This window comes from Podarcis melisellensis (assembly GCF_964234715.1).
Source record: "Podarcis melisellensis genome assembly, chromosome: 8".
In the NCBI taxonomy this organism is placed as follows: domain Eukaryota; kingdom Metazoa; phylum Chordata; class Lepidosauria; order Squamata; family Lacertidae; genus Podarcis; species Podarcis melisellensis.
The window spans coordinates 43,363,233-43,639,626 of NC_138540.1; the positions used below are offsets into that span (position 1 = coordinate 43,363,233).

The 276,394-nt window shown below is 48.8% G+C and overlaps 13 protein-coding genes and 2 long non-coding RNA genes across 36 annotated transcripts in view; 9 read left to right on the forward strand and 6 right to left on the reverse strand.

Moving 5' to 3' along the window:
* The first annotated feature begins 3,541 nt into the window (after positions 1-3,541).
* LOC309376364 (B-cadherin-like) lies at positions 3,542-34,206 on the forward strand. The gene is made up of 16 exons (XM_081922650.1): positions 3,542-3,697; positions 4,929-5,046; positions 20,235-20,461; positions 20,625-20,768; positions 21,227-21,382; positions 22,623-22,767; positions 23,651-23,826; positions 24,159-24,287; positions 24,521-24,706; positions 24,853-25,097; positions 27,479-27,621; positions 28,162-28,383; positions 29,150-29,371; positions 30,379-30,509; positions 31,415-31,558; positions 32,242-34,206. The coding sequence occupies exons 1-16, from the start codon at positions 3,632-3,634 to the stop codon at positions 32,452-32,454; spliced, it is 2,667 nt and encodes an 888-aa protein (XP_081778776.1). The 5' UTR covers positions 3,542-3,631; the 3' UTR covers positions 32,455-34,206.
* Positions 34,207-34,308: 102 nt separating this feature from the next.
* LOC309376368 lies at positions 34,309-36,149 on the reverse strand. 2 transcript variants are annotated; one of them, XR_014171177.1, is made up of 3 exons: positions 36,132-36,149; positions 35,238-35,330; positions 34,309-34,509 (listed from the first exon to the last, which is right to left on the reverse strand). It is a non-coding gene; the product is annotated as an uncharacterized lncRNA (long non-coding RNA). The 2 variants fall into 2 exon arrangements; XR_014171178.1 differs by lacking the exon at positions 36,132-36,149 and adding an exon at positions 35,994-36,125.
* Positions 36,150-36,255: 106 nt separating this feature from the next.
* TANGO6 (transport and golgi organization 6 homolog) lies at positions 36,256-81,114 on the forward strand. 3 transcript variants are annotated; one of them, XM_081922647.1, is made up of 18 exons: positions 36,257-36,402; positions 37,921-38,576; positions 40,391-40,507; positions 40,606-40,756; positions 42,820-42,962; positions 44,059-44,224; positions 45,003-45,085; positions 48,191-48,303; positions 49,683-49,859; positions 52,495-52,621; positions 54,888-55,082; positions 56,813-56,950; positions 58,278-58,790; positions 59,803-59,860; positions 66,538-66,690; positions 73,541-73,692; positions 76,840-76,953; positions 80,597-81,114. In XM_081922647.1, exons 1-18 carry the CDS (start codon positions 36,327-36,329, stop codon positions 80,771-80,773), a joined length of 3,309 nt encoding a protein of 1,102 aa, XP_081778773.1. In that variant the 5' UTR covers positions 36,257-36,326; the 3' UTR covers positions 80,774-81,114. The 3 variants fall into 3 exon arrangements, with proteins under 3 accessions (XP_081778775.1, XP_081778773.1, XP_081778774.1); XM_081922648.1 differs by lacking the exon at positions 76,840-76,953; XM_081922649.1 differs by lacking the exons at positions 73,541-73,692; positions 76,840-76,953; positions 80,597-81,114 and having other exon boundaries at positions 36,256-36,402; positions 58,278-58,792; positions 59,804-59,860; positions 66,538-66,678.
* Positions 81,115-83,197: 2,083 nt separating this feature from the next.
* HAS3 (hyaluronan synthase 3) lies at positions 83,198-98,580 on the forward strand. Of its 5 annotated transcripts, none has more exons than XM_081922653.1 (4): positions 83,198-84,043; positions 92,617-93,237; positions 95,631-95,732; positions 96,074-98,580. In XM_081922653.1, exons 2-4 carry the CDS (start codon positions 92,617-92,619, stop codon positions 96,995-96,997), a joined length of 1,647 nt encoding a protein of 548 aa, XP_081778779.1. In that variant the 5' UTR covers positions 83,198-84,043; the 3' UTR covers positions 96,998-98,580. The 5 variants fall into 5 exon arrangements, with proteins under 5 accessions (XP_081778779.1, XP_081778780.1, XP_081778777.1 ...); XM_081922654.1 differs by lacking the exon at positions 83,198-84,043 and adding an exon at positions 84,050-84,538; XM_081922651.1 differs by lacking the exon at positions 83,198-84,043 and adding an exon at positions 84,589-85,672.
* Positions 98,581-100,949: 2,369 nt separating this feature from the next.
* On the reverse strand, positions 100,950-103,484 carry CHTF8 (chromosome transmission fidelity factor 8). Its single transcript, XM_081922657.1, has 4 exons — positions 103,149-103,484; positions 102,648-102,685; positions 102,428-102,545; positions 100,950-102,310 (listed from the first exon to the last, which is right to left on the reverse strand). The coding sequence occupies exons 1-4, from the start codon at positions 103,404-103,406 to the stop codon at positions 102,098-102,100; spliced, it is 627 nt and encodes a 208-aa protein (XP_081778783.1). The 5' UTR covers positions 103,407-103,484; the 3' UTR covers positions 100,950-102,097.
* Positions 103,485-123,798: 20,314 nt separating this feature from the next.
* SNTB2 (syntrophin beta 2) lies at positions 123,799-155,477 on the forward strand. Its single transcript, XM_081922656.1, has 7 exons — positions 123,799-124,499; positions 140,731-140,944; positions 146,705-146,915; positions 149,092-149,234; positions 150,043-150,239; positions 152,109-152,293; positions 152,746-155,477. Exons 1-7 carry the CDS (start codon positions 123,878-123,880, stop codon positions 152,836-152,838), a joined length of 1,665 nt encoding a protein of 554 aa, XP_081778782.1. The 5' UTR covers positions 123,799-123,877; the 3' UTR covers positions 152,839-155,477.
* A 5,805-nt stretch (positions 155,478-161,282) lies between these two features.
* On the forward strand, positions 161,283-170,537 carry VPS4A (vacuolar protein sorting 4 homolog A). Of its 2 annotated transcripts, none has more exons than XM_081921683.1 (11): positions 161,283-161,532; positions 163,751-163,862; positions 164,705-164,852; positions 165,503-165,564; positions 165,738-165,857; positions 165,942-166,098; positions 166,490-166,638; positions 166,762-166,843; positions 167,511-167,730; positions 168,485-168,625; positions 168,866-170,537. In XM_081921683.1, the coding sequence occupies exons 1-11, from the start codon at positions 161,512-161,514 to the stop codon at positions 168,965-168,967; spliced, it is 1,314 nt and encodes a 437-aa protein (XP_081777809.1). In that variant the 5' UTR covers positions 161,283-161,511; the 3' UTR covers positions 168,968-170,537. The 2 variants fall into 2 exon arrangements, with proteins under 2 accessions (XP_081777809.1, XP_081777810.1); XM_081921684.1 differs by lacking the exon at positions 161,283-161,532 and adding an exon at positions 161,642-161,773.
* A 427-nt stretch (positions 170,538-170,964) lies between these two features.
* COG8 (component of oligomeric golgi complex 8) lies at positions 170,965-179,408 on the reverse strand. Of its 2 annotated transcripts, none has more exons than XM_081921682.1 (5): positions 179,015-179,408; positions 178,622-178,829; positions 176,819-177,652; positions 175,994-176,162; positions 170,965-171,783 (listed from the first exon to the last, which is right to left on the reverse strand). In XM_081921682.1, the coding sequence occupies exons 1-5, from the start codon at positions 179,365-179,367 to the stop codon at positions 171,626-171,628; spliced, it is 1,722 nt and encodes a 573-aa protein (XP_081777808.1). In that variant the 5' UTR covers positions 179,368-179,408; the 3' UTR covers positions 170,965-171,625. The 2 variants fall into 2 exon arrangements, with proteins under 2 accessions (XP_081777808.1, XP_081777807.1); XM_081921681.1 differs by lacking the exon at positions 170,965-171,783 and adding an exon at positions 175,175-175,700 and having other exon boundaries at positions 179,015-179,407.
* A 179-nt stretch (positions 179,409-179,587) lies between these two features.
* On the forward strand, positions 179,588-182,460 carry NIP7 (nucleolar pre-rRNA processing protein NIP7). 2 transcript variants are annotated; one of them, XR_014171031.1, is made up of 6 exons: positions 179,588-179,741; positions 180,420-180,506; positions 181,259-181,397; positions 181,829-181,969; positions 182,097-182,315; positions 182,377-182,460. XR_014171031.1 is itself a non-coding variant. In XM_081921686.1 (5 exons), the coding sequence occupies exons 1-5, from the start codon at positions 179,686-179,688 to the stop codon at positions 182,214-182,216; spliced, it is 543 nt and encodes a 180-aa protein (XP_081777812.1). In that variant the 5' UTR covers positions 179,588-179,685; the 3' UTR covers positions 182,217-182,460. The 2 variants fall into 2 exon arrangements, 1 of the variants encoding a protein (XP_081777812.1); XM_081921686.1 differs by having other exon boundaries at positions 182,097-182,460.
* A 314-nt stretch (positions 182,461-182,774) lies between these two features.
* Positions 182,775-187,319, reverse strand: TMED6 (transmembrane p24 trafficking protein 6). The gene is made up of 4 exons (XM_081921685.1): positions 186,599-187,319; positions 184,623-184,749; positions 183,642-183,793; positions 182,775-183,288 (listed from the first exon to the last, which is right to left on the reverse strand). The coding sequence occupies exons 1-4, from the start codon at positions 186,911-186,913 to the stop codon at positions 183,055-183,057; spliced, it is 828 nt and encodes a 275-aa protein (XP_081777811.1). The 5' UTR covers positions 186,914-187,319; the 3' UTR covers positions 182,775-183,054.
* Positions 187,320-190,714: 3,395 nt separating this feature from the next.
* On the reverse strand, positions 190,715-198,754 carry TERF2 (telomeric repeat binding factor 2). The gene is made up of 9 exons (XM_081921805.1): positions 198,526-198,754; positions 196,788-197,002; positions 196,115-196,201; positions 195,589-195,735; positions 194,540-194,925; positions 193,987-194,355; positions 193,281-193,357; positions 192,316-192,374; positions 190,715-191,624 (listed from the first exon to the last, which is right to left on the reverse strand). Exons 1-9 carry the CDS (start codon positions 198,728-198,730, stop codon positions 191,466-191,468), a joined length of 1,704 nt encoding a protein of 567 aa, XP_081777931.1. The 5' UTR covers positions 198,731-198,754; the 3' UTR covers positions 190,715-191,465.
* A 637-nt stretch (positions 198,755-199,391) lies between these two features.
* Positions 199,392-205,993, forward strand: DHODH (dihydroorotate dehydrogenase (quinone)). 4 transcript variants are annotated; one of them, XM_081921808.1, is made up of 10 exons: positions 199,392-199,955; positions 200,838-200,926; positions 201,136-201,348; positions 201,547-201,746; positions 201,880-201,962; positions 202,381-202,568; positions 203,066-203,179; positions 203,773-203,926; positions 204,019-204,178; positions 205,259-205,993. In XM_081921808.1, the coding sequence occupies exons 2-10, from the start codon at positions 200,897-200,899 to the stop codon at positions 205,311-205,313; spliced, it is 1,197 nt and encodes a 398-aa protein (XP_081777934.1). In that variant the 5' UTR covers positions 199,392-199,955; positions 200,838-200,896; the 3' UTR covers positions 205,314-205,993. The 4 variants fall into 4 exon arrangements, with proteins under 4 accessions (XP_081777934.1, XP_081777933.1, XP_081777932.1 ...); XM_081921807.1 differs by lacking the exon at positions 200,838-200,926 and having other exon boundaries at positions 199,393-199,955; XM_081921806.1 differs by lacking the exon at positions 199,392-199,955 and having other exon boundaries at positions 199,963-200,926.
* A 2,885-nt stretch (positions 205,994-208,878) lies between these two features.
* DHX38 (DEAH-box helicase 38) lies at positions 208,879-222,061 on the forward strand. 3 transcript variants are annotated; one of them, XM_081921821.1, is made up of 27 exons: positions 208,879-208,995; positions 209,231-209,570; positions 209,690-209,877; positions 209,970-210,086; positions 210,311-210,476; positions 210,603-210,721; positions 210,809-210,885; positions 211,247-211,402; positions 211,524-211,685; positions 211,921-212,028; positions 212,450-212,571; positions 212,674-212,811; positions 212,956-213,142; positions 213,338-213,523; positions 216,768-216,908; positions 217,015-217,125; positions 217,213-217,329; positions 218,164-218,271; positions 218,355-218,467; positions 218,616-218,824; positions 218,904-219,058; positions 219,180-219,335; positions 219,426-219,560; positions 220,809-220,934; positions 221,069-221,164; positions 221,647-221,768; positions 221,860-222,061. In XM_081921821.1, the coding sequence occupies exons 2-27, from the start codon at positions 209,242-209,244 to the stop codon at positions 221,942-221,944; spliced, it is 3,729 nt and encodes a 1,242-aa protein (XP_081777947.1). In that variant the 5' UTR covers positions 208,879-208,995; positions 209,231-209,241; the 3' UTR covers positions 221,945-222,061. The 3 variants fall into 3 exon arrangements, with proteins under 3 accessions (XP_081777947.1, XP_081777948.1, XP_081777946.1); XM_081921820.1 differs by having other exon boundaries at positions 208,933-209,570; XM_081921822.1 differs by lacking the exon at positions 221,860-222,061 and having other exon boundaries at positions 208,932-209,570; positions 221,567-221,703.
* A 192-nt stretch (positions 222,062-222,253) lies between these two features.
* The window catches only part of PMFBP1 (polyamine modulated factor 1 binding protein 1), a 78,091-nt gene continuing 23,950 nt past the window's right edge, over positions 222,254-276,394 (reverse strand). For 2 of the 7 annotated variants that reach the window (XM_081921811.1, XM_081921810.1), the window contains exons 4-38: positions 265,000-265,067; positions 257,463-257,595; positions 253,328-253,474; positions 248,165-248,248; positions 247,731-247,877; positions 246,054-246,137; positions 245,642-245,734; positions 241,935-242,024; positions 235,205-235,351; positions 234,638-234,709; positions 233,299-233,466; positions 232,907-232,969; positions 232,533-232,700; positions 232,258-232,341; positions 231,516-231,683; positions 230,962-231,204; positions 230,658-230,879; positions 230,338-230,568; positions 230,136-230,258; positions 229,907-230,033; positions 229,660-229,796; positions 229,222-229,468; positions 228,788-228,977; positions 228,353-228,506; positions 228,073-228,240; positions 227,828-227,995; positions 227,574-227,741; positions 227,350-227,496; positions 227,092-227,259; positions 226,929-226,991; positions 225,658-225,767; positions 225,456-225,530; positions 225,091-225,184; positions 223,495-223,565; positions 222,254-222,548 (exon numbers count right to left, since the gene is read on the reverse strand). In XM_081921811.1, coding sequence (XP_081777937.1) covers positions 222,488-222,548; positions 223,495-223,565; positions 225,091-225,184; positions 225,456-225,530; positions 225,658-225,767; positions 226,929-226,991; positions 227,092-227,259; positions 227,350-227,496; positions 227,574-227,741; positions 227,828-227,995; positions 228,073-228,240; positions 228,353-228,506; positions 228,788-228,977; positions 229,222-229,468; positions 229,660-229,796; positions 229,907-230,033; positions 230,136-230,258; positions 230,338-230,568; positions 230,658-230,879; positions 230,962-231,204; positions 231,516-231,683; positions 232,258-232,341; positions 232,533-232,700; positions 232,907-232,969; positions 233,299-233,466; positions 234,638-234,709; positions 235,205-235,351; positions 241,935-242,024; positions 245,642-245,734; positions 246,054-246,137; positions 247,731-247,877; positions 248,165-248,248; positions 253,328-253,474; positions 257,463-257,595; positions 265,000-265,067 — 4,683 coding nt within the window. In that variant the 3' untranslated portion in view covers positions 222,254-222,487. The other 5 variants (XM_081921815.1, XM_081921814.1, XM_081921812.1 and 2 more) reach the window with 5 other exon arrangements.
* Positions 232,598-237,165, forward strand: LOC309375889. Its single transcript, XR_014171036.1, has 3 exons — positions 232,598-232,728; positions 233,311-233,494; positions 235,226-237,165. It is a non-coding gene; the product is annotated as an uncharacterized lncRNA (long non-coding RNA).

Here is a 276,394-nt window from a genome sequence, read left to right on the forward strand (position 1 = left end):
AGTGGTCAGGGATGATGGGAGCTGGAGTCCAGCAGCATCTGGAGGGCACCAGATGTTCCTTGTCCTTGACCTACACTATCAACACACACCAAAGTTTAGTGACCATACTGAGGTAACAAAAAGGTGTGTCACCTGAACAAAGAGGTGAAGAAAGGAGGTTCCTGGGCAGAGCAGCCTACAGACCAGGGGTCCTTGGTTGAACAAGTTTGCTAAATAAATTAAGGATCTTATGGCAATGGGCAAAGTAATCCTATGATCTCATTAAGCTGGCACCAGAGTTATGCCCTGCACAATCCAGGAGGCAAGAACAACAGAATACAGTGGTACCTTGGCTTGCAACCGCTTTGGATTACAACCTTTTTGGGTTACAACCACGTCAAACCTGGAAGTGTGTGTCTTATTTATGGTCCAGCTCTCACCATACATCATCACTAGGAAAACCATAACTTTAACTATACGGACCTTTGTTGGCAAGGTGATGTCTCTGCTTTTTAAGATGCTTTCTAGGTTTGTCATTGCTTTTCTCCCATCATTGCTTTTCTCCCAGTTGTTGAAATACAGCTCCCATAATTCCTGATCATTGGCCATATTGGCTGCAACTCAAGGGGGTAAATTCCAAGAAACAGCCGCCTCTGGAAGCTCAGCAGAAGAGGGAATTGACTGAATTCCCTTTGGGGGAGTGGGTGGGGCAGCAGATTAGCTAGGATGAAAAGACCTTGCCCACCCCTCCTATTTTGCTTTGCCTCTTCTCCAGCCTTGCTTGCTTCAGGGCACTTGGGCCTGCTGCCAATCCCCAGTCCCTATTCTCACCTGGCAGGTTCTTCCTTCTTAAATGAACACCCCCCTCCTTTCTCTTTTAATCTGCTTATGGGTGACTGCCAGGCTGAGGGCAGAGCCAAATGACAGGGGATGCTGCTGGGCTGACAAGCAAAAATGGGTGGGCAGGCAGTTAGCTATTGGTGGTCCTGGGCAAATGCAACCCCCCAAGGAGGCGACTCTTTTCTAATGGTGAACTCCAAAACAGGAAGGTAATATCAACATGCATGGGGGGTTGGCCAGGAGTCTCAGGTTTGCAGAAGTATCAGTAAAAATAAAAAATAGTAGCACTGGATGAGGCTCCTTAGCAGTCATAGAATGTATAATCAGCTGGGATAAGAGGAATGGTGGGCTCAAACCCTGAACTCAGAGCACTCCTTCTGGGAAGGAGGTTGCACTGCAGAGACTGCCTTTCTCCCTTAGGTTCTGGATTTCAACCTGCCAGGTCAATTTCGTTGGGGCAGAACCTTGTGGGGCCCTTTGGGCTTACCCTCCATGGTTCTCCTTGCTGTATTTATTTGTTATTGCATTTATATCCCACCTTTCCTCCAAGGACGTCAAGGTGTCACAGATGTGCCTAATACCACTTAGTTTACTTGTGCAGCTGGGCTGTCCATGAGGCAGACTTTGACTGTGGCAGCAAAAGGGTTTATCCAATCAGCCTGGCATAGTCTGGAGCCCCCACAGAGTTGAGGAAGTCCCACCCCTTACAACACAGCCTTGGAGACAGGTACCCAAGGCTATTGTAGCTTTTGTGGATCCTTCTCCTCAGCAGGTGGCAGCATAGGGCAAGTGCTGTGTGCAGGTGTATTTGAAGCTTCACCTGTCCCAGTCATGCTAATATTCAGAAAACGTGTAACCCAAAAGCAATTTTAGGAATGTTAAAATCTGCTCAGCTAAAGCCCAACTCCTTTGGACTTTTCCTTCAACTGTCATCAGCAGTGGCCATTCTGTCAGGAGTGGGACAAAGATGGGATGAGACAGTAGTGCCTCTCCCTCATTTAACAAAGAAAGAATGCTTGTGTTTTCTTTCTTCCTCCTCCAGTCTTTTTTTCCTTTTGTATCATGTCTCTTAGATCATAATGCTTAGTACAGGAATTGTCTTCTCACTGAAATTAGTTAAACCACCTTTGTTTTTGCAGGAGAATGAAGAGTAGGATAAAAATGTTTTAAGTAAATAACGAACCCTGATCTTGAAAGGATCCATTATCCCTAGCTATAATTTATTTCCTAAATAAAAAGGTGTCATGGTTCTTTCCAAAGACACTCAGATTTCCTCTGGGGCAAAGAGAGCTCTATAGGCTGAAAGCATCCACCAGAAATGCTTTCCCCAAGGACATATTTATTGGGACAATTACAAACAGTGTGGTCTGTACCCGTCATAGCAATGTACTGAAGAGAGGGTCAGAGCTTAGTGGTAGAGCTGCTGCTTTGCATGCAGAAACCCCCAAGTTCAATCTCCAGCATCTCCAAGTAGAGCTCAGAAAGTCCCCTGCTTGATTTCTTGGAGGGTTGTTGCCAGTCACTGCAGACAATACTGAGCCAGACTATGTTTAAATATGCAATGCTAAACACACTTCCTAGAGAGTAAACCATTGGGACTGGTGAAGCAGAAGGCAGGGAACCCAAAACAGGGGCAGCCTTTGGTAATCGCTGGTAATATGGCACCCTGAGGGAGCCCAAAATTTGGTGCCCCTAAATGGATCTTCTCAATTATGGATCTTTTCAATTTTGTGCTCCCTTGGCTCAGCGCCCTGTGCAGGGAAGCCACCCACACTGCCCTAAATCTGATGCTGCCCAACATCAAGTGCATCTGGAGCCCATGACAAGCAGGGCTAATAACGCACTTAATTTTGCCCGCCTCTGCAGCCTCCTCTTCTCTTCCTGAATTCTGAAAGGGCAGGACTGAGGTGGAGGCGGCAACTGGCCGGGAGTGCCACCCCCTGGACCAGTTTGCAAGTGAGAAAGGCAGGCAGACCAGCGGGGGTGGCTGAGGATAGAATGAGGTCGGTGGGGCAGTGCCCCATTGGCCCTGTCCTTGGCAATAGGGGCCCGGGCTGAGCCCTGTTACAAACGTAGCCCTCCTATCTAGTCTCAGAGGTGGCGAGCGCCCCACAGAACCTCCTCGAGAGAAAATCACTCTCACCACCCTTTCCTCCCCAGCGTAGCTGAAAGAGGGGGAAGCAATCGGTATGAGGGGCTTCCGGATGGGAAACATGGGAGCAGGAAGGTGAACTTCAATGTGGCACAGCCCATCCTGCGAGGTTTGGGGTGCTACCCAGATACTAGAAGCACGGGTGCTTAATTCGGATTAGTGCCGCTACCCCGGGAGACCCACTCCGAACGATTCCACGAGGAGTACAGCTTCAGGACGTGCTGGTGCCGAAGGGAGGCGCCAGTGAGCCCGCCCGCGCTTTTAAAGGGGTTCGTGCAGAAAGGCACCATAGCCCCCCCCCCCCGCCTCCCCACCCCTTCACGTGAAGCACGGCAGAGGGGATTTCCCCATTCAGGAGGAAAAGGCAAGATTGCCTGTAAGCAGAAAGCTAGTCTCGCAGTTGCAGAGGGAGGGTTCTCGCTACTTTTCTCCTTGCAAGGAGCAGAGAAACACTCCGGCACGTCCCTCTCCTCCTCCCCCGCTTCGGGTTCAATGGGGGCTCTGGCTTGGCCTGAGGAAAAGAGTGACGCTAGCGTGAAGCCCCGCCCCTCCTCACACATGGGGCGGAGCCTCGTTTTAGGGCGGGGCATCGCACCTGCCTGAGCCAAGTGCGCGCCGAGGGCCAGAAACTGCCTAGCGCTCGACGCTTGCGCTTGCACGATGGCAATGCTGCTGCCAGTCCCGGGACGCCCGTCGGGGCTTTGCTTAGTCCTGCTGCTCTTACAGGTAAGAGGGGCCTCACGGGGCGCTCACGGGGTACGTCCAGCCTCCCCGTTGCCGCCGAAGCCCACCCTGCTCTCAAAGAGGGAGCATTTCTCCTTTCTTCAAACTATTTCTGTTAAAACTTTTGGGTTAAGTGTAGTGTACAGATATATGTATAGATAGCAAATAATAATAATTAATAATTAATAATAATAAATAATATGTAGTAAACGGGCGACGGGCAGGGAAGTTTTGTGCAGAGAACATAAGCTTGCAGTGTTGCATCCCACAGTTTGAAATAAAGGTCACAGTTTCAAACATCGTCCTTCTCTGAAGCTGTGGTACAATAAAGATATTATTATATGTTATCCCAAAATAATTTTCCAGAAGGAAGTAGGAGTCAGTGGTGGGCTGCAGTCATGTTCCTTTTGGACCACATGAATTATAAAACAACCCACCTTCTTCTGAAAACTATATTTTTGCTTGTGGAAGGTTTATTTGACTTAGTTGTCAGTCAAGACAATGGTTCGGATTTGTCTCCTTTCAGGTTACAATTTGCTTGTTTCCAGTTTCTTGCTACCACTGTACGTGCCAGAAAGGTTCATATGATTTGAAGAGAAACCAGAAAGTGAAATCGACATTATTTAAAACCTATTGTGATTTCTTCCTTAGTGAAAATGTATAAAAGAGCCATTAAGGGGGCTGGTGCTAAAGTGTGTCCTGTATTTAATGTAATTTCACAAAAACCTTTTGTCCAGAACCCCTTTATTAAAGGGTTATGTCCACCACATATGTTAGAATGTACCTGGATTCCCCCCCCCCTTGCAGCACGATAGATGAGTTATCAAGGTGTGATGAATCAGTACCACATTTGTGCCAATTTAAATGAATGCTCTTTTACTTTCGCTGGAGAGAAATGAAAGGATCTTTCCCCATGTAATTGTTCATAAACTTGCCTCTCATTGTTCTTGTATCATAAGAGACCCTTTGACCGTCTTTGGTGCCCCTAAAAACATTCCCCCCGCCCCAACCAAGATAGATACTAAAGAGTTATGTGAGTAGCCTTGGTTAGAAAGTTTGAAAGAGACATGGGCAAAATGCTTAACTGTCTCAGGTGGAAGGATTTGGGGGTTCTCCCCAACTCACCACAAAAAGAGTTCTATCAGGCAGGCTTAAAAGTGGCTGCTTTCCTTGAAGCTCAAGGGAGGTGGTTTTTGCTGCCTCTTGATTCATCCTTATTTTTCCTGCATGCTAGGCTGGAAGGTGGCTTTGTGAGGAGACGGCAGCCCATTGTCAACCAGGCTTCAGTCAACAGACTTACACTTTCAATGTGCCCCGGTCTAACTTGGAAAGATATCGTGTGTTGGGCAAGGGTAAGAGATATTTCTTAATACTCCCTCTCCTTAAGATTTCCATTTGTGGGTGGGGCATTCTGCCTTTACTTGTCCATAATCACAGAATAGCCTTGTCAAATTTGCAGCGAAGCCCAGTCTCTTTCTTTAAAACACAGTAATGTATTTAGGGGGCTGGATTCATCATTCTGCTAAGTATGCTAAAGAGCAGAGCCCAAGCCCCCTGCTGTGATGTCACTGTCTGGGAGTTTCCAGGGACCAGAAAGTGCCCTGTTTCCTTAATGTTATTGCAGCTCATTCTTCTGGCGAAGGATGACTCACAACCAATAAGTGTGAACAATTCTGTGACAAAAAACAGGCTGTAGCACCCATAAGGTAAAAACAAATAATAACAGAAATTACATGCCCTGGGCTTCGGCTCACTTGTAGATTCACTGGGTGATTACTTCCTTCTTCCGTAAGGGAAAACTGATTGACTGCTGGGCAAGCTATTCTTTCTTCTGTAAAATGGGTATAACAACTTGCCTTTCAAGGTGATAGGGATAATGAAAAGGCTATTCTGCAAAGCACAAAAAGTGCAAGTTTATGAATGATAAATGGAAGAAAGCTGGTGAATCTATACTTTCAGCTTAGCTGCATATGAATATGTGTCCAGCTGGGAGCGCAGATTGCCACCTAAGAAGCTCTGAAGCTCTCATATTTGGGGCACGTTAATGGCACCAGGTTTTTGTCCCTTAATCTGAAGCACTGCTGTTGTCTGCTTGTGACTGGACTGGAGGAGACTGCTCTTCAGCCCTCTGGTATAAACCTAAGTAGTTTATAGAGACAGGAGGAGACATTTTGAGCCACCAAAGCGTTAACAAGAAGTTCAGGTAGCTTCAAACCTGCCCTTTCCCCCTCCAGCGATTCAAGGTGGAGCCTGATGGTAGGGAGACGCTGACTTGTTCCAACCCGCAGCTGCTGGGTGTGTTGCTTGTGTTTGTTCATCTGAACTTTGACTATCGCTCTTGACTGGTTACCTGGCAGCCCAATCAGGGGCTTCCTGCTTTTCTGCTTATCGTAGTTTCGTTAGCATGACGAGGCGGGCTGCGGGCCATGTCAATAATCCTTTGTGAATCATTTACCTTGTTCCACATGGAATCGGCTTGGAGTCTTATTTTCCGTTCTGCTGTGAAAAAGATTGGCTCTTGACTGTTGACCTTGGCTGGTGATCATGAAATAATCCTGAATTTGAGCTGGCTTTGCAGGTCGCTATCCTATGTCCTGACTTCTTCTTCTCCATGTCCTCTTACCCTGGTTGAATGCAAGGCCAGACCCCTGAAATAATAATAATCATCATGCTTATGCAGCTTTTATTATTGGTATTTCATCAAATAAAGCTTAAGACAGCCAAACTTTTAAGTAACAGATCTTACTAGTAATGTCAAGACTTTAAAAAAGAGAGGCTTTTTAAAGTCTTGCCCTTCCCCATGTTCTTTCTTGCCAGTTACTAAAATCCATTCTTATAGAGACTCAGATCATAGCAACACTATTAGTGAATGTGGGGACAGTGGAACAAAGCGTTCACAAATGTTGTGCAACACAGGTTTTTGGCTGCCCTGTGCTGTCTGGGGTTGATGGGAGTTGTAGTCCAAAACATCTAAACTTGGGAAGGTCATTCTTTGCTCCTGTGAAAGGGAAAGGGCTCACTTTTTCAGTGGTGATTAACTGATTTTAAAGGGACAGATTTAAGCCTCAGGTAAGCAAGCTAAACTTGACTCAGGTTCTTGGCAAGAATGTGGTACACACCCAATGCAGTTGATCTTAACTGCAAAGTGGAGTTAGCACACTTGTCTCAAAATGCAGACAAAGTGGGAGGGAGAGACATACTTATTTTCGTTCTTAGTGCTAAGTTGGATAAGGCAGAGGGGGAAGCAGAGAAAGTTGTATAAATGCACAATGACATGAGCTTAGAAAATATTTTATTGGCTTCCAACAGACCAGAGACTCTGGCATTCTGAAACATTTTTCCAGAATTGGAAACCTGTTTGTGGTTAACTGTGAAAGTGTAAAGACTGTTAAAAGGCACATGAGTCCTGAAGGAAACCAACAATTGGCATAGCTGATGGCAGAACATTGGATGTTTAGCAGACAGACATGTAAATAACAACTGCCCACTTTCTGCTAGAATGGTGTATCTTTTTTGTTTATAAGCATTTTTGTTCATTAACATCGTCTTTAGTGTATCTTAGTGCAGGGTGCAAGAGTTGCTGTATTGATCCTGGTACTAGAGCAGTCATCTCTCAGTAGAAAAGCACCTGCTTGCAAGTGGAAAGTACCAGTTTCAATCCCAGGCACTGCCAACTTGTAGTGCTAGGAAGAACCTTGGGAAACCACTGCCAGTCAGAGTTGGCAGGACCAGGCACTCCTTAATATTCTTAAAGAGTAAGTGAGTGTCTCTGTTTTGTGCCATACTATGGTTCTACTTAGTGAAGGATTCTGCAAGCTTTTGAATTGCGCAGAACTCTTCATCAGGACATCAAAGGATATCACTACCTATTTGGATGTACTTGATTGCCCTTTACCTTCTCCCCCCACACCTCACCCAGTTAAAGAGGACAGTGGGTGTCCTACCGATGATGACACAATGCCTCTGCGTGTGAATATGCATGCAATACTTCCTGCTTGTTTTTGTATTGCAAAATTAGAGGGAAGCTGAGTCAGGTTGTCGTGTGCGTGTGCGTGTGTAAATTGCACTTGTGCCTCCCACAATTGAACTGCTTATCACAGGCGTTTGGGGGTTGTTGCCAGTGAGTCAGTGCTGGTGATTTCCTGCTATGGTAACAAATCTGAGAGTTGCTTGGCATTGTGGTGAAAGGACTGAGCTGCAACCAAGGAAGTAATCTGGTTGAACCTCAGCTTTGCTACAAACTCACTAGGCTGCCTTGGGCAGTATGCATCTGTATACAGTACCAGTGGCTAGAAACTGTCGGACAGGAGAGTGCACTTGTGCTCGGGTCCCGCTTGCTGGTTTCCCACAGACATCTGGTTGGCCACTGTGAGAACAGAATGCTGGGCTAGATGAACCATTGGCCTGAGCCAGCAGGTGGTTCTTATGTTCTAATGGTTAGCAGTCCGCTCCAGCTCAGTCTCTGTCACCCAATCTGCAATATTGGGGGAGTTAATAATACTGTTCTACCTTATAGGGTTGCTGTATAGTGCCTGCAAAGCACTTTGTGCACTTGAAAGAACTATACAAAGTGTTTACAGGTAACTCACAGCTCAGGCACATTTAACTGGTGTGCATTCAGCACATTTGTGTTTGGCAAATTAAAATGAATAAATAAACAGGGGGCTCAAAAGCGGGCAGGCATCTGGGGGAAAAAAAGACTTTGACAATCCCACCCACCATTGAACTCAGTGTGTTTTGACTATACATGAGTTTTGGCTTTAGGTGCTTTCCCCAAAATGTAACCCCATCATAAGTTGAGAGTCACCTGCATGAGATACTGTGATGCTGACCTGAGCCAAATGGTACCACTTTAGAGGCTTTTAAGGCTCCCACTTTGATGAAAGGGAACATGACAATGAAACAGTTACGTTTAGGAAAGCACCCCAAACTCTCCCTGGAATCTAGGAAGCTCCATGGAAGTGAAGTTGCATTTTTTGCCAGATGGCGCCTGAAAGATCTGTCTAGGTATTTGTGGGTGAGTTAGAGCCTTATTGCTCACCGCCTTGGCCTTGGCCAACTCCTGATAAGGCTGCCCAAGATAAAGGTCCACTGCTGAACCCATTTGAAAGGCTGTCTAGTTGAAGTTAGGGCCATAGGAAGCTGGAAGCTTCAGATCATTCGCCTATCTAGTTCAGTATTGTCTATGCTGACTGGCAGCAATGGCTGTCCAGGTTTTCAGGCAGGGAACCTTCCCAGTCCTCACTGGAGATGATTCTTCCAGGCATTGAACTCAAGACCTTTTGATATGCAGAGCAGATGCTCAGCCACAGCCCTTCCTCAACAGTGAGCGGCCAGACAACAGGCATGCAGGGCACCCAGGGAACAGCCTTTTCGATCGTGTATTGCTATCTAAATTATAGTTAGGAATTTTAAAATTGTGCATCTATGCATATAAATTAGTGTATGCAAATGATATTTAAATGTATGTTTTGTTTTCCAATTGTAATTGGCAACCTGGTGCCTGCCTTTCATATGTTTTGGATTACAGCTTTCACCAGTCCCAGCCAGCACATCGGCCGCGGCTATTGGAAGCTGTATTTCAAAGCATGCGAAAAAGTACAAGGCTGGGTTCTACGTTTGTCCTCCAACAAGAGTTGTAAGACAACAGTAGCTAAAGGTGTATTGCTCCTTGTAGGAGACCTTTTGGTATGAGGGGACTGGATTTTTCTCCTCCAGACATCTTTGTATTTGCTGGTTGGTGGTAATAAATATGGACAGTGTCCCTTTGTTCTTGTCTGGGGCAAAAGACTCAGTGCCTCCCCCGCAGCAGCTGCTGCTCTGTGCAGTGGGCTGCACTGTTTCCACCAGGGTGGAGATACAGAACAGGTAAGCCAGTATTTGAGCAAGCGTGTGGAAGCTTTGAGATGTACATGGGCAATTGCCTGATGAAGTCTGTGTGACTTAAAAGCTTGCATAATTCTGTATCACCTTGAGCTTTTCCCGAAGAGCTATGATCTTTTTTGGGGTGGTGGATGTGGTATCCACAATATTCTCTCTCCTTTCACTGAGTAGGTGAAAGCGAGTAAACTCTAATCTATTTGGGATCTGGTGCACACACTGGCTGGGCACAGGGTTTTAAATTAAGTAGCACTTAAGCCCCAGAGGGGTGCACCTGGGCAGCCCTTTAGCTGAGCTCTTTCAGATGTGGCAGCCAAGACAGGGATTGATGATAGGGTGAGATCCCCCAGCCCTGCTAATCCTCAGAGGTGCTGCACTTCAAAGGCCCTTGATTGGAGCAAAGGGCTTTCCGCAGGCCTAACAAACTGGCCTGTAATTAGGCAATAATCTCTCTATCTCTCTTGTGTGCATTTTTTCAGCAGGTGTGTGTCTCTGTCTGTGTAGCCGTTCCTTGTTTCTGTCACCCAGCTGGAGCTAAACTCAGCTTGAGGGTTGTAACACTGGCTGATTTAAAGAGCCCTGTTCGCACAGAGAGAGAGAGTGAGAGTGTGTGTTTGTATTTTGAGGAACTTCTCTGACTGGGTTGGAAACTTACCCCCTTTTTTTAATCAAGGGACTGATTGACTACAGCTGACCCTGTTTGTTTTGCACTAAAGTGTGCTCCTCCAGGAAGTAGTAGAAGGTGGCAGTAACTCCCCAAAACTCGAGTAGGATTCTGGGGCTGAAAAATTCAGCCTTGGTGCAAGTTTCAGCCCTGCTCAAATGACAAACTCCCCCCACCAGCAGCTTCAGATTAAAAGTGTGTCCTAGATTCAGAGGAGAGGAAAATGCATTCCTGGTCCTTTCTGCAGGAACAAAATAGTCCTGGAGTGTAAAAGTGAAACCTGTCCAGTGAGCTTCCTCGAATCCCCTGAGAGGTTCTGGCCCTCCCTTTTGCTTTGTTCCCTTGTTGATTTTGATCTGGAATGACATGTGCCAAAAAAATGGATTCATGTGACTTTGGAGAGAGTCACTGATTTCCCAGGCTAGAGAGCGTCAGATTCCGAGCCCCTGATGGCTCACTTCCACCCACTGAATTTCTGTCTGTGTTCAAACATGACAGCCGCCTGAATCAGTTTTCAGGTGAAACACTTGTTCTGTGAGTTTCAGAGTCATGGCGAAACTCCAGGGTGATGTCACTGCTCAAACACAGAGCCTGTGTCTCGATGCAAGAGGAGAGTGGGGCAACCATGTCTGGTCACAACGTTTGTCTGTCCTCCTTCCTTCATCGACCATTTCAGATGACGGAGTCTGTATTTTTGCCATTGAGTATAGAATTTAACCATAGAGATATGCATGGTTGAAATGCAGCAGCTGATGCTACAAGTTGGCGTCCCAACAGATGCCAGGTGGGATCTTATTGGATCCACTTTGGTTGTATTAAGTGCTTGAGCTCCAGAGATGGGCAGAACTCCAAATTATAAGGAAGCTGTCTTTGTTCTAGACCAGTATCTGGTGGCAGTAACAGACTGGATAAGGGTAAATAAGTTGCATTTACTGGATTTACTGGATTTACTTATTTACTGGATAAGGGCAAATAAGAGGTACTCCTGGTCAGTTGGAAGATTGATCAGGGAGTAGGGCTTCAGCTCCCCTTGTGGACTCAGCATTGCAATTTGGGTGCACTCCTGTATTCTGCCCTGAACCTGTTATCCAGCTTTCAGCAGTTGCCAGGAGTGCATTTGTACAATTATGGCTCATGCACCAACCATGTCTGTTTCTTGAGATGTCAGATCTGGCCACAGTGATGCTTCAACTGGTCCAGAAGCTTCAACTGGTCCAGAATGCTGCAGTCAGTCTGCTGACTGGGGCTGGATACAGGAAGCATGTTTCCCCCTGGGCACAATTCAAGATGCTGGTTATGACATATAAAGCCCTCTATAGCTTGGGCCTGGGTTACTTGAAAGATCACTTCTCCTTTTCTGCACCTGCCTGGGTGCCGAGTTCCTCAGATGAGCACCTTCTCTGGGTCCCATCAACATCGGAAACATGGTTAGTGGTGACATGAGAGTCTTTTCTGTAGCTGCTCCGATATAGTGGAATTTCCTCCCAAGAGAGGATAGAGTTGCTCCCTTGTTATCTTTCTGCTAGCAGCTTAAAGGTAAAGGGACCCCTGACCATTAAGTCCACTTGTGGACGACTCTGGGGTTGCGGCTCTCATCTCGCTTTACTGGCTGAGGGAGCCGGCGTTTGTCCACAGACAGCTTCTGGGTCATGTGGCCAGCAAGACTAAGCTGCTTCTGGTGAACCAGAGCAGCGCACGGAAACACAATTTACCTTCCCGCCGGAGCGGTACCTATTTATCTAATTGCACTTGACATGCTTTCAAACTGCTAGGTGGGCAGGAGCTGGGACCAAACAATGGGAGGTCACCCTGTCGCAGGGATTCGAACCGCCAACCTTCTGATCGGCAAGCCCTAGGCTCGGTGGTTTAGGCCACAGCGCTTAGGACCTTCCTATTCAGGCAGACCTATAGAAACTAGGTGCAGGTGATGTTGACCACTTCGCTGCTATCGGAATGATTGGTATTTTAGTGCTGGTTCTAAATGTGCTTTATTGTATTTTAATGATTGTTTTTAGCTAGGTTTCATTACTTTGACTCGTTTTTATTACTTTGTACATTATGAGGACATTTTAAATATGTTGTAAACCACCTTGAATCCCAGTTTGGGAGAAAGGTGAGATAGAAATGCATTGGATAAATGAATAAATAATATTGGAAACTGTTGATTCTGTGCATAGGGAAGTGAAGTCTTGTTTTGGTCCTGTCGTCTTCTGGTGTCCATCCTGGACTGGGTTACATGGGGAGATGGCTCTCCTCAGGGAGTGGGATTCTCCAGGGTGGTGCTACCCATAATTGGTGCTGTGTGAAAGAATTCTTGGTTTCTCAGACATTTACAGTCAGGAGCCACAGCTAATGCTTTCGGGTGTGGGTGTTCTTTGAAGCTGATAACAAGCCACAACCAGGGGCATGGGTCTGCTTTCTTGCTGTCCATTATTTGCTGGGGCTTTCTCTTTCCATACCAGAGGAATTAAAACTCGGTGGATGCCTCATTCTCTTTTCCTGAGCAGAGCAGCAGAAGGCCCAAGAAGCAAGTTTGTTTTGTCAAAGAAGAGTGAGTCATTTTAGCCCTCAATGAACCGAAGATAAGGTCTTTATTTCATGCGTGGGGCAGAGGTATGGGAACTTTGGCCCTGATAATGTATGCCATGGCTGATCCCTTTTCTCTTTCCCCACCCCCCACCGCCCCGCCAAAATATCCACACCGAGTCTCCAGACTTTGTTTTGAGAAAATGGACTGAGATTCAAGGCCAGGCCAGCTGTTCTTGCAAATCCATCATTCACAGCAGAGAAATTCAGTCTGGGGGATGCTGAGAGAAGGAGGAGCAATGGTGCACACACACCCCATCTTGCCAAGGGTCATAATAGAGTAGCCTCCCTTGGATGTTGTGGGGCAGCTGCTTGAGGCATAAACATCCTGAGGTGCCCAGTCCTAGTTAGACCTGTGTGTTGTGCTGCTACTGTGGTGTCCATAGGGAAACAAGGACGCTCTCCTTCCATTAAGCACTTAAGGGGTTCCGTCCTAAATGGAAGCTGGTGTCACGAAGATACCATAGGCTGCTTTTGCTTTCTTCAGTGTAATTATTTCCAAACTGTTCCCTTTTGAGGAGGAAACAATGCTGTCGTGTTTTGATGCCCAGATGCTTTTCTTTCACAACTTTTTGCCTTTCTGGATTTCAGAATCATGAAATTCAGAGTAGACCTATTGAAATTAAGGAACCTAAGTTAGTCATGTCCATTAATTTGAACGGGTCAACTCAGAATAGAACTAACATTGTAAACAGCCCAATATATTTTGCAAGAGAGATGTATATATCCATAAAAATATTCTAATTTAATTTTTTTAAAATACCTTTTAGGTAGTGATTTCATAATTGGTTTTATTTTTTTGTAGTTACTAGAACCCTATAGATCTGGTTTTGAATTTGTTCACTGTTACCTCATGATACAAACCAGGTTTCAAATCCACACTTGGCCATGAAGCTCCCTGGGTGAGCTTGGGCCCAGTCACTGCCTTTCAGCCAAACCTACCTCACAGGGTTGATGTGGGGATTAAATGAGAGGAGAACCATGTACACCATCTCGGGCTTCTTGGAGAGAAAGCTGGGATATAAATGCAAAAACACACAACCCTATTCATTTTAAAGAAGACAAATGTCCATGCTTTTATATTTTATTTTTATGCTGTGAAGCGCCCTAAGATCTACAAGTACAGGGTGGTATACAAATTTAATAAATAATAATAATATTTTTTTCCAACAAACCCTGAAGGGCACATATTAGTAGAACATTATTTCATTTATTTATTTAATAATGCTCTACTTAATGCCAAAATTGGCTTGTAAGTGGTTTACAAGTATAAAAACCATTATGCAAACAGTAAAATATAAGCACCCAGAATCAAACTACACAATCAAGCAATCCCTATTAAAACATAGCCATATTTGCAGGTGCCCTTGGTCAACAGATTACCAATTGACAATGTGTGATACTTGTTAAAAATATTCATGAGAATATGAGAATCATGATTAAGATCCACCATATTCTCCACACACATAGATAAATTCAGTTAAGACCATACATTTTGTTAATTAAAAACATACTTCTGGATTCTTTGTAGATGCTCCAGACAATGCTTTCATGTTGTTTCATGCAGGCTTTGATGTGCAGCTTAGTGAAGGCCAGTGTATGGTCTGATCTTGGGGCACAGAGTTCGAGGGAAAGCTTTGAAACTGGCTCAGTTTTGCAGAGGGGTTTACATGCATTTTGGAACCTCTCATGTGCTGGTTCACGTACTTCTGAATGGAGATAACACGGGAGCTTCTGCATGAGGTGCTCTGTCAGTGAACAGCAGCCCTTCTCACCTCCCCCCACCTTTTTAGAGGAAGCTGCCTTATTTCAGGTCCAATTGTTGGTCCATCCCAGCACTGTCTCCTCTGTCTGGGGTTTCTAGCAGAGGAGGCTCTCTCCCATCACCTGCCCGCCCTATTGTGCCTTGAACCTGGCAATGCTGCCAGGCTGGGATTGAACTTGGAATTTCCCACCTGCAACGCTCCCACTGAGCTATGACAACTCCCCTACTTTCTTCTTTTCTCTGCCTGGATGTTCCAATAAATATAGGGAGAGATTCTGTGTTGGGATTCTGGTGTTGCTTTTAACACCCTCTAGCAAATGCAGACTATTCGCAGTGCGTCCTTGGAGCCACTGGGTGGGGAGGGTGACAGCCTCTGATTCAGGGCCTGCCGGATCCTGCCTAGGCATGGCTCAGTAGGAATGTGCTCTGCTTCAGAAGTAGGGCAGCTGGAGGAACCGGCTTAGCGCTGCTCTCTTCCTCTGAGCAAAGTGGAGTCCATTCAAAGCTGATGCCGAATATGCCATCCATCACATATGTCTTCTATCTCATTGCCTAGCACCCAGGCTTAGCGCTGGAGCCAAGTTTGCGTGCAAAGGGAGGGTTCTTGGTCCTGAGTGCCTCCAGGGGCAGCAATCTTTCTCCAACCGGGAAGCTGCTGGGGTGCTGCCAGCACTGGGAAAGGAGTGTTCAGGTGTCCCTCAAAACAGCCACACCTTTGTAATAGAAATGCATTTTGTAGAAAAAAGAAAGGAAAGGTGCCAGCAAGGAGAATATTCCCAGAGGCAGAGTGGGGCAGAGGGAGAGAACATAAACACACAAACATGCGCACGCACACACACACAAAACAAGTCGCATGACTGAGATTCCCCCTGAAAAAATCTACAACTGGCACAACCCACTTTGTCCTTCCACAAGCCCCCACTCCTTTAATAGGAACTGGGGCAGAACAGCTCTCTCCAGGGTGCCCAAAGTATCCTTGTAATACATATGATCTAGAAAAGGGTTAACATGGTGAAGGGAGATGTTCTTTCAGAAACTGTCTCCAAGAAGAAAGGAAGGAACCATCATCATCCGCAGCACCAGCACCCCCAAAGAGGCCTGGCTGTGGGCCCAGGGAAGTTTTCAATGGTTAATGAGTTTCTTATATTTTGTTGGGAGCTGCCCAGAGTGGCTGGGGAAACCCAGTCAGATGGGTGGTATATAAATAATAATAAGATGATGATGATGATGATGCACCTGCTTGGCATAGCAAAGGATGTTCCCAAGTCCAGTTTGCAACTTCACAGGTAGCAGAACTTTCTCTGTCTGGGGTGGTGGGTAACAGCTGGGCTGGCTGGGGCTGATGGAAGATGTAGTCCAAAACATCTGGAGGGTACCAGATTTTGGGGAAAGTTGCCCTTGAGTGTCTTGGTGCCGGAGGCAAAAAAATCCCACATGCTACCCATCACCTCCCTCCACCAGTAAAACCAGGGCACCAACCAATTCTGGTGGTTACAATCAAGATTTGGGATGTCATGGCTGTAGCAAAGTGAAGGGAGCTTGAGCTGCAAGTGGAGCCTTGCTGACAGCCCATTGCAGCTCTCGCTTGCATACCTTTGTAGGGTACTATGCCTGCATCTGCGGGGCCCTCTGCAGCCTCTTTGCTTAGCCCACAGTCAAATGTGGCACGAGCTTCCTGCTTGCCAGTTGTGACTGCGGTAGACTTTGTCCACAGGTCCGTTCCTGGTAGTACTCTGCATACTAAACTCTGATCGCTTCCTCCTTTCATGGATGTGGGCAGAGGCGGTTTTAGTCCACAGCTTCTGGATCTGTGGAACTTGAGTGGTTCTTTGGGAGATGGGAGAGCAGGTGAGCCCTGCCAGCCGCACCTGCAAGGGCTGCCCAGCTAATAAAGAGAGTGATGGTGCTGAACTGGCAACAGCTCCTTGTAATGGCTCTTGGAGCTTTGCAGGGTGGTCATTGCTACTTTCTAGTTAATTAGTGGATGTTTGTTTTTCATCCTTAATCGTGCATATTTGATGCTGGGAACAACTTCAGATTCTTGCAATGGGAAATTTTATTTTACATCAAGCTGTTAATGCTGTGGTTTCTCAACCTTCTTCCTCCATTTGCTTTCATTTCCTTAAAGCAGCTTTGGTCAACCTGATGCCCTCCGGATGTTTTGGACTGTAGCTTTCCTCAGGCCCTGCTAGTGTGTAGTAAAAAAGCATCTATGGAATCCTGTGTTGGCTAAAGTTGCCAGGTACCCTTCATAGGTTGTTGGACTACAACTCCTATCAGGTCCAGCATCATACAGCTGTTCTAGCTGGGCTGCTTTAAGGAGGCACTGGTGTTTAGGGCATATTGGCTCTGCAGCTGAAAAACCCCAACTCCTTTTTGGGGCATGCAGAGGGTGCAGCTGTTCCAGGTTATTGCACAACATTCCGCAATAGTTTTCACTTCTGGTGGGTGGTTCTGTTTTTCTGTTCCAAAAGTGTAGCTTCCCTGCCTCCCCCTTGAAAGATTGCAGATTGAGTCAGTTTGTGTCTTGTGTACATGTGTAAATCAGAACAGCCAGCTGTGTGAGCTTCCTCCCTGTTGCCCCATGTTTGTTTGTTCATCTTCTTCTTCAAATTGATATACCAACCTTCATCTGAAGATCTCAGCAGAGTTCATAAGAAGCAGTGCCCCTTCCAGTAGCACAATAGCACTGCTTTTAGTACTGTCTCTAGGCCAACGGTGGGAGATGTTTTTCAGCTCAAGGGCCACTTTCCCCTCTGAAAAACTTTCCAGGGGCCACATGCCCATTGGTGGGTGGGGCCAAGGGCAAAAGTAGGTGGAGAAACAAATACACAGATGGCTGCTTCCTACATCACTCGCCCACCCCCAGACAAGCAAGAGGCATTGCCAAGAGTTCAAGGACATATTCCAGTCAGGGAAAGACACTTACCATTCCCCGTTCCCCCTCTCCCCTTTTTTTCTGATTGTTTGAACCAATTCATGAACCAATAACTTATACATTGACCCCTAATACAGTGGTACCTCAGGTTAAGAACTTAATTCGTTCTGGAGGTCCGTTCTTAACCTGAAACGGTTTTTAACCTGAGGTACTACTTTAGCTAATGGGGCCTCCCACTGCTGCTGCTGCTGTGCCGCCGCCGCACTATTTCTGTTCTCATCCTGAAGCAAAGTTCTTAACCTGAGGTACTATTTCTGGGTTAGCAGAGCCTGTAACCTGAAGCATCTAACCTGAAGCGTCTGTAACCCGAGGTACCACTATAATGAAATGCATGTTGTAGATATTTTCCCACATTTATTATGCTATTTTTGTGATATGCAAATGACATGAGAAAACTTGGTATACTGTACTTGTTGGTATAACATTATTCTTGTTTATAAAACCCAATTTTAAAAAAAAAGAGTTGGAAAAGACCCAAAGGGTCATCTAGGCCAACTCCCTGCAATGCAGAGAACCAAGGCCAGTGGGGTGTGTGGCTTGGGGAAAGGGGTCTGAAAGAGAAGGATTTGACCCTGAAAGGTCACCCTGAAAGACCTACCCAGCAGTGAGCTTTTGCAGGACTGCCCAGTCTCTGGTTTGGAGGAGGGCCCAAAGCCTGCAGCAGCTCCTGGGGTTTGGCCAGGCCTTTCTCTGGATTCTGACTATGGCCAGTATTCTTCTGCCTGGCCCTTCCCACCACCTTCTGCATTAGTGCATCCCTCTGCAGTTTTGGCCTCTGCTATTACCGTTGTCCATGTTCATATTAGTGAGAGATGCCACTGCAGCTGCCTAACTCCAACAATTGAACACCAGTGACTTTCTGGGCATTTACCAAATGGGGTTCAGCATCCATCTCAATGACTCCTTTACATCTTCATGGCAGATAACCTAATGTTGTAGTAGCATACCTAGTAGCCCAGCCTCCATATCTCTCAGCAGTATACCTTTGAATGCCAGATATGGTGAGCAAGCCCTCTGCTTCATTCCTTGCATTATCTTCTGGCAGCATCTGCTTGGATTATGGGTTGCTGGGACAGCTGCAAAGGAATCCTTACCTGCTTCTCCTGTTCTGAACAGGCGGAGGAAAACAACAGGCCGTGCGGTGGGAGGTTATTTCTGGAGCTTGTGCACCTTAAAAGGCTGAAAATGATACAGTACTGGAGAAACACTGGAGTACTGGAGTACTACAGCTGCCCTGCTCTGCTTACAGGAAAGTCTCTGAAAACAACTTGTGTGGAAATCAGTTCAAGGCCTTGCCTGTAGAAGAAAAGCTGCTTCCAAGCCCATTAGTGACCTGGGACCCATGAGGATGCTCTGGCATTTGTGCTGGATAATTGACTCACTGTCTTGGGTCATGTTCTGCTCCCTTGGTCTGCAGAGCTTTGCTTACCTCTCAGGAGTCTGAGTATGCTTAATTAACCCTGTGCCTTGCACTTTACCCTTTTTTCCCTCCTCTTCTTTCTCTGCGCTACGATGCTACAAACTAAATATTTGTGGGGCTTACTATTGAGCAAACATCCATAGGTTTGTACTGTTGTTCCCGTCTTGTCCATGCATCTAAGGCCAGTGTACCAAAAAAAACCCACTTTCTGTTCTGATGCTGCCCTGTATATACAGGTGGAGGGGGGGGACTGCTGTGTAGCAACAAAGAACAAGGGCTGAAATGCCTTCCAAAGGAATTGCTTGATTTACTTTAAGGTATTTACATAGTGCCCCTCCCAAAGCTGTTTACATAGAAATAGTGAAACAATCAGTATCGGTTAATGTTATAAAATAAAATGCCCAAGACAAGCTCCAAGGAGGTTGCTCTCTTGCAGGCTGGAGGTGTATTTTTTCCAGGCCAGGGGGGTGTTGTTGGGGGATTTGTTTGTGGTCACTAACGGAAGGGGAAAGAAATCAAAGCCTGAAGGCCTGATAATCCTCATCTTCTGGGCATTGCACCCTTGCAGAATCTTAGTACAGTGGTACCTCTGGTTACATACTTAATTCGTTCCAGAGGTCCATTCTTAACCTGAAACTGTTCTTAACCTGAAACACCACTTTAGATAATGGGGCATGCCGCGCTGCCGCCGTGCGATTTCTGTTCTCATCCTGAAGCAAAGTTCTTAACCTGAGATACTATTTCTGGGTTAGCAGAGTTTGTAACTTGAAGCGTATGTAACCCGAGGTACCACTGTAGTCAAGTTAAGACCAGGAGAGCTGAGGGGGAGAAACAAAACTCCTATAAGCCTTGCATGGGCTTCAATAACTTTTGCTTCTATCGTCTGCAACAGTTGCGCTAACACTAAGTAAGCAGAAAGGGGTAGCCCCAAACTGTGTCTCTCCCTACCTGCCACACAACCAAGCCCTTCAGCCGCTAGCCTGTTTCTCACCATTCTCCCAAAGTGAACCATTTCTAACTGGAGCGGCTGAAACACTTACTAGCTGCGTGCACAGTTGGTGAGTCCGCACCCTGGGAGTGGCGAAAGATTGTGGAAACTTACCTTGTTTGTGTTGGAAAAGGTGCTTCCTCTGCCCATATGTTTGGAGCGTGAGCGCCCCCTGGCTGCAGCATCTTTGGGAAAGCTTGTTTTGGTAAAAGCCCACCTGCCAGTCCATCCTCTTACTCCCTAATTGCTGAATCTCTGACGCCCCTCCCCAATCTTTCTCTCTCCTCCCTTTCATGCAGTAAACTTTGAGGGATGCTCAGAAAGGACACACCGACCCTTCGCTTCGGACGACACTCGCTTCAGGGTGCACTCGGATGGCGTGGTGGTGGTGAAAAGGCCTGTGCAACTCCATGTTCACGAGTGGCACTTCTTCATCCATGCCTGGGACGGGGCTGGCAAGAAACACTCTGCCAAGGTGACGCTGCGAAGTCATGGCCATGGATCCCACAAGCAGCATCCTCATGCGGTACGGAGCCTTCTGTTCAGAGCCTCCTTCCTCTGCCAGCCTCCCTTGCCCTCTTTGTTTGTCAGGGAGCCTTCCAGAGGTACCAACCAAGGCTTCCATGATGAAATGCCCTGCTTTGTTCATTCCTTGCTGAGCTAGAGGTGCGTTTATTTTTATTTTGCAGGAGCCCTATTCCCTTGGTCATGGAGAGGTGCTGACCTTCCCAGTATCCGGCCCAGGCCTGAGGAGGCAGAAGAGAGACTGGGTCATCCCACCCATTGTTTGCTCTGAGAACGAGAGAGGTCCTTTCCCCAAGCAACTGGTGCAGGTAAGTTGAGGTGGCAGCATCTCCTGGGGTCCTTTAAGTTACTTTCCTTGATGCCCAAGTTGGTAATGTCGTAGGGTCACTGGGGGTTGAACTAGATGGGCCCAGATGCAGAACATGAGTGCTCCAACATTACCCCCACGTGTGATTCCATGCAGAGGCATACTACCTTTTGACTGTGGAAGGGGAACATAATCATTGTGGCTAGTAGCTCTTGGTACCCTTATCCTACATCAATAGGTTGACTCTTCTAAAGCCATCCATGTTAGTGGCCATCACTACATCTTGTGGGCTGTGCATCATTGGAGGCTGCCTGCTGGGCTCATGAGCTGCAGGTGCATCTCCTCTGTTGGTGGGCAGCAATATGACATGCGTCGGGGAAAGGGATATGGCATGTTTCAACCAGCCTTGACCACCTAATGCTCAATACCTGTCATCGTCTTGATTATTTTCTCCACCAGATCCAATCTAATAAGAATAAAGAGACGACAGTCTTCTACAGCATCACTGGGCAGGGGGCTGACACTCCTCCTGTTGGAGTCTTCACCATTGAGAGGGAATCTGGCTGGCTGAAGGTGACCCGCCCACTGGACAGAGAAGATATGGACAGATACGTGGTGAGTCCCTGTGCACTGTTCACGATCAAGCTTCGGGTTCTTCTTTCAGGGGTTGGAGCTGGCTGTTGGCAGCATCCAGTGCTTGGGTGCTGCTCTTCTTGCAGGTGGGAGGAATGGGAGAAGACATAGGTGAGACAAAAGTCTCCCTTGGGTGCCGTCTAGGGGTTTGTCGGTAGCTGCCAAGCTGTTTGGTGTTTCATTAGAGCTGGCTTCTCCCAGCCTGACCCCTTCCAGATAGTTTGTATTACAACTTCCATCAGCTCCAATGAGCATATGGAGGCTGCCAAATTAGTGAAAGCTGCATTGTAGATTAGAGACATATGAAGCTGCCTTATACGGATAAAACTATTAGCACATCTATTTATTTCAATTTTATACCACTTATAATTTACCACTTATACCACATATAATTTATACCACTTAATTGCGGTCATATCTAAGCAGTATACAGGAGACCCAGTATAATAAGATTAAAAATTAGTTTGAAGCATAAAATCTGAGTTCAATTAAAAAGCCTGCTGAAATAAAAAGTTTCCATCTAGTTCAATGGGGGTGGGGCGGGGCCTTTCTGACCTCAACTGGAAGGCCCCATAGTTCTTAACATGGGGCTTCTGGTGGAGACAGCCTGTGCAACTAGCAGTGGCTCCCCTGAGTGAGCAGGGATATAAAGGATCAGACTGATCTAGCTCAGTCTTACCTGCCCTAACTGGTAGCAGGGTCTTGTGGGGATTGAACCTGGGTCCTTTGGCATGCAAAGCAATGGCCCTTCCACAAGGCCCCCCTACCTGCCTGTTTTCACTCCCCTACCAGAGAAGATAGTCCTCCAGGAACTTTCAGTCTGAGAATATGATGTGCATTTGGCAAATGAGAGAGCATGTCCTGACTCCCATGAGGTGTCTTGGCTGTCTCAGGTTTCTTTGTAGTGAAATTTCCTCTCGAAATATTGGGTGGATAACTCATGAAACCTGTAAAGCTTTAGGGGTTAAAAGCTGGGCATCCTGTTTCTTGAGTCTTGCTATTTTTTGGAGTGAAGCTGTTAGGGTGCAAAGGAGGAGGCGGCTGTGACAGGGGGACTGGCAGAAGCCCTTTGCTGCTGTCCCCATCGTATGACTTTTGCTGAGAACAGCAATAAACTTTCTATGTCTGTGGTTCCTTCCTTTAAAAATAGAAAAAGAGCACTTTTTCTATTTTTGTGTCCATACTAGTGAATTAATGGCCCTTTGTTGCTTCTCCTCTGCAGCTTTTCTCTCATGCTGTGTCTGTGAATGGGCAGCCTGTGGAGGACCCCATGGAGATCATCATCAAGGTCAGCGACCAGAATGACAACAAGCCCATTTTCACCCAGAGCGTCTTTGAAGGATCTGTAGCGGAAGGAGCCAAGCCAGGTAGGTGTGCATGTATAATTGCATATATGTGAGTAAAGGCCATCGGTGGCTGGTGCCCATTGGGACTAGTTGGGTGGAAGGCAGTGAGCCCAATTGTAGGTAGGGTTGCAGTCAATGAGAGGCAGAGCCAATGAATTCTAGCTTTGTCCCCCTGCCCTGCTGAGTTCTACAAGGGCAACACCTGAGGCTAAAGGAGAAGGAAGATGGCAGCCAGTTGCGCCCCACCCTCCAGAATGGATGCATTTAACAAGGAGGGCAGTGTGGTTGGGCTAGCTGAGGATAGACAGACATTTGTGGGCCAGTGCCCCATTTGTCCTCATGGACCAGCCTCTATGGGAAGTTGCTGCAAATCCTCTCATTCTTGACCATGCTAGCCATTTTCCCATGATGGGAAATGGAGTCCAACTCTGCCTGGGGTCCATGGCTTCCCCAACCCTGATTTATGTGCATGGCACTACTTCACTGCCCCCCTCTAGTTTATTGTCCACAAAGCCTGCTCAGGCCAAGCTGTGCTTCCACCTCCTTACGTAGATTATGCAGCAGGTAATGGAGCCCACAGATCCCTTCAGCTGTCATGCAGACTGGCATGAGACTGGTATGTATTGTGCTCTGGTGCTCTGTGGCTTAGGAACCTAGCTCAGGGTTGCTGACAGCACAGAAAGTATGCTGAAACCTTGAAAAGGCAGTGTCAGCCCTGCCTGGAGATGCTGGGGATGAGATGCTCACTCCTGAACTCTGGAGTGAGTTGCATTCACTTGGAGATTGGCACATCTTTAACAGCTGTCTGGGACAGAATCTGTTCTGCCTTCCTAACTAGCATCAAGGCAGGTCCGCCCCCCCCCCCCCGTTTCTGCTTCTCAAATGCTTTTTTATGCATTCCCAGGTACCCCAGTGATGCAAGTGTCTGCGACGGACAAAGATGATGCCGTGAATACCTACAACGGGGTCATCACCTATTTCATAATCAGCCAGGAGCCCAAGCAGCCCTACAGTCAGATGTTCACCATCAACAATGAAACAGGGTGGATCAGTGTGATCACAACAGGCCTTGACCGAGAGGTGAATGTCCTGGCTGTGAGCAGGCGGGGGCGGGCAATGTTTGAGGGTGTCAATCACTATCAAGCACACCTGTAGCACTTTCCAAGTCTGCACACTTGCAATGAATCACTTGCACTTAAACCCTTTTGGAAGCAGTGATAAGTATGCACCTGATCAAATGCTGATTTGAAGCCACCTCTTCACTTATTATGTTGTATGAGTTTAACTGTTGTAATGATAATGATAAGAAGTGGCTAATCTAGGCTAATCTTTTCACATGCAAGCCCCCCTTCCCCATCGAGAATTCTCTCTCTGTAATGTTAACATAACTTGGTTATTTCGTTTGCTTTCAGGAATTCCCCCAGTACACGCTGGTCATCGAAGCTAGAGACATGTTAGGAGAAGGCTTAAGTACTACAGGGAAAGCAGTGATTACTGTCACGGACACGAACGACAACCAGCCAATATTTGACCCACTCACGGTAATGTTGAGGCTTCTCCTACGCCTTCCTTGAGCAGTCTGACATCGCGTCCTACCCTGCCAAAATCCTCTGTCCCTGCATCCCAAACTCCTGCCTTCTCCAGAAAAGGAGGGGGAGGCCCTGGGGAAGTTCCAGAAGAGCCTCATCATAGCATCCCACTGAGCTGGGCCTCTGCACCCCAGCAAGGCAAAGCCACACTCGGCCTAAGTCAACATCCTCTTTCTGTCTTCTAGTACGTTTCAACTGTGCCAGAGAACAAGGTGGGATTCCAAGTTGCCAGGCTTTTGGTGAAAGACGCAGATCAGCCAGGGACCTCAGCATGGAAAGCCAAGTACACCATTGTGAAAGGGAACGAGGAAGGCAACTTTGAAGTGGCTACCGATCCCCAAACCAATAATGGTCTCCTGACAACCATTAAGGTAAGCCAAAGTCCCTCCTTGAGCTGCAGTCCTCTTAAGCTTCCTGCCTCATAAGCTGCTGGGACTTCATGCTTTGCCCTGGTGTTTAGGTGGATGTTACTGGCACCCCCTGATTGCATCATCTCTCTCTCTTGCCTCCTTTCCAGGGTCTGGACTTTGAGGCGAAGGATCTCTTCACCCTTCTGGTTACTGTGGTGAATGAAGTTCCCTTCTCGGTGACTCTCCCAACATCCACGGCCACAATCACTGTCAACGTAAGGGATGAGAATGAAGCCCCCATCTTTAACCCCCCTGAAAAGTCTGTGACGAAGTCTGAAGACCTCCCTGCTGGGCAGCTGGTGACTACCTATACCGCTCAGGACCCCGACACAAATCAAAAGCAGACGGTCAGGTACAGGAAAGGTTCAAATGCTTTGCAAGGGTGCTAGGTGAGCAGGTTAGCAAGGGAGCAAGTCTCAGGGCAGAGCTGAAGGGTCAGGAGCAGAGCTCATTCCGCTGTCAGATAGCTAAAGGGGACAGGAAAGAGTAAGGAAGCATGTACAAGAGGGAGAAGCCAAGGGAAAAGCTCATAAGTAGTTCAGAATACAGCTGCAAGGTTGCTCACAGCAGGTCTTGGAAACATCATCTTGTCAGTCCTTAAACAGTCTGCTCAAATGCAGCCGCAACATGTGGCTAATAAGTATGGTAAATGTATTATTATTAACAGTTAGAATATAATCCAAAATTTACAAATCATAAACATCATTATATAATGTATGTATAAGTCCATAAACAAGAAAGAGTCAATGTAATGAATTGCTGTCAAGGAACACCACAATGCAGGCAGAATGCCTTTCAGTAGATAATGTCCAACAGTATTGTAGTGGTGGGTGCTCCAACGTGTAGAATTCAGTAATGAACAGCAAACAATCAGAACAGTGTTTCCGGATTAAGTCAACTGTTTCGAAGACGTATCTTCGTCAGCAAATAATTTCTAATAAATTATCCATTCAGGTAAATGTGATACTTATAGACCAGTGCTCACTAACCAGTGTAGCCCAACTGTTGGCTACACTGGTTAGTGAGCACTGGTCTATAAGTATCATTACGTTGACTCTTTCTTGTTTATGGACTTATACATACATTATATAATGATGTTTATGATTTGTAAATTTTGGATTATACTCTTGACTACTAGTAATAATACATTTACCATACTTATTAGCCACGTGTTATGGCTGTATTAGAGCAGATTATTCTGTATTGCAACACAGGGGTTTTGTTTTAGTCCTTAAACAGTTGCAGGGGCATTTCATCTGTTTTTCTGGGTGCAACTCAAAGCACTGGTGTTTGACTTTTAAGGCCATTTATGGCTTAGGGCCCAGGATACTGGAAGGAACTGTGACCTTCACACCATCCTGCCCATACAATAAGGCAACAATGAAGGCTTTAAAAAAAAAAATTCTAGACCTGAATGTTTTTACTGCAGGTTTTTTGTGGTGTTTTAATAACAACTTTTAATTTGATTTAAAAAATGACAACAACAACCCAGAAATTTGTTTAATTCCGGGCAAGGTATAACTTTGTTAATAAAAAGCAATAATAGCTAAATGACACTCCACACCACTTAGCAGCACAAATTAAGTGTCCCATTGGACGGCACGTACCTAGGAGAGATAGCAAGCTCTTATTGAGGTTTCTGTGAGTGTATTCTTATAGGCTTGGCTTCCTTCCCCCTCCGTATTTGGCCCATTAGGTACACTCAGCTGAATGAGCACTTATAGATAATATCTGTTGTAATAGCCAAGGTGTGTTAGAGAAAGGTGGGCAACATTTTTCAGGGGGCAGGGGGGACATGCTGAAAGTGGGCAGGGCCAGAGCCCAATGGGTGGGGTCTCTCTTTTCCATTTTCCTCTCTTTTTCTGCCATCTCCTTCTCTCTCCCTGCCCAGAGCTCTCAGATTATCTCTGCAATATACAGAGATAATATACAGATTATCTCTGTATATTATCGTGGTATGGGAGCAGCTCTGAAATAGATAAAAAAGCTTTACAGAGAATAATTAAAATTGCCCAGAATGTTATTGGGCTCCAACTACCAACCCTGGATGAGATCTTCACGTCTCGCAGCTTTAAGAAGTCACACAATATCCTGAGAGATCCCACCCATCCTGCTCACAACTTCTTTGAACTGTTGCCTTCGGGCAGAAGATATAGGACAATGAAAACACGAACCACACGCCTTCTGAATAGTTTCTATCCAAGAGCTCTGATTGCACTAAATAATGATCTCAGGGCCAGTTGCAAGAAATAGCAAGCAGGGAGTAGGAAGGAATGAGATAGGTTTTAGGTTATGTTATGCCTTTAATAGGTTATGTTATATTCTGGATTATGTTATGTTTTATAGATTATGTCTGAATAGGATGAGAGTGTTGGAGATACGTGCAAATGTGTATGTGAACCCGGTCTTTGGGTGTTTGATTTTCGTTGTTGTGTATACTGTGTATATACGGACAATGACAATAAAATTTATCTTATCTTATCTTATCTTAAAAAGCTTTTCACCCCCTCACTCCGACCCTTCCATTGCTCAATTTGTTTTCCTTTTCTGGCCATTTTTTCCTCCATCCACCCTCCCCCCCCCCAACTTGGGCTTCACTACCAGCAAGTAATGAGGCCACAGGTGACTCCTGGGCTGCAGGTTGCCCATCCCTGACTTACAGGGATGAACCTTCAATTGTTTTGACCGGCAAAATGTCAGAGCTGCTGTCACTCACCCTCATTTCTCTTGCAGTTATTCTATTGGGAGCGACCCAGCAGGGTGGCTGAAGATTAACCCTGAAAATGGCATCATAGAGACGAAAGCCCCTCTGGACAGGGAGTCTAAATTTGTGGTAGACAACACCTACACGGCTCTCATCTTGGCGAGTGACAATGGTAACTGGGACACATTTTTAGCCCTTTTCCTTGGGGTCAGGTGCTCCTCCAAGTCCCAGGAAGGAGCAGGCCCTTGCTACAGTGACTGTGATGGATAGTTGTGCTAAATGTTGGAATCTGAGGAGTTTAACTGTCATATCCCAGACCCAAGGAGTGCCCCTCTTGTCCTTTTGATGCCAGTTCCTCCTGAGATTTCTGCATCTCACAATTTCGCATTTATATTTGAAAAACGTGTACATTGCTGTGTATAAGCATTCAAAGATTGAGGGGAAACCATACTGTGCCACAACAATGAAAACTTCTAAAACATAGAGCATTTCAGTTTCTTATTTCTTCACGGTTGCACCATTTTGTGTTTGTTTAAAAATCTACACACACAAACAATTTCTTCTGGTATATTTTTGTTGCAATTTCCCCTTAACTGAAATTTTGTAATCAGCTTTTTCTAATATTTGTAGCTTCTTTGCAAACAAAAAGTCCTATTATACTGCATTTTTGCACATTATTTTTACTAACTTAAATACGTTTGCTTCTCTTTAGGGATGCCTTTGCTCACAGGCACAGGAACTCTTCTCCTGTACCTGGAGGATGTGAATGACAATGGGCCAGTGCCAGACCCACGATCCTTTGACATCTGCAACCGGAACCCTGAACGCAAGGAATTGAGCATTGTGGACAAGGATCTTCCTCCAAACACTCAACCCTTCAAAGCAATGCTGCTCTTGGGCTCAAGCGCCAACTGGACAGTCGAAGTAAACGGAGGTAAGCTAGTGGGAGGGGTGGTGTCTGCACTCTGCGGACCAGTATGCATGTGTGGTGGGAAATTGCTTGACTGCCTAGCCTTGAGCTGTCCAGGGACATCTTGTTCTGCTCTACCTAAGAGGCCTCATTCACGAACAGCAGCTGAGGCGGCAAAGCTGTGCCACCGCTTGTGCTACTTTAGACTGCAGAACAGGATTTGTGTGACTTTCCCATGCATAGAAAACTAGTAAGGCAAGTAGAAGACTTTAGTAAAATCCTCCTTCCTGGTATCTAGTTTTCTATATGTATCTAGTATTCTTTGTTTTTATCTTTAAGCCACCTTGAGTGCCATCAGGAGAAAAGGCAGTGCATAAATACATAAATAAATATTATAATAATACATGCAGGGAAACTATAATATCAGGAAGGAGGTTTCTAATCAAGCCTTCGACCTGACTTACTAATTATCCTGTCCCCTCTACTTCCTGCATGGAAAATTATGTCATGGGGTGTTGAAAGCGGTACTGTCCAAATTTCAAGTTTCCCACCTTAGCTGCAGCTCTGTGAGAATGAGACAAAAATTAGACAATGTGCATTTGTCAAATCTGCATGTGCGTTAACCAGATAATCTACTGGTTAGTTAAACCAGATAGTCCCTTTCCAGAATCATTTTCATATTCAAGTTGGTTCATGATTAGGATAGAAAAAGGCTGAGCAGAGTCTGTTTTCCTTGCTTTGCAAAACCCTAACCCTGAGCCTGCTTTTTCTCTCTCATGTTACCCCATAGATAAACTGGTCCTCGAATTGACCAAGCAGCTGGAGCCAGGTGAATACAGCATTGCCCTTGAGCTACAGGACGCCGGGGAAGTGTCCCAGACAACAACAGTCAAAGCTCAAGTGTGTGACTGTGAGGGGGCAGCCAAGAATTGCGAGAAGAGGGCATATATCGCAGGCGGGATGGGGATTCCAGCCATTCTGGGCATCCTTGGTGGCATCCTTGGCTTCCTGAGTGAGTATTTCCTGCAAGGTCTCATTGTGCCCTTGAAGGTGCAGGGGGACGGGAAAGTGATCCGGCCCCCTTCTCATGTATTCTGTCCATTTTATGCCTGACACCAACACACCTCTCTTTATATATTTGTTGAGACTTCTTCAGTTCTATAAAGCAACTGACAAATGTAGTAAATAATAATAGATGGATTCTGCAACTTCAGTAGACCATGCACATAGATGCAATTGCAGAGATAAATTTGTTTTGCCTCTGAAACCTGTGCGGAATGGCACTGGCAGCAGCAGGGAGGAGAAATGCTAGGCATTGAAGCTGATGGGTGGAAGTTATCCTGGGCCCTCTTCTCCCCAGCAACTCAGATTTCGCCAGACATCCCTGCCTGTCCATTTTCCAAAGCAATACGAAAAACCAGTATGATCATTTTGTAGAAATAAATAAATGGTGAATGCTGGTTCCAGTAAGACTAACTTTGCACTAGTAGTATCTAGAGCCCTAGCTAAATGCAATGGATGAAGAAAAGCAATACCTAGAAATCTGGTTCCAAAATGTGATAGGAAGATAGATGTTTTAATATCAAGAGCTTCCAGTGGAAAATGATAGAGCTGGCCAGTGTGAAGTGCTGAGGAGTGGGAGAGAAGAGGACCTAAAGGACATGCTCCTTTGCCAGCTATTGAAACTTTGGGGTGTGTTTGAGGTATCTGCAGATAACACTTCCTCCTGTGCATCCATTAATTTAAACAAGTCTACCTTGAGTAAAACCATACTTCTGTGCTGCAGAGCTGATCTGCTTGCAAGCTGCTGAAAGAGGCAGATAAATGGCTTGCAGCTGTGGGTGGGCACTGCTGTAGGAAAAGGTATGCCTGAAGCTGAGACAAATACACCTGTCTGCCCGTTCTGTAGTTGTGGAAGTGCAGAATAGATCCCGTTCTGTTTTAGAGCTCCCTGAATCAGCCGAGCAGACAGACCAGGCTGGCATTCACAGTTGCTTCTCCAACTTTATTTTCTTCCAGTCCTCCTGCTCCTGCTGCTGCTGTTTGTGAGGAGGAGGAAGGCAGTGAAGGAGCCTTTGCTTCCACCAGAGGATGACACACGAGACAACGTCTACTATTATGACGAAGAGGGTGGTGGAGAGGAGGATCAGGTGAGCTGCTGAGTCTTAGCCCAAGAGGGATGGGGCTACTTCTGTGGGTTGCCCACAAAAGCCATTACTGCCCTGCTTTGCAAGTCGTCATGCCACCTCTTTTCCTCCCCTGCACATTTTTGTTCTTTTGTGAACGTCACATCTTGCCACCTGACTGGTAGAGTAAGATAGTCCTGAGGTTACATTGCAAGCTGGCCACATCTCTTGAGCCTTTGCTTAGATCAGGGATAGGAAACTTTTTTCAGTCTGAGGACCACATTCCCTTCTGGAAGCCACATGCCAGTGAAGGATGGAGCAAGAAATAAAAGTGGGTGGAGCAATGGGTGGGGCTCTTCTATACAGTAGGCCATAAGTCCAAGTGGCTTCACACAAACACACACATGTGCGCGCACATGCTCTCCCCCTCTGTTCATCCAGGCATATGATACATTATCAAAGAACAAAGAAGGGCACATTCCCACCAGGCTAAAACACTCTAGAAGGTTGCAAAGCACAAAGCAGGGCCAGCAAGTGGTATGTCCTGGGGTGGGGGAGCACAGGAGAGACCACATTCAGCCCCAGGCCGGAGGTTCCCCATGCCTGGCTTAGATCAAGCAGTTCCCAGAAATTTACTTTATAATTTACTTTGGCCTGGCCAGCCATATATTTAAAAAAATAAAAATGTAAGATTAAGAAATGTATTGATGTCCCAAGGGGGTAAACAGCATGTGTTTATATACATTCATTTCTACACTGGAAGATGCATTCTGCCCATCTCTCACCATCCTCCTGATCCTTGTTAGCTAAAAATGTTATGTCCTGCAAAAGGCCTTAAGCGATGAGTGGAAATGGTAGCATCTTATACCCTGGATCATCTTACTTACCTTTGCATCTATTTTCTGAATGTGTCTCTCTACCCTTCCTAGGACTATGACATGAGCCAGCTGCACCGTGGCCTGGATTCCCGCCCTGAAATCACCCGCAATGATGTTGTTCCGACTCTCATGCCGGCTCCGCAATACCGCCCACGGCCCGCCAACCCTGATGAGATTGGCAATTTCATTGACGAGGTGAGTGAAACTGGCAGCTGAGCCACACAAGAGAGTCCCATAACATTTGCTGTCACTATTAGCAATATGTTTGGATATTCCTCATAAATTGATGATGATACACTTCTGCAGTGGTACTGAAGTGTAAAGGGTTTAGCTTTGATTGACCAATAAACTGAAGTTTGGGCATCTGATAGACAAAATTGGATTTTGTTATTGATGAGTTTAAGTCTGTTTAGGAAAGAAAAAGGAATTCTTTTATAGAACATTTCTCAAGTCACTACAATTCTTTTTGGAACAACTTGATCACTGTATCCATTTGCATGACTGATAATCCAATGAAGATCTGTCCCAATTAATGACAAATCTTCAGTTTTGGTTATATGTAAGTTATATTTTCCAGTCGTATTTTGATTTATGTTTTCATTTTTATATTACTCTGAAAAAATGCGATAAAAATGTGGTGGTGGTGAGAGGAAGAGCATCCTTAATAACAAGGAAGAAAATTACCCCGTATCTGCCCAGTGGCTGGTCATACAGTGTTCTCCAAAGTCATGTCTCTAGATGTGGCCTTGGGGTCAGAGGTCATGATTTTCTCCAGAGAGCTGGTATCTCATTGCTCTAAAGCAGAGGACCACTATTGCCACAATCAACTTGCCCTAATGTGGAACAAACTGAACACATCTTCCTTTCCCTTCCTACAGAACTTGAAGGCAGCAGATACAGACCCCACAGCACCCCCATACGACTCTCTGCTTGTGTTTGACTATGAGGGCAGTGGCTCTGAAGCAGCCTCCCTCAGTTCTCTGAATTCCTCCAATGGTGACAGAGACCAAGATTATGACTATCTGAATGACTGGGGCAACCGTTTCAAGAAGCTGGCTGACATGTATGGAGGGGGCGAGGAAGAAGACTAGATGTCACTGGGATTAAGTAGGGTTTAGCTCTGTGTGGAAAGACAGAAATGAAATCAACTTATCGTCAACTTTTCCCAGCAGCTGACCATTGGTCCAATTTGCTGCTCTTTCTTGCAAATTGCCAAAATGCTGCATAAAACTTGCCTTACTCCCAATATTAGCCCCTCGGGGTGCATTCAGATGACCACATTTTCTTCATGATTCCACCCTTGTTCACCAAAGATTATGATTTCCATATAGGCAAGAGCATACATTATATGGAAACTTCAAGGATGTTTTTTTATCACTATCAGAGCCTCTGAGGCAATTTGCAAAACATACTTGATTTAATAATACAGTAATAATAGAATACTGTTTTCTAATGCATAGGCTAAGGTTTAAGGAATATTTTAGGGATGACATAGCAGTTTTGTGAAATGCAGCTCAAGTTATGTGGTCTGAAATTGTTAACTCTTTGGGAACCCTTAGTACTAATGCACTTTAGGTGTTTCTAGCACTGTCATTCCAAAGCACTAACCAAAGATTTATTCCCAGGGCTGCTGAGTGTATCCAGCAGTTCTGTACAAGTGTAACACAAATGTGAAATTTGGAACTCGGGGAAGAACCTTCAGCCTCTGAATCTTGGCTTTTTTTCAGAGGGCAATTGGCTGCAAAGATGGATGGTGTCTGATTAACATAGTGGAAGCTGAGGCAGGTTTTCTAGCATATGGAGAATGAAGCAGGCTTTTGGTGCAAATCTTTTTGCCCTTTCCTAAAAAAAGCAGGAACAGAATATGCTGTAGAGCAGAGGGGTGGGGAATCTCTGGTCTGTGGGCCAAATTGGCCTGCCAGGGATTTGAAATTTTCCTGCAAGGTTGGAATCTGGCCCATGGATCAGAAAGTTTCCCTACCCCCAATATACAGGGTTTATCTGTAGATATGTGTGGCGCACACTGCATAATTCATTTTTCCTTGGCGCAGGATTTTTGTAGTTTATAGGAGTGCTGTTTTTAGTGCACAGTTAAAACAACTGTGATTATTCCAAACGCTTACAGTGTAATCCTATATGTGTCAATTCTTAGATAATCCCCTTTGAGTTCATTGTCTTACTCCCAGGCAAATGTGTGTAGGATTGCAGTCCTAGACAGTAGCAAGATTTAAGAGAGAGCAGATGACAAGAAATCCCAGAGGAGGAAGACCAATATTTAGGGGTCCCTGATTCAGCTGATACCAAGTGCCTTTGCCCTGCAGCCTTAGCACTGACCTCCTGACCATTCTCTTGGTGACCTTTTGGACCTCTCATAATATTGCAGACATATGCTCATGCTATCTCTAACCATGTTTAAAACCTAGTTTCAGTCCTTTATGCCATGGATTGTATCTTTTTGTGTACTGTTGTTCATATATGTCCCTTTCTCTGTGTGTAAAATGCAGTTGAATAAGGTGCACATTTTCTTTTTATGCATTTCTCAGCCAAGAAATCCATTTTTAATTTTAGGTGGACATTCTGGTGAAGGTGCCAGTTTTTTTTCCTACCAAGTGTTTTTCAGAGTTAACTGCTTTATATGATTACTGTACAATTGATAGGGTGGTTGTTGTTTTTTAAAGTGGCTTACTCTGGTTTTAGGTCTGTATATTTAGCTTACCTTTTTGAATATGTAATGCTTAGAAGACAGGTGGAGGGGGACATGCCTTAAAAGCCATTATTTATACCTTTATTTTATGTGATTCCTTTTTAATAAGATTTTAATAAAAACATATTTTTTAAAAATGGTCTTTTTGTTTGTTGCTGGATTTCTCCACATAATTTTCTCACATTGGTCAACCTCTTAAACTTGCAATATTTTCCTGACTCAGAATAAATGTATTAGAACGTATCAGCCATATTCCTTATTTATTTAAAGAATTTATGAGCTGCCCTTCAGTAGTTTCCAGGACTCCTTACAAAAACAAGATCAGAAAACTTTAAAATAATAGTAATAACACTGTTGGATCAGACCAGAGACCCTCTAGTTCCGGTATTGTGGTAGGTGAACTGTGTACTGGGATTTGTAGTCAAAGGCATAACAAGGATTCCTGAGGAACATAAAAAGAGTGAGGTTAGCTTTAATTTCAGTTCTGAGTGAGTTCCTGAAATAAAAAAAGCTGCATCATTTGTCTCCAGTGTTTTGGATCTCTTACAATATAACACTAGTCCAGCATCCTATTCTCACATTGGATGACTAGATGCAGCAGCACTTTCCCCACTTCCTATGCCCAACAGTGGAAGAAGAACATAGCCAGTGTTGTTAGTAGACACAGAGAGCCTTAACCTTCGTGAATTTGTTTAACTCTTCTTTTAAAGCCATCCAGTTTGGTGGCCATTACTACATCTGGTAGGAACAAATCCCATAGTTTAACTACATGTTGTGTTCAGTACTTCTGGTCCATCCTCAATATTCCATTGTTCAGTTTCACTGGCTAGCCCCAGTGTCTAGTATTCTGACTGGGATAAAACTTTTTTTAATCCACTTTCTCCATACCAAGCATAATTCTACACACCTTTATAATAAGAATGTGTCCTTTTCTTCTAAACTAGAAAGCCCAGATATAGTATAACAATAAGATGATTGGTGCTGAAAGGATAATAGTAGTGGCACCAGGCAAGTCTCCTTGGGAATGGAATATAACAGGTGGCCTCCCCCATGGGAGAAGGTTGCTCTGTCAGTTCCAGCAAAGTACTAAACTATAACTTATTTGAGTATCCCTTGCTCAGTCTTCCTATTGTGCCCAAAATAATAAATGCAAGAGAGGACCTACTGTACCTGTTCCAAGTCAAGGCTGAGTTTAAAGTGTGTGTAATTTGCAAGAGGCTTGTGCTGGAAACAGTCATTCCAAGCTGAGGATTGGTTTGCTAGCTAAAATAAATAAATGAACCTGTTACATGTTATATGCTGAGCCCATGCCAAGAGGATGTAGGACTATTTGTGGCTTTAAAATATTGTGAAATTAAGGAGTAAAGATGCATGAGAGCCAGAAAGTCCCTAGTTCAAATCTTTCCCCTTTGCCATGAACTCAGCAGAGGTGGAACAGCAAATGTTGCTGCTCCGGGTTAAGGTGCTTAACACCCAAGGTTGGCCAAGTTATTTTGGCACCTCAGAAAGAGAAGCCCTTAAATCTCTCTCTATATATGAAATATATTAATAATCCATCTAATAAAAGTGCAGGTCCCACTCAGCCTCTGCCTTCCTGTTTGTAATAGGGTACTGGATGGGGAGAGGATAATAATACTGGCCTACCCTGAAGGGTTGGTGTAAGGGCTATAACTAGGTAATGCATGTGAATCACTTTGAACACTTCAGAATACTATACTGTACAAAGTTTAGGTGCGTGCACGCTGAGGGCGCAGAAGAACGTGAAAGACGCTGAACAAATACATCTACACCATACATTTAAACTACACGACGTCTTCCAAAGAATCTGGTGAACTGTAGTTCACCCCCTTACAGAGCTACAATTCACAGCAGCTTTCCAACTCCCATGATTCTTTGGGGGAAGCCACAATACGGTGCGGATGTTACCTGAGCCTGTTCAGCGCCTGCCAGAGATATCCGGGACTCACTTCCTTTGAAATAAAAAACACTGATGCAGATCCCAAACCCAGAAGCAAGTAAGAGAGCCCTTGAAGTCCAGAGGAGACGCACCCTCATCTATCGTACCTTCCCATAATGGCAGCCTGCTTCAGGGCGAGGACCTTCCCAAGAAGGCCGCTCCTTATACTACTCGCTCGCGTACCTCCAGACCTTCCCAAGATGGCGAAATGTGGTGTCCGACCTTCCTAAAATGACAGCACTGTCTCGGCTTATCCGACCTTCCTAAGATGGCGGCCAGAAGCGCAGCGTGAAGCAGCCGCGATGGCCGGGAGCGAGGCTGTGCTGAGACGGGTGATTGAGGCGCTGGAGCTGCTACTGGGGACAGCCAAAGCTGCCGGTGAGAAGAGGGTGGGGGCCTTGGAGGCAAGGGCTTCTGCATCTTTGCGGTTCAAGGGAGGCTGCAGGCGGCCTGGTCGTTCCCGCAGCTGAACGGCCTCATTGAAAGCCCGTCTCTCCAGGGAATGCCCTCTGGCCAATTTTAGGGGGTGGTGTGCCGCGTATGGCTATTTTATTTTATTTATTTTTATACCTTTGTATCCCAAGAGCTCAAAGCGATATACTGTACAAAGTTATCACCCGCCCTCCCCCGCCCCTTGCTGGAAACCCGCTGCCAAACGGTACTGGTCGCGATGGGCTCAGTGTAAGGTAGCTTCTTCCTTGTTTAAATCAGCCCTTCATCCAGAACCATGAGGACTGGAAGCTTGCTTCGTTTTTAGGGGAGCGGCCACAGTAGTAGCTGCTTAGTAGCAGAGCACATGTGTCATGTGCAGAAGGTGTCCCAGGTTTGATCCCTGACAACATCTGCAGGTAGGGTGGAGAAAGACAGCCCACTTGAATCCCTGGAGAGTTATTCTGCCAGTCAGAACAACTAGGAAGGGCTTGTCACAACTTAAAAGAATAACAAAATGTCAGAGTAGAGGCAATACTGGGCTAGCTGAACTAATGGTCTTACTCTGGCACCTTCCTACAGGAATCCATGAAATGGTAAAAAGTGGGGCGGTCCAAAAAGCGGTGGGGTGTGTGTGTGGACATTTCTGAATGGCCCGGCTGCTTCAGAAGCCAGAGCAAGACAACTCAAGGTTCTCAGAAAAACAAAGGCTGCAGTCCTAGCCTCACTTAGAATATGCCCCATGTCCTTTGACTTACTTCTGAGTAGACATGGTTAAGGTTATGCTGTAACCCAGAAGGGAGAGGAGAAACTTTGGGGTGGGAAAAATATAAGAGTTTTGTTGGATCTGATCAGAAATGCAGGAACAAGCAGGGCTTGCAGACAAAAGCTCATTCCTGCTCCCCAGCAACTGTTGTGATGGGTGACCCTAATTTCATCTGCGAAGCATTGGAGGCTGGAGAGCAGCTTCCTATTTTATTGACTCTGTTGTAAGTCTTCCATTCTGCTTCCAGAAGCAAATGGTGGCCTGCATGCTTTGTCTTTTCACTACTTCCTGTCTTGTCCTGGCAACAACCCTGCAACGTAGGCCAGGCATTATTCAGCTGATTTAAGAAAGGAACAAACACTTTGATAGGCTCTTTAATCTGGCAAAGAGTCCGAATATATCTATATAATAAGATGCAGCTCCAAACCAAATGTGTTCAGCAACATTATTGTCTGACATTAAAAAAAAATTCCAACAAACTCAGAAATAAAATTGGAGTATTTCTGGCTCCTTTAAAACTTCTCATCAAATAGAGCAAAATATCTCATTGTTGTGGACTTATTAGAGATCCCTAGTCTGCATACAGAACCATAATTACTAGTGTTTCTTGGGGGAGGGGGTTGTATTTCAAACTCGTTTTAGAGTGTGATGTAGATATATTTGCGGCATGTGATCAACTGTCTGTCTGTCTTTCTTTCCAGGCACAGATTCAGGCCCTCTGCAGTCAACGAAGCATGTCGATTTGCTGGAATCGTTGCGCTTTAATGTATCCATTTTGGAAGAGAAGTTTGCCCAGGACCCGCAATGGGATGAACTGCGGAGGTTGAGAACTGAGGTCTCTAAGCAGGCTCAGTGCCTGGCGTCCTGCCCGGATGTGCCTTGGAATTTTACTTGCCATGTCTTGCTCCTTTTGCTGTGTCTCAAGCAGTGCATGGTTCTCTTAGCAACAACTTACTGTCCACCTCAGCCAAACCCCAAGACAGCTGAAGCTGCACCTCCTCTGAGTCCTGACACCCTCAGCATTGCCCAGGAGAAAACTGTGCAGGTGGCCTTACAGTTTGTTGTGACCTTGGGCATTTGCCCATATCTCTTGCCTGGCATTGGGCTTCCCCTGAGAAGCAGGACAGAATTCAGTGCCCTGGTTCAAGAAGTGGCTTCACCCAGATGCATTTCCAGTGCCACACGCCGGCTTTTTGTAACCTGCACTCTCCTAATGGAGGTTGCTGATCACACGTCCCTGAGCAGACTCATTCTCACACGTCACTTGGGGGATCTCCTGGCAGGGCTGTGCCAGCTCGGATTCTGTCCAGCAAGAAGGAAGGATGAAGAAGAAGCCAAGCCCTCAGAGGAGCAGATGGTGAGTTGTCAGCTTGGATTCAGGGCTGGGAACCTTCTGTGGCCTTCTGCTGCTGTTGGACTCCAACTTCCATCAGCCCCTGGTGTGATGGGAAATGCGTGTAGTTCAGTCTTCCCCGTCCTGGTGTCCTCTAGATGTTGTGGGACTCCATCAGCCCTCCCTGGCATGACCAGTAGTCAGAGATGATGAGAGTTGGAATCCAGCAATGTTTGGAGGGCCACAGGTTGCACATCTGTGGCATAAAGAGTATATTTTGTTTAGCACCAGTTACCAACTCCGAATAGTCAGGATGGGCATCTCAACATTTTTATAGAGCATCACTTATATATGATGAAAAGTGTTTTTGATAACTTTCCAAATTTTGATAACTTTCCTAATCTGTCGTCTCCTTAGAAAATTTAAGAGAGAGTGTCTTACATTGTTGGAGAAATTTAAAAGGGGTTCCTGGATTGGAGGTGTTCCTCCCAGAAATCCAAAACCCAAAAGAAAAGGATGCAGGCCTTTATTGAAATACAAATAGGAACAGCCTTTAAAAATAAGGAGGCTGTGAAGAACCACATCCAAAGCAATGTTTTTATACACTTCCAGATTATACTCATAATTTCTATTCACCAATCAAAGGATCGCAGCAGTATTAATAGTTGCAAAACAATGTCACCATTCTGAACCAATCAAAATAATTTGGCTCTTCAGATCAGCCCTCATTATAATATCATGTGATTATATATAACCATTTTTCAGTGTCTTTCTTTACTGAGACTTTGACTGATTGTCCTATTCATTCAGTGTCTCCCAGTATGCTGTTTGATCCGTCTATAAAACAATTCAAGATTAATCACAATTTCCATGCCTAGCTGATTCTCTTTTCATGCATACAGTGGCCACCATAGATTCTAACAGTTTATTCTTTTCAGTGTTCTGTAATAGACATTCGCTACATGCAGTACGTAAAGGCAGCTAGTTCTGTACTGTAAAAGCAGGTAAGCACAGGCCTTTTCAGTTTAGCTAGGCCATAGGCTCAAAAGAAAATGGAATCATCAAAATGATACAGTATCAAATTATTAATTTCTTCATCCTCATGATCCCACTGGAACCTTCTGTGCAACTCAAACATTGGACTGGTACAAGTGATGGTGTCTGGGTTTGAGGGATGCAACCTATGAAGCAGTAGCGGTTCAGCAAACACTCAGTCATTTGCAGCAGCATGGGACATTGGAATGACATCATGTAACACTTTGCTCAGGTTGGACATGGGCCTGGTAAGACTATGTGCAAACTTGTCCACATCAACAAGGTCTCTCTCTGCACTGAGATAATGTTGACACAACAGAACATTGCGAATGACAACATCAAGTTTGTGTCAAACAGACCACAAGGTGCAAACAAGATTGCATCAGTGCAATAACCCTCTTCATGTACCCAAGGCACCTGCCTGCTAGCCTGAGAGCCAAACTAGATGCTACTCACGGAGTACGAACAGTCTGTTGATTGGTTTTAAGTTACCTGAAGGGCTGTTTTTGAGAGAAAAGTAGCTAAATATGGTGATTTGGTGTAAAACTGGAGAAAGGAAGAGGGTTAAGCAGGCCTCCCACATCTCTTAACTCAGACTGCTGTCCTTTTGCAGCTGCCTTTCAGAAAAGAAGAACAAAGAATAGCAAGCTGTGGGGAGGTTGATCTTATGTCTTCTGTGCAGTGTCTGCTTAGACCTTTGTGGAAGATTTCAGCACATTGCCGACCACCCAGTAGAGGGAGTCAAAGCCATACTGTACAATTAATTTTACTGCTGCTGCTGTTTTATGCAAACTTTTTTTTAGGGCCTTACAGAAGAGGAGCGAAGCAGCTGCAGGGAGGCATTGCAAGGCCTTTTGAACAGAGTTTACCAGCCGCTGGTGGTTCGAGAACTACTACTGCTGCAAGGTGGACCCAAACAGGTACTGCAGGTGGACCCTGCTTCCTGGGGAGTCTAAGTGTGCTCACTGGTGTGGCTCTGCAACCCATTACTTGTCCTCTTCCCTCTTGACCATTCCAGGGCTCTGGTTCCAGTGGACGCAGCAGTGAGCATGGTCTGGCACCAGCCCCAGCCTGGCTCCGGCGTCTCTGTGGGCAGCTGCTCTCTGAGAGGCTGATAAGACCGGGTGGTGTTCAGGCTGTGGTCCGTGGTATCCTGGAGGGGGCAGGAGGTGAGTGAGATGATAACATAAGAAAAGCTATGAGTAAGCATGGAGAACGGGGCAGGAGTAGAACTGTATAAGTATCAGGGAACTGCCATCAGAGCCAGAGGCGGAGGGAAGGCTCCAGAGGGATGCCGGAGAGGGTCCCAGTAGGGAGAGAGGCAGCCCATCTGCTGGGGAAGGAAATCAGCGTAGCACCAGTGGAGATGGGGGGCAGAAGGGGGAATCGGCGAGGGGTCTCAAGGACTCCTCACCGGAGACCAGCGGGGAGAGCACGGGTCCTCTGCTGCCCACACCCTCCCTGCACAGAAGACTTCCACGCAGGGAGAGTAGGAGGAGACTAGGCATCAAAGAACTTCTTTGCTGGAAGAAGTTCAAGAAACGCCCACTGGCGGATTCTGCCAGCTATTGAGACAGCCACGGGTGAGAGGCTGTCCAGACAGAAAGGGTTCACCCAGGTAACCTAGCCAGGAGTGGCGACAACTTACGCACGAGCAACCCCTAGAACCATTACAATAAGATTATGCCTGGCATGGGAGAAGATGGATGGAAAATAGGTTTTACTTCCCCTCCCATAGTACTAGAACCCAGTGAAGCTGAATGCTGGGGAAATTCCTGTGGCATGGTGATGGCCACCAACTTGGATGGTTTTAAAAGAGGATTAGACAAATTAATGGAGATTATCAGTGGTCACTAGCCATGATGGCTTTGTTCAAGCTCCACAGTTGGAGGCAGTGGGCCTCTGAATGCCGGTTGCTGGGAATTGCAAGTGAGGAGAGTTGCCATGGCACTCGGGTCCTGCTTGTGGGCTTCCCACCGAGGCATCTGGTTGGACACTGTGAGAACAGGATGCGGAAGAGATGGGTGCCCTTTGTTTGTGGACTGAAGGTGCATGTAGTCCAGCCTTCTTCCCAGGGGGGCCTGTTAGAGGCCCCAGGAAGCTCACCAGCAGGGATAGGAAAGCAACAGATGTCCCCGTTTTTTAACAGTGAGCAATCGGAGGTAGACTGTCTCTGAGCCTGGAGGTTTCCTATTGGCATCCTGTCCTCCATGAACTTACCGTATCTGATCTCCTTTGAATGCCATTTTAGCCAGTGGCCCCTATATCCTGCAACAGTAAATTGCCACAAATCCCGCTAATTCTGTTAACCAGTGTGAGAAAGCATATTGAGACCTGGGAGTTCTGTGACTCTGCTGGTCAATTGCAACAGTAGTGGCTAGATGGACCAGTGGTGTGACTTTGTATAAGGTACCTTCTTCTGTGACTCTTCAAAGGTTATTTAAGTGTGTTTGAGGAATTTTGCCTCTCACTGCTTCAGTTCAGTTGGTTTTGGATGACAAGAGGCATAAAATACACTCTTTCAAATGGATCATCCTTGGTTATTGCAGGTGTATGCTGATTTTTAATGATTTGCAGAATTCTCCATCAGCTTTTCTGCTTGACAGAGGTCTGTGAAACTTGAAAGCTTGCAGACTCATAGATCTACCAAAGTTAGTCCAATAAAAGCTGTCATTTTAATGGCTTTGTGCCAGCTGCTTATTGAGGAACATTTGGGATCACCTCATTTCCTCTTTACAAACTTAGTGTGTCAAAATAGACTGGAGCACTCCCCCATCCCAGATTTTAGTTGTTGTTATTTTAGCTTTGTTTACTAGATAAGAAATAAAATATGATATGGTAAATGAGTTCACTCTCTAGGGCATTAGAAAATTTGCTAATGCAAAATGAAAATTACCTTTTCAAATTATCCTTATTTGCATGGGAAAACTTACCAGATTTTTTTCCTGAAAACCCCTACTTTGCACGCAAAAGGTCCCAGGTTCAACACCCAGTTAGGCCTGGGAAAGAGGCCCTGTCTGAAACCTCAGAGAGCTCCTGCTGGTCAATTGCAACAGTAGTGGCTAGATGGACCAATGGTGTGACTTTGTATAAGGTACCTTCCTATATACAGGCACCCTAGGGATTAGAGCAGGTCATCAGAATGTATTGCAATTCAGAATGAGCATCAACTGGAGTGTTCATAGTATCCTAGAACCTAACAAAGAGTCTATCTTGCCTTTGTGCCTTCGAGCTGGGGCTACAGGTGGTAGCAGTGCCGAAGCAGCAGCAGCAGCAGCTGACTGGCGGAAGTGTGACGCTGTGGCCAGGATCCTCTCCACTTGTCCTCAGCAGTCTCTGTCCCTGGAGGATTATTGTCAACAGGTGTGCCCACAGGTATGTCCTTCCTCCACCTTCCTCTCCATTATTCTATCTATATTCTGTGGTGGTCTGTAGTGCAGGGCCTTCCAGTTGGGGCATCATTCCTGCAGGGACTGGTGGTGGCATCCATCTGTCTTGAGAGACAATAAAATGCACCTCTGGGGTGAACTCAAACAGCTGGAGAATCACATCGCCCGCTGTGGCTGCAGAGACTGGTAACTCCTGCGTTGTTTTTGCTGCATTTGCAGCACTGAAGTGACCTCTCCAGAGTGTAAGCCTGGGCAGTGTGTATGGAGGTCCTGGGCTGCCCAGCTGACAAGGACACCCCCCCCCACTTGGCCTTGCCAACGTGATCCAAAGGAAACCAGAGCGATCTATTTGTCACCTACTTGACTGCAGGAGTTGCTGGAAGGAGGTGTATAAGATGCCATCCAACTTTCATAGGGACTCCAGTGGTTTTGTGTAGGGCTTACTCCTTAGCCATTTCTTCTCCCAGAGATGTACCACAAGGCAGTGGGTGTGGATTTTTCCTTGGGGTTTACTCCTGAAACCTTTCTCATGAATGAGTATATCCACAATGCAGTGGAGGTTTAGGATCAGAGTTTTACTTCTCCTAGATGGGCTACCTTCCCAGGTTGATGAGCTCCACCTGCCCTTCATTTCCCTCTACAGCATGTGCAATAACTGTGGTGGTAACAATGGTAATAGCAATAGTAGTAGTAACATACTACATTTACTACATTTATTACCAAGCCTACACCAGTAGGTCCCAGGTCAGGTTACAACAGTGAAAAATTCAGAATTAAAAACAGTTAAAACAGAGGACAGTCACAGGAATAGGGCAAGTCCTGAAAACACACATCTCAGCTGTCAAAGGCCAGGCTGAAGAGACCTAATATGAAACTCTCATTGTTTATAGGCCTATTACTAAAAAAGGGCATACTTGCATTTGCTTTTTATTGGCCTATTAACAATGAGAAGCACACACAGGGTTTTAGAAACACTGTTTAATGAAGGATCAGCGGCCGAGGAATAAACAGCACTGGAGAGCAATGCAAATGCAGCCCCCAGCAGTGGCTAAAGAGCAGTCTGTGTGCCATTTCTCTCCCAGGTTCTGCAGCTGTTCCTCATTCAGGATAAGCTGACAGCCCATCAGTTCCAGCGAGTTGCCACCACGACTGTCCTCTCCATGGCAAGACAACACCCCCAGCAAGCCGAGAAGCACCTGCTGCGTCCCATACTGGAGCCCCTCCTGCGCTGCTCAGATGATGTGACAGGTAACCGCTTCCTTCTTCTCAACCACCTGGACCAGACTAAGGAATCTGGTGGCCCCTGTGAGAGGGGCAGGTTGCCTTCTTTCTACCTGTCCTGCATCATCGGTTCGGGCTGTGAAAATTGTTTCTTATTTTGTTCAATGACTTCATTACTTGGAATCATTTGCTCTGTGATTCTTGGATATCTCATTTCCTCAGTGACAGAAGCCTGGCGGGCTCTCTCCTAGCAGCCCGTTACAAACTGGGCAGAGCTCCAAGTAACTCATTCTGTACTTTATGGACCATTCTGTTTAATTCAATTGCCATTATTGTGTTGCATTAAATGGAGCAGTCCATAAAAGGGTGATGCATTGAGCACCCTACCATGATTACAGGGGGTGGGTGGCCCTTTTAGGGCTGCAATGACCCATGGTCAGTCCTCCAGGGGGAGAATTGTGAAAGTGGTCATGGTGAGATTTGCCTTTCAAAAGACTTTTATTTATTTTTATTTATTGACTTTATATACCACCCTATACCCTGGGGTCCCATCAGCTATTCTGTACTATGTTTTTTGTTTTTTTAAATCCTCCATCATTAATGAATCTTTTGGCATTATTATAGTGAGCGATCCATGGGAGCAGTCAGTCTAAAAAAAAAAACTTAATAAAACAAACAAACAACTGATATATTTGAAGGCTCCCACCCCACAAAAATGCTTTTGAGGAGTTGGACACAGCCTGCAATGTCAACCTCCCCTGTTTTGATGGGTTTTGATGATCTTGTTATTCTTTGTTTTGTTCAGAAGTACCGCTGAAAGAGCTGCTGGCAGGGACTGTGTTGGTGAAAGAGGAGGAGCTCAGTGAGTGTGTGGAAAATGTGCTTAAGGTACATCATTTAACCTCACTTCCTGTATGCCTTGCTAAAACTGAATATTGCAAGCAGGGAAAGCGACCCTTTCAATAAGTTCTCTTTTCAATTGGACCACCAGAACAGATGGTTCTTCAGCTTCCCACCCCTTCCCTGGGGAAACAAAATTTGTGTCTAAGCAGTTTAAAGAACTTAGCTGGGTGCCCCCAGTGAGAGCCAACCGATGGGTCATATGCCACAATGCCCCTGTGACCTCCTTCCAAAAGCAATGCATGGACTCCTTGCACAGAAGTGGTCCAGCTGCCTGTTGCCTCCCTTCCCTCAGGAAGCAAAACCTCCCTTGGATGCTGCTGCAGGTTCAGCGCTTGCACAAGAAGCTGAGCTGAATAGAAGACTTGCATCCTTGTCATGTCCTTCCTTGCTGTGCCTGTGATGTGGGACCAAAAAGAAAGGCAGCTGATTCACTGGCATCCCTGTCAGGTGTTTCAAACACCTTATAGCAGCCTTTGCCAACTTGGAGCCCACCAGATGGCTTGGACAGCAGCTGTGTTAGCTGGGGCTGATAGGACTTGTAGTCCAAGCCATCTGGAGGACATCAGGGCAGGGAAGGCTGAATGCCACTAATGGTGCTCAAGGAGTAACATGAGGTGCTTGCACCCAGTGGCTGAAGTCCTGGAGACAAAGAAAAAGAAGCATCAGCTGCAGCTGGAGACCTTGAAGGAGCAGATTATCTTCCTTGAGCTGCCCTTTTGAATTTTTCCAAAACCGATGTGATTATGTTAGCTTCCTAGCTGTTGAGAGCACCCACACCTCCAAGTCCTGAACACTGATGGTGACCTGCTGCCCTATAGCAATCTTGCTTCCCTTCTTCCCCATATCACATCTTCCATCTCCTAGGACTTGCTCCATGCTGTGCCCTGTACAGACTGGCCTGCCAGATGCAGGCCTCTTGTTTCACCTATGCTTTTTACCTGGTCAGTTTATAAGTGCATTTACTTTAGAACTGGTGGCAATTAACTTCAGTTATGCTTCTGCATCACAGTTTCCATGCTTAGGATCACAGTGTATGTGCGTGCGTGTGCATTCAGCTTTGCCCTTCATGCTCTGCTCGGCTAGGAGTAATTCCCCTTCTCATATGGTGGTGCTAGCGCAGCACTTTGGAAGCATAATCTTTTGCTCGTTTTTCCAATTCATTGCCAAGCAATATAATAACTGGCAAGCCTGCATCAGAATCTGCAATTTCTGCATGGGACAATCAGCAGTCTAAAGTAGATGGATAGGGATCTGACCAAGTGGCTTGCCAAGCAAGCAGAAATCACTGGAACGAATAGTGGTTGTACTGCCTGATGGCTCTGCACACTCCGGCCTGGGCAGGGGAAATCAGCAGAGATCACTGGGGGAAGGTAACTGGAGCCCCTTTGCCTTCTCAGTGTCCAGTGGGTCAAGTGCCTGTCTGCCTGTCTTTTAAAGCCTATGTTGCAGCCGATGCTGCAGGGTGAGGCTCTCCCCACCAAGCTCCTGATTTCCAGCTCTTGAAGAGGGGCTTAGAAACCCCTCAGTCTTGATGAAACGGATAGATGGAGTCAGTGGTAGACCTTGGTGGCCTCTCGCCTTCAATTGGACATCATTGCTGAAGTTCCCCAAAAGCTCAGTGCCCAGTGCAACCGAACCAGTTGCGTTCCCCTAGATCCGCCTTGGATGAAGTTTGTCCTTTTTGAGAGGAACAGCATGGCCTTTCAGCTGTATCCAGGTTAGCCAGTTGTGGACACAACAGGTAAAGCAATCTTTCTCTTTCTCTGGAGGTCAGCTTGCTTTGCCTTGGTCAGATTCCAACATTTTGGGCAGCACAATCCCATGCGTCAGGCAGCCAAGCCACAAGCCAGCAGCACTGAGATCTTTGGCAGACACCTTGGCAGTCTGAGCTCTTAAATACTGTGATTGCTCGACAGCGTCTTGGGCAGTAATGATCTGTTATAATGAGCCGGCAGGCAGGAACGGGTCCCAGAGGCCGCACGGTGGCCGCTGTTCCTTCTGAAAATGCCTGGGAGCACAGGGTGGGTCCATTGCTAATGGCAGAGTGCTAGAGCCCTGACAGAGGGGAGATTAAGATGGCAGATTGGAGCTTGAAGGTGTTTCTGGGGCTTTGCCTCCCAAGTGTCATCTGATGCCTGAGTGGGAAACTCATCTCAGGACTTTAGCAGGAAAGCAGCGAGTACAAATAATGCTCATTGAAGATGAGTGGCTCCATGGGGGATTAGCTCAGGCGGAAATAATAGGCCATATTTTATAAAGGAAATCTCTTTCTCACAGAGGTGCTTTTGTGTGTGCACGTGCGTGTGCGTGCTGGGACCAGGGATACCATGAAGGTCTAAGACAATGTGACTAGCCAGTAGCCCTCTAGATGTTGTAGGACTCCCAGTTCCCAGCAGCCAGCATGGCTAGCGGTTGGGGTGATGGCAGCCACTGATGTTCCCGGCCTTTCCTTCAGGCCATGGTAGTTCTAAAAAGAGTCTCAGAGCAGTCTGACACCTTTACCCAAGACTGTCACAAATACAGTCGTACTTTGGATCCCGAATGCCCTGGAACTCAAATGTTTTGGCTCCCGAACACCGCAAACCTGGAAGTGATTGTTCTGGTTTACGAACATTTTTTGGGAACCTGAATGTCCAACAGGGCTTCTGCAGCTTCTGATTAGCTGCAGGCACTTCCTGCAGCCAATCAGAAGCCGTGATTTGGTTTTTGAATGTTTTGGAAGTCAAACAGACTTCCAGAACTGATTCCATTCGACTTCCAAGGTACGGCTCTAGATAAATACATCAGAATTCTGAGCAAAGAAATGAGCTTTCAGTTATGGAAATCTGCATAGGTCCTGGCTTGTCCAGGTTTATCACACCTCTGCTAGCTCTCATTGCCCATGCACTTCCAAGCCCATTTCTATATCTATAACCTTTATGTTCATTTCTCAAGGGTTATTGCAGAGAGCAGTGCCTCTCAAGGTGATGGCAATTTTTGTGCCCAGCCCTGTTCTGTGTTTCTGTGAGTCATAGTCCACAGGCAAAGCAGGCATGTGCTTCCTGTCTCTCTCCATCCACTCATTCCATGGTGCTTCCTCTCTTGTCTCAGGTGTACGTGGTTGGCAATGAACCCACAGCTTTCCTATTGGACTCCTTGCAGCCTGTGCTAGGAACCATCTTCTCCCTCTGGTGTTTTACCAAGCAGAACGTGTCTTTCTTACGGTAAGGTGTGTGGCTCAGAGGAAGAGCTCTGCAGTCAAAGACCATCTGATTTCAAAAAAATTTCTCCCACTGCATCTTGGGAGAAACATCCCTCTTATGGGGGCCGTTTCAAGGACCTGAAAGACAGGCAGATGACTCTCTCTTACTGCTGCTGCTGTGACTTCGTCACTTATAAAGTAGCACTAGATGTGTTGGCAGCTAAGAAGATCAGGAGAAAAGAACTAGATAAAATAGCGGTCAATTGCAAAGTTGATTCGGACATTTACGGCAAGCTGGCACATTCTACCTGAGAACTCCTTGATAGTCTATCGTATGCAATAATATAATTCTTAGGACTTGTGATCGTGGTTTATTGTTTCTGCAGTGCCTGATGTTTTTATGGTTATTGTTGCTTTTCTTTTTGTTTCCTTTGTGAATGATGCCATGTCCTTTGGCTAGTGCAATAAAGTTCTTGTTGTTGTTGATGATGATACTGCTGCTGCTGCTTTGTGTGTGTATGTGTGGCTTGCTTTCTATTCACAGACAATGAGGCAGTGTTTTGTGCTGCACAGCAGTACCTGGAGACCAGACTTCCTGCTCTAAGGAGTTGATGCTGGCACAAGCTGGGGATGCAATTAGGCAGATCATATCTGAGGGAGTTAGATCCTGAGAGAGAGGCATCTTCAGGACTTGTCCAGGAAATGGGATTAAAATGTTGGCAGATGCAGCTCGGCACATGCATGATGAGCCCAGCACTTCTTAATGGTGCAAGGGCAAATGCTTAGGGAGCTCTTGCAAGGGATACAGCAGTGGTGGAGAACCTCCTCCTGCCCAAGGGTTGTGTTCCCTTTGGGGAATCTTCCACAGGCCAGTGGTGGGCATGACCAAAGGCAAAAGTGAATGGAGCAATGAATGTAAATTTTACTTTTGTACTGTAGGTTAGTTTCTGTACATACTTGCACAATCTTCTCTATCCTCTATCTTGGCATGCAGGAGGCATTATCAGAATTTAAAGACACATTCCAGCAAGGCAAAAACATGCCTGGCCTATGTGAAATGACCAGTGAGAGGTGACCTAGGGAGAGTATTGAGGGTCAGGTACATAGGCCTGGAAAGCTGCATTCAACCCCCAAGCCTGAGGATCCCTTCTCCTGGGATAAATGGGCCTCGTGTTAAGAAAAGGTATGGACTAGGTGCAGCAGTTTAGAGCAGTGAGGGAAGACTTCTCTGGTCTACCCCATTCTAGCAATGGAGAAGTCCACTGCCTGATTTGGCGCCTCTAGGACACTTCCAGGTTCACCTGCCCTTTCTCTTCAACCCTGCCAGGTTCAGATTGGCACATGCTTGTTCTCCCTTGGACTGCTTGGCAGTCACTCATTGCCACATTTCCTTCCTTGTAGCACTCCATGCCAAGAGATCCTGTTATGGTTCTTGGAGAAATGCAAGAGGCAAACTGCACTATCCATCCTGGAAGGACTTGCAAGGCTTGGAGGAGCCACCCACCTGCTCCATCCGCTCTGTCAGTTTCAGGCAGGCAGTGAAGGGGGCGCTGTAGTCACCATCAAAGAGACTATCAGGTGAGAAACTGCATGTGGCTTTCCAGTCCTGTGTGGCTGCAGGCTGATGTTGTGGCTGAGCTTGTTCTGGGGTGGTCTTCTCAAAGCAGAGAAGATAGAGCCTTGTGGCTGTCTGATTTCCAGGGTTGCCTGTCCTGTGTCTTCTCTGGAAGTGGGCACAGCACCTCAAAATACCTTTCTGGAAATGTGAATCTTTCAGATAAGGTGTTTGTGAAGCTTCAGGCTCGTTGGCACAGGTGGCATGCTGGGGGAAGAGGGCCACAGCTTTTCTTGAGGCTGGGCAGACTTGTGTCACCTGCATTCGTGTATAAGTGGTTGCAGACTGTGAAGTGGAGTGAGTGCTTCTGTCTGGCTCTTTGAGCAAGTAACAGGATGTATGGAGGTGTTGCTTCACTTATGTGTCCTTAAGAGCAGTTGTGTGTACAGTATGTGCATGCCAATTTGCAGAAGGGTCACAAAGGGATAGGGCTAACAGTGGCTACGTTCTCCCTCTGCTTTTAGAGGCAGTCTGCTTCTGAATTACCAGTTGCTGGGAATCACAAGTGGCACAAGTGCTGCTGTGCTCAGGTCCTGCTTTTGGGCTTCCCACTGAGGCATTTGGTTGGCCCTGTAAGAACCAGGTACTGGACCAGATGGCCCCCTTTGGCCTGATTCAGTACCTAAGCTCTTCTGATGTTCTCATTTCTTTGTGAATGAGTGCTGATGTAATGACGAAATGATGAAACAGTGTGACGCCCCAAGCACTGGGGAGTGATGTGCTGGAAGGAAATGGAAGACTCATCAAAGTGGAAAGAGAAGGGAATCTGGAGCTCTTGTGGGCCTTATCTTGGACTTCCAAAGTTCTCCTTGCCAGAGGCTCATGTAACTGAAACTGAAAACCACAAAGCATTTGTGCATTTACAGAGCTCTATTGCTGCTCTGTGCTGAGAACAGAATGTCAAAGTTGCTCCCTTACCTCACCCCAGCATATGTGACTGAGCTGAAGGAGCCCATTCCGACTCTCACAGCACCTGAATCAAACCCTTGAGAATCAGAGGACGAAGGTGCACTCTAGCCTCCCAAGTGTGCAGTGCAAGCTCCCCCCTTTCCCCTTCTTGTTCAACCAATTTCAATGTCAGATTTTCCCACTCACAAGCACTGTGTTTTATAACCTGGGGTTATTTTTGTTTTGTCTTTCTGCAACCATTCCTGTGTTACCTGGTGGTTTCCTGTCTCGCTGAAGGTGCTAATTAACTTCATAATGTTATGGTGGTGGTGTTTTCACCAATTACTGGTGTAATGAATGGAAACTTCACTTTGCGCATATAATTGTCACAGACTGGACTTTTTATATTTCTTAGCCATTTGGTGTCCAGTTCACATTCGTCCTCCCCACTCCTGACACCCCTACCTGCCAACTGAAGATAGCTATTCATACATCTCCAGTCCATGAACACTTGTGCCTTATTTGCTAGCCTTTTAAAGTGCTACAAGCCTCTGCTGATTTGTGTGTTGTCAAAGAGTTGCCTCTGCTTTCTCTTGAATGTTGGACTTGCAGTGTGAGTTGACTTGCAGAGTTGAGCCTCCACTCTTGCTTTCCACGAGTTTGCCATTTATGTGTGTAAAATACATCACCTAAATCACCTCATTGTGATCCTAACAGCAACCGGGTAAAGCAGGCTAGTGTGATTATCCCCTGTTGCAGATGTGGGACTGAGACAGAGAGAGAAAGAGAGTGGTGTATGGCAGAGGCAAGATTCAGATGAGGAATTTCCTTATCTCTTAGCCTAGCCTTCCCTAACCTGGTGCCCTCCAGATGTTTTGGACTGTAACTCTCATCAGCCCCAACATCATAAGGCCATATTGGCTGAGCTGAGGCTGATGGGAGCTATAGTCTAATACATCTGGAAGGCCAAGTCTGGTGAAGTTTTTATTAGCCATTCTGCCATGCTTTGTTCTTTTATTTTTCAAAACATGAGTGGTATCCTTCCATTTTAAAAACTCCCAGGGTGGCCAATACCACCAAAACCAAAAAACACCTGGCAGCAAAACCCAATGTTCGTATATTTAGCCCTACAAACTTATCTGAGGAAACTTGGGCCTCTTGTGCTAGTCAAAGCACAAAACCTAATCCTGTTAACCAAGGTAGCAGGGAGTGTGGAGAGTGGAAAACCTCTCCCAGCTCACATTGCATGCTGTTAGAGCATTGCTGCAGAGCATTGCTGTCAACAGGCCTGTGATCTTCCTGCACACAGTGAGGGAGAGCAGGCATGCTTTTGGGTGGCTACCCTCTCAAATCAACTTTCTAGGCAGATTGCAGTGTGAAACATTACCCCAGGATATGTTACCCTCCACATGTTGTTGGACTGCAACTCCTGCCATGGCCGTCCTGGCTGGGGCTGATGGGAATTGTAGTCCAAAACATCAGGAGGACACCAGGTTGGGGAAGGCTGCTGTAGAGCTGTTCAAGTGCTTCTTAAGATTGTTGATTAGCAACACAGCTGCCTGCTCTTGGTGGCTCAAAAGATCCTCCCTCTGTTAAGGAGGTGGCCTGAGGTCACTTGCAGAAGGATGGAAGTGGAATGTAAGATGCTCAGAGTTGCTGCCAGGAAAGCTGTGACTCCCCTTTGTGAAACTTTTGCCTCTTGTTTCACAGCAATGAAGATGAGGCTCTCTACCAGAAGGTTTCCTCTGAGCAATGGCAGCTGGAGCAGCTTGTGGAGCTGCTCTCTCGCTGCCAGAGCAGTGGCTTAGCCGGAGACTTCTTCCTCTGTTGCCTAAAGGTAGGGGGCCCTCTGGCATCTGGGCTGCTTCATCTTGGCAGTTGCTTCTGGCTGTTTAATAATGTATCTGCAGGAGGTGCAGGAGTCTTTCTTCCAGGTTAAAAATATATATCAGGTAACCACAGGTGATGGGAAAGATCCTTCTCTGCTTGAACATAGGAAGCTTCCTTATACTCAGTCAGACTACTGGCCCATCTAGCTCAGTAGTGGCTACACCCTGGGATGCCTTGAATGATGGTCAAGGGTGCTGCAGGCAACAGTGGCCTCTGTGCCTCTTTCCTTCCCTCCCTCCTCTGATGTCCTCTCACATCTCTGGCTCCCAAAGGCTTGCACGGCTGCTTGTTGCAGCAGCCCTGGCTATAAGCTCCCCTGGCGAATAATGCCTCTGGGGCTGGCCAGGGGGTGCTTCCCAGGCCCCTGTGGGGTAGTGTGAGGAGGCACCTCTCTTTGGGGCACGGGGGACTGCTCAGAGACCAGGGGTGGCAGCCCAGAGGACTCCCAAGGAGAAGGGAGAAGAGAGAAGGTTGAGGGAACACTCCACAAGGGAGGGTGTTCGAAAAGTAGTGAGGGCTTCCAGTTCTACAGGCAAGAGGTGACATAACTGGGCTCCTGAGCCTCACAGGGGTGCCACAGAAAGAATGTAGATGGTCAAGGGAGCCGTGGACCCAAAAAGGTTGAAAACATCTGGGCTACACGAATGGATAGCAGTTCTCCAGGGTTTCAAGCAGGAAGTTTCTCCCAGTCCTACCTGGAGATGCCAGGGACTGAGCCTGGAACCTTCTGCATTAAAGCAGATGCTCCACCACTGAGCTACTATTAACCCTTTCTGTGGTTTTAAGGGACACCCCCCACCCTTAGGCAGGCAACATTGGAGAAGAAGCTAAGAACTTTGCAAAAAAGAAAACAACCCCTTTAGCTTAAAGTGGGTTCCTCAACTCCTCCTCAAGTCTCTGTTTAACTAATGCAGAGTGATTGTTCTCCCACTCCAACACCAACCCTTCAAAGGTACTTTCAGGGATGCAAGAGGCAAAATGATGCAACTAGACAGTCAGGCATCAGCTCTGTGAGAGGCAGTCTTTGGTGAGTGATGAGTCAGTGATGGAGATGTAAAGCATGTGAGGTTTGGCCTGTTTGTTGAAAGTTGTGAACTTCCTTTATTGTGCAGTTCTTTTGAAATGCAAAAAAGCAAGGAATGGCTCTAGTCATTTTGTGTGGGGCATATAGTTGGGAAGAAAGATGCTCTGGAAATTCGCTGGAGCCCCTTTTGAGTGAAAGCATACTCCTGACAGTGAAGTTTTGCTGGTACAAATATTGCAGTGTTACAGATGGATGCTAATGGCAGGGTTTTTTGTGTCTGCCTCCTGCACAGCGGATGTCAATGTGGGAAAGGGTTAACTGCTGTTCCTTCTGGGGCTGTTTTGACAACAGGAGAATCTTTGAAGTGTAATTGTGGGTTTCACAGCTATGGATATAATCCCTCTCCAGGGGGGAGGGGGCTTCCTGTTTGTGGGTGGGTGTCCATCCAGCCCTCCTCTACTTGTTCTCTGTGTTTACTATTCAACAATATTTACTTAATAATTCATAGTATGCCCCACTGCTCTATAAATAGCATGTAAAAATGGAGGTAAATAGCTTAGAACCATCCCTAAAGCTGTTCCCTCAACTGCTGTCTGTGTCCTAGACCTGTTCCTGCCTCTGCAAGGCACAAGGAAGGGTTGTGGCTCAGTGGTAGAGCACCTGCTTTGCATGCAGAAGGTCTTAGGCTCATTTCCTGGCATCTCCAGGTAGGGCTAGAAAAGACCGCAGTCTGCAACTGGAGAAACACTGTCAGTAAGTGTAGGCAATACTGAGCTAGATGGTCTGACTCGGTATAAGGTTCCTAAGGCCTTTTCTGCAATATCTTTCAATGAACTGTGATGTGTCTGTGGGGATGAAGCAAGGGATTTGTTGGTTAGCTTTTTGCCACAGATGAAGAAACCCAACCATGCATGCTGCTGTCATTTTCATATGTACATGTATATGAGCCTCAGAAATTTCTTCCCAAAGCAACTTGTCTACCTAAGAAAAAGCAAAAAGTTGTCTTCATAGAACAAATTAAGCCTCTGCTTCCTTGTAGATCTCATCCTTTCCCATTGACCAGCAATGTGCTGGCCAAAGTGCACTAACATGCCAAAGCAATATATATGTGCCTTTTCCTATGTGCGTTCCTCTGATTAAATGCCTGGGTTTTTTTTCTTCTTCCATTCTGCCCCCCTCCCTCTGACAGGAGCTGACACGCATGGCTGGACAGGGTGCTTACAAAATGGAGTCTGCCCCGCTCTCCTCCTGCAACAGCCCTCTGGACCTGGAGCAGTGCTGCAGCCCTGGCCTTGAGCAGAAAGAGAGGCAGCTGCAGGTGCTGCAGTTGGTTGGCATGATGTGCGAGAGGATCTCCGATGCGCTGTTCACAGACATCTCACAGGTTCGTTGAGGCTGTGGTCTCCCGAGCTGCAATCAGACAAGAAGTCTACGATTGGGAGGGGAGTTTGCCACATCACCCATTGGTGGTGACCTCAGGGCCAGCAGAGGGTTTTTTTGAGACCCCAGGCTGAGTGATTCTTGGGAGCAGCCTGGGTGGTCACAGCGGAAGCAGACTCCCCTCCCCCTTCCTTAGGTGCCGCACCAGTTTCACTAGGCTAAGTGGCCAGCAGAAAGGGGTGGAGGAAGGGCTGTGTTAATTTCAAGCCTTGGAAAGCTGAGGAGGTTGCTCAGAATGCCTGGTTGTCAGATTTGGTGGTGGCAGGTGGGGTGGGGGAAAGCAAAACTGTCAAGTGAGAGAAGCTGCTTTGAGTGCAAAGTTTTCTTCTGAGACCTAGAAAGAACAAAAGTATCCAATAGTCTTCCACAAAAACAGACTTGTTGAGTGCACAAAACCTAATCTACTTCCCTCCCTTTGTCTTTTACTTGGATAATTAGGCAGTTTGTTGAAAAGACAAGCATGTCAAGGAAACCCAAAGGAGTTTGTTTTCCCCAGGAGGCGGCTGGTTAATGGATTTAGTTACTAAACTCCCCTCCGCCACCTCCCTCTTTGCCCTCCAGTTACACCTGGTACCAGACACACCTGGCAGGGAGAATTTGCTTGGGCCCGGGCTTAAAATTGCCTGTTCTGAGATCAGAAAAAGAGATGGGTGCAATGCCCAAAGGGAACCAATACTAACAGTAATTTGCCATGCTGCCACCCTAAGAAAGAGAGGGAAGATCTCTTGGCTCCCTGAGGGTTTTATTTTATTTAGGGTAGAGAAATTCAAGGGGACCTTGACTTCCCTGCCAGAGGGCTGCCTAGGTTCATGTTCAGAGGTGCATACAATGATGGACAACCATGGCCCTCGCACCCTGCTTGAAGGCATCTGGGAAGGGACATAGCTGCTGGGAAGGGACATAGCTCAATGGAAGAAGAACCCGGTTTTGATCCCCAATGTTTCCAGATAGGGATGAGAATGTACCCAGTCTGGAATCCTGGAGAACCCCTGGCAGTCTGTGTAGACAGTCCTGGGCTAAATGGACCATTGGTCTGACTTGGCATAAAGCAGCTTCCTAGATTATTGATCCAGCAGCACCAACCAGCATGCACAGTGGTCACGGATGATGGGGGAGGGGGGTTGTAGTCCAACAACATTTGGAGGGTGACAAGTTCCCCATCCCTGACAATAAGCCCTTGTGAGTTGCATTCTGCTACATGGCTGTTTGCATGTCTAGAGAGTCCTACATTGCTGCACTTTAAACCCACTCTCTGGGGTTCCAAGTTGTTACTACACATGGTTTCAAAACCCACAGATGGGCAATACCTTTATTAAGATAGACCCAAACTGCTGGTACTGTTTCCATAGTCAAGGGGCAAATCCAGGCTGATATCAGCAGAAGGAGAATTTCTGGTCCTTGGCAAGGATGGGAGCTGTTGATATTGCAGTTCCTTGCAGAAACCCAGTGGTCTGTGAAGTGGCCTGAGGTTGTCAGGGATGGAGTGTAGCTGAAATGCCCCAGAATCCTTTGAGTAATAACTTCAGGATAAGAGTCCTTAATTTTGATTGTATAAACAAGCTTCTGATTACACTCTGGAGAGTTTGTTGAGATAGATGTACAGTGTGTCTTTGAGGTCTTGGCAGTCTTTCAGCCGAATGACATGATAATCTCCCTTTGCTTCTCTCTCTCTAGGTTGTGGAATTTGTGGCAACAACTCTGCAGCGGGCTTGTGCAAGTCTCACTTGCAGCTCAGGGGGTAGCACTGTGGAAGCCCAGACACTGAGCATGGCTATGGGACTGGTGGCTGCCATACTAGGAGGGGCAGTGCAGGTGAGACCGTGGGGCAGTCAGGGGGGATCAGGGCTGGTTCGCTCTTGTGCCCCTGCTCTCATCCCTGTGACAGAGAGACCATTGTATGTGTAGCCTAAAGATGGCTGCAATGGAAAGAGCCTAAAGATGGCTAGCTGAGCCAGTGGAGCCAGGCCCTGGGTCCCTCGGTCATAGCCTGATGGAATGGTTGTTGCTAGATGACAGTGGAAGTTTTAAAAGTCGCTGCCTGGTGGGTCTGGTCCTAGACATCAATTTATTCTTTCCTCTCCCATAAGATGGGATGTTCTTCCCTCTGCTGTACTCGAAGGTCGTTACCAAAAGACTCCATTTGAAAAACGACTTTGCCCATGTGGAGATGGTAACACGGAAACAGTGTCCCACGTCCTTCTATCTTGCCCCCTTTACAAAGACCTAAGGAATGAGATTATTACTCCACTCATTCTCTCCAACCCCGGCCGTTCACCAGACATTACACTGTATTTTCTATTATCTGATACGGATAGTCAGATAACAGAGAAGGTCGCGAGGTACATTGAGAGAGCTGCGAAATTGAGGGCCACCATCTGAGTGACAGACTTGTTCATCTGACGGACCTCCTTTTGCTTGTTCTTTTCTTCCTTTTATCCCTATTTTCACTTTTAACTCTTGTATAGCTGTGGCCTGTTGGCTTTGCTAATAAAGTTTTGATTTGATTTCCTCTCCCATAGCCTTTTTTTCACACTGGCCCTAGCAAAACTTGCACCACCTCTTGCTGAAGTCGGATGTGGTTTCCAGAAAACCCTTGAGTGATGAAGATGATCTTATTTACATAATTTTCCTCCACTCTGGTTAACACACAAGGCAAATTGCAGAAATCTACGTACTACTATAATAATGCCACATTAAGAAGCTGCTTAAAAATAAGTTGTTGGGGAGGGGCAGATGGTTCTTGGTGTCGTAACAATGCTGGGTGCAGCAGTGGGTTGTCCAGATTTCAAGTGGACAGTTTCCAGCATATGTACCGTGAATTCTGCCCATCCTGGCTTGCTCCTCAGCTACTTTGCAATCCACCACCTGAGATGTTCCCCAAGGCCCTTAGCACGAGTCCCAGAAAGCGGCTCCTTTCCCACCCCATCCGCTCTTTGCACCTGTAGGCTTGGGGCATGATCTTATCTCCCCTGCCAGATCCTTCATATACACCCATAACGGTAACCACAGCAAAGGCTTCCTTCCTACAGTTCCTTCCCCTGACACAGCCTCCCTTCAGCCCTGGGGAAAGTTCTCAGGAGAAGCCCTGATTCTGTCTTTCTTTGTGGCTGGACTAACATGCTTGATGATCTCTCTGCAGCTGAAACCGGCCGACTTTGCTTCCCTGAAGGGGCTGGTGCCCCTGCTGGAGGATCTCTCCCACGTTCATCCAGAGCCTGTCATCCAGGAGCTTGCGGCTGACTTGCGTATCACCATCTGCACCCACGGAGCTTTTTCCACGGAGACAGTCAGCTCTGCTGCGCAAAGTACCCTGGGCAAGAGTGATGCAGGAGTGGCACTCAAACCAAGAGCTCTCGTAAGACAAGGCCTCACCAAAACGCCCCCTAGAGAGACCTCCAAGCCCGAGGCGGCTCTGCCACAGGACCACATGGAGAGGAGCTCGGGCACAGACCCCATTTCCAACCCGCCAAGAGGGCCTCTGGCTGGGGAATCTGTTGCAGAGCCAGGCTGTGGATCTCAGGACCTGCAAGAACTTCTCTTATCAGTTTATGACCCAGACATTCCAGCACGAGCAGCTGCCTTGCGTAGTCTTTCCCGCTTGATAGAGCAGAGGGACTCTGAAGCCCTGAAGATTCAAGAGAAGCTGCTGAAGGTAGACACTCAGAGTACACTGTGTTAGTCCTCTGAGAACACCCACGAGGCTGCAGTGCGTGCGCGCCTTCATTGCTTTCATACTCCCTTTAGTGATGGCCTGTCCAACTAAGGGTGTTCCTGCTTGGAAGAACTCACTTTGAAACCCTGGCATATTGCTGGTGGTTTAAGTAAAACTGACCTTTGCTCATCTGCTGCATGCCAGATGTTTTGGACTACAGTTCCCATCAGCCCTAGCAAGCTCAGCTGTTCTGGCTGGGTTTGATGGCAGTTGTGGTCCAAATCTAGAGGGCACTGGGTTGGCAAAAGCTATTGTAACCACTTGTAGATACCAGCATGCCTTTTTTCGCAGGGGGGGGTAATGTGGAAGTTTAATTTTTAAGTCACTAGCATTTGCCCTACAACAGATAGTAGTCTTCAATGCCCTGAAAAGTAAGGGAGACCCTTCTCCTTTTTGGTGGGGTGTGACCCTCTTTTTTCTTCCTTTGGTACATCATGCCAGGAGTACTTCTAGTTTGAGTTAACACAGGCTGGTATGGCAGGGCATCATCCACATGCTGGCTGAGACACCTCTCTCCCATTGGTTGAGGAAGCCAGTTCTAACCATGGGCATCTGACCCTTCCCTCTGTCAAAACAGTCAAATCCATGATGGGTTCCAAAAACCTCCAGGATTCCTTCTTCCCTGCCTAGATGTCAATTGCCAGTTAAGCTGACATAGGAAGCTACCTTATACAAGGCAGACCCTTGGTCCATTTCACAGTTTTAGGCTGGGAGTCTCTCCCAGCAATACTTGGAGATGCCACTGGGGATTCAACCTGGGGACACCTTCTGCAAAGCAGATGCTATACCACTGACTGTTTTCAGTTAGCAAAACCTCTGGATTTTTTGGTTTGTGTGTAACATGAGGGATGTAGGAGATACTGTCTTCTGTTGGGAAGGCATCAGCACTGAGGCTATGAAGACTATCCTACTTGAATGCAAGTTAGGTGATTCTTGGACTTTATTCTTCCAGGTTTTTTTGGAAAATTTGGAGCATGAGGATTCCTTTGTTTATCTTTCTGCTATCCAAGGTAAGCAGGCAGAATCTGGCTGTTTGTGTTGAGTTCTGCCGAGAATGAAAATAGAAGCTTTTTGCTGTCTAGCCAGACTAATTATGTAGCGGCCAACACCAAGCTCCTTGTCTGTGGAAAGTTGTGCTGCGTGGACATGAATTTTAAAAAAGGACAGATCGCCTGGCTGGATCAAGCCAAAAGCCCCTCTAGTTTAGGGGCACTAAGATCTCCCACCCTCACTCCTAGGAATCGGAGGTGTTTGAGAGGTTGCTTCTGCCCAGCTTCCACTTTTGAATTTTGTGTGTTGAGATGTGGAGTTTCACAACACTACTCAATTTACTGGAAGAAGAGGAGTGAGGGGCGGCCATTAATAAAATCAAGAAGCCCCACAACCTGATTCCCTCCAGTTTTAGCTCCGTCCACTGGGTTACGTTTTTAAAAATCAGCTAAAGTTGCTGACATAAAAGAAAAGTGTGTATCCTCACACCCCAGACTCTCTAGTAATTCAAATGCTGCTTCACGGCTCAGTGGGTCTGCTGAGCAAATGCTGTTTTCCTTATCCCAGGTGAAGGAGGCATTTGTTCTCCAGAAGTGGCTGGGAGACAGTTAAGTGTTTCTCTGGAAAGGTACTAAGCATGAAGATGCTGGGCATGTGAGCACAGTAGAGCATCAGCTGACATCAGGTACATGGTCTTATGCTGAGTCAGTCTATTGAGTCACCTAGCCAAGGATTGCCTCTACAGTGACTGGCAGCAGCCCTCTAGGGGTTCAGGCAGGGAGGTGTTCCTTTCCAGCCCCACCTGGGAATGTGGGGATTGAACCTGGAACCTTGCACATGCAAAGCAAGTGCCCTACCACAGAGCCACAGCTCTTCTCTGAATTCTTCTTGGTCATCTGAAAACTGGAATTGGCCTGGTCTCATTGCCAGTTATACTGGTCTGTGCAATTTGCTTGGACATCGTCCTTCCGATCAACTCTCACTTCCTCTCCTGTCCATTGGCAGCATCTCTGCTCTCCTCCTTTTGGAAGAAGCCACCACTAATTCCTTGAACAAAGCAATCTCTCACTGGCTTCCTTCTGAAGAATAGCAAGGTGATCTGGTATAAGCCAGGCAGATATGCTATGCAAATATTGAGCTGGTAGCCAGTGTCCCTGGCTGTCTTCTTAGGAAACAAGCACTGTGGCATCCTGTATTCAACAGAATTGTGTTCCCTGTTACTTCATCCCTTTGTACAGTGTGTCCTGGAGGAGTCGTTCCAAAGTAGCCCCCATACTTGTGTGTTGGCAGTGGTAGCAGGGTGCTGGATGAATGTTGTGTATGTCTCCGGGTCCATAATTAATCAGCTGCTGTGTACAGATAGTGCAGAAGGAAAGAGGAACATTCTAGGCTGAACTCAAGATTGCCACACAGGGAGGTCTGAGATGCTGTGGTTTCTTAGAGCAAAAGGAGTCCACCTTTTTGCCTTGGTACAGTCAAACTTCAGTGGCTCTTCACCAGTTGCCCTGTTAAGGCAGATGGCAGCCAGAGAGAGAACTTTCTCAGAACATCACCCCCATTTGGCCATTCTTCTGGTCTGAGCCAGGGGCAGTGCAGGGAAGGAGCACACTTGCACCATACCTCCAGTCCTGGTGTAGCCGTGTAATCCTGATGGCTGTGTTTTAACCTCCAGTGTTGAAGGCAGTCTGCCTCTGAATACCAGTTGCGGGGAATCACAAGCAGGGAGAGTTGTTGCAGTCAGGCTTGCTTGCTTGCGGACTTCATCAAAAGCATCTAGTTGGCTGCTATGAGAACAGGATACCTGACTATATAGGCCTTTAACCTGATCCAAAAGCCAAACTCCTCTTGCAGTCTAGCATAACAGGGGTATGGGATTCCTCTTCCCATGTATTTATGTGTTGTGGGCTTTTTATCTTGTTTTTGAAAACTGTCCTGAAAGCTTCACTGCAGAGTAGCATATATTTTGGGCTAAATGGAGGCTGAAAGAGGCCTCCCACCTCTTTTTCATAGAGACAGAGGCGAGGAAAGTGGGACAGTAATAGTATCCACCACCAGCTTTCTGGGCCGATGGATTTTTTCACTGTTTCTTCTCGGGATTCCTTGGCACCCTCAAAGTGTAAGGAGGCATTTGGGTGCGAGCCAGCTCCCTTTCCTCATTGTGCAGTGCAATTCATAATAATTCAGATTTTTATCCCTGTAACATCCTAAGGGCTCAGGATGAGTAACAAACACTTATTTCAAGTACTGTGGGGTTGGGCAGGAAGACCCATAAATAAGGTGATGGATGGATAAAAAAATCTCCCCGTTGCTTCAGGAGGAGGAAGTCTTCAACCCTTGCAAAGTTCATGCTGCACCTTTTCTGTGCAGTTTGTATAGGGCACCTGGGAAGTCCCAGCAGGAAGCCCCTGGCTCAGAAGCCTGTCAGGTAGAAGAAGGTGGGAGAGAGGGAATACAGAGGACCTGCTCTTCTGGCTGCAACACCCAAAGAGCTGAAGGGGGAACCTCCTTGGCCTGTCTTTTCCTTCCTGTACTTGTGTTGGCTTGAGCCTGTGAAGGGCTCATGTGTGCCCTGCAGGCGAAAGACATCTTGCCACTCCCACCAGTGACATGGAAAGCATTGATCCTTGCACGTTTAGCAACTTTGCGATGGCTTTGATGAACCCTCCCACTTTGCCAGGGGGACTGAGTCAGAAGCAAAGTGCTAAGCTCAGCTTTGAGAGTCACGTCGGCATTGCCTCAAAAGGGCTGCGATGATGTAGGGGAGAGGCTAAGATGTGGGGCAGCTGTCACATCTTACCCGCTGCCCTTTCCCCCAAAGAGCCATCTGGCTGCCAACACACATGCACCCCATTCCAGAACATACATCTCCCTACCATTTCCAGCTAGACAAGCAGCTGAAAATAAGCAGGGCAGGAGAGACTTCAGTCTTGGCCAGGTAGCCTCTGCCACTGACTCACTGCTTGGCATCCCCAAAGATGCTCCAGGCCCCACAGTCTTCCCTCCCGTACCCCCCACATAAAAGTATTGCTGTCTCATTGCAGATTTACTAGTCTATTGCTTTACAAGCCGGAAATGAGTAACATGATTGTTCTCAAAAGAAAAGGCGGGGGGGAGCACAGAACCAGGATATTGGCAGGTTTCAGCCAGTCTGAGCCACAGGAAGAAATTGTAATTGTACCTTGGATGTGGTCCTTGAAGCTGCTGTTGACAATGTGTGGTTCGCATGTATTCAGTATTGGATATTTTGCGATGGACCCACAGTTAAAAAATAAACTTGGAATTGGAATTTTGCTTTACGCTGCTTTGAGCCCCTAGAGCTTTAAAGTGTCCAGAGCACTGTTTACTGCACTCAGAGTGGGGGACAGAGTCCTCTGTGATTCTCAAGACTCCCTGGCGGATGGTATCACAGAGAAAGCACACACCCCCTCCCCGCCGCCGCACCTTACCTGCTGCAGAAGGAAGCAAGCAAGCCTAAACAAGGGGGCAGGATCATTGCACTTCCAGCATAACCTTTTTTGGCACAAGAGCCACATTCACCCTTGGCCACGCTCTCTGAGGGCCAGAGGTGGGTATAGCCACCCTACACACTGTCATGTACACACAGCCTTCCCTGCCCCATCTGTAGTGATTGGAGTGTTGGACTAAGCTGGGAGACCAGGGTTCAGATCCCCATGCAGCCACGAGACGCTTGCTGGGTAGCCTTGCATCAGTCGGTCTCTCAGCCTAACCTACCTTACAGGGTTGTTGTGAGGATAACATGGGGAGGGGGAGAACCATGTATACCACCCCGAGAGCCTTTGGTGCACTGTAAATGTTAAACAAATACATAAATTAGGGTTGCCATATTTCAAAAAGTAAAAACCAGGACACCCTGAAAGTTGTTGAGCTCTAAAAAGGCTGAAAAATGCAATTGTTCAATTGACTTGCCTAGGATCCAGGACAAACCGCCACCTTACAGCCCTACATAAATGAAAATCTTTCTGGATCAGCAGAAGGGGGCTTATTGCCCCCTCTGTTAATGTTGTGGTGACCAAGGAGGGGGCAATTTGCATCTGTTCCTGAGCACAGAGTATTGCCTGTTCCAGCACTGTGTCTGCTTCACTTCCCCACACTTTTCACCCCACTGCCAAAATTAGTGGGGTTTTGGCTGGGGACTGAAAAAATTGCTTGAAGCTTGAGGGTGGGCAGATCAGGCCTCAGAGCTGGAAGTTGGCCACCTGTGCCCTAGAGCCATAGCAGCTCCAGCTGAGCCAGTTTAGGGGCTACCTCAAATGGCCTCATTGGAGCCTTTTTCCTCTCCATGGTTCTGTTCATGGAGGAGGAGGAGGTTTCTCATCTTCTTCAAGCCAACTCTTTAAAGAGGAATTCTGCTCCCCTCTGCCCTAGAGCTCCCTGTTCCATTTTTTTCACGTGGGTTTTCCCACACAGCTTTTTATTGTCAGTTTGGGCCTTGGGCTTGGGCAACTTGGCGGTTGGAGCCCTGTTCCCGGGGAGGCCTTGGGCAAGCTGTGGCGTGTGCCAGCCTCAGCTCTTAAGGTGGAAATATCCCCATGTGTGTTGTGAAGTGCTGCCTCCTATGCCAGCCTTTTCTGCAACAAGCTCCCTTCCATGGCCTTTCCTTTTGCACTTTCAGAGAGAAGCTTTAAGGGCTAAACTTTGGCTTGGTCCAGGAGGCCTGGACTAAGGGGAAACATAATTTTTCCTTTTCAAATTAGTCCAGGTAAATGTTAGGAACAGTTATTATATCATATATGATTCTTCAGGCTGTGAACTCTCATTTATTTATTTATTTATTGCATTTATAACCCACATTTTCACCAAGGAGCTCTATGTGGTGTACATGGTTCTCCTCAGTTAATCCACACAACCACCCTATGAGGTAGGTTAGGCTGAGAGGCAGGCCACCTAGCATGGGGATAGGAAGCCTTGGATCTCTGTCAAGCACAGCAACAGGTGCTTGAGTTCCCAAATGGAGCCTAGTCATCCCACTCCGCCACCAGCTGACAATGCCCTTAGCAGATGTAACAATCCCATAATACCTATTTTCCCAACAACCTGCTGCTTCTAATCCCCAGGGCATTTTCTTCCCTCCTCCATTTTTTCTTCCTGCGCCCAGAGGCATGTCTGATCTGGAACTGGAGATCAAAGGGATGTGAAAGACAGCTGCATCCGCATCATCTCAAAGGGTTGAGGTCCTAACCTGGGCCTTCAAGGCCAAATTAAACAGCTATTGAACTAAAGGTGTTGAGCATGGCCCAGTAGGACCTGGGCTGTTTTCACAGCTCTGATGATTCTGTGGTGGAACTTGCAGTTAAGTGAAGCGTGCTTCCTCCCCACTGTTTACTCTGGCTTGACTGTAGAATGCTGCCATGACTTCTTGGAGCAAGGCTGTAGGACACACAACACTTCTAGGAGCACATTCAGAAGGGAGACCTTGATTCTAGTTCTCTTCAATGGGCCAGAGTTAGGCTTGATTCCCTGGTGCTGCCCTTGCCTCTTCCAGGGGCAGTGACTCACATGACATGAACCTTTGTAAGTAGCACCTTTCTGCTATTGTGATTTGTGGATGGCATCTGATGTAGCCGGTCTTTGCTGGCTCATCTCTGAGGACATCCAGAACTTTGCCACCTTGTTGCTGCACATGAATGCAGCTACCACTTTGGCAATGTGGTCTTTTTGGTACAGCCATCATCAGGACAGAGTTGAAGCTGGTTAAGTTGGCACCTTTTGTTGCTGCCCATGACAACCTGGTGCCCTACATATATTTTGGATTACAACTCTCATCAGCTTCAGCCAGGGAAGGCACCAGGTTAGCAAAGGCGTGTGGTGCTTTGCCAAGCCAGGGGTTTCTAGTTTCCTGTAGGTCAATTCTGCTTCAGAGGCAGTTCTTTCCCACGTGTTGGGAATTCCCTTTTTGAGGCTTGTTCTGGTTTGTTTTGCCTTGCAAGAGAGCTGTATTAAGCTGGCAAAGCTCCCACACTGCCAACAGGGCTGAAGAATTGAGGGTTTTTCAGTTGTTTCTGGACTATGGCTCCCATCCCTGCTAATCATGCTGGCTGGGACTGATGGGAGATCAACAACATCTAGGGAATCTCCACTCCCAGGATAAGGCAATGTGGCAATAAGGCTTTTATAAACACCCTTTGGACAAGGGCAAAAAATAAAATCTGAATAATTATCCAGGTGGGCAATAAAAGATACTTAAAACTATTCTACCTTTCTTAGGCACATTGCTCAATCCTTTCAAGTCCTCTGTGTGAATCTCATTGTCAATCTCTCCTCCTTTCTTTTGAGGCAGTTCTTTCTCTGCTATCCCCTCTGGATTTGGAATTGGAGAGCTGGGGAAAGGGCTCAAAAAGCCATCATTTCAAAGTATCCCCACTAGCATCTTGGACATCGGTCCACACAGTTGCCAATGCCTGCCTTCTATGTCACTCCCTGGTGCTTCTCTTTCTCCTGATCTTCCAGTGTCCCCCCCCCAAATAAATTTTATTGGTTTTCCATAAATTTTTAAACACACCAACAAACAAACAAACATAAATCCTAACCTTATTAAGACTAATCTTATTAACATTGTTAAGCGACTTTCTCATGTCCCCCTGGTTGAATTTCAGTGTATATCATTTTAACGCTTTTCCAAAACCTATATTCTCATAAAGTTAACTTAATCACTTAACATCTTTCTCCTGATCTTCAGGTGTTGTGCTGCTGTCGGATGCATTCCCAGAGCGAGTCCTTCCCTACCTGCTGGCCCAATATGGGAGCGCTCATCCAGGCACACAGGAAGCACAGACGGTAGAGACCAGGATGAAAGTGGGGGAGGCCCTGATGCGCATCACACGGGCACTAGGTGAGTTTGCAGCTCCCACTGGGAATTTTGTGCCAGAGCTGCTCCAGCAGCGTGTGGAGCACCAGAACATGTGGCTCTCTGAGGAGGCCTATGCTGGCTTTATAATCACGCTTGTCCAGGAAGTTGAGTAATGCTCATTTACTGATATAAAACCCACAACTGGTTGTACTAAGTGCAGAGTGCCAAACAGCATTGATGTTCCTTGGCAGCTTGGTACCCAGCCTTCACAATCTACAGATGCCTCTAGCTTTGCTGTTCAGTGTGTGGGCAGAACATTCCACCTGGTCAGAGCCGTGCTAGAAGAGATCGCTGCTCCTTCTTCCATAGTAGCATCTTTGCCTTCAGGTGCCTAAGCACCAAACTTACAGCAGGGGAAGCTACTGTTGGGACCCACCCAGGTCAACCTTCCCTGGCTTTGGAGTCACGTCCTCTGGCACAGATTGGAGTAACACAGCATGCCCTGCCCTTACAAAGGAAAATTAGGCATGTCTAAGGGAATGAGTCACCTCCTTTTTCTAGGCCTCAAGTTGTATTAGAATCTGTGCATGCTATTTAACGGCACTATTAATTTTCTCCTTGCTTCATTTCCCCATAAATGGAAGTTCAGGAATTGCCCACCAGTTTCCTGCATGTTACAAGGCACCATTATAAAACTTGGCTGCATTGCCTGCTGTTTCCCTAAGACTGGAGCCCTGTGACTTGTCTGGGCATGACAGTGCCTGAGTTCTCTGGAACCTAGGCCTTTCTTTAAAGGTTTTTCTTTGTTAAAGTGATTGCTTCTTGCTGGCATCCAAGCTCCTCTACACAACTGGGGTCTAGGGGGACAGGTGCCAGCTTAGCAGGGTGCACGAGCCAGTCTTGATGGTGCCACCACAGCCATCTCGAGTCTTTTGTCCACTGCTGTTGCCAGCGAACAGATTGCTCCCTGCACTCTGTGCTGCAAATCCTGCTTGGCCAATTTAGCCTTATTGTGCTTTATATATGTTGAGCCTAACTCATTAAACTACCATCTGGCCCAGATGTTTCTCCATCTGTGCATCCCACCTGTTTGTCTGAAGCAGAAAATGGCTAAAAGACTGGCTTTTAAATCTTTTAGTTTGATAAAAGAGAGGGGGGATTACAGGGTTTCCTCCTTGGTTTGGCTTCTGTGGCAGCTAAATAAATATTTTCTCAAACAGATGTTCAGTGTGTGAGGACCTCTTCTGATTTTCACGCTTTTTGCGTTGAGGGAACTGGCCTATTTGACATCAGCTTGTCTGCTTGAGAAGCCCTGCATGATGTAAATGATCCTGGGGCATGTGCACACTCAGGCACCAGGGCCATGCTGTTGACCATTATGTACTGAACAGGTGACCTAGAACACTCCTGACACTTCCATCTGATCATGCATTGCAAGAAAGAGGTGGTTGTGGTGGTGAGGAAGCCTCTCTGCCATTAATACTGATCTTCTGATAAGCTTCCAAAGTACAACATGCACCCCCAGATTGAAAACTCCTGTTTGTGGGCTAAGCTGCATCTACCTTGACTGCCCTTTCACTCAGACCAAATCGGAATATTGTGTGCTTCTTCTGAGTGACTGGTTGCCCACTCCAAGCATAAATCATATTCTAAGAGACTTTAGCATTTCTGGGCAAAGAATGGGGCCTCTGAAGAGACAAGGCTCCAGGCTGTGAAATTTGGCAATTAACCACCTGGTTATAGGCCTTGTTCCAACTTAACTGTTGGCATTCAGCACAATGAATTGTGCCCAGCATTCCTTGGAGCAGACCCCTTGAAAGGAATGAGCATGGCTAAGTTAGGCCCATTAATCTTATCTAGTCCAAGGATAACTTAGTTGGATACAGCCCAATGGCTCTTTGAAGTAACTCCTTGAAGTTCACACATGTGCAAAAGCAATGCCAGAGTTTTGTTTTCCTCAGCAGGTCTGTGATTTTATGAGCAGGTTCATCGATGCCTGGCAAACAAGCAATCCTGTCACACAAGCATACGTAGCATTGGATTCTTGCAAAACTGCCTTCAAACAGAGCACAGCTGGTACCAGCTCAGATCTCCTGAATGAATCTACCCACCTGTTTGCCCCCTTCCTCTCTCTGGTTTTGCTGCCCTTCAGGGATGAGGAGGGGAGCTTCTCCATGGCAACACAACCACCTTCACTACTGGGCTTCTGGTTAGGTCCTCCAGAAACATATACTACCTCCAATTGTGAAGGTAGAGCATGCTATGTTGCCCTTTTGGCAGTGATTGGCGCACCCTCTACTCCCCGCTCCCCACTGCTGTGCCTGGTCTGTGCAGCTGCTTTTTCTTCTTGTAGGTAGAAAGAAGGTGCACTCAGACACCTCATGGGCTGGAAAATTCTCTTGGCTCACTGATGAGTTGCTGCTGGCAAAGGGCCCTTTCTTTAAAGATAATAGCATAATTGCTCCCCTGTGTGTCAGGGCTTTACCCTCCTCTCTTTTCTTTTCTTTCTTTTTCTTTTCAAGGTGCTGCTCCTCCTGCTTTCCCTGCCCCCAGCAAGAGTGCTTTTTGGGGGAAGGGGGGTGGTCCCTGTCCTTCCTAGTCAGCTAAACATCAGGAAGGCTTTTCAAGTCACAATTTCCTTATCTTTCTGCCCTATTCCCATTGCTTTTTATTGTTAATCTTCTAGAAGTTTTTTGGTTTTTTTTTAATGAATGGAAGCACTTTGGCCACTTAGGTGCTCAGTGATTGACTTAAAAGGATTTTGAGGCCCCAGGCCCATGAAACAAATCTGCATGTACTAATGCAAACTGAGGCTAAGTTTCAGAGGGGGAGTAATTTAAAGAAATAAAGGGGAGAAGGTACAGGAGATATCCACCCCAGGGGAAAAGACTTGGAGCTCAAGCCCCCTGACCCCCCCCCACAACAGCCCTGGGCTTTGACACACAAACACACACACACCCCAACACCCCTGGGGACTGCAGCTATGAGGCTGTGAGTGTTGTGGCTTCTCCCACTGCTTGGTCATACATTATGGGTGTGGGGCTGTTGATCTGAATGAGGGTCTCTTGAGGCTGCTGAGGTGTCATACTTCACTCCCGGCCTGTGCCACTCCTACCCACCCTGGTTCTTGCACCGCTATCAGCACAGCCCCCTATTTGGCATGCACCAACTAGTTGTCTATTTATAGACCAAATTAAACCAAAGTGCTTTGTATGTCTTCACATTTTTCAACACTACAGCACTATTTAAGACTGTGCTCGCTATTCTTAAAAATCACTGGATTTCCTTCCCCACCCCCTGCTGCTAATCTTTTCTGGGATTTGCTTTGCTTTGGGGTTGTCTCTGCTCCAAACAGCTGCAGGGAGTGCTGGCTGTGGCAAAAACCCTTCTGCACCTCTGGATATTGGTATCTCTGGTTTGGAGGAAAACCTTTCCAAAGTAATGTTGGTTATTCTGCCTTTGTGGTAGTGTAATAGCGAGAGTTGCAACACTACAAAACTATGACTTACTGCTGGAAGCAAAAGGGGCCTAATTTTGACCCATCTGCTCTATCATGGCACAGATGCATCTGTTGCTGAGGAGAAGGACTCCAGTGATGCTCTGGGAAGGAGGAGGCCCGGAGGTGGGGTGCCTAGGCGAACCCTGCCCTGCAGGTCTTGACTGCAGCAAATGCCCTAAGCTCTGGGGTGCCTTTTGCAAAGGGACAACTCCTGCGCAAGCAGCCAGCCTGCATCCCAGGAGGGAGCGGCTGGTTTGCAACAGTTCTGCTGCTTTCATGTCAGCCCTCATTAGAAAGCAGATTTTCTTCTTCAGGCAGCAGAAAGCTGAAGACAAGTTGAGATCTGTCAGCTGGCTGGAACGGTTAAGGAAGGAAAGGGAATCTGTGCAACCTGACCCCTGTTGTGTGTAACTTCAGGAGTTGGGGGGGGGAGCAGCTAGAACTGTGGCTTATATGTGCCTGTGTAGTCTCATTTTTCTTCTCTTGGGGTGGGGAGGAAAGAGATGCTTCTCCTCTCCCCCTTCCAGGCATTGCTGAAGGATTTGCATTATCAATTGAGTTTAAACACATTAAACCTTCCCCCAGGATGTCAGCTGAGACACTTCCTCTTCTTATTCAGGGATCATTCACTGCATGGGGGAGGGGGCTGGGAGGGAACCTGCTTTGTTCATTCAGCTCCTGACCCAGGCAAAGTGCTGCTTTCGTAGGCAAGAGTCATAATAATTAGACCTCCTCCTCCTCCTCAGCTGTCTAGGGGCGCCTGGGAGGGAGATGCTTCTGACACCCTGGGTGGGTTGGTGCACTGCAGGCCTTGCATCCCACCAAGGGGGGGTTAACAGTTACGAGGGATGCAAGCTAATTTCCTTCAGCAGAGTAGACAGCTCCCCATCTCACCCCAAGTACGACCACTATAGACTTTACAGTTTGAAAATGTGTGTGCAGAGGCAGCTGGTACCTGAGACCAAAGCTGGGCTTGTGCTGGTCACAGAGCCAAAATGGATTTTTGTGGAATAAAGATATCTACAAGATTCTGCTTACTATGCACAAGTTGTTCAAGATACAGAATTTGAGGTTGGTTCTTAGCTTAAGAGTTGAGAAAACAGAGCAAAGGTTGTAACTGTGCAGCAGCAGAGGTACCCTCAGTTGGCATCCCTCCCCCACTCCTCCTCCATGGCTGAAGCCCCTTCAGGGCAGATGCATATGTGTGTGCCTTTTGTCCCATTGACATGCAGGTGAGACAAAGACCAGGGGGGGGGGGATTTGTATGCTTTGGAATTCAGGGGGAACCAGAGAGGCGGCTAATGAAAATTAAGGGATTACCCTTTCATCCTGTGCCTGCCTGACAGTGTGGCAGGAAGCGCCAGGGTGTATCCAGTGCAGAAGTGGCCTCTCATGTAACTCTTGTTCTTGTCTGAGTGCTTGAATAAACCCACATTCAGTCCTGCCTCATTGTGCTCCCCCCACCCACCCAATATTTCTGCAGCAGCAAGTTTGCACACCCCACTGGTTCTACTTAGTCACAGCGGCAGCGGGTGGGGGAGCAGTTGCCACAGAGCAAAAGTCTTTTGGCTCTTCCTTTTAGACTTGTTGCCCTTTGCTGTTCTGTGTCATGGGTTAAGGAGCGCAATCGGATTGCTGTTTCTAATGCACTTGGTCTGCTGTGGCCTCTGAATGGGCAAACAGAAATCCAGGTTGTGTATATTTGCTTCCTCTCCATTCTCTGATGGATAATTTTGTGAAACTTGAAAGAAAGCTGGCGTACTCTTAGACTGGCATTAAATTGGTGTCGTTAGTAAAAGGCATGATGTTACCTTCTGCCTGACCCCCTTGGGACTGACATGACAGCCACATTCTCTTCTGTTGCATGCGAATCATAGAATCTAGAATCATAGAATTGTAGAATTGGAAGGGATCCACCCCAAGGGTCATCTAGTTCAACCACCTGCAATGCGGGAATCACAGCTGCCTGACAGATGACCACCCAACGTGTTTTAAAACCTCCAGTGAAGGAAAGTCCACCTCCTTCTGAGGTAATTCATTCTACTGTTGAATAGCTCTTGCTGTCCTTTCTTGTAATTTGAATCCACTGGTTCAGGTCCCATCCTCTGGAGCAGCAGAAAACTAGTTTGCTCCATCCTCCATGTGACCCCCCCTTCATATATTTAAAAATGGCTTCTCTTTTCTAGGCTAAATATACCCAGCTCCCTCAAGTGTTCCTCATAAGACTTGGTTTCCAGTACTTTTATCATCTTGGTTGTTCTCCTTTGCACACATTCAAACTTGCCAATATCCTTCTAAAACTGTGATACCTTTTTCACATTGTTGACTTACATTAAGCCTGTGGTCTACCAAGACCCCTAGATCCATTTTACATGGGTTGGTTCTTCATGGTTCTGAGTTTGGGCATCTTAACAGCAACCATTTTGAGGCACAGGAATACGGCTACTTCCACACCCACAGCCCTACTCACTACCCCATACAAAATCCCAGGGACTTTTGCAGCATTGTGGTCCAGAACTGACTGCAAAGATTAAGAGGGCTGGACCGGAGCCTTTCAGCCCCTGTGACCAGAGTCATTTTGGAAGTGTCCTTCCTCCCATTTTATAGATGGGGAAGTAAGGGCAAGCAGTAGTGAGAGCAGAATTGAAAACATCCTTCCGGGTCAAAGTTCACATCACTCCTTCCCTGAAAAGAATGAGCTTTTTGCACCAGCAGCTGTTCATGTATCTGCTACTGGCGTCACATTGTAGATGCCCATGGGCACACATGCTGACAGCTACCACTCTGAGCCACAGGCCAGTGGATGGTTGCATAAGAAGGGGGGGTTGTGCAGATGGGCCAGGCGCCTGGTCAGCTGTGAACACTCGCCAAAGCGTGTGATCTTGACTGGTCGATAGCAGAGCACCGCTGGCCAAGGTGACTTCTAGATTGGAGCTGCAGCTCATTGCCATGTGATAGATAAGTTTTCAATTTAAACCACCACAGCTTTATTGTCCAGGCTGTGTGATGCTGCCATCTCCAGCAGAGCTATCCTCTGCCAACCACCTGCAGTGTCTGGTGGTTTACACGTGAGTTGGAAAAACATTGCTGATGGAAGGGAGGTGGCAACACACCAAAAGCCTGGGGTCTCCATTTGTCCTTGGCTCCTTATCTCTGCCAATCTCATTGTGTCCTCCATGGAGCAGGCCACTTTTCCCCAAGAGATATCAACAGTGCTGGCCCCCACCCAGCCAAAGCTTAACAAGAGTTTTATGTATTTTTCATGGGTGATAAGTTTAATACATTCTCTATCTCTTGTGTCTATTTCTTCTCCATAGCACAGAGCTCTGTTCTGCAAAAGGTGAGTGACTTAAATAATCAGAACCTTTCTCTCCCCCGCCCCCACTCTTACAGGAGACATGGCCTTCTCACACCGAGACAACCTGATCCACGCCTTTCTGCGAGGAGCAAGAGATCTGGATGGCACTCTTAGGGCAAGCAGCCTGTCCAATCTGGGAGAGCTGTGCCAGATACTTCATTTTCAGCTGGGATCTGTGGTCCATGAGGTATTGGCCACATCACCTCCTCTCTAAAGCTTTTGTTGTTACTGGAGCATGGCAGGCTACTGGGGTGGCGTGCTTGGAAGGGGGGGCTTATATAACTTCCTCCCAAATGGAAACCTGTGGCCTGATTAGTGCTGGTATATACCCCCCATGCTATGAATTCCTTTTGCCTCTTCGGCTTCTGAGAGCCCCTTCAACATACTCCCTCTGCCTAGTGCACTCCAGGTAGATGTTTTAGACTCCCATTAGCCCCAGGCAGCACAGTCATGTGATACTGGGACAGATGAGTGTTGCAGTTCAAAGCATCTGGAGGGCACTGTGTTGGGGAAGGCCGCTGTAGGGCATTCTCACAGACTTCTTTTTTTCAGACAGCGTAATGCTTTCCAGTGCCTTTCGCCTTCTGCCCACTAATAAACTCTCCACTGTCCTGTGCTGTTTGATAATTGGGTATCTTCCATTAAACATGGGCAGTTTGACTGGTGTCTTTCAAGGTTAAGTCCATCAGAGCCACAACTGGGTGCTCCAGGGACAGAACACTCACAACCATGCATTTCTGTGTCAAGCTGCGGAACACCTGCCTCATACCGAGTCAGGCTATTGGCCCATCTAGCTCAACATTGTCTGTGCTGACTGGCATCACCTCTGCAGGGTTTTAGACAGGAGACGTCCCCAGCCCTGCTAAGAGACGCCAGAAACTGAACCAGGGACCTTCTGCCTGCAAAGCCAATGCTCTATCAATGAGTCACAACCCTACCTCAGTCTCCCCAACCTCTCCTGGGTTTTTGTATCTGTATTTTCTCCTCCTCCGTAGCTCAGTGGTAGAGCATCTGCTTTGCATGCAGAAGGGCTCCAAATTCAACCCCTGGGGTCTCTAGCCAAGGCTGGGAATATCCCTGTCTGAAACCTAGAGAGCCTCTGCTATTCACTGCAGATAGGACTGAGCCAGATGGACCCAATGACCTGACTTGGTAAAAGGCAGCTTCCTTTGCAGAGATGAGAGCCACAGGCCAAGCACAATGCTAAGTATCTAGTACAGGGGTCAGCAACCTTTTTCAGCTGTGGGCCGGTCCACTGTCCCTCAGACCATGTGGTGGGCTGGACTATATTTGGGAGAGATGCATTTTAAATAAAAAGACACATTCTTCTCATGTAAAAACACGCTGATTCCCTGACTGTCCACAGGCCGGATTGAGAAGGCGATTGGGCTGCATCTGGCCCACGGACCTTAGGTTGCCTACCCCTGACCTAGTACAGTAAGTAAGGCTTACTGGAAGCTAGGGTCTGCCTTTTGCTGCCTGGAAGGTTGCTGAATGGACCCTTAACAGCCAAGAAGTCTGTGTTTTCCATTTGCCCTCTGCCACTTCTCCAACAACTAGCTGGAGCAGGGCTGTGAATGCTCTTGCGTCCAATGATGCACTTCGGTGCTATGGAGATGGGTGCCATGGAAATACGTGCCCACCAGGCAGGTACGGTACATCTTGGTATTCACAGGCAGGAGGGATCGGTTCTCTGGATTCTGCACAGTAATGCTTTTGGGGGCTACCTCCAAGGATAATAAGTTCAGAGGCATGTTGTGTGCCATTTCAGGGTCACTTGACCCTGGCCTTCCTGCTGGGTTGAGAAACCTAATGGAAGCTCTGTCCAGGGTTAACTAATCTGCAGAGATACACACTACATATTGCAGCCTTTTGTTTGGTGTTTAGTTAAACCAGAATGACATCCTAATTGCTACCACAGATGAGAAACTGCAAGCCACCCATACGTATATGTGAAAAGGGCTACGGGGTGGAAAAGAAGTCCATAATTGGACCACTGTGTTCACACTATACCTTTGAAGCACATTCAGATCACCTTCTTTCCCTCAAAGAATTCTGGGCACTATTATTGACCCCTCACAGCAACCCTTAACAAACCAGTCCCCAAGTTTATTTGAGGTGTGTGGGTCTGTGTGCTTTTAATGTGCCTTAAAGACAATAGTGCGTACACAACCTTTGTCCTCAATAGCTGTGAGTAAAATAGGCTGGGGTTTTTTATACATTTTAAAAAAACACATTATGGGGTATCTAGGTGAAATGATCATAAGCTTCATTCCCACAAAGGTTTGAAAGAATCCTGCTGGGTGCATTGGAAGCAGCCTTATGTAGCAGGTCAGACCCTTTGTCTGTCTAGCTCAGCAGTGTCTGCTCTGAACAGCAGCAGGCTCTCCAGGGTATTGTGCAAAAAGAGAAAGCTTGCTCATCACCTGCTACATATGTGAGATTATTTTAATTGGAGAGGTGTCACCTGGCAGGATTGAACAAGGCGCCTTTTGCATGCAAAGCAGCTGCTTCCCCTCCTCCTTCCTGCAGTGCTGAAGCTGGAATAGCAGGAGGTGTGAATGCCCTCTTGGTGTCAGGAGCTGTGCATGACAGCTCTGCTGCTGCCTATTGCTATAGCTCCCGTGCATCTACAGCAGCACACTGGGAGGAGGTGGGTGGCTTGGTGCAGATTTCAAGCCGCACTTTTCCATGTGTGAGGAGGGAGAGAGAGAAGGATGCTTCTGGCTCTGCAGCGGGCCAGGTGCCAGCTGATTCAGCAGGAGCTGCTGCAGAGGGGGAGGGGGAAATGCTGCCCTTGAGCTGAAGGAAGGAGGCTACAGTGGGGAACTCTGTGCAGGGCAGAGGCTTCTCTGCCAGTTTCAGAACCAGCAGCAGGGACCTCCTTGGAGGCCAGGAAACAGGAGTTCTGCCCACTCACCACAAGCTGGGTGGCAGTTTCCATGCCACGAATGTGAATAAGCTCCAAGGCAGGAGTAGCTGCCTTTGCTCAGGAGTTTGCAATACTGACCCTTCCCACCGAGATGGGGAAGAAAACTTCTTCCTCTCTCACTTAAGTTTCCTTAGCGCAGCATTCCACAAGGGGTTTTAGAGCAAAGGCTGTCGCTCAATGGCAGAGCATCTGCTTTGCATCCAGAAGGTCCCAGGTTCAGTCTTTAGGTGGGGCTGGAGAGATCAACCTCCTATTCTCTTGACTGTTCTGGTGTGGTGGGCTTTGATTTTGCGCTCAGGTTTGCTGTGCAGGCACTCCTGAGTCCCCAGCTCACAGAACATCACAGGTGGGCAAAGTAGTCTGCCTGTCCTAATAGGGCCTATGACTTTATCTGTCTGACAGGTGACCTCATGTCTGACAGCAATAGCGAAGACCGACGGTCAGGTTGAAGTGCGGAGAGCAGCCGTCCATGTGGTGGTGCTTCTGCTGCGTGGCCTCAGCACGAGAGCGGTGGAGGTGAGCTGCTTCCCTTCTTGATTCTGCCCAAAAGAGAGATGCCCTGTAGCCCAGGCTCCTCTGTTTTTATGGTTGAGACTGGAGGTAAAAGTTTTTCCCCACTCCCCCTAGGGCCAGAGCTGTGGTTTGCCCTGCAAGTGCCCTGTGTGAAGAGAAGTGGAACGGGGCCAACACCCAAGAAAATGGACAAAAAGTAAAAGGAGAGGCGCACCTTGAGCTGGTGCCCAGAAGCCACCATTTATGTTGTGAAAATTGCCTATCATGTCTCAACTGTAGGTCTTCTCCCCTCTATAGCCTAGCAACAGAACCTCTTTCAGTACTGAAAGTGAAAGCCTATACTCAAGAGCAAACAGTCTTTTACTCAGAATAAGACCCATTAAGGTCTGAACACATTAAGCCACCTTCACAAAATAAAGGACTTGCTTTCCGGCAGCAGACTGAAGGCTGCCTCTTCCCTTTTCCTGTGTGGGCAGCATCCTTGCAGCAAGGCTCAGACTGCCACAGCTGGTTCTATCCCAGCTATCTCAGCAGTGGGAATTTCATTTGCAACTACCATTGACTCACTGGAAAAAAGATTACAAGAATCATGTTCATCTGATTGTTGCTGCAGGCAGTCAATGAAAGGTGTGGCCTTCTAGAACTGCCCTGGTGCCCTTCCAAGGTGAATTGCCTCCCAAGTTGAGGCAAAGGGCAGTAGAAGCACAATCCAGGCCCAGGAAATTCTGTTCCTGCAAGGATTTTTCTCCAGCCATATTCTCAGCTTGTTGCTGCTGTTGCACTCTTGTCCTTGATTATTACAGAGGGTGGAAGTAACCTTGAATGAACGACACAATGGGAGGTGGAAACACTTCCTAAAGTTTTGAAAGCATAGGAAGCATTATCCTCCTTGCAGTTTTTAAAGGGAAAAGACATTTGGAAATATTTGGATTTAATTTTTTTAGTATTTACTAGACTGCTAGTACCAAACCCAATTTATATCACTGGAGCTCAAATACAATATACATGCAGTTTCCCTGACATTGTCAAACAGGTATAAAACAATTGCAGAGTAGCAGCAGAGAAATGAAAATCTTCAGGTCTTCATTGAGCAGGAGTATTTTGGGGGAGGGTTTTTGGATTTTAATCCCTTTCCTCATTATTCCATAACATAAATTGTTCATTTTTTATTTCCAAGTTTCTCTCTGCCCCCAACCCAGTAATGGTGTCACAGGCCACTTCCTTTTAAGAATAGGAGATGAATGTTACTCCATTAGAGCCTCTGCATGGTTAATAATAAAATTCAAAAACAATCAGCAAACTTCCCAAAGCTGATAAGCAAGTTGCCAAACTGCTGAGGGTTTTGGGATGTATTCCTTGTATTGAGGCTGTGTATAGTGAATGAGGTCTGCTGGAACTTGCACCTTCTACAGGCTGCCCACCTGAGTTTCAAAGCGCAGTAGCATCAGGTGGAGCTGCCTTGGCATGGTTGGCCAGGTGCAGGCCAGGAGCCCTGGGCAAGCTGCCACCAGCGGATCTCTTTTGGCAGGACACTGGGGAGTGCCCCCTCCAGGAAGCCCAGGGACTGTATCTTCTTCCTCCTGCTCCTTTCTACCTTCACTCCTAGCCAAGCCCTGTGGGGATGGGCTAGCCATTCTGGGCTCTGAGAGAAGCTGCTTGACTCTCTGCCTCTCCTGCACAGCAGTGCTGTTTCTTTGGCAAGGCTGATTCTCTTTCTACCTTTGGACAGGCAGAAGCCTCAGTGCCAGGCACCTGAAATGAAAAGGGCATTTATGCACAAGTCACTCTCCAACTGCCTTTCAAGGGGGGGAAAGTCCAGCCCTCTGCGAATGCACACACCTTTGCAGGCCAGGCCCGCAATTTGGTTGCTCCTGTGGCTCTCTCATTCCCCTGCACAAGCTCATGTTGAAATTGGGAACCTTTCAGGCTGAGCAAAACTCTTTGCCTTATGACCCCATTGCATCCTGTTGGGCTCTGCACCTCAGGAGAAAATGAGAACGGGAGCCCTCATTCCAAATTTGAACTGAACCAGCACAAGAGTTGCCTTCTCACCTCCAGCACAATCATGGCTGCAATTTTGCAAGTTTTGACCCAGTGCAGGTTCCCATCTGCAGCTTTCTGGCTTTTACTGACTTTCATTTTCTTTTTTGCTGTTTTGCTTTCCCAACATTGAAAGTTCTGGGAAATCACCATTATCTTTTCTCAATGTGTCATGCAGCAAGGCAACTCTGTTTAGATCATTCCAAGCTCCATTACCAGGTAGCTCTGTACAGTAGTTCAAGGGTCAGCAGTGTGTTTTCACTACACAAATTAATCTCAGGTGCTCAGGGTCTGTAATGAAGCCTGGACAAAGCAGAAGGGTGTGTAGAGCACCTTAGATTCAGAATCCAAAAGATGATAGATGGGTGTATACTAATTCCTCGCTCTTACTTGTTATAAACATTTTATCACACCTTGACTAGAATGTGACAGGTCTACAAGGGGCCAGCTAACATTGCTCTGGGGACCAGATCAGGCTTACGGAATTTTCTAGCACAGATCTAGACAAAAGTATTTTCTGACAGGCAGCTGCAAAGGGAGCCCTTTAACCGCAGTTGGTTGGACAGCTGAATGGCTTCTGGGGCATGAAAGGTTCTTTTGGACATTGCACATAACTCTGCCTCTCCAATGGGTGTTTCTTTTCCTGGTGTGGAATAAGCATTCTGACAGCTCACTATCATGACCTCAGTTGTTCCTAGGAATAAGAGGGAATCTCCCAGACTGGTGCAATGCTTTCCTGCTGGAGGTGTTTTCCTATGGTGTTGCAGAAAAGAGAGTGGTGTCACACCTTCAACAGGGGCAAAGGCTATCGATCCTATATTGGGGAAGTGCCTGAGCTCAGTGGTAGATCATCAGCTTTGCATGCAGAAGGTCCGAGGTTCAATCCTGGGCATTTCTGCATAGGGCTGGAAGGAACCCCGGTCTGAAACTTGGGAGAGCTGCTACTAGTCAGCGTTGACAATACTGAGCTAGATGGACCAATGGTCTGACTCCACATAAGGTTGCTTCCTATGTTCCCATAGCCAGGCTTTGATCTGCTGTGGTGGATATGTGGGCACAAGAAGCCACAGGGCTTTGCCTTATTTCTGAAGTGAGCATTCATCAGGCAGTCTCCAGCAAGCCCTATCTATAAAAGTTTCTGTTTTCAGAATCTGCTGCTGCATGTTTGTTGCAAGATGCAAGACAGGCCTCTGTTGCTTTGCAAAGATCACCTGCTGCAGGACCTCAGTGGCCAGAACTCCCTTGGTGCAGTGGGAGGTGGAGGAGGCAGAAAATGTGTTGAGCATTAATGAGAAGCTTGTCTGGGTGGGATTACCTGGCTGTCCCACATGCAGACCGTGATTAGAGAAATTTGGAAAGGTATTCTCCCCCTGAACCTCATCCTGACAATCTTCTGGCTATCAGTTCCTTCAGAAAAAGGTGAGAAACTATTGAGAAAGTATTTCAAGACAAAGCAGAGGCCAGTCTGGCCTTTGTTTGGTGCTCAGAAAGAACACTCTCCCAAATTCTGCCTATGCATTATAGGCACTAGGGATCCAAATAGTTCACTCCCACACACTCAACCCTGATTCAACTTTCTCTTTCCTCTTCCCCTGCCCCCCCCCAGGTTCTCCAGGATGCGCTGCTGGAACTCTACCACCTGCTGAAGTTTGTGGTGCGCTGCGAACAAGATGAGGTCACTGTACTTCACGCACAGCTGGCCTTGGAGGAGCTGGATGGCATCATGAGGCAGCTCCTGTTTCCCCGTCAAACTCTTGAGAAAAAGATTGAGGTCCTTCCTTAGGGAAGCACAAGTGCCAGTGGATCAGAGGACTCCTGCTACTGTGCGGCACAACCTCAGAACTGTACCAGGGTCTCTCAGGGAAGTGGGGTTTGGGAGCCGAGCAGCTGTGCTCTTGAACCCCTGTGGCCTCAGAAGTGCTAGTCTGCAATGAGGGAGTGGCTGGTCCTTGAGCTGTGGCTCCTGAGAGCAGACTGGGCCATTGCCTGCCTAGAACATTGCTCCCACGGGCAGATTTTGCAGAAATTTGACACTTATTCAAGGGTGTCCCTTAGGAGGGAAGGACTGTCTTGGGGCTGCTGCTGGGATCAGTCAATGCAATAAATTTAATAGGGGAAAACTTTCTTGTGTGGCAAGTGTGCATGCCTTCATAGACCAGGGTCACATACCCCACCTGGCTGGTAGCAGATGGTGTCCAGTGGAGAGGGAGTCTAATTTAGAGCAGGTATAAGAGGAGTGGCTATGATCATGAATTGCAGAGTCCCTGGCTGTAATCCCTGGTTGGCTGTGAAGTCACCAGCTGGCCCTACGTGAACTCCTGCCTTGTATCCTCTTCCTTGCTTTTTATGGGATGTTTCTTATTTGCATGAAATGAAGCTGAAGTGTGGTCCCGTCCTTCACAGGCTCTTGACTGGGGCATTCCATTCTGCCTTTTGCTTTTTGTTTTGGACTGTAAATGAAGCAGAGGAAAATTTGTCTAGATTTCTTTTTTTAAAAAATCCTGCATGACTCAGTTATAGGAAGTCAGCTCAACGAGTTTACACCTAATTGTACTTTGGAAATTCTGTAAAAATTGTATTTTAAAGAAATAACAGGAGGGGAACAAGTTCACACCTCAGAATGGCATGATGGAGCTTGAACAGTCCTCAGCCATCCCTTCTGTGGTGGCTAGAAAGGGACACTCAAGGCCACTGCTATGTTAGCTGTCTGATTAGTCCTCCCCAAAATCTTCACCTAGTGCAGCCTCGTAGCTTAGCTCTAACAACGAAAAGAGTCAGTCAAGGCAAAATCCAGTATGTCCACCTTTTCGGTACACAATACAATAAAAGGAAGGTATGGAATGGCAGCTGCTGGGCAAGGCCTTCCACCACTCCAACCCTTTTCTTGAGAACTAGAGTAAAAAAGGTGCCACAGAGCATTAAAGGGAAACACTTCTTCTAGTCATCTTATGCAACAATGTTGACTGCTGCAATTGCATTCTTGACAACCTGGAAACGCTCACACCTACTTCATACAAATTACTTTCATTGAAATACCCTGTTGTGTGTTGGAAACTTTGCTGATGCATTGAAATGCTTCTTCACTCTTGACTAATCCTAACACTCATCGGGAGTACTAGCAGCTGCATGAATAGTGTATAATCTGTGGGCATGGAGCCTTCCACCAGGGATTGCTAACCTGTGCCCCCCTCCCCAGATGTTCCTGAAGTCACATTGTCCCCAGCCAGCATGGCCAGCGATGATGGATGTTATAGTCCCAACAACATCTGGAATGCCAAATACTTCATATCTTCAGCTCACACACACATAGGCAAAAAGCTTGCAGTCTGGGGCATGCAATGGAGAAAAGAGGAAGGAATGAAATAACACAGGCAAATAAAGTTGAATGTACTTAAGTTCCACTCTTGTTAGGAATGAGGATTAAAGGGCCAAGCTAAAGGGCATGAGGAATACCTGGCATGGGCCACTTGAAATGGAGAGAGTATGGCCTGGGAAAGAGGGATAAAATAACACTTTGAGGCCAGTATCAGGATGTTCATAATCCCTTCCCTCAAACTATTTCTGCATAGATGACCTTTGGGATCATTTCCAACGCTACAATTCTATGATTCTGTGTTGGATTCACCGACTGAAGCTGATTCTGCAGTGGTTCTGTTGTGTTTTCCTTGGCCCTGAACAGTGTGTGAGAGTTTAGGACAGGACTGAGTGAGGAGCATCAGTCCACACCGTCCCTGGCCCCTCAACATCGCTTGCCATTGACCATGCTGGCTCGGGCTGTTGGGCATTGCAGTCCAGCAAGGAGGTGCACAGGTTTCCTGCTCCAGGTTTATAGAGAAGAAACCAGGTGAAGGGTTGCTTCTTTGGGGCATAATGGTACCAATGCCCATTATAGTGCTGCCCTGCCTTCATCTCCCCACTCCTGGCTTCCGAAGAACCAGCATCAATTTCCCTGTAAGGAGCGGCCCAATCCCTGAGCCCCTGCTCTCAGCCCCTTCCTTTTTCTCCTCTGCAAGTCCTGCTGGAGGGTGTCTGCTTGTCCCCAGGTGACCCCTCAAGCAGTCTGTGAACGGAGTGTGTGCTAACATCTAGCAGGTGTCCATCAGGAAGGAAGGGGTGCTCCAAAGACCCACAGTGCTGGGTTGGGGGAGCAGGCGCAGAGGGGTGAAATCTGTCTGTTTTGCTGCCAAGAGGCTACCACAGCTTCAGGTAAAGAGGCTGCTTTCTATTGGGGCGTCATGGATATGCTGGGAGCTCAGGTTGTGCCACCAGCACTTCTGCTGGCAGTTGTTATGTGACTCTTCCGCAGCCTGCAAGGAACCAGCACACTGCAGAATAATGAGTTCCAGGGAGAAGAACCAGCAGCTGATGGCTAACACACACAAAAAAGGAGAGAAAGGGGGGGTGGGGGAAAGCGAACTGAAGACAATTGTTCTTCCCAAGTTCCTGGATCACGCAAGGAAAGCCGTCCCTGAGAATAGCAACCCTGGTGAAGCTATTTCTGCAGCCAGGGGGTGTTTAGAGAGATGGTTTTTATAGACTCCAGGAATAGCTATACAGTCTGTGCGTTGGAGGAAAGGGGGGTTGGGGGGGGGAAGCAGCAGCTCAGAAACTGTCATTGTCCTTGCAGGGGGAGTGCCGGGTTGCTGCAGGTTCCACTCCCTGGGGTAGGCGGTTTCTGTGCCCTTCTCTGTCCCAGGGCAGGGGGCTGCAGTCCCCGGAGTCCCTTAAAGGGTTCAGCCTTGCCTAGGTAGAAGGTTGACTGTTTGGGGTTTTTCCCCTTTCTTTTTTGGTACCTTCCTGCCCTGGGATGATTTTGCCTGGGCTCTGGCTCCTCCGCCCCTCCACGCTTGCTCCAGCCAAAGGTTATTGAATGAAAAGTCTCTTTTCTTCTTGGCTGCAATTCCGCCTCTGCAAACAAGGCGATTCCTGTGCAGGAGGGGGTGGGAAGCTGCTTCTCTACCTTGGAAAAGCAGGGTTTTTTCCCCCCTTCTCCCGAAGAGGCACAGAACCCTGAGCGAGAAGCCGTGCCTGGGAGCTGCCTTTGCATCGAAAGGTAAGATGTTGCAATGCTGGCGGTTCCACAATGGAGTGGGTTTGAAAGGCAGCACCTGCTGATACGGTCCTGGGCGGAGGGTGTGCATCTTGCCTGTGGTCCCCAACAGGCACTCTTGTCCCTGCTCCAGCCTCAGCCAGGCACCTGTGGTTTGCCATGGGGCAATTCCTGCTGCAGCTGGTCTAGCAAAGAGGAGAGGAAACCTTAAGCTCACAGCAGTCCTTTCTCTGCTCCCTCATTGTCCTTTAGATACTGGACCCCGGCAACTCGTGGGAGGGGGCCAAGGGGGTGTGTCTTGCAGCTGCGGCATGCCGAAAGGGACCCTCTTATAAGTGTCGTTTCTGCTGAGGGTGTCCCCCAAAGGGACCCCTTTCGCAGTATCGCTCCTGGCCATTGTGCGCTTGACCCTTAGGGTGCTCTCTGAGTGCCTCCGCTGGATCCAGGGTGGCACACACTGAAACTCAGCCCCAGGCACTGCCTTCAGTTCTTGAAAAGGTGCAAGTGAGCTTGTGTTAATCCTTTTGCATAAAGTGTGGTCCTCTTTTCGAGACTGTCTCTGAATGACAAGTGGGAGGCAGTGGGAGCAGGCAGGGAAGAAATGGATCTGGATGCCTGGCTCTTCGATGGGCTCATTGCGTGGCCTTGGGCAAACTGTCGTCTGGTGGGACTTGCTTGTTCATCTGTAAAATGGGCATCACAGTGATCTTATGGGGTGGCTGTAAGGGAAAGCAGCATAACAATTGTAAGCCTCTTGCGCTGTTTTTAACAACACGTAAATCATTTCACTAACTGACTGGCTAGTGGGTTGCAGGGTGCCTCTGGAACAGTTGTGTCTGTTCGGGTGGGATAGCATCAACTGGGTGCTTCTGAGCAACCTAGTTGCGTGTTGCGGCTCCACAGTAAACCAGAAGGCCTAAAGAAGGCTTATGGGCATTATTTGTAACTTTTGGGATCAGAAGGCCTTTTCAAACTTTTGTTGCTTTTGAACCTAAATGGCTCGCTGTTTAGACAAGTTCACTGAGACTGTGTGGAGGGCGAAGGAAAGGCCTAGATGAGCACTGGGGAGAGGGGGGATCAGGAAGGCCCCGGAGGAAAAGTAGCTCCTCAAACTGTCAGCCTCTCAAAGGCCCCCTATTTTAAAATAACACTTGCTTTGGACGGTGGAAGGTATTGAAAGGGATGCTTGTGAGGCTTGGCAAGGGAAAGGAAATGAAAGACAGGCCTACTTTTCCAACCAGCCTCGCCCAAGGAAGCTGAAGGTCCAAAAGCGTTTCGTGCTGCAAAGAGATTTGGAGGCCTCTTGAGAAGCACCCTTGCGAAACTAAAAAATCACTCCCAGGATTCTTTTGGGGGAAGTCATGGGACTTGCCCTGTGTTTGCTTTTGCTTGTGGGCACAGCTGTGGGGTCTAAAGAGAGCGAGGCAAGGCTCAGCTCTGGCCTCTCTCCTGAAAGCCCTGCAGTTTGCCCCCTCCCATCTGATGTTCCTCAGCCCCTGGCAGTGCCCACCCCTTGCCTCATGTTCCCCTCCCAGAGACAGGCTTTCTGGGGCAGGACCAGACTGGGGAGCTTCCACCTCTCTGGCATTTTACACCAAGAGCTTTAGAAGCCAGGCCAGCCATTTCCTAACTGTGAGTTTTTAAAACCTATTTTACTTTCTTTTTTGTGCGTGCCTGGACTTGTGGGGGGGGGTGATTTTAGGAAGGGGTTAGGAGACCATAAACCACCAGAGTTGAAAAACCTTCCTGGGCCTGTTGAGGGACCAAAAGCCAGACTGAGGTCAAAGCAGAGGTGGAGAAAATTGCTCAAGGTATCCAAAATTTTCTGTTCTGGTGCTTCAGTTGGGCCTATCATAGAGTGAACCAGTGAACTGGGGTTAGTTGCGGTGGAATCTTTTCCCTTGTGTAAGATTCAGAGGTCCCCTCATAGACCTACGTTTCTGAAGCATTAGGGACAGTCAAGGCAGGTACAGCATGTTGGGTGGTGTAGAGTTGTGATCCATTCATGCTCTTATTAATGACATGGTGGCTAGGATTTTGCTCCTGCCTATGGCTTCAGGGATCTCCGTATGCAGGGCTAGGAACCTGTGATCCCAAGCTCAGGTTGCCTAGTGACTTTGGAAGTGGGGGATCAGGTCTGTACTTTCCCATGAAGTGTGTGCCTTGATTTGAGCCCCCTGGAATTTGCCAGCATCTCCCTGACTTGTGTATGTCCCTCTAGTGATCAGAGTTGCAGAGTCCAGATTCTGCAGTGTGTGCATATATGTGAATATGAAGATGAATGGAGGGGGGTTATCTGATGCAGTTAGGTGGTCTTTTGTTATTTTTCCAGCTCCATGATTTAAGAAAGGGATTAATGGACTCATAAGTCATGGTAGTTCCTTGAATATGCACCAAGTAAGGGCTGTTAGTTGTTTTGCAGTAGTTTTGGTAAGAATAACAGGGTCATTAATGTTGAGCTAATCTCTGGCATGTGGATGTGTGTGTGGATGCGGGGAAGCCGTGAGGGTACTAAGCAGGCAGGTCAACTCTTAAGTTCTGCAATTGATAGGCTTGTGGTATAGTATATGAAGAAATCCTAAAGCAGAGCTTTCCAAACTGTGTGTTGCAACATGTTAGTGTGTCAGCTGCAGTGTGTAGGTGTGTCATGCAAACACTCTCCGCGCTCCTCCTGGGGCTGGGAAAGGGGTTAGTTTAACCTCCAGTTTGCTATTAAAAGTGAATTACTGTGTCACGAAATAAAGCATGTCTAAAAAGTGAACAACCTAAAAAGCTCTGTCCTAAAGTCTTGCATGCCAGTTTATCTTGACAACTGGATTTTTTAGTTCAAGGAAATTACAAAGGTACCTGGGCCACCGGCCATTTGCTGACTACAGAATTCTCTGGGCAAATTTCTTCTAGGAACAAACACACACACTTTCATCTCTCTCAGTTTTTACATGTTTTTGAAGAGGCCCTGGCAAAATAGTGCATCTCTATGACTTTCCTTCCCTCTTCAGTTCAGGACCAAATAAACCTTTTTGTTTGTTGTCAGAAAATAATGGATGCAGGACTGAGGTGCACCTGTCAGGATCAAAGTGAATGCTACCCACCCACACAGTATTTCAGTTATTTGGGGAAAGATGAGAGGAGAGCTGAATGAAATCCATAATCTCGCTCTCCTGCTTCCCCATAATTTTTACCAAATCTTCCCTGCACCCTTGCCTCTCTGAAGAGTCTTCTAAAGAGGCTAGCTGGGTGAGACATCACTCAAGGTAAGGGAGTCATGGCCACTACAGACCCCCTCTAATTTGAGCACTGCGCCCACCTGAGGTGGGTTGGATCCCATGATGCAGAACTGATTATTTTACCTCCACTGTCTACCACAGTTGCCAATCAGTTTCTAAATGCAGGTGATTTTGTAGCCAGTTGTACTCATTTCGCTTACATTATCAGTTAAAGCAGCCCTCGCCAACCTGGGCCCTTTATATGTTTTGGACTACAACTCCATCAACCTCAGCATCATTCAGGTGTGCTGGCTGAGGCCAATGGGAAGTTGTAGTTCAAAGCATCAGAAGGACTCCAGGCTAGCAAAGGCTGTGCTGGTCCATTAAGTATGTTCAGCAGATCGACTTCCCAAATATACATGTGATAGCCTGACCTGAAAGAGGGAGAGAAAATCCAGTTTGCAAAAGATTCCTTGCCTGGAGGTAATTCACTTGCCACCAGTGGCCAGCATAGTGGCTGTTTACAAGGCTAAATTAAGTTGCTAAAATTAGCAGCAGAGGAATGATCTGAATAGTAACAATTGGCTATGAAGGGAATGTTTGGGTATCATGAACAATAACTCAAGGGGAAGAAGATTGTAAGATCGCTCAACGGTATTGCTAATGAAGGGAGCACTTAAGCCAACTCTTTAACTTGGACACAGAATGGGGAGTCCATTCTGCGTTAGTTAATGCAGCAGCTAAACTAGGCAAAGTGGCTATTCTGTGACTTCCAGATGTTACTGGACTCCCATCATCCCTGATTATTAGCCATGTTTTCTGGGGCTGTTTGGAATTGGAATCTAACAATATTGGGAGCGGGGGAACAGATTAGCCTTTCCTGGGGTAAAAGGGTTATTTGCTGTTAGGAAAAATCCAGAATTCTAATAAAGTACTTCATTGCTTGATTGGATTTTGGAATTCTCTTTTCTACAGAATCCTTCCACTGTAGTGTTACTGATGTTCTAATTATTGTAATTTCCTTGGAAATCTCTGCAAACACCCAACCCTTTTTGCTAAGTTTAACTTAACAAAAAGGAAGGGTATTATATTTCACATGCATCTGAAGGCAAGGAGGTGTGAGATTTGTGTGTGTGCGTGTGCGTTGAGGTGACAGGCAAGTGACAACAAGATTCTCTTAAGAAACAGACTTGTGTGTGATTCCTTAGTTCTCATCTGTGCTCTTGCCTACAAAGACTCTTGATAAAGTTATTATCCTCATTGAGGATTGTGTGCACAATCAAGTTTGGCAGGCCATACCCAGTACTCTCTCTCTCTACTATAAGTGACTTCACTGTAATTCACACAAGAACAAAATGATCATAGATATCACCCAAAACTAAAAATGCTTAAGAACACCCATCTATCTGAGCATCTCATTTTCCACAGTGGCCAAACAGATGCTTCAGTGGGAAGCTCACGAGTAGGATATGGGGACCTCTTAGCACACATTCCTCAACTACTGCCTCTGATACTGCAGGTAGCATACCAGCATCCTGGCTAGCAGCCACTGACAGCATCACCCTCTTTATCCTTCCCTTTAGCTACTCCCAGTACCCTTAATCTCCCCACTTTTAAAGCCATCTAAGGCTGTGTATACATCACCAACTTGAAATGCAGCCAGGCTGTTATTTTTCCTCAATGTGGATCGAAGGTGGTTTGGGGGGAAATGCATCAGAATGCAGTATTTCCTAAGAAACAACAGGATAGATATGGATTGTGGCTAACTTGGTGTATATACCACTTCCCACACCAGCAGGGTGGGAGTGCATTGGATGCACACCAAATGGAAGTGTGTACACAGCCTAAGCTAGGTTGGTGTTTTTCATGACATCTTTGCTAACTCTATCCTTTGTCAAGAGGCTGTAGAAAAATATATTTGTGATAAAGGTGAGGGAGTTCTTAAGTCTTCTTCTTAATATTTTTAGATGTTCTGACTCTGCTCAGCCAGAGACATTGAAAAAAGAGCAGATAAAAAGGTGATTCTCATTTGTATAATGGTTAGGACTGTTTGTTGATTTCTTGTTTGGATTTAGTTGGTTAAATTTGCATAAGTAAAAAAACAATAATTTTGAAGCAAATGGCTTACTTTGTTTTTAGACAATGGATGTACATGTTTCACAGCAGATCTTCTCTAGGAAAATTCATTTCATCTGTTAGGAAGAAGGGAGAATGTACCTTATAATATTGTGCTTAGCCACTTGCACTTGTTACAAATCTTTGCACTGGAAATTATATATATTGAAATAAATCTGCTTCCTGATTTATTGAGGGCAGCTTCATAGTGAATTAAAAGCTTTTTTAATTGATTAATCAACGAAACGTTGCAGTCCCTAATACTGACTGGCAGAAAAAAGACTGGGTACGCTGTGATGGGAGTTCTTTGTTGCAGCTCCTTCGGGAGAGCAACAAAACTGACAAGAGACTTTTATGGCACCTTAAAGGCTAACAGATTTAGGATGGCAGGAGCTCTTGTGAACTGTTTCATCCAATGTACAAAGGATGCTTCTAATTATTGGGACCTAATCCGATGCAGTGTATTTCAGACCAGGAAGGCTATTGCCGGAATAAATCTTTAGGGTACCCCATGATTCTGGTTTTGAGGCTTTCCCCCCTCTCCCTGGTCCTCAGACTTGCTGTGCTACTTCTCTGATGCCAGGGGCCACCAGCAAGGGCAGCTGAGTTGCCTCAGTGGAAATCTCATCTTTTATTCAGGTCCCTGCATGGAAAATAAGTGTGTGTGCAAGAACCTGAGCCTCCATCAGTCTGCATGTGGAGGAACCTTTCAATCCTCCTCACTGTTGCCTTCGCCAGGCTGCTGCCCTCCAGATGTTTTGGACTGTAACTCCCATCAGACTCAGCCAGGTACTGGCTGGGACTGATGGGAGTTGTAGTTCAAAGCTCCTGGAGGGCACAGGGCTGTTGAATGCTGAGAAAGAGGGTGGATTGGCAGTGTCCTACGAGGAAAGGGACAGGATCCCACCCCGCTTTGGTCTTTAGGCTGCAATGAACCTTCACATGCTGGGCACAAGCACCATGCGAGCTAGGGGTGGGGAGTAACTCCTGCATTAGTGTGCCCTTCAAGGAGGTATCTCTCCAGATGTATGGCTAGCAACTTCCAGCCTGCGCGGTTGGAGGTGACTTTTGGGGGATGTATTCACGAGTGTTTCAATTCACTCTCTCACATTCACACACCCCGTCTTGAGCCGGTCCCCCCCTTCCGCCAGCCGGCTCCCAACCGACCCTTGGCATTGGACGTGACATGACCAGAGTTGGGGGCTTCGCATGGAAGGCTACCCAGCCCCCAGCCCCACTCTGCCTTTCCTTTTGCGACCTTTCTTTCAGTCCCGACCTGACTCCGCTTGTGCAGCCTCTGAGTGGGGCAGGCGTGGGCTCCGTCGGGGCTCGAGCGGGGCGGCGGCGCGTGGGTGGCACCTCGGGAGGGGGGCAGGCCTGGTTCTGCCCCTTGCGCGCTCCTCCCCGCCCCGTCGAGGATGGGGTTGGGCTGGGCGCCTCCCTCCTCATCAAAAGCGCCGCGCCAAGCTGAGCAGGCGGGAGCGGCCGGGGGGAAGCCGCGGCACGGTGAGTCCGAGGTCCCTGGCAGGGGTGCGGGAGGGCGATGGCCGTCCAGCCCTTGGACCCGTGCCACACCCGATTCCCGGAGGCGCAGGAGCCGCATGTGCTGGTTCGGGCTGGTGGAGGGGAGAAGCGCTCTGCACATGCTCCGCGGTGGGCTCGCTTTCGCTCCAAAGCCAAACCTGGGGAGGGGAGGAGGACACTGTTCTCTGGACCAAGGTCTCAGCCTTTCAGGCTGGCCCTGGACAGGGACAAGGCTTTCTCATCTGCTTTCCCGCTTCGGGCTGAGCTGGGCTCCGGGGAGCCTCAGCCTCTCCCACAGGGCTTGCGTCCTGCGAGGCTCGGTTCGGGGCCACCACCACCGCCCTCTCTGCCTTTGTCCGTAGAGGCGCCCCCCCAAATCCCGCCCGCCCGCTGCGAAGAGCCCATCTCTGTGCCGGGTCTGCCCGCTCCCGCCAGCCTGGTTTCCGCTCCTACGGAGACTGGGCGATGCAAATGAACCATTTCTCTCTCTTTCCCCAAGACCGGGCATGCATGGTGAGGAAGAATAAGGGGGCTTCCGCGGGGACTTGGCGGCATGGGGGAAAGAGGGTGCTGTGGGGTTGCGCCCTGTACGCCCCCCCCCCAACTTATGGGGCTGCGAGTCCACCGGGACACCAAAGGCGCCCCGGGTGCATTTGCCTCCTTGCTCTCCTGCGCGCACAGCAGGTCAGGCTGTGGAAGTGCAGGGCCGCTGACTAGCCGGGCAGGATTAGGCGCGCTTTGCAGTTGCGGACACGAGGTTCTCGGAGTCGATTGCTGGTGAGGTTCCGCGGCAAGAAGGCGCAGCTAAAGCCTGGCCCAGCGGCGCTCTTCTGCAGCCCCGCGCTCCTGGCGCCCTCCAAATGTTCCTGGACTACAACTCCCAACAGCCCAGCGTGGCCCGGCCTCAGGGATGATGAGAATTGGAGTCAAAGAAGACCTAGCGAGCCACAGACTTCCTGCTGCATCCAGAGTATCAGAGGGGGGCGCGTGTAGTACTTGCCAGGCAGATGTATTAACATGTGGCTCTGCTACCACTGCCATCAACTGCAACAGCTTTTCATCCAGTCCTGGGGGGTGGGGGCAACTGAAAATGCCTGAGCCAGAGTAGCTGAAAGCAGAACTGTCTGTTTCCTACAGTGCTAGTTTTGTTTGATTGCCTATTTGCATCTTTTGTTTGAAGTATTGTTCCACAGTTATTTTTATTGCTGTTTTTAGTGCACTAATTGTAAACTGCCCTGGGATCCTGCCAGATTAAAGGCTGGGTAAAAACACAACCCGCCAGGTGCCCTCCGACTCTCGGCCATAGTTCTAATGCAGAAATGCTGCAGCATTGTGGTAGAGCACCTGCTTTGCATGCAGGAGGTCCCCAGTTCATCCCCATGTGGACCTGGGAGTGCCCCTAGCCTCAAACCCTGGAGAGCCACTGCCAGTCAGGGTTGACAGTGCTGAACTAGATGGGTCAATAATTGCCCCACTCTGTATAGGACACCTTGCCTTTCTCTATTCTTGCTCTGAGTTGTAATGCAATAAGATCTGAAAAGCAGGGGCACCCCTCCAGAAGTTGTTATGCTTCAACTCCGGTCACCACTGCTCATGCTGATGGGGGCTGATGGGATTTGGAGTCCAACACCCTCTGAAGGTACACCGCCACTGCCGCTAAGGAGTCAGGGAGGGCTCTTGCGTCTGTTGCTGTGGCCACAGTCTAACCAGACTTCTCTGCCTCCTCTCCAGATGCCAGTGAGGCTCTCCACAGCCCTGCGTGTTTTTGGGACCAGCCTCTTTGCCGTGGTGGTGCTGGGGGGCATCCTTGCTGCCTACGTCACGGGCTACCAGTTCATCCACACCGAGAAGCACTACCTCTCCTTTGGGCTCTATGGTGCCATCCTGGGCCTCCACCTCTTCATCCAGAGCCTCTTTGCCTTCCTGGAGCACCGGCAGATGCGCCTGGAGGGCCGGCCCCTGAAGCTGCGCTCCTCGGTGGCCCTCTGCATCGCCGCCTACCAGGAGGACCCCGACTACCTGCGCAAATGCCTGCGCTCCATCCAGCGCATCTCCTTCCCCAACCTCAAGGTCGTCATGGTGGTGGACGGCAACGGGGAGGACGATGTTTACATGCTGGACATCTTCAACGAGGTGATGGGCTCCGACCGGACAGGCTGCTACGTGTGGAAGAGCAACTTCCACGCCCGGGGGAAGGGCGAGTCGGAGGCTGGCCGCCGCAGGGCCATGCGCCACATCCAGAGCCTCGTCCGGCACAATACCTATACCTGCATCATGCAGAAGTGGGGAGGGAAGCGCGAGGTGATGTACACGGCCTTTTGTGCCCTTGGAGACTCTGTCGACTACGTGCAGGTGAGTGTTGGGGGGGGCAGAGCCCTGCTCCTTGCCCTTGCTAGCCTGTTGTTGCTCTTCCTTCTCTGTGTTTTCCCATTCATGCTCATCCCACAACCCAGGCACTTGTCAGAAAGCAGAAAAGGGGGGGGGGGAGTATTAGCTACATGCAAAATGATTTGGAGAGATACTTGGGTCTGGGCTCCTTGGCCCCCATAGTAAACACAGCCCTAACTGGCAACTCTCTGTCTCCCTGCACCCTGATACATTGGTGCTGTGAGCTTAAGAGGGAAGCAGGGCTACAATGAGCTGCTTCTTCACACTCTGGGGCCTGAACATGTAATCAGCCCCTCTTTGGAGCAGCTGGTTGCTTCTCCTTAGCTCAGTGGTAGAGCATCTGCCTTGAATGCACAAGGTTCCAAGTTCAATCCCTGGCATCTCCAGGGAGGGTGGGAGAGAGACCCCTGCCTGAAATCCTGGAGAGCCGCTGCCAGTCAGTGTAGAGACAATATTGAGCAAGATGGACCAATAGTTTGACTCAGTATAAGACAGCTTTCTATGATCCTGAGTGGTAGAGCACCTGTTTTGCATGCCGAAGGTCCTGGGTTCACTCCCCAGTGACATTTCCAGCTTGGGAAGGATGGAAAGCTACTGTGGACAATACTGAGCTGGGTGGACAAATGGTCTGATTTGGTATAAGGCAGCTTCCCCAGTTCCTTAAGCCCTTTGTATAGAATCTTGAGGACTGGAATCTTGATTTATTTTTTAAGGAAAGACCACAATCGAGTTGCAAACCAGGTTCAATCCCCAGTTTCTCCAGGTAGGGCTGGAAGAGACCCGTCTGAAACCATGGAAAGCTGCTGCTGATCAGTGCAGGCAACACTGAGCTAGATGGATCCAGGCAGCTTCCAATGTTCCTCCTGAGCTCATAACTCAGTCTCCAATCTGACAGCAGGAAAACAGTTCTTCTTTCACCCTGGTGTAAGCTCAGAGGCTTCTCCTCTGCTCCCTTCCACTCATGCACTGTAGTTCTGAGCAGCAGGTGTAGCAGAAAGGGATGGCAGAATGTAACTGAGGGTAGATATATATTGATATACTCCCTATATACACACCCCTTTCTTTCATAATGGAACCCAAGCATGGTTCCCAAGCAATCTCTCATCCAAGTGCTCACCAGCCCCAGACCTGCATCACTTCAGCAATATGATGACCTAATGTGCCTTCAGCACCTTCTGGGAGACCTCCTTGCAAGCAGAAAACTGGCAGGCAAAGGAGAGAGGTGGTACCTCAGCCCTTTGCTAGGTGCTCTGCTTTTCCATTGACAGGAGGTTTTAACTTATGGAGGCATTCAAAACAGGACCTGGAGGTGAAAAGTGTTGCAGTCCATTCTTCCATTTCATTCTGCTGTCTGAATAGACCAGCTCTGGGCTCCTTGCATAAGAGAGGGGGCAGATGCAGGGTATGCCCATACTGTATCCCTCATTTTGGGATTTGCTTCTGTTTTCTGCTTCCCTGCCCTCCAAAAATGCAGGATTCTTCAGCTGGGCCTGATCCCCCTTCTCTGGCCTGCATGGCTGCTGAACAGGTATCAGCTGCCCCCTCAATATAGGACGCTACCTTATACAGTCAAGACCCCTGGTCCATCTCGTTCACTATTATCATACATGTCCAGGGTTTCAGGTAGGGGACCAGAAGATGCCCTTGGGGATTGAACCTTCTGCATGCAAAGCAGGTGCTCTGTTACTAAGCTAAAGCCCTTCACCGTACATTCTCTTGGGTGCAGATGCCCTGTGATTCTTCTGCCTTCACCTGCTTGGGGACCTTACAATGCCTGTTTGGCAATGGAGACCGGCTCCCTCTCTCGTCTGTACCTGGTGTGACATCCACCTCCCTGCCACGTTCGGTCTGTGTTCACATGAAGAAGTGTCCAGGAGAGTTTGTGTCACTTCTCTATCATTCACTTACACTTACACTTATTATTATCATTAGCTAAACTTGTTAATTGTCTTCTCAGGTACTATGTGTATGTATGTACAAGTGTGTGTGTGTATATACACATACACACACTCAATATGCACAGGCACAGAGATCTGAGTGCATTCCTCATTCTCCTCCCCTGGCCCTCCTCTCATTGGAGCTTCAGGAAAGTTGCAGTTCTCCACCCTGCATGCAAAAGAGCCCTTTACTCCCTGGGAAAGTGTGGAGCAGGGTCCCCCAGGGCAACATGCACAATTGTTCTGAAGGAGGTGGGGGGGGCGTGCATTCCACTTGAAGGAAACGTCCATATGTACGCTTTCTCTCCCCATACAAACAGTGTAATATTTGTCAAAAAGAAGCTGCCATTTGTGTGAACATTCCTTAAGGGAAGGGACAGACAAGGGTGTCCTGACAGAGTGTCTTTCTTTCCCTGGCAGGTGTGTGACTCTGACACAGTCCTCGATCCAGCCTGCACAGTGGAGATGCTGCGCATCATGGAGGAGGATCCTCGCGTCGGTGGAGTTGGCGGGGATGTCCAGGTGTGGACCTGAGAGCACATGGCCGTGCAGAGTGTCTGGCTCAGATAATGCTCACGGGGATGGCTCCTTCGGGCAGCCTTCCCAGAGTTGGTCCTCTTCCAGCTGTTTTGAACTACAACTCCCATCAGGCTCAGTGTCCTGCAGCTTACTGGATGGGGTGCATGGAATTTGTAGTTCAAAACAGCTGGAAGAGGAGGCCTTCTGTCCCTCAATAATTGGGATCAGCCACAGGTCAGCTTGATACGCATCTGTAGGTAAAGAAAACTGGTACAGGAGCCAACCTGTCCATTGGAGGGAGGGTTGTGGAGGGCCCATGATGCAGTGTTGCCTCTTTCCCCCAGATCCTGAACAAGTACGACTCGTGGATCTCCTTCCTGAGCAGCGTGCGCTACTGGATGGCCTTCAACGTGGAGCGGGCCTGCCAGTCCTACTTTGGCTGTGTCCAGTGCATCAGCGGCCCCTTGGGCATGTACCGCAACGCCCTGCTGCAGCAGTTCCTGGAGGACTGGTACAACCAGACATTCCTGGGCAGCAAGTGCAGCTTCGGGGATGACCGCCACCTCACCAACCGGGTCTTGAGCCTGGGCTACCGGACTAAGTACACGGCCCGCTCCAAGTGCCTGACTGAGACGCCCACCAGGTACCTCCGCTGGCTCAACCAGCAGACGCGCTGGAGCAAGTCCTACTTCCGGGAGTGGCTCTACAATGCCCTCTGGTTCCACAAGCATCACCTGTGGATGACCTACGAGTCGGTGGTGACGGGCTTCTTCCCCTTCTTCCTCATCGCCACCGTCATCCAGCTCTTCTACCGCGGGCGCGTCTGGAACATCCTCCTCTTCCTTCTGACGGTGCAGCTGGTGGGCGTCATCAAGGCCACCTACGCCTGCTTCCTGCGCGGCAACGTTGAGATGATCTTCATGTCCCTCTACTCCCTGCTGTACATGTCCAGCCTCCTGCCGGCCAAGATGTTCGCCATTGCCACCATCACCAAGTCCGGCTGGGGCACCTCCGGCCGCAAGACCATCGTGGTCAATTTCATCGGCCTCATCCCAGTCTCCGTCTGGGTGGCAGTGCTGCTGGGTGGGCTGGCCTACACTGCCTACTACCAGGACCTCTTCACAGACACGGAACTGGTCTTCCTCATCTCAGGAGCCATCCTCTATGCCTGCTACTGGGTGGCGCTGCTCGCCCTTTACCTGGCAATCGTGGCCCGGCGCTGCAGCAAGCCCCAGGAGGAGTACAGCTTGGCGTTTGCGGAGGTGTGATGAGGATGAGGGGGGGGGGCGGGGAGTGCAATAATGGCAAAGGACTGGCAGCGTTTCCCCACATAGTTGTGGGGCTTCAGGAGGGCTGGGCCCCCACCCTGCTCAGGACCTGATCCAGTTTCGAAATGTCCATCCCGGAAGCAAATTGGCAGATTCAGGAGTGCATCACTGGGGAAGGAAGCCGGAGCCTCACAGAACGGATCCTGCTCGGTGGGCTTCCGGATCCTGCCCCTGCAGAAAGCTCAACAGCTCCTGGGAAAAGTTTCCACCACCAGGTGTCCCTATCGTTCTATGCAAATGACACTGCCTCTCCCCAGAATAGCACCAATGTGGCAGGGACGATGGGGGTGCAGTTTTTACAGGGAGCAATAATAATCTCCTCGTAGAGATCTATTAAAGAAGGGGCCCTTCTGTGCCCAGCGAAGAGACCATCAATAGGTTTTTGATCTTCCCTTGGAAGAGCTTTAAGGAGTTTGTGAGAGTTATTCTCTGTTCATGGGAGAAGCAAGTGGGACTTGAGCCACTGACGTCAAGGGGTTGCTTTCTAGGCAGAGGCCCCACAGGAGGTGGGGTGACAGGGCAGAACATGTGCTCCTTCCAAGAGGGGCTCCCTTCTGCCTGTAATCACTGCAGCTGCAGGACTGGAGGGAAATTTACTGAGAAGGAAAGGCTGGCAGTAGAAAAAACCATGTTTGGGCCATAGCGGGAACATGCTGTTGCCCAAAGAATACATCACATGACTAGGCTGTCCATTTCTAAACAAACACAAAATACTTGAAAGCTCCCTGATTGGCCCAATACAGCATGAGCCACAGCCTCTGTGAATTCGATAAAACAGGTTGCAAACTGGATTGGTCAAATGTCTTCAGCTCCTTCTGGAGTTTTAGAGGGTGGACCACCTATTGCTACCTCCCTCTTTAGTCCAAGACTACGGATCATGCAAGTGGCCCTACAGATGCTGTAGGGACTCCCAGTTCCCTGGCCAGTTATTGAACTCCAACTCCTGTCATCTCTGACATTGCTGGCTGGAGCTGGTATGAGCTGGGAGTCCAACAACATCTGCTTGGGGAAGGCTGCTGTAGACCAGGTATCTTCAACCTTTTTGGACCTTTTCAGTCCCAGGTTCCACTTTTAACCAAAGCATGCATGTAGAGATCTGTTGCTTAACCTTCCACAATATTTGCATGGGAGTAGTGCCCGACCAATCTTAGAGCAGGTCATGACCCACCAGTTGAAGACCAGTGTTCTAGACCATATTTTGTTATGCTTGGGTAGGGGTGTTAAAATACTTTAATGCTGTGAACAGAGCTGCCTGTCTGGAGATCTTCCTTTGGACCAGCCTCTCTCTCTTGGCCTCTGCTTAGCCTGGGCCTCCTAACTTTCTGGTGCTTCTCTTACAGACTTCCTCCCCCTCCCCCCGGTGCTTTGCCAACATGGCTACATAACACTTCCAACTCAGAGAAGGGGGAGAAACTGAGGACAGTGGTGCTGCTTTTGGGAGGCCACTGCCACCCAGTCTAAAAGCCATTTCTTGATTCACAATCTGCATCTCTGCCCAGCCCTTAAAACTCCTTCCAGTCTCTGGCAAGCGGGGCTCCCAGCTTCAGCTGGCAACAAGCTCTGGGCAGCTTTTATGCCAAACTCACATTGCTGAGATGGAAGTGCTCACCAGTTGTTCCTTGCCTGTTCCTAAGCTAGCAGGTCAGCATGGGAACAAAATGCTTAGGCACTTGTTGTAGTAAATCCAGCATAGGCAAAGGCACAGATTTTCTGCAATTCCATTCGTGCAGAATGTGGAGGTCTGAAAAATCTCAGATTCCCTCCTTTTTATGGCTAAAAGAAAACAAACCAAGTTTCTACAGTTCGTTATTTTTACAAAAGGTTCTGAAAATGTATAAGCAATATTTGCAAAGCACGTCAGAGGTGTTTTGAGTAGGAATGCTTCTTTAGTAGTTTACTTGTATTGTTCCTTTGGCCTCCACTCTGCTTCTTGAAAAAAGGGGTTCTAAATTCAACAGAGTTATAAAACAGATGCCAAATAAGGCAGGCACATTTATGTTTAGACATATTTGTGTGGACCTTGATTTACAAAAAATTGTTTGCTTGCAAAAAATTAAAACAGGTTGCTGCTGAATTTGCTTAGAGCAGCAGTATTCCAAAGTTGGCTCTTTCTTGCTTCTCAAGAGAAGCACTAGAAGGCCCTGTATGCTGGAGACTGGCTGACATTGGCCACACAACCTCCCGGTCCCCACAGGCACTGTGAATCCAATTGGTCGACAAGGAGCAGAGTGAAGAAACTTTCTGATTAGAGCAGATGTATATTTATTATTACCTTTCACCTCCAAACTAAAGAGGGTATTGTGTATATATGTGTGTGCGCGCGCCACACATACACACACTGGACAGGCTCCGACAACTTTTGTTTTCCTTGCTATGTAAGGGAGCTGAATAATCCCTGGGATGCAAAAGTAACTTGGATGCTTTTGCTCCAGATATGCTTTGGGGGGGGGGTATGAGGGAGGTGGGCACACTGTCTTTTAGTGCATTGGATTTTTGTTTTTCCAAATACAAACTTGCCCATAAGCAATGAGGCTAGATACCTGATTTTTACAAAACCAAGCAACTTCTCAGGATTCCACAAGAGACTTCTGTACCAAAATAATTTTCTGTGCTATGACCATGTCACCTCCTAGGAACAGAGGGCACCTGATCTATCTTTTGGCCTTGGTGCTGTTCAGGAGCCTTACCAGTGCCCATCTTCCTATACTCCTTTCTGCCTCAGGCCAGTAAGCTGAGTCTGAGTTTGTCCTGCTGCTGCTGCTGTTAGGGGTTCCACTGCCCCAATTCCAAGTTCTCTCTCTGCTGCTTTCTTTCTGCCCATCCCACACAAGGTCCTGAATGCTATCCGAGGTTGTACCTGGAAATTCCTGCCTCTCCTGCCATGTTGCTTCATGTGAATTGACAGGAACAAGAAAAACAAGCCCCCAATATGAGACAGGGAAGCAGTGGGCAAAGGGCAGCTTGCTACTCCCATGGGCCCAGGTGGCTGGGAGGAAGACTAAAGTGGCATCAGTGCCGATTCTGTCCTGCCATCTCTGGAAGGCAGATGGAGTCTGCACCGCCATCTAAGAAAGCAATAATGGCTCTTGGGCTGCAAGCTCCCTTTATCTAGGCACAGACTAGTGAAGAACTTTCCTATGCTGGGGACTGACTGCATAAACAAAGCTGGGATAGATGTCTCCTTCCACTACTGTCACCAGAAAGGGCTGGTTCCCACCCCACTCTGGATTCAGCATAACCTCACACCCTAAGGGCTGCTTGCCTAGCTGTTTTCCAGGGGCCCCAACCAGCATGAAAAAGAATGGTTCTAAGCAATTATTTGGGTGGCTGGGGGAGTGTATGGTACTCTCTGGCACGAAAGAATGGCTGCTTTGCAGGCTAGGAGAGCTTTCAGCCCACACTAGAGCCTGCCTTTCAAAAGGCTGCCCTGTTGGGGGGAGCCGTGTGAAACAGTAACTGCTTGCTCTGTAACCTGCCTAAGGCAGATGCCTCCCTGCAAAGAGCTGCCAAATAAAACTGTTGTATGGACAGGGCTGATCAGTGTTGAGAGTGCATGAGTATCTGACAGCCTTTAAAGGCTGCTCCCAAGAAACACTGTGGCAAAAGATGGAGAGCTTCCTCAAGTCCCTCTTTCCAGCTGTGCATCCTTCCTAATTGCAAATGTCTGGAAATGCTGCTTTCTGCCCGTGCTGTTCTCTGCGGCCTGCGCTGGTCCCAGGCATGAGAGTGGAGGGATGGGTGGGTAGGGTGCCAGGCTTTGCTCCCCCTTAATTCCCTGTTCTGGGCTGCATCCCCTTTTCTATGTTACTCCGTTTGGGTTTCTCTTATTTAAAATGAAATTTGTAGAATTTTTTGTACTCTTTGGTAACAAACACTAGTTGATTGCTTAAAGTTATTTGTAAACTTATTTATTTTTTACCTGCATTTTCATATTTTTTATAAAGGTTGTTTGGGTTTTTTTTTACTATGATGCATTTGTTACAATAAAAAATACCTTGCAAACAAGATGGTCTAGAGTATATTTGGGACGTTTTCTGCCCATCCCCTCCCTTCACCAACGAGCACACAATCTGAGTGGGGTGGGAGGAAGACACTGGCAGGGGCAAAGAACCAGGTCTAAGCTAGCTGAAATCTGCAGGAAATTTCAGCCTGATTTCCCTTTCAGCCATTCTGATTTCCTATTTGCCAACAAGTCCTCCCCAAAGAACTGGAATTCAATAGTCACCCCCTCCCCCAAAATGTCCTAGAGACAGAAAATAAAGGCAGACCAGAACCTAATCATCTCCTAGTGTCTGAAAAAGAGAAGCCCATTTCTCAAAAGGCACTTTAGCAACAGCTGAGCTCCCCACCCAGGGAACCCAAGAGGCAAAAAGTGCAATGCTATGTTCTCCAAGAGTGCTGAGCTCCTTGAAGAATGGAATCAAGAACCCAGGGAGAACTAAGTGACCAGAAGGGACCATAACGGGGCTTGAGTTTCTGCACGAGATAACTGTAGAGAGTCATCCATGCTGACTGGAACTGGTGGGAGTGTTAGTCCAGAAGACATCAGGTTTGCAGAGGTCACCAGCCCTTGAAAAAGGATCTAAGCAGAAACCAAGAGCAGAGTCCTCCATCCCTGGGATGAAGATCTGGCTAATATTACTCAGGTGCCCCAATAACTTTTATTTGTTCACTGGTCTCTGGATTTTGGGGCAAGGGGCTCAGCACTTTAGCAAAGACACCGGGTTGAATCCCACAGCTGAGCTGCTCTTGGGGAAAGCACTGGCTATTTGAACACACTGGGCATGGGTGCTGGATTGTCCCAGACACTGGCTTTAGTCCCACAGAGGCTGGCATCTGAGATAAGGCAGTTCTCCCAAGGGCTGGGTTCACACAACAGATTGCATAACCTGGAACGGAAAGCACTGAGTTCCAACAAGCTGGCTAAGTGGACAGGATTTGTCCCTTTCGGCAGAGTCCCCGGCACTCTGCAAGGAAGTAGGCACACCTTCCTCCATGCGAACGAGGCACCAGTGTGCTTGGAGGTGGGCTGCAGCATCCTCAGGCTTTCTTGGCCACATTGGTGATGATGGGCTTGGGGCGGGTTTTGAAGAGCAGCTTCTTCTTTATGAGAGCGGTGACTGAGTAATGGCCTGGTCCCAAGCTCGCCTCGCCTCCAGCCACCGCTTGCTTGGTCAGGACGGCAAAGGGCTTCTCTAGACGCACAACTTTACCATACAGGATGTGGTGCCCCACGATGAGCACAGGGACTCCCTAGAGAGAGAGATTAGACAGTGGGGGCACTCAAGCCTTGCAGAGAGTGGTATGGAAGGAAGCCAGCCTCAACCAAGAACTCTCCTCACATCTGCAAGCACTTGGCTAGTTTCTCACCTCTTTGGTGTAATGTAGGTCCCCCAAGAGCCTCCCTGCCAGGCCAGCCCCAGATCGCGATTCCAGCTCTCCTTGGAGCTCCATCAGCACCCACTCCGCCAGACCTCCAACCCCATCCCTGCAAGGAAAAGACGAGGAAGGGAAGAGCTGTTATAGGTCACGAGGTGTAGCAAAGAGATCATTCCCGAACCATCCCCGCTAGAAGCCAGTGCAGACTCACCGGGACACGACCAGCTGCACCATCGTCCCACGGTTCCTCTGTAACAAGGAGAAAAGGGGTTTGGAGGCGGGGTGAGAACGGCCAAGACCCAGATTTTCCCTCGTTCACCCCAGCGGGGCTCCCGGCCCAGAGGCAGCTAAGGGGCAGTCCCCCACCCCCAGCAGTGCCAATCTCGGGCGGAGATCCCCCTTTCCTACGAAGACCCCCCGCGGGCTCCCCTCTACCTGGCCCTGCGATGCCGAGGGCGGTGGCCAGTCCGGTACCCTCAGGCGAGCAAACTGACGCAGCCGCAGCATCCAGCAAATAGGGCGAGCCGCTTCCCTGTGATTGTTCCAAGGACAGGAACTCTGCAGGCGCTCAGAGTCACTCTCATCCCTGGACGCCAGGGAATCCAGAAACTCCGCGCCCCTGCGCCTCTGTGGGAGCGGCACTCTGCACGCGTTCAAGAGCGCGCTCGCCGCTTTTCTTTCTCTCTTCCCCCCCGCCAGCTCCGTCACGCACCTCACTCAGAATCTCCCGAACCTCCCGCCTCGCCGAAGCCCCGGAAGTCCCTCCCCTCGCCCCTAGATGACTTCCGCTTCCGGGCTTACAGGGGCGGCGCGCACGTGGAAACCGGGCTCGCTTCGCTCTGTCTCCGCGCTCTCCGGACGCTCGACCGGTGCTATTCTCTGCCTGCCATGGTCGAGTTCGAGGTACACCGCGCACGGCTCTTCGCCTTTGTGCCGTCCGGGATCCGGTGCGTGGCTGCGTCCCGCCCATCTCACCACCGCCTGGCCGTGGGCCGCCTCGACGGCTCCCTCGAGATCTACGACCTGCAGGCCAACATGTTCCAGGAGAAGGTGACTCTGGCTCCCCAGTGGTTGGCATTCAGGGGTAGACTTCCCGTGCACTTGAGGGCTCCACCTGGCACCCATTTGACAGGTCTCCACCTCTGTGAGGTTTTAATGGCATCTTAGCCATTGTCTGACCCCAGATCTTGTGGCCTTGAGTTCCTCCGTTCTTTCCTCCGTGAAGTAATACTAGCTTATCCAGACACAGCTGAGCTCACAGTGACAGAGAGCCCTATGGCTCCACTGAGGCTGGGAATTGGAGCCCCAAAGAATTGTTTCCCTGGGGGATGCCCTGGCTAAACAGCTATTTGCTGGGCATTCTTTGGGGCAAGAGGGTGGGTGGCACAGGTGACTCACCAAGCCTCTCTCTCTACTTTACTTCTGTAATCAGGAGGTATATCAGTGTTTGGGGTTTCTGGCTGCAAACTTCTCCAGTCTGAGCCCAGCACAGGTTCATCCTTTGTGTGATTCCTCCCAGCTAAAGTTTGTGTATGTGTGTTAAAAGGAGGCCATTGACACCCAAAGCCTACAAGAAACACCTTTCCTTAGACCAGAAAACTGTTCAGGATTGCCTCTTGGTTTAGGGGTCCTGCACCTTCCCCTTACCTATGACTTATCTCTCCAGATCATTGCTGGCCACGATACGAGGATCCCAGAGGCACTCTGCTGGGCAGCAGGAGACCGGCTCTTTGGTGCAGGTCTCAGTGGGGAAATTGTTGAATACAACTTGGAGAAGCTGAATGTCAAATATTCGTTGGATGCTTTTGGAGGTCCTATCTGGAGCATGGTGGCTGATCCAACTGGGACTCAATTGGCGGTAGGTGCCCCTAGTATCCCAGAGAGGGGCAGCTTGAAAATGTGTTTATGAAGTCTTGTGCTAGCAAGAGAACATCCCTTAGAGGGAATAGCACCTGATGATTTAGAACAATAAGGGGTGTAGATCCAGGTAAGTAGCCGTATTGGTCTGACGCAGTCAAAATATATTAAAAAATAAAAAAAATTGTCCAGTAGCACTTTAGAGACCAACTAAGTTTGTTCTTGGTATAAGCTTTCGTGTGCATCTGAAGTATCTGAAGAAGTAATCTGAAGAAGTATGCATGCACACGAAAGCTTATACCAAGAACAAACTTAGCTGGTCTCTAAGGTGCTACTGGACAATTTTTTATATATATTTCAATAAGGAATATTTTACCACATCTATAGATGATGCAAAACCAGAAAGCTAGCTGGCTTCTCAGAAGGCAGTGATAAAAACCCCAAATGATGTTAATAGAATGGATTACTGGGGGTGGGGGGAATTCTGGGGAAATGTATTTAAATAAATATATTTTATTGCAAGGCAGACAGTCCACATCACCCCAGGACTGGGTGTACTTAGCTTGTATAGTCACGATATTTTGCAAATTAGAAACAAAGAACTCATAACACATCCATTAACTGCTGCAAGAACAACTATTGCCAGGACATGAAAATCATTGCAATTATTAACTATGGACCAATGGTATAATGCAATTTAACAAACAGCATTATTGGAAAAATTGACACAAAAAATTGAAGTAGCAAGAGGCCAAAAGAAGCACAATTTTTTATCAGTATGGTATGACTTTATTGATTACACAAATAATGAGGCATATGGTACAACTAATTAACAGCACAGTCTGGTGTGCATTAAGTACATATTTTAATTTTTCATCTCCCCTGCCTCCCTTTCCTATAAATTCTAATTGTTATTAATACAAAATACCTTTTACTTTTGGTCACCAATCTAAGCAATGCACTTTACTATACATCGTTTGATATCTGTAATAACTAGTAATTTTGGTATATACACATTGACAGGAGGGTTTATTTCACATGCACATTAGGAGAAGCTTATTGACAGTTAGTGCAGTTTGACAATTGGATCAATTACCTGCAGGGGTGGGCACTCCCTTGTCTCAGGGGCTAGACAGCCATCTCTCTCTAGGGGATGCTCCTGCTCTCTGGATTTCCAACATCAATCAGGGGTTTGGATTAAACAGCTTATAAAGCTCCCTCCAGCTCTTCAATTTTCTGCATTTCATTCTCTTCTCCACTCAGTGTCCTGCTTCCTGAGGCTTAAATTCTTTCCTTGTGAGTAGTAAGGTGCTTCTCCAGCACCAGCTTGGCATCTGTTTCTGTGTTTGTGTTATTGATAATCTTGTGTAGTTTGGTCAGTCAGAGCTCAAATTATTGGGCAAAGCCCTGGACTCTTGGCTGTCTACCAGACAGGCTACTGACCCTCTCTCTTGTTCTTGCAGCTTGGCTGTGATGATGGAACCATTAAGCTCTTCAACATCTTACCAGATAGAATCGAGTTTGAGAGGCAGCTGGACCGACAGAAAGGTTGGTTGTGGGTGAGGGTGCATGTGGGGGTCATGATCATCAACAGGATGAGCTCTGAGTCCATGTGCAGGAGGGGTAAAGGTAAAGGGACTCCTGACCATTCGGTCCAGTCGTGACTGACTCTGGGGTTGAGGCGCTCATCTCACTTTACTGGCCGAGGGAGCTGGCGTACAGCTTCTGGGTCATGTGGCCAGCAGGACTAAGCCACTTCTGGAGAACCAGAGCAGCACATGGAAACGCCGTTTACCTTCCCGCCAGAGTGGTACCTATTTATCTACTTGCACTTTGACGTGCTTTCGAACTGCTAGGTTAGCAGGAGCAGGGACCGAGCAATGGGAGCTCACCCCGCCGCGGGGATTCGAACCACCGCCCTTTTGATCGGCAAGTCCTAGTCTCTGTGGTTTAACCCACAGCGCCACCCGCATCCCTTGCAGGAGGGGTAGGGAGCCTGATTTCTTGTTGCTTGCAGAGGAAAGCCCCTTCAGGATGCAAGGAGAGCACTTGGCTCAGTGGTAGAGCGCATGCTTTGAATGCACAGGGTCCCAAGTTCAGCCCCTGGCATCCACAGGAAGGGTTGGGAATGTCTGAAATCTTGGAGAGCCTCTGCCTGTCATTTTGGATAGCAAGGACCTACAAAGACCAGTGTTCTGGTTTGGTATAAGGCAGCTTTTTGTATTTGCATGTTCCTCTGAGCCTCACCTACCTGCCCCCACCCCCAAAATGAGTTTGAGTCTTGGTACGTCTTATAACTGAGACTCTCCTCTTCTGCCCCACCTTACCTTACAGGACGCACCCTGTCCCTTTCCTGGCATCCATCAGGGACCAAGATCGTAGCTGGCTCCACTAACATCATCCGTGTCTTTGATGTCAAATCAGGTGAGTTCTGGAGTTAGGCATGTTTTATGCTGGGGCCAGAAATATGGTGTGTGTGTGTGTCATCAGCTCATCCAAACAAGCTTCACCTTAATGATTCTGGTCTGTGGTGGCCATTAAGAATCAAGGACTGCATCCTCTTGACTGCGTCCCTTCCATACACCCAGGTTCAATGGCAAGGAGAGGGCAATACTGGCTGCCTTGCCTAAAGCTGGTGAACTCCCTTCCATTAGAGAGGGACCCATAACTCAGTGACAGAGCACATGTTTTGCAATCCAAAGATCTTAGGTTCAATTCCTGGCACCTCCACTTTGATGGTGCATTATGGGAAAGAGCCTCTGCTCTGCCTGGAGAGCTGGGTTTGCCAGCCTTTGGGGGCCTGTGGGCATATTTGCACACTGCAGAAACTCTAGCAGGCATCGTATACATGCTGTAGCATATTCTGTTGCAGGTGTGGGGAACCTTTAACCTTCCAGATGTGGCTGAGCTACAACTCCCATCAGCCCCAGCTAGCATGGCCACTTGAGGAGGTGATGGGAATTATACTTCAGCAACATCTGGAGGGCCAGAGTTTCCTCACACCTCTTCTGTTGGCTACAACAGGGTGTTCTTTCAGTCCTCATTTCAGCAGGAGGAGGAACCCTGGGTAGGCAGAGGTGCACCCACTGGCGCCATGTTGGTGACCCTCCCCATAGCGCCCTGTAAGCATTTGAGCAAAGGGGCTTTCCTTAAGGCCTTGTAAAGGCCTGCTTGGTTTGGGGTGACTGTTGGCAGCTGAGGCTAAGCAGACCCTGAGTGAGCCTGGTGCCTCCTTTGCAGGCCATGCTGTCCAGCGGATCCTCGTGGACCGGTGCTTCAAAGGGTCCCGCAAGCGGTTGCCTGTGGTGGTGTGGGACATACTCTTCCTTTCGGATGGCACAATTGTCAGCGCGGACTCTGCTGGGAAGGTGCAGTTCTGGGACTCGGAGATGGGGACGCTGCTGTGGAGCCACCCTGTCAGCAAGTCAGCCGTCCTTTGCCTGGCTGGGTCTGAGGTAAGTTGCATGTTAAAGCCAGAGCAGCACTGGGGGCGGGGGAGGGTTGCAGCGTTTGCTTGAGTTTGACAAGCAGAAAGGAAGGCAGGAGTCACTTATGTGGCAGGACAGGGGGAGTGTGAAATTGAACTGCAGAATAACAACAGTCCAAGATTTGGAAAGTTGCAACCCAAGGCAAACTTTCTTACTCCTAAGGGGGAAGATAGACAGCTATCTTAGGGGATTGTGTGAGCAGAGTCCTCATTGGAGTGCAGCTTATTCCCAAGCAGCCTTTGCCAACTGTGGCACTGATGGGAGCCGTAGTCCACCAGATCTGGAGGGTCCCAGGTTGGCGTAGGTTGCTCTTGAACTCTTGGCCCTGTGATGATATGATGCCAGCTATCAGAAATTCATTTAAATCAAGACTTTGTGGCAGATAAAAGCACTTTGTGTGTTATCCAGAGCCTCTAAAAACCTGAGTGTGTATATGTTGCCATTCAGGGAAATGACATTGTTCTGTGCTGAATCTGAGCTTGACTGGGGCATCCAGCTGACCAGTGTTGGTGGCCAGGAGGCTGAGCTTGATGGATCTATGGTCTGAGCCAACATGGCAGCCCTTGGTCTGTGTAATGTGACTTCAGTGTGCGTCAGTTCACTTATTTTCATTGCATGAGGTTCTGCATCGACCTGTTCTCTGCCATTAATACTTCCTCCCTGCAAACCTTTAGCTTGCCCAACTTTCTCCACAGGCAGAAGACAGTATTTTGGTTGGCACTTCGGAGGGGATGGTATATCAGTTCCAGCTGCTACCGGTTAAGCTAGACAGTGCTGAGCTCCAGTGGGTGCGAACAAGGCCCTTTAAGCACCACACCCATGATGTGCGGACAGTAGCACATCTTGCAACAGCATTCATCTCTGGAGGTAGAGTTCACTGCAATCTTGTGTGTGTGTGTGTGTGTGTGTGTGTGTGTGTGTGTGTGTTTGATTGCTTTGTGGTAAAGTACCTGCTTTGCATACAGAAGTTCATGGGTTCCATCCCCAGATGCCCATTTAAAAAGGACCACGTAGGTAGGAGGTGATGGGAAAGGCCTCCCTCTGCCTCCTGAGACCAAGTCAAAGTAGACAACATTGGTCCTAGTCACTGGTCTTCAACTAATGGGTCACTGTCTGATCTAAGGTGGGTCACAACACGAGCACTTCCACTATGCAAATACAGTGGTACCTCTGGATGCAAACGGGATCCATTCCGGAGCCCCGTTCGCATCCTGAGGCAAACGTAAGATGCGAGTGCGCGGGTCGCGTTTCACTGTGCATGCATGTGACGTCATTTTGAGTGTCTGTGCATGCACAAGCAGTGAAACCCGCAAGTAACACGCTCCGTTACTTCCAGGTCGCTGTGAAGCGCAACCTGAAAATATTTACCGTATTTTTCGCTCTATAGGACGCACTTTTTCCCCTTCAAAAATGAAGGGGAAATGTGTGTGCGTCCTATGGAGCGAAGACACCATAGCCCCGCGACCCTCTCCCGGTTGGAGAGGTGACGCGCGGCTCAGGCAGGTGCCTCCATAGCCGCGCGTCACCTCTCCAGCCGGGAGAGCTCGCGCGGAGCTAAAGCAGCCCCTCGCGACCCTCTCCCGGCTGGAGAGGTGACGCGCGGCTATGGCAGGAGCCTCCATAACCGCGCGTCACCTCTCCAGCCCGGAGAGGGTCGCGAGGGGCTGTTTTAGCGCCGCACGCGCTCTCCCGGCTGGAGAGGCGACGCGCGGCTCTGGCAGGAGCCTCCATAGCCGCGCGTCACCTCTCCAGCCGGGAGAGCGCGCGCGGAGCTAAGGCAGCCCCTCGCGACCCTCTCCCGGCTGGAGAGGTGACGCGCGGCTATGGCAGGAGCCTCCATAGCCGTGCGTCACCTCTCCAGCCGGGAGAGCGCGGACGGGGATAAAGAAGCCATAGCCCCGCGACCCTCTCCCAGCTGGAGAAGTGACGCGTGACTATGGCAGCAGCCTCTCCGCTGCGCCTTTCCGCTGCTCCCAGACCTGCTCTTTGGGGCTGGTGGTGGGCTTCCCCCCGCCAGCCCCAAAGAGCAGGTCGAAAGGAACCTGAAGCCAGGAGAGCGAGAGGGGTCGGTGCGCACTGACCCCTCTCGCTCTCCAGGCTTCCAAGGTAGCCGCCTGAACGCACCTTAAATGGCACCTTGTTTTAGAGCGGGAAAACAAGAGGGGGAAAATTCTCCCACTCTCTGCGCATCGCTTCCTGCCGCTTTGCTGAAGGGGCACTGGTCAGAGAGCGGAAGAATTTTTTTCCCTTGTTCTCCCCCCTCTAAAACAAGGTGCGTCCTATTGTCCGGTGCGTCCTATGGTGCGAAAAATACGGTAAGCTGAATTGTATTCACCCCTAGGTATGACTGTATATGGCAAAAGATTAAGGAATTGGTCCCCAAAACATATTTGGGTTAAAAGCAGGTCCTTGGTGTGAGAAGGTTGAAAACGACTGGTCTAGGAGAACCAGTAGTCTGATCTGGTGTGTGCACATACTGCCTATAGAAGGTGCTGTAATCTGTTGCATCTTGACATGGTTTGCCCCCCTATTTATTTATTTATTTTATTTATTTCATTTATATCCCAAGTTGCTCAAGGTAGTGCATCTGGTTCTCCTTCTCATTTAATCCTCACAACAACCCTGTGAGGTAGGTTAGGCTAAGAGATAGTGACTGACTGAAGGCCACCCAGCGATCTTTATGACCGAGTGGGGATTTGTAACCACTATACCACCCTGGCTTTTTCCCTTCTCATTTAGGTCTGGACGGGGAACTTGTGATCCGACAATTCATGGAGAATCTGGATCCCAAGTCTCGTGAATCTACCCTCCAGAGAGTCACCTTCCCTCACGTGAGTAGCGGGATTGGCGCCTGCTATCTAGCAATGCCTTCTCTTCTCACAGATGGCTTCTCATAGCTTCTTCCTTCCTGCAGTGGTCCTGTGCACTAGAAGGACGCAGGGGCAAGCCATGCAAACTCTGCTCCCCCACCCCACTTCTCACCTGCCACTTCTTTTCCCTCTCGCAGAGGTGCCTTGTCTCCTGTGCCCGGATAGCCCGCCTCCTCCTCTTGCAATACCCGAAACATCTGGAGCTTTGGCGACTTGGAGCCACCAACACAGCAGGTGAGAGCATACGTTGCTTTCAGAGCCTTGATGGTCTAGTGTGTTTGAGGTGCCCCTAGAGGAGACATGTCCCTTGGTCACCTGGGCCTGTGTTGAGCTCCAGGCTGCCCTTTCCAGCAGGTGCAGCAAGAGCTTTGGGCTGCTGGGAAGCTTGGCAGTCCCCTCACATATTAGGACATCCTAGAGAGACTTGATGTGTAAAGATGCTCTTGGTTCTTGTTCCAGGAAAGGCTGGTGAAGTCCTGCCTGTCTCCTGTCCCCCAGAACACCTTCTCCAGCTCAAGGCCAAGGTGAGGGAGCCATGATTTCTTGTCCCTTCTTGATTGTGGATGCTTCAGATTCTCAACATGTCCCGTGGGCATGAATTGTGCAGGAAATATCTCCACTTCAGATACAAACAGTTTTGTGCAAAAGCAGGCTATGGGGGTTTTTTTTAGCATTAGAACAAAGAGGAGACAGTCTCTTGTGCTCCCTGAAATAAAATGTTTATTTAGCTCAATGCATTCAGATTTGAGCCTGCAAATGCTTGCAAATTCCTTGAACCTTAAAGAGACTTCTTCTGGACACCTGAACTGAAAAGAGCTTCAAAAAATCTACAAGACTTTCTGGATACAGAAATAAAGAAAACATCTTACAGCCTCATAATTTAAAACTGCTTTTAGTTCAGGCATACAGTGGTCCCTCAGGTTAAGTACTTAACTCGTTCCGAAGGTCCGTTCTTAACCTGAAACTGTTCTTAACCTGAAGCACCACTTTAGCTAATGGGGCCTCCTGCTGCTGCCGCGCTGCTGGAGCACGATTTCTGTTCTTATCCTGAAGCAAAGTTCTAAACCTGAGGTAATATTTCTGGGTTAGCGGAGTCTGAAGTGTACGTAACCCGAGGTACCACTGTACAGAGTAAGTTTTTGTTTCTTTAAGGATCAAAGAATTTGCAAGCATTCACAGCTCCTGGTGAAGGAGTTTCAACTCTGAAGCATGTTGAACTAAATAAACATCTTATTTCAGGGAGCACAAGAGCCTGTCTCTTCCCTGTTCAGCTGACCCTGGTGCTTCCCCCCTCTGCTTTTCTGCTTGCTATGGTTCCCCTACATCTGTTTAACTGTAGTTGTTCCCAAGCCAACTGAAATCAAGGCAATCTTGCAACATGTTGATTTTGCTGGGTCTCCAGAGGTGGCAAATCCCACCGTTTCCTGAGGGTGTGGCCACACATATTCATCTCTCTTAGTCCCCTGTATCTTTTTGGAGGAACCTAGCTCAGCTTCTCCCTTCATCTGGATTCCTTCCTAGGACCCTGAGCACATTGCCAGCAGCTGCGTCTCACCCTGTGGCTCCTGGATTGCCTACTCCACAACTTCCAGGTTCTATCTGCACCAGGTCCAGCTCAGCAGCGACCATATTGCTATCAAGAGGGTGAGTGAGAATTCTGCAGGGTGTTCTGGTCTGGGGCATGCTAGAGCATCATCCGGGAAAGCTGAATGTTGGGAGATTCTGGACAGACAAAAGGAAGAACTTCTTCACACAGGGCATAGGTAGATGATGGAGTCGGCTGCTGCAGGATGTAGTAATGGCCAATAACTTCCATGGTTTCAAAGGGGGATCAGTCAGATCTGTGTAGGATAAGGCTATGAATGGCTACTAGCTATGATGATTGTGCACATGACCCCCCCTCCAAGTATTGGAGGCAGTCTACCTTTGAAGGCACGTTGTTGGGGATTATGAGCAAGGGATGTTGCACTTGGTCCTGTTTGTGGTCTTCTTACCTTTGGGGCATCTGATTGGCCCCTGAGAGAACAGGAGGCTGGACTAGGTGGACTGATCCAGCTCTAGGACTCTTAGTTACTTATTTCATTTCAGCAATTTAGATACAGCTTAAGTACAGTAGTCTCTAAGCAGTTTACATGGATGCAATCCAAAAAAAGTAAAAATCAGATTAAATGATAAAATTATTATGTTCTTTTAAGATTTTGTAACTTATTCTTATAAGTTGATGGAAGGAACAGGAAATGCTTTTCTCGACTTCTCCAAGTGAGCCTCCTTGGGGGAAAGGGGGTTGGGAGAGGGTGAGGTGGGGCCTCAGTGTAGAGCTGACCACACTGATCCTTAACCCTTGCCTTCCCAAAGGTTGCTAAGATTCCAAAGGGGATTCGCTCAGCCCACCACCTCCTTTTCTCTGAGGACTCCACCAGGCTCTTTGTGGCATCGGACCAGGGTTCTGTGCACATCCTCAAGCTCTTGCAGTCAGGAGTCTGCAAACACCTGCACATCCTCCGCCCCAGCTCAGGTAAGATTGGCTTTTTGGAGAGCAGGACATACTTACCAGCACTGGGATTAGGGCAGATGAGTGGCTTTTGAAGTGACATTTTAAAGTGAAGCCAGGGTAAAAAAAAAGTCTGTAGATACACACATTCATACACATGCATTTAAAACTTTTGAAACCCACTTTCCTCATGCAGAGACGTCAGAAGCTGCATACCTGCTGGCGGCTAGTGCCAACGGCCAGTGGTTAGCTGCAGCTAGTGGTGATCGGGCAGTCAACATCTACAACTTGGAAGATGCCAAGGTGAGCCAAGCAGAACCTGCCTGCAGTGGTGAGAGGTTGAACCTGCTTGGTCTGAAAAAGTGAAGCAGGTTCATCAGGTCTCTTTGCTGCATCCTCACCATGAGGGTGGTTGAGAATTCTGAGAGCCTTCTGGGCTCCTGCTGTGCAATGATACGGCCCCAGATGAAGGGAAGGGGGCAGCCTGGGCGACCTGGGTGGGAGGAAGCCTTGGTGAACCCCACTGTCTCTCTCTCTTGTCCAGCCTCATTGCACGGTGCCTGCATATGACTGCCCGGTGACTGCTTTGGCCATTCACCCAGTGACTAATAATGTTGTGATCGTCCACTCAGATCAGCAGGTAAGATCTTCACAGCCAACTTCACCTCCCAAGCCTCACTAGGCACACAGAGAATCCCGGGGGGGGGGGGAGGAGTTTGCTTCATCTGTGTGCAGAAGAGTTTTGCCCCCGCTATTGCAGTCAGTCCCAATTGCTCACAAGGAGGATAGTGGTGGGAAGAACCTGGGAATTGTTTCCCTGGTACAAGTGTAGGGACCGCCAGCGGTGTAAGTTCTGGATCCAAGGCAGGTGAAATGTCTTGTTTCCACTGGAGAGGTTACTTTGCTCTTTGCTTATTACTTGTGTGTGTAGCCCACCCTTCAAGGGTCCCAGAGCGGCTTAGAGAAATATTACAGGCAGGTGCTGCTTGGGGGCTTCCCTTTGGGGCATCTGTTTGGTTGCTGTGAGAACAGGATGCTGGACTAGGTGGGCCCCCTTTGGCCTGATCCAGCAGTCAGGCTCTTTTAAGTTCACAATTAAAAACAAATGCAGCTTGCCATTATAACAATAAAATAGAACCACAAAACAGTGATGACAAAATAACAGAAGTCAGCATAGAACTGCAGCACATAGCGATGCAGGAGGAGGGAAGACGTCTACTCAGCCAAAGGCCTCCTGGGTCAAGTGATGTGTCCTAACTAATCAATTAAAAGCATGCAGTGCACAGAGACAAGCTCCATAGGGGAGGGCATTCCACAGCCTGGGAGCCACTACAGGGAAAGCCCTCTCACTGACTGCCCCCTCAAAAGCCTCTCTTCTGATCATCCACCAGAGTGACCAAGGTAGTTTTGGTGCTGTATCTGGGTATGAAGCCTGATTAAGTGTGTCTAGATCAATATTATTTGCAGTTCTGCAACAACAAAAACAGTTCTTTGCTATTATGATTGAAGGCGAGCTACAGGCCAGGGTGTTTCTATTCCAGGGAAGTCCAAAATTTGGCATCCCGGAGGTGGCGGGGGAGATTCACTTTTTTTTTCTATGATCCATCTCTAGGGTAACCTTGCCAACCAGAAGTTTTAAACTACAGTTCCCATCAGCCCAAGGCAACACAGCTGGGCAGCTCCAGCATCTTGTGGCTATGCTGCCTGGGGCAGATGGGGGTTGTACCCCAAAATCTCTGCAAGGCACCAACTGGTGAAGCCTGATGTCGTGCTTTATGGGGCTGAGCCCCTGCTTAACAGAGCTGCTGCTCCAGCCCTCTGTTGTTTGTCTTCCTCTTTCCCAGATGTTTGAGTTCAGCATCACCAACAAAGAATACACCCCCTGGAGCCGGAAGATACAGAAGCTCGGGCTGCCCAAGCATTGGCAGAAGCGGGAGACACCCATCACCCACATTGCCTTCAGCCCCCGGCAGGCCTCCCACATTCTGCTGCATGACACATTCATGTTCTGCATCCTGGATAGGTCCACGGTGAGGAAGGTTCCATCCCCAGACCATTGGCAATTTGCCACACAAGGGTGCACAGCACCTGCTGTTGTCTGAGCCACTGGTCACATCCAACCCATTCCTAGACTTGTCTGCAAGGGTACCAGGGTGAGGAATGCCCAAAAGCTCAGTGGCAGAGCACATGCTTTGCATTACAAGAGGATCAGGTGGCAGGTACTGAGAGGTCTTGCTTTGGTCGGCCCTCACCTGGAGTCGCTGTGTCCCTTTCTTGGCCACCACAATTTCATATAGAAAGATGGAATGTGACAGAGGAGAGTGGTGAAAGTGGCGAGGGGCCTGGAGAAAGTCCTTTGAGGAAAGCGCTGGGAAGGGCTGGTGTAGAGTGGGGAAGATTTTCCATTCAGAGTAGGTGATCCATCAAACCAATGGGTTCAAATGTCAAGGAAGAGGATTTAGGTCACATCCACACCATACATGGCTTCCCGCAAATATTTTTAATTTTCTGCTCGCAGACCAACAATTCCCAGCAATCTTCACAAACTACAGTTCCCAGGATTCTTGGGGAGGGGGGAAGCCACATGGTTTAAGGGTATGGTGTTGATGTTCTTTCAGCTAAATGTTAGGAAGGGCATCCTAGCCATGGGTGGTATTAAAACACTAGTCCTACTCATAGATACACTAAGTTAATGGACATCACTAATCTACGTATGTCTACTCATAAGTTGAATACCACCCAGTTAGAGCTGTTTGGAACCAGCAGGGAGGTAGCAGGCTCTCCTTCATTACAGGTTTTTATGCAGAGGCTGGATGGAAACCTGTCAAGGATGCCAAGGGCATGGCTTTCCTGCATCCTCAGAGGGTTGGACGATGACCTTTTGAGCTCCCTTCCAACTTTTATGATTCTGTATGCCCAGGACCCTGGAGAGCTGCTGCCAATCATAATAGACAGGTGGACCACCAGTTAGAATAAGGGACCATCACAGGTTCAAACATCACCTCTGGGTCAGTGATGGCACATCCATTTTGTCCTGGTAGGGAGATTTCTGTAGGTCACAATCATGGAAGTTTGGGGGGAGGTGGGGGCGCAAAGCTGGCTGACATGTCTAAGAAAGGCTCCGGGAGTCTGGAGAGGATTACAGATTGCTCCAGCTCATAATACAATAGGTAGACCTGGAGGCTGCTTCCAGCAGGGGGACTTAGCTGGGTCATTTTTGTCCTGGTAGAGAGTGCAACACAGCTCCGAGGCAAATTAGCTGCACTGCTTGTTCTCCACAGCTTTGTGAAACGGGATATGATCTGAAACATCTGTGAAGCTGACAACCACAGCTTCCCTGTGCCCTCAGTAACATTGCCTTTTCTCTCTCCAGTCGCAGCCTGATGACTCTGCCTTCTTGAATGACCAGCAGTCCCATGCACAGTTCTCCAAGGTTCCTCCCTGTGGCTCCAGGCCCTTCAAGTTCTGCAGAAAGTACCAGGTTCGTCTTTGTGCATCTGCACCCCACCCCACTGGACCCAGGAGAGGCAAAAGGAAACACTCCCCCCCCCCAACAGTGCATGGTTCAGGGATGCAGGGAGCTGCCATCAGGTCTGGAGCTGGCTGAGAGGACTCTGAAAGTGGGCTTTACAAATCCATGGAGAAACGTTTGGGAAGTACCAGCAATGCCCTGAGCAGGGTGCTGGCATGGTTGAAGGCTAACCCTGGCCTGACCAGAAGCAGAGTGCTTCGAGCCTCAAAACAGCCCTGCTGGACCAGACCAAAGGAGACCATTTAGCCCACTGTCCTGTTCTCACAGCGGCCAACTAGTTGCTCCAAAGGGAATCCCACAAGCAGGACCTGAGTGCAACAGCAGCCCTCTCCCCTTGTGGTTCCCAGCAGCAGGCATTATTCAGAAGGATATTGCCTCTGACAGTGGACGGAGAACATAGCCTTATTCTCTTCCATGAATTTGCCTACTTCTCTTTTAAAGCCAGGCATGTTGGGGCCATTACTACTCCAAGCCATGCTCCGGTTGGCTTGGCAATGAAGCTGGTGCCTCTGGGCCAGAGAGAGGTGCATCTGTGGCAGGGAAGTACAGCATCATTGCCAAGGCCGCAGAGCTGTTGCCTCTGTTGCTAGAAAATCCAGGTGTCCCATAAGGAGCAGGGCTGCTGTTAAGCCTGCTGGCCTATTTTTCAAATCCCAAGTAGCCACACGGCACAAGGAGGGGTGTGTCAGTCCCATATTACACTGAACACAATGAGAGAGCAGTAAATGCCGGAAACAACAGGCATCATAAGCCCATTGCCTTTGATTTATTGAACAAGGGTGGCAGAGGCAAAAAGGGTGAGTGTGGCAAGACTCTATCTCCAACACAAGGGGGAGAAGTCTCCCAGTGGCTACTAAAAGCACCATCCTTCCTGTTCAGAGGCAGCTTGTTGCTTAACACCAGGGAGTATCAACAGAGAAGCTGAGAGGCATTTGATTGACCGCTGTAGGCTATAGGATGCCAGAGTAGATGGCTTCCCTTGGTCTGATTCAACAGGGCTCTCTTTAGGTATTGATGCGAGTGTCCTGGAATGGCTGTGAGAAGGGCTTTTGCTGCTGGCCTATCTGGGCAGCTGATATTTTGTAGCATGAAAATAATTGCATGTCCACAGGCAACATGTGTTGGGCACAAGATGACACCCTATCTTGAACCCATTCTGTCCAAAGGTTGCCAACTGCCAACCTCTGCTTATTCTAACTCTCCTCCTTTCTTCTTCCCCCTGGCAGCCGTTGCTGTTTGTGGACCTGTTGGATAAGAATTGCCTGGTGGTGGTGGAGCGGTCTCTGGCAGACATCAAGGCGCAGCTGCCCCCGCCTGTCTATCTAAAGAAGTTTGGCACGTAAAGGCACCTGTCCCAGCCCTGCCATGGCTGTGGCTGTTCCATGCAAGGACTGTCAAGCAGGAAAAGAGCGAAAACCTGCAAGGCGGCAGTGTTGCCCTCCCAACTGCGATAGTCCAGGGAAGCAACAGCTCAGGTGGGCTGAAAGCATCCCCTCTCCTCCTCCTCCTCCCTTCTGATCCAAAGCAAGTGAATGACTGGAGAGACAACCAGCAGGTCTTGGGAACCCGGCCAACTCCCATGCCTCCTTCCTCCTCCCCTCCTCTGGGCCCTTGAGCTCGCTCCTTTCCTCCGCAGCGTTATCAGGCTGACAAAGTTGGCTTTGACCTTGGGATCTAGGCTGGAATGAATGTTCTTCTCAGTCAATTATTAACCTCCAAGATACCAGCAAAGACTCCACAAGTAGCTTTGAACCTGAATGAGTGGAAGTCAGCAGAAGGGGCCAGGCTGCTATGGAAGAGACTCGTCTGCCGATGCCTTTGTTTGTCCCTTTTTAATAATAAAAGAGAGTACTTGGCATTTGTACAGGGCTTTTGAGTGTTCAAAGTGCTTCAACCACGTTACATAATGCCCCTTGGAAGGTGGGTCAGTATCGCTGAAGGTGAGACAGAGGACGCCAGTCTAGCACCACCGTGGCAAGATTTGAAATGGGGGACTTGCTAACTTTTTTCACTCAATTTCTTGGCTGCTGCACAGGCTGAGCATGTATTAGAGCGAGTGTACTTGCAGGTGTCCTCCCCAGTCTCGGTCTACCATGTGCCTGTCTCTGCTCCTCCAAATGGCTATGGTGGCAGCAAATTCTAGTACTCTCCCAGACTAGGCAAACTGGTTTCAGCCCCATCAAGCAGAAACCATGAGTCCAGCCAGTGGGGAAGAACAATGCTTTGCCTGACCTTGACGTCTGTGTTTCCCCCGAAGTGGGGGCGGTGATGGTCCTAGGTTTCCAGAATTCCTGAGGGGGTGAGAAGGAAGTGGCTACAGGGCTGAAATGCAGTGGCATAGCGTGGGTTGTCAGCACCCGGGGCAAGGCAAGTAATTTGCACCCCCTAACCCGTGGATTTGTGCCCCCTAACCGTAACCCCCAGATGTTGCGCCCGGCCCCCCCTGCACCCCCCACGCTACGCCACTGCTGAAATGATATGTTTTCAGTTTCAGGGTGGGGGTGAGGAGAGAGTAGCGTTATGCTGCTGGGTGAAGCTGTTGGACTGATAGCCTGCTGTGTCCTTCACTGTAATTGAAACGATCAAAATAAATCTGACTGAAGATGGGCCTGACTCGAGTGCCATCTCTCTTCCAGCTGTGAGCTTTCCTCCCTCGCCTGATTTCCTTCATGTTCTTTTCTGGGTGTCAGATGACGGTCTTGTAGTCATGGCACTGTAGTTATTGTTGTATAGATTTATTGCATAGATTGAGCCTGTTTGTTTGTTTTTAAATCCAGTGGCCATTTTGAAGAAAACAAACCATACTTATTAGATACTGAATTGTTTGTTCTCTTAACACAAGAACATTACAATTCAGAAATTATTATTTTAAATAGAGACAATTCCATACGTTCACAAATATGTGGGGGGTTTTCAAATAATGGGGGGAAGGCCTAGTTAATAAATAAAAATGAGGCCAATACAAAGGTCTATTAGAGCAGCTCCTGTAACAAATTTACAAAATCATTTATGGTCTGTTGTGCTTGACTCTCCCGATGAAAGCCCTTTTGAAACAAGTTGGTATTGTTCCCATTTTATAGATGGGGGACTTGAAGCTTTGAGAATACAACTTACCCAATGCTGTGGCAAAGGGTGGGCCTTAAGCCCAGACTGGACCATGTAAAGTCTAAATCTTCACTGAGATAGCCATTTTGCTTAACAAGAGACATTGTGTGGCTTTTACACTGTTTGGAAGCCATGCCTTGTTATCTCAGCAGGTCCAGGGTTATTTGCTTTCTTCAAATATTCCAGGTGCAGGTGCCAATATTGAATGTATATTCGACAGTTGAACACTGGGCCCCCTACAGAGCTCTGCCTCATGCCGAAGTTGTGTTCTGACTTAAGACTTGGCACTGTTTGTTCCACCCAGACTTGAAGGAGCAGGTGGAGGCAGGCTGCTTAACTTAACTCGGGCAAGGCAGAAGATTTGGCTATTCCTGCAACGGACATCCCTTCCTGTCCCCAAGGTGCTGGAGCCGCAAAGAGTTTATTCCGTAACAGAGATGTCCTCAGGAGTCCGGGATCACTGCTGATTACGTCTGCTCATGTCAAAAATAGCCTTCCACAGCCCAAGGATCAGCGGCAAAGCCTCGACATCAAGAAGGACTCTGGGCCACGCGAGGGCTTCGCTCCCTTCGTGGGAACCTACAGCCAAATTAACGCCAAGCACTTGGGGCTGCAGTTGAACCAAATCCGTCTGTCTCAACCTGCTAGAAATCTTAGCTGCAGGCCTGCCTTATTGGGCCTGTGTAATAAGCTTGCAAAATCCTCTTTTAATCCAGGCTGCCTTTTCCTCAAGCGAAACGGGGGTGATGCAAGTTGAAATTGCTCTGAAGGAAATGCAACCTGACAAAAGACTTGTGCCCATGTGGAGCAGCTCCCACTGGGGATTTAACAAGTTCCTGGAGGGAGCAGAGCAGGCCAGGATTCCCCAACCTGGTGCCCTCCAGATGTTTGGGTCTACCACTGGCTAGGGCTGATGGGAGTTGTAGTCCCATAAATCTGAAGGCACCAGGATGTGGGAAGCCGGCCTAAACTTCAGCCCTGCTTAGTGTTCCAGTAGAGAAGAAGAAGGGTTTGGATTTGATATCCCGCTTTATCACTACCCGAAGGAGTCTCAAAGCAACTAACATTCTCCTTTCCCTTCCTCCCCCACAACAAACACTCTGTGAGGTGAGTGGGACTGAGAGACTTCAGATAAGTGTGACTGGCCCAAGGTCACCCAGCAGCTGCATGTGGAGGAGCGGAGATGCGAACCCGGTTCCCCAGATAATGAGACTACCACTCTTAACCACTACACCAGGTCACAGGCTCACAGAGCTTTTAATGTAGTAGTTTCTAACCTGGAATAACTCCCACCACAGCAGGCTCAATCCAGTTGTTAATTCAGACAGCCTCTTTGTGATTCCAGGCCATTCTTTTCATAGTTGGTGGCCAGTCCTGTTGCTTGCACCCTTGATCAGTGGGTGGGCACTGAGCACTGGATTTCCCCTCTTGATGGACCACCTTCCCAAGCTGATGAGCCCCATCTGCCTCTTCCCTCTACAGCCCATGCAGAAACTGCCTTCTTGACCATTGTGTCTACAATTGGTCTCATCTGCTCAGTCCACCAGAGCCTACTTTTGCACACAGGGGAAGAGCCTAATTCACTGAGGGTTTGAGACCCATTGGCTACCCTCACCTGGTTTAGCTGGCCAGTTGAAGCTGTTTCCCAGTGTGTGGCCACTGTCACATGTTGACAGCTTCTAGGAGCCACAGGTGAGAGCTGAGTGCAAGGTGGGGACCAAAAGTGGGCAAACTACCCCAGAAGGAGCATGACGTGTCCCCCACCAGAGGTATTACCCCTCTCCTAACACCCCATTCACCCCTGGAGATAAGTAGTAAAGAGAGAACAGAAAAATGGGAGAGGAGCATGCCGTGGAGGGTAAAGAAGCCTAACAAAGTTCTGATTTCCCCCGTGATTTCTACTTCAATGCTTTTTTGAAATATCAAATGTCATTAAAACAAACTCATTTTGGAGGGGTTGCCCCTGCTTTGCTGGTGCTCTAAACATGGCTTAATCTGCCTACTTGGTGATCTAGCACTTCTTAAATGCAGCTATAGCAATGTAAAGTTGACAGTTGAATTACACATCTGCAAATGGATGTGCTGTTAGTGGCATGTGGGAGGACATGGCAGGCACCTTGCTAGGAGCTGGGTGGCTGGAGGGATCTGCTGCCTTTGCCCTTGAGTGAAAAAAGGCTGCTGACTTAACCCTTTGGCTCCCTCTTCATGATAATGTTGCCAGAAGCCTTTCTTTGAGGGTTTTCTTTCTTTTGCAATTTAACTTCTCTGATGAAATTGCTCTCAAGTCCTCCTGTTAGTCCCATTATTTTTTAAAACAAAAGAACTTAAACTTTTTAGTACTGTATCTTTATTCCTTTTTTTACTCACTGCTCCTCTAAAATGATGAGCTGCAGTGTGCAGCATTTATTTTATTTCATTTAATTTAGATACCACTTGATAGTAGAAAACCTCAATGAGGTTTACAGAAAGAATAAAACAGTAAGATTATTAGTAAAAGCATTTAAAAATTTCAAAAAATTAAAACCAGCAATAAACTAAAAACACACCAGCTTCTCATCATCTGGGTGGGCTTGTCTAAACAAACATGTTTTTAGCAGGGGCCCAAAAAAGTATAGTGAAGGTTCCTGCCTGGTGTCAATAGGCAGGGAGTTCCAAAGTGTAGGTGCAGCCACGCTAAAGGCTGATTTATTACAGATGCAGAACAGATATTATGAGGCACTGGTAACAGAGCCAGTTTTGAAGGTAAAAGCAATTTAGAGGGCATATATGGGGTAAGACGATCTCACAGCATTATCTACAGTCCAGGAGTAACCAAAGTGGTGCCCACCACACTTAATTGGACTGCAGCACCCATCATTCCTGACTTTTGTTTAGGACTGATGGGATTTGTAGTCCAAACGCATTTGGAATGCCCAACTATGTTGGCTAGTACCTGTGCAGAAGGCTTTTGCAGCCCGGACAGGAGTTTCCAGGGACTGAACCTGGAGCCTTCTGCATGCAAAGCTGATGCACTGACGCTGAGCGGCAGCTTTCCGCGCGGGACAACAACGGATCGGAAAAACTCACTGCACCTGAAAGAGAGCATTGGAAAGTGAATGGACGGTGAGACAAATATTTCCCCGCCTGCGCAGGATGGCCAGGATTAGCTTCGCATTAATTCGGAGTAACTAAATCCAGAGTAATCGTCGACGAACTACTGACTCCTCCGCATCCTCCCTACTCCCCCCCCCCCGCCAAGCGCCAGGCGGGCGCAGCCACCCGACGTCACTCTCCTTGGAGTTTGGGTCTGGGCCACGCCCTCTATTTCTCCCTGGCTGAAAAATCGGCTTAGACTTCGATGTAGAAGGAAACACAGGTCTTCGCTTCCGGAACTTTTAGGAAGTTTGTCTCCCCCACCTGAAGTGAGAGCCATGTAGAAAACCACGACTTAGCCCAGGAGCAGCAAATCAAGGAGTCCCCCAGCAATGGAGAGTTCTGGCCAAAAATCCGAACCAACCTCAACTCGCCTTCACCTCTAATCTGCAGTCTTTTCTCTAGACTACACTGCGGGGCTGTCGTATCCGATACATGCACCCGCCAACCTACAATGCGGTGTTTATAATACATGGTGCCACTATTAATAAAGAGCTGGACTTACTTTAGGACTATGTCACTGGTAGGGCTTTTTATGTTTTAAAATTAAAAGATTATGGTTTTGCTGCTGCTGCTGTTTTGTCGAGCTACTGGAATTCGTCCTTAATTTTTAACTGAACTTTAAAAAAGTCTCTTCTCTAAATGCGAACCCCGATATTCCCCTATCCCGACCAGGGGTGTCGTCACTCTAACTTTTTATTTATCTCTATGGTGTGTGGAGGGGGGGACGGAGCTCCGCCTCCCGCTTCCACCAAATCCGCTTTGCCGCAGCCGCGCTCACACCGCCCGGCCTCGCCCCTTTGGGCGGGGAGAGGCGGGGTCTCCCGGGGTTCCCAATCCGCCTCCTTATAGGGGGCGGGCGGCTGGCGCGCGCGGCCCATTCTCCTCCTCCTCCTCACTGCTGGAGTTGCGGCTCTTCCAGCCGCTGCTGCTCCGGCGTGAGTCCGGCGCGACTCCGGTCCGGCCATGGCAGTGTGGACGCGCGCCTGCAAGGCGGGGCTGGTGGAGGTGCTGGTGCGCGAGCGCTGGGTGCGGGCGCTTGCCGAGCTGAGCGGGGAGGCGCTGGTGCTCAGCTCCGACCCGGAGCCCGTCAACGGGCTGCCCAACGGCGCCGAGTGGGGGAGCCCCGTCGCGGCTGCAGCAGCGGCAGCATCCCGAGCGCGGAGCCCCGCGGGCAGCCCGGGCGGGCGGAGCGCAGCGGGCAGCGGCAGCCCGGAGATGCCCCCCTCGGCGTCCGGCCACCCGCCTTCCTCGCCTCCCGGCCGGCCCTTCTCCCCTCCGCCGGGGCTGCCCGGTGGCGCGTCCTGCTCCTCCTCGTCGCCTCCGGGCTCCCCTCCGAGCGGGGTGCGCCGGGTGCGGGTAGTGAAGGCAGAGGCAGGCGGGCTGGGCATTAGCATCAAGGGCGGCCGCGAGAACCGCATGCCCGTCCTCATCTCGCGCATCTTCCCGGGGCTGGCCGCCGAGCGCTGCGGCGCCCTCCGCCTAGGAGACGCCATTCTCTCCGTCAACGGCACCGACCTCCGCGACGCCACCCACGATCAGGCCGTGCAGGCGCTCAAGCGGGCCGGCAGGGAGGTCCTCCTGGAAGGTAGGCGAGGGATTCTGGTGGGATGCGCTCTGCACGCGCTCAGGGGTTTTTGGTGCCACCCGCTGCTTCCTGTTCCTCGAGGCCGAGGATGGGACCCAAAATAAACAAGGCGGGGGGCGGGTGGTTAGTGAGCCCTCGAAGCTCGCTTGGGGAAGTACCTGTGCTTTCGCTTAAATTTGGCGCCTACCTCGCAGGGTTCCTGGGAGCACAAAATGGGGACAATTCTGAACTCTTTAAGTTGCTTCAAGGGGCAGGGTGCAAGCATTTTAAAAAAGGGGGGGGTCTGAGACTTGATGTGGATGGGAACAGCTGATTTCCTGGGAGTAAAGTTTTTCTATTCTTCCTTGGGAGCTTGTCCAGAATCGTTTCCTGCACTGCTCACTCTTCCCTCACCCAAGCTCCACGGTGTTCTCTACTCTCCAAGTCTGGCCTTCGCGGGTAGCTTTGCCCAGGCAATGTTTCTTTCCATGCCTCAACTCCCTGCCCCGAACATTGTCCCTGGGTTCATCTGTCTTGGTCCCGACATCAAAATGATCCAACTCTCTCCGTTGGCAAGCCCCTTGGTGTAAGCAGGTGTTTTCTCAGTGTGGGATGGGCTTGTTTGGACTGATCCGTTGACACTCGCTTTTATATTCATGAGCCCAGACTTGGTCCCTAGGCGTGGAAACAGTTTGCAGGTCTGGTTCTGCAGGAGTCATAACCAGTAAGGGTGGAGCTGCTTTACAAAGCCTGGAGCACTGTGTGTGGTCCTGGGGGTTGTCTGACTATTTGGTTAGGAGCTAAAATAAAATAGCAAAACCCTGGTCTACTTGTCCCCACTTTCCTTTTTTTGCCCTTGACACTAGCACATGACGCACTATTGGAAAACTTTTGGATTAGTGTGGCCCAAGAGGTCAGTCACTGGAAACTGAAGCATGGAAGGCAGCAGCGTCATGGAAGTTAACAGTTCATAATGATTAAGGTTGGGCAGTTAACTAGTCGAATATGCATCAAGTATTTCTAAAGCATAACTTTAATAGAACAAAAGCAATAGAGCCAGTCTGATACTTAATTATAAAAGCAAATTAGCAAATGGTGATAGTGAATTAATTTAAATTTTAAAAGAAATTGTAGTGGATTATTTTAACTTTAACGGTGTACGTTTTCTATAAGCATGAATTATTTGTCAAAAGGATTTTTATGCTAGTTTACCAGAGTCAGCCTATAGTTACATGAAAGTTTTCAATGCAGAGCAGCAATTAAAAACATTTAAAAAGTCACTTTTACTGAATTGGCAACTGGTCATTTCTTCAAGTGTTGTGGCTTTTTTGTGATACTTGGCAATATCTGTTCCATTAATTTGCCTGTGTGCTAACTCTAGGAAGACAGTGTGAAGGAAATGTGAGTGCGCAGTAATGGTTGGATTTCATAGGAATGCAGGGCAACTAGGCTTTTAAAACCTGAAGGGAAGAGATGGTGGGCTTCCAGCTGGCAAGCAGTATAGTCAAACTCTGAAAGAGGCTTGTTTGGAAAGCAGCATCAGTTGAGAATGCCCGTCCATAATCATTTTAGCTGCCTGGTTTGTCGGACCTGTAGACAGGCTGTCATTTATGTGCTTTTTTGATGCGATAGTACAGTTAATTTAACCTCAGGATAAGTTCTTTCTGGGGGGGGGGAGCTCTTGGGGAAGTCGATGGAGTGCATACAGTTACGAAAACTTGGGGATATTTTTAAAGTGTCTTTAATCATTATGCTGCCTTAGTGGTTAAGAAGAAATGACAGCACAGGCTCCCTGCTTATGCCGGGGTGTGATTCTGTCACTTGGAATGTGTATTTTGGAAATGTGAAGTGGAGGGGGAGAAGGTTTGCAGATGACTGACTGTGCCAGTCAGTGGGAAGTGCTGCTGCCACCTTCTGTGCCAGTGTAAACAGTCGTGTTTTTAAGTGCCCTTCGTTAAGGAAAAACTGGTGGGAGGAGAGTGTTGCTCCCAAGCTTTAGTTCTCAGCAGTGGGGGAGGGTGTGTGTTTCACTTCTTGTATCCAGCCCCTGTACATCTGCGCCTTTTGTTTGGTCTGTGGCTGGGACCTCAGACCACACAATGGAGGTCAGAATATACAGTACGTATACTAGTGTGGGTTGGTTAGCAAATGTCACTGGGATTGGGTGTCCATCCTGGGCTGAGCAAAGCCAGTTTTAAATTCCCTCTCATGCCTGAATCTCCATGGGTGACCTCAGTCTAATCTACATTGCAGGTTTGTGAAGGAGGTGAGCAGGCCACATGTGTCCCTTTAGAGGAGCAGGGCCTTTTGCGTTGTGGTACAGCAGATGTGAAATTCCTTCCCCATATAAATCCAGCTGCCCTTATGCTATCTATTGTTAAGCACCAGATTAAAACACATCAGTTTTTCTCCCAGGCTTATGGTTTTAGCTGATTGCTGCTGGGTTGCCTAAAATTCTGATTTCTTGATATTTTGCTTTGCTACTTGTTCTATATTGTTGTTTTTGTGGTTCTCAGGGTGGTTTAACAATCCCTCTTCTCAGGCAACGTTTGACAACCGTAGCTCTGTGAGGCGAATAGGGGTCTCCTACCAACTCTCAACGCTCTTAACAAGCTACAGTTTCCAGGATTCTCTGGAGGAAGCTATGACTGCTTAAAATGGTATAACATTGCTTTAAATATATAGAAGGGATCTCATTGATCCTGTTTGTACATAACACTATCTCAAACATGGCTTAGTGCAAATGAACAAAGCGTGGGCTTTCAGAGAGGAGCCTACGATCATTTTGCTTCTGTCTGGTCGTTTTGCTGCTGTGCTAAGATGAGGCACAGTTTGACTTCAGTGTCATCTGAACCTGGGCTTGTGCTTTAGCTCTCTCCAGAGAAACCACTAACTAAAACCAAGGTTCGGGTTTACAGCTCCAATGCTCCATAGTAAACATGGCTTCTGATGAGGCTGAAAGGAGATTAGAGCTCTGGTCCCAGTTCAAAGCTCTGCCTGGGCCTCATCACCACCCATTTATGGTGCTGGTCCTGGGCCTCAGCTGCTTCTGTGTTCCTACTTCTGTGTTTCTGCCATTTCCATTTTCACAGCTGAAAGGTGTGTAGGCTTGGAACAAGCTGTGTTTCTTCCAGAGATACCCCATGCTGTGTGTTTCCTTTCCCAGAGAATATGCAAAAGCAGACTTTTGCAGGAAATGTTCAGAAGGCTTCTCCGAGCAGAGACTTTTCCTTGTTGCTTAATTTTAGCCTCATTAGAATTGACAACATCTAGGCTAAAATTAAATTGGAGGAAGAAAGGAAAATCTTAAACCTTATCCAAAATCATGGCATGCAAAATCTGTCTATGTTGATGCTGCCAAATGGCCGAAAGAGACTGAGATAGAGTTCCTATAGGCTGAGGGAAGTGGACCAGCTACAGCAGGCACAGGCAAACTCAGCCCTCCAGATGTCTGAGACTACAATTCCCATCATCCCTGACCACTGGTCCTGTTAGCTAGGGATGATGGGAGTTGTAGTCCCAAAACATCTGGAGAGCCAAGTTTGCCTATGCCTGAGCTATAGCCTAGGCCACAAACATATAATTACTTTCTGGTTGTAACCCACAAGCTCTACCAGCATCCAGCCAGATGAAAAGGATCTGCATTGTTTTCCAGCACTGATACTGCTTAGTATATGGAGCCTGAGGTCCAGATTCCAGCCAGGCAAAGGCTCTTAAGGGCACAGAGCAGTGCTAGTGTGGGGGCATGACCTAGGAAGAATCCTGAGGGCCACCTAGAGACATGGAGGGCCACATTCAGCCTGTGGGGAAGAGATTCTGAACGGGTTTTGCCTCCCAGAAAGGAAGCATATAGATACTGCTTTGGCCAGGAACTTTGTGTCACCCTTAAGTGACACTTGAAGCTCCTGAGAGCTATTTAAAAATACCTCCGGATGTAGGAGGGACCGGACAGCTAAAAACCTGGCAAGAGTTCTAACCTTGTGGCAATCCCAAATTTGAGAATCCATTTCGGAAAAGAAGGGTGTGACTGCAACAAGGAAGTTGGTTGGCCTACCAGTGTTTACAGGGTTGGATAAAGCCTGGTTGAAGTGGGAGGGATGCTCTAGCTGCGACCGCAGGAGATTGTGAGATGGGGCTTTGTCTTGTGCCAAAAAGTGCTGTGAGGTTGGAGCCTGACCCACCAGTGTCTCAGCTCTCCTCTCCTAGCCCTACTGGTGTCAGATTGAACAGCTGCTTTGGCTTTTGCTGAGTCAAATGCAGCTTTCCCTTCTCTCTTAATGAGTGGATATGAGTCGAGCTTAGCGTTCTCCTGGGAGCAAAGGGTTAGTTATGGGCTGTTATCTTTTTGGGGTGGGGGAGCTTGGAACAAACAGTCCCCCAGCTTCTGCCCTTGTCCCAGAACTGACTTGGAAAGAAAAGTGGCTTCCTCAGCTAAAGCTCATCCAGCTATCTCCAACCTGTCGCCCTCCAGTTTTTTGGGACTACAATTCCCTTTAGCCTCAGCCATCATAACCGTATGATGCTGGGGCTGCTGGGAGTTGTAGTCTATTTGGAAGGCACCAGGTTTGGGGAGGCTTCACTATTGTCCCTACTTAGAAATTACCTCCAGGGCTCCCAGACCAGTGTCTGGCATCCAGCATCAGCAATGGAGGCTTTTTCTAAGCCGGGGTAGGCAACCTAAGGCCCGTGGGCCGGATGCAGCCCAATCGCCTTCTCAATCTGGCCCACGGACGGTCCGGGAATCAGCATGTTTTTACATGAGTAGAATGTGTCCTTTTATTTAAAGATGCATCTCTGGGTTATTTGTGGGGCGTAGGAATTCGTTTATATTTTTTTCAAAATAACCACATGGTCTGAAGGACGGTGGACCGGCCCATGGCTGAAAAAGGTTGCTGACCCCTGTTCTAAGCTATCGCCAGAACCCCTCCAGCTCCTTTCTCCCTTTTATGCTCCATAGAAGCATCTGATCTTCATCCTATGCAAATAGAACCAAAGGGCTGGGTTGGGCAGAGCACTAGCTGGGACTAAGGCTTCATTGGTTAGACCAAATAACAGCACCCTGGATCTACCTTTATCCTGTTCAGAATTTCCTCCAGGGCCTTTTTCATCTTCCTCGGCACTGCCTTGCTCTCCACTAACTTTCTCAAATACATCCTGGGTTAATTAGATTTCAGAAGTCCAACTCTGTGTCCTCTGGCCATCCCTCCAGCATGCTTGAGTATTTGTCTTGTTATTTTTCCAAACCCTCCTTGCCTCTTGACCCTAAATACAGCCACTCTCTGGAGGCTACTTTAAGCTCCCAGTTCTTAATCTCTTGTGATATTTACATATTTTGCCTTCTGGCACGGAATAATCAGGTTGCACTTTTCATTCCCAAGGTTCCTTCCCAGCCCACCCCCGCCGCCCTCTGGGTGGGTGGAATAACACTCTTCAGCTATTGCACTTCACAATGGGATGTCCTTCTCAGGCTATTTTTTGCTGCTGCTTGAAAAGTTGGTCAGCTGTTCCTGCAACCATTTCCTGAAACTATCAGTCGCCTGCCTCTGGAGTCTTTGCTCTGGCATGGAGCATTTCAGCTTTGGTGAAGAGGGGAACATTTAACTTTGTGACCTTGTTAGAAAGCAACTTCTGGACCAGTGTGCTAGTTGGTCCACATCTGGTAGCCAGCTGTGTAGCTCATTTTAACTGCTGAGGCAGCACTGCTTTCTACTCAGTTTGAATTGTGCACAGAGGAAATGGACTTCCCTCTCCCCCATCCAGGTTCCCTAGTTTGCATTCAGCCACCCATCCTCAGAAAAGGAGAGGAGCAGATTAAAGGTGGAGGGGGATGAGTGTAATCCTGGGATAAGCCCTCTGCCTCCAGGAGGCTAATATTAAACACTCGGTCTCCCTGCTGTGGCTCTCTCCAGCCTTGCCCTGGCTGCTAAGCTGTTTGACCAAAGAGAACTGTGTGCTGGGGATTGGTGAAGCTCAGGTTAACCAGATCAGGCTTCCTTTCCCCCCATTGACTCTTCCTTCTTGACATACTGACTTCTGTCATTGGCTTGCCTCTGTCGAATGTATATCTCGCTGCCTGCCCCGTGGGACATTAAATGCCAAGATAGATAGGAAGGGCAAGCCAGCAGCTGCATGAGGATTACCCTTTAATACACCCTTGGGCACGAGCTGCATGATTTAGCAGAGCAGCCAAATGCCAGGCGCTGAGTGGGCACAGTGTTCTTCCTGTCAAGCTTCCTTCTAACATCTTTGCCCACCTTGAGCTCTCCTAGTATCACACTGGGGAGAGAGATGGGGATGTGGCTACAGCTTGGCTGCAGAGCATGTTTCCAAAACTTGATTAAGGTGGGTGTGGGTGTAGAAATGGTGGTCCATAACTATACAATGCTTGGGCATCCTCTTCTTACACATAGCTGGGAGGCTGCTGAGAGCAATAGATAGGACTTGAGACTTTGCAGAAAGTTGTCATGTAGAGCCCGGGGCCCCAAACAGATGTAAGGTAGAAGGGGAGAATCTCCTGGTGTTTTGGGTCTTAGTTTTTAAAATTATTAGTTTAAATACACCGGGCGTGGACCTTTCTCCCCCCCCCCCCCCAAGCTGTTTTGAGGTCTGCTGGGATGAAATTCAGACATGAAAACCATACCAGACCGACCCTGCTTAACTTTGCAAATGTGCTAGCAGTTTTATTGCTGCGGTGCTCTGATATAGGTACATCCCACCGCCACACTCCCAGTGGTGCATAGCTTTTTATGGAGATGGGAGAGGGGTGCTATATTGATCTCAGAAAACAACATGGGACAGGCAGAAGGTTGAAGATGCACATTCTCAATTGTCATTGGAGCCCTTGCAGCTCCATTAAAGCATTAACACTCCATGGTTAAAAGTCTGGAGGATTTGCTGCTGGCTTCCGTGCAGCACTCCTGTTTGGGCTCCTAGAAGAGGAAGCCTTTGTGCTTCTGCAAGAGGAGAAGGGGCTTGGTTCCAAGTGTGTCCCGTGCCCTCCTTAAAGCAACTGACATTCTCCTTGCATTATGAAGGCGCTGAATGGGCCCCTCAGTGGGGGCTGCATGGTCCTCATAAGCAAGCTGGCATCACCCAAAAGGTTGGGAGCAAGAGCCAGGGAGAAGGGGAGGCAGCTGGGCAAACACGCCACCTCCCTCTTGCAAAGACGGTGGGAAAGTCTGTGCTGGAGCCAAAACCCTCCACCTCGAAACAAAGCCAATGATTCTGCTTCACGGTCTCCGAATGTGGCCGCGGCCTGTTTTCCGTTAGTTGCGCACATTGTCTATTGTGCCCAGGCGGGCCAGGAAAGAGCGTGGCATACTTAGCTGCTGTTTAATGGGGCTTTCATGAGCTTTGCTGGAAGAGACTTCGGAGTGAATGAGACATTTATGGCTCCTTTGAATTGCCACTAACCGGACATAAACAGTTGTGTTGTCTTTTGCTGCTTGTTTGCTTTCCCCCCCTCTGTCTTAATTTATTGTGAGCTGATGGGTGTTCCCAGGCTGAAATTAGTTTCATAACTTTCCCTAAAGAGTATATTGGATGCTGCAGTTGGACTGTGGGCTTGTCTGCTGTTTGACTCAAGAGCAAGCACTCCAGAGCAGGCAGCTAGCTGTTGTGGATTCAGCTGTATTTCTGGCATAAAATCTGCTTGTTCTGAATTTGCTGGTGAAGAGTGTTGCAGGAGGAGAGTTCCTCCACACCCTGCCGAAACCAGGACTACTCAGGAGACTGTGTCTTTAATGTTTCCTCTGCTTTCTTGCCTTTTAGGGCTAAAATTTTCTTTGGACTTGGCACTGTGGCTGTTTAGAATTGAGAGACCTGAAACATCTGGGCTTTTCAGAGGCTCACTGGAGGCAGGAAGAGAGGGAAGGCACCTCCTCTCTGCTGGAACACAGGTTGTCTTCCTTTGAGATCTTGCAAGCTGCATTTCCAAAATAGAGACAGATGTGTATGTACATTAAATGGTCACCTCTTTGACTTCTTGTTTAACAGGACTGTCATTTGGACCAGCTGGTTTGGCCCTTTATAGCACTTGTGTATGAACTTCTTTATAAAACGCATGGCTTGGCCTAGCAGCACAAACCAAAGCCATTGGGATGACTAACATCCCTGGAAAGGGCTGGACCTGGCACTTGTGTGGATTGTGGAGGTTACTAAATCCTCCTGCACTTCAGTATACAGTCTGTTTAATTTACTTTCTGTAGTACCCTTTGCCGCCCTCGCTGCAGCTAATGGAAGCTGTGGTCCAAACATTTCAAGGGCACCAGGTTGGGGAACACTACTTTGGAAGATTGCCTCCTGACCTGAGAAGGAATTCTGCAAGGGTTGTGAAGCATCTCACTACTGGATAGTTCAGATTCTGCTTGCAACTAGAGAAGAAGGGGTGGTGGTGCTGTGATGGCAGCACCATGCAGTGAACATTTCTGCAAAACAAATCAAAAAGCCACAGTGGAATCAGTTGGCCCTTTATTTGGACCGACTAAAATGCAGCAAAGGAGTGAGCAAGAAAAACAGGAAGGCAGCTGATCTGCTGGGTGGGAGAGGGTGGAGGCAAAGGCTGCATCTGGCATGGAAACCCAAAAGCCTCTAGTTGGAGACTGTATTAAGATGAAGGTGTCAAGCAGGCACAGTTAGATCAGAGTCTGCCAGAAGTACTACAGATCTCATCTCAGTACTTCCTGGCATTTTCCATGGCCTTAAGGTATTTCCGTACAGAGGTTTCAAGGGAGGATGAATGGTATCATCAGCACCCACAAATCCACTAAATATATATGCTGCATAAGAAGATAAGAAGAGTCTTTTCACAAGGAGCATTGACAGTGAGCGGCATTGGGTATTATTTCCCCTCCAACTTTATACACACACACATACACAGATAGTGGACAATTCAAAGCTCTGCTTTTTTCCTTTTTTTGGAAATATTTTTATTAGATTTTACAAATAGAAAGTTATATATTAAATTACCCCAATATATATCCATAAACAGAGATTATTCCGAATCTCAGGACCTCCCCCCACCCCTTCCATGAGGTCCCATATTAAACATTTAAAACTGCATATTCTTCCAAATTCTATTATCAATCCATATTATCCATGGTAATTATTACACTACAAGTGAAATCAAAATCCTGCCAATGTTTCCATCTGCTTACAGTGTTCTCCTATATAACTTGTAGATTTTCCGCATTCTTTTATAAAGTTTTTGTCCTCTTGGTTTCTGAGTTTTCCAGTTAGTTTTGTCATTTCAGCATAGTCCATCAGCTTGGTTTGCCATTCCTCTCTGGTAGGACCTTGTCTTCTTTCCACTTCTGGGCTAGTAACATCCGGGCGGCTGTTCCATACCTAAAAAGTCTTTTCTGCTCCTTTGGGATGTCGGTACCTGCAATTCCTAATAAGAAAGCTTCTCGTTTTTTTAAACAAAAGTTATTTTTTTAAAAAATTCCTATTTCGTTATATATCATCTCCCAGAAAGCTTTTAGCACCTTACAAGTCCACCACATGTGATAAAACATGCCTACTTTTTCTTTACATTTCCAGCAGATATTTGAACTTGACCTATACATTTTTGCTATTTTTGTAGGAGTTAAATACCACCTTCCCTCTCCAACCTTTAGCAGTACTGTGGCTAAAAACATAACAAAGCTGAATCGGGCCAAAGAAGCCCATCTAGACTGGCATCCTCAGTGACCAGCCAGATGCCCCCATGGGAAGCTCACAAGCAGGCCCTGAACACAACAGCAGCACTTTCCCCATTTGTGATTGCCAGCAACTGGAATTCAGGGATATAATGCTTCTGACAGGGGAAGTAAACTAGACCCATCCTGTAAACTTGTCTGACCCTCTTTTAAAATTAGAGGCCATCGCTGCCTCTTGTGGGAGCAAATTCCATAGTTTTAACTATCTGCTGCATGAGGAGGCTGTAGTAAAGCATCTGCAGAAGTGCTGGGATCAGTCCCCAACACCTCCGGTTTAAAAGCAGCAGGTGAAGGGGAAAAACCCTGGCGGGGCACCTGCTGGTCAGTGTAGGCAGTGTTGGGCTAGATGGACAAATTACTTGCCCTGCCCTTGTGTGTTCTGCCTCTGCGGAGTTGGCTTATGTTTCAAGATTTTGCCCTTCAGCATGTCTTGGGTATTCTGAAGGAAGGATTTGGGCCAGCCCACCAGTCTTGTACAGCTGAGAAATGGAGCCACTTCCTTCCACCGCCTAGATAGGTCAGACCTCATTCAAACTGCAAGCCGATCCCTGTTATGCCAGACTTGTTCTCATACTTTATTAGGGATCACTTTACATTTGCAAGAGCAAAAATGAAGGTGGCATTTCCTTTTGCTGGATTTGTACTGGAGGCCGACCAAAAAAGTTGTTTGATGTGGAGGGAGGGGCAGAATGTGGGGTGCCAAGATGCTACCCAGCCAGTTTGGGCAGCTTCCTGTGTTGGCAGCAGCATCTCAGTGACTGGCCATAGGTCAACCCAGGCTCTGCCTCTTCCCCTCCGATGGTCTGTGCATTCCACCTGCCGCCTTCCTCTGCTTGAATGAAACAACCTCTTCCCTGCTTATGTTACCTGTGTGTCCGTATGGACTCGGGAGGGAAAAGGTGACTGAGTAAAGCAGGTCTCTTTCTTTACTAAGGAAATTTTTAATAGAACCTTTGCTTGCCCCAAAATAATTTAATTTTTATTGATAATTAAAAGTGGCTTTTCTTTCCATGATATGCATATTTGTTTGTTCAGAGGATTCCGTTTATGGAGCGGAAGATTCTTCTTGTTAAATTTATCACCATAAAAATTCATGGAATAGTGGGGTTTGGAGAGTTTTCTTCCAATACTATTTAATATATTGTGCGTTAAATATGTCCCAAAGGCACTCTTCTTATACATCAAAATGTATTGGTGGAATATGCTCACATACAGTCTTAAGATAATACATTTTTCTGCAGATTTGGATTATTTTTAGCAGTTTTTTTAGATGCTTCTGATGAAAAGTTGATACATTCAAAAATGCATTCGGCATAACAATATAGCAATCTGGAGTCCTTTTCAAAAGAACAGCTACTTTTCACAGGATCCCCTTGTGAGCTTCTCTTTTTATTTTGTATGGAACTGGTCTGCTGGTCCTTCTTTTTCATTGTGCTGTGATCCCCTTTTATCATTTAATGCAATCTCCAGTGGCATAGCATGGGTTGTCAGCACCCGGGGCAAGGCAAGTAATTTGCGCGCCCTAACCCGTGGATTTGCGCCGCCTAACCCGTGGATTTGCGCCTCCTAACCCTACCCCCCAGATGTTGCGCCCGGTGCGGCCGGCCCCCCCTGCACCCCCCACGCTACGCCACTGGCAATCTCCCCCAAACTGGCACCCTTCTAATGTTATGGACTACAACTCCCATCAGCCCCAGGTACCATGGTCATGCTGTGCTAAATGGGCCTGATGGGAGTTGTCATCCAAATCTTCTGGAGGGCACCAGTTGGGAGAGGCTGATTTAATGACATTGTTTTTGCAAACAGAGTATGGTGTGTGGACCTCTATTCCTGTGCGGGGCCCATTCTAGGTTCCCTCTAGCCATCATGGAGATAGGGGAGAGAGTTCCTTTCCAGAAAAGCCACGAAAGACAGCAACAAGCTCTCATATATTAAAGTGAATATTGACTAATTTGTGAGAGCTAAATGCCTGCCTGCCTGAGGATTGTTTTTCTGTTGTCCATCCTCTGGCCTTGGAAAGAAGCTTTTGTTTTCTCTGCTGCTCCTGGAGAAGTTTAGCCAGTAAATCTTTGATCAGGCATCCTGCAGTGACTGCAAAGAGAGCCCCAGAGTGTTGACCCTGCTTCATTCACTTCCTTTCCTGTCCTTCCAGCAATGTGAGCTGAACCGCCCTGAGACCAGATATAAGGCGGGATGTAAATTTAACTAACTAACTAACTAACTAACTAACTAACTAACTAACTAACCAGCCCTAACAGGACAGGAGTAGAGAGTGAATGACATGGGTGGGGTGGGGTGCTCCACTTTCTAGAGCAGTCTTTGCCAACCTGTTGGCTGTGGCAGATGGCAGCAGCAGTCCAAAACATCTGGAGGGCACCAGGTTGGCAAAGGCTGCCCTAGAACATAAGCAGGTTGCTTTCCCTTCCTCCCACCAGAGTCTGCTGTGCTGCTTTCTCTTGACAGGTGTCTTGCCAGCGCGGTTGTTGAGGAGGACAGTGTTGGACAACACCTGCTGCCCCAGAGTACACAAGCAGATCCTGCTGGGATACCCTGTGCTTCTCTCCACATCAGAGTGACTTTCAGTTGTGATGCTGAAAAGTCGAGGCACCATAAAGTGTCCATGAAATAACTTTGCAGGGCACTCTGTTAGGATGATATGCTGTGATCCTCAAGAGAAGTGTGTGTCCCCAGTTTTCTGTACAGTGGTACCTCGTGTTACGGACTTAATCCGTTCTGGAGCTCTGTTCGTAACAGGAAACGGCTCGTAACATGAGGCGCGCTTTCTCTAATGGCACCTCCCACAGCTGCTGCGCCGGCGGAGCGCAACTTCCGCTTGCATCCCGGGGCAAAGGTCGCAACAAGGGGCATCTGCTTCCAAGTTAGCAGAGCGCGTAACCTGCAGCATTTGTAAGGAGGACGGTATATGACACGAGGTACCACTATGCTGTGCTGGCTGACCTGGGGTGATGGGAGTTGTAATCAAAGAAGTGGGATTTGGGGGGCTCTTCATGTCAGCCTCACATGCACAATGGTGTAGGTGAGTTGGGGGATCTGGCCTGTGTACTTGGATGGGGCACAGTGGATCCCTTGCAGTTTCAGAAGGGAATGCAGTCGGCTCTTGTACCAGAAGCCAGGCTGCAGCTCAATGGTGGGATGTCCTGGGTTCAGCTCCCCAAGTCTCCAGTGGCTGGAGACCCAAAGAATTTCTGCCAAATGGAGCAAGTGGCATTGCTGGGGATGGGGGTGGCATGCCAACACTCCTCATAGACCCATTGAAGTTACTAGACATGGCTAATTCAAGCTGCTTAATTTCAGTGTGTCTACTCTGAGCAAGACATAATTGAATACCACCCTAAATCTTGCCACCTCCTGGTGTATTAGGCAAATTCCTAAGTTGAAAAGAGCACGAATACAAGCAGAACTTGTCCAGAGTGTGTAATCACATTGTACTGTAATAGAGAATTAGTGGTTTCTGGGAACCAGCTGCTGAAAACCTTGTGGCTGTGGCGAGTGGCCCATGTTTTGACTTTGGGATGAATGGTTGGAATCAGCTCCACCAAAATGGCTTCTTCCCTTGCAGTATAGCCTGGTGGCCTGGACAGGTTTTGTTCCAGCACATCAGCGGTAGTGTGAATGGATGGTTCAGTACTGAAGGAAATTGTGGGTGGAAGAGAGGCCAGGCATTGCTCTCTGTTGCTCTTGCCTACTGTTGGTAGAAGATGCTCTCTTCATTTTAACTTCTTTAACATAAAACAGGATCTCGTGTTTCAAGCTCTTGGGGGTGTGTGTTCCTGATTCCTGAGATAGATCAGTTAGTAGACCGTGAGACTCTTAATTTCAGGATGGTGCATTTGAGCTCCACATCCTTCATTCCAGGAAGTTGGACCTGATGACACTCGTGGTCCCTTCCAACTCTACAATTCTGTGGTTCTATGGTTTCTCAGTCCTGCTGAAGCAGGACATAGAACCAGCTGCTCCAGAGACAACGTCCTGCACAGAAAAGGCAGCTGGCAGTGTCTGATCCTAATGGCAGCGATGCTGTAGGGCAGCCTTTTCCAACCTGGTGCCTTCCAGATGTTTTGGACTCTCAGCCCCAGCATCCTTTGGCTACGTTGGCTAGGGCTGATGGGAATTGTAGTCCAAAACACCAGGAGGGCACCAAGTTGGGAGAATGAGGATGCCTTACAGAGCTGACCAAGGTTGAGCCCTGAGTAGGATGCCCACTGCTGAGAGGATGGTGGCTTTTCAAGGGCTCTGCTTTTACCGGTTGATACCCTGTGCTGCTGCCTCCTTCCTTTGGCAAGCAGGCAGATAGTTTGCAAGAGCCCCACCAGTCAGCTGTATTGCATTTCCTTCTTAGCAGATGACTCATGGCCAGTGTTGAACTTCACTTTGAATTTCCGGTGTGGAAGCTGTAACTCCCCCCCCCCACTCCCCCACTCAGTGGAAAGTGGTTGCCTCAGCGTATCGTGCTGCTAAATCTCACTGGACAGAACTATGCACGGCATGAAAGAGAGAGAGACCATTTGAGCCCATTTTTGTAGTGGGGTGGTCTGGGTGTGCACTTGGTGGAGAAAGCCAGACTTTGCCGCCACCCCTGTCTAAAAACATCAGCTGTCTCTCTGGCACACACCTGCTGAGTCTTGCTGCAGCTTCTAGCTTTGCTTCTTAGGGCTAGGAGATCCTGGCCTTGTTACTGAGGAAAGGGCACGTTCTTGCAAGCAGGGATTAGAAACCCAAAGCCTTTTTGCTGTAATCTGCTCCTGAAAGCAAAAGGGCAGAGCTCTCATCCCTGCAGCGTGCCTCCCCTGGTGAGAGCACTGCATGCGGTCCTTATACCTAGCACAAACCCATCTTACCTGTCACCTTCAAGAAGCAGGTATAAGTCTGCATGGGGGGGCAATGCTGATGCTCAGAAATGATTAGCACAAGAAGGGAACATCTCAGACACTCCAGGTGTTCTGGAAAGCAGCAGACAATTTGGTATTCAGATTTGTTTCTAGGGAAATTCAAGTGCTGTGTTAGTCTTTTGCATCTGGCTGGTTCTTCAGTGGGTTTAGGAGGGGTCCTGAAGTAGGCAGGCCTCCCCCAGGAATGTTGCACAGCCCTAATCGACTTTTGCATTAAACATAAAGCACAGGAAACTTCTCAGTAGTGTGAGAATATGTTCCGTGTAGATTCTTAGTGCTTAGTTAGTTCAGTTGGTTAGAACATGCTGCTAATAATGCCAAGGTTGCAGGATTGATCTTCATACGGGCCAAGTAAATCTCTTAGAGAGCCAATGTTGTGTAGTGATTAGAGTTTTGGACCTTGGAGACCAGGGCTCAGGTTCCCACTCACCTGTGAAACTCTTTGGGTGACACTGGGCCAATTGCTGTTGCTTGACCTAACCTGCTTCATAGGGTTGTTGTAGGGCAGGCATAAGCAAACTCTGGCCCTCCAGATGTTTGGGACTACAATTCCCATCATCCCTAGCTAACAGGACTAGTGGTCAGGGATGATGGGAATTGTAGTCCCAAACATCTGGAGGGCCGGAGTTTGCCTATGCCTGTTGTAGGAGATAAAATGGGAAGGGGGAAGAACCCCGTATGCCACCTTGAGCTTCATGGAGGAAAGGTGGGGATAATACATAAATAAATAAAATAAAATAAAATACTGACTTGGGTAACAATCCCTTGCCAGGGCACCTACTTTGTGTGTTGCTTGCAACTTCCTGGCTGTTCAGATATTGCTAGATAAAGTCTTTTGCCTGTAAACTGTAAAATTATATGTGTTTGATGGTATTGTAATGGCTGATCTGAGAACTTAACCAAAAGATTGATTAGCTGATATTGCTAGATCCTTCCTCTGCCTAAGAATCTCGTGCAAGCAAGCGTGCTGTAGTGGGCAGAGTGCTGAACACAGTGGATGGGAGGACGGAACTGGGCGACCTTAGGCCAGTCACACACCTCCAGCTAAGCCCATCTCATAAGCTGCTGGGATAAAGGGGGCGTGGGGTAGCCCCATCCCTGTACGTGCCACTCTCAGCTTCTTGCAGGATAGCTGGGGTTATAATAAATCTAAGAAATAAATTATTCCAGAGCGGAGGCATCTTCCACCTGTTTCTCCTTTTTGCTAGTCCTCATCCATGCTTGAGCTTCCCAGCTCTTTGCCTGCCTGAGCCCTTCAGAGTTTGGAGAGCTCTGACCTTTGTTGGGCCAGAGACAAGCTGTTCCCATCCCCTCTGTGTTGGCAGTTGGAGGAGAGCTTTCCTGTGACTCATCCTATTCCATCTGTACACCTTTTCCTGTGGAATAAACGTGTTTGCCGCTTTTCCCAAGGAGCCTGTAGACAAAACAGTAAAAGGAAATGAGCTGCTGAAAAGGCCCCGGCCAGCCAGCAAGAGCTGAGCCCCATCAACAGGCCAGGTGGTAGAAGGGCATCCCATGACTGTGGGCTGCTGGGCTGCTGTTTCTCCCTCTTTGACCCACGTGCATTTTATGGATGATGCTCAACATTGCTGCTGTAGGGACTCCTCCACTTTGCCTCTGGATCTTTTGTTTGTTTGCTCCTAGTGAAGTATATGCGGGAAGCCAGCCCTTATATCAAGAAGCCGTCGCTGGTGTCGGATTTGCCTTGGGATGGGGTCGCTCCGCAGTCGCCCAGCCTTAGCGGCAGCGAGGATTCTGGCTCCCCAAAGCACCATGGCGCTGCCAAGGACCGTAAGGTGATCCCTTTGAAGATGTGCTACGCTGCAAGGAACCTGTGCATGCCGGATCTGGAGAACAGGTGAGCCCAGATGAAAGAGGAGGAGGAGGAGGAGGGGAGGCGTCTCAAATTGCAATGGTGGTGCTGAAGTTTTGTTTTTCCTTTTCGTTTTGGTTTCACGGAGAGCCAGTGGCATGAGTTGGAGGGAGACCCAGACGCTCATGGCTTCCCAGGCCTGGTTTTCCTAATATCCCACACTGCCCAGCACCACAGCCATACCCTGAGAATAATGAGCAAGGCTGAGTGCTCGCTGCTCTTTTTGCCAAGAAAAACAAGTGTGCTGTGCTGCTCAGGATGGATTATGCAGATTTCCAGAAATGTTGAGTATTCTGGTTTCTGTTTTACAAGCAAGGAGGGCTATGCGTAGGAGTCAAGGGACAGGGTGGGGGCCTCTAGGTTGGGCTGCCAGATTTCCATAGAGGAGACGCCCCTATGTGGCCAAGAAGAAGAACTTGGACTGACGCAGCTTATCCCTAGCGCCACAGTGGCAGAGGAAAAGCTGCACCCCTTCGCAGTCGAGCGATCCTGTCCCCACTGGGGACAGGCAGGAGAGCTAGTGATAATTGGGAAAGCTTCACAGCCCAGGAGGCCCCACCACAGAGGGGGACTGAGGGGAAGGGCAGCCTGCTAATTCCACATCCCAGCTCTGTTCCTCATTTGTAGCGAAGGTCTGCAATGACTTCACTGGGCAGATGGCTCAGTCGGTGGCTATTTGCCTGGAGAGGACCCCTCGCTGTTCAAAGGGGGCATGCCTCTGACTGGCAGTTGCCATCATGCCCTTCTTGTGGGTTTCCTGGATGCCTCTTGCTGGTTGCTTTTGTGGTGGCAGGAGCGGGACACAGAGCTGTGAGGCCTGGAGGGGTCCTAAGCTCAAGAGGCCAGTCGTATTATTTATTGCAAGTTGTCCCGACCTGTCCCTGCTGGAAGTTCAGGATATGTTTGCTTTGGGCGTAGACAGGATGCAAATCTAATCCGCACGTTGGCTTCCTTCCATGGAGGGGAGATGAAAGTTGGACTGGAGTCTCTCTCTCTCTCTCTCTCTCTCTCTCTCTCTCTCTCTCTCTCTCTCTCTCTCACACACACACACACACACAAACACACACACACACACACACACACACACACACAGGCAGGCCATAGAGGAAGTGTCGGTTCATCCTCACGTTCCTTTGCTGGGTGTTGAGTTTCAGCTGGCTGGGGCAGCTCTTGCAGCAGCGGAGGGGGAAGGGGAGGGCAAGGCAGGCCGCAAAGAGGAGACCGCAGGCTCCTGATTCATTCACCCAACTAATTGCAAGTGCCCTTTGCAGGAAACTCCTGGTCTTTGGGCGGCTTGCCAGGGACCTCCACGCTGCGCAGCTTCCCCCTCCCTGCTCCGCTTGCGGTCTGGGGCCTGGCTGCCTTCCAGGTTGCCTTTGCACCCTTTTCTGCAGCGCTAGGCAACGGCCCGCTGACTGACGGAAGGTCCTCTTCCGAGTGGCAAAGAAAGCCCTGCTCAGGGCAGACCCAGGCAGACAGATAATGTCCTCCCCCCACCCCACCACCTCCGCCCTTGCAAGGCTGCTGTTTCTCTTTCCCCTCCTCCCCCAGTCTCTCACCGGAAGGTTCTTGTTTTTATTTGGAGACAGAACAGGAGGGTCAGGATCTCTGGATGACTTGAAGTAGAGTGGGGAATGTTAAAAAAGGGGGGTAAGAAACAGCAGCAAAAAGACTTTTCCTCCTGTAAACTAGGCTGTTAAAACAAAGAGAGGCTGAAAAGTTGGGGGGGGGAGGGAAACCAGGAATGGGTTGTTGTTTTTGTGCCTGAAAGGGCTGTGAGCTGAGCTCTGGTACAGACAGCAAAAAGCAAAGCATGGGTATAGCCCCAGTGGGCCCCCCTTTTCCTGACTATGTCTCCCTCCGCCATCCCATCCATTGCTGCCACTGTTTTACACCTGGCTGTCACTGGTGAGCCTTGGGATCCTTGCAAAATCCAAAATAGATCCCGCAAGCCTGAAGACTTCTCATACCTAGCTGAGCATGTGCTTCATCCCACACTCTTTAGTCCAGGAGGACATTCATAGCTGTCCAAAGAATCCAAGAAGAGAATAAAACAATATTTAGCATAAAAGCGATTTGTTCATTTGTTGCATTTATATACTGCCTTACTGCAGCTTAATGCTCGGACTCCGCAGAATTGGTTCTTAATTGGTGTGTGTAGCAGCCATTTTCAGCCTGGTACCCTCCAGGTGTTGTTGGACTAGCAGCCCCAGCCACCAGGGCCATGTTATGGCGGGGCAATGGCGAGTTGTAGCCTAGCCAAGCCATGAGCAAGGAGAGCCCAGAAAACCAGCTCACTGATTGTCCCAAAAGCAAAGATATGCAGTGTTTGAGTGCAGGGGAGATGGAAAGAGGCAGATGTCCAGAGCTTGGTTTCCACAAATGCTTTCTTGTGGAAACAGCCCTCCTTTGCTGCTTCATGGTTGAGGTCAAGTGCTTTGAAAGTAGGCAGGTTGCAGCTTGTAGAGCCTACCTGCATGGCAGATTCTTCCTTCCCTTGACATTTTCTGTTTGGCATCAGCTGCTACCACCTGGGCAAGTCACTTCCTGTCAGCTCTTGAGCCTGGGCTGTACGTGGGCAGCTTTCCACACTCTCACTGCCTCGAGAAAGCAGCCAAGACACTCCGATTCCAATAAAAGACTTCCTTGCAAAGCAGCCAGACACACTGCAGACTCCAGGCTGCTTGCATGTTCCCTGGGGGTACAAAAAGCCATCTTGATTCAGAGCCTCTAAGTGAAGCTTGTCCCTGACACTCTCACGGCATGGGCCTTACTTGCTCCAGATCTTTCCAGTGGATGACAGCCCTGTAACGCTGACTGTAAGAAGGCGATGATGCCTTCAGGGTCGGAGAGCACTGCAAGAGCAGTGGAGGGCAGTCAGGATGGCTCCTTTAAGCTCAGGGCTAGAGAGAGTCTGTGACCTTCCTCCTAGTGCTGGTGGGCTGGTGCTCCCATCATCCCTGACCACTGGCTGTGCTGGCTGCTGGGGGAGTTTGTTTTCCCATTGCCTCTGTAGCTTCCCTACCCTGATCTTCACTCCTCTAGAGGTGTGCACAGCGAAGCAGTTGAAACTGCAAGGCTGCAGAGGCAAGGTTGCGTTTTCTGCACCAAAAAAGGGCTGGATTCTGTGAGCTGAATCAGTGATTCATTTCAGAATGAATATGCAATGCAGAATCCTCTGCTTCGGTCAGCTATGGTGTGTGTGACAGGTAGGGAGGCAGAGTTGGGGGCTGCAGCCCAAGTCCCTGGTTGTGGCAAGTCCTACTCAGCTCCTCTCTGGTGCCTGACTGGGGCTTTACCTGCCTTTCTAACTGCACACCTTTGGTCTTCACTTGAAAGGCAAAATGTTTGTTGCTTATAAATGAAAGCACTCAATTGCATCCCTGTCGCACAAGCTGCCAACTGTTCCTGTTGTGAAGGGTGGCTATTCTTCCTTGGGGGGGGGGGGGAGAGTCAATTATCTTGAACCATCTAGAATGCCCCTCTCATCTTCCCTGCCCCCCACTTGGTCTGGAGAGATCGCTCAGAGAGCAGAGAGAGTCTTTTGCAACCTTGTTGGCGGATTAGCAAAATAATCCCAGGGGAAGAGTTTACCTTTCTGCTGTGTTTGCCCTTATCCAATCAGCCCAAACAGGAGTGAAATTATTGTGGGTGGAGCTGGGGTGCAGCAAGCAAAATCTGTTTCCCCAGGAGGTTAGCTTGACAGGAGGATGGGGGAAGCAGGCCAGGGCCTCCAACTGGGCTGGAGAAGCAGCTGCAGCCTTTGCCAGTGATTTTGCAGCATTCCCAGTTTGGCTTTTCAGATCTCTTAATAGGTTGAAGAAGGTTGATGCTAGGCTTTTGGCTCCTAGATAGTACAAATTCCCCCAAACGGTTTTGACCATTTTTGCTCCTTGATTCCTGCTGTTCGTCATGCATTTCAGGTGGCACATCCTAAATTCCCCTAATGGAAGTGCAAAAATTTCACTTGCCACATGGATGCAGTGTTTGGCTTTCCTTGGGCAGTCATAATGCTTGATGGATCCATAGTGGCAGTTGGACCACGTGGCTGGGATTAAGTCCCTCTAACTGCCCGCCTTGTAGCATGTTCCTCCTCAAAGTGCTGCAGTGCTGTCTTAACACCTTCCCTTGGCAGATTGAGAAGTATGCAGCAGCTGATACATCTCTGGAGGCCATGCAGGGAAAGTGGACTTTGCCATGTCTTGTCGCCTTTTTCTTGTGTGTTTCGCACTTCATTTTTTCCCTAAGCAGTGACTCTGGGAGATGGTTTGGTCCAGTCAAAATCCCTCCTATGTTCAGAGTGGGGGAGGCAGGCAGTGACCCAGAAGCAACTGTTTGCGAGAAGCATGTTCTGCAGCCTGAGCCAAAAGTAGCTTCTCCTTTGGAGCTTACCTGGCCAGAGGGAGGAGTGAACAGAGTTCTCTTTGCAGGTTGCCGCAAGTCCCATCGGGTCAGACAAGCTATCACCTCCTCCTATTTGTGTACAAAGTGTAAAATCAATTACATAGCCCAGCAGCAGCCACTCATTCAGGGAGAAGTAGCCCATGCAGAAGGCTTTTATACAGCTCCAATGCCCCAGAACACCAAATGCTGGGGGAAGAAGGAAGCAGCAGTTAAGTGAATAAACCCAGCTCATGAATTCCTGCCTTCTCCATTTAGCTTTAGCTGCCAAGAGGTGGGTCTGCTGGAGGGTGGAGGCTGCCATTAAAGGCTCTGGCTGCAGCTTCCCCATCTGCCAAGAGGTGGGTAGAGCAAGCAGCAAGGTTGCTGTCACTTTCTGGTGGGGGAGGGCAGGCTGGATGCCAGGCACCCATGCTCTTTGGTGGTATTTGTGAGTGTAGCCAGGGATGGGCCTGGGCACGATCGTTGCCCTCAAGAAGAGCCAGCAGAGTGCTCAAGGCCACGCTCCACCTAATTCTGCCCCCTGCAGGACTGGGAGCTGAGGCCTTACTGCTGCCGCCTCCTAACTGGGACTGTTGCTTTAGACCCCCTTTAGAAATCATGAGCAAATGCGTTGCAGCCCCTTTTCCTAATAAAAGTGGGAGAAAGACTAACTCAGGAGTAGGGAACCCTTTTTAGCGCAAGGGCCGCATTCCCTCGTGAGCAACCTTCTGAGGACCAATTGGCAGTGGTGGGCAAAACCAGAGGCAGACGTGGGGAGAGCAAGAAAAGCGAGTGTTGCTTTTTTGTAGTAGGCTCATTTCTGCACGCACACACATGCACACCCCTATCTAGCTCTGGGCAAGAAAGAGGTATCCCCATGGTTCAAGGACACATTTCTGGCCAAGCAAGTGCTCTTGAGGATGCAGTGAAGAAGGGCCAATGAGAGGCCTGGCCAGGGGAGGGTTTTGAGAGCCAGCTGCAGAGGCCTAGAGGGCTGCATTTGGCCCCTTGATTACTTAACCATTGATTCTGTGCTCACTCCAATTGCTCAGCTCTCCTGTGAGCATGGGTCCTCTTTGGGGAAGGAGCTAGAGATCAGTGGCAGAGCTTGTGCTGTGCATACAGGAGGTCGCAGATTCAATCCCTGGCATCTCCAGGCAGGGCTGAGAAGGAAGGACTCCCTGTCCTGAAACCCTGGAAGACCATTGCTACTACCAGCATAAGTGGTACTGAGATAGATGGACCAGTGGTGGCATTTGGTAGAAGTCAGATTCCTGCTGGCGCTTGGCAGTCCAGACCATTTCTTCTGGCAGCCTCCCCACTAAGTTCATCCTGCCCTTCCTTCCTTCCTTCCCTGCGCAGGTTGATAGAGTTGCACTCGCCTGACAGCCGGAACACCCTGATCCTCCGCTGCAAGGACACGGCCACGGCGCACTCCTGGTTCATGGCCATCCACACCAACATCATGGCTCTCCTCCCGCAAGTCCTGGCCGAGCTCAACGCCATGCTGGCCGCCAGCAACACGCCAGGGAGCAGCAAGGAGGTCAAGCACATCGCGTGGTTGGCGGAACAGGTGGGCCAGGAGACTGGAAGCTCTGTGCAGTGGAGGTTCAAAAGCTCTTTGGGATTGCGGTGGGACGTTATTCATGGCCTTAAGAAGAGTATGCTGGATCAGGCCAGTGACCCATCTAGTTCAGCATCATGGTCTCATGGTGGCCGACCTATCTTGCTTCCCTCCCACCTTTTAGGAGAGATGTCAGCTGGTGACCGGAGAGGGGACGTGTAATATCTGGTACCTCCTCCTGCCCATGGTGCTTGTGAGTGGAGAACAGTCTTCTCCTCTCTGCCCAGCCCAACACAGAAGTCCTTGGCTGAGCTTCCTCCTGCAGTGATCTTGACAAATACATCGGGTGGAGGGTGGGGTGCGCGGAAGAGGCTCTGCCGTTGGTGGGAAAATCCTTGTTCTATTTTCACGATGTTGGATGTATCATTTCAAGGCTGAAAGGAGTCTGGGAGCTGCTGTGCGCTGGGCACTTTGTCTCAGTATTGCTACATTTGCACACCTTGCTCTAGTCTGTTTCTGCTGCCTTGTTTCCCCACTTAGGCTTGTTAACCCATGGGGGAGGAGAGCGGGTGGGGGGGGACCCGTCTGTCTCTGCCCTTTGCAGAGTAGGTGGACCCAGCGCTGCCCTGGCCCCTCAGACCCTCTGGGACAACCTTTGCTGACTTGGTGGCTCTCATGCATGTCCATTTTGGGCTCCACCTCCCATCAGACCCTGGGTCATATGGCCCTGCTGGCTGGGGCTGATGGGAGTTGTCACCCTAACTATCTGGAAGTCACCAGGCTGGGGAAAGCTGTTTTAAGGTGTCACTAGACCCTAGGTGTTTTGCTGCAACAAGTTAGCATGGCTTCCCTTTTGGGTCTTCCTCTTGGTTTTGAGCCACCCCAGCCCTCAGTTTTTGTGCTCGCATCCACCACCTTCAGTCAACAAAGTAAGCAGTTGCTTGGATAATCTGATGCCACAACAACACACTCTTCTTTTACTGCAGATGGAGCTTTAAATGTGTTTTGCATGCGCAGAATCATGTCCTTCAAGTTATTGTTGTGCATGTTGCAGGGTGGAGGGTGTTTGTGGTAGCTTTCATCCTTCCCATTATTTCCACTGCTGCCTTGAACCCTGCAGAAGGAATCTGCTGTCAGCATCTTGGGATCTAGCCTTTCTATAGGGCTGGATTCCCGCACCTAGGTAGAAGCAGCAACAGCCCCAGCTTCCTGTCCAACCAGGCATGGCTCCCTGCCAAGGGCAACAGGCAGGGCCCAGCCTTGCTTTGCAATGAAGTGAGACCTGTTGCTTGTTTCCTGGGATACCTCTGACCTGTGCCGTGGAAGGTGCAGGAGAGCCTGGCAGGCAGTGGGAGAGAAATAGGAGCCTAGACTGGAGGAGGGGGTAGGCTGGTACTTGGGTGCTGCAGGGTGAAATCCTGGCTCTGTGGCTGCCTTGCATTCTGCTAGCAGCAACTGGCAGTTCCTAGCACAGCAGCTCCAGTTCCTGGTCTTCTGTCCCATAGCACAAGAAATAGCTTGGGGTGGTGGTGGTATGGAACACATGCAAACACCAAGGGTACCCTCCACTTCCTGTGCCTTATGTTTGCCAGCTTTGAAGTGCCTTAAAGATTGGGGCAGGGAGGAAATGTGAGTAAAAGGAGCCCCGCCCCATCAGAGTTGCCTGCCGAATGTCCCAGGTTCAGTCCCCGATGGCATTTCCATATAGGACCGAGAGAGACTCCCTGCCTGAAACTCAGAGGAGCCACTGCTGCCAGTCAGTGCAGGCAGTACTGAGCTAGATGGACCTAAGGGTCTGACCCTGGAGAAGGCAGCTCCCTGTGTTGCAAGATACATATGACACAGGATTGCAATTCATTTCCTTATTATGGAGTAAAAGGAAAAAAATGGGAGCAGAGCTTTGATTAAAAGGCTCCTGTGTGCTCAAAGCCTGAGAGCCGTGTGGGAGAGTGACTTTCAGGATCCAGATCCGGCCTTGGGGTGAGAACAAAATATTCCTGTCTCTACATCTCCTCATAGGCTTGCAAGGCCAGTCACCTCCCTCCTGCACTCTGTTCTTCCTGGCAGGTCCCTTCAGAAGGGTGTGTTCTCCACCCCTTATGTTCTTCCCCCAAATCCTTGCTTGCTTTGCTCATGGAGATGGACTGCCAACAACCCGCCCCCTTTCCCTCTTGTCTTCCCATAGGCCCGGCTGGATGGAGGCCGGCAGCAGTGGCGGCCAGCTCTCTTGGCCGTGACGGAGAAGGACTTGCTGCTCTTTGACTGCATGCCATGGACAAGAGATGCCTGGGCCTCCCCGTGCCACAGCTACCCGCTTGTTGCCACCAGGTAAGGGAGCAAACAGGTGACTCAGTAAGAGGAAGAGTGTGGAGACTGCCAATCTGTGAACAGAGATGCCCATGAAACCAGACGCCAGGGAAAGAGCAGATTAAGACAGCCTTGCAAACAATTCAACAAACTGACTGACATATAAAGTCCAAGGGTGGTAGTCAACAAAGTGTGACCCATTGAAATTAATGGATCATGTTGATACCACCCTGAGTGTGAGCCCAAGCTGTGTGTGTGTACCAAGGGTTATTGGGGGTGGGGGGTGGGAGAGATCTGAGGAGAGAGTTGGCTTGCCCCTACCATGCTTGGCCTTTTGCCATCGGGGGTGGGCTGGCTGAGACAAAAACTTGGCAGCTCTGTGATCTTGCTGGAGAGTTAGGGGTGGGTGGGCTGACAACTTGCAAGAGGCTCTCCCTGTCTGGGCAGGCTCCTGCCACACTGCCTGCCCTGGCAGCTGCCGCCGCCAAGCTAGTTGTATTCCCGCCACCCGTTGGAAGCCTCCCCTGCAAGCCCCCAAGAGGTGTGGCTGCTGGCAGAGGTTTCTGGCAGCATGCAGCAGCTGGATTCAATTAGGGTCCCTCCCAAACCATCCCTCCAGCCAAAACTGGTTGGAGAGAGATTCTCAGGCCTCAGACCCTGCAGCTTCAGAACCGGCCCTTTCCCACCCCCACCCCCACATCCAGGAACTGTAGGGGTTTCTCTCCTGTGTGGATTTCTGGATGGCTTTCCAGGTTTTTTTGGGGGGAGGGAGTTTCACAGGTGTGGTTGCTGCTTGCTCTTTTGACCAAACCGCCCCCTCCTCCTGCAGGCTAGTGCATTCTGGCTCAGGCCGCAGATCACCCTGCATGGGATCGGACCTCAGCTTTGCCACGCGGACGGGCTGCCGCCAGGGCATTGCCATGCACATCTTCCGCGTGGAGACTCATCGGGACCTCTCTTCCTGGACCAGAATCCTGGTGCAAGGCTGCCACGCTGCTGCAGAGCTGGTCAAGGAGGTGTCTTTAGGTAAGTGGCCAGCAGCCCTGCCTCTCTGAAGCCTGGTTTGGGATTCTTGCCTGAGCTGCTGGGCAGGGTGGAGGCTTGGCCTTGAGCAGCTGGGGAACCCAGGCCTTGCAGTGTTTGTCTTCCAAGCTCAACAGGAGAAGAGAATGATTCTTTTGCTCTTGAAGGGTGCATTTTCCTAGGCAAAATGCTGAAGCCAGGCTGAAATGTGATCATTTGGGTGTTGGTGCCAGTAAGAGCTACCCAAAGGCACATTTAATCTAGGGTTCTGTTCTCACAGTAGCCAGCCAGGATGCCTAAAAGGAAGCTGGACCTGAGTGCAATAGCAGTGCTCTCCCAACTCATGATTCCAGCAAATGGTACGCAAAGGCGTCTTGAAGCTGGCGGGAGAACAGAGCCATTGTGGTTAGTGAGAGGAGAGTACAGCTGTTTGCATTGATGAAGGCTGGTGGTTGCACTGGTTGCTTGGTAGAAGTCTGGATGTTCTCAGAATATTTTTTGGGGGGTGAGCAAGGTGTGTATGTAATCCTCTGCTGTCAGGTAAGCTAGTCTGAGCCTTTGAAAACACCTTGGCTCAACCCCACTTATGCAAGATGAAGACGCCTGTAACTCTATCTGCTGGGAGGGAGCCGAGCACCTGGGAGAGAGGAGCTTTTGTTCCTGATGCTTTCAGAACAGAGGAAAGAGGAGTCATATAGCTCAGGCCTGCATAAGCATTGTCTCAGAACACCTTGAAAAGCCAGGCTTTGGCGCTGCAAGCTGTTGAAGGAGGAAGATTCCAGGGAACTCTTTGGGTTTCTCCGGTTTTGTTTAGAAGGCTCTCAGAGCTGATTCCCAGGTCTCAAGCTCCCTCTAGAGTTTGTAAGAGAACAGCACCCATGCTGCACAGGAATGCTTCATAGCTAACACTCTCCTGACTGTGGCATGAGGAGTCTTCTATGAGCCAGGTTGATGTGAATCGCAGTCCAAAACTTTTGGAGGGCACCCGGTTGGTGATAGTTGGCCGACATTATCTGATTTTGTGTCAGTGAGGCAAGTGGAACTTCAGAGGTAACTGCTTTTAGGAGCACATGGCTGACCTAGCTGCAATATTTGCTGCCAGACACAACTTGCGCAGTTCAGGCATTTGTTGGCTTGCAGCAAGTGGTCTGTGACCCTCATCACTTGTGAAATGCCACTTAGCAGTTTTGACATGCATCATTTCTGGCCTTCATTTTTGCGAAGTATGTAACAGACATGGGAACACCTGTGGCCTTCCAGATGTTGGCCTCCTGATCCCCAGCAGCCAGCCTGGTCAAGGATGAAGAGAGTTGCTGTAGTCCAGCAACAATTGAAGGGGCCTCAGATCCCCACCCCAGGGTTAGTAAGAAGGTCCACACTATATCTGGGGTGGTTTAGCATGCACGTAATTTATTTGTTTATTAGCATTTATCAACAGCTTAGTATTTAAAACAGACAAACAGCATCATTAAAACAAAAATGCACCCTAAAACCAATAGAACAACCTTGTAAGAGCAAGAAACAAAAATTCAAGGGATCTATCATGAATGGGAATTGGTGAGCTTGATGGCAAAAGAATTTTATTATTTATTCAATTTGGTTTATTAGTCTCTTGACATATTAAGAAGTCTCCAAGTGACTTGCCAAACCTAAAAGCATATAGAATGGGATAAAATCAGAACCTGGGTGACCCAGACCAAGACAAGCAAGCTGTCTTCTGCCACCGTCTAGCTGAACATCATTGCTGGCTCTGATGGAAGGACATAAGGGGGAAGCTCTGCTCCGCTCTGTGTGTGTGTTGGGGAGGCAACTTGACCTGGAAGGACGTGCGCCAGCCTGTGTCCAATGACAATTTGCGTTTTCATGTTCTAGGGTGTGTCCTGAATGCCCAGGAGGTCCGCCTCATCATCCACTATGAAAACGGCTTCATTATTTCCAAGGAAGAGGCAGGCTCTGCCAGTGTCCTTTTCCGATACCCTTTCGAGAGGCTAAGAATGTCTGCGGATGATGGCATCAGGAACCTCTACTTGGATTTTGGGGGGCCGGAAGGGGAACTGGTGAGTAGAGGGCCTGGGCCACAGCTGGTGTAAGGGCAGAGGATTTAAATGGGCTGGATCTATGTACTTCAAGGTTCCTTAAAAAAAATAAAATTAATTTTTATAAGTACAAAATAGGGGGGGAAACCTATTAAAACGTGTTTTATATGCTCTTGTATATGCAGCAATTTTAAGTAATTTTTTAATCATATAATAAATTGCTGGGGGTGGCTTCATGGGAAATGATTAATAGATGAAAGATCTATTAATAATATTATAATATTATAATATTAATATTTCATTAATATTAATTAGTAATTAATACTAATTACTATTTTCTATTAAGTTTTCTATTAATATTAATAGTAATTAATATTAATAGAAAAATAATAAAAACTTGCAATTAAAAAACATGTGTTCACCTTATCTCATGTGCAAAGTAGTGACCTCATTGTGTGCTTCTTCTCCCCCAGACTCTGGAGCTGCACTCCTGCCCCAAACCCATTGTGTTTGTGTTGCACACGTTCTTGTCGGCCAAAGTGACTCGCCTGGGGCTGCTCGTGTAGGAGGAGCCAAGGGGCCTTGGTGACATGGCAGTGTCAGCGAACCACAGCAGTAGCAGCACCGAGTCCCGCCTCTGCGATGTTCTCCAGCATCAGTGCCTTGACCAAGACTTGTGATTGGCAGCTGCATTATAGACACAAGGCCATTGGATGAGCTTCGGCTGGATGCTGCAGCTCTTGCATGAACTGCCTTCCTAGGAGAGAAGCAGATGAAAGATGGAAAGGCAGCCAAAGGAGTAAGATGGGGGGGGGGATAAGGCGGCCAGGGAGGCTGCATGTCAATCCCCTTGCCTGCCTTGAGTTCGGCATTGCTCTGGAAACCCCACCGTCGTCTTGGCACCTTGCCATTCAGGATCATGCCCCGTACGAAAGGCAGGTGAGATGAGAGGCGGTCCTGCCAGGCCAATAGAGCAGCTCCTGACCTGGGGCATTACAAAGCCATTTCTCCCATATCCCTTATACCACTTGTGCCTTTTGGTGGAGGAAGGAAAGAGGAGAGCAGTCATGGCAGCAGTGGCAAGCTGGACCCTGGGCCGTTTGCCTGGTTGGGCCGGAAATGCTGTCTTGTCGGGCAACCCCGCCTTGTAGCTTGGGGGGAGCTTGTATCCTCTGCAGGGGTCTCAAGAGCCGGGCTGGAAATGCGAGCTCCCCTGGTCCTTTCGTTCTGACAGTTGGGATGCTGCAGGGCTCAGCTAAGATTGAAGAACTGAAGCATATGCACTTCAGAGCCACAAGACTCTGAAGGCCTGGAGCAGTAAAGGAGGCCGGCTTTACTTAGTTCTAGGTTCCCTGCTCAGGCCAAACAGTGACATTTTTGAGCTAAGCTGAGAGCACTGTGTTCCTCTGGGCGGGTGGGGCGGGCTTTGGGTGCTGTGAAATCTGGAATGCCTTCGCCCCCCAGGGCTGTGGTGCAGATCAAGACGGTGGTAATGGGAAACAGGTAACCTCAACAGGAGGAGCAGCAGCAGCAGTTTATAAACCAAAGCTGAGCAAAGAAGTCTGTGGTGAGGGTGATGCTCCCCCCTTTCCCCCTTATGAAGCGAGTGTCCCTTTCTCCTCATTCCTGTCCACCTTACTACTACTTCTCGGGGAAGAAGGAATTCATGACAGTGTGAAACAGAACATAATAGCCTTATGAAAGGAAGCACTATTCGGCCCCATTTGTGGTTTTTGCAAAACTCTACCATGTGATGGTCACACACGCCCTGATCTTTGCTGCCATAAAGGCCAGGGACTTTATTTTTCAATCGATTGAACTGCGGAACATGCAGCTCTTCCCAGCAAACCCAGCTAGGCGCCCCTCATACCACAAGCCCATTGCAGGGGTGGGGAGAAGCATTGGGGTCAAGCATAGAGGTTGGTGAAGAAGAGGGCACAGTAGAGCCGCATGCATCCTTAACAGAGTGGGGCTTAGCCTCAAGGATTGCAGTGATTGCCTAGGAGATCAGAATGGTGGTCCCTTTGCCCTGTTTGATAACATAGAAGCCTTTTACCAAAGCCCTAGACCAGCGGTTCCCAATTCTCATAACTAAAACTGCCATAGAGATATCAAAATTTCCAAAAGTAGGGGTCCATGGCTTGGTTTTTGAAAAATAAGGAGACTGCAGTACTTAGCTAATTGGGAACCACTCCCCTAGGTGGTGGAGCGGGACAGGGAAGAGAGAGGGGAAAACCATTTTCCCTGTTCATAATACAGGCCCCTGAGAATGCTTGAGCCTGAGGCTTTAGGAGACAAGTAAAAGAGAGATAGGGAGTGTGTGTGTGTGCGTGTTTCTGTGCTCCAAAAAAGCTCATTTAGCCATGGGGCAATGGCTAAAAGATGCAAGTCATACTTGGCTTAGCAGCTGGCCACGGACCAAATTTTGCAAGAAGGGGGCCAGGTGCTTCTGTGAGTTGTGGTTCCTCTGAGGAGGTAGCATCCTCAGGTTTGGGAGGGACTGACTGGGAGGAGTATCTGATAAAAGGTTGTGTGTGTGGTGGCTCTTGTATAAAGAGTGCTTATTCCCAGCAAGGTGGCTTCTGCCTGCAAAAGTCCCAACCGAATATGTAGAGTTGCAGACTTGGCGTTTTGGTGGAATTCTGAAGGATGTGCTGTGGAAGAAAGGAAAAGGAAGTGTGGTCTAGTGTTGCGGGAGGTGGGCCTTGGAGACATTGGAAAGGGGCTACAGATGAGGACTTCAGTCCCTCCCTAAATCCTCTTAGGCCTGTGCACTTTTATTCTGATGATGTCTCAAGGCTAGTCACAGCTTAACGGAGCTTTATAATTAAGCAGACATCTGTTCTATTGTCCACTAATGGTCCCACAGAACAGTAGAAAAGAGCGTATTTGTTTAGAGCCGTGGTTCCCAATTGGTGGTAACCCACCCAAGGAGTCCATGGCACCATTCACATAATGTAAGCTGCTGTAGAGCTAACAAAAAATTCACAATTAGAGGGGCCATGGCTTTTGAAAAACAGGGAGTCCACAGTACTTAGCTAACTGGGAACCACTGGTTTAGAGTGTGCATGTGTGCTGGAATTTAGTTGCAAGCAGGGTTTGGGTCACTTTCAAGGCTCCTCTCGTGTCATTATGGGCAGCAAATCAGTCGGAGTGCAATTATTGCCTGTGCTTGTGAAAAATTAAAAGTATGTATCCCGGCAGGTGGCGCTGTGGCACAGAGCCTAGGGCTTGCCGATCAGAAGGTCGCGGTTCGAATCCCTGCAACGGGATGAGCTCCCCTTGCTTGGTCCCTGCTCCTGCCAACCTAGCAGTTCAAAAGCACCTCAAAGTGCAAATAGATAAATAGATAAATCTGACAGGAAGGTAAACGGCATTTCCGTGCGCTGCTCTGGTTCGCCAGAAGTGGCTTAGTCATGCTGGCAACATGACCCGGAAGCTGTACGCCAGCTCCCTCGGCCAATAAAGCAAGATGAGCGCCGCAACCCCAGAGTCAGCCACGACTGGACCTAATGGTCAGGAGTCCCTTTACCTTTACCTTTATCCCGGCATTAGCAAGGGCTGTCTGACAATTGTTCCAGTTGGCTGGAGCGGGGAAGCAGATTTAACGGAGCTCACCTTTGGTGCCAGCCTGTGGGCAATGCAACAATGTGGGGAGATGACAACCGTAGTTCTTGCATAGTTGTGAGAATAGCAGTTGGGTTGTGGTATAACAGACCCCGAAGCATTCATTTCTGTATGTTTGAAATTCACTCAAACTAAGCATATTAGGCCTCTCTCCTTATTTAATAGTTTAGCTGCTCAATTTTAATAGGAATTGTTTCTGGCTTACATAGAAACCATTGAATGGAATGAAAACCAGCTTTTTATTTGTCCCAGACAAGTTACCTCCATTGGAGAGTGTGTCTCACCACCTCACAAATACTGACTTCACTTCCATTCATGGCATTATCACAAGACAATTTCCTGCACATTCACATATGCATTAGGCAAACCAAAGTTGTACTTGGGGTTAGTGGCACGCTCTGAGCAGAAATGGCTTCTTAATCTCTTGTACTCTGACCTTTGGAATGCACTTGGGTATCCCAGTTTTCATTCAGTGTGATTCTGGTGGTTGCCAACACTTGTGTTTTGCACCAAAAGCTGCACCATGACTGTTGTGGGACGCAGGACAGCACCAGATGTTGCTATGTGTGTCTGGGGTTTCCAAACACACACAGTCATAAACAGAAGATACTCTGGCTGGCCTTAACAGAACTTTTAAAAATGGTGCTTTGGTATCACAGTGAAGGTGACCTTACAAAAAAAACACCAAGATGGGCTTTTAAAAACAAAATTATTAAAAGCCCAGGTAGTCCTGCAGTTCCCACTCTGAACACTTCCTTTTTAATAGCACTTTCCCTCAACGTTGTATAGCACTCTGTTTTTTTTCATACCAGGCATAGTTCCCATAGCTGGGGTGGGGGCCATGCTAACCACCTCTGTGATCTGGACACTGAGCAGTGGCGATAAAACGACAGGTGTTTGGTCTATACAACCTTTGCATTCATTGCCTGGACCTCATTTGCTCCTGACCCTTCAGCATTGGGGCATGGAGCACACGATCAAATTCCCTGTGGAGTTGCACTTTGCCATCCCAGTGACTAGATTATTTGTGTAAAAGGATGGTGGTTCCTGATTCTTGCAGAAGTATTAATTTTTTGATGGCAATTTTAGTCCCCCATCAGCAAACACCCCCCATCCCCATTGTCTGGTTTCCTTTGTTCTGCAGCTGGGGTTTTCCTGTTTTGGGGTTTCCCCTTCTGCTGTAGACATCAGTCAGGAGTTTACAGTTTGGGCAAATGCAACTTTAAGGCCCCAAGTGCCAAAGATGAGACTTCTTGAAAGATCTCTTCAAGAAATCTGCACAGAAACCACTACAAATAAATGTATGTGTTTATCCCGCGTAAGGTCTGTTTGTGCTTGTGTTTGTGTGCACACTGTTTGATAGAATCTAACCTTGGGTATTGAGGCACAGCCAGTAACACTGCCACAATCAATCCAAAATGTACAATGAGCGTTATTTTTGTATTCTTTGTAAATGGTATTTATACAAGAACAAATTCTTTTTTTCTGAGTTTTTAATTTCAAATGTTGGGAGACTCCAGGTTACCAAATCCAGATAAAACAAGTGGTGGTGTGGGCAGTTTATGGTCTTCACAAGCAAAGGAATGTGCTCTCTCTAGAGAATACATGGACACCCTCCAGCCCTTGAGTTACATGCTTACTGTATAGTATTGTACATTACAATGGAAATGTGACTTGAGGGCGACTGTAATCTTTATGTTGTGTATAATAAAGGTGTTTATGCTTTTAGTTTTAATTCATTGGCTTGTGTCTTTGTGGGAAAACACAGACTTCAAAAATATATGTTAGTGAGTTGGATTCCAGAGTAACTTAAAAGGAAATGACCTAATGGTTAATGTCACAGACACAGACAAGGTGACAAGTTTTGAAAAGGGGAGGGGGCATCCTCCTTCCTTCCCACCTGCTTTAACTCCCCAGAATCTCCTCTTTCAATATATCCTTCTAGGGCAATGCAAGTTTTAAGAACATCAGAAAAGCCCTGCTGGCTAAGACCAAAAGCCCTATCTAGCCCAGCATCTGTACTCACAGTGGCCAACCACATGCCTTAGTGGGAAGCCTGCAAGCAAGACTTGAATGCAACAGTGCTCTCCCTGCTTGGGATTCCCAGTAAATGGCATGCTGCCTCCCGACAGTGGAGGTGGAATGCAGCCATCATAACAGCAGCCTTTGATAGCCTTTTCTATGAATTTGTTTAATCCCTTTTAAAGCCATCCAAGTTGGGGGTCACACTATCTTGTGAGATTAGATTCCATAGCTGAACTGTGGGTTTTTTGAGTAAGTTATTTTTGTCAGTCCTGAATCTTATCACATTTGGCTTTATTGAATTGACACCATTGGATTCTACAAGAGAAAACGACACGCACTCCACTTGATTTCCGTTTTTCCCCTAAACTAAAAAACCCAAATGCATTGTGACCTTTCCTCTTAGGGGAAACATATTCTGATAATCCTGGACCAGATACCTCTGACACCAGAAACTTCATTGGAGTATTCAGCTAACTGGAACATATTCTTTTATTTTTAAATTAAAATTAAATTTGTGTACCCATACTTCATCCATAGATCTCAGGGCGGTTCACAATGTAAATGCAAGATAAAAACACAAAATACATAATAAAAACAGGAACAAAAAACCCACAAACCAATAAACCTCCCTCTCCCATTTTAGAGACTGATAAGATGTTAATCAGTCAAAGGCCTGGTCGAACAGGAACATTTTCACCCGGTGCCTAAAGGTATATATTGAAGGCACCAGCCAAACCTCCTAGGGGAGAGCATTCCACAAACGGGGAGACACTGCAGAAAACACCTGTACATGTCCATCCAGACCTCTCGTGGAGGAGACACACAAAGAAGGGCCTCGGGAGATGTCAGCATCTGGGTAGGTTCATATGGGAAGAGGCGGTCCTTGAGCTATTGCGGTCCTGAGACATTTAAGGCTTTATAGGGCAAAACCAGCACTTTGAATTAGGCTAGGAAGCTAATTGGCAGCCAGTGCAGTCGAACTAGGATCAGTGTAATATTCTCAAACCACTTGCCCTAGTGAGCAACCTCGCTGCCAAGTTCTGCACCAGCTGAAGTTTCTGAACCATCTTCAGAGGCAGCCCTACATATAACACATTGCAGTAATCTAACCTAAAGGTTACCAGAGCATAGACAACAGTAGTTAAGCTATCCCTGTCCAGATAGGGAAATAGCTGGACTACCAGCTGAAACTGATGGAAAGCACTCCATGAGGAATCCCATTCCAAACCAAGTTCCTGTGTTTTGTCTCAACATTTTAAACTTGCCAGTTTATTTTTAACTTGAGATATGTGAACATGGTTATGCTGATACTTTGTGTTTGGGGCACAAATAGTTTATTTTGGGGGTGGATGCCTCATTGGGTTTACTGTACTTCGAAAAAGCGGAAGAATTAACAGACTTTTATTTCCTTTAGTGCCAAACTGAGGGAAACTGTGGCTTTGTGGTCTGGTTGCATTCAGGGCTTGAGCTACCAGGTGGAAACACCATGAAACTTCCAAATTACAAGTGCACAGATTTAGTTGGTGTTTGAAAACAAGGAGCTTAATATGACACAAGTCAGCACTTTATTATAAGATGGCAGTGAATGCACTGGACTGTTGCTTTGCCTCAGTAATGGACTGGATGAGAACCAACAAACTAAAGCTCAATTCCACATAAGACTGAGGCACTTTTAGTGGATAGTCCCCTAGATTGGATGGCTGGAAGGTTGCCTGCTCTTGATGGGGTTACACTTTATAGTAACTTGACAGTGGTTGTGAAATGACAACTTGCGCTACTGATGTTGTTCAAGTATTTCAGCAGGAGAAAAGTGGCTCTCAAATTAACATCCATCTACTGCTAAGCATTTGCCTGTAGGGAAAAGCAAATGAGATTTGCAAAGCTCAATGACCAACCAGATGCCTTTAGGGGAAGCCCACAAACAACACATGGGCACATAAGCACTTTCTGCACATGCAGTTCCCGGCAACTGGTGTTTAGAAACGTACTGCATAAAAATAATCCTCAAAGTAATACAACACATAAATATATAAAACCCAAATACAGAAATTTAATATATTCATGGAATGGTCTCTAGTCCACAAAAACATCTGTATACACCCACACCCCTTCACAACTTTTATGAAGTCAAGAAATGTTCCAAATTTAGAAGTCTTTACAGTGCTACAAACTTGATTTTGCTATTTAATTGTGTACTTTGTGTGTGTGCAATTGAGAGTAAGCTCCACCTCAGTCACAGATATCCTCTGATGGGTCTCTTCTTCAGGTGGTTCTCCACGCAGCCCCTGATACTGGCCTTCACTAGGGCCAAGCCTTTAATATGGCAGGTCTTGCCCTGTGGAACTCCCTGCTAGTTGAAGTTTGGCAGGAACCATCCCTGCCTTCTTTCAGACATCTTCAGAAAATTGCATTGTTTAGGCAGGACTCTAAAGTATGAATTTATTTTTTCAATCCACCTACTGTTGTTTTTAGTTCTGTTTCTTTGAATGTTTCTTGCTGGTTTTACTCTTATGATAGGTTTTTATGAAAGTGTGGATTATAAATTATAAGTAAATACAAGAAAAGCCTGCTGGATCAGGCCTATGGCTCACCATTCCAGCATCTTCTCACAGTAGCCACCCAGATCTCCCCTCCTATGGACCAGTTCTCCCCTCCTGTGGTTTCCAGAAAGCATTGCTGTGGCTAGTAGCCATCAATAAACTTCTCCATCCATTTGTCTATTCCTATTTTAAAGCCATCCAAGTTGGCTCCCATCACTGGCTCATTTGAGAATGAGTTCTGTAACTATGCTGCATGAAAAAGTACTTGGGAGTCAATAGAATTGGAAAGGGACCACAAGAGTCATCTAGTCCAACTCCCTGCAATGCAGGAACCTTGGGGCTGGAATCCATCACCCTGAGATTCAGAGTCTCATGCTTTATCGACCGAGCTATCCCTTTAGTCTACCTTTTTCCTGCCCTGAATCTTCCACTATTCAGCTTCATTGGTTGTCCACGGGTTCGTCTATCTAGTGTTATAAAAGAGGGAGAATTTTCTCTCTCTACTTTCTTCATGAATTGCACAAATCTGTAAACTTCGATCACATTTTACTGGCCTTTTCTCTAAGCTATTCCCCCCCTCCCAAAATATGTGTTATTGCTTCCTGCTACTCTAAGCAAAAGGTAAGAAAAGAAGACTCCCCGCAAATTTGATAATGCAGCCATAACTCGGCCATCATTCAGCCCCTGAGGAGGGGGCAGCCAAGACAACCGGGAAGCCGAAGAGAAGAAGGAAGAGCCCGGCCGGCCTCCTGAGAAAGGGGCTCGTGGGAGGCGGACAAGGGCGGACCACCTCCGGGCTCTTCCTCCATCCCGCCCCTGAATGGCGTCGCGGTTCCTCGGGCCTCCCTTTCCCCTCCTCTCCGCCTCCGCCTCGCCTGCTGCTGTTCCCGGTGCGGCCTGCAGGCGGCAGCCCAGAAACCGGCCCGACTCTCCTCAGCGGGGCTCCCGGTGGCCGCCTCGTACGAGCCCGGAGGAGGGAACCAAAGCCCAGCAGCCTCGGCAGCCGCAGCAACAGCAGCCGCCCCAGCCCCAGCGGGAGGAGATGCGATGACAACGTCCGCCCTGCAGGTACCGGCCGCGCCGAGCTGCCTAGCGCTCCGCCCCGGCTCTGCGGCCTACGCCGAACCCCGGCTTTGCGGCCTACCGGGCCTACTGGGGCGGGCCTTGAGGGGCGAGGAGGGGGCTCTCGCCCCGAGGGGTCCACGCGGCAAAGCGGTCGAGGAAGCCGGGCTGAGGGGAAGCGGAGGGTCTTTTGGTCAGAAGCTCCGGACTCTTCTCCCGCCCCGCTCCCAAAATGGCCCCTGTTTTGGTAATAAGGGAGCGGGGGGACAACCCCGCTCGCTCCCCAAAAGATCTGGTCCGTGGGCGTTGTTGCTCTCATCCACTCGGAGAGGGGAATAGAAGGGGAGGGTCGTTTGAGTTTGCTAATTGAATGTGTTGTTTTGTGAGCGGACGCTGAGGAGGGAGAGAGAAGGGGCCTCCTGGACACCTGAGCAGGTGGGGAGGGAAGCCTGGAGCCTCCACCGGGGGCTGGGGGAGCTGCCTTGGTTTGTAAGGCAGAGTGAGTTATTCAGAGGAGGCAAAGACCAGGAAATGCACACAACTTCAGTCCTACTCACAGTAGACCTGTTGGGCTTACTCAGTGCATGTCATTTAGGCCCACTTATTTCAATGGGTTTACTCTGAGTAGGCCTTGGGCGTAACCCATGTCTACATGCATATGCACAAGTCATCAAAATGATGCACACACTTAAGTGCCTATTTCCTAAACTAACTGCCACCCCTCTGGTCGTGTTTTTGTTATATAACCATTTATAGAAAGATAGTTGCCCTCTATCAAAAGATGCATCGCAAGTTGTATTTTCCAGGGCTAGAAAATCTCTGAAACCTTGAGTTTTGAAATGCACTCAGTCCTGAGCAGAGGCTGGTTTTTAGGTAGTGGGCAGGTATTTCCAGGCTGGCCCTACTTCCTGTCAAGGGAAATCCTGCTGCCTTGTTCTGTAGGGAAGGTGCTGGGTGCTGATGCACATATCTTCCTGGGAAGAACCTAAGGACCCAGAGGTATCAAACAGTATTATTGGGACATTCTGACAAAATTGGGAGAGGTGCTTCATCCAGGGTGTGGTTTGTAGCCCATTTGTGGGAGGTGAAACGGAACTGAAAGGAGCTCAGTACCCTGTTTAGTTAGCTTATTCAGACATCAACTGGAGAAGTATCTGTAGTATACCCGGGGAGTCCTTGGGAACAGCCAGTTAGAAGCAGCACACAATACTTTATTGTCTTTTATGGCTTGGATGATTTTCTTTCCCAGGTGACATGTTCAGCGGGTGAGGTAACAGTCCACAAGGCCACCCCTGTGTGAGATTCACTCCCTCATAATATTGACATTGTGTAATATGGTGATTAGGGTGTTGGTCTAAGACCTGGGAGACCAGGGTTCAATTCTACACTTGGCCATGAAGCTCACTGAGTGACCTTGGGCCAGTCACCAACGCTTAGCCTAGTCTACCTCACAGGGTTGTGAGGGCAAGGAGGGAATGTGTACACCATCTTGGGCTCCTTGGGGGGGGGGGAGTGAGATATAGATGTAATAATAAATAAATCCAGCACATTTCCATTTTTGCAGTGGGAAGGTGACTCTTTCAGCAGCTGCTTTGCAGTACCAATTCCTGCCCAAACTCCTTTGGGGGTCAGCAGCAGGACTAAGCTATAAAACAGCGCAGGAGACTGGTATTCTCCTTGTGACCTTTGCCCTGCTCAGCAGCATCTAGCACGCAGGCAATGCCTTATACCACCTGCTGGCAATCACAACTGTATAAAATTCTGCTTCTTTGTGGTGGAATTTGGACTGGTTTAAATCCAGACAGGCCATGCTGTTTGCTTGGTTCCTAAGGCTTAGCATCTTAATCAAACCCCTCTTCAAAGGCCCAGAGCCTCCATCTCTATCTTACTCAGTAACTGCTTGCTTTACGGTCCTCAGACTGGTTAAATCCCTGTGCGATTGATGACAAAGTACTGCTCACCAGTTTGCAAGAACAATAAACATGTGTAGAAGAAGGCACATGCCTTAAATTTCTAACTCTCTCCCACCTTAAATAATTAGATAGGTACTTAGTCTTTGCTGCACCATTTTCTCCTGTCTCTTGGTTACGCCTCAGCAAACATTTAAGAGTCTTAGGGGTTAGTACCAAACTTAGAGCCTCCTGGAATTCCCAGTGTTGTGAATTTTTCTAGCTGTGATTCTGATGTGCCACCATGAAACTTGAGCCAGGCATTTGCTTTCCAGAAAGCCATTGATTTGGTCACAAAAGCCACTGAGGAAGATAAAGCAAAGAACTATGAAGAGGCTCTGCGTCTCTACCAGCATGCGGTGGAGTACTTCCTTCACGCCATCAAGTGTGAGTCTGTCTTGGGGGTGGGAGGCTTAGTGGGAGCTTTTACGTGACACTGGGAAGGCTTACAAGGACCTTGCTCAGAGCAGCAGTTTCCTTTGCTTTGCTTTGCTTGCTGTGCGGCTGTCAGGGGAGACCCAGGCTTGTTCAGGGCTCTGTGGTTGTAGCCCATTTGTTTGGTGATGACATCAGGGAATCTGCAGACAAAGTGGTGTGGAGAAAGTGGATAGAAGTAAGGTTTTCTCACTCTCTTAATGCTAGAGCTCAGGAATTGCTCCAGAGTAACTGATTGGCAGGAGAGGCAAAAGGAAGGACTTATTCATTTAGAGGTATAATCCATATTTAGAATTCCCTGCCATGGTTTGGTGATAGCCGCTGGTTTAGACGGCTTTAAATGAAAGTTATACAAAGCCACTGGGGATGAAAAGTGTCCACCAATGGTTGTCAGTTATTGTGATGATCCTGTGGAATCTCTAGGGACAGAAGCAGTATATGCTACTGAGTGCCAGTTCTTTGTGAGCAACAGTAGGAGAGGACTGCTCCCTTCCAGTCCTGCTTGTGGGCTTCCCAGAGGCAACTGGCTGGCCAGTGTGGGAACCAGGATGTTGGACCATATGGACATTTTCTTGGCATGGCCCAGCAGGGCTGTTCTTATGTACTTAAAGTTCTCTGTGACATGCAGTCCGTAGCTGGTAGCTACTGTGAGCAATTTGCATCTAGGATAAGTGAGCCTCCAAGCTGGTTTCCCCACCACTGAATCTGGAAAGTGCTGCTGCAGGGAACCCTAGTCGGGTGGGGGCAGGCTGTCCAGGGAAGCTCTTCCTTACCGCTGCCTGTTGCCCTTGCAGATGATGCTCACAGTGACAAGGCCAAGGAAAGCATCCGGGCAAAGTGTGCACAGTACCTGGACCGGGCTGAGAAGCTGAAGGATTATCTGCGGACCAAGGACAAGCAGAGCAAAAAGCCTGTCAAAGAAGCCCAGAATGACAGCAAGGGGTATGGCTTAAAGGGTTGGCTCCTCAAAGTACAGTGTTTGGGGGGAAGAGATTGGGTGAGGAAGTCATAGAGGCACTGTTATCCCAGCCTTGCTTCCATTGCCCCTTGCTCTGTGTCTTTATGTGTTTATGCAAGTGCAGATAAGCTAGGTACAGTTAGGTTAGGAGCTAATACAAGAATAAATGAAATCTCCGAGGGTAGGGGAAGGGGAGGTTCAGTGTCCTGCCTTGCCCCAGAAGGTGGGAATGGGATCAGATCATCAACTAAGAGAAAATCCATCAAACAATTCTTTCCTTAATCTCAGCAACCTCCTTTAGGTGATGTGGAACAGCTCTGCTCTTGCTTGATCCCAGGCCCTGCTGGTAGAGCACTGTGGGTTGGGTTGCAGGTGACACTGATGTGTGGCTGGTCCTGTCTTGAAGGTGGAGAGGATATGAGGATATTCTTTGATTTCATGTGTAGTTGAGGCCAGGTGTCTGATGGGAACTGGGAGAGACCTGATTCTCTGAGGAGGTGGTTCTGTGTTGCTCATCCTCCCCTCACGCAAACTTTGCAAATAAGCATCAGTTGGAGTAGGCATGAGTTGGGGAGTCCTCCTGCCCCTCATGGCACTGCCCACCCCATATCATTTGATGCCTCTCTCTCTTCAGGAGTGACAGCGACAGTGAGGGCGACAATCCTGAGAAGAAGAAGTTGCAAGAGCAGCTGATGGGTAAGCCAGTTCTGAGCAGCCCCTGGTCCCTGTGCTTGTTGCTGGCTCTGTAGAGACAAGTGCAGCTTTCTGAAGGTGGGCTTGAGGTGTCAGGAGGGTCTAATGCACCCCTCCTTGGCAGGATGGGAGGGAGTCAAGTGGGCTCTATTGGGCAAATTGTTTTCCCCTTCCAGGTGCCATTGTGATGGAGAAGCCCAACGTGCGGTGGAATGATGTGGCTGGGCTGGAAGGAGCTAAAGAGGCCCTCAAGGAAGCGGTCATCTTGCCCATCAAATTCCCTCACTTATTCACAGGTGAGAATCTGGGCACTTCTGTCCCCTGGGCATGCTAAATGTTGCGAGGGGTGGATGAGTCCATTTCCTCTCTCTTTGCCCCAGGTAAGCGCACTCCATGGCGAGGGATTCTCCTCTTTGGCCCTCCTGGTACTGGGAAGTCTTACCTGGCCAAGGCTGTAGCAACTGAAGCAAGCAACTCCACCTTCTTCTCCATCTCCTCTTCAGACTTGATGTCCAAGTGGCTAGGGGAGAGTGAAAAGTGAGTGACAAAATCCATGGGGGGAGTGGGGGAGGGAGAGAACCATCTCTCTCACTTAGGAGAGTGGGGCTTGGTCTATGGTGTGGAATAAGATGTTCCTATTAGGGTATGATGGGGGTGGTTAGTGCCCCACCCACCCAAGCTGAACTCCAGCTCACATAATCCCTGACCATTGGCTGTGCCGCAAAGTATCTGGGGTGGGGAGACAGATAGAGGCGGGGCTAGAACTGTGCAAAATGGGTGTCTATGGAAGGCTTTAGATTTGCTGCATTTTGCCACAGTTGTTTGGACACAGGCTTGGTTTGTAGTCTTTATTTTATGGTTCCTGTCAAATGTGCCAGTGGCCTCCAATGGCCCTTCCCTGAGCTTTCTGCTGTGCCTTTTCCTTTAGGTTGGTGAAGAACCTCTTTGAGCTGGCCAGGCAGCATAAGCCTTCCATCATCTTCATTGACGAAGTGGACTCTTTGTGCGGCTCTCGCAATGAGAATGAGAGTGAGGCAGCCCGCAGGATCAAGACGGAGTTTCTGGTACAAATGCAAGGTGGGTAGACAGAGTGACAGAAGAGAGACTGCCCAAGAGGACCCTTTGCACTGGGGAGCATCTGGTCTGCCTCTCTGCCTTCCCCAGTGTGGAGTGACGATTTGTGGCTTTCTTTCTTGACAGGTGTCGGGAATGACAATGATGGCACGTTGGTCCTGGGTGCTACCAACATCCCCTGGGTGCTAGATGCTGCCATTCGGCGTAGGTGGGTGATGCCGCAGGTTTTGCTGGGGCTCCTGCTGCCCACATGGACAGTCTTGTAGCCTCCAAAACAGCAAGAGGTCTCCCTGCGCCCTGGTCTGAAGGGCTGTTTCCATTTTGTTGAGGAATACTTCTGTTTCATCCATTGTAGTGTCTGCAGGGGCTTATAACAGGACTAAAACCAGCAATATATTAAATTTTATTACATTTATATCCTGTCTTTCAAAGGGGGTGTTCGTGGTTCTTCTCACCCCCAGTTCCATCCCCACAGTCACCCTGTGAGCTTAGGCTGAACAGATAGTGACTGGCCCAGAGAGCTATATGATTGAGTATGGATCTGATCTGGGGTCTCCTCAGACCACAACTGCATGCTGTCAGCAAAACATAACATAAATCTAAACAAAAAAACAAACCACACGTTTAAAACAGCATTTTTAAAAAATCTTATCAAAGGGTCTAATCTTCACCAAAAGTCTGTGCAAATAGTAATGTTTTCATAGCCAATCAGTTTGGGGCTGGGGGGAAGCTGCCATACACCTCACCTCACCTCTCCACATGGTTGCATCCAAGCAGAATCTTCGTAGGTGTGGGAAGAAGGCGGGGGAAGCAGCGACGTTTTCCCTCTCCCTTTGGGGACAGACTGTCACATGTGCGCATGCATTTGCACATAGGTTTGAGAAACGTATTTACATCCCGCTTCCCGAGGAGCCGGCCAGGGCTCAGATGTTTAAGCTGCACCTTGGGAACACACCACACAGCCTGTCAGAAGCCAACATCCACGAATTAGCCCGGAAGACTGACGGCTATTCAGGGGCTGACATCAGCATCATTGTGCGCGATGCCCTCATGCAGCCTGTCCGCAAGGTGCAGTCAGCCACACACTTCAAAAAGGTGAGGACGGCATTTCCTACAAGGGCTGTGCCAGGGCAGGCTGGAAGGTAGATTTCCCTTGCTTGGCCCATCCTGTTGTTGCTTCAAGGCTTCTGCTGGGGAGTGAAGCAGCAGAAGATTCCACCTTCTCAATGGACTCAGCTGCTCCACTTCCTTTCCCAGGCAGGGTCATGTGACATTGTTGTCTAGCCCTGGGCAAGCAGAGGCGGTTCCTCCCTGGTTCCTTTCCTACCTCACCCAGTATATCCCAGCAGCTGCACTTGCCTCTCTGTATTTGTTGTTCTTCACTTCTGTGTACTTGGTGCTTATTATTTTACATGGACGTCCTGCTCTTGTTTTGGGGGAATACTCAAGCAGTTTTTGAGGGGCTCCCAGGCATTCCTCTGCTTTAATAATGTCACAGCAACTTTCATAAATATTTTTGAGATGATTAAATTAAACCCTTTTTGTCAGATGAGACTTCTGACTCTCCAGTTGCTGTGGATTAATATGGGGTGTTGGGGACTGGCATTGTGCTTCTCTTGACAAGTGTCCCTTCAGTATTCAGATGGCTGTTGCTGGATGGATGGCTTACCCGCACCTTCCAAACAGAGTGACTAGTGTACTTGCAGGGGGACTGACTCTTTGTTCCACCTGCTTCTGTCTTGCATTGCTACTATATCTGTCCTACCAGGACCTAAGAGTTTTGTGTTCAGCCTGCCCCCACCCCCCAGGAATCTGCCATATCAGTGTGCTGTCTGGGTCTTTATTGCAGGTCCGTGGACCATCCCGCACCAATCCTGGCACGGTGGTAGATGATCTGTTAACCCCTTGTTCCCCGGGAGATCCTGGTGCTATTGAAATGACATGGATGGAGGTACCTGGGGACAAGCTTCTGGAGCCTATAGTCTGCATGGTGAGTGAGGTCCCCTGACTTTTTCCTGCCTGGACCCTCTTCTTTCTGAGTCCCAGGCTTGTTCTCCTGTGTATTTGATACAAACTCTGATGTGCGCCAAGCAGCTTTGGGTGGCAGCTGCAGGTTTGGAAATGCCCCTTCCAGATGACTGTGAGGAGTTTCAGCTCCTAAAACCTTTGTGTTTTTGTGACCAAGATGCATGTATACCCCATCCCTGAATGTCCTATTCTGTTTTTGCAGTCAGACATGCTGCGCTCACTGGCCACCACCCGCCCCACCGTGAATGCAGAGGATCTGCTAAAGGTGAAGAAGTTCACTGAAGACTTTGGCCAGGAGGGCTAATGCTGTGCCTATGAGGAGCAGCGATGATGGGGGGCATTTTACCACGGACATGTGTGTAGACAAGGCCCTTTGTGCTGACAGTGGACTGTGCCAAGCAGAGGTTAGCATCCAGCTTACTACTGAATCTGTCTCTGCTTGGGGCACCCGTTTGGCTGGGGAAGGAAGAGGATGAGGTGACACAGCCTCCATTGCTACTCTGGGAGATGGACACAAAGGGGAGAAGGCTGAGCCCAGCCCACTCTGGTTTTTTCCCATCCAAACATCCCTGCCTTCATGGTTGCTCTTCCATTCCCCACCCCCTCTAACGCTGCTTGGCTTGTTTATATACAAATAAAAACAATCCGAAACTTCCACTATACCGCAACCCTTTTTTCCTGAGACCCCTTCCAGCTTCTGTGGAAGCAACACCTGGTGCCACCCCAAAGAGAAAACCGAACTGGCTTCACCTAAGGCCATTGCATACTCCTTGAAATCTGAAATGCTGCACTTCCAAGCTTGAGCTGAACTTTGAAGAGTGTGGCCTTCTTCTGGCTCAGCCAAAGTGGCAGGAAGCTCTCCAAGTGAGAAATACACTCCAAGGCTTAACTAATGCTCAGCTCTCTCCTGGAGTTGAGGTACTCGTGTTGGAAGTGCTGTCCAAGAAGCTTACCTTGCCAAGGCCTGATCTGTTGCATGGTTTGAGGTACAGTATCTGAAAATGTGCTCTGCCCCACAGGATGCTGTGTTGCTGCAGAATTTGTTGCCCTTCAGCTCTGTAGCGTTTTGCATGTGTGGCACAGAAAAAGCAGAAGGGGAGCAGAACAGGGATGAGGAGGGCTGCAGCTCCAAGCCCCTCAGCCTTATCCTGGCACTGTGGCTCAACCCAGCAAGCCTGCTGCTTCTCAGAAAGGGATGACGTCTTTGCTCTTCCAGCTGTGGCACAAGAGGTGACGTACTAAGGAATGCAAACTGGGCACCTGTCAAGACACAGGTGCTGGCAAAGTCCTGCAAAGGAGATGGAGCTTTCCCGCCTTTGCAGCTGCAGCAGGTGGGAGATCTGCCTCCCATCCCACCCATGGCTCCTTTGGTCACGGTTGGGCCTCTGCTGGTGTGTCTCTGCTGCAATCTGGGGCTCTAGAGTGTCTTTTTAAAAAATCCATGCTATGGGGAGGCAAAGGACTCATTTATTCCACCCCATTGGCTCTAGGCAATGGCTCTTGTGCCACAAGTGGAGGAGGCTGGCAATGCTCAAGCATAGGCTTCTACTTACAGCAGGGTTTTTGCTTCCCTGAAGGTAACTGCTGATTCCTAATTCAACAAATCCACCTTTCTCGGCCACTAAAGCTACTTTCGTGTGCTTTAGTCTTCTTGTCTTAGTACTACTGAGGAAGGCATGTAGAGGAGGGTGGGAGCTCTTTGGTCTCTAGAAATTCAAGTGAATAGCTGTGAGAACCTCTTTAACTGTCAAGGGGTTTAGCGGCCTGTACACCCCCTGCCCCCTATCTTGTCATGTGTACATAATTTTGAGTTGATTCCAGTGTGGGGAGGGACAGTTTATGGAAGAATAAAGTGTTGAACTATTTGTCTCTTATATATTCAGCTGATTTTTTACAAGCAACATACAATGGTACAATTTGTTTCACAGTTTCTCCACAGGAGATGAAGGAAGAGGCAGTAGTCTCCTTTGTTCTGCTTAGTCTTATCTCCTTCCCACACCACAGATGCAATCCACATCCCTACAAGTTGAAGGCGCTAGGGCGTTGAGGCCAGCAGCTCTTTGTGCACAATTTAGCTAGCTAGGAGGGGGTTGTGGGTGCATTTAATCTATAAATCTCTTTAAGAGGTTTTATTAAAATCAAGAGGTTTATTCTATGAGTTGATTGTTTAATTTCTATACTGCTTAATCTATTAAAAATATCTGCAAGCGGTGTACAGAAGACTGAAGCAAAAACAGACAACTTAAAACATTACTAAAATACAGTTGCGTATTATGTTGTGAAGTAAAACATGGTGAGGCATTACAGGTGAAGAGGTGGTCAATGCCTTTTTATTGTGAATTGCTATGAAGTTTTAGTTGGTGTCTGTTGCTTTTAACAAGTGTTTGCCCACCTTCCCGCATGTTAGCCTACTTCACTAGTCAAGGTAGAAGTTGGAGAAGGCCATCTCACAGGATCAGCCTTGCTTTTTCTTGAATTTTGCCCCCCCCCCCAAATGAGTGGCTGGAGAGAGGCCCCATTAGTAGATGATCAAGTTGTTTAGGGTTGGTTTGGAGGGGCTCTGTTTGGAGCTTCCAGTGGCTGAAATTGGACAAAGCCATTTTCCTTTAAGGTACTGGCCAAGAGAGTGGCATGCAGTAGTTGAAAGATATTGAATTGCGACCCTTTTAACAGCTTCTGCTTTCTTAGTATTCCCCCCCCCCCCAAAAAAAACTCCTGCAGCACCATGTGGGGTGGGGGAAGGGCATGCTTATGCCCAGCTTACCTGCCCAGCTTCCTCTCCTCATGCCACAAATAGGGAAAGTAAAGATGTCAAGCAGTAAAAACATCATTGAACCCCCTCACCTTGGAAGTGTCCACCTTCTCTTTCTATTGCCCCTTTCACTGGTTTGGACATACTTGGGAACAGCAGACAGAGAAAAAGTGGCCTTTCTCTCCCTGCCCCCCTGGGCCCAGTCCTGCTTCACTCATTTAGCTGTTCCCACTGCAGATTCACAAAAGTCCTGCTATCCATCTTGTCAATATACAATACACCCTGCAGATGGTCCATCTCATGCTGGATGATGCGGGCTGCCCAGCCACTTGCTGGCCAGCTAAACTGCTCCCCGACTTCATTCAGACCTGGGGAAAGGAAATAGAGGAACTCCAGTGAGAAATGCAGCTCTGGGGGCCTGCCATGCCTTAATGACTCACTCCCCTTGAAGGAACATGTATACCTGACTGAACTTTCCCCAAGCTGTTGGCCCAGTGCAGGCTCCCTGCACCCAGAGAATATCTATCTGTCCTTGCTTTTTGCTGGCACTTATTGAAACCAGCTATGCCCCTCAGTCCTGTCAAAAATTAGAAATGTGAGACTTATGAAAGATTCCAGAGCAGGACAGCATACGTAAGCAGGAGAAAGTGATGCCCCTGATGTTCTACCCACCCACTCTCCCCATTCCATTTTTCATACATAAATTGTCGCTTGCTACACCTGTTCACAGTCACACCAAATAACAGAAGAACAACATGTGAGTGTGCTACTGATGAAAGGCTTTGGCATAAAAACATGCACATTTTGACAGGCAGTGTGGGGAAAAGTTGTTTGGTGCTTGTGCCATGAGTTTGTACTTAGCTACATTCCCACAATTGGAATGCATAATGTAGATTCCCCTTTGAATTAATGACACCTTGTAAGATCAACAGAGACCCAGGTTTGAACACCTGAGGCTCGCCACACACATATACCAGCTCCAAAACTCACACCTCATCCAAGTGTGTTAAAGCTACAAGGAATAACATTGCCAGCTCACCGGAAACTGCCACGGCTTGGTATCTGGCGACGCAAGCAGAGAATCCACTGATGCTTTTACAGCCCTCGGGGAAAGAGACCAGTTGGGAGTCCAGCACCCTCATGGATGGATTCACTACCACATGCAGGGGGAAGGGGGCCATCTGGCAAGCCTGGCGCATACTGGGGGTGTGCTCATGAAAGAGCCTCTCAGGGAACTCGGCCACAAAGATCTGGAGTGGCACGCCCACTTGGGGAGCACTGAGACCCACACATTGTTCTTTCCTCATCACGCGAACCAGAGTACGGATGAGGGTCTGCACCTCACCACTGGCAATCTGTGAGGGCTCCACGGGAGCAGCCTGGGAGCGCAGAATGGGGTCCCCCACCTGGCAGACATGACTGTAGGGTGGGGTGGGAGGTTTCAAGACTTTGCGCCGCAGATATTGCCAATAGGTGCGCTGCTTCTCTGCCGGAGAGGAACAAGTGTGGCTGCAACTTCTGCATGGTAAAGGTGCCAGGAAAGCTCTGTTCCAAAGGAGGCTGTCCAGCATCCAGGCCAAGCCAGGCCTTAGCCTACAAACTGCCATAATTGTGCTTCAGCCACAAAGCCATCTGCCCAAAGAACAAATAAAACAAAAATAAGATGAGAAAATAAAAATAATGCAAAGACAACAGGTGCAAGCACTCCCAAGGCTTACTGCTGGGAAGTTTCTAAAGTCAAAGGTTGGCCTAGCTAAGATCACTGGGAGGGGAAGGGCTGGAGGCTGGAGCTCAGGCAGAGCATCCGCTTGGCTTTTGCATGGTCCCAGGTTCACTACCCAGCAGCGTCTCCAAGTAAGGGCTGGAAGAGACACACAGAGACCCGATAGGAAACCCTGGAGAGCTACTGCCCATCAGCATAGCCAGTACTGAGCTAGATGGACAAAGGATCTGTCTACTCTGTATGGCATTTTCCTGTGACTCTGCAGAGATGGAAAAAGCAGGCTTCTCTGCAAAAGCAATACAGAAAGGTTCTAAGATTCTGCCAAAACTCTCAGCCCACATTTGCAGCAGCAAAATTAGGAGGCGGAATGTTCTGTACCCCTTCCAATTAAATTTTGGATACCTCTCTTGTATATATTATCATCTATTTATTTCCCTCCAAGCAGCTCACATGGTTCCTTCCCACCCATATTTTAATTCTCCCAATAACCCGGTGAGGTAGGGATATGCTGCGGGAGAATGAAGGGTCCAAGGTCATCCGGTGAGCATCATGGGAATGAGCGGAGGACTTGAACTCAGCTCTCCCAATGCACTCTTGACCAGCAAAAGGCCGAAACTCTGCTGCTGGGCTTCTACTTGCAGGGAGGCTCGTTCTAATTTATTTTAACATCGAGGAGGGTTTCAAAATGTGGATCCCCCACCCGCAACCAGGACCTCAGCCCTACCTGACTCCAAGTCTCAAGTTTCAATGGGGCCGCCCAACTTCCTGTCTTGACAAACCACGCGAAGCGAGGAAACCGGAAGTGCTCGTGGATGCTGGGAGATGTAGTTCTCAAAAACAAAGAATGGCACCACTCCGTGGCAGGCGGGGTCCTTGCAGACGCTTTAGGTCAGCTTTTTCCATAAGAGGAAGCGGTTGTGTAGCAAAGGGGAGAATAAGATCCCTCTTGAAGTGACAGGTTTTCCCCATCATATCATTGGTAGCGATGCAGCTGCCTCAGGCTCATCTGCTTTACCTCAGCCCTGCTGCTAAAGTCAACACCAGCAAGTTTTGGCCCTGAATACTTGCTGCACTTCCACACATGCACCCCTCAGCTACCTGCTAGGGGAAAAAATCCTTCCAACCTCTCTAGACAAAAATTGTTCTATCCTTTTCTATGCAGAGACTTAATCCAATTAAGACTCCCTCACACTTACCTGCTACCTTTTTAGGACTCCTAGACACAGTCCACAGTCCACCCTTCTCTCCCTGACTCCTGTCCACTTTGCTTAATATCCCCCCCCCCCCAAAAGGGAGGATTTTGAAGCATTGAAAATCTCACTCACTTGCTGTCCTGGGCCATTTTAACTTGCCCTGGTGATGGAGCTATTGTTTTAAATTTGTTTATTTCTCTTCTACTAAAGCTCAGACAAACCAGCATCTAAACTCTTCTCCTCCCTGTGGAATGCCATCCCTTCAAATGCCAAGGAGATAAAAGAACTACAGAACTTTTAGAAGACATCTGCGTTTTTAATGTTTGATGTTTTACTATGTTTTATATATGCTATAAGCTGCCCAGAGTGGCTGGGGAAACCCAGGCAGATGGGCAGTGTATAAAAATTATTATTATTATTATTATTTAAACCTCATTTCTTGGGGTTCAACTGCAGGTGATCTTGGTCTTGGCTAGCAGGTTTTCTCTTCCTGCAGCACCAACTAAAGTAATTACCCTCTTCTGAAGGGCCAGCTACAACCCAAAGCAGTTGGTAAGAACAGTGGGATTCCCACACTCAGCAAGTTGGACTTTCCAAAGAAGAAATTCATACCTAGCCTGAGACATCAAGGGAAAACTGGCAGACACACATTTTATTCTGCAGCTTAAGGCATCAGGCAATTCCAGAGGAGAGGAAGATAAGGATGACACACAAGCATTTTTGGTGAATGGGGAGGCCCAGAAAAAACTGGTACTGACTGATACCTAAAGCAACTAGCCTCGGGAGAGAAGATTCAGGGGCCCACTCTCTTCACAGTACAGCATAGTGAGGTACAACACAGAGAACCAAACAAGCAATCAAGTTTATTCAAACCCTGATCCACCTTCACCAAAATTCCTTCCTCCCAGTGTCCACACCCAACTTCCTTCCCACCAGAGCAATGAAAGCTCAACTCAGTCTGTCCTTGAAGTGCTGAAGTAGAACCCAAAACCAAGAGCTGTGCCTGCCCATGGCAGGAATGAGTCTCTCCTCAGTCAGGTTCAAGTATCATGGAACCCCGGAAAACAGGCAAAATCCAGTGAAAACTATTCTAGAGGAGCACTCAGCAGCAAGGCATCACCAGAAGCTGCACTGCTCTCCTCTGCTTCCAGAACAGGGACTGGGGCACTGGGATCTGCTTCCTGCATGGCATCAGGGAGTTCCAAGTCCAATGGAGGAGGTGCTAGGCTTTCTTCAGTCAGCCTTTTCTCCTCAGACAAGGGATAGACAGTCTCTTTCTCCGGCAGGACTGAGGCCAGGAGCTCCTGAATCAGCTGCTCATCCACACAGCCAAGACTGCCATATTTGTGCAGCTGTGTTGGGGGAACACCTAGCAGTAAAAAAAGAAAATATATTAAAATGAGAAGTTAAAATCTTACATCAACCCTGAGCTAGAGAACATTCCTTGTACTGCTGCCAATTCTCTCTCTCCGTTCCCCTGGCAGTAGCCTGAGCTGTTGAGCACAGATTTCAATGACTTGCAGGCCTACAAGGACCACCACCAAGCAACCCCACCCCACCAATGTGCTGTTCACAAAGTCACAAGCAGAAGCCACTCATCCACCACAGGCCAGGGCTCAGCTGCAAGCTCCTTCCCCACCAAAAGTATTCAAGCAGCCATACCCAAAGTCTGTGCAATTTGTGCTGGGGGAAAGAGGAGCTGCAGACAACGGTTGAGGTAGGGCACCAAGTCTTCCAGAAATGCCATGCAGAAGTGAATGAACAGCTCTTGCTCTCGGCTGCTGAAGGCCACAGCCTCTGCCCGGTGGAAAACCAAAATGACCTTTGTCACCTGCAAAGAGAAAAAGAGAAGCTAGAATTTCTTGGTTTGGTGTCCAAATGGAAGGAAGGGACTGCAGTACTACTCAGCATGCTAGCCTCATCAAATGGTCAAAATAAAAGCCCAGCTAATCAGTCTGAGACACACCCAGAGGCTGAGTGAAAAGATGTCACATACTACCCTATAGAGCAGGGACTGAGAACCTTTGATCTCTCAAGTGCTACAGTCTCCTGGCAGGCAATCCAGCAGGGGCCATTTGCTGACTATGGGTGGTTAGAGGTAGTGGTGAGCAAGTTCAGTAGCAAAAACAGGCGAGGTCAACCACTTTCTCCTTCCTCTCTCTCTCTCTCTCCCAGCCCACCCAAAGCAGGGACTGATTGCTGTTGTCAGATGCCTGAACTGGTTGCTTGCAAAGGGCTTCTTGAAATAAGGCAGAGGCTCATCCCTGAACAAACAGACAGCAGCAACATGAGAGGGAACAAGCATAAACTCACAAACATGACCTGCCAAGTTGCTGAAAAGGGCTAGGAAACGCCAAGGAGTATGACTAAAGATAAGGCTGCAAGCAGCTAAAACTCTGCTGCTAGCAAATTTCTGTCCTGTCACCTAGGCATCTGAAGCATTTTTAATCCAGCCTCTTGGTGCACATGAGCAACAGAGAGCCCCACCTGGCCAAGTGCATCCTCCAGGGTAGCCGCCACGTCTGGGGCAAGAGCCACAGGGCAGCAGAGGCGCAGATCGTTGAAGGCTACCAGGATGTTGTTGAGGAAGCAGGCGAGTGGTGGAAAATCTAGCAGCACCATGGGGGGCTGCAGGGTGCCTGGCTGGGCAGAAGGAGCCACTGCTACAGGGATGGTGCTGCTGTTGCTACCCAAGGCAGTTGGCACAGAGATTAGCGTGTAGGAGTTCATCTCCTCCTGGAATTTGTTCACAGCTTCCTGCATGGCTCTCTTGAAGGTGACCAGTGCCACCCGCTGAAATATGGGGATGAGCAGGCCCCGGAAATCCGCTCCAACACGGCTGAACGAGAGGCCAAAGTACATGCACTGGCCTAGCAGGGAGTCCAGGCGGCTGCCCACACCACGCTGCAAGTCACGCTCAAGCACCAGCAGGAACTGGGAGACCTTCTGCAGGACCCACCCATGGAAGATGGCACTTTCATTGAGGGTGTCCTGCCCAGGGGGAGGCACCAGCGGCTCCTCGTCAGCAAAAATGGCACGGTACTGCGTGACAATGTCAAAGAGGTGCACACGGCAGGCCTCGATGGTCTTGGTAATATGCACATAGGGGTCGTCACCAGGAACAGCAGCAAGGATAGAACGTAGCCAGATGTCCCGTGCCTGCAGGAAAGTAATTCGTAGCTCAGCCTCAGTGAAGACATCCATGCAGCGAAGGTAGCCAATGATGCGCAAGCAGGCTGGCAGCTGAATGTTGGTGCGAAGCTGCTGGATCAGCTGCGTAAGCATGAGCTGTGTGGACTGGCGCACTTCTGCCACTATGCCCTGGGAAGGAGAAGAGAGACAAAATCAACTTCTGTTACTCATGGTTCCCAAACCATGCTGATCTCAATACTGCACAAACTATTTTATTTTCACTACAGTCCTTATGGATCATCCATGTGATCACTTATGGAGAGGGTCTACAGGTCAGTGGTAGATATACCTGCTTGATACAGTAGATACACTCTGGCTGCCAGAGTAGACAATACTGGGCTTAGTGCACAGTCAAACCTGGTATGAGGTAACTGCATTTTATAATGATGTGTACTTTTGGGAACTTTTAAAGAGGCATAACTTGCTGTCATCCTGAGTTCCTTTAGGAGGAAGAGTGGGATATAAACATGGTAAATAAATAAAGTGTTGTGACCTTAACAATGCATTCTTATTTGCAGATGGAAGAAGGGCTTTATTGGATCAGAACAGGGCCTGCCTCATCTCAGCTTTCTGTACAAGAATCCCTGCAACTAGCACGTTAGCCAAGAGTCATTAGTCAGTGATGGGGTGTGGTCTACCTTCTATCTATCCCTGCTTTACAGATTGCACTTAAAGAGATCAGTGGCTTGTATCCTGCTCTTGTTGAAAGTCAAAGAAACAGATCCCTACAGCACATGCACAAACCCTGGCTGCAATAAGCAACATAAGCACTTAGTCAAGAAAAAAGGCAACAAGAGAAGAAGCCTCAGATCTAGAAATATTCTGGCTTCTACAAACAGAACATGACAGCTCATGATGTTCCAGGATTGTGGGCCTTGGGTATCACCTGGATCAAACTTAGGAAACCAGCACAGAAGCCACACCACCTCTGCCTCTGTAAGCCATGGCAGAGGAAACAAATGCAAAAGGTTGGAGATGCCTTTCTTCGCTAAGCTTTTGCTCAGGTCCTGAAACTCTAGTAGCAAATAGTTGGGACCTACTATCACTGTATGGCTTAAGGCAGCTCTGGCACCTGCCAGGCTCAGAACATGTCTGCACCTGGATGACAGGGATGGTGGCATGCTTCTTCTCCAGGCGGCGGACATAGGACACCAGCTCCAGGGCCTCCTCGTAGTAACTGTTGCGGACGCATGTGTCCATCAGCTGGGGGATCTCCAGCACTTCCAGGATCTCTGTGTGGAGGTTCAGAGTCAGGCTGTTCATACGGCGGTTCTGAGCAATCTGTTCAGCCTCCTGCATGAAGTTCCTGGAGGCAGGAGCAAAAGAAGAAGAAAGCAGGTTAGGCCAGGAAAAGCAAAGGGGGAAGCCCCCTCTAACCCACCCATTCCAATGGCAGTGAGTTCCATAAGTTAACGCTGGGGCGCCCCAGGATTATTCCTGCCCCCAAAAGGAGTGTGGCGGCAGCCTTGGCCTCCAACTCCTCCTGCTCACCGGCAGGCCTCGGCGAAGGGTGGGAGGCGGCCCAAGAGGCGGTCGAGGCCCTGCTCGATGCCACCGAAGCCGCGACGCGTCTCAGCGGTGCATTCGGCGGAGCGGATGAAGGTCTTATAGTGGGCGAAGGCCAAGGCCCGCGTCTGTGCCCCGAGCTGCGCTCGTTCCTCCGCCAACCGGCCGGGTTCCCTCCGCAAGGCCTCCAGGCCCAGCCCCGCCAGCGCCGACAGGTAGGCCGCCAGCTCTGCGTCCCCCGCCGCCAGGGGAGGAGGCAGCGGCGCGGTCGCCCCGCGGAACAGCCATGCCAGCAGGCTCGCTTCCTCTAGGTCCGCCGAAGGCTCCGGGGCCGCCATCGGGCCGCCCTCGACGTGGACCAGGAAGTGATCGCTATGGCAACCGGAGGCTAGTCCTCCGTGGCAGATCCGGGTGCCGCTCTGCCCGAAACCTCTGTGTTCGTATGACGAGACCGGGAGGTCACGCAACGACGCTCCGACACTTGCACTCTATTGTGACCATAGACATATTTCTGGGTGTCAGCCTAGAGAGGGGAGCCGATGAGTGTAGGACACCCGAACTTAGTTTGATGTTGCAACTTCCGCTTCGTGTCTTTGATCCGAGGCTTCCCTGAATTGGAACCACGCGGGTCTCCGGCGTCTGTCTCGGGAGGTGCGATGCGGCCCCTCACGGAGGAAGAAACGCGCGCGCTCTTCGAGAAACTCTCCAAATAGTAAGCGGGGTGGCGGTGGCGGCACTTGTGTTCTCTGGGTTCATTAGGCTTTATGATTAACCCATGGAACTCACTGACACAAGATATTCGGATCCCCACCCAATGGACTTCCAGAGGGAATTAGAAAAATCAGTGAAGGAGGGGAAGTCTGTCTCTTGCTGTTGGCCCAGAAAGTAAAATGGAAGCGTCATTGAACCATAGCGGCGGAAGATACCGCAAAGGTCCTCTAGCCCACCCCAATGGATGTAGAGACTCACAACATTATAGGCAGGCAGCAACCAATGCTCTGCTGTGAGGAAGGGGGCACCCACCTTCTCAGACAGACTGTACCAGTGTGGAATAGCTCTTCTTGCCACGGAATACCTCTAGCTGGGAGACAACAGCAGGAGAACTAGATGGGTCGTGTTTAATGCAGAAAAATAATTACAGGGGTTATAGGGAAGTCAGTACAATAGTTTAAAATTGAAGTCTTCATATATGTACAGAGGCAGTATGTCTTAGAAATGGCTGCTGTTCTCCACCCCTGCTTGCTGGCTCCCTGCAGGTATTTGACTTGCTTTTGCCAGGAGGAGGAGGCTGAACTAATTGGGCATTTGGTCAAGTCTAGCATAAGAGGGCTGTTCTCATGTTTTGTGGGGACTGGCTGACAGTGTGTCTCTTTGTTCCAACCTTTTTAAGTATTGGTGAGAACATCCAGCTCCTGGTTGACCGGCCAGATGGTGCCTACTGCTTCCGCCTGCACAAGGACCGAGTCTATTACCTCAGGTGAGGAGGCCCTACATACACCCTGGGGCATGTTATTAATGTTAACACCTTCATCCATAACACACATTAAGTAAAAAATAAAAGGATGGATCTTTGAACATGTGTAAGGCTCTCTTCCTCTTCCAGAATGTACCCACGTCTCTGTGGGTGGGGAGAAGAGTAGAGGCATCTATGGGGGGAAATGCCTGTTTTCTTTTGTAAGATGCTGCTTGTTCTCACTGCAGAGCTGCAAGGTGCTGGGAAAGAGATCTTGTTTCCCTTGTGTTTTTAGCAGCAGAAGAGCAAAAGATGTAAAAGGAGCAGAACTGAACTAAGGGAAGCTGTACTCATGGACAGTCTTTCATATGCAAATGAAGGACAGAGAGGAGGGACTTGGTCTCATAATTTAACTCTGAGCTCCCGTCTTGTCTGATCCAGCTTTTGGCACATTTTATCACTTCCAGTGCAAGTGCAACACATTGTATTTGGGGACGAGGAGTGGCTATGAGGTCTTGCTTGTTTTAGGGTTGCTTGGATTAAATCCCCAAACCTGCCTTTTCCATCATCAGTATCCCTGATTTGGTTTAGGTACTTTAAAGCTTCCCATCTCCCCTATGGAAGCATATAACCAAAAAGCCACAATACTGGCTGCAGGTACTTGGAGTGTGCCTCAGGCCACAGCATGTTTCAGTGATGCTCTTATGATGACTTCGGAGCTTCTGAATCTGGAGACACAGAGTCCTAATGATAAGCCTTTGCTTTCTGTTTCTTAGTGAGAAGATTCTGAAGCTTGCTACAAACATCCCCCGGGAGAATCTGGTGTCTCTTGGCACCTGCTTTGGAAAGTTCACCAAGAGCCAGAAGTTCCGACTCCACATCACTGCCCTCGATTACCTTGCTCCCTACGCCAAGGTAAAGATGGCACAGAGGACCATTTATTTGAGGGGCACTATCCTACCAAAATAGGTACCGCTCTGGTGGGAAGGTAAATGGCGTTTCCATGCGCTGCTCTGGTTTCGCCAGAAGTGGCTTAGTCATGCTGACCACATGACCCGGAAGCTGTACGCCGGCTCCCTCGGCCAATAAAGCAAGATGAGTACTGCAACCCCAGAGTCATCTGCAATTGGACCTAACGGTCAGGGGTCCCTTTATCTTTACCTAGCCTACCAAAAATGTCAAAACACCTGTAGTGCTGTGTGGGGTGGGGACCTGCTAGCTGTTTATTGGGAAGGGGGGTATTTTTTCCCCTTGTGCTAATCTAAGGAGGACAAGAAAGGGAACCCGTGTAGTGGTACATTTAATGTAACTCAAAGAGGATATCTCTCATTTTTTTTCTCATGCAGTACAAAGTGTGGGTGAAGCCTGGGGCAGAGCAGTCCTTCCTTTATGGGAACCACATACTGAAGTCTGGCTTGGGGCGCATCACAGAGAGCACTGCCCAGTACCAGGGTGTGGTGGTATATTCCATGGCTGACGTCCCCCTGGTGAGTGACACTTAGTGGGTAGGTGGATGGGTGGGTGGGTTGGATGGTTGGACCTGAGTGAATTTGAAGTTAAGACAATGCCCCTCCAAGGTCTTAATGACTTCCTTGTTCCAATTGACCTTCTTAGGGCTTTGGAGTGGCAGCCAAGTCCACCCAGGAGTGCCGGAAAGTGGACCCCATGGCGATCGTGGTTTTTCACCAAGCGGATATTGGAGAATACATACGGCATGAAGAGACGCTGACATAAATGGCAGGGCAGAAAGCCCCAAAGACTGACTTTCCCACCCTCCTCAACCAGCCTGTGCCCCTTTTCATGCAGACTGTGGAAGGCGCAACTGTGTAGGTTGTTAAACTGCCAGCAAAATATCTATCTACCTCCTGATGGCCACAGTGAGACTGTAGATGAGTCACAAAACTTTGGGATATAGCTGCAGGCCTGGCAGTTCTAGCTACAATTCTGACACAGTAAAGCTATTTCATTTTTCTCCTTTCATTGTCTTGATTCATCTGATGTTCAGGGAACTGGTTACATTACAGCCTCTCTTATTTTGCCCTGGGCTTTGGGGCTGGCAAACCAGAGGTGTTTCACAAAGCCATGGAGAACCAAAAACTAGAAGTTCTCTTTTCCTCCCACCTTCCCTGCTGCAGTAGCCTTTGCTTCCAAGCTGGCTGCCTCTAAAGGAAGAGGAAGGAATCTTGTGTTTGGTGGTGGTGGAGATCATGTGTGTCTGCATGCGCACCCCCATTTACTAATTATGCCCTTAATGTACTTCTTGCTCAATGTAAAAATCTCACATACCTATGCTGTGGTTGCAGCAGGACTCCCACATTTTGAGTCATTTTATTTTAACTTGGGGCAGTTTTCATTTCAAGTCAACCAACCCCCTGTGGCTCCTCTGGAGGAATACTTGGATTTTTCAGCCAACACCCCTCCCCCCACCAAAAAAGAAGCCACACCAACAGGTGGACGTGCCCTTGCTCTCCTTTGCTGCTTGCAGGTATTTAGTCAGTTGGGTGTTAAGAGGGTGGCAAGGAGAGAGCAATTTGGCTTTTCAGCCTGGCATAAATAGCCTTCTGAAGCAGCCTCAGCACCGTGGCTTGTTGGTGGCTGTGGTGGGCTGTGTGGTGAAGAGGCGCTTGAGGAAGTAGAGTTGCAGGACACCAGAGAGAACAATGGCCAGGCTCTGGGCCGCTGACCACCAGTTCACGTAGTTGTAATTGGACTCCAGAAGGAAGTAGTCTGAGGTGCTCTTCATCCGACTAAAACTGTAGTAGCGCCACATTTGGAAGATGCCGTTCAGCAGTTTTTTGGTGCTCTCCTGTTAACAAAAGAGTGGAGCAGGGAAAGCTCTTCAGTCCCAGATGTCTGTCCTTGGCCCTGCTGTGGCTTTGAAAAGATACTTCACTTAGGCTACAGATTGCTGCTCCTGGCAACCAGCTGTCTGGCCAACCATGGGGAGCTCTTTCCTTCATAGCCTGAAAGGAAAGGATGCCTGTCCTTCTTCCTAACAGCTGTCAGACTCAGGTGGGTAAAAAATAAATAAAATATCCAGGCTGCATCAAGCATGAAGGAGATCATATCTGTCCCATTTCCCCCCAGCCCTGGAGGTTCCAAATAGCTCCCAGCTTTATCACTGCTACCTTATTTATTTTTAGTTCTTTAATAAGTTACCTCAATTGCATCCAGTGTGTCGTTAAGTCTTTTCCTCTCAGCTTCTTGAGGAGTTTGTAGATCAAAGCCCTCATAGAAGACCCCAAAGTTGAGGTAGACCTGCACGGAGCCAAAGTGGTTGTACCGATTGCTCAGACAGAGCTGATAGAAGCCTGCAAGAAAGAGTTAAACTTGTGCCAGGTGAACTAGCAGCATTTAAGGCCTTCTGGTGTTGGGTGTGAGTAACGCAATTTGAATTCAGGTCTGTAAGAGAGACTGAACGTGCCCCTTTCTTGAGAAGATAGCCTACAATTTAAAAGGGGTAGCCGTGTCATTTAAAGATAGCTTGCTTAGCCCTTGTATACAATAATGTGATTAGAGCCAAATTTTTTCTGGGATTCCCTGGTTGTTGTCCATCCCTCTAAAAAGAAAACATAAATGGAGGAGTAAGAGATGGGGTGGCAGGCAGCAAGGGAGATTATGCTTGTGCTCATCTAACCAATCTGCTTTCAACTTGCTTTTGGGGGAATAAAAAGCGGTCAGGAGAGAGAGAGAGCGCCTGTCATTCCTAGAATGCTTTCTGAACATCATTCATAGTTACTAGCCTCATATCTTTGGGGAAGGTGGTAGGTGTGTCTCACAGAATATAAAAAGCTGCCTTACACCAAATAAGACCATTGGATCACCTAGTTCAGCATTGTCTAAACTTGCCTAGACATAGTTGGAATTGAATCTTGGGTCTTCAAATCTGATGCTCTCCTGCCGAGCCATGGGCCCAGAGGTTTTTCCTCCTGTGAGGTTATAACTAAACAGGTTTTCTATTTCAGAACCCAGCCTTTGAGCACCCAGTTCAAGGTGGCTTTATGGGAGGAGAGTCCGCAATGGGGGACGTGCTCACTGCATGTTCAAGATCACCTATTTTGCTTGGAGGCTGCACCTGAGCCAGTTCTGGGAGTCTAGAAAGCACTCTTGATATGGCTGTGTGTACAGAGAGGGAGGCACCTGTTTCCTTGGTTTGGAAGTTGATCTGTCCCCGTGTATCTTGGGAGGTGCCAAGGTGGAGCCCATTGGGGTCATTTGCAGTTGCCAGGATGTGTTGGTCATGTCCAAGACCTGAAGACCACTGCACCTGAAACCAAGATAGGATAGGGATACGACAGGACAAGAAATGGGATGGCATTGGTAATGCTATAACCATGTTACCTGCCACTTTCTTGTTTTTGGTTTCTTAGATGCAAGAGCTGATCTGTGCAAGTATTCAGCTACAGAAGGCAAATGGAGCTGCCATTTCCATATTGGAAGGCACGATGTACCTATCAGTTATGCTGCTGGTACACACACACATGACAAGGAGAGGTCTCGCAAAAGCAGCAATTTCATGAGAGAGTATGCACAAGAGAGTCAGACAAAACAGTTTAGTCATTGGACTTTCAAAGCAACAGGTTACATGCTGAATATGTGTCTTCACAAATCTCTGCATGCAGATGATGAGACAGGAATTGCAGTTGTCTACAAAGTTTCTAGTGCACTTAGTGTAGGAGTGGGCAACTAGCAACTAGCAAGATGACCTGCCACCACCAGTCAACCCACTTCTTGCTGGTAGCCCTTAATCCCTGCCTTGGTGGGTGGCAAATATATGTGAGTGCCTTGCCCTTCCACTTTCAGGGTCAGATGCCTCCCCATGAACTGTGTCGGGAGGAAGCTGAGCTGTTTCCTTGGAAACTGGCCCATGCAATAACCTCACATTTTTGTTCTAGACCCTTGCTAAGAAACAAAAATATTCTTCCTTCCAATCTCAACTAGAATCAACCAGTCACGGTGCCAGCTGAATCACCCTCCTGCCTCCAGCTCCTGCATCATGACTGGATTTACAGCATGGTCATGGTCCTGTTCACCTTCAGAGCAATCCAGTTTACCAAGAGGAAAGTGGAGCTGAAAGTTTCTGGCTTGAGGCCTAGTGCCATGACAGGAGACTGCCAAGGTCCTTGTGCTGACCCACCATTGAGGCTGGATTGTCAAGGCAGTTTAGAAATACAGTGGTACCTCGGGTTAAGAACTTAATTCGTTCCGGAGGTCCGTTCTCAACCTGAAACTGTTCTTAACCTAAGGTACCACTTTAGCTAATGGGGCCTCCTGCTGCCACCACACAATTTCTGTTCTCATCCTGAAGTAAAGTTCTCAACCTGAGGTACTACTTCTGGGTTAGTGGAGTCTGTAACCTGAAGCGTTTGTAACCTGAGGTACCACTGTAAAGAGTTTAAGAAGCAGGAAGGCTCCAGTTTTATAGTTGGCACATAAAGGAAGGTCTTTGGCAGAGACCTCAGCATTGGCAAACCCAAGAGTGAGAGAAGGTTCCTTTCAGGAAGACACTAAATCATCTTTATGAATAAATGGCACTTCTGGAAAATCTAGAATCTAAAAAGCACACTCAGCAATGCCACCAGCCTTCTCCGTCCATGTAACCCTTGTACTTTCCATATGTTTTGGATTACAATGCCCCTCAGCCCTTCCATCATGCAGGCCAGGGCTGGGTATTCTCAACTGGGCAAGATAGTTAATCCTGACCAAGTTCTTTAAGGTGCAGTGAAAGAATCTGGCTTGACTATTGATACTTTAGGGGTTCATGACAACCAATAAGATAATGCAAGATTCCCAGTTTGCATTCTGGGGGATGCTGGTTACAAACATAGGAACTTGCCTTATGCTAAATTGGGTCATAGGTCCAAACTAGTTTATTATTCTCTCAGTTTGACGGACAGTGGCTCTCCAGGGCTTCAGCCAGGGAAATTTTTGCAGCCCTCCCTCAAAATGTCAGGGGTGGAAGCTGAGACCTATATGCAAAGCAGATGCTCTTCCCCAAGCTAAACCCCTTTCCCTGGTTCTGCTGCTACTAGAGAATCTGGCTGCTCATTACTGTCCCCCCTTGACCACAGCACAACCCTTGGATTTTGCGCAGCACCCCGTCCACCGGCACCCACCTGATAGCTAAAGTAGAAAAAGCCGCTCTGATGGGCAAATTGCCAGAAGCACTCTATGCTGCCTGCAGGGATGACAATGCCAAAGTTGTACTGGTCCGCCCCACGGAAAAGAGGCTGGTCGCTGGAACCACTCAGAGGTTCAGACTTGCGGGCTTGGGCAAGTTCCAGCCCCCCCACCAACAAGCACACCATTGCAGCCACAGGTAACACTGCAAGCATCTTGCCACAGGGAAGGTAGCTGAGCTTGGCTGGAGGCAAGTGCCAGAGCTGGAGTCCAGCATGCTGGCAGCTGGTAATCATTAACTCCACCCTCATGCCCTGTGTTTGTGCAGCTTGCTGCTGAATCAACTCTTCATTCCTCAAGGAAGCAGTCAATGCCTTAAGGACACGCGGAGTGAGCTCAGTGGAAAGAAGTTCCTCCCCCTACCTGCTGCTTGCCAGACTTCTTGGACTGCAATTCCCATCAGCCCTAGTCTCAGATGGTTGTGCTGATGTAACCTGTAGTCCAAGAGATCTGGAGGCTAGGACAGGCAGTGGTAAAGTGTTCCTTCAAGCACAAGCCTCTTGCAGCAGTTGAGCAGCAGAGCACTAGGTCCTGTACAGGTGAGGCAGCCAAGGGGCAGACAGAACATTGATTCCTCACCTTTCCTCCTATGATCTCCAGGTGGCATACCTGGTTCCTCCAACAGCATCTTTTTAATAACCACCACCCTGTGAGGTTGAGAGGCTGCCTGGACCAGGCTGACCCAGGGAGTTTTCCTGCTCAATGCTTTGAACCTGGCTGGAACCAGTCCCTCATAGCCTGACATTCTGGCTAATTCAACCACCACACTGGTACTCTTTGCTGCAGGTTTCCTGTTGGGGCATTTGGCTGGCCGCTTTGAAAACCAGGTGCTGGACTAGATGGGCCCCTATTTGACCAGATTATTCAGCTGCTGCAGGGCTCTTCTGATGCCTTTATGCTAAAAGGCAACAGGAAATGGTCATATCTATTCTGTCTCAGACGAAGGCAGGTTACCCAACAGCAAAAAGCACAGCAAAAAGCAGTTTGATTTAAATAGTATCTCTTTCCTATTAAAGCCCTTTCTTGGGGAAAACTGCCCTAACTAGTTTGCCCTTTTCTTTGCCCAGAGTGTGGCTGCATTCCATTCCACCCACTTCAGCGCAAATCCTTCTTGTCTCCTTGTTACTCAAAAGTTCTCCCAAAGCACAAACTCTGCTTGCTTGCAGCAGCTGGTGCTTGAAGGACAAAGTGTGTATCGCAGGAGGACGTTTTCCCAGCAGCTGAGATAAGAGAGGAGGGCCCCTCTGGGATAAAATCTGCTCATGGGAAAAAAGGCTAACCACTTTCAAGATCTGTGTAGTTTTGGTGGTGAGGCAGAGGGAAAGCACAGCCACAACCCATTTTGCACTTGTGTCTGGTTTCATCCACGCTACACAATCAACCGCTTCTTGGACTCACAGAAGCCAGCATGTCCTCCAACACATTTGAAGTTCAAGCAGTACCACCAGCTAAAAAAAGGAACAGGAAAAGCAGTGGTGACAGGAACAATCTGCCCCAATAGGAGGACAACTAGCAACACCTTTGTCCTGCCCCAGAACGCCTGGAATGCTAGTGCCAAACCAAATAGCATGATGGAGATTCCTTTTAATTATCATGGAAGCAGTGCCTGTTAAAGGAACATGAAATACAGAAGTTGGGGGGGGGGGAACGCACTTTGAAACAGGTTCTAATGAAATCCTTAGAAAATTGGAACACAAAAGATCAGAATTAGAAGTGTTATATATGGAGAGAATAGGCAAATCCATGCTCGTTGTGAGTCAAAAGTTATATGAACATGGTAAAAAACATTCCAAATGCTAGCCAGGGCTCTCAAAAGTAAGCAATTTGTTTAAATAATTACTTTAAATATGGAACTTTCACCCATGACTAAAATCAGATTAGCAATATGTTTATAGAGTTTTATAAAGAGATATATAACCCAAATAACCCTTTACCTGAAAAAAATTAAGTGAGAAGATGTGTTATCAAACCTTTCATAAAGAAAGCACAACAACATTCTGCAGAAGAAATTGATCAAGCTATTAAAAAAACTGAAATACTGTATATGAGCCCTTGACCTGATGGGCTTGGCAACACATTTTTTAAGAAATACAGAGACCTACCGGTACTCACACTTTATATTTGTCAACTTTATCCATCTGGCAAGAGCAATCAGGCGCTGATACATAGGCACTGATCCAGAATAACTGTCCTTCTAAAGCCAGGCAGAGATAAAGCACAGGTGTGCTCATACAGGCCAAATACCTTATTGAATCAGGACCAGATTATCTTCTTCTCAATTTTAGTTGCACATTTAAATCTAATAATTAGGAATTTAATCCATACAGACAAAACATACCTCTTGGGCATATCTTGGATCCCGTAAGACTGTTCTTCTTGGATTTATGTTTCTTAGAAATTTACAAAGCCTTTGGTGGTTTGGAATGGTGTTATCTCTTAACATTTTGCTGGCATGCCAACTAGGCAATCACCTTATTATAGCAATAGCTAAACTCTACTCAAATAATTCAGCTACTCTAAGAATTAATAACATGGACTCCACAGCAATTGCAATCTGGAGAGGGACAAAAAAAGGTTGTCCCTTGTGGCCACTGCTCCTCGTCCTCTCTTTTGAACCATTTGCTAATATCTTACGTCTTAATCCAAATGTAAAAGGATATTCGAGAAAGGGCGAAGAGCATCTGTTGACAATGTATGCAGATGATATTGTTGTAGTGATGAAAGGCCCTAAGGGTCAGCCTGTGCATTAAAGGAAGAATTAACATATTTTTGTGAAGTGGCAGGCTTAAAAATAAACACTGGAAAATCAATGATGTTTTTCAGTCTTCCACCACTGATTCAAATACACACTTGTCATATTCTTAATACACCTATGTGCTGCTCTGCATTTGGAGACCTGGGTGTGCCAATTCTAAAAAACATGAACCATGAATCTAAACTGAATTATCCCATTATTTTAAAAATGAACATGGACTTTAAAAAATGGAACAAATTTAACCTTTCCATTTTAGGCTCTATTGCAGCAGTACATATGTTAATTCCCCTTTTCTGTCCCTCTTTCAGGTCCTCCTTACTTTTCTCCAATGTCCAAATGGCAAACTAAAATTGTTTCATATTTCAAGAAAAGTCTTCAAGGTTGCCCATGAAATCTTCTTTTCTTTTTTAAATCAAAGTTGTTGGGGTTTACCAAACCTCTCGGTATACCATGACATGTTCCAATTGAGACAGCAGGCTTTCATGATTATGAAGGATGGTAAGAAATGGATCAATTTGGAAGAAAAACAAATAGCCCTAGGTCTGCTATGTGCTTTATCTTTCAAAAACCTTAAAATTATCACCCAAATGAATAACCCATATTTACAAACTAAATTGAGGATATGGAAAAAATTGAGGATATGGACTCTCCCCAGGTTGTTCACCACTCACTTCTCTGCAGACATATGCCAGTCTGAAAGATGATACTGATACTTTTAAAGCTAAAATAAAGAAAAGGGTAAAATTGGGTTATTTCAGACTGTAATTTTTTTTTTTACAGGAGTAAGACCAGTAACTTTAAATGTACCAAAAATGGGAATTAACTTTAAAGAGGCTTCAAATTCTACAAATTAAACATTTACTAAAGGATCTGATAGTTAAATTACATGCAACTAATTTTGAATGATCCAAGGTGCCACTAGGTAATGGAGGCAAGGAAGTAGTATCAAAATTTTATGGTTACTTAATACAGAACTAATTTGGGGACTTGTCTAGCCTAAAATAAAGATGGGAATATGATGTAAAAGTAACAATGGAAGACTCAATTTAGAAAGGGGTGTGCATGAAGAAACCCTTTAAGTCAGTGTCTGCAAATATTAAAGAACTTTCACTCAAAATATTCCACAGATGGTATAGGACTCCATCCCAACATCACATCAACTATAAGCCCCTTATGTTGGCATGGATGTGACACTAAGGGGACAAATATACATTTTTGGTGGACTTGTTTTTGAATACAAGTTGTTTGGTCCCTGGATCACATAGAACTAACAGCACTAATAAAGGAAACAACTAAATTCACTCCATAGCTTTTTATTTTAACAATGTTCCAAGGTACAAATAAAAATGTACTATCTAAAGAACTCATCACTTTACCAACTGTAGCAAGGCGGTCTATTTTCCAACACTGGAAAGATTTTGTGGTTTAAAAACATGTACAACACTGCAATTTCAGCAAAAAATTACATTTAGTTTTCAATTAATTCAAGTTGAGGCACAACCTATGGATTTTGGAGCAGTGTGGTGGGATTTTATATAGTATGTTATTAATACTAATTGAAGTAACTTGATTCCACAAGTAAATAAGAATGTTTGCCTATTGTGAGACTGTAAGATGATGTCATCCTGTTTGTGGATAGAATATATCTTATTCTACTATCTTTTTACTTTAACCTTATTTATAGCATTTGTACTCCAGATGATTATGGCATAATATCAGTTTATTAATATCACAGCAGACCTACAGTGAAAAATAACATTTATAAGAAAATAAAAAATTGAAATGACATATTTTTTATACTGTAAAATGTGCACTTTCCATAGCAATTGTTTACACAAGGTTGAATCTGTATTTTCAGTACTGAAAAATAAAAGGAAACAAAATGGAGGGAGGGGGAGAGCCTATGTCAGAAAGCAGAGGGAGAAGCCTCCAGTGATGCTAAGAGATTGTGGCCATCAGCCTGCTGGTCCAATGCAATACACTGCAAAAGTACCTCTGGCCCACCCTGTGTCCACATAGCGTTGGAGCTCAGGCACTTGCCCCCAGGTTCACAAGAGCCCCAGATTCTTCATCGTCCGCCATCGGTCCTTGATCGCCACAGGAGTGCGGTTCTTAAAGGGGAATGCCTGGGAAATGGCTTTCCACCTCCCTTCCCCAAACTTCTTCACGCCTTCCTTAATCCACTGAGACTCCTCTGAAGTCCAGATCTAGAAAGAAGAGGGCATAGGCTCTCATGAGCAACCATCAAGTGCTGCAAGTCTTGCCCCTTGTCCCCATGACAGAACAACAGGTACCCCACCCTCTGGAGATGGTTTTATGGCTGTTGCTAACAGAGGATTGCCACTGACATGGGATGTAGCCCAGTAACTCACAGCAGGCAAATATCCAGCCCATATTTCAAGACATTAAACCCAACTTGGTGGCACACTTAGTCCTCCTTCTGCAATATGTGGGTAATAAAAATAAAATTCTGCCTCCTTAAAGTGTGGTTGAAGAGGCCATCAAAGATAGCAGATATAATGTGCTGAGATTGCCCAGGCTTCTTTGAAACACCTGGGTACCCAAGACCCTTGATTATTTAATTAATTAGGAGAGGCTCCTTAGTCCAGTGGTTGAACATGCAGAAGATCCCAGCTTCAAACCTGTGACATCTCCAGGTAGAGCCACAAAAGAGACACCTGGCCTGAAACCCTGTAGCACAGACAATACTGAGCTAGATGGACCAGGATTCAGCATATGGCAGCTTCCTATGTTCCCATTAATGGGGATTTCACCAGTTATTTCATTTGGGAGAGGGGGTCCTCATCAACTGGCCTCCATTTAGAGGGGTCTTGTCAAGGCAGGCCTATTTCTCCCCACTGGAGTGTTCAGCTCCAGACTGGGTGTAGGCTTGGTTACCTTCTTTTTCGAACCAAAGAGGGAAGTGTTGATGCTGCTGCTGCTTTCTTCCTTCGATTCTGAAACACAAATTCATTTACAAACTTTATGGGATGCATGGAACCACTCGGTAAGCTGGTTATTGCTACCGGCTCAGCAGTTGGGAGGTTTTACCACTACTGCACCTCATCAGAAATCCAGGATAGTGGTCAAATTCCACCCAGCCCTTGGCATGATGTGTACAGTCAACTACTGATGGAACTATGTTAGGGTTGCCATACATCCAGGGCATCCCAGACATGTCCTCTTTTGGGGGGCCAACAGGCCCATCCAGGGGGATTTTTACATTTTAAAGGAAATGTCCGGGGTTGTAAGGAGGGGTTATTTATTCATTTATTGCTTGGCCAACTCTACACACCACTGCTGCCGCCAGACCAAGCTAGGAAAGGAAGAATGTAGGTGCACTTCCTTCCCTGGCTCAGGCTGTCCTCTTTTTTGCTGTTCAAGATATGGCAACCCTAAACTATGTGGCAAACAGTCATCCATGTTCACTCACAGTTGCCATCTCATTCTAGCACGGTTCACAAAATTTATCACTTTGTTTTGCAAGATGTTTAGCAGGTTTTGAGAGTTTTGCTTTTAGCTAGTCTGGGCATTGCCTAAGCAAGCCTCCTGAAGGACCGCAGTTAACAGTTCTCTTTGCTTGCCATGCTGGCAATGTTTTTCCCCATGTCATTGTGATGTCACTGGGTAATGCAATGTGAGAAGCCATCAAAACTGCACAGCTGCTTTAATTAGAAGAGTGCATGGAGCTACAATTGAGCATCATGCAGAACAAGAAGACAGTCTGAGGCAAAAGGCAGTAATTTTGTCAGTGCTGCTGCTGTGCACTTGGGAGTAGGTAGTCCAAATATTTTACTTTTCTGATCCAAGAGCTGTGCCCCCAAATCCCTCTGCTTACTGTATACAGGATACTAGCTGCTTACCAAAAAGTTCATCCTCATCACTCCAGACCTCCTTTTCTTCATCCTGACTTAAACAAATTAGTCTCCTCTTTGCTAATCTGAATGGAACAGAGAAACACAAGTAAGGAAAGACCTACCCCACAAGGAGATGAGACGGGACTGAGATGCATCAATTAATGTCGCACACAACCAGGATTATGGAGATGCTGGGTTAAGTATCAGAAAAGGAGTGAGGTTAATTTGTCACAGCAAACACACCACTGCAGAGACCCATGGCAGCTTAAATATGAGCAAATAGCTGGTGGCAGAAACACAAACCCTTATCCTTGGTACAGACGGAAGGAGGGAGGGGGGAAGAGAAATAACATTTTCTACCTTCCATCTGGCAACTGAAGCTAACATTCCAGGCATCTGACAAAGCAGAAACAGGTGTTTCTGTCACAATAAATTTGTTTAGCAATCTTTAATGGGGCCAGAGACCGTATTGTCAATTCTGCTGTTTTTGCAATCTGAGTAATAAAAATTAAGACAATCTGCTTCTACTAGATGGGGGAGAAGATGCACAGCGATGCAACCCTACCACTGCAAACCACCTTTGCCTTCCTTGGAGCTTCTGGGCTGAGGCCTAAGGCCTTCTAATGGATTCCTTGCAAAGGTGAAAGTTGCACCAAATGCCTCATGCTGTGCCAGTTCCCCAGCAGACCCCACAGCAGTCATAGCCTCTTACCTGGGATATTGGGAGGTATCATCAGGCTGGGTGGGGTTTTGGGGCTGTGCAGGCCGGACAACCAAAGTTGCCACAGGCCTCTTGGATGGAACTTGGCAGGAAGTTGGGGGGTTCCAACTCTCTGACCCCATAACCAATGTGCTTATGGACACTGAGCGTTCACTGGGGTGTGGCCTGGAGGCAGCACGGTTCTTCTCTATTTGGCACTTGGCTGCGTGGAAATCAGAAGCCAAACATGGCTTGGGGAAAGTCCAGTCCAACTTGTCCAATTTTGAAAACTCTTCATCTGCATCTGGGGAATTGGACAGGATCTTGAAAGCATCCCTCAGAGTAGAAAACCCATACGAGCCCATCCTCTTAGGTGAGCATCTGCAAAATAAAGAAACATCAGAAGGTTGCTCCACAAGTTTTGCCAATTTATGCTGCTGACCTCACCCCCCAAGACCTTGCTCCCCTGGAAGCAGGTGCAATCTGAGTGCTGAGAGCCAGAAGTTGTATGGCAAAACAGCATGGCAAAGGGAGTCAAAACTGTAAGAGGCCATAGGCTGCTAACCTGTCAGAGTCACTGGAAACTGCTGAGACAGTGGCCACAGAAACCACAGCAGGCTCTGCAGCTCCACTGGTTTCTTCTTCTGGCTTTGAAGCTGCCTGGCACTCATCAACCACTTTAGCAAGCTCCAAAACAGCTCCCTTTGCCTCCATCAAAGGCTTTGCAACTGTCTCACGGCCTCCCTCCAGAGACTTTGGCTGTTCTTCCACTGTATTTCTAGGCCCTGCCTCAGGCCGGGGCTCTTCCAAAGTCTCATCAGATCTTCCCACAGATTCAGGATTATCTGCTGCCACCACCTCTGAGGTTTCTTTCACCATTTCCTCCTTGCTGGCCATTTCCAAAGGATTGAGCCTGGTCTCTATCTGATCATCCAAATCCCTTTTTGCCATCTTAAACAGAGAATGTGAACACAGTTACTAGAGAACACTTCTCAACTTTATTTTCTTTTTTCTAGTTATATACAGCAGCCATGCCCAAGCTGGTGCCCTGAAGATGCTTTACCTACAAATCCCCTAATTGTAGGGCCTCATGATGCTGGAGCACAGCCTCATGATGCTGGAGCTGTTGGGAATTGCTAGTCCAAAACATTGTCAGGTTACAAGCTTGATATATGTCAAATGTGACATTGGAGTCCTGTGCTGTTCTGCTGTGGGGTATATTTCCCAAACACATAATAGTTTGGCCAGGGAGGCTTTTGTCTTAAGCCTCAGGTGCTGAATGTACCTTTTTTATCACAGTGTTTAGAGGGCAAGAGTTCTGCTGTGGCAATGTAGGTGATATTGAAGTGCTCCAGCAACACACAGAAATATATGAAGAAAGCAAGCTGTCTTTTGCCAAGCCAGACCAATGGTTCATATAGTTTCCTATCACCACATATTGAGTGACAGCGGCTCTCCAGGGTTTCAAGCAGGGGACATTCCCAGTCCTACCTAGAGATGCCAGGGATTGACCTTGGGACCTTCTGCATGCAAAGTAGATGTTCGACTACTAAGCTATACTCCCACTACAACACCCCACATCTCAATCAAGCAGCACTCCACACCCTTGCTTACCTCTAAGAGAAAGGGCTCAGAGTCACTCAAGCAGCTTTCTAAATACAGAAGTATTCTTTGCTGGAAAGCTTTATAGGAGAAGTTCCAGATGGCTGGATGAGCCAAGTTTTTTTCTCGGATGATGCTCTGGAACATTGACCTCATTTTCTAAGCAAGGGGAAATGTTTTTCAGTACTTGCAAGCAAATTGCAGCACAGGGCAGAGATAAAAGCAATTTTTGCAGTCATTAGAAGTTTAAACAAAACAAGCCAAACCAGCAGAGCAATCTAGGTAATATAAAAAATGCATGAAAGTAATGATGACTAGAGATGTGGACCACAATCTGTAGCAACATGGGCTGCTTGTGCATGCAATTTTTCTCATTGCATAAGGGGGACAATAAACTCTCAAGTATTTAAGACACTCACTGAATTGGAGAATGTGGGAAGGACAAACCATGACTCTGCTTTGCAGTGAAATGACCCTATAAGAGGCACATTTCAACAACAACAACAGCAACATGAACTCATACCTGCTGAAAGCTCACCTGGGAACTTGGGTCCTTTGACATGTGTTTCCTCAAGATCCTGCTGGCTTGTTCATATTCTTTGTTTTTTAGACAGATTATAACAGCCTGGAGAAGACAAAATAATGGTTTGCAAGGAAGACTTTGGGAGACTGTTCCTAATCTAAGAAGATACTGTTCGAGAGATATCCCTCTGGAAATTTTCTAGATCTGCTTCAGATTTTCAACCCAGTGTGTTTTCATTGTGTAATATTAGACCACTTATTAAAGAATTAAAAAAATCAAGTAAGGCAAGTTACTTAAAAGTCTGTAGGCTAACAACATTGAAATAATGTATGCCTCAGGAGAGTCCAGAAGCCAGTTTTTCCTGGATTGCCCCCGAAGGAAACAAGTTTTCAAAACATGCTGAGTTCCAATAAACCCAGGCACTTCTGAGGAGACATTTCTCTTTCATTTCATCCCAACATATAGGAATCGTGCCTCCTTGCTTCTATTAATTTTTGTGAACTTATTTAAAAGTCCAATTTAAGCATGGAGAAAAATAGGCAAGAATTAATCCTGGCATTGAATTAGCACCTTAATTAAACCCTTTCCTAAATATACTGCATTTTGAAACTCAAGACAGCTGTCCTCATACTAACTAGGCTGAGAAACAGTAATCAGTGACTACAGAAAAGGAAATGCTAACACTTACTGCTTCCTTTATTTTATTTCTTATTTCTTCTATTATATCAATGCCTATGTCCAATTCATTCTTCATCTTATCCAAAAGAACAAGGGCATATTCAAGAGGTGTTAACTTGGTCTTGGTATCAATGGTCCAATCTTCTTCAATCCTAGACAGAAGCTGGATAATCCGCAGCTGAATGCCAATGCATTTCTCTAGCACTAGGGGCCTTGCAAGCACAGCTGGAGAAGAACAAGACAGTCAAAACAGCCACTAAGCAAAATCAGATAGTTCAGCAAACCAGGTGTAACGAGGCTTGGGTAAGGCACCAAAGCCCTGTCCCATATATTGTATCCCTGGCCATATACAGGCAGATAGCTTCATCCCAACATGCCCTTTGGCCCAGGAATCACTTTGCATTTGCTTGTTTTTTTGTGTGTGATCTACAATATCCTTTAGTATCTATATATACACAAACACACACATTTTTTTTTAGTGTCTTAATCTTTGTGGTGAGAGATCTTGCTGGAGCTCCAGTTTTGTGGGGCAGAAATGCAGTATGTACAGATTTTATTTATAATAGATAATAATAATAATATAATAAAATAATAATAATAATAATAATAATTTTTATTTATACCCTGCCCTCCCCAGCCAAGGCCGGGCTCAGGGCGGCTAACAAGCAATAATAAAAACAAGCTGAATGATTACAACTTAAAAACAAAATTAAAATACAACATTAAAATATTGAAACATTAAAATATTTATAGACACCCGGAAGTAATTACTGTGAGAAAATGAATGATAAAGTACAGTAGTTGAGTTTCTTAGAACTACACTCCAAAGGTGCTAGGCCATTCCTAATGGTTGGCTTCTGGAAACCATCACACTCAACTACAAGCCACACCAAAAACTCAATAAACTCAATCTCTTAATACACACATCAACATTCTCCAATTTGAAATAGATTTCATGAAGGCTCTGAAGTTTTCAGGTACTTAGGGGGCTAAAGGCGGCCTGGGGGGGGGGAATCCTAACCCTTCTCCTGACCATCTGTGATGGGCTTAAGGAAGCATTCATTTAAGGGGGGATGTATGTATCCTAACCATCTTCCTGAGAATCACAGCTGGCTGTTTTCAGACCTTCCTTCTGGGTTCTGTGCTGTTGGTTAGTTGTACTTTGTGCATTTTCTTTAAAAATCATTATTGGATGAATTTCCCCCCAAACTGATTTTAGAACTTTGAATTTATTGTTATTCACACTTTTATACTGTATTTTTGTTGTATCACAATTGTTTTAAATTTGTTAGCCACCCTGAGCCCGGTTTTCTGAACTGGGAAGGGCGGGGTATAAATAAAAAATTATTATTATTTCCCTTAATGTCTAAAGGCAAATGACAAACGTTCCAGGGACACAGACTGTATTATATTTTAAGTTGCTTTAGGTTCATTATTTCTTAAATGAAAGCACCTAATGACTATTAAATGTAATATGTCACTGTTACTTATTTACATTTATATAAGTGGAACCAGGGCTATTACGTGACATATTTTAATGCTTGATGTTTTAGTATGTTCTGATATGTGCTGTGAGCCGCCCAGAGTGGCTGAGGAAACCCAGCCAGATGGGCGGCGTATAACTAATAAAATTATTATTATTAGTTATTTACACTCACGTTCCTTAGCAGGAAATACCTTTACAGTTATTTAACCCAGCGAGAATGTTCCCCAAATGCCCCTTTCGTAAAACAAACTGGTCTCCTCACCGTATATGACGTCGCGCAGCTGGCGAAAGTCCTGGCTGCGCCCGGCCCGGAAAGCCTGAAGGGCTCGGTGGGCGTAGAAGAGGATGGCCCACCGGTTCACCGCCTCCTCCAAGGCCTTTTCGCGAGCCTCCGCGGCTCCTTCGGGCGATGCAGCAAGAGACGCTCCAGGGCCGCCGCCCGCCATCTTCCCTCTCCCGCGCGCCATCCCGCCGGGAAGGGGGCGTTGGCGTAAGTGACGACTTTAACGGGTCCTTCCCCTGACGTGACGGTGGGCGGGGCAGGAGGGGGGACCGCGGAGGGCAGCGCTGCTCAGAGCCTGGGACCCTGTAGTCTCAGCACCGTCCCGGTCCCCCGGGGCTCTCTCTGCTCACTCCTCTGCCTGGAGGCCCACAAAGCGCAGAGGGTGGAAGGGAAGGCTATGGGCAGCTCGCCCCTCGCCGTGGCGCTGCTTGCCCAGGGAAATCAAGGGGGCAGCCGGGCAGGTTCCAACAGACAGAGGCAGAGAAAGCGGACTTGGGGAGGATACAGGACGGAGCACGAGGGCCGAGACCGGGACACTGTCTCTGGCAGGGGATTTCCAGGGTGATGGCTGCGCTGCACGTGCGAAGTCACCAGAGAGGGGGGATCAAGATGCCCCAACAGCTGGGGGGTGGGATCATCTGCAGCAGTTGCCAGATGCTCCCGCGTTGTCTCTTGTGCCTCTTCAGCCAATCAAAGGGAGCCGCTGTTTCTCCCTCTCTCGTTTCATGCTGGCCATCTCCCTTCACGCCTGTGCGGCCTGCCTCGCCCCTTCCAGGAAGGCGCCCTACGCCTCTGCCTCGGGCAGCTTGGGGAACAGGGGTCCCGGAGATCGGTCCTGCTTGGTTGGCTGGAGGAAGGTGGGGTAAAGCCCCACCTGCGATTTCTGGGTCGGGAGACGGGTTGCATATGGGGCTGGGCTCCATAAGGACTTCTTTTGGCTGCCCATAATTTTTCTTCCGTTGTTGATATCCTTTTCTTTTCATATCACTCTGCGAAGTCTTAGCACCCGACACAACATTGCGGGGGAAAAAACAATGGGCAACTATTCAAACTAGACCAAAGGGAGTGAAGCTGCATTAAAAGCGTTTTATTTTGCATGGGAAATGCGAGCGGTTTTTAAATACTATAAAACGCAACTTCTCGGGATGCACACGGCTTTCGGCTGCTCCTGAGGGCTAGATCTGCAGCCCTGCTGGGATCATTTCGGGGGGGAAAGGCAGAATGTAATCGAGGCTGCCCCTAAACTCGGGAATTGAGAGACTATAAAAGAAGACGGAAGTTTTGCCTCTTGTGTGTTTATAGTGCAGCGCGCTTCTTTGTAGCTCAGTTTCCGGCTCTCTACCGGAAGTGGAGCCCATGTGCATCCTCCTTTTGCTGCCATGGCGGGAGCTGCGGGCGCGTCGCTCTGGGTGAGGAAGGTCGCACAGTGGGCGGGTGCTGGGCTCAAGGGTGGGCCGTAGCTTCGTGCCAGAGCAGGCATTTTGCAGGTCGAGGTACCCTGTGAAGAAAGTGCCTTTGCTCTGCCGGGGAGAGCCTGGAGGGAGGCCCGCCTTTGCCAGTCAGAGCAGGCGATACTCGGTGGGCAAATTATTTGCCTCCCGCAGTGCTCTGCGCGCGCGGCACACCCACCCACCCGTGTTGCTGGTTTGAAGCAACTAATGGGGAAATGCGGAGTGGATTCTTCTGTCTTGAGTCGGGGCTGGATGCGCTGTAGGACGATATGCAGTCTTGCAGTTGTGGTTGCCCAGAAACAGGATACCAGCCTCCAATTCAAGGGGAAAGTTGCAACTCCTTCACTACAGTGACACCTATAAAAGCGCTTAACTCCTCTTACTGCTTGAAAGGGACTAAGCGAAGTTTGCAGGGCTGGTATCATGCCTTCGAGAGAGGAAGGAGCCGATGCCGGTCAGAGCAAGCAGCCTGACCTAGGTGGTCCAAAAATCGGGGGGGGGGCGGGCGGCGGCGGGAAGCAGCTTCTTGCCATTCCTGAGTGAACCGTGCAGCTTGAACGTAGTTGCTGGGAGGGCTCCAGTGGCCAGCTGTGAGAGCAAAACCCTTTGGGGTAGGCTGGAGCAACAGCCAAGGCAAGCAGAGGTGGAGCGGGTGCAGCTTTTGCTGAGCAGCAATGGTTCTCCTGCCTGTCATGCAGCTGCTGAAGGGCTGGAGGCAGATTCCTCTACCAAAAGGCCTCCTGTCAGATCCGGCCAGTCATTACCAGGAGCCAGTAGTAATTGGAAGCTATGCGTTCCTTGTGTTTTGGCATCTGAAATCCTCCCCTTTTGCCATCCCAGGTAGTACCAGCAGCTCTTCAACAGGATTCCTGCTGCGTTTAGCCCTTTCAGAGTGCCCCATGCGGACCAGCTGCTTTCTCAGTTTTAGGGTCAGTATTTATCCCAACTGGGATGATGAGGCAGGGTAGCTTGGCCAGGTCTAGCCAAAGCCAACTTGGAGCTTTAACCTAGATATACCAGACAGAGTTCTGTGGGTGTGTTAGGGTGGAGCAGGGTAGTAGACCTTCCTCCTCCCGTTCTCCAGGGGTTGGGTGGGCTGTAGGCTTGGGGGTGTATCTCACTCTCTTTGCTCTCCCAGCGACGCTTTAAGGAGGCAACAGTGATTCTCGGTGGGGGCAGCCTGATCTTCACCTCATACCTGGTGGTCAAGGGAGATGAGCATTTCTACGCTGCACAGCTGATGCCACTCCTGCAGAGAGTGGTGGGCCCTGAGACAGCCCACAGGCTGGCTGTGCGCTTTGTGGCTCTGGGGATCCTGCCCTGCTCAAGCCAAGCTGACTCGGATGCATTGGTGCGTAAACTATGCAGGTGACTGGCGGTAGAGGCTGCTGTGCTTCTGTTTTGGGCTCTGCCTCTCATCCTACTGCTCCTAATCCCTTCCTGTGGGCCCACCATGCCCTTTCTCTCCTGGGACAGGATGGGGCCTTGCCTGTCTCTTCTGCTGCCTAAGGCTTTCTGCTGGTTAACAGGTGCTTAATTGGCTTCCCAGGCAGTGGAAGTCTTTGGGCGCCGGTTTCGGAACCCTCTTGGCCTGGCTGCTGGTTTTGACAAGCATGGAGAGGCTGTAGATGGACTCTACAAGATGGGATTTGGCTTTGTGGAGGTGGGGAGTGTCACCCCAGAGCCCCAAGAGGGGACCCCCAGGCCCCGTGTCTTCCGGCTGCCAGAGGACCAGGCCATTATTAACAGGTAGGAGGCTGGAACAGAGGTGGGTGGTAAGGGTGAGCCTTTGACAAGCCTCTCCTGCAGTGGAGGATGAGGTGATGTATTGAGGAAGAGAGGGGTGGTGGTATTCACCTGAGCTGTGTCCACCACTTTCTAGGTATGGGTTCAACAGCCATGGGCATGCAGTGGTGGAGCACAGACTTCGAGCCCGACAAGAAACTCAGCGTCAGCTCAGCTCAGGTGAGGTGGCTTGTGTCCTCCCTGCCCATGAGCCATGGAAAATCCCAGCCCCCTTCTTCCCCCCACCCAATTGCTGCTGTACTAGTACATGCTTGTGGCAGTCAGATCTGGAGAGGAGCTTTCAGGGAACGTGAAGAGTGGCAAGGAGCAAATAATGTTACAATTGATTAGTGGAGGATTTCTGGATCCTGCCCTGGACCCTTCCCAGAGCATCTCTGGTCAGGAGCAGTGCCTGCCTGAGTGCCAGTGGCTGCTTTCTTTTACCCAGCCCTAACAGGCCCACTGTGGCCCTGTGCTCTCCCTGGGGCAATCTCTTATGTGTCTGCCCCCTCACCAGGGATTCCTCATGTAGCAGTCATCTTTGCTCTGGCCTTCCCTGTCTGACTGGCTTCTGTTTGTGCATCCTCTCCCTTCCTAGCGGGGATGCCTCTTGGAATAAATCTTGGCAAGAACAAGGCCTCTGTGGATGCAGCAGCCGACTACGTGGCAGGTGTGCGTGTGCTGGGCCCGCTGGCTGATTACCTGGTGGTGAATGTTTCCAGCCCCAACACACCGGGACTGCGGGCCCTTCAAGGCAAAGCCGAGCTGCGCCTCCTGTTGGCCAAGGTGGGTCTCTTGCCCCAAGAGCATTTCCTGTCCTCTTGGTCCCCTCCAGTAAGCAGCCAGGGCGCCCTCTGGCACACTTTCAGCGCCTGCTCTCTGGGCAGAGGGCAGCAGCTGCTTGGAGCAAAGGAGAAGCAGCCTACTGCTCCAATTTCACATTTATTGAACAGTGCCTGGCAAAGGAAGGCCAGGGCTTTGCTAGTACATTGTTCACACATCCTACTGCATACCTGATTGAGAACCTTGTACAAGTGCGGCAGCCTTGCCTCCAGATGGAGGTGGATCAACAGGAGGCTGCTTCTATCTTGCCTTCCTTCCATACCTGCCCTTTGGATCCTGCTGTTGAGCCTCTCTTGCTCTGCAGAGCTCAGCGTCTGTCCCTAGTTCATAGCAGGGGCAGTTCCCCTCTCCTAGGTGTGTTGTGCTGCGCTCCATGGCTTGTAATCATGTGCCCTTCTGGGCAGTGTGAATGTGATCTTTGGCTGTGTGCTTCTTGGCAGGTGCTGGCTGAGAGGGACGCCTTGGCATGCAAGCACAAGCCGGCTGTATTGGTGAAAATTGCTCCAGACCTCACGGCCCAAGACAAGAAGGACATTGCCAGTGTCGTCTCTGAGGTGATGCAGGGGTGGGTGGGCAGGAGTGGTTCTGTCTGGCTGCTGCCTCAATTATGCCCCGTTGGTTTGGCCTTTTATGCCTTGTTCTAGAGCAGCTCCCTTAAGTGATCACCTTGCCCCATGTGGGCCTCTTTGATCACTTCCATCTGTGGAACTTGCACTTTTACACCCACCACTCTGCACTCCTCGCAAGAGCAATCTCGTGAGCATAGCAGCACTTGGAACTCCCTGCCTCTTGATACTGGGCAGGCACCCTCACCATATTGCATTTGGCAAGCGTCCCCAGACATGTAATTTAGTCACCTATATCGGCTTTAAATATTTATTGAATTTATCGTTGTTTTGAATTGAGGTGGCTTTACATACCTTTGCTTTTAGTGAACTGTGGATTTCAGCTGTGTTTTAGTTTAAGCTATATTTGTATGCTATTTGGGAGATAGATTTTTGATTAAGTGGTTTTATGAATTTCCTTTAAATAAGAGTGAGATTGGGGTAGGGCTAGACTTTCAGGGCCACCGCGGGCGGTGGGAAGGAGGGCAGTGCATAGGAGGAGGCTGTGGCTCTGAGGCTTGACTGGGCTCCCTTTTTCCCAGTTAGGCGTTGATGGACTGGTGGTCACCAACACCACTCTGAGCCGCCCCAGCACCTTGCGTGCAGCTCTTCGTGGGGAGGCTGGGGGTCTAAGCGGAGCTCCCCTGCGAGAGCTCTCCACTCAGCTGGTCAGCGAGATGTACTCTCTCACCCAAGGTAAGGAGATAGAGGCTGGAGGGAGGGAGGAGGGGTTCAGGTGGGAGGGACTCCAGAATCCCTCCCACTAGCAGCCTCTTCTTGCCCCCCAGGACGGGTCCCCATCATAGGTGTAGGTGGAGTCTCCAGCGGGCAAGATGCCTTGGACAAGATCCGTGCAGGGGCCTCCTTGGTGCAGATGTACACTGCCCTCACCTACCGTGGGCCACCTGTGGTGGGTGCTGTGAAACAGGAGCTGGAGGCTCTGTTAAGGTGAGTACCAGGCTGGGCCCAGCTCCCAGCTTCTTGATGGCCCAAACTCAGTGTGTGTGTGTGTGTGTGTGTGTGTGTGAAAGAGAGAGAGAGAGAAAGAAAGAAAGAAAGAAGGGGTGCACCTAACAGGCCCTCAATCCAGCTGTGTGTTGCAGATACATCATGAAGTTACTTCAGATTCAAGCAAAGTTTTGCTGATTAGAAAGCACAGCAGAATGAGATTGCTGCCAGCATGAGATTAGGCTGTAGAGGGAGCTGAGCAGACCACAAAACTGTCTGTCTTCCACCTAGGTTGTCATGCTGGGCTCCTTATTGCATGTATGCTCTCCATTTACACTGCAAGAAGCTGATCCCTGATACTCTTTACATCAGCTTCAAGTAGCTTGTCCTCCATGCTTGATGTTCTGTGTCTCTCGCTCTGCCTCTTACACCCATTTCTTCTCTTCCTCCCACATTCTGCTTGCCAGCCAGCCCGCCTTTCCTCCAGACCTGCTTCCTAGCCCCTGGCACATCTCCTCTTGGAAGCCCCTGCTGCCACCTGTTCTTCCACCTGTCCCTTATCTCCAGTCTCAAATTACCTTCCACTTCCACCAAGACAAATTACCTTATCTCCACTACAGTTCCTTTGTGTCATTTTGTGGTCTGTGGAGCCTTGGCGGCTTTGCAGCAATTGATGTCTGGGACAACAGTAGTCCCAAAACTAGTAAAAACAGACCTTGCTTTCTATTCTTTATACCTGTGCATCTGTTGTCTTATCCAAACAATCAAATATGTACTACGTAGAGGATAAAGTGGTCTTGATCCTGTGGGTATTTCACATCCTTGGTTTCCTGTGACTCTCCTGCAGGTCACAAGTCCCCTCCCCACAACGTACAAGGATCTGCTCTTACAAGCATAAGCTTTTCTGGTTACCTTTTGTAGCTGGGGAGGGAGATGGGGGCCCAAGTGGGGAGCTGGTATCTTAAGCAAATAAGGACTTTGCTTGGGTTGAGGTTTTATCTTTCTAGGCGCCAAGAAAACTGCAGGGCCAGAGACAGCTAGCTGGTCTACTCACTCTGTGCTGTTTTGTCCTTTGTGCAGGGAGCAAGGATTCCAGAGTGTGCAGGATGCTGTGGGTGCAGATCATGGCCTCTGAGGACTCCTGACATGGGCTTAGTGTGACAGCAGGCACTCTGTGGGCACAGAGATGCTTGTTTGCCCAGGTCACCATGGTAGCATCCAGCATGTTTCCAGCATGTTTCTGCTTGTAGTCCTGCTGGCCCCCTTGTCTTCCCCTACATGAGGGCAGGGGGGCTTCCATCAAGATCAGCTTGGTTGTTTTTCCAGCAGGGAACAAAAAAGTGCCTCCCTTAAGAGCTTCGCAGTGTACTTCTTAATGCAAACTTTTGCAGTCCAGCAGGTACTAAATGTCCCTGGAACAGGATGAGCAAACATTGACACAAGTCAAGTAGGCCAGGCTGGGGCTGGCTTATTTCATCAGAAACTATCAAGCAACGCAGAGGGCCAGGATCTGTGTGTATCCTCAGCCAAGCCAAAGTCAAGGAATTCCCCTCATCTGCTGAGACCCAACAGAGTCAGGTCTGCAGTGTAATTCAGTCCCTCCCAGATGGGATTAAGTAAAATGGGAGTATGGCAGAAATAATTTCTCTGTTTCATCCCAGAGACCACTCTTGATTTTAGGATGCTGAAGAGGATGGGGGCACGATCAGCATTGCTCTGAGGGGCTGTGGTATTTTATTCCCTGCCTTGCATTCGGCGGGAGGTGGCTCTTTTTCTGGGTGGTCTTTCAATAAAGCTTTTGTTTATTTGTTTAAACTTGTTTTTATTTTATATTTTTTTAATTATGTTTTTAAATTTGGTATTACAATCCCATATGACAAGTGCATTTCACTTGTTTTATGATGGAGATCAGCATACAAAAGGTTAAAAAACATTGCCAATGGTGGGTGGGATTTCTCTTCAATTATTAAAAGTAAATCTAAAGGAGCGCATATTGTTTCTTTTTTAAAAAAATAATATTTATTACTTTCCCAACAATTTAAACACTACAAAGGAAAAAAAGTTAAACAATACAATACAATACAAAAACAAAGACACTAAATAACACTAACACTAAAACATTAAACTAACAAAACAAAACAAAAACAATTTAAGACACATTAAACAATTTCAATATCTTATCTTTCATTCACTTGTTTCAACGACCTCATCACACCTCCTTTTTTGTATTCCACTTCAGTTAACTGTTTCAGCAATTCCTTTCCATCTTCCTCTGTTTTTTGTCCTGTAATTATCTTAACATATTCTAACCTTATTTTTTCCCTTTAATACATTAATAATCTATTTGTACTTAGTTCCTTATAACATTTCTGCTAAAGCCATATAACTTCATTCCAACATTTTTCTAACATTCATTGATTTTACAGTATTTCTGTAAATAGTCTTTAAACTTTTTCCAGTCTTCTTCCACCGATTCTTCTCCCTGGTCTCGGATTCTGCCAGTCATTTCCGCCAGTTCCATATAGTCCATCAACTTCATCTGCCATTCTTCCCGGGTGGGTAAATCTTGTGTCTTCCAATACTTCGCGATGAGTATTCTTGCTGTTGTTGCATACATAAAAAAAGTTCTGTCCTTCTTTGGCACCAGTTGGCCAACCATACCCAGGAGAAAGGCCTCTGGTTTCTTCAGGAAGGTATATTTAAATACTATAATCATTTCATTATAAATCATCTCCCAGAATGTCTTAATCCTTGGGCATGTCCACCAAAGGTGAAAGAATGTACCTTCAGTCTCATTACATTTCCAACATTTATTGTCAGGTAAATTATAAATTTTTGCAAGCTTGGCTGGTGTCATGTACCACCTGTAAATCATTTTCATTAAATTCTCTCTTGGGGCATTACATGCCGTAAATTTCATACCTGTGATCCATAACTGTTCCCAGTCAGCCATCATTATGTTATGTCCAACGTCTTGTGCCCATTTTATCATAGCTGATTTCACCATTTCATCCTGAGTGTTCCATTTCAACAGCAAGTTATACATTCTTGACAAGTTCTTAATTTTTGAATCTAACAATTCTGTTTCCAATTTTGATTTTTCCACCTGGAAACCAACTTTTTTGTCCAAATTGTATGCCTCCATTATTTGGTAATAATGGAGCCAATCTCGCACTTTGTTTTTCAATTTTTCAAAGCTCTGCAGTTTTATTCTGTCTCCATCTTGTTCCAGAATTTCCCAATATTTCGGCCATTTGGCCTCCATATTGAGCTTTTTCTGTGCCTTCGCTTCCATTGGTGACAACCATCTTGGGGTTTTCTTTTCTAACAAATCCTTATATCTTAAGAAACATTAAACAATGCTTTTCTAACAATATGGTTTTTGAACGCTTTATGTGCTTTTACCTTATCATAGGAGCGCATATTGTTTCACTTCTATGGCCAGGCACAGGCATCTCCCAAGGGTAGAAGTTCTCTCGTGGAGAAGGGCCCTGCAGCTGCCCTTGGACCCGTGGCTTGAGGAAGAGGTGCCAGCTCCGGGGGTAAATCTGCACAGTTCTGAGAGCTCTGGTGAGGGGGGAGGGGCAACATTTGAAGACCCAGTTTGTTTGTATTTCAGTGGTAAGGGGGTTGTGCCCTGGCACCCAATGCAGGCTTTGCAGCAGTGACTGGGAGGTTATCCTAGGAATTGCACCCATGCAGAATAAAAGGGGGGCAGCTGGACACAAAAGGCGTCAGACGAACCCAACGCCCAAGGAGTGACTCGCAAGGGCGCAAACAGCGCAAATCATCCCACCGGACTCTCCAGCCGCGGGAAGGGGGGGCTGATTTGGCTCTGACGTAGGAAGGGCGGGAGGAGACGGACCCAGAGAAGCCCCGCCCCCGGTCCAAGAGGCTCGTCTGTTGCCGGGGTAACGGGTTATGTCACCCTAGATATAAGAAAGGGTAAGAGCGGCCCTTCTGGTGCGCGGGATTTTCGGGCTCCTGAAAACCCATCCGGCTGAAATCCGAGCCGCTTTGGGTAGAGAGCGCGGGACTCGCGTTTGCCCCTTTGTGGGCTGCAAGTGTCCTAGACCCGCAGTCTTCAACCTTTTCAGTCTCTGGACCCGCCTTTAACCAAACATGCATTTGGGGACCAATCTTGTAATCGTTTACCACATATTTGCACAGTGGTGGCGCTGCTGTTGCAACCCATCTCGGATCAGGCCATGACCCACAAGCGGGTCTCGGCCCACCACCACTTGGACTAGATGACCCCCGCGGCCCCTTCCGACTCTACTGTTCCATGACCTATGGCTGGGGAACTTCCGGCCCAGCAGAGGATGGATGGACTACAATTCCCATCCTCGTCTCTGGCCACGCTGGCTGCTGGGAGCTGCGGTCTCTAACAGCACCTGGAGGGCCATGAATGTCCCCGCGCAGCTCCCCATCCCTGCATTAGCCCCGTTCCCGCCCATGATCTCGAACTGCTTTCTCAGCTGTCTGAGGGAGCGGCACCCCCTCCTCTTCTGAGGGGAAACTGCTAGTTCTGCCGCCTTCCGTTCCAGCTGTGCGGAAGTCCGGAATCTCTTCGCGCAGTTTCCTGTGGGCGGCTTTTACGTTCCCTCCTCTGGGCGGCGGCAATCCGGAAATCCCGCCTCCGCACAAGGACTCGTTCGGTCGGTCTAGGAGCCGCGCTGCTGCACATTCTATAACGACTCTATGGCGCGGGGAGAGGCCGTCGCAGCTGCCGTCGCGGGGCATTGTGGGGCGGGCAATGGCGGCGCCCGGCAAGCGGAGGGTCAGGCCTTGAAGCGGCGGCCGCGCGGCGGCGGAGGGTGAGGCTGAGGCGGGCAGGACTCTGCCCCCGTCTCTGTCCCGAAGGCGAAGCGAGGCCGGGCCAGCGGGTTGGGCGGCGCTGCTGCTGCTGCTTCCGCTGCCGCTTTCAGCGCGGTGTGTCGTCCAGTGGCAGCCCCTCCAACAGCCCGATTTTCCCCGCCGCCGTTAGGCGCCACCCCCCTTGCCGCCCGGTCCCCGTCCCGCTGACTCGCGTGCCTCATTGCCTCCCCGCAGAGAGCCCTGCAATGGGGGACACCCCGGCGGAAGAGGCGTCGCTGCACCGGCTGGAGGGCCTGGCGCCAGAGACGCAGGTCGGCGGCCTCCTGATCAAGAAGAAAAGCGCCGCCGAGGAGCAGCATGTCTTCAAGATCCCGGCGCCCCGCACCTCCCTGCTGGGTCTGGACCTCCTGGCCGCCCAGAAGCGCCGCGAGCGGGAAGAGAAGGACAACGGGGCTGAGGACCGGAAGAGGTCCCGGGTCTCCTCCTATAAGGACTGGGCTGAGGGCAAGGACGAGGGCGCTGCCGGCGAGGAAGAGGACGGCGACCCAGCTGGGCGCAGCAGCCGCAAGGACAGGTGAGGGGAGGGCTTGGGAAGCTGCTCTTTCTGCAACGGTAGCTGCTTCTTAGGGAAGAAAGCAAGAGCTGAATTTGTTGAGGTAAAAACTTCAGCCCTCCTCTTCTTCCACTTTCCAGGCATTATCGCTCAGCTCGTGTGGAGACACCATCTCACACTGGAGGAGTCAGTGAGGAGTTTTGGGAGCGCAGCCGGCAGCGGGAAAGGGAACGTCGTGAGCATGGGGTTTATGCCTCCTCCAAGGAGGAAAAAGAGCGCAAAAGGGACCACGGCCGGGAGCGGGAACATGATCGCAAACGGGACCGAGGTAATTCCTGCTCATGAGTAGCTCCACCCCCCAGGACTGCCACTGGTCTTTTCACTGGGTGGGCCATGGCTGATCATAGGTTGCCTCCACAGATGAGCGGGACCGAAGTCGACGCAGCAGCAGTAGCCGCTCAGAGAGAGAGGCCTCCTCAGAGAGGAGCAGCAGTAGTCGGAAAAATGAACCAGAGAGTCCTCGCCACCGACCCAAAGGTGCCCTCTCTCTATCTGCCCACTCCACCTGGATGATGGGGAGCGTCTGTAGACTGTTGCCTTCTTCTTCCTCTGTGTATGGGGTTGGGTGAGCAACTGCTGGGCTATGCATGGCTGTGGCACATCTTCATGGCAGTTGTGTTGGGACCCTGGGAGCAAAGGGTGTTAGGGTGGCAGAAGGGGGAGTAGTCCAAACCAACTGGTGGTTTCCTTCTTGTGCCTAGATGCAGCTACACCTTCCCGCTCCAGCTGGGAGGAAGAGGACAGTGGCTACAACAGTTCACGCCGCTCCCAGTGGGAGTCTCCTTCCCCCACGCCCTCCTACCGGGACTCAGAGAGAAGTCACCGGGGATCTGCCTCCCGGGATAGCGAACGGCGTGATCGTGACCGGTATGGAGGTGCAAATCAGACTTGGGGGTGTGGGGATGAGGCTGATGGATGAGGCCTGGCTGGAGCAAGCAGTCCTTGCCCTCTGGGCTGTTGCCTTGACTGTGTTTCTCCTGGTTGCTCTCACAGGTCTGTCAGGAGCAAGTACCCAGAGGACACCCCGTTGCCAACGCCTTCATACAAATACAATGACTGGGCTGACCATCAGAGACACTCTGGTGCAACACCTTGGCTCTCCAGAGGCAGAGGTTAGAGACTGGGAAAGCTGAAGTGGGGGAGGAGGACTCAGCAATCTGGGGCCAGAATCAGGCCTTCATGATACTTTCCATTCTTAGGAAGGCGTGAAGATGGTGAGGATGGCATTGCTTTTGAAACTGAGGAGGAGCGACAGCAGTGGGAAGATGACCAGCGGGTGAGTGTGCAGCACTCTTTAACAAATGATCCCAAACAGACGCCCCCTCACTAGGGTTATTTATCTTCTTCATCTCATACCTTGGAGAGTGAGGGTGCCCAGAGTTGTTTGGCTCTCTCTTTGGGGAGAGTTGGAAGTGAAGGAGAAGGGCTTGATGGTTGTCACATGTGGGTGTTCTTGGGCTCAGGCCCTGTGTTTGGTGTGTTTGGTGGCTGTGTTTGGTGGCCATTGAAGGCTGCCTTTTCCAAAGTGCCAGCTCAGCTCCAGTGCGGTATGTCATAATGAACAAGATTGGTGAGAGTGTGTCTCTGGCTTGCATTGCTGAAACTTTCTTCTTGTCCCCCCCTCCCCCCACCATCAGCAAGCTGACAGGGACTGGTACATGATGGATGAGGGCTACGACGAGTTCCACAATCCCCTGGCTTCTTCATCAGAGGAGTACGTGAGGAAGCGGGAACAGCACCTGCAGAAGCAAAAGCAGAAGCGCATCTCAGCTCAGCGCAGGCAGATAAATGAGGTAGGGGAGTGCTGGAGAGGGTGGCGCCCAGTGGTGGCAAACACATGACCATTGTCGCTGGAAGGGCTCCCTTAAAACTGAGGGGCTGCTGAGTGGCCTGGCCTTGTTTTCTGCTTGGTAGGATAATGAGCGCTGGGAGACCAACCGCATGCTGACAAGCGGCGTGGTGCACCGACTGGAGGTGGACGAGGATTTTGAGGAGGATAACGCTGCGAAGGTTCATCTTCTGGTTCACAACCTGGTGCCTCCCTTCCTGGATGGGCGCATTGTCTTCACGAAGCAGGTAGGCCAGAATCTAAACAAGTGGTGGCAGCAAATGGGGAGGGGGGAGTTGAAGTTGGGGCAGGGCTGTTCCTTTGTGGATCACTTTTCTTGCTTCCTTCTAGCCTGAGCCTTTTCTTGCTTCCTTCTAGCCTGAGCCCGCCATCTAAACAAGTGGTGGCAGCAAATGGGGAGGGGGGAGTTGAAGTTGGGGCAGGGCTGTTCCTTTGTGGATCACTTTTCTTGCTTCCTTCTAGCCTGAGCCCGTCATCCCCGTCAAGGATGCTACTTCCGACCTGGCGATCATCGCCCGCAAAGGCAGCCAGTTGGTGCGCAAGCACCGCGAACAGAAGGAGCGCAAAAAGGTACAGTCCGAGTTTCTGTTGGGTCTCTCTCCCCCCCCCCTTCTTGTGGGCTTAATCTCCACTGAGTAAGGAACTTGCCTGCTGGGGGCAAACTGTCTTTCCAAGCAGGAATGTAGCTGCAGCTGCTTAAGACTTTATTTTATGATTGAAAATGTTTCTATTCTACCCTTCTTCACAAAGCAACAATAGTCAAGTCCAGAATTGTGCTGGTTTTGCAGGGGTCAGTAAGTTGCAGTTTAGTGGCAAGTTGCAATTTAGTGTTGAGAGGAGGCAGCAGAAAGGCTGCGTTTAACAGGCAGGTGTGGCTACCATTCAGAGCAGGGATGAGTGAACTGTATGTAGCATGCCAAAGTCGGAATAGTTTTCATGGATCTGTGTGTGTGTGTGTACGTGTGTGTGTGTGTGGTTGCTGTTATTTCAGGCCCAGCACAAGCATTGGGAGTTGGCAGGCACCAAACTGGGGAACATCATGGGCATCAAGAAGGAGGAAGAGGAAGAGGGTCCCAACCAAAAATTGGCAGAGGATGGCACTGTGGATTACAGGTAGGGGCCTCGCCTGCTGCAGGATGACAGCAGCAAGTAGGGCTTCCAAGGGAGGATGGGCCTTGTGAGGCGATGACCACAACACCTGAACTCTCCTTTCAGGACAGAACAGAAATTTGCTGATCACATGAAGGAGAAGAGTGAAGCGAGCAGTGAGTTTGCCAAGAAGAAGTCAATTGTGGAGCAGAGGCAGTATCTGCCCATCTTTGCTGTGCAGCAGGAACTGCTGACAGTCATTAGGTGAGACCTTTCCCCAGCCCCTTGCCCTCAGCCTCAGCAGCAACTTCTCTCTGCTTTACTGGGTGGGCAGGGACCTCAGGGTCCAGGTGAGGGGCCTAACTTTGGGGAGCTGGTGACAGAACCTGTCTCTTCTTCTTCTTGCAGGGACAACAGCATTGTGATTGTAGTGGGGGAGACAGGCAGCGGGAAAACCACGCAATTGACACAGTACCTGCACGAGGACAGCTATACGGACTATGGCTTGATTGGCTGCACGCAGCCCCGCCGGGTGGCAGCGATGTCAGTGGCCAAGCGTGTCAGTGAGGAGATGAGTGTGAGCCTTGGTGAGGAGGTGAGCACAGAAGGGCAGAGGGGGGAGGGGGCCAGTAGGAAGCACCTGTATTGGCAGTGCTGGGGGGTGAGGGTTTGGCTCAGCTGCAGGTAAGATGGTCCCTCATCACTGTACCTGTAGTGTGATGTGCTCTGCTTGTTGTCTTTTGTTAAGTTCTTCTCACATATTTCTCTCCCTGCCCCCGATATCTCTCAGGTGGGCTATGCCATCCGCTTTGAGGATTGCACTTCAGAGAACACTGTGATCAAGTATATGACGGATGGGATCCTGCTGCGTGAGTCTTTGCGTGAAGCCGACCTTGACCATTATAGTGCTATTATTATGGATGAAGCGCATGAACGCTCGCTCAACACAGATGTGCTCTTCGGTCTCCTGCGTGAGGTCAGTACTTGCTTGGTGGGACTGTGGGTGGATTCACTTAGACCTCAGTTGCTTATACAGTGCAGTGTCCCAGAAGGGGAGCCCTTGTTTGAGTCTTGTGCAGAAAAAAGCCTAGAGAGTCTTAGGGCACCTTTAGCACCTTTATTATGGCACAATAAGCTGTCATGGACTCATCTCACATCAGATGAATGAAGTGTTATCCTTGTGAGATGACCTTACCTCATAGGTGTCCACTTGACTGCTTTGATGTATGGAATGGACACTGTTAGAGCTGCCACACAATACTCATTCCACACTTGTAAAGAATAAAATATTTTAGTGTGGCAGCACCTACATTTTGGAACTCTCTGCCTATTGACATCCAGCAGGCACCTTTGCTGTATTCTTTTTGAGACCTGCTTAAAACATTTTGGTTTAGGTAAGCCTATCTAGGCACGTATATTTTGTCATGTGTTACGCTCTTTTTGCTTTGCTGCTGGTGTTAGTTGCCATTTAAATGTTTTACCTGCTTGTTCTTAATTATTTTTATTTCTCATAAGCCTCTTGGAGGTTCTGTTTCAACCAAGCAGTATACAGTGGTACCTCGGAAGTTGAACAGAATCCGTTCCGGAAGTCCATTCGACTTCCAAAATGTTTGGAAACCAAGGCGCGGCTTCCAATTGGCTGCAGGAAGCTCCTGCAGCCAATCTGAAGCCGCGGAAGTCACATCGGACGTTCGGGTTCCAAAGAACGTTTGCAAAATGGAACACTCACTTCCAGGTTTGCAGCTTTTGGGAGCCAAAATTTTCAAATTGCAAGGCGTTTGGGATCCAAGGTTCGACTGTATAAGTTTTGTTAAATAAAAATTATAAAATTCTGATCTACGGGTGTAGTAGAAACACATGGTTTGCAAGGGAGGGGTGTTGTAAGCAGTGTGAAAATGAAGTGAAATACAGAAGAGTAAAGGCAGTTGCAAGTACCTAATTAATTCACATTTATAATCCAATTAATACATAAAATGGGTTAAAAATGCTTTGTCTTGGTTCAGCTCAGGAGTTATAGTACTGGATCTTTTTGCCATTTGTGACGAGACTGGCCTGTTTGTCCTATGTAGAATTCAGAAGGGCCTCTCTGGCAGGTGATGAACATGGATCATATTTTTTAAAATTGTTTTTTATTGAAAGATTTTCACGGATAACAACGGTACATATAGCACCTCTGTTTTCAGTTCATAGAGTTTTTTTTACAGTTCAGTTACATTTGGTGAGAGATACAGTGCTGCCTCGCAAGACGAAATTAATTCGTTCCGCGAATTTTTTTGTCTAGCGAATTTTTCGTCTTGCGAAGCACGAAATCCCATAGGAATGCATTGAAAATCAATTAATGCGTTCCTATGGTAAAAAAAAGTCCAAACAAAGCCAAATTTGGTACAACAAGAGTTTATTAAGTGCTCTTTAAAGTCACACATACTGTAAAGAGCATTTCAAAATTCAAACCCAGAATTTTTTTAAAAAAACAGCAGAGTGGCCCAATGGTCACAGAAAATCATAAAAATGCAGGAAAAAAACACAAGCTTCCAGATTCTTGCAAACCCCTCCCCAACTGTTCCCCCAGCCACCCAGCACACAGAAATTCAAATCCAGATTTTTTTTAAAAAAACAGCAGAGTGGCCCAATGGTCACAGAAAATCATAAAAATGCAGAAAACACACACACAAGCTTCCAGATTCTTGCAAACCCCTCCCCAACACCAAGTCCTTGAATTCCAAACACCCTAACCCAAAATCCAAAACCCCCCAAAAAAGTTTTAAAAGCTTAACTTACCAAATGGCTGCAAAAGAAGTTTTGGAAAAACTTCAAAAATCACCAAAGTCTTTAAAAACCTCAAAAAAGGCTACTATGTACACTGCGTTCTATGAGTTGCTCCTCAAAGTCAAGTCGCAACTGTATTAATGGTGTTAAGAAAAAGGAAACAAACTTGTAAGACGTTTTCGTCTTGCGAAGCAAGCCCATAGGGAAATTCATCTTGCGAAGTAGCTCAAAAAACGGAAAACCCTTTCGTCTAGCGAGTTTTCCGTCTTGCGAGGCATTCGTCTTGCGGGGCACCACTGTACTGCTATCGTACGCATTATGAGTTTGGGGTGGGGTGGGGTGGAGACAAGGTGAGGGAGAGAAGGGGGTAGTGTTATTTCCTTCTTTTGGAAAGTGTACATGTCGAGTTTTGTGTCGGCATCACTTCATTTATCTATTCATTTATTTATTTTAATTGATGGTTCAGGAGATTGAGGGGCCCAGAGCATGGTTGGTTGCTTTAGGTTGGCTGCGGTGAATTTTGTTCCTGTTTGCGAGGAGCTGGGAGTTGTTGGGTCAAATTGGCCATATCAATTTCTGTGCTGTGGGGGGGGGGCACGGGTTATGTTGTTGTCTTATTGGCCTGTGTATGTAATAAAGGGGAGCCACACCAGGATGAAGGCATCCCATCCTCTTTTGTATGTCCCTGTTCTAATTTCAGTTTGTTACTTAGCTTTTCTAGTATGGCTGTTTCCCATACAGTTTGGTATCAGTGGTTCATGTTCACTCCTGACATGTCCCTCCAGTGTTTAGTTTTGATGCTTCTAGCTGCTGACAGTAGGTGGCTTATGAGATATAGATCACATTTGAAGTGAGCAGGTGAATGAATGCCTGTTGTGGGTGATGTTTTCAGGCCTTGCCCTAGTAGTGCCAGAATAGACATGGGGACAGAGTTGGCACTGTGGTCTGCTCTGGAGAAAACAAAAAAGAATAAAGGGACACAAATTTTACGTCATAAAAGCAATGTTCAAGAGTTGGTGGGAAATCGTTTTAGCCTCCCAAGACACAATTTATACATGACCTGAGAGTGGCCATTGCGGAGCAGAGAGGGAGCCTGTGATGTAAAGCTGCTGAATTGCAATACAGTAAGAGTTTGCTGCTCTCACTTGTTGATGGAACTGAGACAAAGCCTGTTGTTTGTGCCCATTGCCCCTATGTCACTCAGGCAACTTCTTGCCTTTTGCAACAAGGAAGCAGAGTTTTGAAACAGAGCACCATGCAGCCAAGTACAATCCCTTTGTTACAAGAAGGAATATTTCTCTTTGTTTCTCTCCATCTGAGAGGGGGATGAAATGGGCTACTTCTGCATCCAATGTTTGGAAAGATATGCCATGTGGTGCTCCTCCCTTGCTCTGAGGGTAGGTGAGTCTTCCCACCTTTACTTTTGTGACACCTGCCCTCTTTTCCTCCTACAGGTTGTGGCCCGGCGCTCAGACCTGAAGCTGATTGTTACTTCAGCCACCATGGATGCAGAGAAGTTTGCTGCTTTCTTTGGGAATGTGCCCATTTTCCACATTCCAGGTCGCACCTTTCCTGTTGATGTCCTCTTTAGTAAGGTATGTAGAGATCAGGGGAGCAGGGATTTGTCTGCTTTTTACTCTCTGGGAGGGTTGTGGACCATGGCCGGGAGGGTGTGTTAAGTCCCTTACCTCTCTCTTTCAGACCCCGCAAGAAGATTATGTGGAAGCAGCTGTGAAACAGGCCTTGCAAGTCCACCTCTCAAGTGCCCCAGGGGATATTCTGATCTTCATGCCAGGCCAGGAGGACATTGAGGTGCATACTGTTGAGTGAAAGAACCCCTGAGTTGCCAGCCCTGCCCTCTCTCCTGCATGCAATTCACTCTCACCTTCCTTATCACAGGTCACATCGGAACAGATTGTGGAGCACCTGGAGGAACTGGAGAATGCACCTGCCCTGGCTGTCTTGCCCATCTACTCCCAGCTGCCATCTGATCTGCAGGCCAAGATTTTCCAGAAGGTATTGAACTGGGGTGTGTGTGTGTGTGTGTCAGAGAGAGAGAGAGAGAGATTTCCCTTCTGTGCTTGAAGAGCAGGGGCTGGTGTGTGTTTCTGTGGGGAGTAGAATTGCACCTGCCCCTAAGCTTGTTGCTTGATCTTTTGTTTTCTGCATTACATGAGTTAGAAGGCTTGGTTGGGAACTGCTGCTGTTCTTTGTGCGGGGGCTTCTTGCCATGTGTGTTCTAACGCATAGCAGAGGAAGGCTATCTTATTTGGGATGTGTGCTGTTGTGTCCCATCAAGGAAGTTTCAGGGCTTTGTTCTGCTATGTTAGGTGTGAGCCCTGAAAGTTTGTATCGGATCAGCCCAAGCACAAGGAGAGAGGTAGTGGAGTTGCAATGCAGTTGCCAGTTTTCCCGAAGCAACATCGGTGTCTTGAGGCAACTGGTTCCAAACCATCATGGAAAGTAGAGTGCTATCAATGAACAGCCAGGATCAGTTAGAACTGGAATTAGGCCCAGAACCTGGGCAGCTGCAGACTGGAGTCATGGAAGAGCAGGTCACAGGCCATAGAGCAGAGCATTGAACATGCACCAAGGGAGTGAAAAGAACAGGTGAAAACCTGAATGAAACCAGACTTGGAAGAGTCTTGCAGGCAGTGGGGCATCAGCACCCACTATTATGCACCAGTGGATAAGACCAGGCAGGAGACTTTGACCCTTGGCTGGTGCTGACCTGAGAGGCTTGCTAAAGTGGAAAGCTAGAGAGTTCAAAGTGTTTAGCTCAAAGAGCTTCCCTTGGCCTGGGAGGAGATGGAAGTTATCTTCTGCAATTGACACCTGTGTTTCTGGCAGGCACCAGATGGCGTTCGGAAGTGCATTGTGGCCACCAACATTGCAGAGACCTCACTGACGGTGGACGGGATCATGTTTGTGATTGACTCTGGCTACTGCAAGCTGAAGGTGAGGCGGGTTAGGTTGTGCAGAGCCCTGTAGCCTGCAGGTTTAGGCTGAAACCGTGGCTCATCTTCCCTCTTTTGCCCCAGGTCTTCAACCCACGAATTGGCATGGATGCATTGCAGATCTACCCAATCAGCCAGGCCAATGCAAACCAGCGCTCGGGCCGAGCTGGAAGGACGGGCCCAGGTCAGTGTTTCAGGTAGGAACTGTGTGTGTGAGCAATCCCTCCTGCCAACGCTGGGTGGGAGCTGCAGGGGTGTGTCTTTGACTACGGAAGTTAACTTTGCTGGGGTGGCAGGTCTCCCAGGGCTGTTCCCATCTGAGCAGCTGTTTTCTCTCCTGGACAGGCTGTACACCCAGAGTGCATACAAGAATGAACTACTGACAACCACAGTCCCAGAGATTCAGCGCACCAACTTGGCCAATGTAGTGCTGCTCCTCAAGTCCTTGGGTGTGCAGGACCTGCTGCAGTTCCACTTCATGGACCCCCCTCCTGAAGACAATATGCTAAACTCCATGTACCAGTTGTGGATCCTTGGGGCACTAGACAACACAGGTATAGGGGGCAACCTGGTGAGGTGATGTGGTGTGGCATAGCTGGGAGGCCTGTCTCATTAGTGCTGCCTTCCCTTTAGGTGGGTTGACATCCACGGGGCGTCTGATGGTCGAGTTCCCCCTTGATCCGGCTCTCTCCAAGATGCTGATCGTTTCTTGTGACATGGGCTGCAGCTCAGAGATCCTGCTGATTGTCTCCATGCTCTCTGTTCCAGCCATTTTCTACCGGCCCAAGGTGAGCCTAATCTCAAAGTGGGGAAGGGGCTGGGCAGTTCCTGGGACCTTAGCAGCCGCCAGGCTGCCTTGCCACCTCCTTCCCTCCTCCTCTCTTCACCTTCCTGTTGCCTTCCCTGCAGGGCCGGGAGGAAGAGAGTGACCAGGTGCGGGAGAAGTTTGCTGTTCCTGAGAGTGATCACTTGACTTACCTGAACGTTTACCTGCAATGGAAGAACAACAGCTACTCTACACTTTGGTGCAACGAGCACTTTATCCATGCCAAGGCCATGCGCAAGGTGCCTGCTGGGAGAGGGGGAAAGTGGGTTGGGCAAGGACCTGAAGGGGGCTGTGAGCTCCAGGCTTGACGGCTCTTGCTGCTCTTCCAGGTGCGAGAGGTGCGAGCACAGCTGAAGGACATTATGGTGCAGCAACGCATGAGCCTGGCATCCTGTGGCACTGACTGGGATATTGTTCGCAAGTGCATCTGTGCTGCCTACTTTCACCAGGCTGCCAAACTGAAGGTGAGCAAGAACTTGCACCGGGGTGTGTTTTGCGTTGGGTTTTGTAAGGGAGTGGGTAGGTAGACAAGTGAGTGGGTATAAGGAACATCATGCTCCCTGTTGCAAACGATGGCGCTACCCAGAGGAGTTTTTTAATCTGTGCTTCAAAGCCAAACCCCCTCCCCATTTATCTTCCCTCTTGGTTCTGTGTTCAGCTTCAGTACTTCTTCCTGTAATCAGTCACTCCTGCTATGGATTTGATGTAGGGACTCCTAAGAGCCAATCTTCTGCTCGAGCCCACAAGGCATCCCTGGCCATGCTATCCCTTTCCTTATTCCTGTATAGGGATCTCACTACTTATTGCCCCTTCTAGCTTAGCAGTGGTTTCTCCCTTTTCTAGCTGGGTTTCTGTCCTTTGAAAGGCTGCTTCTTGATTGTCTAGAGCAGCTGTGGGGTGAAAACCACCAGTCTGATTCAGACCAGCAAAGAAGTCTAGCCTTCTAGAAGTCTAGAGAGCCAGTGTGGTGTAGTGGTTAAGAGCGGTAGTCTTGCAATCTGGGGAACCGGGTTCGCATCTCCGCTCCTCCACATGCAGCTGCTGGGTGATCTTGGGCCAGTCACACTTCTTTGAAGTCTCTCAGCCCCACTCACCTCACAGAGTGTTTATTGTGGGGGAGGAAGGGAAAGGAGAATGTTAGCCGCTTTGAGACTCCTTAAAGGGAGTGAAAGGCGGGATATCAAATCCAAACTCTTCTTCTTCTTTCACACTTTTCCATTAGTTGGTTTGGAAGCCTCCTTTTACTATTGTGCCCCTAACCCCTTTAAAGCCCTTTTCCCTTTCCTTCTGCTTCATTCCCCCCGCCCCGCCTGGTTCTGTCATTTATAAGATGCTTGGGGGGGGCAGCATCTTCATGGTAGAGTGCCTGCTTTTGATGGAGATGCTCCTTGGCTCACTCCCCAGCAAACACGAATCAGGTAGCAGGTGGTGTGAAATATCTTTTAGGGAGGATAAAGATATATGTTATGAAGGCTAACACTCCCACCAGCATCAGAAGTGGTTTGCCACAGACTCATTGTTGCTGGAACTGTGAGTGGGAAGAGTTGGTGTTGTGCTTGGGTCCCACTTCCAATCTGGTCAGCCCCTATGAGAACAGGATGCTGAACTACCTAAGCACCCTTAGGCTGATTCAGCTGCCTCAATTGTGCCAGGGCAGAGCCTGTGGGTGGTTGTGCTGGGACTGTGCTGACCATGCTCCTTCTTTGCTTCAGGGGATTGGCGAGTATGTCAATGTCCGCACTGGAATGCCCTGCCACCTGCACCCAACCAGCTCGCTCTTTGGCATGGGCTACACACCTGATTACATCGTCTACCATGAGCTTGTAATGACCACTAAGGTGAGTTTGTGTGTGTGAGGGGCTGCCTGTAATGGCGCTAGCTCTGCTGTGGTCTTTCTTTCCTAGTCATTGGAGGGGGGGTGTCTCTCAGCTTCCCCATGGGCTGACCAACCCTCCTGTCTATCCCCCTACAGGAGTACATGCAGTGTGTCACAGCAGTGGATGGTGAATGGCTGGCTGAATTGGGACCCATGTTCTACAGCATCAAACATGCTGGCAAGTCTCGCCAGGTAAGGGATTTGAGCTGGAACTGCTGGTGGCTGCAGAACCAGTCCTCCTGTTTTGTAGCTGCTCTCAAGGTCGGTGTTTTTTTCTGCTGCTGTAATGCTGAGGAGCAGACTGAGCTTGGCTCCCTCCTTCCTTAAGTAGTGGATGAGGTGAAGAGCTTTCAAGGGGGCTGTTCCTCTGTGTGCCCATAGCTAAACTTGTCCTATATAGCAGGGAGTGGCAAAAGGCATATTGTGGCTTCCCTAAGGCTGCCTGGCCGGTTTCTGCAAAGGAGCACTGACCTTAAGTCTAATCCAGGAAAGCATGTCATGGGCTCTCCTAACTCAGGCTAGCGTAGCTGTTCCTTAAGTGTTGGGGTATCCTGAGTGTGCACTCTTGCTTTGTCAATTTGAAACATATTCCAGTAAAAAAGAGTGCTACGTCGGAAGGGTGAGGTCAGCTCCTGCCTGCTTCAGTTGCATTCAGTCTGCTTGCTCTGCCCCAGGAGAGCCGCCGAAGGGCCAAAGAGGAAGCTTCAGCCATGGAGGAGGAGATGGCTCTGGCTGAAGAGCAGCTGCGTGCCCGCCGAGAGGAACAAGAGCGCCGCAACCCGGTGGGCAGCGTCAGGTATGCTTCTTTCAGTAGTGGTGGGTAAAGAGGAGGGTGCGTGGTTGGGCCAAGCAGTGTGATTGACATCTTCTTCCTCCCCTCCCTGTAGGTCCACCAAGATCTACACGCCGGGACGCAAGGAGCAAGGCCAGCCTGCCACCCCACGCCACACACCAGCTCGCTTTGGTCTGTAACCCCTGCTCTCCCAGCTCTGTACAGAAGACCCTGCTGTGCTTAGTTGGGCAGAGCCCACCTTGGATGGACATGGAAAAAATAATTTTATTGTTTATATAAATGTTGCTGCTTCCTGACCTGATTTTGAGCAGTTGCTTTTGTTTGGCCTCTTCCTTGGTGCAAGGTTGGGGGTGAGGCTGGAGCAAGGTGTGTTTGGGGTGTACCTGGGGGGAGCCCTGTCCTCCCTCAGCCCATGAATGGGCTGTAAGACATCCTGCTTTCTGCCACCTGCCTCCCTTTTGCCTTATACATGCTCACAGCACGACGTGTGATTTTTTGGGGAAAGTGGCTCAGCACGTCCCCATTTATTAGCTTAGTATCTGCACAAGTTCTTTTTTTCTTTCTTCTTCTGCGTAAGAAGTCACATGATTAGTCAATCGGCCGGTCCCTGTCCAAATATTCACTGGAGCCTGGCGCGGCAGGCACCAAGGTGTGTCCTCTGCTGGGCAGGGAGGGGGCCAGCGTGTGTGGCGAAGAATAGGTATCCAGCAGCCATGGCGGGACTAGGACAGGTTCCACTTTGTAGCCAGCACTTTGCTTTGTTTCCGGCTCAAGCAGTGAGAGCTGCAAATGGTAATAAGGATCATGATTTGGGGTGGGTGGGGGAGGTACAGCAGGAATGGCTTTCTACATCCATGCTGCTTGACTTGACTAACAATCAGTTTGCTCAGGGAATCTCTATGGGAGACTGAAAATAAGATGGCATCTATTTGAATGCTATTACTTCATTTTAGACTATTGTACACAGCATTGGTCCTCTTAAGAAAGGGCATGTTTGCACCCACCATAAATGATTGAAAGGGAGTGGAAATGGCTTCTGTACACCCAAGGACTAAAGTCAATTCTAGACATAATGTTGGATAAAGAGTTTATATAAATACTTTTCCCTCCCAATATTGGTATGCAACTCCATTAGAGGTCGGTTGGGGAATTGTGGCCTGGTCTGCTACCGGCCCCTGGCTTTAAGCATGTGGCCCTCTGGATGATGATAGATTCCATGAGCCCCAGCCACTATTGCCTGGAGTGAGGGGAGCCAGAACTTCACAATAGCCAGAGGGCTACAAGCTCCCCACCCTTGCAGGAAAGCTGTGGGGCGGGGGGGGGGGGTGGGATTTGCCCAGGGCTCATCTCACTGGCTGCTGGAAAAAGATTGCTGTATAACAGAACCCCATAGTCTGCTATACCAGGCAGTTCCTTACAGAGGCTTCACCACACTGTGCTTTTGCAGGCTTTTCAGGGGTTTCTGGTGCTTTGTGTAGGGTGCTATGATGCCCCAGCCTGCATGTGTGAGCCGAGAAAATAACTTTTTAAGCCAAGCTTGTGCAAAGCCAAGCTTGTGCAAAGTGCCTTCCTGCCATCAGAAGAATTCTACATTGCCTCAAAAGATTGGTCCAGGCAAAAGATTGGTCACTGAAGGAGGTTGTGAGTCAGCAAGTCCCCTGAAGGCAGGGAAGCTCCTTGGTGCTGGCATTGTCCAAGGAGAGGAGTGGGGGAGAACAGAAGCACTTACTCATCTGCTGGGAACGTAGGCCAAGGCTGTGGTAGTACAGCACCTGGGTCCAAATCACTGCTGTGGAAAGCCTGCAACGAGAAAGAGGAGACTTTGTGTGTGTGTTATTTCCCTTAAGATTTCATTAAGGCTTTTTTTTGTAATACAATACAATACAAAATGAATAGAAACGAAAAGAGAAAGAATAATCCCAATAATGTCTCAGAGTAGAGGACAACAAGGAAACAAAAGGAAAAAAGAGGAAGGAATATAAAAGGAAAAGAGATGTGAAAGGGACTTCCGATTTTCTTTCTCTGCCAACTCAGGATGTCCATGGCTTCATTCCATTCCTTCAACATCATAACTCGTGCCATTTGGGTGTTTCATTCCTCTAGACACTGGTGCGAAGGACTTCTCCATTTCATTATCTGCTACCTCCAACTCTACCATTTCACTCTCCTGTTCTGGAAATCCTTTTTTGATATTGTTCTCCAAAGTTTCTGCTCTCTTTAATACCATTTTCCATTTCATCCTTCTCTGGTCCATTTTCATTCACCATTTCATCAATCTCAGCTCTGATCTCTCTTAACTGCTCATGCAATATTTGCTGTAAGATGCCAACAGTCAATGGAGTGTCCAACAATGTATTTGCCATACTGAGTGTTCTTAATCTTATTAACAGTTCAATACGCATCTTAAAAACTTAAGACCTTAAGGTCTTCACAGCATTCCTTATCAAACCACATACTTTCAGTTTGAAGTCAACACTTTTGTCAAAAAAACAGAATTAAAAATAAAAGATTTCTAACAATCCGAACACCCTTGATTGTTAAATGATAAACTCTTCTTAAGAAGGTAGCTCACACACCAGAGTAAATTTCAACTGGCAGACAGAGAACCTCTCAGTTGTAATTTATAGCAGTCTTGAAGGTCATTAGAGAAAGGGAGGCTTTGCTGACCTTATGCCCTGAGGGCTGTTACGTGGTTTGGGGGCAGGATGAAAATTCTTCTCTAAGTCACTCACCTCCATCTGGGTTCTCAGCTGCTCAGTCTCCAGACATGGAAAGCAGCTTTTCTTATTCACACTATTTTCCCAAAATAAATTCAGTAGCTAAGATTTATGGCTTTGGCTATCATGAATCACTATGTAATCATCTCTGTTGGTGAACCATCCGCCGTTCCTCCAGCAGTCCGAGGATCTGTGTTTTCAAGGAGTGGATTTGCCCAACACACAGGCTCTGTGGTCACTACCAGGCACTCCTTGTGGGTTGGATGCTGGAAGCCTACTTCTCTGCGCTCTTGCTGCAGAACTGCAGAAGCTTCCACAACAGCACTTGTTCAATGCCTTCTCATTAAATGATGTGGGTGGTCTGGGGAATCCTTGGGGCTGTCCCATCTTCTGCCACGTCTTCTGTTATGGCAATAATGGCCCACTCTGCATTTGTGGGTTTAGGGTTCCAGAAGTACTTTACTTCAAATAATAAATGTCTGCCTTGCAGGCTAACAGAACACCTTGCCACTCATTACCTTCCCTGCTGGGAAACGGAGGCAGCCTACTGAGAGTACCATCTGGACCCCTGGGATTATTGGCCCTTCACTACCGAGCCTTCCACTCACCTTGAGGCGCTCACACTCAATACGCCGCTCATCCACTTCACTTTTCAAGCGTTTATTCTCTTGCTGGAGTCTCTCCATTAGCCCATGGAGGTGGCTGTGGAAAGAAACTGCCTTAACAAAGGGGAACAAACAGCCATGCAGCAGCCTTTGGACTTACACATGAGGATAACAGGACAAGGAAAGGAGGAGCGCCTGAATTTTAAAAACACCTCTTGTCCTGCACAGTATTTGGAGGTATGGGGTGGAGGCAGGGGAAGTTGGGACCAGCAGGTGAGCCTACTGCCCACCCCTTGAAGAAGAGCAGAAGTGTGGCAGGCCTGGAGGAGGGACCCCGCCCCCTGCCCGTGTCAACCTGCTGCACTTACTCCCTCTCGCCCGTCAGCTGAGCAATTTGCTTGATCTGGTCCCGGATCTTGTCGCCCAACTTCTCGTTCACCTGCCTGCAACGAGACACCAGTTGGGAGGAAGTAACAAGGGGCAAGGAAAGGTGGTAAGCAGCACTGCTAGAGCCCATTCCCACCTACGCCAGGAGGAGGAGGCTGCCACAGCCAGGTGGCACAAACTCACTTCTGCTCCTTCACCCACTGGCTGACGTTGGACACCACCAACTCACTCTCATGATGCAGGCGGTAGCTGTCGGCCCGTGCTGTCTCCAGGGAGGTCTGCAGGGATTCCACCTGCCAGGTAAGAAGAGGGTAGTCTAGGAAGGCCACCCTGGCATGGTTCCAGAAGCGCAAAGCAACCTCCACTGGCCCCTCCGCTCTCTTGCCCCTAAACTATTCTGAAAGGGCCAAAGAATGAAGAGCAGAGCCAGAGGCAAACAAGACTCCCAAATGGCAACCACAAGGTCTCTGGTGAGCCACAGACCAAGAGCCCTGCTGCAGCAGGCTCAGAGCTCCATCTGGTGTGGCATCTGGGGATCCAAACCAGGTGCTGCCAGGAAACCCAAAGGCAGAGGATCAGGTTTAGAACGTTCCCCAGTGCCTGGTATTCATAGGTAGATTGCCTCTGGACAAGGAGGTTCCACAGAGCTATCATGGCCAACACCTATTGGCACATCTCTTTGTCTTGAGGTTATCTACTCCCCCATTTAAACCATTCTAATTGGCAGCCGTCGGCACACCCTGTGGCAGTGGGTGCCATCAACGAGTTCTACGTTGTGTGAAAAGGAACCTTCTTTGGTCTTCCGCAAATTCATTTGCTTGCCCCTGAATCTCAGTGGGTGATCTCGCTGTGCCAGCAGCAAAACCTCAACCTTGGACAAGTTCCACTTGAGGACAGCACCAGACCTTAGAGAGGATGTGGACAAGTGGAAGAGGATGCAAAGGAGAGTATCAGAGGTGCTCAAGAACTTGGCAGGGCAACCGGCCCTGAGGAAAGGCTGGAGGAGAGCAGCAGCAGGTGAAGGAAGGGACAAGACAAAGCTGGAGGAAGCTGAGCAACAAAGAGAAGGAAAGGAGAGAAAGAACGAGATCAGCTGAGCTCTAACTCTGGAGTGAAGAACAAACCAAGGCTTATAGGGGCTGAAGGGTGGGGAGGGGAGGGAGAGTATTTGCTGGGCAACCTCAGTGCATGGGGTGCAACCAGCTCTGGCTTTGAGGCTAGACAGGCTTGTTGCTTTCACAACTCCCTGAGGCAGCCAGGCCAGCCTGTTGTGACCTTTGTTGTCACCTCAGCTTGTGAATGTGACACCCAGAAGCCATGAGGACTCTCTTTGGATGCTTCGCTTGGGGCCTTCTTCCCCAATGACGGGATCTGCTTTCTTCCTAGGGGCGGCAGAGGTGAATGGTGCCCCTGGGGAGTCCGGGGGATGAGTCTCCTCCCCAAGCTTTACTTACATCCCGGCTGGAAACCACAAACTTCTGCCGGAGGACGTTGACTTCGTTCTGCAGCTCTTCTCTCTGCCAAAGCAGCCCCAGGAGAGGACCAAGGGAAAAGCATCAGCCACCTGAGGAGGACTTGGCTGTGTATCCCTCCACCCTGCAGGGAGCCCCTCGTCACCTCCTCTGTCGCCTGGTGACATTTCTCCTCCAGCGAGGCCAGCTCCACCTTCATCACCACCAGCTCCTCGTCCTTTTCGGCCAGAGCCCGCTCGGCCACCCGGTGCTCCTGCTGCCAGTGCTGCACTTGGCTGCCCAGGGCACTCAGCCGCTCCTCGAAGGCACAGGCCTGTGAAGACAGAGGAGTTGCCCACTGGGTGAGCTTGGGCTGAGCAAGAAGGCCCCTCCAGCCCTCCCTCCCTGGGCCAGGGATGCTCACCTCCTGCTCCCTCTCCCTCTGCATGGCCAGCAGCTGCTGCAGCTGCTCTCGGGAGCCGCTCAGTTCTTCCTCCAGATGGTCTGCCCTGTGCTGGGCAAGCTGCAGCTCCGCCTGCAGGCAGGACACCTCCCGGGTTCTCTGCTCCAGCTGCCAAGAAGGGAGGGTAGAGGTCATCTCCCTGGCTGGCTGGCCTCCAAAAGGTCCCAGGTTTGGCTTGGCCTTACCTGCTCCACTGCCTCCCTTTGGCTGGCCTGGCAGGACGTGGCCTGCAGCCGGAGGTCCTGGGCAATGTTCTTGGCTGCAGCCAGGGACTGGTTGCTCTGGCGCTCCTTCTCCTGGGCAGTGTGCAGCTCAGTGTGGAGCTGGGAGAGGGTGGCCTCCTGGCGCAACACCTGTGGAGTGGGGTGGGGGAGGCAAGCCTGGTCAACCTGCAGGAAGGCAGACGAGGGCGGGGGAAGGTGGCAATGGCAGCACTCACCTCTGCTGTCTCCTGCTGCAGCTGCAACTGGGCGTGTTCATACTTTCTGCGGAGCACCTCCAGCTCCGTCTTCTGCTGCTTCAGCTGCTCACGCAGAACACGGCTCTCTGTCTCCCGCTCTGTGGCGCAGGTGTGCAGGCTCTGGGCTTTCCACTCTTCCTCCTGCAACTGCAAGGCCAGGGGGCTGTCAGCTCCTGGGAGACTTGGGACACGCCTCCTCCCTGCAGCCCTGCCCAGTGGCTCACCCTGCACTGGCTGCTCTGGAGCTGATGCTGCAGCTCCTTGCACTGCTGTACCAGCTGGCTCTCCTGCTCCTTGGCCCTTCGCAGCTGCCGCTGCAGCTCCTCCTCCTGGCGCTTCTGCTGGCCCAGCTCTGCCTGCAACTCATCCAGCACCGACTGGTTCCCTTGCACCTGTGGGCGGCACATACCAGAAGGCTTCAGGCTGCCACCAGCTGAGCTCTCCCGCAGGCAGAAGCAATTGGCTTGCCGCAGGCAGAAGCAATTGGCCTTTCCCCTTCCCCACCTTCAGCTGCAGGCTCTTCAGCCCTTCCCGGCTGCTCTGTAGCTTCTGCTGCAGCCGAGATGCCTCCTTCTGGTGCTGCTGGGACTCTTGCATGGCTGCCTGGTGCTGCTGCTTTGACTGGCTCAGCTCTCCCATCAGTTGCTCCAACAGCTCTCTGAGGGAGGCAGAATCAGCAGCAAGAATAAAACTCTGGGTCAAAGTGGTCCCATCTAGACCAGCCTCCTCTTGCTGACAGCAGGCAGCCCATCACGATGCCTCAAGAGAAGCCCCAAGCAGGACCTGAGGACAACAGCTCCCTTCCCACCTCTTTGATCCTTCACAACTAGTAGCCATGGAAGGCGCCCCTCCCCTTCTGCAACCCTTTCCCCCCAGAGAGACTCATGTCAGGGCCTAAGGAGACCCCCACCCCCTGCCATTTGCCACTGCAGCTGCTACCTTTTCTGCTCCAGCTCTGCTTCAGCAACGGAGAGCCTTTCGTTGAGAACCCGGAGCTCTGCCTCCAGCTGGCGGCCAGCCTGTGTCTGATGTGTGAGCTCTGTGAGCCGCTCACTCAGCTGCTCCTGGGCATTGTGCAGGCTGCTCTGGGCCAGCAGCACCTGCTCTTCCTGCTGCGCCAGCTCCTGGGCTGTGGGGTGGAGGGAGGGTCTGAGATGCTGGCAGGAGCCCCAAAGGGGAGCAGAAGAAACCAGCAGGTGGGCTGGCTGAAGCATCCCACAAGGGGAGGTGGGAGAGGGGATGGGTCCTCGGCTTGCTTCTCACTCCCACCTTTGCTGCTCTGCTCCAACTGTTGCCACTGCCCAGTAATCTAGTCTCAATGTTAGCGACGGGAATTTCTGGCCTCCAGCCTCATATGTCCTGGCCCCACTCACCAGTTTTCTGGTGCTGCTCCTGGCTCTCATGCAAGCTCCGCCGCAGGGCCTGTGCCTCGGCACACAAGGTGGCACACTCTGCTCTGCTGTGCTCCAGCTCCCGCTGGGCCTTCTGCAGGCTGGCCTCCAGCTGATGGGCACGGGCACGCTGCTGCTCCACTTCCTGCCCCTTCTCCTGCAGGGTGCTGCAGGCGTGCACCATCTCCGCCTGGGACTTCCGCAGGATTGCATCTCGCTTCTGGATGGCCTGTGGGAGGGAGGGAGTGCAGAGAGGGAGCAGAATCAGCAGCAAGAATAAAACTCTGGGTCAAAGTGGTCCCATCTAGACCAGCCTCCTCTTGCTGACAGCAGGCAGCCCATCACGATGCCTCAAGAGAAGCCCCAAGCAGGACCCACACACCCAGCATGCCTCCCAGCAAATCAGGCAGAGGTGCTCACCTGCTCCCTTTGAGCAAGCAGCTTGCGGCTTTGCTTGAGCTCCATCTGCAGCTGCTGGACCTGCTGCTGCTGCTTGTCCCTCTCAGCTGCTGCCTCCTCATACAGGCTTTGCAAGTTCAGCTCCAGGTGAGCCAAGTCTGGAAAAAAAGGTGGCCTCTTGCTCAGCACTAGCTGAGCCCCGCCCGACGTCTGCTCAGGCCAAGAGTGGGACCTGGCCTATGTCCTTGCTACTTCCACTCATTCCTACCGTTCAGAGCGCTGCTCTTCTGCTCACTGACCCTCACCAGCTCCAGTTTTAAATCCTGCACCAGGCCCTGGTACTCCTCAGCGTGCCGCTGGTGCTTAGAGCTCTCCTCTTCCTCTTTCAGCAGCTTCTGCTCAGAACAAAGAGAACCGCGACTCAGCCTGGAGCCCTACATCTCCAGGGCTCCCCCTGCACCCCCCAACAAGTGTTGTGGCCCGAGAGCAGGGCCTACCTGCCTGAGGGTCTCTGCAGCGACTATCTGGCTTTCATAGCTGCCGTTGGAGCAGCTGTGAGTTGCTTTGTAAGAAGCGAAGTCCCTGTGCAACGTGGCCAGCGCCGCCTCTTGGTCTAGGAGCTGAAGAGCACACAGCAGTCAGTCAGAGGTGGCTCCCTCTTCCGCTGCCCGTGGGGTTGGGGGCCGAGGCCAGGCTCACCTGGACACGGTTGGCTGCCAACTGCTCCTGCAGCGCCTGGATGGTCTCTTCAGAATGGCAGGCGAGCTGCCGGCTCTGGGCCAGCTCCACCTGGGTGTCGCGCAGCTCCCGCATCAGCTGCTCAGCGGTGTCTTCCGCCCGGCTGGCCTGCCAGCATTTGCCCTTCAGCTCCTCCTGCAGGATCTGCTGCTCCGCTTGCAACCTATAGAGGGCCTCGTCCTTTTCCTTGGCCTGCGGCAACAGGGCAAGCGCAGCTTAGGGCCAGGAAAGCAGCCAGGCCCCCATTGCCATCGACTTCCCCTCTGAACCGGGGCCCCTACCTGGCAGGCGGCCTCCTCCTCCAGGCGCTGCAACTGGCACTCCAGCTCCCCGGCTCTGCTCAGTGAGGCCTGGAACTTCTTCTTGTAGAGCTCCAGGCTGCCCTCCAGGAGGGTGCTGCTGCTCTCCACCTGGCCCAGCTGCTCGTGTAGGTGCCGCTCTCGCTCGCTCTGGCAGGACAGCTCCCGCTCCTGCTTCTGGGTCACTTCCTCATAGTAAAGGAGCTGCGGGGGGAAAGGGAGGTAGGCAACTCTGGGTGGGAGGGTAGGAGTGGGGTGTGGGGTGCAGCCAGCTGGCTGGGCTCACCTGCTCCTTGAGGACCTGGCACTGCTGAAGCAGCATCTCCAGGTCCAGCGTCTGCTTCTCAATCCGGCACTCGCGGGACTGCAGCTTGCTGAGGTTCTCCTGGTTGCGCCCCTTGCAGATATCCAGCTCCTGCTGCAGGCGCTGCAGCTTGTCTTGCAGCTGGTCCATGTTGGCCTGGTGGTCCTGCCGGGCAGAGAGCTGTTCACCCCGCAGCTGCTCCAGGGCGGCGGCCTTGCTCTGGCTCTGCAAACAGCACAGCCGGGGGGGGGGGGGTTGTCATGTGAGTAAGAGGAGGGGTGCCTTGGAGCTTGGTCTCTTCTCTTCCCCACGTAGCAAGGAATGGATCTGGCCCCAAATTGGCTCCTTCCCCCTGCAGTCAGGGATTCTGAGTGAGCACCTGGAGGAGAGGCAGCCCACAAGGATGCAGGGAGGCTGAAGACCGTTGAAGGGGAGGGAGTCAAACTTTAGGGGGCGGCAGGAAACTGAGATCAGCTGGTAGGAAAATGGGGGCCAAACTGAGTTTGCAACCACTCCCCCCCCCAAAGGGCACGGACCTTGCTGAGGGAGGACTCCTTCTCGTGCTGGAGCTGGCAGATGAGCCGAGTCTGCTCCGCTATTGCCTTCTCCTGCTCAGTGCAAGAGTCTTGCAGGCTCCTCAGCTCATCCTGCAGGTGGTGGAGCTGCCCCCTGAGGTGGTTCACTTCGGCCTCTTTACCTGCAAGCTGGCAGTGCCAGGGGACAGATGAGCATCCTCAGGAGGCTGCTGGGCAATCCACACATTCAGACCACCTCATCCTGCCCCCTCTCTCCCCCCCCTGGCCTGGCTCTTTTCCTCTGTGCTATGTGAGGCAAAGCCCTCCGGACCCTCAGCCTTGCACTACGGCCCCAACTGCTGCTTGTCAAGATAGATCCTGAGCTGGGAAACACACTGGACAGGCAGTTTTCCCAAAGCTTGTGTGTCCTCAGCAGGTTGTTTGGAAACAAGCAGGCAAATCGCAGGGCAACGCAGTTCTCTGGGCTCTCATCTGTTCCAGAAGCTGGATTGACTATAAGTCGGCAGCTCAGGATCTATCACTTCGCCTCTTTACATTTACACAAGCACCTCCTGTGACCTGCCCTTTGGTGATTGATCCTCTGGGGGGGAAAGTCTGCTGTCCTTGGGACTCTTCCCCTGCTCAGAGAACACTGGGGAGGGAGGGGGGAGGGCCTGGCTGCTGGTCACCTTGGGAGCTCCACCCTTTGTGGGGTACTTTTTCAAGACTGCTACAAGGAGGCTCTCCGTCCCCAAAATGTCACCTCATCCTTCCCTTGCACCCGCTCCTCCTCAGCTGCTTTCAGACATCTCTGAAGTTTCACAATCGTCTGGTCACGGAGATCGACCTGGGGGAAGAAGGGCCTGACTAAGAACTGGCAGCTTGGGGGGGGGGGGATTCCAGAGACAATGCCTAGAACTTGGAACCTTCCTTGGGTGCTGCTGCAGCAATCTTCTCCCTCTGGCAGAAAGAGCAGCAGGAGGCTGCTGGGCCAGGAAGAGTCTTGCCTGGGAGGCCTGCAGCAACTAGCCAGCCTACCTCTCGCTTGGAGGCTTCCTGCTGCTCCACCAGCGCTGCCATGCTCTGGGCCAGTTGTTGGTGCTCTGCGTGGGCGTCAGACAGCCGCTCCTGGCATCGGGAGAGCTCGTCCTGTGCTGCTTGGAAGTCAGCCTCCTTCTGCTCCGCCTGCTCTTCGCTCTGCTGCAGCTGCATCCAAGGCCAGGCAAAACACCTTGTGAGAGGATGTGGAGGGAAGGAGGCCGCAGAGAGGCGCACCAGGGGGAGGTCCCGCCACACACAGAAGTCCCAGTTTAGAGCTGGAAGAAACTGGGGCAAGCTGGGCTGGGATTTGGAACAGAGTCTCTCTGGGCTTGGAGTGAGAGAGGAGCAGGAGCAAGAAGAGGAAGGCTCACCTGAGTCTGGCAGGTGGAAAGCTGCTCTTGCAAGGAGGCCAGCTGCTCCTTGGTCCTCTGGGCCTGGCAAGAAAGAGAGAGAAGGGCTGAGCAGAGGCCTCAACCCCCTGCGCACTTGGCACCCTGAGCACTCTGAGCTTCAGTTGCCCAACCGTCTCCCTCCAGTGTGCCTCTTGCTCACACACAACCTTCTGCAGGGCACTTAGCTCCTGGTCTGTCTGTCTGCAGCTCCTCCTGTCTGCAGAGGATGTGGGAGGCGTGCTGCTGTGTGCTCAGCGTCTCCTGCTGCTGACCCACCTGGTCCCAGGAAAAAAGGGCAAGGCCAAAAAAACATCCTTAGCTCCGGAGTGGGTGGGTTTCTCTGGCCCCTCCCAATTCACACTGGGCTGTACCTCACTCTGCAGCACCCTCAGCTGGTGACGTGCCAAGGACTCTTTCTGCTGAAGGTCCTGGATCTCCTCCTCCCTGCTGCGGACTCTGGACGCGGAGGCAGCCTGGGAAGCCCGAGAGGCTGCCAAATCTCCCTGCAGCTGGTGGATAATGTCCTTGTACTGCTGCACCTGCCATGGCAACAGTGTTTGAAACAAGGTAAGCACAGAAGAACCCTGCAAAGAGGCTTTGCTGCTCGGTTAACCCCAGAATTCCCCCTCCTCCAAAAAGTAGCAGTGGCAAAGGATTTGAGACCTGCCGTTCCCGCCCCCCGCCCCATATCAGTTTTTAGATGAAGGTTTTGGAGGGTATTTGGGAATTACTGAGCCTTTTTTTTTGTTTTGTTTAACAGGCATTGCTTTTCTTGATTTCCTGGCTTTAAAATTATTTAATGGGTTATTATTGTTTGCTAATAAGGTCAGAAGGGTCCTGCTGGATCAGCCCCACTAAAAAGCTACCTTATACAGTGGTACCTCAGGTTACAAACTTAATTCGTCCCAGAGGTCCGTTCTTAACCCAAAACTGTTCTTAACCTGAGGTGTGCTTTCGCTAATGGGGCCTCCCGCGTTGCGATTACCGTTCTCATCCTGGGGCAAAGTTCGCAACCCGAGGTAACTACTTCCAGGTTAGCGAAGTTTGTAACCCGAAGTGTTTGTAACCCGAAGCATTTGTAACCCGAGGTACCATTGTAATGAGTAAGGTCAATGGTCCATCTAGCTCAAGATTGACACAGACTGGCAGCAACCAGTAGGAAATCTCTCCCGGCACCACCTAGTGATTCCACCAGGAATTGAACTTGTGTCACCCGAGCATACAAAAGCATATGGCCTTGCCCAGCCCAGCCCCATCTGGTCCTCAGTGGCCAACCAGATGCCCCCAAAGGGAAGCCCACAAGCAGGGCGAGAATACATTAGCTTCGCTCCTCACTTGTGATTCCCAGCAACTGGGATCCAGAAGTTTTACTAATTCTGAGGCCAGAATACAGCCATCTTTGTCCTTCCTAGAGTGTGTATCTGGAGACAACAGTTTCCCTCTGGATCTTTCCCTTCCACCAGGTTTCAGTTTTGCTCGCCTCTAAGACAAAGAGCTCCAACTTATCCATCTTGTCTCAGAGGCTTCTAGCATTACATCGTTATCACTGGGAGCCTCTGGGAGGAACCCAGGGATGGAAGCATTTAAAAGAAATCAAAAGAGCCCAAATGCCCAGAGACTGCAGGGAAGAGAAGGGCATGTGGTCCTCTTGGGACAAACCTCCTTCCCTCAAGCACCTTGGACTAGGGCCAGGAGAGGGACACATGGTACCTGCTGCTCTGCTGCTTGGCTATCAGCTGCTGCTCTTGCCAGCTTCGCCATTTGCTGCTTTTGCTGCCAGATCTGGAAGACAAATTGGGCACCTGCGGCTCTTTCGTGGCAGCCATGGCCTGAAAGCGAGCATCTAGCTCAGGGGATCCTCAGGCAGGCCAGCCAGTCATGAGGGTTTTCAGACAGGGAAAGCAAGGTGTGAATGCCAGAAGCCATCAATGGACTCCCAGGAGGTCTTTCCAAGCCTTCCGTCTTGCTCACTTGGCTCTCTGCTCTCTCTAGCACCAGGTCTGCCTCCTCCACTAGGGCTTGCTACATTTCCAACTCTTGCACAGCCTGCCGGCATTCAGATGCCTGGGGGCAAGGAGCGTAGGCTTGGGTGAGGCCCCCAGCATGGCTCTGTGGGATGGGATGGCAGCTCACAGGGGCTGGCAATAAAACAAGCTTTGTGGCTCCCACTGCCTGCCACTCTACCAGGTTTCTGCCTGCCCCCAAGTCCTTCATTCTTGGGATGGGGGGGGGAACTCCCATGCACCCCCCCTGTCCAGGTGGTCCAGCACGCTATACCTGCTCCCTGGTTCCCTGCAGGTCCTCCTGCTGCTCCTGGACTTGGATCTCCAGCTGGCAGATGAGGCCTTCCTGTTCGGTCATTTGCTGCTGGAGGGCGCTGTGGGTCTCCTGGAGTGTGAGCAGTGCCTCGCTCTGCTCCGCAGCCTGGAAGGGAACACAATGGCATGAGGGCCTCCTCTCACTCCCTCTGGGTCTTTGGCAGGGCTAGGAGCTCCCTGCCTCAGCCCTGAACCTGACTACTTCACTGGGCAAACCTGGCACCCTTCCAGGTCAATGCAGGACTGCCTCTTCAAACAGAAATTGGACTCAGATGTGGAGGGGCTAGAGGAGAAAGGGGCGCCCACTTGCAGAACGCCCTCTGCAGGGAAGCTTGCCTGGGGCCACATCTGATGTCTTTCTGGTGCCAAGCAGAGACCTTTTTTAAAAAATTAGCCCAGCACACCATCAAGCTGGTCTCAACCTAGCATTTTAAAAAATGATGTTATTGTTTCTGTTCTGAAGAGCCACCTCCTCACTCATGAAGTGCTGGGAACTCTGACTGCGTATCTCAGTGCAATAATCAAATGAAGGTCAGTGAGAGGCAACCCCACTGGAAAGAAGCACAGACCTCTTGATGGGGATGCTTCCTCGCCTTAATTGGGAGCATCAATGAGGAAGCAGGGAAGGTACTCCCAGCCCACAGTCACTCTTGCATTCACACACATGCCTCTCGGGGGGAGTTCTCATGACCTACAGGTAGAGGAGGCTTGGGTCAGCCATGAACTCCTGTGCAAAATGAATACAGTCATTCTGGAGGAAGGGCGAGGAGGCCATAGGGGCCGAGAAGGCAGGGATGATGGCAATCTCCTGGGCAAAGGCCAGAAATGCAGATGGAGGCCACCCACTTTCAGCGGTCGGAGGACCACCTGTCCTGGCAGAAGCCTCTTGGTCTGCCAGGGAGGTGGCTAGAACAGATGCAATCCAAAGAGCCTTTAGAGGAAATGGACCTGTTGTGGCTCTTGGAAGCACTAACCTTCTTTGCCAGATGCAAGACAGGCCGACCGCTTTCCACCGGGGCCCTCCCTGCTCCTCTGCCACTCCAGAAGCAGAGGAGGAAGCTGCCTTGGCTCCCCTTTTGTGGCCCTCCTGCTCTCTCTGCTCAGCCACCAAAGAAGAAGTTGTCGGCAGTGAGGTTTTAATCCCTTCCTCCTTGCCAGCTGCAGGCCCAGCAGAGGATCAATAGTGTTTAGACAGCCAAGGAGATCCCTTTCCCTCCTAAAGCACCCGATCAATAGCAGCCTTTCCCCTCCTTTTCCCCTCCCTCCACGCACGAAAGAACAAGCGTCAAAGAACCGGCGCCTTTGGGCTGATTGGGATGCCCAAAGGCAAGGAGTGGTTGCTGGCCATATGCGCCCACTGGGAATCACAGCGCAAGTCCTGCCTGCTTCAGACCCAGCGGGTCCAAAGAGAGATGAGGTCTCATTTCTGGGCCAGATCCTGAGTCCAGAGTGCTCCTGAGAGCTGCAAGAGTTACTTCATCTTCTGGACTTTTCCGAACTGCAGCATGTGGGATGGGTAGCTAAGCCTACTCAGGAAGAGGCAGAACAACATCCTCCTCATCACGTCCTTCCACAGGGAGGGCTCCAAGCCCCAGGCATCTTATTCCCTGGTTCTCCTTGCCTTTGTATGGCTGGACCAGTCCAAGGTAAAGGCAATGTTGTGTGAGGCTGGTGTGTCACCTGGGAGCACTGCCACTGCACCTTGTGGAGAAGGATGCTGAAAGCAGGAGGCACCTGGAGGAGCCTGCAGCGCCAAGCGAGAGGCACGTCCCACCCACCCCCTTGCTGTGGAGCGACTCAGGCAACGGCAAGAAGCCACCGAGGAAATCCCGCCTCCCTTTAATTGCTGCCTTCATGTTATTCTTTTCAAGGCTGTGTTAATTGAAATTAAACAGATGCCACGTTCTGGCTGGGACAAAAGCTGTCTCTGCTCTGCGCCTTCGTGATTTAATGAAGACTGACACGCGGTGAGAAAACAACAACGGCTCACATCTTCCCAGATGCCAACAAAGCATGGGGAGGGAGCAGGGGGCCGGGCCTCCCCACCCCAAAGAACTGCATCCCTCGGTTGGAACCGCACCTCCAGGGCACAGACCACATTGCCTCTGAGTTCTTAACACACCACCAGCCTTAAGGAAAGACGTGGGTGTGTCAGGTGGCAACTGCCAGGTGCCCTGTGCTTGCCATGCCAGGCACAGACCTGTGAACTTCATCCTCAGGTGTGCTGCTGCTGGCTTGTGCCATCGCTCCCTGGCGTGTCCTCTTGGGAGGATGGAGCCTGTGTGGTTCACTCATTGCCTGACCTTGAGTACTCTTCACATCCCCAGTCAACCCCAATCTGGGCCTCTTCTTTTCTACTAGAAGGGATTCCCCTGTTGGCACTTAGCCAGCATATTGGGCAAGTGGGGTGGTGTCTAACCTAGGCAAGAGGGAGTCCCCCGACTTGGCCTTGGTCTGAGAGGTTGCTGCTGCTCTGTTTGGTCTGGGCAGTCCCACCCTGAGTTGTTGGCTCGGTGGGCCCCACTTGGCACCACAGGGGCACAGGGAGCACTTTCATGTCTGCCATGGGCATCTGTTGCTTCTGGGCCAAAGCACACAAGGAAGGTCTTCAAGGGCCTGCTGACAGGATCACAACTTGATGAAGGGTGAGGAAAGTATACTGCTGTCTGCTTGGGGATTTCACCATTGTGTGGAAAGAGATAGATCAGGGGTCAGCAACCTAAGGCCCATGGGCCACAAGCAGCCCATGGGGATCATTTAACCAGCCCATGGACCCCCGCCGCCCGCTCGGTCAGCTCCCATGCACCGCGCTGAACTGGCGCAGAGCAGAGTGGGGACCGCTTTCTGCGATGCTGGCCAGCTTCCCATTGGCTGCAGGAGCTTCCTGCAGCCAATGGGAAGCTGCGCACGCCTCCTCTGCACTGGAAGGAGCGCCAGAAATAGTGTTTGCATGTGTGTGAACACTCTGGCCCACTGAGGCATCTGTGGGACTGTGAACCGGCCCAAGCCACAAAACTTTGCCGACCCCTGAGACAGATGAAAAGAGAAGCCCAGGACAAGGGTGTGGGGCACCTGGCTGGCTGGTTAGATGGTGGGCTGATCCCACCCGGGACCTTGTGTGCTTCCCGTGTCAGAGGCTGTATGAAGCCTCTGAATACCACTTACAGGGGAACCCAGGCAGGCAGAATGCTGTTGCCCTCAGGTGTACATCCCTCACAGGGCATCCGGCTGGCCACTATCAAGAACAGGAGGCCTCCATTGGTCTGATCCAGCAGCCAGGCTCCTCTTAAACCTGGGTCTCAACAACAGACTTGGATCCGGAGCCTTTGCTACTCCTCGCATCTTTAAAAATGGGAAGGAGAACCCCCTTCCTCCCTTCTCCTCCACAAATGGGCCTGGCAGGCACAGCACTGTTCAGCACAGCAAAATATGCAAAATGACGCATGAGCACAGACCTCATTAACACCCGCCTCCAACATCATTAAGATGTTTCCAAGAAAATTAATTGAGAGACTCATTAAAAATAAATTAAGAAAAATGTGTTGCAGAGCGCTTGCTCTGAGCTCGTAAATCACAGCTCGAAGCTCCGGGCTGCTGTGCAGACAATTAACGCCGGCCAATTTGTTTTACCCTGACTGCGAAAATTAGAAAGCAGACGTGGAGATTAGATTAGGGGTGTCTGTCGAGCGGAACTCAGAGTGCATATTTTAGGATACAAAATGGAAATTAGGAAAACAACAAAGGCCGGCCAGATTTTAGTCCATCCGAGGGGCTGATGGGCAGAGATGGGGAGGGGCAGCAAGAGTCAGGCTTGGCTGGTGGAGGGCAGCCTCCCCCCCCCCGCAAAATGGTAGATATCAGGGGCCGATTTGAGCAGAGATACCAGCTGCCCACCACACAGCATGGAGGGAAAGGGGTTCCCAGCCCTTTGGGCTGCAACACATGTTCCAATTCCCCCAGCAACATGAACAGAAAGAGTCTCTGTCCTGCACTCAGGCCCCTCCCAGCTCTCCTGGAAGTCAGTTACTGGAAGATCTGTAAAACAAGTCTCAGAGGTCTCCGACCCCAAAGACTGCTTGATGGAGGAAGTGGGAGACCAGCCCTGGTACAGCAACTCCCACGAAGTCTAGAGAAGCACATGATCCTCTGGGCACCCCATGGGCCTTGGGACAGCACACCATGAAGTTGTTGGCTGACTTGCTATGCAAGTCAGAGAAGAAGGAAGGGAGGCAACTTGTCCTTAAGCTCAATCCTACACTCTGGCCCTTGGCCATAGCCCTTGCATAGGCCGGAGGAGGCATTTTCTTGCCCATCTGGGGACTGCAGCCTGACCTGAGGTTTTCAGAGGCTCTTGCAAAGTTTAAAGAATTCAGGAAGTATCAGCACAAGGAGGAGCAAGCTGCTTGTGCCAGGGAGAGGCTTGATCGAGTGCCAAGGAAGACAGAATGGCCCTCTCACCCACCCCAACCCAGGATTGGCAGCCACCCCCAAGTACCCAAAGCAAGAAGAAGAGAAGAGTGGATGCTGAAGTCATTTCTGTACTTCAAAAGTCAGGCAGCTGCCAGAGAGGCAGGCAGAGTGTTAGAGGAGGACAATGCAAAAGGAAGAAAAGGGCAGAAGTCTCCACTGAAGGAGTATTTGAAGAGGTGACATTAAACTCAAAAAGGAATTAGAATGAATTATCTAATTAAGCATACACTTCACAACAGATCACTGGGGTCAGGTGGCATCAACCCAAAAGGTGAATGGGACTGGAAGACAGCCAAACACAGCACCCATTTTTCTTTTTTTAACAAAAGAAAACTGAGGAGGAATCCAGAAAGTCCAAGGCAAACATCTACACAACAGAATTAAGTCAGATGAGATTTCATCCTGTGGTGAAAGTCGTGCTCCATCATAATGCACCAAGAGAAGAGGTGGACGGGAGGAATGAGCAGGTAGCATTTCCTAAGGAAAGAGTCAGCAGTGTCATTTCAGAGAAGCCCTGAGCACAGATCTCAGCGCCCTCCTGCCTTACACTGAGGACCACCATGGCTGGCCCAGAGTGCTGGCAGCTTAGCACTGAAGGGCCAAAGAACTGCTATTTATTACTAAATCCAATACTAAGGGGTGCTTGAGACTCAGGCCACTGGGGGTGGGGGTGGAAGGAATGAAGTAAGATTAGAAAGAAGTTTAAGGGGCTGTGAGCACAACCACACATCTATACTCCCTCATTGCCTCTGGTACTCTTTGCTCGCTTCTGGCTGGTGTCTGGAGAACATTTTCAGGGCCCAGCTACAGCGGTGGAGGGTGGCAGGAAGCCCTGTGGAGCAAAAAATCTTCCTAGCAAGGGTCCCCGCTTGATGCACCCCTGGCCAAGAGTCATAAAAGCAACGGGAACCTGTGCGTAGCTGCCTCCATTTTGGCTGCAGTTAGTAATTAATACAACTCTTGCCTGTCCTTTCCTGCACATTGGCAATGCTGGGGGTGGGAGGATTGGAGTTCCTGAAAAGGACAGCAGGGGTCTCCCTCAGCCTTTGCAAGCTCTGCCTCTGCCGTTCCCCCACACCCCACCGCATCTACTGCATAATTTCAAAATGGCAGCTTTTTGAAAATTCACCTTGATTGCCAGACATGAAAAGTGACTCATCCCGCAGTGACTGTCTGGCAGAGGGATGGGATCAGACAGCAGACAATGAGGGACGGGACGCATTAACAGTGTCTATTACAGAGCCCTCAAAAATACCTTTGTTCTGTCAAAGATCCCATCATTTGCTAGTTGTGTTCCTCTGAAAGCAGGGAATTAAACACACACACACACAGATTCTGACACACACACCCTCCCAGGGATGCTGTGGGGAGAGGGGGAAAGAGGCAATGCTGCCCCATATCTGTGGATTCTCAAAAGCCAGAAAGAAAAGACGGCAAGTTGCTCCCTGCAAATTCTGCAGCTGACAGGCACAGAATAAAAGGCAGCCATCCGCAGCTCCATTCCCACCTAGAGCAGAGTCTCCTCACCAGAGGCAGAAGACAAAACAGGGCTCGTCCTCTCAGCCACTGGACCTCCTGGTAAAAGCCCAGCACTTGCCTGTCCCCTTGCCCTCCCTCCTTCCCAGGGTTGGGGAGCTTCAAGGAAACCTTGACTGGGGAAGCAGTCAAAACTCACACTTGGCACCTCTGTTTTTGCAGGAAACAGCAGGCAGTTCCGAATGCAGGCATGTACACACCTCTGCCATGCCACACTGGCTGCAAGTGCATGCCTTGAGCAGTCACAGCGACACACCCTCTGGCTGGTGCTCAAAGACAGGAGGAGGGAGGGAGGGTGGGGAACTGAGCAACTCCAGCAGTCCAGGCATGGCAAGCCAGATGTGCTCAGTGCCGGACATTTCGACTCCCTCCTTCTGTCAGACTGGCTGATGCACCACATAACCCCAGCTCAATGCTTCTGGTGCTGTGAGGACCATGACCATGTGGTGGAAGGCAGGCAGGCAGAAGAGTAGCTGCTCAACCACCCTTCCAACCCTGAAGGGCAACTCCATGGCCTCCTACTGATCAGGCTAGCCCCTACCTGCCTCTCTGAAGAACTCCTTTCTTCTCATGCCTTACTGAAAGCAAGCATCAAGGAGAGCTGATACTAGTGGACAAGCTGGCAGCTCTTGGAGCGTCCTTCTCTCACCCCAGCCCTTCACAACCCTTTGCCTCCACAGTACCTCTGAGAGGGCCAAGCTGTATTTGCTCCTCCAGGTAACTGCTTCCGCTTCTGCTTCTGGTGCCGCCAGCCAAGCTGTTGCTCTTTCTGTCTGAAAGAGAAGACCAGACACACAGCTGGTAAAGAGGCTCACATTCCCCCTGGGAGCAGCGAGGGCAAGTGAAGCCCCTCAAGAGCCTCCTCTGCCCTTCATGATTCCAGATTTACACACATCACAGTTGCTATTACTTTTTTTTGTATCCTGTCATTCTGCTAAACAAAAATATCTAAGGTGCCCAGTTGCGTCCTGGTTAAAGCCAGGAAGCCATGAAAAGGAGGAGGCGGAGGAGGTAAGAGGAACAAAAGAATGGGAAATGCACCATTGTTGGACTATTAGCAAAATATGTAACTTCTCACTGAAAATCAACCTTGTGGCAAGAGGACTGGAAGGTAGCCAAAGTAATACCAATTTTGGGGGGAAAAGGGGTGAGGAACTTGCAGAACTGTAAGCCTAACCTCTGTCCCAGGTAAAGTTGGGGGAGCATGATGAGGCTGGCAATACAAGCATGTGGAAGAACAAGCCTTGCCAAGAAATGATCAGCATCACTTGTGCAAAGAGTATACCTGCCTCAAGCACCTTTCAACCACAGCACACAGTGTACCTGGACTTTCTTTTTAAAAAAATAATTTTTATTAACCGGCCAATCAAATCAAATTAAGTCACATCACATAAATTCCGAATTACAAAGCCGAATTTTAAATTTTGTTGGGGGGACCCATATTTCAAGATCCGAAGGGGGATTCTGATCATCTTCTTGCTACTGTGTTAATGTCCAAATCAATCCAAATCAGTCCAAACAGAGTTCATAATTCTATCCAGTCTTGTTTTGCTGTTTCCACATCACATCTTGTTCATATATTTTCTCTTTTTTCTTTATGATCTCTTCTGATAGTCTCCTTAAGCCGATAAACACCAATAATAATCCTGTGCGAATTTTTCCGTTCTTCCAATCCTCAAATCAAGATGGTTTCCATATATCATCACCTTCATAGATAACATCGCTCTTTCCATCATTAATCTCGCAAAACTGTCGCTCTTAAGTCCCTCAGAGGAGTTTCACCCACAATATATAAACAACTCTATTTCTTTCTTTCTCCTTCCAGACTCAAGACCTCCGACAGAACTTCCCAATATGGCGATGGCATTTTTAACTGCGTCATTCCAAAGCTCTTATATATTCCACACTCTTCTTAAAACATGCTTTGGTTCGAAAGTTTATCTCCACACAGCCTTAAATCCACAGCTTAAGTCCTTAAAACGACATTTCTGACTCGTGAGGGGAGGGGGTTCTTGTTTAATCACATAAGAAAAGAAAGGAAAGTTTTTCCCCCTCCCCCATCAGTCATTTGCCATACCATGTCTTGGCGTATCTTCTCATGTTTTATTCTTGTCTTGTTTTATCAGAGATCTCTTCTGTTAGCAGTCTTTACTTTCCCTCCTTCCTTGAAATATGTGCATTCCTTCATCCAAATTGTTTCTTTTGAAGTTCTTGCAGCTAGTAGCATGAATCAGGGACGGCGTCCAGGAGCGCCGGAATCCCACAGGAAGGCTTTGTGCCTAGTGCTCCCATCCCCACAAATTCGGGGGTGGTATAGGGCACAGCAGGCAAGGACAGTCCCCCCCACCATCCTGGGGGGGGGGGTAGGGAGGCTAATTACTCCCATCATAGCCTCCAAATTACCTTGTGTGGGTTGGAGAGATGTTATTGTCAGCCATCTTCCGATGCGCCCCCTAGTGGCCCCCCCGTGTACCTGGACTTTCAAAAGGCCTTTGATGAAGTTGCTTACCAAGGTGGGTCATGGGGCCGGAGGACATAATCCTCTTGTTTAGATCATATAGTAACGAGAATGAAAAACAAGAGGAATTTCATGAAGAATGGAATCAAGCCAAAAGTCTCACATATTATATTGGGACTAGAGCTGTGTAACAATTCATAAATGATCTGGAGTCAGTGGTGAAGAACGAAGTCAGCAGGTTTATAACAGGCTGTGAAATCCCAAGAAGCCTGGAAAGTGCTTGACACAAATCCCTCCAACTGATCAGCAGGTGACATTTAGTATAACACAGTGACTCACATCAGGAGAAAAAAATACATAAATTGTCTACCCCAGAAAGAGTTCTGCGGGCTCCAATGGAAAGCACCCCTGAAAAAAAGAAACTCTGGGTGCTGGGCCAGTGAAAATGGTGGCAGGGCTATCAAAGAGAAAGTTTCGTGTTGACAGCATAGCATCCATAGGGAGCCAATGACTAGAATATAGCTGGTGCCTCTGGCCACCAATCCCAAAAAGGAAATGTGCAGAGAGGGAAACGAAAAGGATCAGGAAGCTGAAGTGCTTCTCTAGATGAGAAAAGGCAAAAACATTTAGACAAGAAATTCAGTGGGTGGCATTGCAAAATTATGAAAGTAGAGCAATAAATAGAAACTATTCTTTCTCTCAAAACACACTTTTGCACTTGGAATATCTACAAAACTGATTTGGAGAAGAACATGCAAAGAGAAGAGTCAGTTTCACAAGAGACATCATTAAACGTGCAGAACTCGCTTTCTTATCCACCACATAGAATCACAGAATTGGAAGGGACCCCAAGGGTCATCTAGTCCAACCCCCTGCAATGCAGGAATCTCAGCTAAAGCAACCAGGACATATGGTCATCCAACCTCTGCCTAAAAACCTGCAATGAAGGAGAGCACACAACCTCCTAAGGGAGAGCATTCCACCTCTGTGATGGGCAGGCAAGAGCCTGGTTCACAGGCAGCCTCCTCTGACCCTCTCCTGCCTTTGGCCCTGTCCTGCTCCAGGGTCCTGCCTTTGAAAATCTCCCCTCTCTGTAATTAAACAGTGGGTGGGATAGCGGGGCTCAAAGAGTCATAAGCAGGCTTTGCAACTACTGCGCCCCACCCCAGCACACAAAACTAAAGGGCCTTCGACTGAAGCAGCATTAAAAAACCCAGCCAGGTACTTTATGATACTGAGAAAAATGCCTGAAGGAAGAAAGAAACAGCACTTTTGTTCTGCCCCAAGAGGAGACCTGCAGTTGGCAGCTCTGCCTTCCCCTGGATGCCTTCCTGCCATGGCTCTATGACTGGATGCTGGGCTCAAGCAGCAGCAAAGGGAACATGCTCTGGAATCCCAGCTCACTTTCCCAAAGTGGCTTCTCTGGGGGGGCTCTGCTTTGTAAGCAGCAGTGGCTCCACTTTGGGCTGTGTACCTGGAAGCACTCAACCACTTGCCTGCCTGGAGTATGGCATCAGAGATATGGTGCCCAGCGTGTCTGAGGGCCTGGCAGAGGGGCAGGCCAAACATGGTGGCCAGTATGGCGGAGGGCAAGGCATGCAACCACATGGCACTTCTGCTTTTGCTGGTTCCCGCCTTAGCGTGAGTCTTGCCTGCATTGTTCTGTTTTGTGGTGTCGGCCTGCAGCACACTTGGAAGCGGCCTTGGCAGTGAACCCAGGAGGGCACAGTGCAGAGCCACCCTCTCGCCTGTCTTGGCATGGCCACCCACTGGCACCCCCTTCTCTCAGTAAAGAGCAGGACAATCCCACCTATTTTCCCTTCAGGTATTCTGGAGGCAGATGTGACAAATGCAATAAAAGAACAGCCCTTCCTGCAATGGAAGAAGAGATCACAAAGAGCAGAAGTTTACCTGTTGTCCAGTCAAACCTACCAGCGCCTTCTCCTTGCCGCTCCTCTGGGCTGTTTCTGTCTCCAAGCACGGACTCCTTTCACAATCTTTGAGGCAGGACGCCAGTTTCTCAATCTGGTAGGGAAGCAGGTGGTGGATTAGAGGGACCCTCCATCACCCCCAGGCCCCTCCCGTGCCTGTCCCCTAATGCACTCCAGAGAACTCACCGGGGGGGGGGGGTGAGCTTTGAGGGTTTCCTGTGGGAGGGAGGAAGGAAGGAAAAGCCCAGAGGAATCAGCTACAACCTCAACTGAGAAGGAGCTTTCATTCTGTTCCTCCTCCTCTCAAACGCAACCTTGGCTCTTGTCAGGGGTCAGAGGAGGGGTGAAAGGGAATGTGGGGGTCAGACGGCCAGCTGTGCTGCTGGCTGGCATCCTGCCTGATGTTTGCTCACCTCCAACATCTGCTCCAGCTTGTGGGCTCTCAGCACCTCATTCTCACCTTCTGCTTGGGCCAGCTGCCTTCGACACTCGCTGAACTGTCCAAGATGGAACACACACACACAGCGACATACTTTAGTTGCAGGACTATTCCTGTGTAAAGGCTAGTGAAAGGGGAACAGGTGGAAAACTCCACCCACTCTGGCTGGACTCCACTCCATAATAGACCAGGCAATGCCACAACTTTTCCCACCTCACCTTGCCTATGACAGTAGGGGACAACCGCAGCTCCCCCACCTCCAGGAGCACGCTTCCAGATATACTTGCGGTGACCATTGTGGTGGCTGAACTTGCCATGTTCTAGCCTTTGAATGTTGATTATACAAACACTGAGGGAAGGAGGCTTTGCTTCAGCCACTGGGCAGTGCCTGGTGTGCACTCTGTGCCCTGTGATCTCCACATTTCACAGGGGACCACCTCCTGGGAAGCCAACAGGCACCTATGATGCTGTTCTGCAGATTCCGGCCACACCATAATAGATACGTGGGGACTTTGGAAACCAGAAGACCCATCAGGCAGCAGTTGAAGAGCATATCCGTTAAAAGTCCTCAGGGCAGGAACAGTACCATGCAAGCAGTGCCGGTCACAACAGGGCCCCCAGGGCATCAAACAAGCAGCTGTAAATACGGGCTGACATCCCTAAGCTCAATAATTTTTCCAATGCAGGCTTCTAAACCCAGAGGTGGAGAGGGAGGAGCGCCAGCACCTGAGAACAGCACCCACCTTTCCTTTGCAGAAAGCCAGAGCTGACTTGTCCAGAAAAGGAAAAGGGACAGGAACCATATGCACCTGACTTACTGCAGCCAAAAGCCAGGGGTCAAGTCTCCGACACCTCCCCTGTATGATTGAGCATCCGCCGTCTCAGGTCAAACACAAGACAGAGCCTGGGAGCTCCATCAGGCCCTCATCCAGGGGCAGCAGATGTTTTCCCCCCGGCAACAAAGGAAAAATATTTAACTCTGCTGCCAGGGGGAAAAGGCAAGTGAGGAACGTGCAATTCAAGCAGCTCCCCTGTGGACACACACCTGCTATAGGGGGCACACTCCAAGCCCAGATCTACTATCCACACTCCAGAGCAGGAGGCCACCCCAGCTGCCAACACCCTCAAGCTTCTGGAGACAAAACCTAAAGGTGCCAATACGTCCCTTGGCCTGGAGGGCAGAATCCCAGCCCAGCTTTTTAACGGAGTCCACAAGAGTAGCAGCCATGACTGAGGCTCCTCCAGGGGCATTTCTCTTTCTCCTCCTCCTCCACGCAGATCTATAGGGCGGCACAGCCAGTGGCAGGAAGGAGATGCTGCCAGGGAGGATGAGGGGGGCACTTGGAAGGCTGGCACCAAGGCTGTCTCCACCAGACAATACCCATTTGGGGAGCCCAGATCCAGGCACCTGACAGTCCGCCCTCTTCATTCTGCCATGGTTTCTCTCTCTTCCAGTCACCTCACTGCAAGCTCAGCAAGGAGGAGGAAGAGGAGATCAATATACCGAACATCTGCTCCATTACAGCAGCCTCAACAAGAGGCTGGCTAGACCCGGCCAAGCAGCAACAGCGGCGGCAGCTTTTCCCTCCTCTTCCTGCTGCTGCCCTGGCTGGCTTCCCTCTTCTCCTCCTCCTCCCTGGCACTCCCGTACCTGGTTCTGGGATCCCTCCTGCTGCCGCTTGCTGGCCTCCAGCGCTCGTTCCAACTGGAGGACTCGGATGCAGCTCTGTTCCAGCTCTGCCTGTGCCTCTCTCTGCTTGCTCTGCAACTCATAGATCTTCTGCTCCTGAGCATCCAGCTATTGACCCGCCCAGGGAAGAAAGGGAAGAAATTGGGGGGGAGGGGGGAGGAAGAGAGAAATCAATTAGTATTAAAGGGGCTTTAACAAAACAGCATAAAGCACTGTTTTGTGGGCAGGTGGGTAAGGGAAGCGCTGCGTGCTTGCCTGCCTGTGGGGATGGGGGGAACCAATATTAGCAGGCCAGGAGTCCTGCCGGGGCCCAAGGAGGGCACGAAGCCAAGACACCTTCCCGTTGCCTCTGTGCACCCGCCACGTGAGAGAGGGAAGAGAGGGGTCTCAGGTACCTTGTCTGCCAGGCTGTCTCTCTCATCCTGCCCAAGCAGGAGCTGGCTCCGAAGCCTCAGGGTCTCTGCGGCTTGCTGCTCCAGCTGAAAGGGGTTTATACAGGAAGGGAGGGAGGAAGAGAGGATTGCGAATGTCAACCAATAAGCAGGGAGAAGACGACAAGACTCAGGGTATTGATCTGCTAGAGCGGCTTGTGCTGCTGCAGCCCCAAAAGCCTTGGGAAGGGAGGGGGAGATACCCCAGACAGGACAGAGTGGAGGCACAGGCCAAGCGGTGTGAGGAGGAAGCCTGGAGGACCTGGCAATGTGCCAAGTGGGCATCAGCCAATGCTGTGACAGTCCTGCCACCGGAGCTGGGGAGCACTGTGTCCTGGCTTCTGGGGCAGTTGTCTGGAGGAAGCTAGACAAGCTGCAGCAGTGCCAGGCCTAACCCTCTTCATACCTTAGAGCAGCATAGTGGTGGGGATAATGGTGCTGCTCTGGCCTCTAGAAGAAAAAGATCTTCCTGGTGGCCTCTCCACCCCCACCCCATGCCAGAGGGCTTGCCAGGTGGTCCTTGAAAGGTGAAAAACACCCAAGAAGGGGCTGGACAGGGTTGCAGAAGTTCAAAGAACACCAAGCTTGAGTTGCCACGTCAAATGGGCACCCTGAACCTCCCCAGCCTCTGAGGAGTCAGAATCACCCGGGCCCTGTTGTCTTGGGGTGGCGGCTGTGCTGTGCTGATGGCCAAAGATCTTTAGCTCTAGTTTCAGGTGCTTGGTGGATCTGGATGAGGAGAGGCAGTTCTCAAAGGACCCAGCTGCTGGAGCACAGTAGCTGCCCAGGGAAGAGAAAAAGCCAGAGGGTCACTGCCTAGATGCAAACGGAACAAAGGAAATAGCTCCCACGCGTTTTGTGACTTTACAAGGGGGAGAGGTCTGTCCATGGCCATGAGCCAAGGTGGCTCAGAGGCCAGGCGGTGAGATGGGCTGCAAGGGAGGGCTAGAGCATTCATGTCTTGCTTGTGGGCTTCCCAATGGGGCATCTCACTGGCCACAGTGAGTCACCTGAGCCTCTGGCCTGGTCCGTCTTGCCTGGCAGAGAAACCATGCATTTAATGTCCCTCGGGATTCTCTAACTGGCAGAATCCGAGACCAGGGAGAAGAGTCAGTGGAAGACAATTGGAAGAAATTTAAAGACTATTTACAGAAATATTGTAAAATTAATGAATGTTAGAATGATGTCGAAATGAAGTTAAGTGGTTTTTAGCAGTAATGCTATAAAGGAGCTTGTGAAAATGGATTGTTAGCAGGCGAGAAAGTAAAGTTATAATATATTAAGATAAAGGATTAAGATAAAAACAAAGAGGGAAAGGATTTGCTGAATTAACCAACTGAACTGGAATACAAAAAAAGGGAGGTGTGAGGAGGTCAGGGAAATAAGTAAATGAAAAACAAGGTATGGAAAGATTGATTTAATTTTTTAATTGTTTTTATTTTTTTCTGTATTTTATATTTTTTCTCTTTTTTTTGCTTCTTTTTTCTATTTTTTCTTCTTCTTACTTTTGTAACCTTTTTTGAAATTTTAATAAATATCATTAAAAAAAAATGTCCCTCAGGATTCTCCATCCACAACAGGGGTAGAGTGGTTGGCAGCCTCCAGACCGTCAGGAGCAAGGAAGTTCCCCACCCCCAGGGTGGGGCGAAAGGCTCTCTCAGCCATGGCAGTACAGAAGATGCCTCCTCCTGACAAGTAGTCTGGGTCATCTCTCTCTCTCCCCCCTTGTCCCCAGCTCCCCACACATGCACCCATTCCCCTGCTGTAAAGAAGGTGGCAGCATCTTTGGGGCGAATCCCCATCCTATTTAAGCGGAATCAACTCTGCTATTTCTTTTCTTTTCCTTTCTGTTCTGTTCAGAAGCAATTACTTTCATGTCATTTCTGGAGACATTTGCAGGCAAAGCAAGAGCCAGATTATCCGCCCCACCCCCATCCCCAATGGCTTCTGCAGCGGAGGCGAAATATTAAATTAAATGAGGTGTCTATGAAGCTGCTGCGGTTTCAGGTCAAAGACGCCACAGAAAGCCGTGTGCTCTGCTCTGCGCCTGTATGCAAATGGCTGCATTAAAACCGCGGATGTCAACTTGCAACACGTCTCTTCTGCTCCTGGATGATCAAAGCTGATTGCTGAGGCAATTACTGCAAAAGAAAAGAAAATCATGGCCCTACTGCTCCTCCCTCGGCTCTGAGAGTTTAATTGTTTAGCCAAGCTGAAACCGTACCCCCGGCTCCCTTGCGCACATGGCTGCTCCTTGTCTTGCAAGGTACGCGTGCAACACCCTCCTTCCTTCCAAGCTCTGCACACAGGGCCAGTCGGCAGCAGCAGCAGCCACAATGCACTGGTGACAAGCAGGCTGAGGGGAGATGCTGCCAGTTTTCTCCACCAGGACCTTGCCTTCTTTGTTCATCAGCCCCTGTGCACACACAAACCTGGGGGGCCTTGGAGAACCCCCAGTGAGCAGAGAGCCAGCACCTTCCCCAGATGGAGGAGGTTGCCAGGCTGGCAAACAGGAGCACCTTCCATGTGCCAAAGGAGTGAGGAGAACATCAGCCCTGCCTCCTCACCCTCTCTCTGCCACGTGGCAAAGATCAAGCAGATCCTGCCTTTGCCTCTCCCTCCCCTCTACTCCTTGGCCACTCCTATTCTAGCTGTCCGCTTCCAACCTTCTCCTTTCTCTGGATCTCTTTTGCCACATATACATGCAGAGAGAAAGCACAACAATGGCGTCCTAACGGGTCAAGAAGAGCTGGGTGGCTCTGCTTTACAGGTTCAGTAGGCAGAGGCCAGCTGGGTTGGGTGTAGCAGGTTGCACTCAGTCTGGGGGGAAAGCAGCAGTAGTAATGCCCACAAACAAGCACATACATTCCCCACCCCTCTGCACAAAGGATGCCTTAGGAGAGACCAGGGCTTCCTTTCCCTCCTTTAAGCCTGAAATGTTAGCCGTTTTCTCAGACAGAAAAATCTGTTCCCTTTGTGGATGGGGAGGGGAGCTGGCTTTGTGGACACCTCCCTGCCTCTCTCCACATTGTCGCTGAAAGGAAAATGGCCGGCGTGTGAGTTGTACAGGGAAACGGTGCTGCATGGCTCCCCCGCCTGCTTTTCCTGGCACTTCCATTCACAACTCTGGCTCAGTCTCCGAGTCCTTTGTTCAGGAAACAGCAAAGCCCTGGCTGTTTCCCTCTGAATGGCAGTTAACTTTGTCCAGTTCAGTGTTTTCTGATTGTTCGTGCTGCCTAGAGAAGCTTTGATTAAACCTCTTAATTTTTCGGCTAAGTTTTCTCTTGTAACAGGGCAAGCCCTTGACCTGGGAGCAGAGAAGAGTGGTCAAAAGAAAAATAACAAGCCAAGGAGAGGGGAGGAGCAGGAGTAGCAGACACAAAGGGACAGAAGGCTGAGCGAGGAGCTGCTGAGTCCCCAGGCCAAACATCTTGCCCCCAGGGGTTGCCAGGGCTGCTTCTCCCTCCTCCTTCACCACTCACACACCAGAATGTTTCCTGCAAGGAGAGCTTGGCCCCAGCAGGAGCGCACCACACACAGCACTCACATTGAGGGTCTGTGAGTGTGTGGTGTGTGTGCTTCTTCTGCTCTACCCACTCAGAGAGGAGTCATTGCCTTGGAAGGGACATGCCAATAGTGACCACGAAAACCACTCCTGCCTGGAAGCCATCCTCCTGCTTCCTCTGTGGTGGGGGTGGGGGCTGAGATCCCATCCTACCAGGGACCTGGATGCCTGGGGCTTTTCCTGATCCATCCTTGCAGATCAGAGAGTTTTCTGCACCAAACAAGCCTCCTCTTTGGCCTGAGCTGCCAAGAAGTCTCCTTTGCCTGCATCTGTCTTGAGAAAAACGTATCAGCAGCACTACCTCTCCCAGCAAGCAGCTAACCATGGGGCATTAATCAACCAGGAAGGCCACGGGTGGGGAACCTGTAGCCCACTAGATGCTGTTGGACTTCATCTTCCATTGCCTCAGCTGGCTTGATGATGATGGGAGTTCTCTCACTGATGCTTTGCTACCTGGTAGAATCCTTCTGATCCAATGCTTTGTGAATTATTGTCCAAGTGTATACAAAGGACATTCATTGTATTTTTCTTTTCTGTACTGTGTTACACCTCGTTCCCCCCCCCCCAGTTTCACCCCCATCCCACTCAGAGAATGTTGAGAGGTTTTTGGCTCTGTCCAAACAATGTTTACACAGAGGAAAGTCCAACTGATACAATGTGAATTGTATCTGGTCAGTATATGGATGATTACAGCCTAAACCAGCGGTTCTCAACCTGTGGGTCCCCAAATGTTGTTGGACTACAACTCCCATCATCCCTGAGCTCTGGCCTTGCTAGCTTGGGATGATGGGAGTTGTAGTTCAACAACATCTGGGGACCCACGGGTTGAGAAAGGCTGGAAACCACGGGTAGGCAAATTCAGGCCCGGGGGCCAGATCCGGCCCAATCGCCTTCTAAATCCAACCCACGGGTGGTCTGGGAATCATCATTTTTACATGAGTAGAATGTGTGCTTTTATTTAAAATGCATCTCTGGGTTATTTGTGGGGCACAGGAATTCATTCATTTTTTCTCTCTTCAAAATACAGTCCAGCCCCCCCACAAGGTTTGAGGGACAGTGGAACGGCCCCCTGCTGGAAAAGTTTGCTGACCCCTGGCCTAAACCAAGTGCAGGCTGCATTGAGGAGCAGCCTTCTAGAACTCCCCAGACATGCCTGCTGAGAGATCAACCCAAGAGGAGACTTTGAAGCCAATGCTTGGCCAGAAAACTCTGCCTGTGTTTCCTTCCTGCCTCTCTGGAACTGCTTGGATCCCAGGTTAGGTCCCAGGTCAATAACAAGGGACCAATTCCTCGTCAAGGTGATCCAAGGAGCCATGGCCCCCAGACAGGCTCGAAAGCAAATGCACGAGAAAAGCTCCTGCGTCTTACAACCCCTCAGTAACCAGCACCCACCCACAAAGGATCCCTCCAGTTAAAACAAGAGGAAGCTTTTGATTAGCCTTACTGCCTTCAAACTGTACTGGTGGCCCTCAACTGTGCCTCTTCTGTCACTACTCAGGACAGAGAGAAACCTCAGGCAAAAGTGGCAAGCAGACCCACCCCACACGCAGCACAAGCCTTACCAGCTGCGGCAGGGAGCTCAGTTGTGACTCCAGGAGGAGCTCCTCCTGAAGATGGCACGCTACCTCCAAGTCTTTCTGGGAGAGTTCGTTCTGCAGATCTGTGATGGTCTCTTGCAGTTCTTTAATTTTAGCTGCTTTCTCCAGAACCTGCAATCCACAAACCCATCATGTACCTGGATTTTGGTAAGCAGTCTGCTCTGGGTGCGGCAGAGGGTCGGGTGCTTCTGCAGTGCCAGTTTTTGACACAAAAAGGGGAGCAGTGCAATAACATACCCTGGAACCAAGATATTTTGGGGCTCAAGCTGGAGCTTAGCAGATTGCAGCAGGAATGGCCTGCAGGCCACACTTCAGAGCTGGGGAGGCACCAACCAGGGCCTCCAACACAGACTTCTCTTTTCCTTGCTCTTGAACACACCTGCTGAAATTCACATTCTGTTTCCACACTTGGGCAACCTCGCTGGACTCTTTTTATTCCCCATTTACTTATTCGCTAAATGTATGCCCTACCCTTCAATGGTCAATCAGCATTCCCAGTGCAGTTTACAAAAGCTTACAAAATAAAAAACATGTATAATGCTTTTAGAAAATTCCAAGGAAGGACAAAAAGCTGTGCATCAGAAAATGCCGTCCCTCTCCGCCCCAATAAAAGTACCTCCCACCATCTTCCTTTAAGTTACATCGAGTCAGGGGAGGGGATAAAATGACACAAATTATCTGCTTTGAGAGCTCCTATCTGGGACAGAGAGCTTCCCGGCCAGCACTGTCTCTCCCAGGAGGGAATAACATTTGTGTGGAATTGCTGAAACCATGCAGAAAAATCACGTGGAGACAGAGCGATTTCCAGCAGGCATGTCAAAGCCAAGAAATGTCAGCCTGATGGAAGCAGCTGGGAAGGCTGCAAGTGGGTGTGTCCTCTTCCCTAGCTCTGTGCATTACAAGCAGAGTGAGGTCCAAGAACATAGCCCATCCCCCTGGCAGCGCCAGGGAAGAGATGATATCAGGCACCACGTCACTGGACCCAGGAAGCGCTTTTCAAGAAAACAGAACAGTTTCACTCACAGCTCACTTGGCCCAGGAAGAGCGGCTCACACCTGCTTTGGGAGCGACATTTCCAATTGGTTTTGGGAAGGGGAAAGATGAAGGTAAAATGACAATTCCCTTAAGCACCATCCTGGGAATGGGAAATTTTAATGATGCAAAGCAGCAAGGTCAGACAATGTGTCCAGGCAGCCTAGAGGAAGCTGCTTGGAGTTGAAATCCCTTCATTAGGCATCACCTGATGACTTGTCTTCCTGAAGGCCGAGGCCTGTTTGGGCTGCGCTTCAAGGCCTCTTCCAACTCCTACTGCTGCAGCCCATCACGGGAACTATTCCTGCAATGCTATGGTCCTTGGCTCCCAGCTCTGGTGGCCCTGTGGCTGCAGCTGCTTCTCGCTTTGTGACCTCTAGTGAGAGGAGGGAGCAATCCCCATCTTCTCCCATTCTGATATTTCAAAGACAGGCCTGCCTCTCCCTCCCATCTCCCCGCTCCACATTATTAATGAATTGGAAAGCAGACATCATTAGGTGTGGGAGACTGTTTCTTTCAAAATCTGTAGAAGCCTTCATCGGACTCCCCAGAGCCAGGCTGCTGTTCTCAACATAGTCTTATTAGCATCGCCGCCTCTGTAGCCTGCCATGCAAACTGCACTGCTCGGCACTTTCCAGCACTTGACCCTTCTGCAGATGGAATTAATTTCCTCTTTGAAGATCCAGCGGCAGGCCGTTGCAGCTGCCATTGTTGTGCTTGTTAAGGAAAGGAGCGCTCCCGTGAAGGCAGGGGCTGACCGATCATGGGCGGATGGAGGGCAAGAGAGCCTGAAATGGAAGCAGCTGCAGAAGCTTGGGAGGAAAGCCCTTCCTGGTGGCTCCTCCACAAGCAGACTTTTTTTTCCATGCAAAGCACACACAAAAGGGCTGGGTGAGCATATTTGCACATGTGACCTGCTCTGTGCTGGAAGCTCAGGGTACGTAGGCTGGAACCAGAGCAAATTAAGAAGACCTCCCATGCCCCACTCAGAGGAGTCTGGCCGTTGGCACCCTGGGCAGAAAGAAAGCTCCTTTCACCCATCACTGTTTGTTTCATTTGGTCCCAAGTCTGATTTTAAGGGGGCTGGGAATAATCACCTATGGCATTTTGTGTGGAATGGTTCATGCTCAAAGGATCCTGCACAGGATCACAGGATGGAAAGGAGTTCAGTTTCCTGGGATTGCCAATAAATGCTTCTCTGTGCTGAGAACCAAGTTATTGTGACATCTGCAGCACCGTTGAAGCAGAAGCTGCTGAGGGTTAAATCCTCACACGGAGAGGAAGAGGAATGCAGCTCCCCTCCCTCGGTCATAATTTATTAAAAGTCTCACAAATAATTAAAGAAAGGTAGATTTCGCCAACCTTATGTCCCTTAGGACAATTATGAGGTGTTTGGGCAAGATTATGATTTCCTCCACGCTTAGTGCTCACCCTTGTCTGAGTCCCTCAAAAGCTTCTCGGTCCTAAAGCATGGAAAGCAGCCTTTCTGAGTATCAGAGGTTAATCCCTGTTATCTCTGTTTTCCCAGAGATAATGAGATAAACAAGATTTATGGTTTGGCTATCATTAATCACCATATAATTATCCCCATAGACAGTGTGTCGACAAGAGGTATCTAGTCTTCCATCTTTCCTCCTGGAAGTTGAGGGCGTGACTGCATTTCATTCTTCTCTCAAGCCTTCATGGTTGGACCAGGCCCTTCAGTTCCAGCTGTTCCACTTCCACATATGGAAGTAAGAAGTGGCTTGTTGGAGCTCCAGATTGGAGCAAAAGGGCCCAAGACTTTGTGACTGACTGACAAGCCTCTACCCTTATAGAGAGGCAATGCCTAACCTCTTGGCTTCCCCACTGTGCCTCTCTCCTACTCTGATTCTTCTCTAATGTCTCCCATGCCAAAGCAGAAGCCCGCCTGTTACGAGGAAGTTGACTGAGGTTGTGAGGAATGCATTGAAAGAGATTTAGAGACTTCCTCTCAGCTACAGAAGGCAGATCTTTCTCGGAGAGAGAACAGCATTGCTTTTTGTTGGAGATTCTCCTGGATTCTGAGAAGCAAACAAGCACTGGGATATTGATAACTGACAGTTTCAAGATGCAGCAAGAGTAACATCCCAGGAAACTTACAGCAATCGGGCCACAATGAACCCATTTCCAGAGTCCTGAGTAATCATTGCTGGTGACTTGTGGAAGTCCGCTGGTAGTTCACCACACCTCAACCAGGGTGAAATATCAGCAGAGTATGCAGAGTCCCAGAAGAGCCTTCAGAGATTTCCTGCTCCCAGCAAAACAGCTTCTTCCAGAGTCCCTGGTTAAGGGAAAAACTCCTCTCCCATGCCATTCAAAGTAACAAAGTGTTCATTGTCTCCATATACAAGCAAAGCTAAACACTACTATCTACTATATACAATTTCTCTGGTCTTTGAAGTAAAGATACATATGCATAGAGATCCACTAACACTATCACCACGCTAGCTAACACTGCTATGCATAACCTACACCCTCTTCCCTCGATTCTCACAGAGTCAGACCCTGACAGCAAATAAGATAGCATCAAGTTTTGCAACAGGACACAACCATCAAAGACAGGAACATGATGTAATCAGTGCCCTAGAAACTATTATACCTGGCTCTACATTCTTGAACCAATTCTTGAACCTTGCTGGTGTTGCTATGGTAAACCAGTGCACAGAAGATCCAGATGTGGGAGATGCACTTCTCAAGAATGAAGCAGATGGTGACTGCACTTTCCTTCAAGCTTCCATTGGGTGGCCGTTCCCAGTTTGCATTATTACACTGTCCTTAGTAAATCAGGAAAAGATGGCCCTGCATACATATATAGATGGCAATGCCTGCTCAATCTCACCAGAGCTTTAGGGAAAGGTTTTCAGAACTGCCACACTGGTGGGCAGCTACTGGCAAATGAAGGGCAAAAGCACTCCTGCTCTCCTTCCCTTCCTTGGCCTCAAAGTGCTGATTCTGATCATCCTTCTTTCCTCCCAGGCAGGCTAGCCCAGCTAGTTCAGTGTCTGCTTGTGCTGCTGCAGCCGCCTCCCAGAAAGGTAAACCCTACCTCTGCTTTCACCTGCTCCTGGGTGTGACCAGCGTCTCTCAGCTGAGGATCCAGCTCACAAGTAAAGTGCTCTTTCAGTCCCCAAAGAGACTTCAGTTCTGCTTGCTCCATCTCCTGTCCTGGCAGACAGTACCTACACAAAGGGAGGAAGGGAAGGCCAGTCAGAAAAAGTACAAAGGCTGCAGAGAAGAATTTGGGGAAAGGGAACAAACAAATTGGTTTTAGGGAAGCGTCTGCTGTAGCTTTGCTTGGCATGCAGAATGCTTCTGGCTCAATCCCTTGTATCTCTAGCTAGGAAAGGACCAGGTGATAGGAATGGTTGTTCTTTCTCTGCTGGAGACCCTGGAGAGAACTGTCCTCAAATGGGTGGACAGACAGCCTGACCTGGTAAAAGGCATCTCTCCCTCTGCTCATCTAGACCGGCCACTCACTCACTCACTCACTCAGGAAAGCAGTATTCCCCAACCCCAACGGTTGTTTCTTTCAAGAGGCTGCTGTGCGCATACCTTGTATACCCTGAATGGGCACCTCCAGGCATGATGCATGGTTGCATCTCTAGCACTATTTGCCCCAGTGAGTCACCAATGAGCATGCCATGGCCTGGAAAGGGCTCTAGGGCTTGGCTGGAAAGGTTTATGGAGTCTCAGTACAGTGGCAAAGCATCTGCATGGCGTGCAAAAGGTCCCACACACAACCTCCGGCATCCGCAGGTTAGGATGAAAAAGACCCCGGAGAGCAACTGCTAGCCCTGAGCTAAGCTGGACTAATGGTCTGACTCAGCAGAAGAAGGCAGCTTTCTATTTTCCTCTGGAGCCCCAACCGGCAGGCTTTGTGACCACCTCATCAAAGCATGCCTGAGATGCTCCCCCCGCCCCCCCAACACCACCACAGGATCCTTGCTGAAGTTTAATCCAGGCTCTCCGGCTTCTCAAAATCCCCACACTGGGTGGGGGTGGCAGCTCCTATCTATATATGGATAGCTATTTCGGTCTGTGGGAGGAGATGTCAGCATCTTTCACTTGCTGTGAGTTCCAAGAATACTTTTTTTTCCAGACAAGTCCTTTGTATTCTGTTGGAAGGGAACAGGATGGGGAAGAGACATTCCCATTTTCACAGCATTTGATAGGACTCCACTTGGGACTGGGGGTAATATCTCCCCTTCCTGAACAAGAGCCAGGCCTTTCGGTTGGATGAAAATCCTGCCTCTCAAGTTCCAGAGGGAGGGCATTATCAGCCTCTGGAAAGATGAGAAAGAAAGAGAGCTCACAGACACAGCCCAAGTTTTCCTGCCTCTGAAAAATGGGGGGGGGGGACAGGTTGCAAAGGTATACCTAACACTGCATTTTCTAAAAAGAGGAAATGGTTTGCAAGTTTAGCTACCTCTGCTGAAGGTGGCATAACAAGGGAATGGAACGTGTGTGTTAACCTTGAAAACCTCTCTGTTCACAAGCCCTCTCTCTCTCTCTCTCTCTCTCTCTCTCGTATGCACAGGCGGGCACGCACATGCACACTTCCCACGCAGAATGCTGGTTTGCCCACTGGGAACTCTAACCCTCAGGCTAACCCTACAGCAAGTATTAACCTACTTATTGCACCCGGAGGCAACGCAGAGGGGCAGAAAGGGCTGCATTTGGGGGAAGAGGATGAGCAGAGCTTAGCATTAACTGCTCCCTGAAATCATCTGAAGGAGGCAAGCAAGGCAACTTAATATAGGAAGGAAGGCAATTCGCAGACAGACGTTTGGAACGGGCAGAATGATGAAACAATTATTTGGTGGCAAATTTGGCTGGTGCTTCCTGTAAAGAGACCAAATCACAATCACATGACTGCACCCAGCCTGTGTCAAGAATATGAGTTTTTTCATCATTAAAGTCAAAAGCCAAGCAGGCCATCAAGCCACTATGTCACAAAGTATGGATGAAGACCCCAGGGGAAACCAGAGATGACACTGGTGGGCAGAGATCTATGCCGAAGGGCATGGAGAGCCACAAAGCATCTGCATTAATCTAATGGCCCAAACCACTCTGGAAGCCCTTGGCTGAAGCAGGGAGGCAGATAATGTCTTAACTACGTTTTCCAGGATATTGGAGGCCCAGAAGTTGTCTCAGAGGAATTCTGCCACAAGGCCAGTGCTTTAAAATATGGAGTCCAGGACCCTCTAATGATATCTATTACAGACTGGAGTACAGGGCAAAGAGGCTGATTTGGATGGGAGGGAGAGGGGTATCTATATATCTATATCTCCTGTTCTGAGGCCAGCCAACCCATGGAACACCCAAGAGGTAATGAACAAACTTAAGTCTTGTCATTGGCACATGATAGAGCCCCAAGAGACATTACTAGAGTTCTTGGGTGGGGTTCTGGAGGGGGGAGCTCAGGACCCTGAAGTGTTCAATTAGGAATTGAAGAGAATTGTTGCTGATGATACAAGATTGGGATGGACTGAATGACCTGAAATGGAGGAGGGCTGATCATTAAAGGAAAGAGGAATACCAAGTGTGACAATTTGGAAAAGCTCAAAAGAAAACTCAAGAACACAAGTGAATGATGGGAAGCAGCAAGGCTGGGCTGCAGCCCCAAAGGAGAATAAGAACGTTCTTTGGTGGAGGGATTTCTGTGCACATGGAATTGGGTTACTAGTACACAATCTGGTCACTGTGGCTGTTCCTTGAGAACCTCAGCTTCTATTCCGAGGAGAAACCACCACTGCCACTGCCCAGCCTTTTCACTCCCCTGGCTGGGGAAACACAGCAGAATTAGGGTTTGCCAATGATTTGTGCTCTGGGTAAAAACTCAACACCTGGCTGCCTCCCTGTGGGCTTGCCACCTCCATGAAGCAAAACTAATGAGCGAAATCCTCCTAGAAGTCAAACACTGAGTTTACAATAAAAACACAGAAATTTAAAATGTGGATTCAAAACAAACACATTTGTGCATATTCTATTTCTCAAACAGGGTTTGAATCTTTAATGTGACAATTGGTTTTTCCAGACATGGATTTTTTTCTTCACTTTAATAAAAGAAAAATGTGTGAAGTGCATCATGCCAAGGCTGGGAGTAGTGATCTTTTTAGACATTTGAGTTTCACTCACACAGTTACAACCAGGCATCTCCTCCCTGGCACAATATGGGAAGGAACAGAACTCAGTGGCAGAGCATCTGTTTGTCATGCTGGAGGCCCAGGCTGAGTTCCCAAAGGCACCTCCTGGCATCAGGTGACACCAAAAGTCTTTCTCTGGCCAAGACCTTGAACCATACTGGGCAAGATGGACCTGATGTAAGGTAGCTTACTGACATTCAGAAACAGCAGCTGCTAGCTCTCTGATGGAGGAATGGGCCATGCAGCCTTTTGTGGCCAGCCTCTGAACTGTGATGTCAGGTCAGGGAAGCGTAGGCTCCTATGCTCTGGCTTCCAAGTTCTCCTGCTTCTGGGCACTGACAAGGCAGAGAGTCCAGCTGGTACCAGGGTAGATAAAATTCCACTTTTTAAAATTTAAATCGCATTTTTTAAAAACTGATTTTTTTAAAATTTAGATTGGATTTTTAAAATAAAATGCTTGGGGGGGGGGGAAATCTTTCTAAAGAGTTTTCTATTTAAGTTACATAGTAGTCCAAAGGCTATTTATCAGGAAATAAGGATTTCTTTTACGTTTTTCATGTGTGCTGAAACTCAGTTGGTTTTTTTTTTAAAAAAAAGTTTAACCACATCAGTTAACAAACATGGATACATAAGCTACAACGTTATTGTTTTAGTTAAATAAATTGTTTAAATTGTTATTAAGGAAGTGATTATTTTTCTCCTTCCAATAAAGTACAGCAGAAAAGTTGTCAAAATATAAACAGTTAACTTATTAAACCTCACAATAATTTCATAATTATCTATGTATTTCTAATAGTATAACCAAATCAGTAATTTTTTATATAACTGTAAAAACTACTCTAAAAATTTATTATTCCAAAAATGAAACCTTCATCTGGTAGTAAATATTAAGATTATACCAGCAGGTATGTCTTTCTGTAAAAATAAATAAATCAATCAATCAAATCTCAGTGACTAGTGATTTAAATCAAATCCACTCTAGCTGGTACTCAGACACCATAGATCGTTTCAATGGCAGGACTGATTCAGAGGCCTGTGCTAAGGGAATCTGTGCGGTTCACCAAAGTATCTTGCTGTATTGGTAGTGCCCTGAAAGACACCGAGCAAATTCCTTCCGCTGAAAGTATACAGGGGGATTTAATCTACTTAGCAGGGATTAATCAAAGATTTGTTAAAAGATTTAAAGATTTTGCGCACTTTGCCCAGCAATGGCTGTGCAAGGCAATAAGAACGGAGTCGCCAAAAGGGTTGAGCTGCCAGGCCAGTTCCTGTGGCAAGAGCAACTCTACCTCAACATAGACATAATAGCCTTCTACTATAAAAGGCTGGAAGCCAACCAGGAAATGGTTCCTACTGAAGCAAGAAGCGGTTTAAATTTACAAGACACAATACCATCAACTTAAAGTTATCAACATTACCTTCTACCTGCTTACCACCAGCCACCTAAGGAAAGTCATCACAAAGTCGTAATGATGCTCCCATGGAATGCTCCGAGTCAAGCTTTGGTCAACCTCCAGAGCAGAGAGTTTAAAGGAATGTTTGGCTCTTGTTCCAAGGGCTGCATGCAGCTACCATGCAGTCAGAACAGAAAAACCGCCCCATTTCAAGATGTACATCAGTCACCGTGGGGCTAGAAGCCCAGTGCTTGAAGTCCATGAAACACTGCACTGTCCAGACCCTTCAGTCAAAGAAAGAGATGAGCAGGGGGGATCCCATGAACCCCCCAGAAAAGCCTTGGAGGAAGAGGGGCCTGGAATGTGCCTGCTCCACTCCCTCTTTTGCCTAGTCCAACTCACCCCACCCTGAGAGGACCGCTCTTTGTGTTGTGTGGTGCTGCTGCTGCTGCAGTTAACCCGAGCAACACCCTCCCAGGGTGGGAAGAGCAAACTGGGCCAGGTCTGGCCTGGGAAAGGAAAGAGTTGAGAGGAGGGAGGGAGGGAGGGAGGGAAGGAGGGGCTTTCACTGGTGTTAAGAAGGAGCCTCTGCACAGGACAAATTCACAGACAGACACTGGCACTCATAAATTATACAACTCATTTGCATATTCCAGTCATGAAACATTATGCAAATACTGCCTGATTTGCATAATGGATTCCAGTCACCGCTTCAATTGCTTTGTGTTTTGTTTTTTTAAAAAAACAAAACGAAATAAAAGGCAAAGGCTGGTTCCAGCTGGCCACCCCGCCTCGTCTGCTTGGCCCTTTGCCTCCCGGGGGTGGGGTGGGGGGAGGCAAAAGCACCTTAAGCCCTGGCATGAGAAATATTGCCCTTAATTGCAACCCACCAACTTGGACCTGGTTGAGATTCTTCACCAGAAGCCACGCATCTGAGCCAATTAGGGAGGAAGAAATGAGGAGGCAAGACCAGGGAAAGAGGGAGACATTTTCCGTCATTGCTAGCATGGCTGGAGGTGGGAAATCCTTCCCTTCCTAACTGCTTAATTACATACAACAGAGACTATCTCTGTATTTGGTGATAATAAGCCAAGCTGGGGGTGGGGGACACTTCTTGTCTCCTCAGAGCTCAGAAGAGCTTTCGTTTTTTAGAAGAGGGATGGGAGGAGGGGCTCCTCTGATTATTTATAACGAACTGTAATAGCAACACATTGCGAAGGATGAGATGGGAGGGTGTCGCTCGCCTTCCATCAGCAGCCAACATTGCTCACTTCTCCTGCAGGGGCTGGCTGCGCTGCGCTGCTGTGGGCGCCTCCCTCCTGCCCCCCTGTGAAAGGCAGAAATGTGCCAAGCGGCTGGCGTCGGCACCCTGTGGGAAAAGTTGACTGTAATTCTTTTGCTTTTAAAATCAATTAATCCGTGTGTTAATTAACGTCAAGTCGACAGAAGGAGGAGGGGAGAGTGAGAGAGAGAGAGAGGGTGGGTGGGAGGGAAGAAAGGAAAGAGCTGCCTGCAAGGGCGGATGGCAGACTCGTTGGCACGGTGCCATCCATTCAGTGGCAACGCCACAGTTTCGTGTGATAAGAGCAGCAGCGGGCATATGTTCTGGGGGTCCTGTACGTGGGCCAGACAGTGCGGAGCAGCGAAGGGAGATTAGCCAGAGCCCGGGAGCAGACAACAAGCGGCAGCCGAGGGCACGGGGTGCCAGGAGGAGGAGGGCAAGCTCGCCTCTCCCTTGGACTCCAGAGATCCAGGGGCTCCACCACAGGCAAGGCGCCAACTGGACCCCTCCGCCATTTCAGCTTCATTCTGCTGCAGTGGAGCCAGCGCAACGGAAGACAAAGGCCGCCATTTCCGCCATGATGCCACTCCCAAGCCCAGGCTGGCATCCTTGATCCTTTAAAAGAAGAAAGGAAAAGAAGGAGGCGCCAAGAGCAAAAACAGCCCCCCGTCTGCTTGCCCCTCCTGCGTCGCTGTGCCAGGGGCAACTGGGCATCTGTCGGCGTAACAGAAGGCACGCAAATGGGTTGTTCGCTGCAAGCTGTTGGTTTGTTCACCAGGCAGGTTCATTTATAGCTAGAACCAGAAAGAGAGAAGACACTCCAGCCCAGTCAACAACCAGCTAACTGGAGACAGCCACCATTGAAGAAGAGATGCCACAGGAAGCATCATGAACGCAGGCTCTGGCTAATACCAGCTGCCAGTCAGTGGACCAGAGAGTGATGCCAAACCTGCAGCGAAAGAGAGAGAGGAGATTGGGGGGCGGGGGTGAACGAGGACGAGCTGGAAGGTCTCCCGTAAGACCTTTGAAGGCAGGCAGAAAAGAGCATTATTTGGGTGTTCAGGGCTGGAGAGAGAACATTTCGCAATGCTTCTCTATGGACGCATGACTGCTGCGTGTGAATGCGCACCTGAAGGCACAGACACTGGCACACACAGAGATAGGTATGTACAAGACGGGTGTGCCTGTATGCCCACTCGTTTGAGCATGCACTCAGATTTTATCCATGTGTGCATGCTTGCACACACATGTTGATGCCTGTGTATGTGCACGTGTGTAAGTTAGAAAGTACAAGTGTGCGAGAGCGAGTGAGAGAGAGAATGCCCGTGTATACACTTGCCACTTTTAACCCAGGTATACACAGATGTTCCCCCCTCCACCCAGAAAAAACAAACAAACCCACCAACCCACCCTTCTTCAGAAGCAGTAGCAGATTTATTTCCATGCGTTGCTATCACCAGGGAGATGAATGGGGCCGATGGGACGCCCTTTGCAAGATCCACTATGGAGTGTGTGTGTGTGTGTGTGTGTGTGTGTGTAGGGGGGGGGAGAGAAAGAAAAAGAGGGGGGGAGAGAGAGAGAGAGAGAGAGAGAGAATATATACCACTAAGATCTGCACTAACTTGAAAGCAGAGCAAGATCTGGAAGGTGCTACTCCTGACGCCCAGGTGGCACACCAGACAGGCCAGGTCCAGAGTCCCACTCTGAGGCGCCGGAGGCTCTCTGGGGCTGCTTTGTAGAAAAACAAAGCTGCTTACTTACACTGTCTGTGCTGTTGTGGATCCTGAAAGGCTTTCAGCTGGCATCGGGCGCTGAGCCAGGGACGGGTGCTGGAGACAAAAGGAAGACACAAAAATAAAGTCATGCCACGGGAATATTACGGTAATTGGCTTCTCACTTAACGGGAATTTACAAAATATGCTAAATGGGGGTTTGTTTTCCCTCTTCGTCCGAAAAGAAACCCACTGAAGAGAAAAGCGGAGATTGGCACGCATCTCTTTTGCATGGAAAATACTGGTACAGGATTTACTGCTACAGGATTTACTGCCAAGCGGCAGAGATCAGGATTAACAGCAATGGCATCTTTTGGGCATCTTTTTTTCTTCTAATGAACAAGCTTTTGCGGTTAATGAGGAATAATCGTTTTGCTAATGAGCTCTGAAACGTTAAGAGAAAAGAGGGGTGCTCTGTTAATCGCCCGGTGCAGTCGTGTGCTGGATTACAAACGGAATGCAGGACGAAAAGGGGGGTGGGAGATCCTCCTGGAAAAGAAGCAGCCGAGAGATGGGTGCTGGGTCACCCGCGGTGCCCGCTCAAGCCTCCACACATCCGGCCAGCAGCAGCTTGGGTTTCTCAAACTCCGGAAAGTGGATATTCGGGGAAGATTACCATCACCGTCAAAGCGCGAGGCACGGCTCTTAATGTCTCCAGTGTTTAATCATCATACAGTAGAATGGTTTTATGCATATTTCATTTGCATATCATTAAGGCAAACTACAGGGGGATGGTGAGCCAAGAGAGGTGCAATGTTGCGGGCAGGGGCGGGGGTTGGGGGCAACGAGAAGCCTGCCTATCTGCCTGAGATGCCAGGAGCCAGACCTCAGTCCGCCTTCCATTTGGAAACCTTTGAAAGTGGGATATAACCTAGGATGCCTCCAATTCCAGCAGCGGAGCCTTCGAAGAGGGGACTGAGGCCAAGCCAGACTTGCGCTGCCAGGAGGATCGCTGGCTCCAGGGGAATGCCCTGGCAGGTCTGCCCTTCTTCACAGGCATTTGGGATCAGATTAATTCTGGAGACGATGTCAAGGGTGTGTGGGGGGGCCCATGGATATCCATGCGGGAATTGCAGCCCACCCTCTTATTAGCAAACAGTTGGGTCTCCTCTGTTTTCCTCCTTTGCTTGCTTTTCTTTTGGTGTCCCCACTCAGTCATTTCATCAATTACTTGCCGGCTGAGATCCTTTTGCCCTGGCACTAGCCAGCGAAGGAAGGCACCAGTGGCCGCAGCTGCTGCTGAATACAGGGGATTCTTTGTGGCTCTAGACATGGCCAACGTCTTAATTGGGGGCTTTTATCACACTCAGACAACAGCAGGATTGTCACTGCTCCCTCTGGCTTTTCATCGGATGCTGGTTGGTTTTGGGGGTGGAGGGGCTTTCCTGCCAGCTTCACAAGCTGCCATACGGTGACATGCTCTTGGCTCAGAAGCAGAACTTGACAGGAGAATTTTAGATAGCAGAATTTACCCCCCCTCCTTTCCCAGCTTTCCCTCTTGGGCAAGTATGAATATTCGGATGAGTTGAAATGGGAGGGCGCCGTTGATGGTGGAGCTGCTGATGGCAGTGGTGGCAGCACAGGGAGTTGAAGGCAGCCAGAACTAGGAAGGAACCGTCTTGAGGGGGGGGGGCTTGCTGCATTTCCTCTGCTTGTGCCCATAGCGCTGCGGCACATGCAGATGTCGCTGTTGTTCTTCATAAAAACATAATGATATGCAAAAGCATAACGACCCCATTGGGGCGCAAAGCATCAATGAAATAACAGTGTTAGGACAGAGGGAGGGGGAGGAATGATGACAGACACCCGACTGAAGGAATGTCCACATAAATTATCTTTATTCAAATGAAACAGAACTGGTGGAGAGGAGGGAAGAGATGGTGAGTCATGAGTCACATGGAGTGCAGGCCAACTTTGAATGTGCCAAGGGGAGGAAGATCCTCTCTGCCACGCCCAGAGAAACAGGCAGGGGAGAGAAGGCAGCTGAGACACCGCTGCATTTCCAGTCACATGTTTCACTAGGAGGCTCTGGGGGCATTCCTGGGCAAGGGACTTTCAGCACTGCTCCAGCCTGGACTGGCATTTCCACAGCGGATGCAGAGAAGCCTCACAAGGAGAAGGGAGACGAGGCAGCAGCACTGGTTCCACAGGAGCTGCTGAGGATGAAACTTGGACCAGGCCAAAGACTAGCAGTGGCTGCTGGAAAGCTGGGGCCCAAGGCAGCCATACCTCTGAGGACTCTGCCCACTCCCGTGGCAAGCAGATTCTCCAGAGGTGGACTGAGGAAGCTAGCAAGTGGGGCTGAACTAGAGACCCCCATCATCCTTCCCCACACCTGAATTTGGGGGTCACTGTCCTGCTCAAGATGAAAAAAGGAGGCCCACACAGAGCAGGAAGTGACTGATACAGTGCCCCTGGAAAGGAAACCAAAGGGAGTAAAATGGGGTTAGGGTCAAGTCCCTTCAGAGGGCCCACCTGTTGTTTTTAAGTTACAAAGAAATTGCAAAGCAGAGATGGCACCACCAAGTCCAAAGGGATGGAAGCAGCATCATGGAGTCCAAAGCAGGGTTGCCACACAGCTTATTTTGGAACAGACAGGATATTAGAACTACGCCAGGGTGAGGAACCTCCAGGCCCTCCAGATGCTGCTGAACTACAATTTGCAATAGCCACAGCAAGCATGGCCAATGGCTAAGGGTGATGGGACTTGTAGTTCAGCAACAGCTAAAGGGCCAAAGCTTCTCCACCCACCCATTATCTAGCCACACAAACACCAGAAATATATGAGAAGATTACAAGGGATTCCTTTTTTATTTTTAAAATAAGTAAAAAAAACAACCCACATTAAAGAAAAAGAAGCGAAGCCTACTGTAAAGGAATCCAAAGAGTGAAGGAGCCAGTCCACATGATGCGGTGGTTCTAGGTAACACTGGTCTTGGGTTCAAACCCCTCAGGGGTCTTGGTCCCTGTGCCATTTGTTTGGGCTGTTGGGAGGACAAAATAGGACAATCTCCATAGATTCTAAACCTATACTGATTGGAGTGGTGGAGGAACAGACAGCTGCCTTCTTTTGTGTCAGCCCAATAATATCACCTGCTCCGACTGGCAGTGACCAAATAAGATATTTAGCGGCAGACACCTGCTCTGCATAGAAATTGCACAGAACCATTCACACCAGCAGGCCTGATATTCTCTCCCATGAATTTGCCTAATGCTCTTTCAGGGTGGAGGTGGATAGACCAGTCTACGTCTGTCTCAGGTCAATTTCCCTGGGGCTCAATCATGAGCCTTTTCTGTTTGGATTTTTGCACACTTTCCAAAAGAATATACGAAAGATCCGCATGTGAATTGTACACATTTTGTACACAATCTTCCCATAAAACATATGTTTTAGATGCATTTCCCTGCACTGTTCCTCCTAAAAGAGACAAGTTGTATACATCTTAACATAAAATAAGTATTTTCACACACACTTCTCAGGATCAAAACAGAATCACAAAACCCAGAGAAGTGTGAAATATGGCTGACAGCTGAATTCTGAGCTGTAGGCAAGTTCAGGAACCATTGAACTGGGTCAGTCTGCTGCAAAAATCTGACCAGATTTGATCACTCTATCTCCATTTCAAAGCCATATAAAGCAGTGGCTTTCACCACATTTTGAAGCAGTGAATTCCACAAGTTAACCTTTAGTTATTAAAGAAGTTCCTTCCTTTGGCTGTCCTAAATGCTATGCCAGTCAGTCAGTTTCACTGCATGGTACCCAGTTATAATATTATGAGGGTGTGCTTTCTCTACACAATGAATAAACCTGTTATGTCCTTTCACCACTAATGCACATGATGCAAAATTTGCAAAACCACACATTCTCCACTATCAGCTGCATATTGCAGGGGTCAGTAATATGTATCCCAAAGTTGGCAAATGACCCAAGAGATCTTCTCTTACGTAGTCTTCTCTACTGAGGCCACTTGCACAGATATTTGAACAATTGCATCTTTATAGGAATATTTTGGAATGTTCCCCAAACCTCTCTTTGCTGAGCTAGACAGAGCCCAACGCACTGGCCTTATGCTCTCAAGTTGGGACAACTCTAATGGGATCACTCACCATCACTACCATCCACCAAGTAGGGAGATGTAGGTATGCCACACCTTTCCTTGGGAAGGTCATTTTTTATATTAGCTTTAAACATGAAGTAGTTGGGGGTTCTCTTTTTTGTTTTGCTTTTAAATGAGAGAAACCTATGGCCACCTTGCATTTAAAAATAAGATGGTAGTTCACCCATGCTCCTTAAATTTAATCCAACCTTTAGGGGCATTTCTCCCCTCCCCCAGTTTACTAAAACCAGAGGACAATCTGACACTATTATCATAGGTATCACATATAGCATCATGGACACCCCTTGAAATATAAATACAACTGCTCACCAAAAGTTATCCACATGAAGACAAAGGATGAATGGAAGACATTGCATTTCAGACCAGTTCTGCAAATGTGGATGTCTCCAAATTTTAACACCAAGGAATGAGAGAGCCATTGTGTGGTGTGTGCACATGTACACTGCACGTTTCTGTTAAGCTGGCAGAGGGGAAGCCGTTTCAAACTGTATTTTGCTCTGCTTCTCCTTTAAGTGGGTGCCACTCTCCCGCCTGCCTAACAGAAAAGTGCAACCAAGCCCAGCACTAAGCAGGATTGCTCTCCCTTTGCAATGGATGATGTAAAAGGAGAATGATCCTGACTTCGGACTAGGTTCTCCTTTGTGCAATGCTTCAAAGGTTCCTCTCTCCCACCACCCGTAAGAATTTAATAAGACCTTTCATAATGCAATGCAACACAAAACAAACTAATCTAAACAAAAACAAAGAAAGAGAAAAAGAACCAGGGAAGAGAAACGGCGGAGGAAGATTGGAAAAAAGTTAAGGACTATTTAAAGAAATATAGCAAAATTAATGAATGTTAAAATGACGTTGGATTAGAAAATAAATGGTTAGTAGCAGTAATGGTTAATTTAATGAAAATAAGTAAAATTAAAATTAAGTTAAAAGTAAGGGAAGGATTTGCGGAAACTAAATTAGAAACTGGAATACAGAAAGGGGAGGTATCAGGAAGTCGGGAAAGTAAGTCACAAGAAATTAAGATTTGAACTTATATGTGTTTTTTGTTTTTTATGCTTTTTTGTTTTACATTGTGTTTTGTTTGTTATTGTTTGTTTTGTTTTGTTGTGATAAAAATTTGTTGAAACTCTAATAAAAATTTTATTAAAAAAAAACAAAGAAAGAGAAAAAGAAGAATGCAAAGTCCTCTCTCACTGGGAGATCTTAAATTGTCCCAAACAGAAAAAGGTGAACCCTCCCAGCTCTCCTCTGGGAGCTTCCCTTTCTTCACCCAGCCTCCCACCCTAGGAGATCTTTCCTTCCCTGCCTCTCACACAGAGTCCTTCAACAACCATCCACCACCTTCATCTGTATGCAAACCCCTCATTAACCCTGAGTAGAGGATAACAAAAAACACATAGAAACAAAGCAAAGCAGACGCCAAAACAAAGCAAAAAACAAAAAATAACAAAGAGGTAAAAATATTAAAGGAGTAAAAAATAACAACAAAAAAGGTAAAGGACCTCTGACAGTTAAGTCTAGTTGCAAACGACTCTGGGGTTGCGGTGCTTATCTCGCTTTACTGGCCAAGGGAGCTGGCGTTTGTCTGCAGTTTTTCTGGGTCATGTGGCTAGCATGACAAAGCCACTTCTGGTGAAACCAGAGCAGCACACGGAAATGCTATTTACCTTCCTGCCGGAGCGGTACCTATTCATCTACTTGCACTTTGACGTGCTTTCGAACTGCTAGGTTGGCAGGAGCTGGGACAGAGCAACGGGAGCTCACCCTGTTGCGGGGATTCAAACTGCCGACCTTCCGATCGGCAAGCCCTAGGTTCAGTAATTTAGACCACAGCGCCACCCATGTTCCAAAAAAAAAAACAACCCAAACCAATAAAAGAATATAAAAAAAGAAATAAGTAAAAAAGGACTTCCAACTATGCACCTGTCAGCTGTATATACAAGAGTTCTTCAAAATTTTCAAATGTGCAGTCCAGGGTAGTATCCAGCTGTTCCTCCAGTGTGCATGCACATGAAAGCTCATACCAATAACAAATTTAGTTGGTCTCTAAGTGTTGCTGGAAGGATTTTTTTTTTATTTTGTTTCGACCACGGCAGCCCAACACGGCTACCTACCTGTAACTCCATTTGCTAGGCAATGCTTTTTTAAAAAAAATAATATTTATTGCTTTTAAAGGATTACAAAAAAGGAAAAGAAAAGAAGACAAAAGAGAAAAAAAGACAATACGATACAATATATAGACAATACAAAACACAACCTAAACCCATTAAACTAAACCCATTAAACTAAACAAAACCCAATCCCTAACCCTAAATGAAAAAAAACAAAACAAAAACAATTTAAAAACATACATCACATCTTTTCCGTACTCTATCTTTCATTCCCTTGTTTCCTCAACCTCCTCTCACCTCCCTTTTTGTATTCCACTTCTGTTAATTGTTTCAGCAAATCCTTTCCATCTTTCTCTATTTTTATCATATTATAAATAACATATTTTTAAACCTTATTTTCCATTAAAACTAAAATGACTGAAGAAAGGGAGGTTGAGCTGATCTTTGCCCTAAGGACTGACACCTAGGGCTATTAAGTGGTGTTTGGGCAAGATTGCAGTTATTCTGCTGCCTGGTCATTCACCTTGAAGATTTCTCAGTCTCATGATGGGAGAACAGTCCTTCCAGAACACTGGAAGTTAATCCCTGTTATCTCTGTTCCTCAGAGATAATACAATAGGCAATAGCTATCATTAAACACCACCTAATTATCTCTGATGGGACGCAGGTGGTGCTGTGGGTTAAACCACAGAGCCTAGGACTTGCCGATCAGAAGGTTGGCGGTTTGAATCCCACCAGCGGGGTGATCTCCCGTTGCTCGGTCCCTGCTCCTGCCAACCTAGCAGTTCGAAAGCACGTCAAAGTGCGAGTAGATAAATAGGTACCGCTCCAGTGGGAAGGTAAATGGTGTTTCTGTGCGCTGCTCTGGTTCGCCAGAAGCGGCTTAGTCGTGCTGGCCACATGACCTGGAAACTGTCCGCGGACAAACGCCGGCTCCCTTGGCCTATAGAGCGAAATGAGCACCGCAACCCCAGAGTCGGTCACGACTGGACCTAATGGTCAGTGGTCCCTTTACTTTTAATTATCTCTGACTTTGGAACCTTGTCAGAAAATGTTTAAACAGCCATGATTTCTCACTGGAAGTCCAGTGCTTCAAAGGCTCCTGATAACCAGGTAGTTCTCAGGTGTCTGGAGAGCTGCAAAAAACAGGTTTAGGGCAAACTCTTCCCTGTCAGCCAAGCCCCACCTTAGCTTTACGACATCAGGTTTAGAGCTGGTGGGCATGACTTGCCCAAAACAGTCTGGTGGGCTAAATGGGTAAGCCTGGCAGACCATGCCTGTCAAGCAAGATGAATACTCTAGCATTTGATATAATAGACTAACCCAGCAAGTTGCCCTGGAAGGTGAGCTGCATGGGAGTGTGACCCTGGGCAATTTGAAACCTTCCATATGCCCACAACTTAAACATGTGAAAGTTTTAGTCTGTTCTAAAGTCTTACAGGCCTTTTAAAAGTGTATTTCTATATTTGATTTATGCTGCACATCGTCCTGAAATATGACATCATGAAGAATGCTATAAAATAAACTTTAAATAAAAAAATAAATCTCTGCTATATGAAACTGGTGACTGGAGAGGCATGATTTTCACAGCAACACATTCCAGCCCTAGTAACCCTAAACCATGGTTAGGCAAACTAAGGCCCAGGGGCCGGATCCGGCCCAATCACCTTCAAAATCCGACCCGCAGACTGTCTGGGAATCAGCATGTTTTTACATGAGTAGAATGTGTCCTTTTATTTAAAATGCATCTCTGGGTTCTTTGTGGGGCATAGGAATTCATTCATTCCGCCCCAATATAGTCTGGCCCCCCCACAAGGTCTAAGGGACAGTGGACTGGCCGCCTGCTGAAAAAAATTACTGACCCCTGCCCTAAACTAAAAAGACCCAATCTCTTAGGCCTTTCTTCCCAAAACAGGGGCTCTGACCACTCCCACATATTTCCTGGTTGCCCTTTTCAGTTCTACTGCATCTTAATTCAGATGGGATGAGAGGTGGCACCATCTTCAGTTTGGATTACTATAACATGCTCTACATGGAGCTCCCTTTGAAAAGTGCTTGGAAACTTCAACCGGCCCAAAGAGCTGCAGCCGGTTGACCAAGGTTGATTATAGGGAGCATAAAACTCCATTTTTACAACAGCTCCACTGGCTGTTTCTGGGCACAATTCAAATTGCTGGTTATGACCTATAAAGCCCTACATGGCTTATGCCCAGGCTATTTGAAGGACTGTATTCTTTCCTGTGAACCTGACCAGGCTCTGAGAGTTTTGGGGAAAGTTCTTTTCTCAGTCCCACCACCCTCACAGGCATGCTTCATGGGGATGTTGGAGAGGGCCTTCTTAGCAGCTGCTCCCAGACTTTGGAAATCCCTTCCTAGGGAAGCTAGACTTTTTCTTGTTCTTCTGCTGGCAGGTGAAGACTGTTGCATTCAGACAGGCCTTTGGAAACTGCTTTTTTTTTTAAAGAAAAGAAAGGGTGGGTTTTAATAGTGCTGTGCTGTTTTTCTTATCTGCATTTTAATAACAGATAGGTAGCCGTGTTGGTCTGCCATAGTCAAAACAAAAAAAATTCCTTCCAGTAGCACCTTAAAGACCAACTAAGTTAGTTCTTGGTATGAGCTTTCGTGTGCATGCACACGAAAGTGCATGCACACGAAAGTGCATGCACACGAAAGCTCATACCAAGAACTAACTTAGTTGATCTTTAAGGTGCTACTGGAAGGAATTTTTTTTGTTTTGCATTTTAATAGATTTGTTTTTATATTATGCTAACCCTACTAGAGTTTAATTAATTTTTAACAATTATCTTTTACATGTTTTCAGTTTTTTGTATTTTATTTGTGTTCTTTTAATTTGTGTAACCTGTCTTGAGTCCCAGTTTGGGGAAAATGTGGGTTATAAATAAATGTAATAGTGACAACAACAACAACAACAACAACAACAACAACATGTTTATAGCCACACACCAAGACCCTTGCAGAAAACAGCATCTCTTCATGCTTCCAGAAAAGCATTGCCAATGAGGAGGAAAGTTTCCATTTATTCCACATATATACCCCCCCCTTAAAAATCAGAAAGCAGTTTACAAGCAATAGTACAAAATATCTCACCTGCAACAGCTAATCAAAAACAGTACTGTACAACCAGCTCATCAGCTCTAAATATCAGCATCAGTATGTTATTATTATATTAATAACAGACTACTCAGTAAAAAGCCGCCTTGAAAGCTTCTTCAAAAAGATCTGAAGGATGGGTTGAAAAGGTGTGTCTTAAGTAACTGGTAAAACTGGCCCCAGGCCTGGCTTCAGCATCCACTGTGTAGCTTCTTTCATGGGCAGTAGGGCTTTGTCTGCAATCTTGCCTCCCCACCCAGTGAAGGTCTCAGGTTAAAAGCAGGCTTCAGGGATCCTCCAGATTTCCCTACATATCACCCAAAACTTCATAGAGAAAACTTATGTAAACACATCAAATAGACACAAAAGGAAACCCTTTAAAATAAGGCAGGGTCAAACAGCAAGTTCTGGTTAGGAAGAGGTTTTATAGATAAAGTGTGTATATAACAAAAATCTCTAGAACAGATGACAGTGTCAAAAGACAGCAATAAAGGTAACCAGGATTAACTGTGGTGGGAGTGGGGGGCAGCTTTGTTTTTCCAAAACTGGAGGCTCTGCTGCCCATTCTGCTTGTTTCTCAGCCAAAGATTTAGATTGCTGACCCTGGAGCTGCCAGTACTGGCTAAAGATGCTTCAGCATCTCTGTACTTTTCTGCATCTCAATTCACTCTGACCTCCCTATTTACAATCCTGCCCCCGCAAACCACATGTACATAGCCTTGCAATTGAGGATAGTCCAAAAGAGCTTTCAGGTGCCACAAGTGAGGCCAGGGCCCCCAAACTTGGCTGTCTAGATGTTAGTACACTGAGCAGCGACAGCAGCACCAAGGAAATGGTTGGAACAAAGGCCTTGGATAGGGCCCCCTCCACGCATAGCTTACAGTGTAGAAAGAACAGGGAGGTGGGGGATTTACAGAAAGCCCAGCAGCAGCAGCAGCAGCAGCTGACAGAAGCTATATAGAGGCCAATCTGGGGCAAGAGCAAATGGCCCTCCACACCCCCCTCCCTAAGTAGAAGCATGCTCAGAAGTGAGCTCAGCACCACCTTCTGAAGGCCAACAGACTCCAGACTCCAAGAGCAAAGCTGCAGATGGCTAAGAGGCATTGTGGCTCTTGCCGAGAGAGAGCAGAACACTGTTTTGCAAACAGATGCACCATGGAAGAGAGGAGCGACACACACCTGTCATTTGGTGTTACACATAAGCAGTTTATTAAAGAATTAAATATTTATAGACTATAAAGCAAGCAGGGCGATGGGTTGAAAACAGCGTGCTGAGAGGGGCATTATAAAACAATGAGGCTGTCAGTGATTGATCAAGTATGGAGAACACAAGCGTGTGAGAGAAGCACTGCGCCAGCAGCAGCAGAGGCCCCCGAGTTGCAGGAGCCTATCTGGGTTACTGCAGGAAGCCTCCCTTGACCGCTGCTAATGGAGTCGAAAAGGGCTAGAGAAGAGTCCAGGTTGTTGAGTGCTGGGCCTGCTGCACAGCCCAAATGGGAGCTCCCATGTCCCCAACTTGTGATGCATCTCTCTCTCTCTCTCTCTCTCTCTCTCTCACACACACACACACACACACACACAATGTCAAACGGGAGCAACAGAATACAAGTATTTTAGTCTAATAATGAATGACCTGCAGAAAGGAAACCACAGTCTGGCTATAACAGTAGGCCTGGAGTATCTAGAAAATAAAACTGCATTGTATAACAGAAGCAAATGTGAGTTTTATAGAGTAATAGCCATGCAAGCCCATCCTTATCCCCATTTCTCATGGAATTACTAGACAGGCAGACCATGGGACCACTGTGGACAAAGCATATCTTAATTTCAGCAAAGCACTTGACAATGTTCCCCCACGATATCCTTGTGGGCAAGGTGGCAAAATGTGGTCCTTCACCTGCTCCTTATGGGAGGAGGACAGCAATGCAGCTGCTTTACGACAGACATGTCAAATAGCAACTGGCCTGGGTCTCAGCAAGAAGAGCCACCTCCAGGGGACCAGGCAAGGAAGCAGGCTTCAAGGAACTGGAAATGTAGCAGTAATGCC

What these genes read in the sequence shown, in the direction of transcription:
- LOC309376364 (XM_081922650.1), top strand. Translation starts at nt 3,632, where the DNA reads ATGGCAATGCTGCTGCCAGTCCCGGGACGCCCGTCGGGGCTTTGCTTA. An exon ending in TCCCCAAGCAACTGGTGCAG is followed by an intron (nt 20,769 to 21,226) that starts GTAAGTTGAGGT and finishes TTTCTCCACCAG; the next exon opens with ATCCAATCTAATAAGAATAA. An exon ending in GTCTCCTGACAACCATTAAG is followed by an intron (nt 24,707 to 24,852) that starts GTAAGCCAAAGT and finishes CCTCCTTTCCAG; the next exon opens with GGTCTGGACTTTGAGGCGAA.
- TANGO6 (XM_081922647.1), top strand. Translation starts at nt 36,327, where the DNA reads ATGGCCGGGAGCGAGGCTGTGCTGAGACGGGTGATTGAGGCGCTGGAG. An exon ending in GTCAACAGGTGTGCCCACAG is followed by an intron (nt 42,963 to 44,058) that starts GTATGTCCTTCC and finishes TTTCTCTCCCAG; the next exon opens with GTTCTGCAGCTGTTCCTCAT. An exon ending in CAGAACGTGTCTTTCTTACG is followed by an intron (nt 48,304 to 49,682) that starts GTAAGGTGTGTG and finishes CCTTCCTTGTAG; the next exon opens with CACTCCATGCCAAGAGATCC.
- HAS3 (XM_081922651.1), top strand. Translation starts at nt 85,523, where the DNA reads ATGTTCCTCAGCCCCTGGCAGTGCCCACCCCTTGCCTCATGTTCCCCT. An exon ending in AGGCCAGCCATTTCCTAACT is followed by an intron (nt 85,673 to 92,616) that starts GTGAGTTTTTAA and finishes CCTCCTCTCCAG; the next exon opens with ATGCCAGTGAGGCTCTCCAC. An exon ending in GAGTTGGCGGGGATGTCCAG is followed by an intron (nt 95,733 to 96,073) that starts GTGTGGACCTGA and finishes TCTTTCCCCCAG; the next exon opens with ATCCTGAACAAGTACGACTC.
- CHTF8 (XM_081922657.1), bottom strand. Translation starts at nt 103,406, where the DNA reads ATGGGCGGGACGCAGCCACGCACCGGATCCCGGACGGCACAAAGGCGA. An exon ending in TTCGGGAGATTCTGAGTGAG is followed by an intron (nt 102,686 to 103,148) that starts GTGCGTGACGGA and finishes TCCTTGTTACAG; the next exon opens with AGGAACCGTGGGACGATGGT. An exon ending in ACCTACATTACACCAAAGAG is followed by an intron (nt 102,311 to 102,427) that starts GTGAGAAACTAG and finishes CTCTCTCTCTAG; the next exon opens with GGAGTCCCTGTGCTCATCGT.
- SNTB2 (XM_081922656.1), top strand. Translation starts at nt 123,878, where the DNA reads ATGGCAGTGTGGACGCGCGCCTGCAAGGCGGGGCTGGTGGAGGTGCTG. An exon ending in CAGGGAGGTCCTCCTGGAAG is followed by an intron (nt 124,500 to 140,730) that starts GTAGGCGAGGGA and finishes GTTTGCTCCTAG; the next exon opens with TGAAGTATATGCGGGAAGCC. An exon ending in TCGCGTGGTTGGCGGAACAG is followed by an intron (nt 146,916 to 149,091) that starts GTGGGCCAGGAG and finishes GTCTTCCCATAG; the next exon opens with GCCCGGCTGGATGGAGGCCG.
- VPS4A (XM_081921683.1), top strand. Translation starts at nt 161,512, where the DNA reads ATGACAACGTCCGCCCTGCAG. An exon ending in CTTCCTTCACGCCATCAAGT is followed by an intron (nt 163,863 to 164,704) that starts GTGAGTCTGTCT and finishes TTGCCCTTGCAG; the next exon opens with ATGATGCTCACAGTGACAAG. An exon ending in CAGCCACACACTTCAAAAAG is followed by an intron (nt 167,731 to 168,484) that starts GTGAGGACGGCA and finishes TCTTTATTGCAG; the next exon opens with GTCCGTGGACCATCCCGCAC.
- COG8 (XM_081921681.1), bottom strand. Translation starts at nt 179,367, where the DNA reads ATGGCGGCCCCGGAGCCTTCGGCGGACCTAGAGGAAGCGAGCCTGCTG. An exon ending in CCACCATCCCTGTCATCCAG is followed by an intron (nt 177,653 to 178,621) that starts GTGCAGACATGT and finishes TCTCCTTCCCAG; the next exon opens with GGCATAGTGGCAGAAGTGCG. An exon ending in TGGAGGATGCACTTGGCCAG is followed by an intron (nt 176,163 to 176,818) that starts GTGGGGCTCTCT and finishes TTCTCTTTGCAG; the next exon opens with GTGACAAAGGTCATTTTGGT.
- NIP7 (XM_081921686.1), top strand. Translation starts at nt 179,686, where the DNA reads ATGCGGCCCCTCACGGAGGAAGAAACGCGCGCGCTCTTCGAGAAACTC. An exon ending in TTCGAGAAACTCTCCAAATA is followed by an intron (nt 179,742 to 180,419) that starts GTAAGCGGGGTG and finishes AACCTTTTTAAG; the next exon opens with TATTGGTGAGAACATCCAGC. An exon ending in ACCTTGCTCCCTACGCCAAG is followed by an intron (nt 181,398 to 181,828) that starts GTAAAGATGGCA and finishes TTTCTCATGCAG; the next exon opens with TACAAAGTGTGGGTGAAGCC.
- TMED6 (XM_081921685.1), bottom strand. Translation starts at nt 186,913, where the DNA reads ATGAGGGTGGAGTTAATGATTACCAGCTGCCAGCATGCTGGACTCCAG. An exon ending in CTTCCAAACCAAGGAAACAG is followed by an intron (nt 183,794 to 184,622) that starts GTGCCTCCCTCT and finishes TCTTTCTTGCAG; the next exon opens with GCTTCTATCAGCTCTGTCTG. An exon ending in ACACACTGGATGCAATTGAG is followed by an intron (nt 183,289 to 183,641) that starts GTAACTTATTAA and finishes TTTTGTTAACAG; the next exon opens with GAGAGCACCAAAAAACTGCT.
- TERF2 (XM_081921805.1), bottom strand. Translation starts at nt 198,730, where the DNA reads ATGGCGCGCGGGAGAGGGAAGATGGCGGGCGGCGGCCCTGGAGCGTCT. An exon ending in GCTGCGCGACGTCATATACG is followed by an intron (nt 197,003 to 198,525) that starts GTGAGGAGACCA and finishes GTTCTTCTCCAG; the next exon opens with CTGTGCTTGCAAGGCCCCTA. An exon ending in TGATGAGGATGAACTTTTTG is followed by an intron (nt 192,375 to 193,280) that starts GTAAGCAGCTAG and finishes TTTGTGTTTCAG; the next exon opens with AATCGAAGGAAGAAAGCAGC.
- DHODH (XM_081921806.1), top strand. Translation starts at nt 200,672, where the DNA reads ATGGTTCTCCTGCCTGTCATGCAGCTGCTGAAGGGCTGGAGGCAGATT. An exon ending in GACCAGGCCATTATTAACAG is followed by an intron (nt 201,747 to 201,879) that starts GTAGGAGGCTGG and finishes ACCACTTTCTAG; the next exon opens with GTATGGGTTCAACAGCCATG. An exon ending in GATGTACTCTCTCACCCAAG is followed by an intron (nt 203,927 to 204,018) that starts GTAAGGAGATAG and finishes CTTGCCCCCCAG; the next exon opens with GACGGGTCCCCATCATAGGT.
- DHX38 (XM_081921821.1), top strand. Translation starts at nt 209,242, where the DNA reads ATGGGGGACACCCCGGCGGAAGAGGCGTCGCTGCACCGGCTGGAGGGC. An exon ending in TGATCGCAAACGGGACCGAG is followed by an intron (nt 209,878 to 209,969) that starts GTAATTCCTGCT and finishes TTGCCTCCACAG; the next exon opens with ATGAGCGGGACCGAAGTCGA. An exon ending in AACCCGGTGGGCAGCGTCAG is followed by an intron (nt 221,769 to 221,859) that starts GTATGCTTCTTT and finishes CCCTCCCTGTAG; the next exon opens with GTCCACCAAGATCTACACGC.